The sequence below is a fragment of the Peromyscus eremicus genome, chromosome 10, assembly GCF_949786415.1.
Source record: "Peromyscus eremicus chromosome 10, PerEre_H2_v1, whole genome shotgun sequence".
Lineage (NCBI taxonomy): Eukaryota > Metazoa > Chordata > Mammalia > Rodentia > Cricetidae > Peromyscus > Peromyscus eremicus.
Genome location: NC_081426.1, coordinates 25,599,279 through 25,802,953, shown reverse-complemented (window position 1 = coordinate 25,802,953; position 203,675 = coordinate 25,599,279). Strand labels below are relative to the sequence as shown.

The 203,675-nt window shown below is 44.4% G+C and overlaps 2 protein-coding genes and 1 long non-coding RNA gene across 21 annotated transcripts; 2 read left to right on the top strand and 1 right to left on the bottom strand.

Annotated features, from left to right (window-relative positions):
* Positions 1 to 9,408: 9,408 nt before the first annotated feature.
* On the top strand, positions 9,409 to 12,080 carry Lif (LIF interleukin 6 family cytokine). Its single transcript, XM_059275919.1, has 3 exons — positions 9,409 to 9,427; positions 10,897 to 11,075; positions 11,670 to 12,080. The coding sequence occupies exons 1-3, from the start codon at positions 9,409 to 9,411 to the stop codon at positions 12,078 to 12,080; spliced, it is 609 nt and encodes a 202-aa protein (XP_059131902.1).
* A 56,292-nt stretch (positions 12,081 to 68,372) lies between these two features.
* On the bottom strand, positions 68,373 to 182,694 carry Hormad2 (HORMA domain containing 2). Of its 18 annotated transcripts, XM_059275573.1 has the most exons (16): positions 182,327 to 182,558; positions 182,195 to 182,296; positions 181,987 to 182,078; positions 180,574 to 180,669; positions 179,779 to 179,834; positions 177,191 to 177,294; positions 174,360 to 174,447; positions 166,925 to 167,066; positions 162,832 to 162,895; positions 162,320 to 162,356; positions 158,056 to 158,076; positions 157,052 to 157,078; positions 152,170 to 152,237; positions 149,433 to 149,584; positions 148,813 to 149,066; positions 91,939 to 92,798 (listed from the first exon to the last, which is right to left on the bottom strand). In XM_059275573.1, exons 7-16 carry the CDS (start codon positions 174,408 to 174,410, stop codon positions 92,694 to 92,696), a joined length of 921 nt encoding a protein of 306 aa, XP_059131556.1. In that variant the 5' UTR covers positions 174,411 to 174,447; positions 177,191 to 177,294; positions 179,779 to 179,834; positions 180,574 to 180,669; positions 181,987 to 182,078; positions 182,195 to 182,296; positions 182,327 to 182,558; the 3' UTR covers positions 91,939 to 92,693. The 18 variants fall into 18 exon arrangements, with proteins under 18 accessions (XP_059131566.1, XP_059131556.1, XP_059131559.1 ...); XM_059275576.1 differs by lacking the exon at positions 177,191 to 177,294; XM_059275575.1 differs by lacking the exon at positions 179,779 to 179,834.
* LOC131920999 (uncharacterized) lies at positions 182,295 to 187,498 on the top strand. 2 transcript variants are annotated; one of them, XR_009381818.1, is made up of 4 exons: positions 182,295 to 182,765; positions 186,449 to 186,608; positions 186,882 to 187,033; positions 187,385 to 187,498. It is a non-coding gene; the product is annotated as an uncharacterized LOC131920999 (long non-coding RNA). The 2 variants fall into 2 exon arrangements; XR_009381819.1 differs by having other exon boundaries at positions 186,879 to 187,033.
* The last annotated feature ends 16,177 nt before the right edge of the window (positions 187,499 to 203,675 follow it).

Sequence of the window (203,675 nt, the reverse complement as noted above, 5' to 3'; positions counted from 1 at the left end):
AGGGGGCAGGATTGGGGGCCTCTGCTGCTCCCCACATTTACCCTCAGGAGGGTAGATGGTACATCAGTTGCTCCTTGTGGCCTACACAGTTCTCCAGGACTCGGTCTCCCTGTCTGTAGTGGATGCATTGTGAGGCAGGTTCGTGAGGCTCTCTTGGAGGACGTCCAGGCAAAGCTGGAGATGAGCTGTGAAAGTGCCCCGGGGGTTAAAGTTCATGGGAGGGGTAGAGGGCAGCGGGGAGAGCACATGGGTTCAAATCTTGCATTGAATGATCGCTGGAGGGTTAGTAGATTCCGAAGGTAGTCTTGACACCTGGGTTCCCCAGGGACATTCAGGTTCCTTTCTTTTTTTTTGGTGTTCTGAGAGCCTCATTTACCCTGTCCCTCCAGAATAGGCGGCCCTTGTGGGTGCTCTGGGGAACTTGATTGGCCAAGGTCATCACTCCTCTGTCTTTGACCTTGGCCAGATCAGAACTTGGCTCTTCTGGGAACCTGGACACCCTGATCCCAGGACAGTGACAAAGTGGGGGAAAACCAGAGACCGAGTCTGTGCCGAGGCCCAAACTGGGGGTTCGTCACCCAAAATGAAAAGAGGCACTCATCTCTACGGTCAGTGTCTCTCCAGACTTGGTAGGGGCTGCCAAGAGGATGGGAAATTGTCCCCAGGATCCTGTCCATGCCGCACCATGCTGGGACAGGACAGGCTAGTGGGGAGCCTGTCACCACAGATGGCATAGTCCGGTGTCCCTTGCTTGAATTTGGCTCTTGCCTCCTTGTGTGGATTAGGGCAGTTCATTTTCCTTCTCTGGGTCACCCTGGCTCCCCTGTAAAACCGAGAGCCTGATCCCCACCTGGAAGGACTCTCAGGTCAAGGTGGGAACAGGTAGCAGGACCAAGTGGGACACCGCCCCTCCTCCGAAGCCTTCTCACCAAGGCTACACCCCACAGTCCACTGCACACGCTTCTGCCACCCCCTTGTGGCCAGTCTTTTGGACTTCACCCTGCAGATGTTAGGGTAAAGCCTCTCTGGGAATCTTCTTCTCCTGTGCTGGCTGACGGCCTCTGCCCACCCCGCTCTGAGCTCCAGGCACCACTCACTTCCTCAAATCCACCAGTCCAGCCCCACCCGCCCGCCTGCACCAGCTGAGCTGCTCTGACTGCCGTCCCTGCCGCCCCTGGGAGGCGCTGCAGCCCAGGGCTTGGAGCTGCTAAAAGTTCCTGGCAAGAAGCCCTGAGCTCGGTTTTCCAGGACACTGGGGAGACCATCCACATCCCCCAGATCAATGACTGAATCTAGTCAGGGACATGGGGTCTCAAGAAGCAAGTCCTCTCTGGAGTTCTTACAAGCACACCAGTTTTGAAGCTCTGGGGTCCCCTCACCTTGGAAGCCCAGGACAGGCACCAGGCCATGTACCATTAAGGATGGCCCACTGATTTGCTGTGTGGCTTTTGGAAAGTGTCATCCCCTCTCTGGGCCTCACCTTTGGAGTTGTACCAGATAAAGATGTCAATAATAAAAGCATACCTCTGGCTTTGCCAACATATGATTGACGATACTGTTACCAAGTTCGCACATGTTCAAACAGGTTTGAGTGATGGTATCTCCTGCCTCAGGTGGCACAGCTCGTAGGTGACAGAGATGAGATCGGATCGGAGGTCTGACAGATTCCAGGGTCCCTGGCCCCACTCTTCCAGCCAGCAGAGTCACACCCTGCTTGGAGAGCTAGGCAAGGACTGTAGTGGGGGTGGGGTGCTCAGGCAAGAGTTAGAGGCAACTGTCTCCGCTCTGAAAGGGTCCTCAGCCGTCGGCCTGTAGGTCAGAGTCAGCACTGGGAAAATGCCGCAGCTGAGGGGTTCATAGAACCCACTGTGATACCAGTGCTGGGCACAGGTCCCACCTGGAAAGGGAGGGAACGGAAGCAGGGTCCAGGGGTGCGGTGGGGTGAGGCCAGTTGGGCAGGAGATCAGAGCGGATTGTGTCATGGAGCCTGTGGCTGATAAGCGCTGGCCACCTGGCCTAGGCAGGAGGAGGTGCTCCCCTGGGGTGACTGGTACAGAGCCCCTCACAGACCTTGCTGCCCTGAGCACCTCCTGAGTGCCCCAGCCACTGTTCAGCTTCCCAGGCCCATCTCAGAGAGGATGGGGTGGGATGGGGATGCGGAGTTTGGCCCACTTTGTGACCCTGGACAATTCATTCAACTCCCTGAGCCTCAGTTGCCTACTGTGTCAAAGGAGAGATGCCTCCTATGGCAGATGGGGGATGGGATGGAGGTCTTAGGGTGTCTTCAAGGCACTCTGCCATGGTTTTTTTTGGAGTGGAAGGGAGGCCTCTGGGGCTGGTGGATGTGCTAGCCTTGTGCCCTGGGAGGGTCTTCAAGATTTGCAGAGGTCCCAGGGTTTGGGGCTGGTGTGAGACGGGAGTCAAACCTACGCTTCCTGACAGGGTAGCCGGTCCTGGCTGTGTCCCTCTGGTCCCCAGCAGCTCCGCCTGCACTGTCCCCACAGAGTCCACAGCTTATTCTTTTCTTTCCCAGAAAGTAGACAGTTCACCCTGACGAGTCTTCCTCCTAACCTTCCAGGGGATTGAACCCTTCATTCTTCTCATCCCCCTCATAGTATCCCATCCTAACATCCTCAAACAAAGTTGTTTTGTTTTTCAAGTCCTCCTGGCACTTAGGGTTGAGACAGGGCTCAGGCCACCTACCCAGCATCACCTCTTGGTCCAGTTAGGTGGCCAGGCCCTACCTCTGTGGTCAGTTCCCAGCTTCCTGTGTGTCTGTCCACTGCTGTTTCCGGTTCTGTTTATTGCATCCAAGTTCAGGAAACCAATAAGTGGCACCCTACACACACCGTGATTATTTAATAGCAGCGGTGCTCCTCTCTCTCTCTCTCTCTCTCTCTCTCTCTCTCTCTCTCTCTCTCTCTCTCGCTTTTGGAAAACTCAGTGGGAAAAGGAAGCTGTCAAGTCGGCTGTGACATCAGCGTTGTCCCTGTGCCAAAAGTCAGGGTGGCCGGGGTGTGGGGTAGGGCGGGGTGAGGAAACCAGCTGCTGGTGGCCCCCGTGACATGAGGCTGCCCCATGGTTCCCAGGGCCAGGGGCTAGACAGTGAAAGGCAGGAATTGATAGAGACACAGGGGCACATGCATACACATGCACAGGGTCATGCCTGTCTACCACCCAGACCTGCTGTGCTATACAGGCAGGCACACACACACACACACACACACACACACACACACACACACACACACGCACATGCACACGCACACGCACACGCACACACACACACACCAGAGGACTTGCAAAGTCCAGCTCTGTCATAGCCTCCCCACACACACACACACACAGGCTAACAGCGTACTCAAATGCACACACATGCACAGTAGGACCAGACGCAGATAAACAGACTCAGGCCGACACGGCTCTCACTATACACTGAGACAAGCTCCACCAAGCTTCTGCCCCACAGGGAGTCCAGTCCGCAGGGCGCCCTCTTCTGGACTCAGCTGGGCCCCTGGGCATAGGCCACCCTGAAGAAGCCCGACCACTTCCTCCTCTTGCCGTGTGTATGAAGGGCTCCTGATGCCCATGAGGGAAAGGCTTGGTAGTTGTGACCCTCTCCAGCCTCACCCAGGTGAGGAGCCCTGAGGGTCTGAGGCAGAGGAAGGAAGTGGTTTTGGAGAAGCCAGGTTCCACAAGGGACTTCATTACGGCTCCCCCTGATGCCAGGCCCCCACCCCCACACCTTGCCCCTGGCCTGGCCATACCTGGGCCCAAGATGCACCTCTGGCCCATTTCTGGGCTGGCTTTAGTGGCAGCCATGGTAAAAGTCAGGCACTATGTGCTGCCAACTGCTGAGTGACCTTAGGCAAGTCACACAGACCTTCTGGGCCAGGCTTGCATCACTGATTCACACAGCAAGAAACACGTGGGCACACACAGACAACTAGAGGGAACGCTTCAGGGAGCCGGCTCATCCTTGTTCTGGTACCATTCCATTTCTCTTTGAAAGCGCTACTGGAGCCTTGTAACTTGAACCTGTAACCCATGGATGGGGTGGTAGAGGCCAGTGTGAAAACATTGCTCTCCACCTCTGCCTGAGATAGTCCTGGACAATTCAGGGAGAAGAGGTCCATAGTCTAAGTGCTCACACAACACGGACCCAAAATGCTGGCCCAGGAGTAGTCTAGTCCACAGATAGAGGGTTGGGAGGTAGTGTCAGGGTGGGACCAGCCACCCACCATGCCACAACCTGGCCTCCGGCCCCGCTGATGCTCAGCTCTGTGGGCTGCCACTTCCTTCGCAATTTCTATCAGAAGTGAAGGGGAAAAAAAAAAACAAAAAACAAAAAACGCAGTCACTCTGATTCACCTCCAGGGGCTTGATTCCTGACGTAGGACTAGTCAGGAAATGTCGGGGTGATGCTGGGGCTGCTGGCCGTTGGCCAGGCTGCTTCTGGCTCTTCTTTGGCCCTGAGCGGGTGTCACTGGTGTCTGCCAGAGATGTGATGGGGTAACGGTGAGAAGGGACAGATTCCATGCAGCACTGGACCTCGCCAGGACTGTGAGACAGGAGGGCTTGCTGATACTCACTGACGCTGCCTGCTCCCAGGGACTGTGCCCACCCCCAAGGACTGAGAGGCCCTCCAAGCCACCTCAGCTCTAACAATCAGGACTATGCTGAATTTCCAGGCTGGGTCCAAGCTCCTTACGCCCGCTTAGCCAGAGTTGACAGAGTCTCTATTCTGAATCACTCTTGTTTTCCGAGGGGAAACTGAGGCTTAGAGAGGCATCATCATCGCCCAGGGCTGCACAGCCAGTGTGTGGTTTGGGTTGGATTCAGACCTCACAGGTCTTCCTCCTAAAGAACCCATACCACCCTCCATCTGGCAACACAGTCCACTTGTTCCAAAAGTAACTATCAACGAAGGATGTCAGCTCCGGGGTGCATCAGAGTGAAGGCCGCAGGTCCAATGGCGCCTTCATTTCTCAAGGTGGAAAATGGAGGTGACTCTGCCTTTTTGGACGTGGCATCCACTGTCAGACCCATGCCAGACACCTGCCTGAGTTTCTCCCATTTCCTGGCCTTGAGAAGCACCCTCCAGGCCTCAGCTTCCTCTTCGCTCACCTTCCAGGTGAGGTCACCAAAGCCCAGCTAAGGCTTTGTTTTTTGAAGAACTGAGCTCCTCTAGGGGAGGGTGCAGGGAGAATGGGGCTGGCCTGGCCGTGGGGGCAGGCTCAGCATCTGGGTCACCAGTCTTGGGGAATTCCCAGTGCCCAGAGAGCTGCTTACTTACCTGCTGAGTAACCACTGCCCACACAGGATGCCTGGCTGACAGGCCACCTCCCCAAAACCCTGCCAGCTGCCACTGCTGTTCAGTCCTCTCTCCTGAGTCTCAGTGCCCCAGGGCCCAGGAAAGAGACAGAACAGCAAGCCGGCAAGGGGCTAGCCCCCACCCCCGCGTCCTTCCCCCAGGGACTCTGCAGGGGGCCAGCTGGTGATTCAAATTCCTCTGAGCTGAGCGTCTCAGATGGGGTCTGGGGGTGTGAATCAGCTCCTGGGGGTGGCAAGGTCCAGCCAGCAACTGTCTTCAGCTCAAGCCTTGACTGGGGTAGCTGTGTGTGTGTGTGTGTGTGTGTGTGTGTGTGTGTGTGTGTGAGAGAGAGAGAGAGAGAGAGAGAGAGAGAGAGAGAGAGAGAGAGAGAGAGAGAGAGGTATGTATTGTATATTGGGGGTGTGACAGGTTGTGTGTGTAGGTCTGTGTCACATGTGTATGTGGAGGCGGGTGACAGGTTGTGGGGGGATGTGTGACACAGAGAAGGCACACTACCACACCAGTCCCCTCTCTCCTGTCTGACCATTCTGAGGTATCTCTGAAGCTGGAAGCTGTGGGTGAGGAATCCCCCTTCTCCCGTCTGTTGTTGCCTTGGCTCTGGAGTGCATCAGTTTCTGCATCACTAAACAGGACCAAGAGCTCTGTTTCACATGAGTCTTAGGGTCTATGCTGACACACAGGAGGCTTGCCGGGTGTCAGGAACCCTGCTGGACCCCAGGCCCTCCCAATGGACCGGTTATTTGCGCGTGTGCCATCATCCTTACTTAGAGAGGAGGACACGGAGGGTGAGGAGTGTCCGCTTCCCCAAAGCCACACCGCTCGTGCTTCACTGAGCCCAATCTCCAGCCTTTTTCCAAACGAGCTCAAAGTCTGCACACACTTCAAACCACCAGAGTTCCCACCTTTGCCCAGACCACTTTCAAGGTGTAAAATGGATAATGATATACAAACAAAAATAAAGAGCATCTGCTCTGATGCTCCCTCCCCCGTGCTGCCTGGAGCAGACCCCCTCCGACCCTCAGAACAGGGCAGTGTGCTTCTACTTGAAACAAGAATGGGCAGGAGGGCGCCAAGGCCAAATGAGCAGGTCAGGGCTGCAGGGGACTGAGGGGCAGGACTGCAGGGGGCTGGAGGTGGGGCTTCCTGTTTAAGTCCTTAGTGGGTCATAGAGGGATCACTGTGGCCTGCCAGCCAGAGGTCTGGGCTCTGACGGTGGTAGTCTTTGTGCACCCTTATGCATGTGCCTTTACTTGCTAACCTTTAGCTTCCACAAGTGAAAAACAAGCAGCCGTGATGTTCTAGGAGAGTTGCGAACGTTGAGTGAAAGTCAACGGGAAAATCAAGCCTGACTGGCCGTATGTATCAAAGTGAATGGGATAGCTCCGAGGGGCTAGGGCCCCGGGCCAGTCTACAGGCTCCCTTCCTGGAGAGAAGACACAGCCACCTGGGGACTGCACCTAGGGCCTAGCATGACAGTCCCCTATCCCTGCTGAGGGATTCCCTGTGTGGGAACTGCCCGTCCCCTTCGTCCTGAACCCTGTCAAACCCCCAGTAGGCCCAGCATGCAGGAGCTGGGCAGGCTGCAGATGAAATCACAGCTGGAAGGGGCTGGGCTGGGGCTGCCACTCCAGGGTGGGGCTCGGGGTCACAACCCTGGGAACCGGCAGCCAAAAAGGGAGGATGCCTTGTGCGAGGGAGCAGGGGGAAACACACACAGCGGCACAGAGAGGGAGGGACGGAGGCAAACTCCAGCTGAAGCGAGCCACGTTGCAGGCAGCTTGCGGACAGAGGCTCAGTTCTGCTTGGAGACCTTTCCTGGCATCTCCCCAGAGGCCCAGCGCAGGTGGTGCTCAGACATGGACTGGAGCGGGAGGCAGGGCCTGGGGCACCGAGGGGCCCAGAGCGCTGGGGGAGAGCGGACTAAGTCAGGTACTGTGAGAGGGGAAACTGAGGCACAAAAGAGAGTCAGCTAGAGGCCTGAAATGAGAAGGCCCTAATGTCAGTGTCTTCTAGAACCTATTCCCATTTCCTGTTTCCTGTAGGGTGGAGCTGAGATTAAATGGCCATTGAGGGGGGCCTGTAGTACCAAGGTGTGCTTTAGAGATCCAGAGGTCAATACAAGGCCTGGGGCCCACGGGAAGGATGTAGAGAGGAAGGCGTAGGAATGGAGCAGTTAGGGCTGTGGCCTCCATGAGCACTGGGCGCTCAGTAAGGGGACTTAGCCTTGAGGGACCAGAGATGGATAGAGAGGACCATGATGGGTTTCTGGGATGATAGATTTGGGACCCATGTTAAGGAAGCTGGGCTGAGTCAGAGAGCAGATGTCTGGAAGACATGATCTAGAGCTGGTCTAGAGTGCTCCGAGGAATTCTGGAGATGCGGGGACTTCTCCAGTAATGTGTACAGGAATGGTAAGCCCCAGGTGGAGCCACCAGGAAGAAACAAGAAGTGTCGGGGTACAGGGAGAGAGAAAGGGTGCCTGGCATCTGGATTCTGCCCCCCCCCCCCCCCCCCCCCCCCCCGCCAACACACACACACTGGGAAGTACTAGATGGGAGGTGTGGTTTTATCACTCCACTATCCAAGGCTCTGACAAAAGACCACAGGAAAAGAATCAGGACGGGTCAGGGTGGATGTGTGGTGGGGGTGGGGACAGCAGCAGGCACAAGGCTTCATCCTAGCAGGATGCGAGAACATCTGAGCAGATCCTGCTTGTGCCTAGAGGCAGTAGCTGGGGACGCGCAGATGACCAAAGGTGCGTCAGCAGCTAGGCAAAGCTTTGGAAAACCAATTGTCCCATTTCGACCCAGAGTTAGGTGAGAGAGAAGGGTTGGAGGAGGGTCCCCAGGGCTATGACATCTCCAGGTCTGGAAGGACCCAGTGGCTCTGGGCCCTAGGGAGGTGTGTCTGGTCAGTACTCTGTCATCTCATGCTTCTCTGTACGGCCTTATGTTTAGTAAGGAGACCCTGATCTCATTTTACCCTGTCCTCTCCCTCACTGTCCCTGAGACATCCAGTAATCTACCAGCAAGGACCCACGCCAGGTGTTGGGACCCTGCCTTAGACTGTAGAAACACTGCTGAGAGTCCCCTTCATTCTCTGAGGCCAAGCACCAAGGGGTTTCCAAGGAGTGTCTGGTGGTGGTGGGGGGGAGCATCAGCCATTCCTCAGCACCCTAAGGAAGCTGGGGTCCCATTTTGCCCAGCATCCCTGGATCGCTGCTTTAGGGGTCCCTTCAGAATAGAGAGGCTGAGGCACCTTCCTGAAGCGCCTCCCCAGATGGTCCCAACAGACACAATCTCATGTCTTCCCAGACCTCACAAGTACCAATCAGTAGAGGGGGCATGCTGATGGATGTAAGGGGATCAGAACCTTTGGCACACTAGCACCACACCCCCTGTAGTCTCTCTTTGCCTACTGGCAATGGGCAGGCTAGAGAAAGGCCACCCCTAAAGTAGCTTCCAGCGTCCACGTTCTGCTCTACTTTATGGCTGTCTAAAGTCCAAAAGGGCCACAGCCCCCTTCCTGGAAACAGCTTCTCAGTGGAACCTCAGCCTGACTCTCCCTGCTGCCCCGCAAAGCCCCCCCACCAGGAGTCACAAAGGGAGCCTCCAGTCTGTCACCCCCCCCCAAACCCAGATGAACCTGGGGCGTCTGAAGGGCATAAGGCTGGGGACCCCATCTGAGTCCCCCTGAGATCCCCTTCCCACCAGACCCAAACGACGCCCAGAGCAAGCCACTCAGGAAAACCACAGGGCGTTTTTTTTGTTAAGACTTCATTTTAATTTTATCAATCAAATTCTTAGAAGAAGGAAAAAGTCTGCCCTACCCACCCTCCCCCCTCACTCGTTCCCCCTCCCCCCCCTCACTCTCACTTTCTTCCATTCATAATTTCCTATGATGCACCTCAAACAACTTCCTGGACTGGGGATCCCGGCTAAATATAGCTGTTTCTCTGTCTTACAACACAGGCTCCAGTATATAAATCAGGCAAATTCCCCATTTGAGCATGAACTTCTGAAAACCGCCTGCATCTAAGGTCTCCTCCAAGGCCCTCTGGAGTCCAGCCCATAATGAAGGTCTTGGCCGCAGGTAAATCCACGCGCCGGGCGCCGATTGCGAGTCCCCGCTGCGGGCGCGCCGGCAGCCTGGGGCGCTGGGCGAGCACCCGCGGGACACCCGCCCGCCGCGCCACTCGGACACTTGGGGCGCCCGCGCAGTCCCGGGCCAGCCGGAGGCGCTGGGTGGCGGCCGGGAGCGAGCGCCGCACATGGCCCGGGCACCGCGCGCCCAGCCCGCCGGGGCCAGCAGGTTGGCGGCGAGGGACCCGGACGGCGCAGCCTTGCTCCAGCGCCTCCTCTCCTCGCCCCACTGCTCTCCCGCGCTGCTCCTGCTTCTCCGCTGTCGCCCGGATTCACCCTCCCTCTTTCTTTTTCTTTCTTTCTTTCCGCTTTCTCTTTTCCAACTGCGTCCCGGGCTGCTCCCTGGGAGGGGCGCAGGCGGCTGAGCAGCTTGCAAACTCCGGCCAGGACCGGCGCAGGTGCCGCTTCCGTCTGCTAGTCCCTGGAAAGCTGTGATTGGCGCGAGGTGAGATGCGGGTATGGGTACCCTCGCAGCCGTCCCGGGGCCTTAACGCTGTCTGGGGATGCTGGGATCATTAGGGGACACCAGGGGAGTGAATTTAAGGTTCTATGGACTTTTCAGTCCCAACATGGAGAGTTCAGGTGGGAGGTCTCCAGCCTCCAAGAGTTGATTTCAGCCTCTATCACCTTCTGGTGTCTTCAGCCGGGTGTTGGAAAGGCCGGGCTGGGGTGAGGGGGCCGGTGTAGCTGAAAGTGAAGGAGGGGCAGGCGCCCCGGCGGGGGGTGGGGGGGGGTGATCCTGGACAGGCCCGGACAGCTCCCCGCTCTCCTGACACCTTTCGCTTTCCTCTTGCGTGTCCGCCTGCGACCTTTTCCCTGGTCTCTTTCCTGGTTGCACCACTTCCTCTCCCTCCGAAGCGTGTGGAGTTGGGGGGCACGCGCGGGGGTGGGGGGTGGGGAGCTGTAGCAAGTTGGGGTGACAGAAGATTTGGATAGAGAGTGGTGACTCTGCAGAACAAACAGGTCCATAGGGGACCCCATTGAGGAAGGATAGAGATGGGATTAGAAGCAATTGGCCCAGGGAGCCAGAATCAAGCCGCGGGTTTGGGAAGAGAGGGTCAACAGAAACCACAGCCCCCAGCCTCCACGGTCCGCAAGGGGTCCAGTTTGGAGTTCTAGGCTGCAAAGGGCCAATGAACATCAAGTAAATTAAAAATCTGGCCCATCCTGGGAGGGGGAAGAGAGGCTTCATTTCTCTTCCCATCTGCTGGACGGGGAAACTGAGGCCAGGGAGCAGAGAAAGAGAGAAGTGCTTTAGAGAGAACTCGGGCAAGAGACCTGGAGTCAGGGAGTTCGGGAACTGCCGCAGAGCAGTGAAATGATGGAGGGTGAGGGGAGGTGGGCTGGGCTCCTCACCCAGCCCCCAGGCAACAGGCCAGTCTTCCTGCTTTGCCATTCACCCTTCTTGTCTCTTCCTAGGAGTTGTGCCCTTACTGCTGGTTCTGCACTGGAAACACGGGGCAGGGAGTCCCCTTCCCATCACCCCTGTGAACGCCACCTGTGCCACACGCCACCCGTGTCACGGCAACCTCATGAACCAGATCAAGAATCAACTGACACAGCTCAATGGCAGTGCCAACGCGCTCTTCATTTCCTACGTAAGTTCCCTTCCCGGGATCCCGAGGAAGGCGGGAAGCTGCCTGGGCTGCAGGGGAGCCCTGAGGAGCTGGAAGACACAGTGGAAAGGGCTTGGCTCAAGCAAGCCATACATCCATGGCTTCCTCCCCACATCCTAGCCTAGGCTACAGACTGGCAGTCACTCTTCCCAGTCGCCAGTGAGTGGAGAGCAGAGCTGGGATGAGAGGTGGGGACTTGTCAGGAGGCTCAGGGTGGGCAAAGAAGAGGGATAAGGCAGTGAGTGGACAAGGGGGTGTCATTGAAAACATGGGGGTGCCCAGGAAGAGACTGGGGTGATTGAAAGTGCAAGTGTGTGTGGTGTTCTGGCTGAGGTGACGCCTGTGAAATGCCACATTTCCTCTCTATCCATTTATGTCACAGTGACCTTGACGAGTGAGTTCACTCCTCTGATCACTGCTGACTCATGATTCTAGTTGCCTACAGGGCAGTAAGTTGAGTCCCCGTGTCACAGGTGGGGAAACTAAGGGGCAAAAGCTTGCCCCAAGGGGTGGTGGCAAGCTGGAACACTCACCCTGACTCCCATGTCCTCTCTCCTCTGTTCCTTTGTTCTTTAGTACACAGCTCAAGGGGAGCCGTTTCCCAACAACGTGGACAAGCTGTGTGGGCCCAACATGACAGATTTCCCGCCTTTCCACGCCAATGGGACAGAGAAGACCAAGCTGGTGGAGTTGTATCAGATGGCCGCGTACCTGAGTGCCTCCCTGGGTAACATCACCCGGGATCAGAAGATCCTGAACCCCGGTGCCCTGAGCCTCCACAGCAAGCTCAACACTACTATAGACATCATGCGTGGGCTCCTCAGCAACGTCCTGTGTCGGTTGTGCTACAAGTACCGCGTGGGCCACGTGGACGTGACCTACGGCCCTGACACCTCCAGCAAGGATGTCTTCCAAAAGAAAAAGTTGGGCTGCCAGCTCCTGGGGACATACAAGCAAGTCATTAATGTGGTGGCCCAGGCCTTCTAGACAGGGAGGTCTTGAGGATGCCATGGACTAAAGGATTTCAGGAGCAGGATCCAGATGCGGGGAGGGGGGCGGGCTCAAAGTGTCCTGGGGTTCAGGGCATTGCTAAACGCAAAGGGGACTGCTGGCAGACCCCAGGGATTTCCAGCCACTCATGGAACTCTGGGCTGGGCCATGATGGAGTCCAGCAAAGCTGAAACTTCCATAGGCAGGGCCTCCATATAGCCTAGCGCCAGCTAGAAATAGCAACAAGAGTGTTGGATTGACTAAGTGTGATTGGGTGACGAGGTTAAGTGGGTGAGACTTCTGTCCCACTAACTCCCTCAGCCTCTTGTTCACTAGGCGTGTGAACAAGATGCATACATTGTCTACAGCAGACAGCAAAGGTCTGGGGAGTCTCCTGGCCCCCTGCAGAGTGACCACCGTCTGGGCCTTTGCTGTCCCTTTGGGAGACTTTGGAAGGCTTGGTTGGCATGTGTGCAGGCCAGAGGGTCCAGAAGGACTCCTTATCTCTTTGAAATTTTGTGGGTGGAAGACAGAGAGGGTACCCTGTGACGGAATGTATCTTCCCTTGGGTTTGATTAGAGAATTCAGGCTTAGGGATTGTCATGTTAGGTGGAAGATTCTGGAAGGTCACTGGTGCGCAGGCTCTTAGGGAAGAAGCGAGGCCATCTTCAGGTCTGGAAAGGAAGTCCCTGGAAGAGGACGAGCCCATTGAAGTCCAATGGGCTCATTCTTTTCTCTGTAGTCTCCCCCACAGCCTGGCATGGTTGGGGTCTCCTAGCTGGACCTAGAGGTGGGGTGTGCGCAGGTGGGGAGAAGCAGGTTGCATAGGCAGGTGAGGTGTTCAGCAGGTCCCCAGAGTCCTCCCAGGGGAGGATCTCTAACTCTAGGAGCCAGGGAGGGAGCAAGGCGGCCATGCTGGGGTGGTAGCGGACTCCAGGTTTCATCTGCTTTTATTGACCCTGGAGAACAGGTGATCCTAAACAGACAGACTGGTAGCTTAGAGTAGAAGGTCATGTCTGAGGCCCTGGAGGTCACACAAAGGTACTTGAGGGGACCAGAGGCTGTCTTGGGTCCCTAGAGGATGTAAAAGCAGAACTTGAGGTCAGGGTCTCAGGGAAGCTAGAGACCCCAGAGCGCTGCGTGTGATCCAGTGCTGCTGTCTATTTATTACTATATCCTATTTATGTTAACTTATTGGTGCTTTAAATGGCAAAGTTAATTCCCCGAAACAGTATGAGGCCCCTTACGTGGGAGCTGGGGTCAGCCTCACCTATTGGGGTTTGGTCTGGGAGCTGATGATATTACAGGTAGAGTAAGTCTCATGAGTGAAGCCTAGAGAAGGGTCAAGATCGGAGAGCTGACTAGCTCCCCGGCCTCACCCACACTGTGACTCACTTTGCGGGTGTCAGGGTCCCTCAGAAGGAGCTGGGCCAGTTTGTGGAGTGGCTGATTTTTTCCCCCCTCTTTCTGGTCTCCAGGGGGGTGGAGCAATTAGTGGTGGTTGTTGTTGTTCTGTCCCACGGTGCTCTCTGGCGCCCCCTGGATTCCGGCTATGTGTCACACCATTCATAATGAAATGAATGGCTCTGGAACCTTGGGCAAAGCGGATTCTTCGTTCCTCAAGGAGCAGCTGAAGAGCATTGAGACGTCCTGACCGGGCACACCGCGTGCTTCCACCCCACCCAGCATGGAAGCTCCTCGGGTGGCCTGAACACCCACAGAATGCAGGAAGTTGGGGCAGTGCAGGCCCTGAACTGGGCCTGAACGGCTGCCCAGTGCTCCGGAGAAGGAGAGAGCAAAGCCTGAGACGCCTGGGACACAGACCAGGAAGCTGTGGTCCTTGCTTCATCGCTGCCTTCCCACTCCCGCCCATGTCTGGGCTTCCAGGCAGGGAATCCGATCTGATCTCTCCTTTGTGCTGGGGCCAGGCAAGCAGAGGAACGCCCTCGATCTGGGAGCAGGGTAGCGAGGAAGGCAGCCAAGCTCGGGCAGTGGCTGACTGCAGCACTAGCTGCCCTCTCAGCCTCCGAGCAGGGCGGTCCTTAGCAGTTGAGGCCGCAGGATTCTGCTTCATGCATTTTTGCACCTTTTTCTGTCATTCTCCAAGCACTTTACAGCAGGAGGCTAGCCCCTGAAGCTCTGGGTAGGACAAGGCCTGGAACCGTGCACGGGCGCAGCCAGGAGACTCACAGGTGGTGTATGTGGCAGCGACACTGTGGCCCCACTCTCCTGCTGCTGCATCAGGCCCAGCTCAGGACTTTGGAGAAGGCTGCCCTTCTCCAAACTGAGAGGCAACTTGTCTAAAAGCCAAGATGATCCCACAGCTGGGGCCTGCTGGGTCTTGCCATCACTTCACATTCCTATGGGCATGGATTCCCTGGCTCAGCCCACCTGGCAGCTTTCAAGGTTCAGGGACCAATGGACTCTTCCTCTGTGTGCACAGCCCCTGTCTTCACAATGCAACCGCCATCTGCCTACATCTGACTCCAACAGTACAGAGCCGTTTTGCACAGCATCCCAGAATCATGGAGCCTTTGGGAAAACAAAACAAAAACAAAAAACAAAAAAACCTTTAGGGGCAGGTAGCTGTGCACCTTGGTATCTTACACCTGCTAGCGTTGACTCCCATCTGGCATGATGGGTAATGTGCCTGGGCCGGAGAAGGGGGTGGGGTGGGGCATTTTGCAGTTTATCAAGAGAGAAGCATAGGGTCCTTTATTTATTATTTAAAACTTCAAACCCGAAAGCACTGATAGTTCACTGGTCTCTCCTCTCTGTCCTTGCCTACTTCCGTGTCCTTGATCCTCACTCTAGCAATCCAGCTCTGCTTTGCTGGCTCTCTGGAGCAGACATGGCATGTGGGCCAGGACCCCAGAATCTTGCATGGGAGTGTCTTGAGAAGTGCAATGGTATGGCTGTCTGCATTTGAATGATCCCCAGCCCAGCCCAGGCTCTCCTCTGCACTGCTGGTTCAGCCCATGGGGCCTCAGCCCTTTCCCCTTTCCTTTTCACTGGAAGGGACTTGGCCTTGGGTGACAAATTCCTCTTTGATGAATGTACCCTGTGGGAATGTTTCATACTGACAGATTATTTTTATTTATTCAATGTCATATTTAAAATATTTATTTTTTATACTGAAGGAGTACCTTTTTTTTAAAAGAAAAAATGAATTAATAAAGAACCCACTCTTGGCAAGCCTTCTGGAGTGTATTGATATGGGGGGGGCAGCTTGTTGGGACTTGGCTGGACAAAGGACAGAAGGGTTGGAAGATGAGATCTCCAGCATCAGCAGGGGTAGGGGGATGGGGTTTTACCCCAGGAATAACAAGGCGAGTGGTGTCTAGAATACGAGATGCCACCAAGAAAGGACAGATTACTTCCATGGGTGCTACTGTATCATTTCACTAGCCACAAAACACTCACAACAGCCCAGTTGGTCTGTTTCCACTCAGCTGAGGAGGAGACTGAAGCCTAGAGAGATGGAACTACGTATGCAGAATAATTTGAAATGTGGAGGTCGACCCCTCCCAATGAGAGGTGCCGCTAGTCCCTAGACCAATGGGTGTGGGCCTGCTCAGCTCCCAGCCTCATGCTCTTCCCTTTTCATTGGAGTTTCAGGGACTTGGAGATGCCGGCTGTCTGGAGCTTTATCACTAGGAAGGGTCCATAGTGACGTAATGGGTATGGGCTCAAAAGACCCACATGAAGGAGACAGGTCCTACCGAATCCATGAGACACTGGGCTCTAGCTGGGATAACCAGCCAGCCATGACAGCCTTTCTGCTAGACTTTTCAGGGTATAAGTGGCTTCTCAGGAGGACTCTGTCACTCCACTCTCTTCCACTGAAAGATACCTTCTCCACAGTGACCTTTCTCCTATTCCTTGGGGAACAATGGAGGTTCAAACTGGGTAGCCACAGACAGATGTGTCTGGTGGGTCCCCTAAATATCTCTGGGGCTTTGGTCTGGAGTGTGAGTCTGGGCTTCCCTGGGAGATTGATTTTGGAGAGCAGGGCAGGGTTTCTGCATCTATGAATTGATGCACAGATGTGTATGTGGGCTGTGGCCTGGCAGCTCAGGCTGGACGAGGTAAGGGCTAACTCTTCTGGGAAGATGCCAGTGACAAAACTTCCTAGGAGCTGGGGTCAGGGGCAGGAGGTTACGGACTTCCAGAGCTGTCAGGGTCCTTCAGCCAGCGTCCCCTTTTCTGCTCGGTGCCAGGATAGGATCCACTGCCTCCCACCTCTCCAGAACGGCTTAGCATGCACTTCACTGGGGGCTGTTTAGAAACGTGGGATCTCATCATCTCCCTCCAGCAAGGACAGACTGCAGCGTCAGAAACCAGCCAGATCTCCGGGCATCTGTGGGCGAGAGGGAGGCTACCCTAACCCGCTCCTCCTGAGATCTCTATGCCAACTGGAGCACAGTTGCCCAGGCCTGGAAGTCAGTGGCAGAGAAGGGCCTGGCTCATCCTCTTGCAGGAAGCTGCAGTTAGTTGCCTGTCCACCTGCACCCAGCTGCACGCTGCCCCACCCAAGCAGGCCCTTATCCTGAATCCTTATCTGTGGTTCGGGTAAAGCAGGTTGAAGGTTTTTAAGAGCACAGGCAGGGGCTGCAGGGGTGTGACCTAAGGTGGCCTCTGGGGCTGGATTTCTCACCCAGGTTTTTGGTTCCTGGATTGAAATGACCACCTGCCTGCCCTCTGGGAGAGGGCCCTGGCCTGGCCTGATAGAACAATGGACTATTAATTGGCTATTGGGTCATTCTTGAGAGGACAGTGGCAGCCAACTGTGATAGGAGAAAGCGGTGTGACGGGTCTGCTGTGCTGGGAAAGGCTGGCTGGGGTCCTTGCCTCTCAGTGACCATCTATCTTTGTATCTGTGAACTTTCGAGAGCAATCAGCGATGAGATCTGTCCTCTACCTAATAGTGGTACCCGAGGGAGCGGAGGGGCGGGGAGACAGAGATGTCACGTGCATTACATATCTCTCCAAGTCTAGCCTGTCCTGCCATGGATGACAGGGACACAAAGCTGGGCGAATGTCATACCCCAGCTGTCTGCTTTGTGGTGAGAGTCTCACAGTTCCCCGATGGGTACAGCAGGGACAGTTTTGTTAGCTCTGAATCCTAGGCCAGCGCCAGGCTGCTGGCGACGAACTGGAGAGAGTGTGGATGAACCTCCCAACAATTGCTCCCCTGATGGCAACTGAGACCCAAGTCCACAGGACCCAGGTGACAAAGGCCTCAGGCCCTCAGGTACATGGTGGAGCTGTGGGACTAGAGACTTTGCCTATGAGACTCCCCCAGGAATTCAAGAGGACAAGGCCCCCGGTCTTAGAGGATGACCACCGAGAGATATTCCATCGTATCCGCAGTTTCCAAAGAGCTCATCTTTTGGTCTTCTGTCTCCTTCTGTTTCTAGCCGTCATCTGCACCTGGCCATAGCAAACATGGTCGGAACTGATAAGGGCCTCTTTGTACCAGGCTTTTTACCTAAGGGGCTCAAGTGTTAACGTAGAAGAAAGAGAATTTTCGAAGTTAAAACCCCAGTTTTGAAGATAATGCAGCCGGAGAATTCATTTATTGCATCAAACCACCCCGTTTTCAGTAATAAATGTGAATGGCATAATGGAGCCAGTGGTGTGTTTATCTCCTGATTACAGCTGTCATTGTCCGCAACAGCAGCGACCAGCAGTTCACAATAGAAAGTGCTTTAAACCCTCTGATAGCACAGAGCATCAAAGACGCAGAAGATACAAGCTGAACGGGAAGACTAGGACGGGACGGGGTCCAGAGTGTAAGGGGCCACGCGGTGACTGTAGCTGGACTTCAAAGGGAAATGTCGTCTTGTTATGTGACTCTCACAGTTAGAAAGGAGGAGGACTGAGGTGAGCAGAACCCGGGGAGGACTGCACTCCGAGGGAACTTCCCCTAGAAGCCCCTGGAAGGTGGAAGTGGGGCCTACTTTCAGCAATGCCTGTATCCCTGGGAGGCCGTTCCTACCGAAGTCTGTGTGAATGCTGAGGCCCAGTGCAACCCAACAGGGACTCTACAAGGGGACAGGATGACAGGCATGCAGTAGGCCTTTGTCCCTCCTCTAAGGGGAGGCTTTTGAGTCTTGATACTGAATATGTCTCAGAAGTTTCCATCTTCCCTCAGGCTTTCAAAACTTACTAGGGGTCTGAGGAGCAAGGCAGAGTCTCATTAGGTGCCCCTGGCTAGCCTCAAACTCAGGATCCTTCTGCCTGCCTCAGCCTCCTGAGATCACAGGCAAGCACCATCATGCCCCATTCAGTCTCTCTCTCTCTCTCTCTCTCTCTCTCTCTCTCTCTCTCTCTCTCTCTCTCTCTCTCTCTCTCTTCCTCCCTCCCTCCCTCCCTCCCCTCTCTCGTTGGTTTTTCAAGACAGGGTTTCTCTGTGTAGCCCTGGCTGTTCTGGATCTCACTCTGTAGACCAGGCTGGCCTCAAACTCACGAGACCCACCTGCCTCTGCCTCCTGAGTGCTGGGATTAAAGGCGTGCGCCACCACTGCCCAGCATGCCCCACTTTCAAAACCCTTTTTGCTTGTCTCTGTGTGTGAGTTGTGTGGTGTGAGTGTGTACATGTGTTTGTGTGCGCCCCAAGCCAGAGCGTCACAGCAAAGGCTTTTCTCCGTTGCTTCTCTCCATCTTAGTTTTTGAGACAGAGTCACTCACTGAAACCGAAGCTCACCAGTTGTACTGACTGGCCAGCAGGTCCTGAAATCCTCCTGCCTCTGTCTGCTCAGCATTAGGACTGCAGGGATGTGTTGCTGTGTCTTGGTTTTCTGTGGGTTCTGGGGATCCCAAATCTGGTCCTCGTGTTTGTACAGAAAGCATTTTACTACTGTCTTTACATCTCTCCAGACCGTCAAAACCCCTTTTTTACTGCTCTATAACAAACCCCTAGAACAGGCAGCAGGGGCCTTCTCCAGGAAGGTTCTGTGAAGGGATGTTCTGGGGGAGGCTGAGGAAAGAGGACTCAGGAAGGGATTTAGGGCTTGTGGCCTTGAGTGTCTGCCCTCACCTTATTCCAAGGCTACTTGGGCCCTCTGGGACCCTGACGGAAAGTCTTTGGCCACTGGCTTTGGCATCCTGGCAGCTTCCGGAGCTTCCTCCTGCAGTCAGAGGCCCAGCTTGAATCTGTCCCTTTGACTTGGGGAAGTCTGGCCTCACCCCAAGCGCCAAATATTTCAATTATGAGGACGTGGTCCAGCCCTGCCCACTCCATTCAGCCTCGGGGACCGGGGGCGGGTGTATGTGAAGAAGAGAGGGAGAAGCCGCAGACGGGCCACAGATGGGGACCAAGCCGGGGTTCAGCGAGCCGAGCAGACAGGCTCTCTCCACTGTACTGACACTGGGTGAAACCACTGGCTGAGAGGAAACTATGCACGAGGCATTTTTGACATTCTTAGCAGCCTGGCCAGCTCCTGCCCAGACGGTCAATGAATCAAAGCCAGAAGGCCTTTACCTGCCAGGGCTCTTTCTGCCCCCCAACCCCCGAGGCCCCAGGCCTCTGGGCCTAGCAGGCCAGCTGGACCCCTTCCAGGTCCCCAGAAAGGATGATCTTCGGTCTTTATAGGGAAAAACGTGTCACAGGCAAGGGCCAGGTGTGGCTAGCCCACGGGTTCAGAACCCTGAGTCCCCTTCTGCATGCTCTCCTCATCCTCGTCCCTTTCACGAGTGTTGTTGAATTCTGCCCTACCCTGCCTAAAGTTAGCGCTGGTGCTAATGCTCCAATGCCTGGGATCCCAACTTTGGGAAACAAATCTTTGCAGATGTCATGTATTAAGAATCTTAGCCTGAGATATCTTGGATTATCTAGCCTGAATTCTAAGGACAAATGTCTTCACGGGACACACACAAGGCGAGGCAGGGGAGACGGCTGTGGAAGGCAGACTGGGTGATACTGTGGCAGGCCAAGGGCTCCATGGGCCACTGAAGCTAGAAGGGGCCAGCAAGGGCCTTCCCCTGGAGGCTTTTTGGCAGTGTGTTCCTGCCAACATCTTTAGACTCATGGTTCCCAGAGAGTAGGGGAAGAGAGTTTGGTTGGGGGAAGCCACCTAGCTTGTGGCAGTGTGTGGGGACTGAGACTGCTGTGCTTGGAGAAGTGTTCTCTGAGGGCTTGGTTACCAGGAAGTAGTGAGGTCCAGCCGGGCGGTGGAGGCGCACGCCTTTAATCCCAGCATTTGGGAGGCAGAGGCAGGGGGATCTCTGTGAGTTCGAGGCCAGCCTGGTCTACAGAGCGAGTTCCAGGACAGTCAAGGCTACACAGAGAAACCCTGTCTGGGGGGGGGGGGGGGGGGGCGGGGGGGGCGAGAACACTTGTTCTTGCTGAGACCCAGGTCGATTCTTAGCACCCACATGGCAGCTCATAACCATCTATTACTCCAGTTCCAGGCCATGCGACACCCTCTTCTGACCTCCGAGAGCACTAAGCACACATGTGAGGGAAGCATCCATACACATGAAACAAGATAAATCTTAAAAAAAGAAAGAAAAGGGTGGGTCTAGTGGCAGGTCTTGGGTCACTGGGAGCATGCCTCCATAGGGATTGTGGGAACTTAGCCCTTTCCAACCTCTGTTCCACCACACTGTCCTGTTCCACCAGATAGCAGGTCACGGAACACAGACTCAGACTTCCGACTCTGTGACTGAAGGAACGGCTCTTTTCAGGTTGTCTCAGGCATTTTGTTACAGCGACAGATTCACCTGCCTCCTGTCGCACGCACCCAGATCTTTGCCACGCCGTCTCTCTACCTGTATCAAAGCTGTTCAAATCGGACTCTCTGTGGCCTGAGGTCCCCCACCACTGCCACAGCCACATCCCTCTGTGTTGTTGTGACAGCCTTCATGCTCATCTCCTTGCCTCAAGGCTTTCCGTCTGATCAAGCCATGTCGCTTCAAAAGTTTTAAAGTTTCTGCACAAGATGCCAACAGGATAAGGCCCATGTCTTGTCAGTCACAATCTAATTCCCAGCTCAAGGCTGACTTCAAGTGCATGGACAGGGTGCTCCGGCGAAGGGCCCTGAGCCTGTTAACAATCTGCTGTTGCTACCTGGCATATCCATCTCCCAAGCCAGCCTTCCGGGCTGGCCAGCTACAGGCGACAGCTCCCATCAGCCACAGCAGAGGCTTAGACATCTGCTGTCTGCCGAGTGAGCGTCACATCCTCCACAGCTTGACTCCTGTTTTTGTTTTGGCTCTTCATCTAGGATGCCTGCTCTCTTTGGCTATGTGCAAGACTCTGATTCTTCAAGGCTATTTCCCTAGAGGCTACCTATTTGTGAACTGTTCTCTGACTCCGTAAGTTGGGTTCTTCTGGACCAGGGTTTGCGTCTTTGTGAGCCTTTCCAGGGCTGTGGAATTTGTCCAACTTTCCCTTCACAGGATCACGTTTCCCAAGGACCTGGTGTTCATTGAGCATCTACTACATACAGAGCGTGTGGTAGCTTCTCCCCCAGATCCTAGCAATAACGCTTTCACTATTCGAGGCCCAGGTTAGGTATCCAAACATGCTCTGCTGTATAAAATGAGGAACACTAGGTATCCAAACATGCTCTGCTGTATAAAATGAGGAACACACCAGCCAGCATTGTCCACACTAGTGAGAGTTTGGAAGGATAGACTCTTGCTGGGCCTGGGGGCATGAGCCTGTAACCCCACCTATTCAGGAGGCTGAGGCAGGACGATCACCAAGCACGGGACATGTCTGGACTGCAGAGTGAATTCAAGGTCAAGCTGAGAACTTAGGGAGACCCTGTCTCAAAACAAAAAGTAAAAAGAGGGACATAGCTCAGTGGCAGAGATATTTCCTAGCATGTGTAAGACCCTGGGTTCAGTTCTCAGTAACAAACCCTCCTAAAAACAAAACAAAACGAAACCAAACAAACAAAAAAACAGCCAGAGTCTTGGCCTATTTCAAAACAGAAAGGCAGGGGAAATTGGATGGGGAGAGGGCAGAGAGAGACAGCATGAGATGCCCCACCTCTCGGGCATCTGGTTGAAGTGGAAGCGGAGGAAACTAATTCCAGCCAAATTAACAACTGCTTAAGTCCATTCTCCTCCCCAGCTGTGAAGGCCAGTTTTCTAGAACTCACTGGAAGTCCCATTTACAGGGAAAGGGTAGGGCATGGCTAGCGCTAAGACATTTTAACTGCTTACTGTCCCTTGAGGAGTCCATGTCCACACTTGGGCATGTCTCTCTTCTGGGTGCCTCTCTCCTAATGCTCATGCTTACACGTATATTAAAATCTTTACTAAGACCTCTAACTTGGCTTCATAAGATTAACTAGTTCTGAAATTATCTTTGGAGTGGAAGGCACAAATTCGGGGTTGTCCTGATTCAAGATCTCTAAAAGATTAGGAGAGTTCCTCAGGCTGTCAGGGGTGGCGGTTACAGAGTTGCATGTCCGTGGCTTCACAGCTGGCAAAGCCAGCCCATTGCAATCTGCACCTTGAGGGGACTCTCGGGGCTCTGTTCATCCCAGGTGACAGGAGCTGAGGAGCCATAAGGCATAGGCCCACATGGCCTCTGTTAAGCTTCTTGAATCCTGGGGGCCACAGGCTGCTCCTGAATCCCATGAGTGGCAGCTGATAAAGCCTCTATGCAGTCAGGTAGCACCTGCATGTCAGTGCCCTATCGACCTCAAGGGTCATTAATTTCGGGAATTCTCCAGCACCCACACTGCCATAGAAACTGTCAGAAGGTGAACCCCAACTCTCCTACTAGAGGAGGACCTAAACAGGGTGTCTCCAGGTCCAGCAGAGAAAGCCCTGCTGACTCCCTGCCCCTAGTTCCGGGAGGTCCAGCTTCCTGGAAGCAGGGACGGCCAGGCAGAGGGAGACAGACGCTGGTGGAGGGGGCCGGGCATGAGGTCAGGCCCACGTCAGCCCTTCTCTCTTTCTCCTAACGTGGCTGGGAAGAGGCTGCTGAGCGGGTGCCAGCCACAGAGGAGGTCTGTCCCCTGCTTTGGGGCCAGACCACAGGCAGCCACGCTGGGCCTCGGCCAGGCCCGGGGGAGGGGTGTTCTCAGCCCCCAGCTCCTCTCTGTCTGGGCTTCGGGACCCCTCCCCATCCCAGATCCCAGCAGCGGTCCAGGGCTCTTCCAAGCAGGTGAGGTCATTGTCTCCACCAGACCAGCCTGACGCAGAGAAGTCAGCCACCCACATGGCAGGATGCATACACCCGGGTACCCCTCTCCCCATAGCAGCCCCAGGCCCCTGACTCTCTCCAAGGGACCCACAGGAATTCATTCCAACACCTGCTGGAGGGCAGAGGTGGGTGGGCTGAGAAAGAAAGAAAAGATAGACTCTAGGACCCTCAGAGCCAGCTTGTGTCCAGCAGAACAAGCAGGAGTGAACCTGGAGTCGATTTGGGGCAGCCAGGTTCTGGAAGCTTTCCCCTCAACATTATTCTATACATGCCCACGGGACTCTCTTCTGCTCAGGGCTTGGCAGCGTCGAACCTTTAATTCTGTATTTGGGGTTTTCCCAGTACTGCTTGGATTCTGGACACCAGAAAGTTCTTAGGGAATGCCTGGAGAGATCTGAGGCCTTTGGAGCAGGGAGGGAGCTCCTTAGGCCCAGAACAGGCAAAATGAGGAATTCTCATCCCTCACCAGGAGGCTTGGCACTCAGGAGATATTTTTGGCTGGCACACACCACTGTTGGGGAATCCTGGCTTCTATCGGGCCAAAGCCCGTGCTGTGAGGCTGCTCAAGCATGTGCCACAATACTCTGCGCAGCTCGGCACCTGTCAACAACCATCCCTCTCAAACTGAATGCTGTGTCACCAAAACGAGTCTGCCACCCAACCAGCCACCTCTCATTTCTCCCTATCCAACCTGCTTCCCCTTCACAGTGACACCTGAGACATCACTGTCACTATGTGGTTCTTTGCTTTAGGCGTGTTTGTGCACACATACACGCTCTTGTACATATCCACACATGCATACTCATGGTAATCAGAGAAGTCACCTACAGTCACCTTCGTACATGGAAGTGAGGTGGCCCTGGAATCTGAATGAGAACAGGCAGCTCTTCACCCTAGCTGGGGGGTGGGGGGGTGGGGGGGTGGGGTTCCTTGTCGCTTGGACTGGAGATCCAGCACTTCATTCTCTGAGCTTCGGCTGTCAGATTATCATAAAGTAAGGCTGGTATGAGCTAACGGGACCAGCACAGGCTTTGGAGCCTGACTGTGGCTCAGTCTCGGTCCCTCACTGGCCCTGGGGTCAGGACTTCTCCTGTTTCTTTCTTTCTTTTTTTCTTTTTCTTTTCTTTCTTTCTTTCTTTCTTTCTTTCTTTCTTTCTTTCTTTCTTTCTTTCTTTCTTTCTTTCTTTCTTTCTTTTTTTTTTTTTTTGAGACAGGGTTTCTCGGTGTAGTTTTGGTGCCTGTCCTGGATCGAACTCACAGAGATCCGCCTGGCTCTGCCTCCCGAGTGCTGGAATTAAATGTGTGCACCACCACCGCCCAGCTCCTGTTTCTTTTTGAGTTCCCATTTCCTTGAATGAAAAATGGTGGGCCCTGCTCAACTCCCAGGGCCGCTGGGAAGACATATGAGATGTTACCCAGAAGACACACCTAATGCCACCTACACAGTAGCATGCCACGACAATGGTTGTTTTCCTTTGGAGTTCCAAGCAGCCCAGTCTATACCCAGAGGTCAGTCAGCTATGTCCCACCATCCTAGGGTTGCAGATAAAGTGCATCTCAATGTCACTGAGCATCCTGAATTTTGATATGCTCAGTTCAGCTGCCTGCCTGTTTTTTTTTTTCTTTTTGTAAACAAAGCTTTATTAGAACATAGCCAGGCCCACTAATTTACATATCCTCTGTATTTTTGTGCTATACCAGAGATGGGTAGTGATGGTAGAGACTGTAGCAGTCCATGCGGATTGTAATCGATGGTATCTGACCCACAGAAAAAGTTGGCTGAGCCCTCGTCTGTGTCTGGAAATACTTACTCCAGAGTGGTTGGTATGTGAGTGACGCCTGCGGAGGAACTGTTCCTTGCTTAGCACAGTGAAAAAGGTATGCATGGGAGACAGGGGCCATTCTCCATCACCCTGGAGTCACAGCCTGGAAGAAATCGGGAAGAGCCCTGCCCTGGGGTTGGGGGTGGGGATGGTAGCCTGGGTTCTAGACTTGGATTGTCACCGACTTTGAAACGACCTTCACAAAATCTATTTGCGTCCTTTATTAGTTTAACGCATGCTTATGGGATTTGTAGTATGTTCAACATGCTGGCTGCACACAGGGCCCTGCTCCTAGGAGCATCCATTCCAGCTGGACGAAGAGTGGTGATCGTGTTCATAAACAGACAAGATGGTGTCCACTGCTGATAGGGTGCCCTGGAACCTGAGAAGGGGCTAGCTTAGCTGAGTAAGACCTGACCTAAGAGGAGACGCCTCAGTTTCCCCCTCTACTGCCCCATGGTACTGCCAAGGTTGCTTAGGGGAGAAACACAGCGGCCAGCCAACTGGCGTGTGCCTCCTAAAGCCCTTTGGGTAAGAGCCCTTGGGAGGTGCAGGTGGCCAGTTGTTTCCTCTCTTGTTTCCCAGGGAAGCATCCTGCACTGTACTGGGCCCAGTGGAAAGACTTGTCGTGTGGGCTCCCTGCACAGTTCAGCCTCTGGGCAGAGCCCATTTCTAGCCATTCTTGCCAGTTTGGGTTGCCCTCTCTTAAGCCTCCGACCAGTGTCCTTTCAGGTAGGTGACAGGACCTAACTGAGGGTGGTGGCATTGTAGTGGTCAGGCCGTGCTCCCCGAGGCTCCGGCACCCAACAGCCTGACCCCACACCGCAGACTCCCTCTGTTCCAATCCTTGCATATAGACCAGTCTCTGACGGGATTAATCTGGTGAGTGAGTCATCTGAGATGATGACTGATGAGGAGAGGCAGGGTCCGGAAGTCGGCAGCTCGGGAGAGACACTGGAGGCCACACATTCACATTTCCACTGGGGCCTTCAGTGCTGAGGCAAGTGGGTGACTAACAGACAAGTTTTAGGCCCAGGGCCAGTTGGTAGGTGTGCATGTGTGTGTGAGAGGTGGTGGTGGGGGGTGGTCATACCCCGTGATGTATAATGTGTGCAAAACATTGTTCCTTACTGGCAAGCAGGGCTTTCAAAGTTTCCTACCTTGAGCTCACCTCACAGGCACTCAAAGATTTAATTCCACACTGCCTGTCTGGGAGAAGCAGGCCTCATTCCAGACTTTTCTGCAGGTATTCATTCCACACCAGGCACCAGAATCCTACAGAGCACAGGGCCCTCTCACAGAGAGGCCCATAGTCACTGCAGCTTGTAAGTCAGCGGTAGAGTAGGAGCAAGGAGGAGACGGAAGGCCCAAGACACGGCCGGTGTCCTTGTGAAGACTGTCATTCAGCTCTCCGTGGTCTGGTGCTCTTTCCTCCGTAGTAGCATTGGCCCAAGACAGCTCTGCTGTCCTCCTCTGCCAACAAGGGCACTCGTCAGTATTCAAAGAAAAACAAGATTTTGTTTTGTTTTGTGTTTTGTTTTTTCGAGACAGGATTTCTCCGTGTAACAGCCCTGGCTGTCCTGGAAGTCACTTTGTAGACCAGGCTGGCCTCCGAACTCACAGAGATCAGCCTGCCTCTGCCTCCCAAGTGTTCAGACTAAAGGTGTTTGCCACCACACCAGGCCGAAAAACAAGATTTTGTATTCACAAAAGTTAGGGCAACAGTGGATTAAATAAAACAAAACAGCAAGTCTTTTTTGTGAAGCTTCTCAAAGTCTTCAGGACAGCTGGGTGGGAAAGGCGTGGATGGCGTTCCAGGGACACCATCTGGGAAACGTTGACCTAACCACCTCCTTTGAGGTCCCATTAGCAAGACCCTGCCTTGCCCTCCCCATCGGCCCTGCCCACAAGAAGGCTGGCCTTATGCTGAGTTCTGTCAGAGGATCTCTGTCCACACCAGACCCTCTAGCCGTGGCCTGAGGAGTTTATCAGCAGGGGAACAGGAGGGAATGAGGCGACAAAGCACTGCTTCTCCTGACCTAAATCGAAGCTTCACTCCACACCTGGAGCTGAACTCAAGGCCGCCCACCCTCACCTCATTGGGTCCCTGTAGAGACACTCAGCTGACCTCACCAGGCTCTAAGTCAAAGCTAGGACTAGGGAGACCTTTCCAAAATATAAACTGGGACCTGGGAGATGGCTCAGCAGACACTTGCTGCTAAGTCTGGTGATCTGAGTTTGATTCTGGATCCTACAGACTGTGGTCATCCGACTTCCATGTGTGTGCGCACAAATAAATAAATGTTGTTGTTGTTGTTGTTGTTGTTGTTTTTAAAAAAACCACAACAAACCAAAAAGACAAATAACCGAGGTACCCGCTGCTTAAACCCTTGGCAGCCTTCTGGTAGCCTGAAGATCAAGCCAAAAGCCTACTTCTCTGTTTCGTTCTCCATCAATTCCTGACTTGTCCTCCATAAAACTGAACGGTGTTAGGGGCTGATGGGCCCTGCTCACTCCTGCTCTGTTTGACTCCGCCTCTGTGCATCCAGCTCACAGCCTGAGCATCCCTCCTAGTCAATGTTCTCTCAATGGTGTTCGTCTTCCTTGGAGTGGTCCTCCTCTGCCTCCGCCCTGTGAGAACCCTTCATGCTCCAGCAACACGCCCAATTGATGCAATGACCTTGGATGGATAGTTCTCTCTAGTTAGACCCCAGACTCCTTCTCCACCAGGGTCCCAGAATCCAGTCCCCACACACCTGCACTGATCGCTACATACCCAAATTGTTCCGGACACCAGAAAACACAGGGAGCCCAGGGGGACAGTAGAGCCACAGGGAGGCTGCATGGTCCAGGTTCTCTCCATGTCTTCTTTTTCTGTAGAACAGGGATTTTTTTGAGTCAGCGGACACATAACACAGAATAAGGTCTAGCCTGCACTAAATGATATGCATGTAGATCCTGCTGCATCTGGGAATCCCAGTGTCACTGAGTGGCACATATCCGAGCATCACAAACATAAAATGAGGCTATTGGATGACAAACTCCAGAAGTGGGTGGAACGATGTTTTACCCAAAAGACAGAACATGAGAATGTGATCCCATTGGCCAACAGCGTGGTCACTGTGGCTGTAACTAAGTCGGTCCCTAGATGACGTCATCCTGGACTGTGAGGGGTTCACTCACTCTACCGTCAGGTGTGCTAAGAGAAACGCAGAGAGTGCCTCTGATACAAGCTGCAGAACGCATAGCAGGACCCTCCCCAGGACCTCGGGATGGACCTGACCCCTGCTTCAGACTTCCGGCCTCCAGAACTGCAGATGAATGTGGGTGAAATGTCTGTTGTTTTCAGCCACAGTTTTTGGTGATTTACCATGGCAACCATAGAGAAAAAATCTATTCCTCAGGGCCTCTCCCAGATCCACCAAGAAGATAGTCTCAGCACCCTTCTGAAGCTGAGAATCCATCTAGAAATATATATATATATAAATTAAGATATTTGTCGTGGATACCCTGTTTCCTTTCACGTCACCCCTTAATGGCCTTCTAGCACCCATGGAAGTTACAGAAGAATCCCTCAAGATATCTCGGCCTTAGCATAGGTTGTGCCTGCCCTCGGGGGCAAATGCATTTCCCCAACACCTCCTCTGTCACTGGCCTGCACAGCCTGAAGATAGCTTAGATATTCTATTTCCGGCAGAACCTCTCTAACTGTTCCCCCAATCGGCTGCCTTAACCAGCAGAGAAAACCTTGGCCCTCTGTCCTAGAGACCATGTCTTCATCGACTTCTCAGTCATCAGCAGTTGACTGGATCCTGAACCCAGAGCAATCACTCAGCCCAGGTCTGTTTCTGGTCCTCAGCTAACAGACTCATGTCAAATGTCCCACTTTCCAGCTCAGCCCGCTTGGCTCAGATTTGCTTCGGCCTTGGCAGGCCTCTGACACAAAGCTGAGGCCTCCATCACTGGTCAGCCATGCCATCTCTCTGTCAGTTTTCTCAACAGATAAAAATCAAAACAAAACAAAGACTTGCAGAGCAAAGCTCACGGGACAGAGCTGACGCTGGCATCGCTTTCCAGAGCTCTGGCCTGGGACAGCTGTCTTCCGGAGGCTGTGCCCACAGCTGCCAGTCTAGGAGCAAAGTTGGGGTGTCTCTACTCCAGGCTTTGTCTTCTAAAATCAGCAGAGCCTGCCCAGGTCTGCTCAAACACTCGGTCTGTAACCCTTTCTGGGACAGTGAGTCTTTGCCGAGTTCTGTGAATTCCTGTTTATACTGAGACCCACTGAAATAAACAGGTCCTCAGCTGACCAGAATTTTCCATCCTAGAATGTTCAGGGAAATCCCAGGCACAGTGCTCACCCTGATCCCTGCCTCTGAATCGCCCAACATCCACTCTGTTATGTGGGGGTACATATCACCTTTAGGTGGGGGCAGTTGTAGCTTGAAGACCTCAGTCCCAGTTGGGGCTGTGGGGAGCCCCACAGTACTGCGAGGTCACCCACTGTCTCTTTGCATGAAATCTTCCTTTAAGAAGTAGGGGTTCTTTTATGCAGACAAAATAAAAACACCCGCAAACACTTGGAAACCACCAATTAGTTTGAATCTTCTGTGTTTTACGAAAGAAACCCAGGCTAGGCGCCCTCACAGGGCTGTGGCTTCCATGTGGCCCTTCACAGGGCTGTGGCTCCCATGTAGTCCCTCTTAGAGCTGTGGCCTTCCTGAGGTCTGGGCTGTGGCTTCCACTTAGCCCAAATGCTCAGTTAACTGGGCCGTCTACCTCCTGCTTTTTTTGTTTATTCCAAAGAGCCCTCCTTCCAGATTGGGAGAAAGATACCACTCGGGAGTTGGGGGTTTGGTGGACAAGGCTGGGGTCCCCCTGCTCTTTAAGTCATCCCCCTCTTCCAGAGCACCCTGTAACATCCTTCTTGTGCAGTGAGCTGTCATCTGGGTCAGAGACCTGTCCCCACAGGGCCCTGGTAGAACACATCACCAGCACGCTGTCTCTTGAGATGCACTCGGGGCCACGAGTGCACAGCTGGGCTGCCCAGGACGGGTCCATTGCACAGCTGTATGTATTTCTCTTCTCACATATGACAGTTTCCAGAGTGCTGGACACGGGGATCTCTTGCTGTGCGGGGACTCAGAACTGAGCAACCCCCAGGTGGCTCTCCAGAGGTCTGCTGCCCAGGGGGACATCACACACGGGGTACACAAACTCTATGCCTTTTAGGGAATCACGGACAAGGGGTGGTAGTGGGGGACCTGTATCAAGAGGGCCACTTCATCTAGAACATCTGTCAGAGTTGGAGAAAGCCTGGCTGAGGGTTGGAGAGTATGTCCTGAGAACAGAGTCACCAAGACAGCTAGGACATTAAGTGGGTGACTCATCCAAGCCTTAGCATCATAGAGGGCACAAGGCTCAAAACACGGGGGATTCTTGTGGTTCCTTGTGTACAATGAAGACATCACAGGATCTCTGGAATCTTAAAGGTCATCTAAGCCAGTCGCTCTTAATCAGGGATGATTTTACCCTGGGTACACATGCACTGTCTGGGAACGGTTCTCACTCTTTTACTACCGGGAGAGCTGCTGGGATGGGTGGGTGAGGGGCAGGGATGCTGTCAGTGCAGAGGACAACCCCACCTCAGAGGCTGTCACTTGTGCCAAGCCTGTAAGGAGAGGCTCCGGGCTCACTCCCCTCAGAGTTTACTCTCCATATTCCCTCTCCCTACTGAGCCTCATAATGGTGCTTCAGTGCCCTTGGTGATGGGGAGCTCACTACCTGTTAGTTTTGCTTTTGTCCACGGTTCTGGCCTAAGACCCTGGCCCGCCTTGTCTCACAGTAGTTTAGAAGGCCGTTTGTGTTCCAGAGGGGCCCTGCTCCACATCCTGGAGGAAGGCTACAGAGACTAAGATCTGAAGAGAAGCCTCGCTGCTCTCCCAGTCTATTAGCACTCCTGAATATACACGAAGTCTTCTCAAACCCTAAAGACTGGGTTCAAGAACTTTCTAGACACAGGGAGGTGCCTTCAGGGAAGTGTCAGAGAGACAGAAGGTCTCTCCTTTCTCCTGTTCCTGCCCCCAGACACCCCTTCCTCTGCAACCTTTGGAATAATCCTATGATAATCCTGTGGACAGTGGTGCTTCCCCGGGTTCTGTGAAAGGCTCAAGCTAATGGAAACCGGGAAGCGAGTGTGGGAACCCTGGTTTGTAGTGGGCAGGTTAAAAGCCGGGGAGAACCACTGGCCTCTGAAGGCTCGGTGCTGGAAACAGCCTCTGCCTGTGAGTGTTGAACTGAGTGAACTCAAGACACCCAGCTGTGTTATTCATTTCAGAGGGGCTCAATCTCTTGCTGCTGGGCGGAGATTTCCACATCTATTATGATCACAGAAATGTTTAGGAGAGGAAACTGAGTCAGAGGCTTCTTTTTTTTATTTTATAATTTAATTTAATTTTACATATCAGCCATGGATCTTGTTCTCCCCCCTCCTGCCGCCCGCCCCCTACCTTCCCCCCAGCTCTCCCCACCCATTCCCATCTCCTCCAGGGCAAAGACTCCCCTGGGGATTGAGTTCAACCTGGTAGATTCAGTCCAGGCAGGTTTAGTCCCCTCCTCCCAGGCTGAGCCAAGTGTCCCTGCATAAGCCCCAAGGTCCAAACAGCCAGCTCATGCACTGAGGACAGGTCCCAGTGCCACTGCAGAGGCTTCTTCTTATCTAGCCTCAGATGGTCCCTTGGGCAGCCTGTTCCATCATGGTCCCTTGTCCGTGTTCATGTTACTCTGACCCTGGGATTGTCATGAACTGGTTTCATTCAGTCTTTGCCTATGAAGCTTCCGCACATTTGAAGATACCTGTGTGAACCCTCCCTGCCATACAGAACACCCTCCATGGGACCCAGGGCATTGCCTTTGTTCTCTCTCTCTCTCTCTCTCTCTCTCTCTCTCTCTCTCTCTCTCTCTCTCTCTCTCTCTGCGTGCATGCGTGCGTGTGTGTGTGTGTGTGTGTGTGTGTGTGTGTGTGTGTGTGTGTGTGTTGCTGTGAACCCAGGACCTTGCCCATGCTAGGCAAGATTCTGTTGGCTGACCCAGGACGCCCTGCTCATGTGCTCATGCAGGAAGCACAGGTATCCTGTCACCCACCACTTCAGCTCAGAGCCAATGGGGCTAAAGGAGAGTGTGGTGGAACCCCAGGAACCCCAACACCTTGGCTGCCTCCATGAACCTCCGTTTATCTCCCATAGAATGGATACAGGACACCTGAGGCCTTCCTTACTTGTGATGTGACCGCGAAGGGAGCGACGGCGAGGTGAAGTCACAGCTCAAGACGGCACAAGAGATGTCATTATGCTGCAATTAACCCTGCCCTAGAACCTGCGTGGCTGGCCAGGTGTTTTCACACAGACCAGCAAGAGTGACACCCGTCCTGGAGAACAAGTCTGCAGTGCAGGAGTGCTGCTCAGAGAGTCCCACTCACAAGGGGGAGGACGAGAAAAACTTCTTCTGCCTCCAGATCCAGGGCCCATGAACACCAGGAAACGGGGACTCAGGGGCCAGGGGAATAAGGAAGAAGCTGTAGGGCTTCGGAGATAGCAGAGAGTGGAAGGATGGGGTGGGGGAGTTGTGGGCTCTGTGTGGGTGGAGTGTGGCCTGTGCGGCCTCCACCCAGGCACCTGCCTCTCTCACACACCGGCGCCTCTTTTTTCACTTCCTCCCGTGGCCTGTGTTTCCTCCCTTCAAAGCCTGTGAGCTGTCACCACTGGAGTTACTCTCTGTCTCTTCTTGGAATTTGCCCAGGAGGTGACACCTGCGTTTCTGTTTCATTTTCTCCTCAGACACCAGTGTTTCCCCGGGGAGGCCCAGGAGCAGGGGTTCAGGGCAAGGGGAGGCAGGTGTCAGGGCCTGGGGTCATGGGTCTCCCTGGATTGCCCGCCCTGTGGTCCTGGCATGTGCTGGCTAGTGTCCTGAATGGAACTGTTCACACATCTGTCCTCCCGGACTTCTGAGTTCTGTCAAATCTCAACCTCAGATTTCTCCCTTTCTGTTTTCCAGACAGGGTCTCACTGCGGAGCTCAGGCTAGCCTCAACCTGAATCCTCCTGTCTCTGCTGCTGGAGTGCTGGGATCACAGGGGTGCAGTACCTTGCCTGGCTCTAACTTTGCTTTTTTTTTTATTGTTTGTTTGTGTTTTCAAGACAGGATTTCTCCATGTAGTTTTGGTGCCTGCCCTGGATCTCGCTCTGTAGACCAGGCTGGCCTCGAACTCACAGAGATCTGCCTGGCTCTGCCTCCCGAGTGCTGGAATTAAAGGCGTGCACCACCACCGCCCAGCCTTACTTTTGCTTTTTAAAATAGCTTTACAGATTAGGATGCTCACAACATTCAACTCACATTTCAGTGGCTTCTAATGTATTCGAGTGTGTACCCATCACCACAGGCAATTGTGGAACATTTTCATGACTGTCAAAACAACCGTGCTTGCCGTGGTGGTCCAGATCTGTAATTCTAGTACTTGTAAAGCTGGAGGCCAGCCTGGGCTACTGTCCTAATAAACAAAAAGCAATTTATGCCCTTTGGCTATCCTCCTCCACCTTGGGCAACCTATAATCTGCCTTTTGTCTGCACGGAGTTCCCTATTTTGGAAGTTTCATATAAATGGAATCATACACGTGTCCTTTGGGGATTGATGTCTAACATTTAAGCTAGTGTTTTTAAAGACGGCCCCGTTGGAGCATAGCTTCACTCATTTCATGGTTGATAACATTCCATTGTAGGGATAGAACATATTCTCTGATGTCTATCGGCTTAGCAGCTGCACATGAATCTACTGATATTTTAATTATCATCTGCATCCTCACAGGCCCCCCAAAGTTAGTGTCCTGCCGGCCACTCAGGCCTTAGCCTGGCAGGACTTCCAGTCCCGAGGAGGCGTGGTATGTAGGTTTAAATTAAGTCTCTATCATTCTATTTACCAACAAAGACTCGGTAGTCAGATGTGGGGTGAAAACCTGCTAGATCAGAGAAGCTGAGAAGCAACCAGGTAACCTTGCTTTTTGGCCAGAGACACCACAAGAGACATGTCTCTTCACTCATCCCAAAACCAAAGGAAGCTCAAATGCTAGCTCTTTCCTTCCTGTGAGTCTTCTCTATCAAAATTGCTGGCTTCTCTATGGCTAATTCTAGCCAGCTAGTCTCTGGCTCTGCCCCCTGATTCAAGGTAAACTTTATTGTCAGTCTTGGAATATCAGAGTGTGATCAAGCCGGGCGGTGGTGGCGCACGCCTTTAATCCCAGCACTTGGGAGGCAGAGCTAGGTGGATCTCTGTGAGTTCGAGGCCAGCCTGGTCTACAAAGTGAGATCCAGGACAGGCACCAAAACTACACAGAGAAACCCTGTCTCAAAACAAACAAACAAACAAAAACAAAACAAAAAAAACAAAACAAAAACCGAGTGTGATCAAAATATCCCACAATTCTCTTCCTCTGGTTAGGTAACCTCCACTTTCTCTTCTTTTTAGAAACAGATTCATGGCCTTGAACTCACAGTGCAGCCAAGAATGCCCTTGAAGATCTGATCCTCCTTCTCCACCTCCCAAATGCTGAGATTACCGGTGCACACAACCATGTCCAGTTTTGGGGGGGCTAGGAATCAAACCCAGGGCTTCATGCGTGCTAGGCAGGCACTCCCCATCCCCAGCCTACAGGTGTATTTCCATTACCCTGAAGAATGTTACTGAGAACACGCTGTATGGGTATCAGCATGGACCCAGTTTTCATTTTCCTTCTATATGTGCCGAGCTCCGTTTTCACCTGTGGGAGGGACAGCAGCCAATGTCCCACAGCACCTGCACCAAGCCATGCTGTCAGCGGCAGCGTACATGGGTCCTGGCGTATCCCCACCTCATGGCTATCTCTGATTACAATCTGACTTTTGGATTCTAGCCATCTTAGTAGGTGTGAACTGATGAGTCTTAAACCTTGTTTGCTGAGCAATGAGGCCCGGTGGTGGAGGCCTGGAGGTGGCTCCGGGCTGAGAGCTACATGAAATTCTCGGCACGAATGTGAGATGGTGTAACAGCCTCAGTGTAGGGCCATGTAAAGTGCTAGTATCGTTGCTGGCCTAAGACACGTGTTCAGGAAACAGTAGCACTAACATTTCCTCAGACTGCTCTGAAAGGCTTGCCGAGCGGTCCTTGGTGGCAATGAGAGCTGGCTGGCATGCCACGAGGAGTCCAGGGTTGCTATTTCAGGATCTCATTCAGGAACCCTGTGGCCACAGCCTGTCTCCAGGCTGGCCCTTGTCTAGCCTGTGGAACTGCTTCTTTCTACAGTGGTTGGAGACTCAGCCCAAGGACGCCTCCTCCCGATGGTTTGAATTAGAAAGCAGTTGATGCTTTGTAGAAAAAGTTGAGGAAAACATTATTGTTGGAGGCCAGCTCCCTCACTGGCAGAGCAAACTGGCCTGGCCTGGCATTCCAGAGCACAAAAGCCTAAGCTGGCAAAATCGGAGCCTTCCTGTCCTGTCGGGACTCCCCTCCCTCCCTCCCTCTCATCTGGTCCGCTGGGCCTGGGAACTGCTGGCTGCCAGGTAGGAGTTGGAGGCTCTTCCTCTGACTATGTGGGCTCCTACAGCAAGCAGCCACTCAGTAGACTGAGCTCTGACTCAGCTCCTGGCCTGGCAAGGCCCTGGGTGTCTGGCAATGTAGAGAAACTATTTGCCAAAGAAAGAGAGAAGCACTGGGGGGTGGGGTGGGGGTGGGGAGAGACAAGATGGCCACAGGCTGGCTAGACACAGGTCAGAAGAGGAAAGGTGGTGTTACTGTTGTTCTATGGTTGTGGAAACTGAGGCTCAAAGAGGCAGTGTAGACAGATGTGCCTACAGTCTCATGGCCAGTGAGCCACGGACTGAGAACTGGGCCCAGGAAGCTCTGATGCCCTGCCAAAGGTATTGCATGAATGCCAGGAGCTTTAAGAATCCATGCTGGGCTCTCCATGTTCCTTCCCCCGGATGCAGAGTGGCCCCGGAGGGGCCAGAAGGTCCCAGGGAGGCCTCCCTTCACACTGGCTATTGTCCTTATGGTGGCTTCTGCTTGGTCAGCAACAGTTAGAGCCCTGTGACCGGGATTGCCTTATCTTTGGCTTGTGACATGGTGGCCGGCAGTGTTCACAGAAGCCTGGCATCAGATAGGCAGTGTGATTGCCAGGCCCTGCAGGCTGCTGATAATGCCCTATGTGGCACAGGATTGAGCAGGCAGAGGGTCCCTGTGCCCCTTCTTCACCCTGTCCCGAGTCCCAGCTCCTCCTTCCTTGGGAAGACAGGCATCTGAGGGTCCATGCCGTGAGCTAACGAGCCCCACACCCAAGACCCCATTCAAGATACCCCTCCCCTCCTTCACTTGGGCATGAGTTGACCCTGTTACAGTCAATAGGAATGGGCACCTCAGATTTCCACCCGCAGCTGAGGGGACTCTGGTCTCCACCCATGAGTTGCTGAGATAACATGTGTTACATATAACAGCAGTTGGCTTGTGGCAGGGGCGCCACAGACGGACACATTCACTTCCCAGCCCTTTTGCCTCCACGGGATGCTCCCCGGTCTGGAATTCCTCTTCTTTGTGGCCTTTCCAAACCCGTCCCCTCTTTTAAGGCCAAGTCCAAATTCCACTTTCTCCACAGGGTCATCCTGGACCTCCCTGGTCCCTGAGCACCCTGCCCCCACCCTGACATCTCCTTTTTACAGCACTCAAAGTAAGCCTTTCCAGAAAATGAATAAAAATCCATTTGGAAGGGTGAGTTATCGGGTGATTTCAGCTCTCCTGCCTGCTGAGCTAGGGCGGGGTGTGCGCAGCCGCAGATGCGTACACTCTGCCTTTACCAGATTGTGCATAATTACATTTAAAGGATGTGCACATCAAGCACATTGGTGCATACCTAAAGTTCCAGTCATTCAGGCAGCTACGTGATCAGCTTGGGCAACACAGGGAGACCCTGCCTCAGAAATATCACTTTAGCCGGGCAATGGTGGTGCACACCTTTAATCCTAGCACATGGGAGGCAGAAGCATGTGGATCTCTGTGAGTTGGAGGCCAGCCTGGTCTACAGAGTGAGTTCCAGCACAGCCAGGATGACGCAAAGAAACCCTGTCTTGAAAAACAACAACAACAGCGACACATATACTTTATAATTAGGAAAGAGTCCCACAGACGTGCTTGCTATTGGAAGGGTTTGTCCCCGGTCATGTACTGTACCATGCTTTAGCTTTCCTTTTCACTGATGGGCCTGTGGGTCTCTTACTCTTGGACATGGAGCCACTTCAGCCTTTGGGGTATGACAATCACTAATTCGCACAGCCTTAGCCCTGTTGGCTCCAGCCCTGAGGTTCATCTGAAGCAGACCTTCTGAAGAGTGTCTCCTCCCCTCCCCCCAGGCCCACTTCAGGCTTTCTGAGGGCCACGCCAGGTCCTCTCCTGTGGCACCTACCTACCAGAGACTCTCCAGTTTCCTTGGCTGCTACAGTCACTAAGCAGCTGCTTCCCTTGCTAGATCACAAGTTCTTGAAGAGTGGGAGCAGGAGCCGGGCGGTGGTGGCGCACGCCTTTAATCCCAGCACTCGGGAGGCAGAGCCAGGCCGATCTCTGTGAGTTCGAGGCCAGCCTGGTCTACAGAGCGAGATCCAGGAAAGGTGCAAAGCTACACAGCGAAACCCTGTCTCGAAAAACAAAAAAACAAAAAAACAAAAAAAAAAAAAGAGTGGGAGCAGGTCCTATACCCTCGCCACCTGGCCCAGTGCTCGCCCATGGCCCAGCAGATGCTGGGGGAGCCTAGCGAAGGAGTCCTGCTTACGCATACAAGGAGACAACAATGACAATGATAGTCGCTGGGCTCTGAGCACTGACCTTGAGCCTTTCTTTAACTGGATTATGTCACACAGCACTGCCGGGCAATCCAAAGGTTGGTGCATCCTTCTGAGCAGAAAGGGAGACTGGGGAAGACAATATCCTTCCCTTCCTCGGCTGTGATGACCGATTGGCTGGGACAGCTGAGTACTCTTTGGCCTGGTGGGGCCAGGACATACCGGCAATGGATACTTGGGCTATTGCCTTTTTCAGGGCAACAGTGAGATATTCCTAGACCTATTTGGGAAGACCTAGGCACTGGGAAGGCTAGCACTACCCACTTTCCCACTCATCCCTCCATTAACTGCCTGGCTCCTCTCTTGATCGGCTCGAGCCTGGTCAGCAGGCCATGTAGCCCAGCCAGAGAGCAGCTCCTGTACAGGCCATGCTCTGTCTTGAGGAGTTCTTCATTTCTGCTCCAATTCCCACCAGCTCTCAGGTCCATGAGATGTCAGCTGTGTGGGCAGCTTTCCCCAGCTCCCACCAGTCAACGCTGGAGGCTGGCAACAATCTCTGTGCCAACAAAACCGTCACACAGTGATACTTGTCTGTCCCTCTGTCCCTATGCTTAATCTAGTGGCTTCCAGGGAGCAGGGAGGGCCCATCTTGCTCCTGCTGTGTCCTAAGGCTATGTATGGGACCACACAGGTGGACCAGAGGAAGGACTAATTGAGGGGCACTTCCTGCAGCTCCCTTCCTCAGCATACAGCTCACCCATGAATCTCTTTGGGTTTCCCAGAGGATGCAACATGGGCCTGACCTGAGATTTTTTTTTTTTTTTTTTTGCCACATATGACTCACAATCTGGAATTAGACAGAACTCCAATCCCTGCTGTGGTCCCTGGCTGTGCAATGTTGGGGAAGTTATGCAACCTCTCTGTGCAATGGCCCATTAGAGATGATAGCAACTACTTCATCAGTGCTAAGGATGTGGGATTACACAAATAAAAGATCACAATGAGTATGGCTGTAATTATTATTGCTGGTAATGAATCAAAAGGTCCTTCTTTCCAATTAACATCTTTGTCCTTTAGCAGACAGAGCCAAGGTCTTGGGGACAGAACTGGAAAGGACTGGGAGGTGAGCCAGAGGCTGAGACTGCAGCTCAGAGGACACCGGGACCATGAGACCTGGAGAAATGCCCCTGTGTAGCTCTCAATGCTACACAGATGACTAACAGCCAGAGCAATCGTGGATCCCGATTTTCTACCTGCCAGGGCTGTGGGGGAGAGCAGAGAAATGGAAGAGGATTTTCCTTCACAGACAGTTGCTGAATACCTACTGTGTTCCGGGGTTTGGAGGGGGCCAAGTCAAGCAAGGGCATGACTTGGGCACGAGCTCTCTTCTCAGTATACAGCTTCTGAGGACAGGGAAGCCACCCTCACATCTGTAGGCGGCCAGCATGTAGGGCTAGGCATCGCTGTAATTCAGCCGTGTGACCTAACGGTCCAATCCTGTTCTGTCTTCTTCCCACTCCCTGGGGAGCCCCTCTGAGCTCAGTGGTTGAATGGACTTTGAGGTGGACATAAAAACGCACCTTCCTCCTGGCTCTGGTGTCAGGATTAAGTGAGTTCATTCATGTAAAGGGCTCAGCGCTAAGCCAGACATGTCTGAGGCATCACTGAGTGCTGCCATAGCTCATGCTCTGCCACGACCTTGCCATGACCTTGATGCCGGGCACCTGAAGATGCAGATGTGACTCTGTCCTTCAGAGAGTCAGAGATGAGGAGCATAACTAGCAATGGAGTGTGCCATCTTCCTGTCACTGGGCTGTTTGGACCCTCTAGAAACATTAGAAGATTTGGCAAAAAATATCCCAAACTGTTCATAATAAGGTTTTTTGTTTGTTTTTGATACTGAGCATCAAACCCAGAGCCTCAGGCATGCTAATTCCATGCTGGATTTATACTTCAAACCTCATAAGCAAGGGCATGCCTGCTTTTATGCTCGTGTACATACTATTTGAATAATTGATTTGAATGTTTGGTTTTGTTATGGTAAAATATACACTTTTCCATTATAGTCAGGTGTGTGTGTGTATGTGTGTGTGTGTGTGTGTGTGTGTGTGTGTGTGTACACATATGTGATGCAACTGGAGGTTAAAGTTGGGTGTCTCCCTTAATCATTCTTCATAGTTTAAAGAAGATCTGTTATTTGTGTGCATAGGGTGTGTATTGCTATGAAGAGACACCATGACCGCAGCAACTCTTACAAAGGAAAACATTTAATTGGGGCTGGCTTACAGTTCAGAGGTTTAGTCCATCATCATCATGGATCGACAAGGCAGTGCCCAGGCAGACATGGTGTTGAAGAAGGAACTGAGAGTTCTACATCTTGATTTGCAGATTTGCAGGCAACAGGAAGTGACCTGTCTACCATACTGGGCATGGCTTGAGCACATGAGACCTCAAAGCCCACCCTCACAGAGACACACTTTCTCCAAGAAGGCCACACCTACTCCAACAAGGCCACACCTCCTAATAGTGTCACTCCTATGGGCCAAGCATTCAAACACATGAGTCTGTGGGGCTATTCCCATTCAAACTACCACATTCCACTCCCTGGCCCCATAGGTTTGTAGCTATATCATAATGTTAAATGCATTCGGCTTAATTTCAAAAGTTCTCATAGGTGGTCAGGTGTGGTGGCACATGCCTTTAATTCTAGCACTCTGGAGGCAGAGGCAGGCAGATCTTTGTGAGTTCGAGGCCAGTCTGGTCTACAAAGTGAGTTCCAGGATGGCCAGGACTGTTACACGGAGAAACCCTGTCTTGAAAAACAAAACAAAAAGAAGTCCCCATAGTCTATCATGGTCTTAACAATGTTTAAGAGTACAAAGTTCAAAGTCTCTTCTGAGATTCATGCAATATCTTAACTGTAATCTCCTGTAAAATCAAAATAAAAAAGCAGATCACATACTTCCAACATATAATGGCATAGCATATACATTACTATTCCAAAATGGAGGAAATGGAGCATAGTGAGGAAATACTGGACCAAAGCAAGACCAGAAACCAGCTGGGCAAACTCCACATTCTGCATCTTCATCTCTGATGTCAAAGCACTCTTCAGATCTTCAACTCCTTTCAGCTTTGTTGACTGCAACACACTTCTTTCTCTTGGGCTGGTTCCACTCCCTGTTAGTAGCTCTCTTCGGCAGGTATCCCATGACTCTGGCTTCTCTAACATCCTGGGGTCTCTAAGACAATCCAAGCTTCACCTTCATAGCTTCACACAATGGCCTCTCTGGGCCTCCACACAGGGACACCCTTGACACATGGCCTCAGCGACTTTCCTTAGTCACAGAGGGAGATTCCATAACCTCTTTCTTCTACTCCTGATTATAAAGCCAGAACCATGTGGCCGAAGCTGCTAAGTTCTGCTGCTTGCTAGGACTGAAACATGGCCTCCTCATTCATTTACATCTTCATTAGTTTTTTGTTAGCAATTGTTTCCTTCACTGCCTAAGCTTGGCTGTCCTGGAACTTGCTCTGTAGACTAGGCTGGCCTTGAACTCAGAAATATGCTTGCTTCTGTTTCCTGAGTGCTGGAATTAAAGGCAAGTACCACCATGCCTGGACCTAAGCTTTTCTTTAATTCCTTTTCACACGTTAGAAGCTTAGCTGGGTGGGATCTTGCTCTGAGGTCACCACTCCCTTTATTCCATTTCTTAATCTGTTTATCTCCTTGAACATAGGACTTAGCTGTGTTCCACTTCCTAGTTCCCTCTTTCTCCTCAATCTGTATATTTTGTATTTTTCCTTGCTCAGCTTGTTCCTTTTCATTATAAATCTTCATAAGGTGACCACTAATAACCACACAACAGGGTCAATACTAGGCTGTTTTGAGATTTTCTCTGCCAGAGGAATTAATCCAAACCTCTTCACTTTAGCCTTTAGGCAGACTCTTCAGACAAGGGCAAAAATAGCCACAATCTTTGTGAAAATATCACAGAACAAGTCTCTAGGCAAGATACTAAAATCCTTCTCCTCTGAAACCTCTTGAGCCAGCCCCCCACAGTTCAAATCACCCTCAGCACCACTGTCTTCCATGCTCCTACTAGTATGGCCCATTAGGCAGCACTTAAAGCATTCCTCTGCTTTCCCAACCCAAACTTCCAAAGTCCAAATTTCCCCAAACAAAAGCATGGTCAGGCCTATCACAGCAATACCCCAGTCCCTGGTACCAACTTCTGTCTTAGTTGGGGTTTCTATTGCTGTGAAGAGACACCGTGACCACAGCCACAAACATTTCACTGGGGTTAGTTTATAGTTTCAGAGTTTCAGTCCATTCTCATCATAGTGGGACACAGCGGCATGTAGGCTGACATAGAGCTGTAGAAGGAGCTGAGAATTCTACCTCTTGATCCACAGGCAGCAGAAGGAGACTGTGTGCCACACTGGGCATAGCTTGAGCACAGGAGACCTCAAAGTCCATACTCACAGTGACACACCTCCTCCAACAGGGCCACACTTCCTCCAACAGGGCCACACTTCCTCCAACAAGGCCATACCTCCTAATAGTGTCACTCCCTATGGGCCAAGCATTCAAACACATGAGTCTACAGAGGCTATACCTATTCAAACCACAACATGTGTGCCTGCATGAGTTTCTATACACCCTAGGAGGCCAGAGGGCATTGTACCCTGGAACTGGAGTTATAGGCAGTTGTGAGCCAGCAGAGGTGGGTGACCAGCATCCAACCTGGGTCCTCTACAAAAGTAGTAAGTGCTCCTAACTGCTGAGCTAACCCTCCAACCCTCCACCTTATTTTTTGAGACAGGGACTCTCACTGAACCTCGGGTTTACAGCTAGACGGGCTGGCCAGCAAGCCTCAGGAACCCTCCTGTCTGCACTCCCAGCACTGGGATTACAGGTGTGCTCCACCATGCCAAGCTTCTATGTGGGTGCTTATGTTTGTGTTTTCCCAACTGAGCTGCTCTCATTTTTGATAATCATTTTTAAATGTACAGTTTGGAGGCATGAATACATCTACATTCTTCTGTAGCCATTGCTACCAGCCATCCCCAGGACTTTCTCATCTTCTCCAACTGACACCAAACACTGAGTATTCCTCTCCCAGTCCCTGGGAACTTTCATTCTTTCTGCCCTTGTTGTTTGGGCTACTGCTCAGGGTACCTCATGTAAACAGGACCAGACAGTGCACGGTCCTTTCGTGTCTGGCCTATTTCATTTAGATTGGTGCCCTCAAGTTCATAAATGTAACCTGTGTTAGAATTTCATTCTTTTGGGAGTGAATAGTATTCAATACATTACTCTTGCAAAGGATGACTGGGGGAAAAGCAGTCTACTGAATGACTCTGAAAATCTGCCCAGTGGAGGGATTGGAGGAGGCAGAGGACTCCCTGCAGTGGCTAGGATCTGTGCCTTTGTCACAGGAGGCACAGTGGAGCAGCTGACACTGAGGCAGGTGCCTGTAAACCAGCCCAAGGTCTCGTCAGACTTCCCACTGGAGTGCCAGCCTCCCTGTGCCATGACCTGGGGACAAAGAAGAAACTCAGCTGAGGGTTATGACTCACGGGCCACTGAAGCCAGGCAGGGCCCCCGCACTTGGTCCTCGTGGCCCCTGTCATTCAACCTGGGTAGTGACCAGTTGTCTTGGAGTCCCTGCTCCCTTCTTCAGCCTGGGTCCCCAGGCTCTAGGGATGACCCAGTTGGCCCAGTGAGTAAGGGCCCCCGACAATTCCTCCTTTCATAAGCCTGTGCACTGACTAATGCCTCTCAGTTGGGCTCATACTGGGCCCTTCCACTTCAAAACCAGGCCCTGCCCCGGAGCTGACCCAGGAGGTTTGTTCCCCTGGGGCTGCCCTCCTCCCCAGTTCCTCTTGGTGACCTGGACCTCTATGGAGCCCTCTTCTTCCTGGGCCTTGCTGCCAAGCACTGGGCTATCCCTGTGGTAAGCACTCCTTGCTGAGGGGCTCCTTGGGCCCCTCCTTCCCCGTTGTTAACCCTTAGGACATGATGGCCAGCTACTCACACATCTGACTCCTGGGTACTCCCAGGAGTGACTCCACTGAGGGGACCTCAGGCACTCGGCCAATAGGGGAACTCTTTCCAAGCTGCACCCTAAGCTCCTTCAAGGCCTTTTGTAAAGACATGGGCTCTGGAATGAGAGCTAAGTTTGAATTCTACATGGTAGGAAGAAATATAGGACAGGGTTGGGAATAATTCTTCTCTACCAGAACAGATATGAAGCACCTCGGGAGAGCAAATCATCCTGGCCTTGAGTGGAGAGTGACAGCCGATGGGGGAGCTCAGAGGTAGATTGGGGAAGACCGTGCTGCTCAGGAAGGGTCGATCTGGACTCATGGAACTGTGGAGACTGCGAGTCTGGAGCTGAGATGGGACAGTTGCTCCCATGGAAGGAGGATGATGAGTACAGACGGTGTAAGACCTTTGATGGCTGAGAAGATGGCTGGGTCTGGGATAGGCTGTCTTGTCCCTTTGGTGGAGAGGGGAGGGTAAGACTGTGACCACCATGGCCCTTTGCTCTCACTATCAGGTGACTATGGGAATAACTTGGCATGTTCTGAGAGGTGGCCGGGGGACTGAAAAACTCCAGCCTGGGAGGCTGAGGCTATGATCTGGTCCCAGCTGGCTCTTGCACTGGCTGTGTGGCCACGGCTGAGTCACAGTCTCTGAGTGACACATCCCTTATCTACAAAGGATGGTAGTAAGTTGTGAGGCCTCTGGAGGTCCTTCCCAGCTCTGAGAGTCTGTAACTGCAGCCATCTTTAAAAATGAAAAGCACAGATGACAAGCTAAGAAAGATGCGGCCGATACGGCAGACGGTCGGGCCAGAAGTTTTTCTCTTCCAGTGTCCCATGTCCACAAGGCCTCGGGTGAATTCTGGCATTTGTTCATTTTGATAGATAATCAAGGCAACATCTGTGGGCTGGGGCTTCCAGAAGAGCCTGATCAAACAGTTCCCACCTTCAGCTCTAGCTCTTTCGGGGACAAGCTGTTTGCCACAAGGACCTTCAAATCCACAGCTTCCCTGAATACTTACTAAGCATTCTCTTCCCTCAGATCTCTCTCTACTGCCTCACCACCTCCCACGCTCACCCGGGGTCAGGGATGCCCGAGCCCCGAATGTGTCTTCCAAGGGACTGGTACTGAAATACGTTTGGGGAAACTTGTTTCCTGGCAGTGAAGATGACATCAGCTAAGATGGCCAGGCAGGGACAATGATGTGCCCTGTGGGGGAGAGTGTGACAGCTTCAGCCAGCAGGGAGCTCTCTCTACAGGGCCAGCCTCACTCGAGAGCGGCCCCTCCCCCCACCCTCCATCACAGCCCTGGTTCGTTTTCACCGGGGTCGTCTTTGCTCAAAAGCACACTGATGTACCTTTGGAACCTCTCTCTAGAGGGGAAGCTTCACAAGAGAGAGAGAGAAAGAGAGAGAGAGAAAGACAGAGACAGAGACAGAGACAGAGACAGAGAGACAGAGAGACAGAGAGAGAGAGAGAGACAGAGACAGAGACAGAGAGAGCGCTTTTCCTTCACCATTCTGCCCAGGACAGAGAAGGTTCTGGAAAGATCCATGTGCGGTGCCTAACGGCATTTGAGAGGCAGCACAAAGTTATGCTTCAGATAGAGTTGCAAGGCTAAGTTACAGTCACCCGGAGTCAACAGCTCCATCCTTTAAGAGCCTGGGACGTGTTTTTAAACCGTGGCTGTCTAATCAGTGGCTTTTTGCCTGTCACTGGCGCCCAGGGCTCCCAGCATCTGGACCTGGAACACGGATGTGTGTGGGTGGGATGGGAAGCTGTGCAGGCTGCCTGGAAGAATCCGCCCCTGTCTTCATCTTCACATGCACCTGCCATCCTCAGACCCTTGGAAAACACTGTGACTTTTACCTTCCAAACCTCTCTGGGCCTGGGGGGAGGGGGTGCAGGCCAGGAGCCCAGGGACCTGCGTTCCAGGCATTCCATCCTCCTGACAGCTCCTGGTACTGTAGCCACCGAGCCTTCGATGTCCAAAAATTCCAGCTGACTCATCCGTGGGTGAACAAGGCCAATTCGAGGGGCGGGTGGAATCTTGTGGGGCTGTCTCTGTAGAGGTCCCCAATTCAAAGGGAGAGCAGGGCATGGGGTGATAGCCTGGATGTGAGTCATTTCTGTGTGAGTGACATTCAGGTGTCACTTGAGACATCAGTACAAGGTAACAGGTGAGGCATGACTGTGGAGCAGCAGTCTTGGCTCTGACCTCGGATCCCTGGATCAGGTTCCACCATTACCACTCCTGTGGCCCCATTAACTCCGGGAGTCTCAGACATCCTGTGGAGATGGTTGTGAGCAGTGGTTCCCAAGCAGCAGTGGTGGGGAGATGAAGCAAGAGTATGCAAATGAGCACTTTCCCTGACACACTGGAGCTGCTCAGCAATGATGACCTGGATTGGGATGTCACCCCTTTGATGCAATGACGTGAGACCTGCTTCCGGGTGGGCAGGAGGGTGTGTAATCATAGTTCACTCGGTCCCATGGGTCGAAAGGCTGCCAAATTGCATGGTGGTGGGAAGTCCCAGCCTGTTTTGGGATTCAGAATGGCATTTCTCTTTGAATTTCCCCATCAGACCAGAGTAGGGCGGCTGAGCCTCCCGTGCATGGAGGGCTGTGACCACAGACAGGGACCGGGGCTGAAGGGAGAGGGCAGTGGCTTTTCTAGTGTTCACAGCTCCAGATGGCTTTTCTAGTGCTCCTCCAGATGGCTGATAACCAGATCCCTGCCAAGTTCCTGCTGCCTCTCCCCAGACTTGTCCGATGCCAAAGTGTTTCTCAAAAGGGGGAAATACGGGTCTTTTGTCACTGCCTCATCACGGGTTCCCAGAGCCCCCAGCTTCGCCCAGCCTCCCGGTTGTCTTCCCAGGGAATGTCTCAGGAGGTTTACTCCCAGCTCCGTCCTGGGACCAGGAGCCTGAGGCGTGGAAACAGGAGAGGATATGGAAGGTGACGTGATATTGGGACTCTCTTTCCCTGCCTGCAGAAGACACGCGGGAGACCAACACCAAGTGTTGTCCTTCCTCGGCAGGCTAGTCCTGGGGTAGAGAGACAACCAGCTCTGGGTTCAGATCCTCACCCTATCCCCACAGCTGGGGCTTGTCCCGTCTCTCTCTCATGTAAAGTGATTGTGACAATTGCCAGCTCTAGAGTTGTCTGAAGCACTGAGATGGCGAGCCTGCAGTGTGGAGTCACGCACTCCCAAAATGACATCTTTACTTGGCCCTCACAAACGAGGGCTTGTCTGACTTTGCCGGACTTGTCACCTTCCAGACAGAGAAACTGAGGCAGTTGGTGGGAAGAGAACTCAGATGTTGTTTCCATGCTCCAGCCACTGTGCCAGGTTAGCTCCAGAAGGAAGCCGAGATAACTCAGGGAAGAAGTCTGGCCGTCTGCTTCAGCCCCTCAGGCGGCTCTCAGGGCTGCTGCCAAGAGTTGCTTGGCGGCCACTCTTCCCCTTTGTGCCATCAGCATTGGTCCAGATGTTCCAGGCAGCAGCCCTGGGCGCTGTTTCAGGTTTTGCCTCTCTGGGTCTCCTTCCCCATAGCCTTTCTTTCCTCTGTTTTCCCTCCCGCCTGGTCCCTGTGGCTTTGAACATGAAAACCTGCAGCTCCGATGACATTAGAAATCCATCAGTTTCTTCCTCAGATCTCTGGAAATGTCTCAGCCAGACTTTGAAAAGAGAGAGGGCTGGGGTGCCTGGAGAGCTTGTAACGTGCATCTGGGAAGAGCACACAACACAAACTGCCCTTAGTGTTTTCTGCTTCCATGCCATTAGCTCCCAATCCCAGCATGCCCAGCGTCCTACAGATTAGGAGCCTGGGAAAGTCTGGTGATAACGCTCTCTCCTGTACACTGCCGGTGTGTGCCGCTTCATTGACTGATGCCATCTTCCTGACTATGAGGCGGGTGCCCTCACCTCTTTTTCTGCTTGAGAAACTGAGACTCGGAAGGGTCATGTGACTCATCTGTGGTCACTGATTTACTGTGCTTTCTCCACGATGGGTGGCTGGAGCGTTGCTCTGTGACCAGTGCCTGCTGACCTGTGCACAGCCTGTGAGCTAGACTGTCAGCTTGAAAGGGAAATCCAGTGAGAAGTCCTGGGCTTTGTGTTGTCGTTAAAGAGAGGGTCAAATCCTTCACTTACATATAGCCTCATAAGGATCATAGGGGGAATTTCCAACAGTGTACATCTAACACGACCAACACAAAACCAGAAAGGTATGTGTATTAGTAAGGGTGAATGTGCATCCGTGAATGAGAGTGTATGTTTTCATAACGAAGTGTAAGGATTCATGTGTGTGAGGATGTATGTAGGTACACATGTGCCTAAGGATATGAGGGTGAATGTGTGCGTGCTAATGTATGTGTGTAGGTGTGTACACATGGGCATGACAAAGTGTGCATCTGGGTTATACAAACACCCAGTGTATGCTGGGTGGAGAGAAGGCAGGCAGGTGATGCATAGGATGGATAATGAGAGTAAGGATACTGTCGTCTCGAGAGATTCATCTTTTGACTTTTGACATCTCCTTGGTGTAGGATACCAGATGTCTGGTTCTCAGCACCAGCTGTGGGTTTTGTTTTGTTTTGTTTGAGACAGGGTCTTGTGTAGCCCAGGCTGGCCCGTGGCTTTGAATTGGTTAGGTAGCCAAGGATGACCCTGAACTTCCTCCAAGTTCCTCTGCGTCTGTCTCCTACATGTTGGGCAAGTGCCATGTCCAGTTTAGGCTATGCTGGAAATCAAATCGAGGGCTTTGTGGGCCTCATCTCACACCCCAACCATATATTATATATATAATCTGTGCAGCCCTGGCTGTCCTGGAACTATGGAGACCAGGCTGGCCTTGAAACTTACTGTGATCCACCTGTCTCTGCTTCCGTAGTGCGGGGATTAATGGTATGCACCACCACACCCCACCTCCATAGATCTTTTAAAACACATTTATCTTTCTTACTATCAATCGAGAAGCAGCCATCAAGCCCACAGTCCCCTTCCTCGGTGACTAGGCACGCCCTCCCAGGCCCTGTGGCCTCATCAGGCCCAGTTTCCTGAACCGGGGTGCCCCGAGCCCACAGCTGGCTCTGTACCTCAGGGAGTGGCCCTGCTCTATCCAGGGCAGATTAACTTCCCTGGGACCGGCTTTGTCTTGGCTCGTAAAGTAACAGCATGGGCTGAGAGCTGAAAGCAGAGGCCTCTCCCTCCCACCCCGGGGCTGGTTCTGCTGAAAACATTTGATTTAGGCTTCTCAATTTGCTTTCCCTGGCTGAGTATCCTGGGCCGAGGGGAAACACCTAGGGCTCAGCTATTCTGTCTGCTGCAATTTGGGAGAGGGATTTGATATCCACATAGAGGAGGTTCCAGCCCTAGCAGCGGGTTTGGGCTGTTTGTTGAGTCCAGGGCGGGTGGGGTAAGGCTAAGAACGCTGTAATTGGAAGCAGGGGAGGAGAGGCTGACACTTGTGCAGATCAAATTCTCTGCGGAGGGTCCGGCTTGTGTGATAGCATGAGGGAGCCTGCTCTGTGTACATGCCCTGCCAAAGCAAGCCTGCGTTCATTTAAATCTGATGCTTCAAACGCCCTCCCACGCTCCACCCCAAAGCCTTCCTTCATTTACATATTGCTTCTTAAGGATCATAAAGACCTTGAACTTCAACTCTGAAATCCTGGTACACGAGCCCAGCCATCTGCCTAGACCTTTTCAGGGCCCACTAGCAGCTTCCTGAAGGCCAGGCCTGCAGCTCCCAGGTGTCTGTCATTGTCCTACTCCCTGCCTGGCACATAACAGACCTTGTACATATTTGTCAGATGAGTGAAGGATGAGCTAATTCACTACTGCTCCGGGTACATGGCCTTGGTAGACAGCCATATTTCAAGGATTCTTTGGATCTTTGAGCCAAAAGAATTTTGAGCCAAACTCAACTTCCCTCTGAATGCCATCCCTGGAATGACACTGCTTAGGTGTACCAGGAAGGCCCTGTGATTATGTGAAGGTGGACATTACGCACCTCCAAAGGCCTGCAGCCAAGCTGAAAATAGTTCTCATAACCCTTTCTCACATCCCAAGGAAGATGATCCTTTAGGACGTGGTCCCTTTCATCCGAACATGAGCAGAATTTTCGATACTTACTGAAATGTGGTCCCCAAATTATAGATGTAGTCTGGTCAGAGATAAGAACATTGGAAACTATGAGACTGTGGCACCTTCCCGTCCTGTACGCTGGCATCCTAACTCCCAGGTACAGAAAGAAGGACAGAGAGAGAAAATTATGGGGACATGGGAAGAGAAAAGGGCCCCTCACCAAGGTTCAAGCTCCTTGCGAACTAAGGATCAAGAATTCCAATACAATTAGCAACATTTGCTTAAGGCCATTCTCCCTTCCCAGCTGTAAACCTACAATTTTCTAGGAATCTCACCAGAAACCTCATTTACAGTAACAGACACGTCCTAAATCCCTTGTGCAACCCTAGTGGCTTCTGGTTTCACCTTATCAGATTATAATCCCACCCTATAATCTCACTTACCAAAGAGAAAAAAAAATTTCTTAGCAACCTTTTGAGATGTACTGAGAACCGCCAAAACGGTCTATACGGCAAATGCTGGCACGCACGTGGCTTTAAGCTTGCGCCCACACTGAGTGCACTTTATCCTCTCTCTGAATGCCTTTCCCTCTATTCTTAATAAATCCAACTGCACCTCGTACTTGTTCCTCCCGAGAGAATGAAGGGACTCTTAGGCGTGGAGGGTGTCAGCACGGAGTTGTGCCTCTGTCCCAGCAACGGCTGACAGTATCTTGTTTGTTAAGGGAGTTTTGCTAGATGTAGTCAAGCCAAGATGAAGCCATAAAACTGGAGGCCTGACAGCCTTATGCGTGAGATTTGGAGATAGACACATGGGAAACAAGCCATGTGAAGACAGAAATTAGAGTGATGCATCTACCAGAGACTAGTGTGATTGCCAAGGATTACTGGCAATTCCTGGGAGCCCAGAGGGCGGCATGGAGTAGACCTGAGCTGAGCTTCCGGGAAGAATTAGCCTGCTGCCGTGTGGACTTCTGGCCTCCAGAACCGAGAGAGAATATACATTTGATTGTGCTTGCTTTTTTGTTTTAGTTTGGTTTTGAGATAGGCTCACACTCTGTGCCCCATGCTGGGTTTGAACCCACAGTCCTCTGGCTTTGGCCTGGTGAGTGCTGGGGTTACAGGTGTCTGTGACCACAGTTGACCCACCTTTGCTGCTTTAGACGACCTTGTTCGTGGAGCTTCGTTTCAGCAGTCCTGAAACATTAATATTTTGGACCACTACCTGCCTTGACTTTTATATCAATATAAAACATCATTCTTGGCAATCACGTGGTTGCAGACTTAAAAATTTCCTGAAACCCAAAAGTTACCACGTAAATACAAAGCCTTAGAAAAATGATTGGATGTAAGATAAACATGAGATAAACAGGCTGAAGGCATTCAACTGGCCCCATAACCACAGCATTCTGATTACAATAGCATCCGAGGCCATGAATCTCCTAGCAACGCACTTGTGTGTGGGATCTTGATAAAGAATGTGAGACAGAGTGGAGGGAAGGGAAACTCTAACCAAGATATATTCTGTGAGGGGGAAAAAATCTATTTTCAATAAAAGGCGATTTTAAAAGAGATTTAAATAAAATGGGTACTGTGAAATAAGAAAATTAAATTTAAAATTTTCCTCAACTCCAAATTTCAATAAAAACCACCACAGAATTTGTAGATTTAAAAATCCATATTTAGTGATCAGGAGAAAATGACAAAGACAATTCTGGAAGGGGGAAGCGGCCAGCCCTACAAATCATCACACTTGCTAAGGCATTAAGGAGATAAAATGGCAGCACATCTGAACAGCACATCTGAACAAGTGCCTGGCCCGCGTCTCTCATCCCCTCTCAGAAACAGACCTGGACGGGGGTGGAGGATGCTGAGAACTGGGGCCAGCTGAGTGCTTATGTAGAGTGAAGAAAGTGTCTTCCAGTGTGCTTGATAGCCCACATCTCAGAACGTTTCTCTATAACCCGACCAACTGAATTGTTCTGGCACTGGCCACATTCTCCCAGTGATGTTTCCGAATCAAGTCACCAAGGCAACGTTTTCTTAGCCCAGTCATTTCTGGGACCATATTAGCTCAGGGAAGCACCCCAAATTTATAGACTTTATATTCTCAGTTTTATTAAAAGTTTGCTGAACATCTAGAATGTGCAAAGCTCTATGCTAGGCCCCAAACGTTCCTGAAGGTTAGTGACACATATTTATTTCTACGAGATGGATTTGCACCTGATACTTAGGAAGCCAGCCCACAGATTTGCCAAGGAAGCACCCAACTGAGCACTCATATGCCACTGAACCAGCTTGGCTTTCCTTGACTCATTATGTGAGAGCAACCAGATGTGGTGCAAACACAATACAATTTACTGAGAACGAAGAAGCGACTAAGATGCTGTTTACAGCTGCAAGCATTGTGTGGAGAAGGTTCTCCTCGCCACAGTATGGACACAGAGGCTGCATCCCAGATGCTGATGTCTAGGGTGGAACCTGGGTTAGGAACAGGAAGGGGAAGCACTAGTGCCTGCTTATGACTCTGGAAAGAAGGGCTGGAGAGATTGCTCAGTGGTTAAAAGCACTGGCTGCTCTTCCAAAGGATCTGGGTTCAATTCCCAGCACCAACATGGTAGCTCACAACTGCCTATAGCTCCAGTTCCAGGGCATCCAATGCTCTCATCTAGCCTCTTTAGGCAGTATCCATGACCATGGTGGACAGACATCCATGCAGGCAAAATACCCACACACATAAACTAAATAAATCAACAACAAAAAGATCATGGAAAGCACTGGCACATGTGGCTTGATTTGGTGGGCTGGCAGAGGGTAGCCCCATCATAGGATGGGCCTAACTCAGGTGGCAGGGCTTTAAAGAGGGGGTGGGGCCAGAGTCCAGGCCAGCTCAGTTCAACCAGAATCACTCAGGCCTTTGCTGCTGTGGCTAACGCTCCTCAGGTTACATGCTGGTGAAAAGGAAGGCTGGAGAGCAGATCTCTACCCTCTTCTAAATTGCACGTGGGCTGGTCCAAGTAGAAAGCACACACGCTCTTGCACGTGTGTGCACGTGCATGGCATTTTGCCTGCATTTGTGTCTGTACACCACATCCCTGAAGTGCTCAAGGAGGCCAGAAGAGGGTGTTGTGTCCCTGGAACTGGAGTAACGGACGGTTGGGAGCCTCCATATGGGTGCTGGGGATTGAACGAGGTCGTCTACAAGTGCTTTTTCCTGCGGGGCTCTCTCTCCAGCCCCACCATAGCTATATTTGGAGTGTTTTTCTTGTTGAGGGCCTCTCTCAGCCAGTTTCTTGGCAGGGGGATCATTATCCTGGTGCCTTTTAAAGAGTTTGTCTGCATGGTATGGAGATGGGGAGCCATGAGGGGTTTCTTTTCTAGAAATTTCTATACCTCTCAGACAATTGCTGTAATGGCGGTATAATCATGGTTCTGCAGTAGGCTTTATCATACTGTTTGTTTGGCACATTTTACTTTAGAGGCCTTAGCTTGATGCTAAGCTTTGAATGTGAGCTGGTCATGATTGAATAATTCCCAAGGAAAGGAAGGGGCATCTCCAGGTTTGGGGATGGGGTGTGTGTGTGTGTGTGTGTGTGTGTGTGTGTGTGTGTGTGTGAATTTCAATTCAGATTAAACTGAAGAACTTTAGAGGTACCCTTCCCCACTCCTTTTCTGAGAAGGGATTTCAATCTGTAGCCATCCTAGAACTAACCTGCCCCTGTCTCCTGAGTGCTGGACTAACAGGTGTGTGCCATGGCACCCAGCTGAGAAAGTCCAGTTCCTGTCAGGAGATATGACTGTGTCCTGTCCCTGAGCAGCTCCTACCCATCACCAGGGGGGAGCCTGCCCGAGGGCTTGGCTGTAGAGAAAACTCTTACTCAGAAAGAAACCAAGCGAAGAAGGAGCTAGACCGGAGCTAACCAGACACCAGTCTTCCAAGCAGCTAAAGGGTGTGGGGGTGGTGGGGGGGGAGAGTCCTCATTTACATAGAAAATAAACTTCCTGTCCTATTAAACAATGAGGCATTCAAAATCTGCCCGAGTAAAAGTCCCCTGATGCAATGAGAGGGTGAGCAATTTCATGTCAGGCTGTTGTTATGGGATTTAAACATGTCCTAGCTAGGGCTTGAGGTGAAAGTCGGAGCCAAAGACAATAGCCCTAAACCCCACATGCGCAGGAACCTCATTCCGGGGCAGCTTCCTTAAGAGAGCAGTGTAGACTTTTTACAGACCCAAGTGACTTCAAAGGTGGGCCCGCATCACACGCCTCCCTCCTTGACTCTAGCCCAGACCACGACGGCCCCTTTGTTTCTTGGTTTATTTTATGAGAGTCTCACACACATTCTCACACACAACGCAATCATCTGAGCTCCCGGACCAACAGGCAAGCAGTCTTCCCTGAGTACTTCCTTTGTCCAGCACCGACCCTTGGTCACTGTAAGCTGATGGGCGTGCTGGACAACTGGGCACCCGGGGACACGATGCTCTCCCACCCCAACACACCCAAGGCTCTCCGGTTGAATTCCCCAGGGAGGAGGTGGCCAGGGATAGGGAGCGGGGAAATTTTCTTACATCACTTGACGTGCTTCCTTTCACTCACAAAATCCTGAGTCATGACTGTAGCCTCGTTGCCTCGGGCTCTGGCTGAAATCAGAGGCTATAGATTTGGAAACCTGACTCCACGGCTGACTCCTGTCCAATTCATAGGAAATGTGTATTAGTTTAGTCGCCCCTCTTCAGGCTGAAGTGCCTTCTAATTGAGGGGATTACGTGAGGAAAGTGGCTGGGTCGTGGCTTAGTAAGCCGATGCCATGTTAGTGAACAATATTTGACATTCGGTGAGTTTACAGAAAGGGCAGTCTCTCTATTTGTTTGAACCGAGATTAAGTGAAAGGAAAAGTTTTTCTTTCCCATCCCAAGACAAATGGGAAACACATGTTTTCGCTTTTTGACTTTGTAAGTACAAGGCTCCCCACACTTCCCCCGCCCCCTTCAGCTGTGAGTTTTCAAGGACTGCCCAACTTCTCTCTCTTCAGTGGCCAAAGCCAATACCCTGGGAGCCTTTAGATTTCCAGACAGCAGGGCTCAGGGCAAGGGCCTGATTCCAGGTCACCACGTGGGGTGTTCCCGAGCCTGTGATTTTATGAGCAGATGAAATGGTAAAAATTTAGCAGGGTGGTGGTGGTGGTGGTGGCGGCGGCGCACGCCTTTAATCCCAGCACTTGGGAGGCAGAGGCAGGTGGGTCTCTGTGAGTTCCAGCCTGATCTACAGAGTGAATTCCAGGCTATCCAGGTGCCACAGAGAAACCCTGACTTGAAAAGAAAAGTTGGTAAAACTTAGTGCCAGGAGCCCCAGGTCAATGGGTAGGCTTTTGCCCAAATGACCCCATCAGATACCACTTTCTTTGTCTGTAAAATTATCCTTAAATGCCTATGTTAACTTTTCAACTCTGGAAAGAATGTTCATATTCAGGTTTGTTTTTTTTTTTTAATTTTGTTTTGTTGTTTTTTTGTTTTTTGTTTTTTTGAGATAGTGCTTCACTATGTAGGCCTGGCCAGCTTGGAACTTGCTATTGTAGATCGGGCTGGCCTTGAACCCACAGAGATCCACCTACCTCTGAGCCCAGCCCCAGCCTCAGTTTTTTCTGGTGGGGGAAGATGTATCTGGTTGACGGCACCCCAAATATGGTCTCAGGACAGAATGCAAGCCTGAGGGGTGAGAGGCCTCACTCAAGGAGCCGCCCTGGTCTTGACTCAGTGTGACCCTGAAGGGCTCCCTTCCCTATTTGTGAGCCTCTCTTATCTGAGAGATGAGACTGTGGGACAGTTCGGCCCTGATGTAGCAGTTCAGATATGTGACAAGCCTCACTGTGGCTAGGGTGTACAGTACTTGGAGTTCCTTGGAATGAAAGGATCATTCATCTTAGAAGATAAGTTTTGAAAAAGGGATGATAGCCCATAAATATTTCTTGGATTATCACAAGAACAAAGAAAAATCAATTTTTAAAACTTTCTGCTTTCCTTGAGTTGCTACTTGTTTGGCCTAAGTGCCTAAATGCTGAGCACGGAACGTAAAGAACCAGAGCCACGACCCTCCACCTGACAGGATGGAGTTCTCCACTGGCTTCATGATTCCTGCCTCAGGATTCCACCCAAACTGACCCGACTTCGACTTGCATTATTCCAATTAATGCAAGCCCAGAATCCACTGGGACCTCCACAAGAATGCTGGGGTTATCCTACAGCTCACTAGTGTGTGTGTGTTGGGGGGGGGGGAAGCACACTGGGGAGTGGTGTTTCTAGATGTGGAAGCAGGAGAAACTTCTGGTACTCAAAGCAATCCAGACTTAGAATATTTTGTGTGTGAGCCTGCATGTATGTATGTGCACTGTGCGCATGCCTGGTGCCCACAGAGGCCAGAAGAGGGTATCAAGTCCCCTGGAACTGCAGTTACAGGCACTTGTGAGGCTCCATGTGGATACTGGGAATGGAACCCGGGTCTACTCCAAGAGCAACAAGTGCTTTTTAAAAAACAAACAAACAAACAAACTTTTTTTTTTAAAGACAAGGTTTTTCTGGCACTCACTCTGTAGATCAGGCTGGCCTCAAACTCACATTAAGAGATCTTCCTGCCTCAGCCTCTCAAGTGCTGGGATTAAAGGTGTGGGCCACCACCGCCCAGCTTAAAAACATTTTTTTAATGATTTATTTATTCTTATTTTTTATGTGTATTGGTGTTTTGCCTGCATGTATGTCTGTGTGAGGGTGTCAGATCCCCTGGAACAGACAGTTGTGACCTGCTGCCATGTGGGTGCTGGGAATTGAACCTGGGTCCTCTGGAAGAGCAGCCAGAGCTCTTAACTGCTGAGCCATCTCTCCAGCCCCCTGGGCTCAAACATTTTTATTACATATTTATTTACTCTGTGTGTGTGTGTGTGTGTGTGTGTGTGTGTGTGTGTGTGTGTGTGTACATATACTCACACGCATGCGCTTGCCATGGTGCTCCTATGGAGGTCAGAGGAGAGCCAGGAGTCAGTGCTTACCTCCACTAAGGGGGATTGAACTCAGGTCCTCAGGTTTGGCAGCAAGCATCTTTACTCACTGAGCCATTTCACCGGCCCAGCCTTTGGGCTTTTTATAGTCAGTCCTCACAACAGAAACCTCAACTCTCTACTGATTAGAATCTGCTTCCTCATAAACCCTAACTGTTCACAGGTCCCTGAGCTACCTGAGCTCAGTTTCACTCATCTTTCTGTCTGAAAACAGTATCAGGGCAACCCTTAAGTGATCTCTTTTTCAGACTAAACGGCCGTCTTTTAACAGGTTTTAACGGACTCAGTTTTCAGATTCCTAAATTTCATTGTTATGTTTCCCTAGACAGGCTTCAGATTTACATACTCTCTTGAGTATGAGCACTTGAACATGGTCTTGAGTAGAATGCTAAAAAGAAACCTGCTCCCTTTCCATCTTGGACCTTGGCAGCCACCTACCTTGGACTGGAGACCCAGATGGCTCAGCAGTGAAGCTTCAGATTGAATGGTCGATGTCTCCTAAGGCAAACAGCTCTTTGGACTAAATGTAATGTTCTAAGTCTGGAGTGTTTGGTGACACGAGGCTGTCTTCCTGTCATGACTATTTTTATTCATCAGTTAGATCAGGTAACAGACCAGGTAAGAGATAAGACAGTAACTCAGGGTTCTGAAGAACACAGAAAGCCTTTCCTCCATCAGGTAACTGCTCTTGGTGCGTGATTGAGGGTAGCAGGTGACCCCGTTCTTTGCTGTCATTGTGTGAACCGGGCCCCTTCCAACTGGGGCTCTGCTTTTCCGTGGGGTTCTCCAGTCCAAGGTAGGTGGCTGCCAAGGTCCAAGATGCAAAGGGAGTAGGTTTCTTGTTAGCATTCTACTCAAGACCATGTTCCAGTGCTCATACTCATGCTCATACTCAAGGAGTATGTAAACCGCAGCTTAGCTTTTAACGGCTGTGTCGGAACTCCCATTACTGAGGAAATCTGGGTGAATGGAGGTTGGTGGCCAAACGGGACAGCTTTGTTGTTCACAGGTCCCTGAGTTGCCTGAGTCAGCTTCATTCATGTTCCTGTCTGAAGATAGTAACAGGGCAACCCTCAGTGACTTTTTTTGTTTGTTTATTTGTTTGAGACAGGGTTTCTCTGTGTAGTTTTGGTGCCTGTCCTGCATCTCACTCTGTAGATCAGGCTAGCCTTGAATTTACAGAGACCCTCCTGGCTCTACCTCCCAAGTGCTGAGATTAAAGGCATGCGCCACCACAGCCTGGCTTGTTTTGTTTTTTGTTTTTGTTTTTGAAGACAGGGTTTCTCTGTGTAGCCCTGTATGTCCTGGAACTCACTTTGTAGATCAGGCTGGCCTCACAAAGATCTGCCAGCCACTGCCTCTTGAGTGCTGGGATTAAAGGCATGCACTACCACCGCCCAGTGGCTAATTAATCTCTTTTTCAGATTACTAAATAATCTCTTTTTCAGAAACTGTAGCCAATGTGCCCACTGTCTTGCTTGGCATATGCTGCTCCCCACATGCTCCTGCTTGTTCATCTGGCCTCAGCTGAAATGCCATTTCCTCAGAGAGGCCTACCTACCTCATGAAAAGTGGCACCAGGAATACCCTCTCTAGTTATGTCCTTCTAGACCCCTGCATGAGATTTCACAGATTTTAAATGTTTCTCCTCTCCCACTAACATTTTAAAATTCTATGTGTATGTATGGTGTGTGCATCTGTGTGGAGTATATGCATATGAATGCAGGTGTCCATGGGTATCGGAAGAGGATATCACATTCCCCAGAGCTGGAGCTACAGGTGGTTGTGAGCTATAGGACATGTGTGCTGGGAACCAAACTTAAGTCCTCTAAAAGAGTAGCACACGCTCTTAACTGCTGAGCTGTGTCTTCATCCCTGTGGAATATTCCTTTACACTGTGTGAATATATGTCACTGTGATTGGTTTAATAAAGAAACTGACTGGCCTATAGCTAAGCAGGATAAGGTTAGGTGGGAGAACCAGACTAAGAGAATGCTAGGAAGAAGTGGGAGGAGTCTCTCTGGATCGCAAGGAGACTTGGAGAGGAAGCAGGAGATGTGACAGGTCATAGATAAGAAATATGGGTTAATTTAAAATGTAAGAGTTAGCTAGTAACAAGTTTGAGCTATTGGCCAAGCATTTATGATTAATAATAAGTCTCTGTGTGGTTATTTGGGAATTGACTGACAGGAAAGAAAAGTCCATCTACAAGCCTCTCTTTACCCTGTGGTTGTTTCTATCTCTCACTAAGCACAGGCTGTGTGAGGGCAGGAACTCTGTCTCATGCATAACATAGTACTCAACACATGCTATGGTAAATAAGGGCTGGTTCAATGAAAGAATAGTGAATAGACTGGATATGATGGCATAATCCCAGCACTCAGGAAGCAGAGGCAGGTGATCTTTATGAGTTGGGGGCCAGCCTGGTCTACATAGTGAGTTCCAAGCCCTCCAGGGCTATGTAGTGAGACTGTGTCCCAAAACAAAAACAAAAGCAAAACAGTGTAAGAGACATGGTTTGTCTACTAAACAGTCTTATTTGCCAAATGCCTCACACTGCTGGGGCATACAGTAATCAGCCCAAACCCTCCACCTCTGTTCATATCAGTTGTTGGGAAGATCAATTTCTTCAGCTGCTATTGAGACTCTGATCCTAGATACAGTATCTTATATTTACACCGATTAGATTACAGATGCTTGTAATTATCATTCTGTCCAAAACATTTACTTATTTTTTAAGATTATGTGTATGTATTTATCTATGGGTATGTGCATGTGAGTGCAGGGGCATGGAGGCCAGATGTTGTCAGATTCCCTGGAGCTGGAGTTACAGGCTGTTGTGAGCCACTGGACATGGGTACTAGGAATCAAACCTAGGTCCTCAGCAAGAGCAGTATGTGCTCTTAAGTGCTGAGCCATCTCTCCAGCCCCTAAATAATTGTATATTTTTTTCTCTCTAATTTTTTCAACTCAGAAGTCTTTTTTTTTTTTTATTTTAACATGTATTATGCCATAAGTTCACAGGGAATGTGTTCCCAGCTCAGGCTGTTTTCTGTTGGTTCACCTCAAGTGGGAATCTCTAGCTAGAGCAGGCTGCCTCTCAGTGGAACCACAGACTTTCTCTCAGGCCTCTTTCTTTTTCTTCATGTTCTCTATCACATGCCTCAGGAAGCAATGTTGGCTTTTTGGTGCTTGATATGCTCAATATGCATGTTAGTTCTGTTGACAAAAAGCATGCCTTGTTTAAAATGTGAACAGCATGCTGGGTAACTATGGTGGTTTGAAAGAAAATGGTCCCTAAAGGGAGTGGCACTATTAGGAGGTGTGGCCTTGTTAAAGTAGGTGTCACCTTGTTGGAGAAAGTGTGTTACTGTGGGGGCGGGCTTTGAGGGCTCTTTTGTTCAAGCTTTGCTCAGTGTGACACTCAGACTTCCTGTTGCCTGCAAGATGTAGGACTCTCAGCTACTTCCCCAGCACCATGTCTGCCTGCACGCTGCTGTGTCCCACCATAATGATAATGGATGAACCTCTGAACTAGAAACCACCCAATTCAATGTTTTCCTTTATAAGAGCTGCTGTGATCATAGTGTCTCTTCATAGCAATATAAAGCCTAAGACAGTAACAGTCTCGACTTCTACTTTACCACAGTAACATCTTTTCTTTTGGTTTATCAAGACAGTTTCTCTGTGTAGCTTTGGAACCTGTCCTGGAACTCACTTTGTAGATCAGGCTGGCCTCAAACTCACAGAGATTCACCTGGCTCTGCCTCCCAAGTGCTGGGATTAAAGGTGTGTGCCACCACTGCCAGGCACATAGTAACATTTCTGGGGTGTTCCTCTTGTACTATTCCTTTGACATCTGCAAGGTCACTTTATTAGATTCATATATATATATATATGTAAGCGAGGGCATAGTGAAACCACAGAAAGAGACCACTCCATGGGTAGAAAGAAAGATTTATTGGGGATCAAACTGCAAAGGCTATCTCTGGGGGTGGGGGGCTGGGGACAGAGAGGAGTAAAATGGCAGAAAAGCAAGAGGATTTTACATGACAGGCAGCGGGGTGGGGGTGGGGTCTTTGAGCTGATACAAGCTGTTTAGGGGGACAGATCAAAGTGGAATTTCTAGGAGATTAAGGGAGGTTCCTGGTAAACCAAAACCCACCTTTAGGCTTCTGTTTACCCAAAGTCCTTCAGTTTAGGATAATGTCACCAGCACTGCCATTTTGGGGGCTTAACATTCCAACTTTTTTTGATAGTCCTTTGGCTACTTCCTGTTGATGTGGGGAGGAGGGCTTGAGAAGAGGCAGGGCTGGAATGCTCATTCAAAGTAGGGACTCAAGCTGTCTGGCAGGCAATGTAGCAGACCTGAGGAAATTCCGTTGGAAGCATCTGGTTTACTGACTACGGGGTTATTTCACTAATTGTGTCCTGAAGGAGCCTGAAGAGACAAGGAACAATCATTACGACGAGAAGAACAGAAGCCAGTGGGCTGAGGAGATGGAGGAGCTAGGGGCCCAAGGGATACCAAAAGGAGAGCCCTTCCCAGGAGTCGGCCCCTGGAGGCTGTAGTTCGTGAGCTGGCTAGCTCATGTCAATCTTTAGTCCTTGGCTGCACTAGTTCACAGGGTGACAACCTTCTTCACCAGGGAAGAGACAGTGCCTCCTTTTTTGTCTGTCAGCAAGTTGAGGACTCACTGCTTTTGCGAGACTATGGAGGCTAGGGGAGGTGAGGCCATTTTGGAGCAGTTGCAGGGCCAAAGTTGATTCCTGGGTGGTGTCTGTCAGCCGAGTGGAAATCTGCCGGGACAGAGACTGGACAGAAGGTACTGTCAGGGAGCTTAGGGGGATCTTTATCTTGGGTATGCTTGAAGTTTCCAGTCATTCACCCCACTCCCTAAAGCTTACATGAATTTCTTTAAAGTTGACCAAAAGAGCTACACGTTTCCGATGTACGAGCAGGACCACTCTGTAATCTCTGCTCAATCTCACTGCAGAGGAAGCAGTCAATGCCTGCAAACTGCTTGAGCAGATACACACCTTTGAGCTATAGCAAAATAGCCTAAAAGTTATCTACATAACAGAACAAGTTTAAAATGCCCAAAGGAAATTTAATTTTTCTTGAGTCTGTGATATGAGAATTTTAACTGTTTTTAAAGTTTTAGTACCTATAACTTAACAAAATAGATTAATCACTTAGGACAACTCCATTGATTTAAGTAAGGGTTTAACACTGATGTGTTAAATTTTGAACTTTGAAAATTGAATATCATATTATCATCACCAAGTTTAATTTTTCACATAGCTTAAATCACTTCCCCACATCCTTACAACTTGCACAAATCTTCTATTTTTTCCTTCCATTCTGGAAACATCTCATTTACCATGAGATATAGGTGCTTAATTCTTGAGAGTAGTCACTGAAAAAAGCAAGTCAAGACCTTTTAAAATCATCATTGGAGCATAAAGGCTGAGTAAAAAGTAATTTTTAAAAGACTTTTTTATGTATACTTGTCTGCATACACACCTACCTGCACATCAGATCCCATAGACAGTTGTGAGCCCCCATGTGGGTGCTGGGAATTGAACTCAGGACCTCTGGAAAAGCAGCCAGTGCTCTTAACCACTGAGCCATCTCTCCAGCCCCAGCCAGAATGTTCTTAAGGTGAATGTGCTCTCTAGCTATGCCCGGAGTGGCCAGGCACCTACAGCCTCTGGGGAGGAGCTGGCCAGGCCGGCTTGCTGCTATGGCGGGCGGCAGGGCCGCTAAACTGTCTGGTGAGGACAGGTCCTGTGTTGGGAGGGATTCAGAGCCACAGGAGTCAAGCTTGGAGGAACCAAAGAATAAAGGAAGGAGGGTGGGGTGTTGGCTGACTTTAGCACTTCCCGAAGCTATAGCATTAGCAGGGCCCGGTGGTGCAGGCCCACTCTAACCCGATCAGACGGGACTACAGCATAGTCTGCTTGGCGGAAGCCAGTGCGGTGAGAGCTGAGCTTCCATCCATGAACTGAGTACAGCCAGCATGTGACAGAGGGGGAATAGAAAGCTGTGGATTTTGGAGGTCAGGGTTTCAAGTGATTCAAGGCAGGAACGACTGAGGGTAGTGGCCTTGGGAGGGAGTATGGCAGGGTTGAGAGGAGGGCAGGAATCAAGTGAGACAGTGGATTTTCTAGGAAGGTGGTGGGAACAAGTCCAAGTTCAGAAGGGAAGAGTAGAGAGGCTGTTCTGTGACAGGAGATCCTTGAGCCCATGTGACGGGAGGACAGAGAAGGTGACCACATGTGAACTTAGAGTTCTCCTGTGCCAATAAGGAGGCTGCTGCTAGCGCCTGTAGGCAAGGTTGCCAGACTCTGGCTGTTGGATCTAGCTGTTTGGGAAGACAGGCAACAGGGGCAGAGGTGGGGCTTTTGGAACTTTTTTTTTTTTTTTTTTTTTAATTGGTTTTACGAGACAGGGTTTCTCTGTGTAGCTTTGCGCCTTTCCTGGAACTCACTTGGTAGCCCAGGCTGGCCTTGAACTCACAGAAATCCGCCTGGCTCTGCCTCCCGAGTGCTGGGATTAAAGGCGTGCGCCAGCACTGCCCGACTTTTTGGAACTATTTTTCTGTTGTATCCAGAATAAAGGGTTGGTCAAGCTCTGGAGAGAGCCGGAGCAGGAGCCTGGCGAGTGCCTCTCAGAGGCAAGAGAGCAGGTGTCAGGCTTGGTAGAGCCTAGGGCCTCAGTTAAGGGACCTTAGCTGCTTCATAGAGGGGTGAACAAGAAGAGCAAAGTTGGGAATCCAGGTTCAGAGGTACCCCACCTGGATAAGGACAAGAAAGGAGAGACTCCCTTTCTTGGTGGTTGGAGGTGTGAGAGACCGCAGGTACTGTCTGCGATTGGGAGTTCATGGCGTTAGGGGATAGCAGAAAACCTAGATGCCTGACTCGAACGACAGAAAACTGAGCTTTGAGAGATCAGTGTTTTCTGTTTCCTAGAGAGTTAAGAAACTGAGCACATGCTGCTGTGAGAACAAGGGACTCCATAGTAGAGGTTATCAACATTGGATTAAGTGGCTGGGAGACAGCTTGACAGAAAGGAGGTCAATGCACAGAGCCTGGCCCAGGAAGTTGGGAGCTATCTCAGAACCCCGGGGAAGGACAGTCTGTTAATGTTCTGATCCGCGCCTTGAGATCCCGCCTCTTGCCACTGCCCTGCATCCTGACGTAAGAGCCTCATTCTAAGGAAAAATTCCTCCCTTCTCCCTCTTCTGCTTTTCCTCTCATGAGGTGCGCACCCTTGACCCCCCCTTTCCTTTCTCTTCATCTCTCTATTGTAAAATCAACCCTCCACGTAGATGCAGCATCTGGGTTGTGAATTACTGGCTGCCGCCACTGCCATGCCCACATGGCATGCATCTGCCTAGCATGTTTCCCTGCACACAAGGGATACCCTCAGGGGTCCTCCCTCTCCCGCATGGTAACTTATAACATTGGCGCCCGACATCACCAGACAATCCCACTGCTTTCTCCCGCCAGTCGGCAGTCTGAGGAGTTCTGGGATCCTGTACCACCCGCCATTTTTCAGGCTGGAGCGCTGCTGGGGACTCTTCACCCTATCATATCCATAAGATTCCTCCCTTCCCTTCTGGCCATTTTCCCACAAGTGAGGATTCATCTTGTTTCGCTTGCTGGTACCACGTGTCTTAGCCCTTCGGCCCCCATCCCTATGCGATGGCATATGGAGATGGCCTGTGCCCTCTCAATTCCATGGCCAATAGCCTTTGTGATGACGGTCCATTAGCCATCTTGTGGTGTTATCCTTGGCCCTCGCTGACCTCTGGGACTCCAGAGGTCAGTCTGCTGGGCCTTATACCTCATTGTGGAAAAATGTGCCATGCCCCCCACCCCCACCACTGCTGCAGACCCATGACTTGGGTCCATCCCCCTGTAGCAGCTCGCTCCATTCCACAGCCCAGGGAGGGGGTCCCTCTCTCCCACATGGCTGCTCTGCTACTTCTCCCTCTTTCTTTCACAAAGTCTATTTCCTATGTGTGAATGAAAATGTATGATTGATATGGCCATCTATATTTCTGGCAGACTTTTAAATGCTTCAATTTATCTGTTCCTCATCTGCTCAGTTTACTAAAAAAAAAAAAAAAAAACCCCACATGAACACGTGGTCAGGTGCCATATTTGATAGGGCAATCACATGATCAGGTGGTGACATCTTACACATGGGTAATCATGTGATCAAGGCACCATCTTAAATAAGGGGAACCACATGGTCTAGCCAGCATCTTGGCTAAGGTCAAAACAGGCAGGTCATATGACTTCACTGCCATCTTTACTAAGGGCAGCATAGGCAGGGCACCAGGCGTTCAGGCCATTGGTATGGAGGGAGGTTAGGGAATTGCCTTCTACTGCCCATTGTTTCTCCATTGTTTTATGGGCTGAGGAAAAGTCCTCCGGTCTTCGCCTGGCATTCCCCAGCTGCCTCTCCAGGCTCCAGTCGTCTGGGCAGGATGGAGGTCCAGTTGTGGTCTGGCATTCATTCCTCTGCAGCCACTTGAGTCCTTAAATGGAGTTTTAACCCTTTTGCCATGATGTAAATCCCTTCCAGGTGCTTTACAGATACCTACAGGCTCCTGAGGAAAGTTTTGTTATTGCATCAAGAAATCTGGTCTGATGAAAACTAACACTCTCCAGAGCCCATTCTGACCCCACCTATTTTTTGAGCATATTTTGCAGATTCATTGTTCCCGCCTGACCTCCAGAGAAATAGCAGATGCCATGGCTTCTGTACTCCTGATTTGGCATTCCATTTCCCCCCAAGCTCCTGGAACATCACTGCTGCAATCTGCCTCCTCAGCTCCCTCAAGGAACGGTCCTGAGATCTTCCGCTGTGTATGACTCCCAGTTCCCCTCTCCCTACTTCACCCCTTGTCAGTTTGAAGTAGCCTCAAGAATTCAGCATCCTAGTTCCCCCACTTGCTCCCATAACTCACCTCTTTTTATAATATCAAAAAATATAATATCAGAAAAATGTTAATATTCTAATCCACCCCTTGAAATCACACCCTTTGGCACCATCCTGCGTCCTGACGTAAGAGCCTCATCCTAAGGAAAAACTCCTCCCTTTCCCCTCTTCTGCTTTTCCTCCCATGAGGTGCGCACCCTCAACCTCTCTCTCTTCCTCTCTCTTTCCTATCTTTCTCTTCATCTCTCTATTATAATAAACTCTCCACGTGGATGCACTATCTGGGTTGTGAATTACTGGCTGCCACCATCACCACCATGCCAGCATAGCATGCATCTGCCCAGCATGTTTCCCTGCATTTGGGGATACTCTCAGGGGTCCCCCCATGCAATAATTCATAACACAGCCCAAGTAAGCTAATGTGCTGTTCTGGTGTCAGGGTCCTCCTAAGTGAAGACAAAGAATCATGTGAATCTGGGTATAAAGGAATGGCGAAGAGAGTGTCCTTAAGGTCTGGAATGGCAGGACAGGCAAGGGAGTGTGTTATGGAGTAGGGTGAATGGACTTGAAGATACCTGTAGTTGGTCTTGTTTTTTTAAACTCTTTGGCTCTTTTGGCTCTTTGTTCTTTGGGGGGCCCACCACCTAGCTCCCAAATAAATGCACAAACAGAGGCTTATTATTACTCACAAATGCCCAGCCTTAGCTTGGCTTGCTTCTAGCCAGCCTCTCTTAAATTAGCCTGTCTACCTTTTGCTTCTGGGCCTTTACCTTTCTCTATTTCTATATATCTTTTCTTTACTTCTTTCTCCATGGCTTCTTATGTAGCTGGGTGGCTGGACCCTGAAGTCCTCCTCCTTCTCTTGCTCCTAGATCTTTCTCCCAGATCTCTCCTCATATTTATTCTCTCTGCCTGCCAGCCCTGCCTATGCTGTCTCCTGCCTAGCTATTGGCTGTTCAGCTCTTTATTAGACCATCAGGTGCTTTAGACAGGCACAGTAACACAGCTTCACAGAGTTAAGCAAATGCAACATAAAGAAATGCAACACATCTTTGCATCATTAAACAAATGTTCCACAGCATAAATGAATGTAACACATCTTTATTAAGAAGGCGCTGTATGATAGGTTTTAGGCCTTGTCTGTTTTAAAGGGATATGGGATTGAGAGTGACAGGGGTAGGTAGGGTCCTGGAGTAGGAATTTAGTAGGGGGATGATGGGAAGCCACAGAGGAGAGGAGGTGTCCCATACTTTTGAGTCAATGAGGGAATCTTGAAGAGGATAGGGTGAAGCATTAGTGTCGACAAGAAGACTCTTCAGAGGCTGGAAAGAGATGAAAAATTCCAGAAGGAGGTGGATGAAAAGAAAAGGAAAGTGTGATTTAGCCATGATGTCCCTGCTCAGCATGGGGTTGGGTAACTGGGCAAAACGAGAAAAGAGTGAGGGATTAAGTGGCCCCAGGGAGAACAGAGTGAGGACCTGTGGCCCTAGGTAGGTGGAGCTGGCCATTAACACCTACCACAAAGATCTGAAAAGGAGAACTCTTACCAGAGTGAGTAGGCAGTATAGCCCCAGAATCTATTAAAAACAACAGAGACTTCACCCTGGACTCCTCTAGGTTGCTGGAGGCGGAGTTCCAGGGCAGCATCAGTCTTTGGCTGCCAGACCCAGAAGATCAGAAAGATTTTTCTTCGGAGGAGGAACTTGGGGACTGGCCTACCTTGGCAAGGCAGAGAGAACCTTCCAATGTCACACCTGAGCAGGGTCCTGAGGTGAAGTGCAGTCTTCATCCAGTGACCAGTGTTGCCAAACTTGAAGAAAGCTCCAGGTAGGGTCTGTTGGTGCCCCATCACCTCCTGGGGTGGCCCCAGGGATGCTGCCAGAGCCGGTTTTCTGTCTTTTATGGGAAGCCTTTTCACTCTTTCCTGCTTATCCCTTTCATTAAATGCCTTCAATGCCATATTCAACAGATCTCTGAAGGGTTAGAGGGCCATCGTCTAGTCTCTTAAGATTTCTCTCTGTCTCTCTCTCTTGACACCAGGTCTCTCTACAGAGCCCTGGCTTTCCTGGAACTCATTATGTAGATCCAAGCTGGCCTTGAACTCACAGAGATCTGCCTGCTTCTGCCTCCCTAGTGCTGGGAATAAAGGCATGTTCTACCATGCCTGGCGAGTTGTCTCTTATATTTTTGGTTGTGAGCCTAGCCTTTAAGGGCTGAGCCATCTCTCCAGCCCGAGTTGTCTCTTAATACACATGATTTTGAATATTATTTTATATTAAACAACTTTTTTATTTTAAATGTATTTTTAGTTACTTGCTTTAGGCTTAACCTTGACAACACATACAGAAGACTCTATAATGGGAGATATAAATTGTTCTCTCCCTCCAAAGCTTGTCCCTGTAAATGAATTACATTTGTACTTAGCATGACTAAAAATATAGTTCTGAGTACATTAAAGAATTTGACCATTTATAAGATGACTGACTGACCATTAACTTGCATGTCTTAATTATCTTTAACAGTTTATAACAAGTTAGTAAGATTAGGATTTTAGAATTTTATTCTTGTTAAATTTGAGCCTTAAAATTTCTAATTTTGAATTCAGCAAAACAAACTTTAAACCACAAATACAGTCCATGGAGAGACTGGGAAGCCCATTTTCCCAATCCTTTCATAGTATACATTTACAAAATATCACAGTTTCTTATGACTCAGTTTATTCAAATAGCTAAAAGCTTAACAAAGTTAGAAAAGGCATAAATGGTTAGATATACACCTTTAAGTCAGTTTCTGTCAGCCAGAACATTAGAACCCGAGGAGTTTATATACCTTAATTATCAAGTTTAAGTCCTATTTTCCATAAACCCCATTCATGATTTTGTCCTCATCTATCAGTTTTACTCTTAGGACAAAAATCATCATAAAAAAAAAATCTCCCTTTGTCCCAAAATATCTTAGAGGCTTGGTGTTGTCTTATTAGTCTAGGGAAAATAAAATAAAACAAACCATCTTCAAACACCTCTATTTTTCTAAACAAGAGTTGAATCCAAATTACATATATGATATGCTGTAGCAAATTAAGATTACCCATACATAGATTTTTAACTATCAACCCTTTTTGTTACAAGGTTTAAGCTAATTTTTTCTCTGCTTGGGATTTTTACACTCTCCCCACCTCTCCTCACCCCCCCATTCCCAGACTGGTTCTCTCTTGTGTTGCCCTGGCTGTCCGGGAACTCATTCTGTAGATCAGGCTAGCCTCAAATTCATAGAGATCCTCCTGCCTCTGCCTCCTGAGTACTGGGATTAAAGGTGTGCAACACCACCACCTGGCTTTACACATTTTTTTAAAAGCACAACCTAATGATTTTACAAATCCTGAGATAAAGTTTACATTTCAGCAAAAGCTTCAACGATAGTGAACAGAACCACACAAAGAGTTGGGGTGGGGGCAGTGGCATTGAGAGCCAAATCTGTTTCTCTTTGGAAATAAATTACCTCTTACTTGTTCTCAAGCACTTCGTGTCTTTTTTCTGAGCTGTTCTGTTTTGTACTTTTTCAACCCATCACAGAGTCAGGTGGCCCACCTGACCCAGGACAAAGGTTTTGGAGGAAACTTTTAAGCAAATATACTTGGATCTGTAGTGGGCAGGCCAAATTTCATCTCCAGAGCTTTTCAGTCGAGTAGAACAGCATGTGACAATATCCAACATTATCCATACTTAAAAGACATTTAAGTCTCTGTAAGCCAGAACCAGCGATCAGAGGGAGGATGAGATCGAGCACCCAGCAAAGAAGGCTTAGAGATAAGAGATTTTCAAGAGCAGAGAGCAGAGAAAACAGAGATAAAGTGATTTTCAAATCATTTGTGTGGTGGCAGAAGTCGTCACAATCTGTTAAGAGTTTGGAAATCAGGTGTGCCGTTTTCTGGTCTCTGAGACTGATTAGTTTGTACTGAGGTCAAGTTGTTTGTAGCCATACAGTGTGACTTAATGGAGTCTCTGAGGAGGAAAATCTGAGGAAGGAAAGAGATTAGAAGCCAGGTGAGAGGAGTGAGTCTAAGAGCACATGGTTAGTTCAGGCTCCAGAGGCAAGTGAGAGAAACAGAGCAAGCTTCAGGAGTGGGCAAGAGACAGGGCAGGCAGAAAGGCGAGGTCCTGGAAAGGGTGGCAGTAAAGAATTTCCAGGAGCAGAGCAAGGAGGAGCTGGGAGAGACTTCGAAAAGGACCATAAACAGGAAGGGACTCTGCCAGAGGATTTCTGTGTGCAGGAGCCACAGGAAGGGCAACACTGTAAGGGGTAAGTGTTGTGGGACAAAGTCTCAATTCAAGGGCACCCCCAAGCGGACAAAGACTCATCAGAGAGATGCCCAGGATCAGTGGAGGGGCTTCCCTTCTCCACATGATGGGACTGAAGAGATGGTCTCTAAAATTTGGAGTTGAACATGGTGGGAAGCAGAAGCCAGCATAGAGGTGAAAAATCCACACCCAGGAAGGTCTGATGGGTAGTTTGGTTCAGTTAGGAGAGGTGGGACTCTTTGAAAAGGTGTCCCATTGTTCTGTACCAAATTAAGCAAGGGCACGGTGAAACAAATGAATCAGACCACTCTATGGGTAGAAAGAAAGGTTTGTTGGGGATCAAACTGTCAAGGCTGTCTGGGGAAGGGGTGGGGATGGAGAGGAGTAAAATGGCAGAAAGGCAAGAGGATTCTACATGACAGGCAGCAGGGGCAGGGATCTCTGAGTTGATACAGGTTGTCCAACTGACCGGGAACTAGATGCTCTTGCTAAAGGTGGTTGACTGTTGGGGGCAGATTGAGGGAGGTTCCTGTTAAAAGAAACCTGCCTTTAGGCACTGCCCCCCAATAACAATCCTTTGCCCAGTCAATGCCCTTCTGTTTAGTACATTGTCACCAGCACTTCCATTTTGGGGGGCTGCTTTGGACCTAACAATATGCAGTCACAGGAACAACCCTATGTTTTATGAACGGCTTAAAGTACACACACACACACAATTTTCTAGATAGCTTAAAGTACACACACACACACACACACACACACACACACACACACACACACACTTTCTGGATGGTTTAAAGAGAAAAAATACATCTATATGTCCACGTATGCACACTCTTACCTCACTCTTTCCCTTGTGTACCTTTCGGTAAATTACTAGAAGGTGTTAGCTCAAACTGAAAGGAAGTAAAGTCTTCCTTTGATATGTCAACAAACACATTTATTTATCCCTTCCCATTTCGTTGTATCATCTGAAACTCTGATGTGTGTATGTATGCTGTGTGTGTTTCCTTATGTCATTGGCAAACAGCAGTGAATATGGAAAAAAGAAATGGACCAAACAGAGTTCTGTTATTGCGCTGGGCTTGCGTCTGTCCTGCCATCAATCCATCATCAGTCTTTGGGGATGGATGTTTACTTGTACCAGGAATATGGCAGCCTATGTCAACTGCCCTGCTGAAATAAGAGGCATCACAGAACTCAAACCATCCTATTTCCTTCTGCCCAGAATTACAGGAACTTTACATAGAAAGACCAGGGCTGGCAAGATGACTTAGCATCTTAGCATGTGAAGGTCCTTACTGACAAGACTGATGACCTGAATTTTATCCCCAAGACCTACCCACGTGGTAGAAGGAGAGAACTGACTCCTGCAAGTTGTCATCTGACTTTCAGATGTGCATCCTCTCTCTCTCTCTCTCTCTCTCTCTCTCTCTCTCTCTCTCTCACACACACACACACACACACACACACACACACTATAATTTGAAAATTTAGAAAAGACAAAGTTACAGTCAAACCCAATCATCCCGACTGTCTAATGAAACAGAAATAACCTTATAAAAGCTAAAGAAATCATAGTACAGAATGTTTGACTTTTTACATTTATTTTATGTTCATGAGTACTTTGCCTGCATGCATGTATGTGTGTTATGTGTGTGACTGGTGCCCAAGAAAGTCACAAGAGGATGTTGGATTCCCTGGAATTGGAGTTACTGATGGTTTGAGCCATCATGTGGGTACTAGAAACTGAAAGCTAGGTCCTCTACAAGAGCAACAAGTGTTCTTAATCACTGAGCCAACTTGTTACCTTTCCAGCCCCCAGAGTACTTGACTCTTAATGATCGTGGCCTTTCACAAATATTTACGAATCTTAAAAAACAACTTGATTACTATTACTGTTACTGTTGTTAGCGTGTGGAGGCGAAGGTCAGAGGACAACTTTGTAGAGTTGGTTCTCTTCTTCCGCTCTTACGTGTGCTCCACAGACTGAGCTCAGGTCAGCAGACTCGCCATCTAGCCAGGCCAGTGTTCGCAAACATTTAACTCATGTTTTGCCCCCAATCTTTTCCAATTCCTTCATTCTGGAAATCCTGCCACACTGGTCTATTTGTCAATCCCTCCTTCATTTTCACACCTCCGAAGCTGCATGCTCCTTTCTTCCTATGCATTATGTGAATCCCTCTTCAGGGCTTGTTGCTGCTGCCTATGATGGGCTGATTAAATGGCGCAATTCATGCTGCCCAGCTGAGGCTTTGCCTATAATGTTCTTGCCAACAAACCCCTCTTCCAACAATGTACACTGAGTTAACCACTGAAAATCAGCCTCAACATATGCTTAAGAACTTGCCCACATTGAGACTCTTGCCAAAGCCATGCTCAGGTAAATATGATCTTCCAAAGTGTTTGGAAACTGAAAACAAACAAAACAAAACATTGTTATGTGAAAAAGTAAAAATTTATGAAATCCTAGGAACCCTCAGTTTTGTTTTGTTTTGAAGTCTAAGGGAATCCACTCTGTTTGGTATCAGTTCTGGGGAATGAAGACAGGTAAGGATAGATGATTAACCTAAACTACATTACATTTTATATTGCTGTGGATATTGCTCTGTATAAATAAAATGCTGACTGGCCAGTAGCCAGGCAAGAAGTATAGGCAGGACAAGCAGAGAATAGAATTCTGGGAAGTGGAAGGCTGAGTTGAGGATATGCTGCCAGCCGCCGCCATGAGTACCAACACGTAAGATACTGATAAGCCACAAGCCATGTAGCAAGGTATAGATTTATAGAAATGGGTTAATTTAAGATATAAGAACAGCTATCTAGAAGCCTGAGCCATTAGGCCAAACAGTTTAAATAACATAAGCGTCTGTTTATTTTATAAGTAGGCTGAGGGATTGCTGGGGCTTGGCGGGAGCTGGAAAGAAACTCTCCAGCTACATTATATAATGAATATTCTAGCAGCAAAAGGGATGAACCAAAATCCAGAGCTATAAGCAAAATGTTTTTGGAAGTGTCTAGTCATTTTACAGAACTATACAGCTGTCCCTTGATATGTTAGTTGCTTTTGAGTAGCTACAAGCAGTTACCCAATAGAAACAATTCTGAGGAAAGATTTGTTTGGGCTCATGGATTCCAAGTGTCCATAGCTGCTTGACCCATGAACTTGGCAAGAACATTACAGGGAGCATTTTACCTCATGGCAGACAGGAAGCAGAGAAAGAACATGCAGGAAGGACACAGGAACCAGAGAAAGAACATGCAGGAAGGAGACAGGCAAGACACAGCCATGGACATGCTCTCCACTGACCCAGTTCTTCCAGCTCTTCATCTCTTCCACTACCTCCCTGTAGCAGATTCCATCCACTGGATGATCCATTCACCCATCTATCTGTGGAAAATCCTTCACAGGTGCACCCAGAGGCATGCTTTATGAACGCTCTATGTATTCCTCAATCCAGTTGACAATCAAAACTAACCAGCATATTTGGTATCCATGGAGATTAATGAAGCCATAACTCCCCCTCAGATCCTCAGATATTAAAATCAACATGCTTAACTCTCTTGTATAAAACAGCACATTTGTTTAAAATACATGTACATTCTTCTGTATAATTTAAATCATCTCTAGATTATCATACTTCATGCAATGCAAAGAAGTGAACAGTAAAATTTAGGGAATAATGAAAACAAGTCAGTATAAAAGCAGTCATGGAAGTCTACCAACATCTGTGATCTGGAGTTGCTTCAATACAGACGTAGAATCCATGGATACAGAGGGCTGACTGTTTAGATTTACCAATTACTTCAGGTCGAGCTTCCCTATCTACCTTTGTAGATTTTAGTGTAGTAAAGGCCACTAAGTAACTGGCAGAGACAGGCCATGTCACATCACATTAGAGCAGGGAAAAGGAAAAGTTAACTATTAAGAGTCCAAGTCCTCCCAAGAGCAGGTAAAAACTGTGTAGGGGAGGGGAGGGCCCAGGAAAGTATGCATTGCTGGAGCTTCCAGACTTGCAGAGGAAGCCCCCTCTTCCAAGCTGCCTCACGCAGAGGATTTCAGACAGAAACCCTTTTTTCTATCAAAATGCTGATGACTCTACTTGCAGAAATGCCTCATTATAAAAGCCCTCTCTGCTGCTTGCTTTCTGAGCTTTAATAAATCCTGGATTAGCATGAAAACCACCCAGGCACTGACTCCCCACATTTCCCGACGAGCTGTCTGGAGTTGGCTTCTTCTTATTGAGTAACTTCTCTAAGCTGGAAAACTGCCCAGTGCTTGGAACTTAGGACTACCCACTAAACTCAGAGCAGGGCAGAAACATCCCCCACACCAGTCCTGCAAACTCCTTGTTTCTTTTTCCTTTTTGTTTTCTCATTCATAGCAATTCACAAGGGTTTTTTTGTTTGTTTGTTTGTTTGTTTTGCTGGATACTGAACCTGGGAGCTTGTAGACACCAGAGAAGTACTCTACTGCTAACTGACACCCCCATCACCTAAGGTGGTGTTCTTTTGAATAAAAATGGAATCTGAGTTCCTATCCAGTCCTTTGAATGACAACACATGGGGGTGTGAGCTGCCTTAGTGCTGCTCTCTATGGCTTCTACCACCAGACAGAAGGCAGCCTCTCTTGTATTACCTTTCAGCATTCCACTGTCTTCAAACATGTTCCCAGATTTCTAGGACATTGCAATGCTACAGCTATTCTCTCTGGAGGGCCAGAGAGAAGTTTTGCTGGCTGGCACATCATGTGAGCTCACATACACTTTCACTGTTTCCAAAATGTCATTCTACCCTCCACCTGCTTTTCTCCATTTCCTTCTTCTCTTCCTCCTCCCTGGCTGAGGTTCTAAAGAGCCAAGGTCCTCAGCCTTACTACATTACCCATCAGCCTCTTAGGAGTTGGCCCATGCCTGTAATCAGGAAGTTGAGTCAGGAGGATAGAAGAGATAAAGCTAGCCTAGACTACAGTGTCTTTCCACCTATAAAACGGTAAATGAAACATGCTTCAAGTACAATTTTTTTCTAGTTTTTTCTTAGTTATAATTATATATATAGTAACTTACCATTTTAGTCAGGTTCAGTGGTGGTAACTATATCCACAACATGGTGCAGCCATCATCATGCATTTCCAGAGTGTGTCATGCTGTACAACTGAAACTTCTATTCATTAACTGTAACTCCCCATTTCCCCTCTCCCTAGCTCCTGGCAATCACACTTCTACCTTCTTTGAACTTGCTGCTTCTTGATACTTCATAGGAGTGGGATAATACAATTATTGTCCTTTTGTGACTGGCATACCTCGCTAAGCACAATGCTTTCAAGCTTCATCAATACTGTAGTATGTATTAGAAATTCATTCCATTTTAAAGGTGAATAATATTCCATTGTCTGGATATTCCACCCTCTATTTGTCCATTCAATGCAGATGGATTTCTGTTTTTTGGTTAGTGAAGTTTGTATTTTGATAGTGCGGGGTGGCAGGGGGTCAGTGGAATGTGCCTATTATGCAGAAAAGAATGGTTTGTGTGTAGAATGGTTTGTGTGTGTGGAAAGAAGCAGAGAAAGGAGCAGTGAACTGGGCAGTGTCTGGAGACTGGCCTGTTTCCGGTGACCCTGATCAGATGGCTCCTACTAGAGCAGACAGGAGAGAGTGCATCAGAACCTACTGGGTACCTGGTAAATGCGGATTCCTTGACTCTGTCCCTGGAAGTGAGATCTGACTATCCACATTTCTTTTTTGCTATTTTTTTTCTAGATTTTTTCCTAGATCTCACTCTGTAGACCACTCTGGCCTTGAACTCACAGAGATCCCTTGCCTCTACCTCCCGAGTGCTGGGATTAAAGGCACGCATCACCATTGCCTGGCTAAGTTACCAAGTTTTTAAATTTATTCTTTAATTTTAAAAATGATTGTTTTAATAAATTTAGTTTGTTAATTTTCTTGTTTTGACTTTAAATAGGTTGTTCTTATTTAATTTTAAGCTGTGCCAAAAGGTTCCCAAAGACCTTTGGGTGTTCTTCCTGCCAAGCAGCTGATAGCACATTGCTAATAGAGATTTTTTTTCAACAGCCTTTATTCTTGAAAAAAATTTAAAACTTATTTGAATGTGTGTGTGTTCACCATGTAGTCTAGAAGAGGGCATCAGATTCCACGGAACTGGGTTACAAGTGATTGTGAGCCACTCACGGTACTGAATCACTGAGCTTTCTCTTCAGCCTTAACAGCATGTTTTTGTAAACCAATATTTAGTATGCCCAGCAGAATTGCTCTGTAAAATGCACATTTTACTCATATGTCAAAACTATGTCTAATCTCAGTATTTCTAGTTTTTGATTGAAAAATGTGATTTTTCAGACTTTGGAAAATAGTGAAAGCTGGTATCAGATTCTTAGTCTGATACTAAGAATTTACTTATTGTGTGCTGCATACATGTGCCACAGTTCATGGGTCAAGGTCAGAGGACAACTTGTAGGAGTTGTGGGTCCTATGGGATTGCACTCAGGTCCTCAGGTTTGGTAACATCTTTGTCTGTCTGCTGTGCCATCTCACCAGCCCAATTCCTGCTCTTTCTTTGCTCTCAGACTAGTCCCTTAACACTTTCAGACAGAACCTCTGAGAACTTCCTTGTAATGATATGGTGCATGGGAGGCCTTGGCGGGTTGGTCCAAGGTGCCCAGCAGGTGAGGGAGACACACCATGCAGACGAGGTGGTAGCGGGGTGGTATGGTGGAAAGTAGCTCATACCATGCAGATATAGCATCCACGTGGAGAGTTTATTATAATAGAGACCTAGAGAGAGAGAGAAAAAGAGGGGAAAAGAGGGAGAGAGGAAGAAGGGTAAAGGGAGGGGCGAGAAAGGGAGGAAGGGGAAGAGGAAGAAGAAGGGAGGGGTTTTTCCTTAAAGGAGGCTTTACATCAGGACACAGGGCAGGTCCCCAAGAGGCGGGCCAGAAAGCCAACACTCCTCCCCTCCCAGTCCCTGACCTATCTTCACATACTAATCAGACTGGGTCACTGTCAAGTTCAATTTTTACCTCTGCCCCAGCCATTGTGGACACCTCTCATCTGATACTGCTGGACACAACTATCATTTCCTCTGAGGTCAGTGCCTGGATCAATGTCTGCCCTTGGAGTCATGTGTTGCCATCCTTATTCAAGGACTCAGTATATGTCCTAGTTAGCATTAACTGTCAACCTGACAGTCTAAAATCACCTAAAACAACAACAACAACAACAACAACAAAACCCAAACCATCGCAAGGAATCGTCTTTATCAGGTTGGTCCATGACTGTCTTAATTGTCTTCCTTGGTGTAAGAGGGCCCAGTCCACTGTGAGTGGTGCCATTTCCTAGGCAGGTGGGCCTGGCCTGTCTAAGGAAGTCAGCAAGCCAGAGAGAGCAAGTCAACAGAGTTCTCCTATGGTTTCTGCTTCAAGTTCCTGTCCCATCTTCCTTAAGTGACGGATTATAGCCTGGAAGTGTAAGCCAAACAAACCCTGCCCAGGTGCTTCATCATAGCAACAAAAGGAAACTAGAACAGTGTACTCCTGGCAAGAGTCATTATGAAAGAAAAACAAAAAAGTCTAGGAGGTAATTGATTAGGCACTTGCTGCCAAGCATGACTGAGCTTAATACAACATACATGGTGGAAGGAAACAACTGATTCCCACAAGTTATCCTCTGACTTCCACATACATGCTACGGCACATATGCGTGCCACCCCATAAGTAAACAAAAATGTAATGACAATTAAAAAAAGAATAAATTCTACATGGGGAGAGAAGCAGAAATAAAGCCCTCAGAAACCTTATGCAAAACCAATTACATGCTTGGACACTAGGAGATACCCTACATGGTTATAACAATGTTCTACCTTTTTTTCCCCCCTCTTTAGCTAATTCATGAGGGTTTCTGTTGCTTTTAATTTTAGACTTAGAATTAATAAACTCAGAAATGTGAATCCAATCCAGGTCTCAGGAGTATTTTAGGAGTCAACTGGGATGCCTATAATCTGCCACAGAAGGACTAACGTTAATCATGTGATAATATTATTGTTGTCATTATCAGAGTCTTCTCTTTCCCTCTGTATTTCTTGTTTACGCTTACTCTTCCAATTGTTCTTTTATATGGAGCAAAGTAATGATGGCTGGGTTTTGAAATGCAAAGAGCATGGGGATTTTGAATGCAAATATTTTCAAGAGTAACATGCTTAAAAAATAATTGAGCACTGTCTATGTTCCAGGAAAAGTGCCAGGAATTCATTCACCCCTTCTTCCTCGCTTGCCCTGAGGCAGGAGGTAGGGCAAGGACGCCTCCTTCGAGGCCTCTTCCCAGGGAGCTTACAGTTCAGGGCAAGAGGAAGGGCCAGCCAGCCAGAACTGTGTTCTGGGTACAAGATGAGAAGAAGAGTGGGAGAGGGGCACAAAGGAGGGGATTTCTGACCCACATCAGAAAGACTTCCAGAAGGAAATAATGGTCAAACTCAGACCCACGAAAATTACTTGAAGTTGGAAAAGCCACCATCAGCGAAGAGTGATATAGGAACAGAGCACAGCCTGCTCAAAGCACAGGAGGTGAAAGGGAGTGTTGCATATGCCAAGAGATGGATGGGCATGGAGGCCAGGACCACAGTGCTTCAGCAGTGCTAACCTGACTCTGGAACTGCAGCAGGTCAGAGACCGAGACTAGACCTACACAGACGGATACTCTAGAAAGGTCCTACTCAACCCTAGCCCAGCCTGGGGATGTGTTGATGCCCATGTTTGGAGGCCAGGGAAGCTGGTTCATAGACTGTGGAGGAGTCTGGGCAGAAGGTACAATACCCTGACGTTTGCTTTAAGAAAGAAAGGTTATGTGTGGAGAGATGGCTCTGTGGTTAAGAGGAGATGGGTTCAGTTCCCAGGACCTATATGGTGGCTCACAACCATCCTTAACTCCAGTTCAAGGGAGTCCTGCATCCTCTTCTGACCTGTGTGGGTACCAGGCATGCATATAGTGCACATACATACATGCAGGCAGAACACTCATACATATAAAATAATAATTAAAAAATAAAGAGGGATTTGGAAGGGATTTGTACTTGATGTACATGGCATTCCAAATTATTTCACTTTCTCCTGATTTCTGCCCATTCTCAGATGACTTTTGTAGGGCTAATGGCTTGCTCATGCTTACACAGCTACTAGCAACCCTTAGAGCTTTGGGAAACTGGAATAGTATGTCACTGCCTGTTTGCAGTCTCTTAGCAGAACTGGCCTCCATGTAGAGATAAGGTGTAGGGCAAATGAACTTAACTGTTGGGGAGAATATCTAGGTTGGCACTGTAGGTGGCTTTCCAGGATAGCGGGAGTGGAGTGGCCTTCGGAGTCCTGGAGGAATGGAAGGCAGGGTGTGAGAACACAAGAACAGCAGACTGCAGTGGGCATCAGGTCAGAGCCTCTCAGGAGAGGGGAGAGGCCAGTCCTGACTATCGGACCCTTTGCTACACTTTAATAAAGCCGCAATCGAGCTGGACAGGTGTGGAGGGAGACTCAAGGTGGGAGGAGAGCCACGCCACAGGACGGACGGACGGACACACACACACACACACACACACACACACACACACACACACACACGGCAATACTAAGCCCCGCCTCCTCCGTAAACTGACTGGGACAGCTGGCTCAGGCTCTAGGCTATGGAGTAAGCCGTACAGTTTCGTGTCACTTAACAACAGGGAGGCAATCTGAGAAATGTGTGGTTAGGCAATTACACCATTGTGTAAACACAGAGTGTTCTTACTCTAAGTTGGAAACCATGTCAGAAGGTGATACAATCTCATGGGACCACCACTGTACACGCAGTGTGTGCCTGGACGAAATGTCACTATGCAGTGCATGGACATGCATTAAACTAATACAGCATTGTTATAATTTCCCTGCAGAAAGACCCTTGACATTCACTGCACCCAACACTTTGGCTCTTACTTGGAGGAACATCTTTGGTGTCTGAAGACTGATAGTGTTGTGAACTTGACAGCAGAAGACTGAGGTAGACTGGCTAATCAGTCTTCTGTCCCATGCTTTGTCCCCTCCCAACACACACACACACACACACACACACACACACACACACACACACACACACACACACACACGAGAAGGGAAGACAAAGACAGAGAGAAGTAGGATTGTTTTCAAAACATTGCATACAAGGAGACTTGGCTTTAGTTTTAGGGCTAAAGATAAATTTCATCTTATCAATTTCTCTGCCTGATCCCACATCTAAATCCCAAATAGTTTCTCTTGCATCACTCCCAGGGCACCTTGGACTAGGGCCTGGGAAGTGGAAAAAGTGTTTTAAAGGGACAAATAATAGGACAAGGGAGGATACACAGCTCCTATTAGTGAGTGTTAGTCTCCAAGAAGAAAAAGGGTTGACTTAGTAATTAATATGTAGCACAATTCAAGTGCAAACACTGGACAGGAAGTTAGAAAGAGCAAATCGGTGGATGCAATTCCAGAGGGCACTGACTGTGGAAATGTATGTGCATATGAGAGTAATTCCCAGAGAAGCACTTTGAAGGCTTGCCTGGCCTCTCCACATGCCCACCTGAGAACAGGTCAACAGCGCAGGGATACAGCTGTCATTCTTTTCTTTTTTTTTCCCCAGAGATAGACATCATTGACTTTTTTCTTTTTCTGAGAGTTGTTGCTTGTCTTGTTTTTCCCTTTGTCTCTTTAATTAGAGTCAGAAATTCAATCGATGGAGTCAGGTGTGGTGGTATGTGTCTGTAATCCCAGCACATAAGGAGCTGAGGCAGGAGGACTGACTGTCTGAGGCAAGTGGGGGACATACAGGAAAACCATGACTTAAAATGGAACAAGTAATAATGAATTAGCAAGGGCTGTTCAATTAAGAAGGAAAAAGTCTTTAAAGTCAGTTTCCTTTTGCTGCTTCTGAGGGTAGGTCAGCACTCACCTGTGCTGCTGCCTTCTGGCTCTAGACAGGATGACATATAACTTGGCTAAACGCTGTCATCTGGGGCAGCAATGACCCAACTGTCTTGGCCTTAGAGCCTTCTCTTTAATGCAATAGCACTACACAGTAATAGTTTTATTTTCTAGGCAAATGGACTCCGTCCTCAGCAATCACTGCAATCAATGAATCAATTCAATTCAACGAATACCAATACCAATAAAATACCAATGAAAGAAGAAAACAGCCACACTAAGGTCCAATGTGAGGCCACTGTGCTGTATCAAGGACTGAGTTTCCTGTTGACTAGCCTACATTTTTCTTTACACACACTTACCTTTCCCCCACCTCACAAATAAGATACTGAACCATAAGAAGTGTTCACGAGGCAAAAAGCTTCGAAGGAAAAAGTCATAATGTTTCTAGGCTACACTACTTCTTCAAGTTTCTTAAAAGTTATATTTAGTTTACTTTAAAGGTAGCCCTGTAAGCTTAGGGAAATAAGGCATCTGCTCAATCAGCATCCCCTCACTTTGCCCCACTAACCTTGAGTGCTTCTAAATTTCACTGGGCAAGTATTTACCAAGTAGACTAAGAAAATAGTTTAACTAGGTCTGGGAAGATGCTCAGTGGGTAAAGTGCTTGCCATGCAGGCACAAATACCTGAGTTCAGATCCCCAGCACCTATGTAAAAGCTGGGCATGGCAGAGCATGCCTACAACCTCAACAATGGGGTGGTAGTGGAGACAGGCAGATGCCAGGGGCTTGTTGGCCAGCCAATATAGCTGAAACTGTGAGTTCGGGTTCAATGAGAGAACTTGTGTAAAAACAAGAGCAATAGAGGAAGACACCAGGACCAACCTTGGCCTCCATTATGGACATGCATAGGTGACCACACCTGCCCCCCCCACACACACACACAGAGAGAGAGAGAGAGAGAGAGAGAGAGAGAGAGAGAGAGAGAGAGAGAGAAACAAAATAAGTTATTTAGAAAACGGTCTGAATAATAAGTAAAATCAATCTTTGTGAGAATATATTCACAAGGTTTAATGAACTGAAAAAAAAACAGAAAATGTATACAGCTATGATTCACTAAATTAAATATTTACTTACACACATGTGCATGTGTGCACTGGAAGTACACTAAGATGGATGGCTGGGAATATGGGTAATTTTTTTCTTTTTATGCCTTTCTTGTTTTCCCAAACTTTCTTCTATAAGCATGTGTTATTCTCATGCAGAGCATGATGATAAAGTACATAACTGGAGCCGGACTGCAGGGTTCAAATCTGCACTGTACCATTTCCTGTGGTGACTTTAATTACTCAAGTTCTCTGTATCTTGGAATAAAGGGTTATAACCTATCTCAAAGGGTTTTTAAAATTAAAGAGTTAATATGTATAACATCCATCCCATGGTAAGCACTGTATAAAACAAGATATTTTTTAGCTTAGTCAAATTGTGATTAATTTTTCCGGCATGCTCACTATGCATTTTCTATGACATTCATATTTTGTGATGTGTGTTACTAACTTATTCCTCTGTTTGTCTTCAACAAATAGAGTGAGGGTGGATGTGTGACCTTTGGTGGGTGGTTAAACTCTCGGTTGTTTTCAGGCTTTGACAAAGAACAGAGATTTCCCAAGGATATACTATAACCCCCATCATTTGGTCCCAGGTGAATTACGGAAAGCCTAATTCCCTCCTAAACCACAGGTTTACTGTCACCATTTGATTAGTGACGTTCACAGACGTAGAAACACCCTTGACCTTTCTTTGGTGAAGTCTGTCCCTTGCTCAGAAGTTGCAATGCCTTGGGCAAACCTGTGCTCAATAATCTTCTTCCCTTCCTCACACAGACCTGGGAGGAGCAGCTGGAAAGAGAATCAGCCCGTGGGAGATAGTCAAGTAATTGTGAAATTGTTAATGACTGACAGCCAGAGATGAAGGAGGCAGTGACAACCTGTACTGAGTTTGAAGAGACCACTTTTAAACTAAGAGAGTATTCATGTAAAAGTAAATCCATTAAAAATTCTAATGTGTGAAAAATAAGGAAACACATGTATTCTGCTGTCTCGTAGACTACAGAACTGAATGGCTGAGATACATTTTTATTTTGCAATAAAAATATAAAGTTGGTAAGGTCTAACTTAAGGATTGACAGTAGTAAATTGGGGGGGGGGGAACCAACCCAACAAAAGATGGGGTTCTTCCATCTGAGAGGAAGACCAGGATATCACTGGAAATCATATAAAATCAATACTAATGAAGTTTCCTTCCAGCCAATGAAAAAGGAATATAGAAAAGGAAACTCCAAATCTTTTGTTTACCCAGCTGTCTGTACAAAGTGAATTATTCATGATTCAATGTGAATAATAAACCTATGCAAATATTTGTTGTATTCTCAATTTTGAGGGAGCAGCAGGAAATGAAGTCACTATAAAATGATTTAGTTAACTCTTGCTCTTGGAAATAAATGGAGAAAATAGATGCTGATGGTTATTTACATATGTCCCCCTGGAGGCTTCTGTCCTGTTGGAAATAACGATTTAAAGCCATCAGTATCATGCATGACCTTTATATGATTTCCTTAGAAACTAATTACCAAAGGTTTTCGTTTTTTCTTAACTGTAGAGGGTTAAAAAGCTCACAGCAGAAGTTCTGTAAGGGGAAACCTTAACGGACAAGTTTCCAAGTACTTGCTGCTTACTGTAAATCTTACCTGTAAATTTCAGTTACAGGTTTTTGATAAAGGGAATATTACAATAATACTGATACCCGGCAGCTTTAGTTGTTCATCTTTTCACTACAGAATTGGCTGAACAGTTTCCGTCAGAAGTGCTAGACTAACGATTTAGAGCAGTGATTCTCAACCTTCCTAATGCTGGGACACTTTAATATAGTTCCTCATGCTGTGGGGACCCCCAAGCATAAAATTATTTCGTCGTTTCTTCATAACTCATTTTGTTACTGTTATGAATCATAATATAAATATCTGATATGAAGGGTATCTGAGATGCAGCCCTGTGAAAAAGCAGTTTGACCCCCAAAGGTTGAGAACCGCTGATTTAAAGCTAGGACCATGTTAGCATTTATGTTTCCTGTCCACTCAAGCAACTGCTGTATATTGAAAGGTGTGTTATCATCTTGCTACCTCAGTAACTTTTCACGTTGTGCCATCACCACAGGCTGCCCCACCACTCCACCCGTTTGTTTTTATATTTCATTTTCTATCTGAGACAAAGCCTCATTATATATCCCATGCTGGCCTTGAACTCATGACTCCCCTACCTCAGCCTCTGGAGTGCTGGAGTTACAGATGTGGGCACCAGAGCCCTAGGTTACCACAATCTTGTAAAGAGTAGGGGTAAACTAAAGCATGTGGATGATGTTTTATATGTTATACTTATGAATGAATTGGATTAATAAAAACAGTTGCCCCTTGAGCCTCAGCCTGAACGCTGTTTCAGTTCAACAGCGACTAGGCTCAGAGGGATCTCACTTTTGCTTAGCAGTATAGTCCCAGAGTCTCTGGAGGAGGAGAAGAGAACTGGTCTAAGCGCCCCTGTGGGGTCTTGTGGCTCAGGCTCTGTCTGAGTCATGGGTAGGTAGCCAGGCTCTCCCCAGAAGCTCTCTAGCCCTCCTCTAAGCCGCTCTAGAGCCCAGGCAGAGGGTTAGAGCTGCTGGGCCAGACCTAGGGTAGACTCTCAGGCAGGCCTCATGATTCTACCACCTGGTTGGTAAAAATGAGCAAAACCTCACATTTTGGAGCTAAGAAACAGGAATGGACAGATCACTTCTCTCAAAATTGAAATGCTACCAGATGTACTCTAATATTATTTTCTTTCATTCTATACTGACTGGAAGTAACTTTTCTTATTTAAAAATGGTATTAACGTTGTATCTCAAAGGTAACTGGCAATACAAATAAACAGCAAACTTGGGCCTAAAAGGTGGTACAAAATACTTGAAATGTTTGAAAAAAATCAGATTTATATTTAATAAAACTCATTTGTGAGTAAAAATTGGCCCCACTATTCACATTTAACCATGTTGGTTAAATTTTTTTTTTTTTGTAGGCTTTATAAGAAAAAAATTTTGAGACAGGGTGGCACTATGTGCCCCTGGCTGACCTGAAATGCACTCTGTAGATGAGGCTATTCTCAAACTTGTAGCAATCTTTCTGTCTCTGCTTCCCAAATGTCCAGGTTACAGTCATGACCCACCATGCCCCTCTCTCACAGGACAGATGATAACAAACCAGCATTCCTTGATGGGAACTTGTCTCCACTATAGTTTAGTTCAATGGATTCCTTCTGATACTATTACAGCTGAGGAGACATTTCCCTATGTCGGGAAGTTTCTTAACATGAAATGCAATTCATTCCTTTAATAGGCTGCTCTTTAGGGAAGGCCCATTATTGGACATCACTATGAATTAACATCGTAGTCCAAGAGGAAGGCTCTCTGGAGACAACAGTGAAGCTGATAAATCTTTGTTGAGGGATGTGACCAGGAGACTTAAGCACATTCCTTGTGGTTTCAGAATGACATGGAACCCATAGACAGGCAGAGATACTTGTCATTCTTAGTAATGACCTGACCACATCAGTTCTTTAGCATAAAGAGGTGGTTCTAGATGTTATAATTTCTTAGAAACAGCCTGGCTGGTGTGCAATACCAAAGGCAAATGAAGTGAAATTCTGTCCACTGACAAGCACCTATGTAGGAAGAGAGCTGGTTGCTTGTAGCATATTTGACGGTTGTAAACAAGTTCTTCTGATATTAACTTAAGGTCCCCACACCCCAAACATATCATGTCTTGGAGCCTGAGTATTTTCTTGATTAAAGGTTGCTCTGGTTTCATGGTTATGGCTTTGATATTCACTAGCTGTGTCATGTGATCTCTCTATGTCTTAGCTATCTCGATTAGTTTCTGTGAGTATTGAATGAATTAGCATGTGGACCAATGCTGTGATTATCCCTGCTCACAAGTCCTCCCAAAGTCAGCAGGTCCTGTACTCTGACAAAGCAGGGGGTGGGTGGGTGTGAGCTCAGTGAAAGTGGACTAGCTTGCTAAGGGACACGAGGTTATTTATTTTTTTTTAACATGGTAGAAATCAAATGATTCTTTCCCTGATCACCCCTTTAATATACGAGTCCAGGTCCTCAGCACTCTACATGTGTATCAACGCTATTAATCTCTGGTTGATTTTTCTGTCTCTGAGTACCTCCTATTCTAATTCCTCCTTGCATGTTCCCACTCACCCACACATTTGCAGCCACTCAATAGTCGTGCCTAGATCAGTGCGTGATGCTATTTGTTTAAAAAGAGAAAAGAGTGTGCGTAAGCAAGCATGTTTGCTTGTCTATGCCTAAAATAGCTCTGCAAAGCTATATGAGAAAGTGGTTATGCTAGTTACCTTTGGGGAAGGGAACTAGATGGCTAGAGGGCAGGAGAGCAATGTATTTATACATAACTTTTTATTTCTTTTGAATTTTAAGTCATGTGACTATATTACCTAATCACAAACAAATAAATAAAATGCAGGAAATAGTAAGAACTCTGCCCAGTTCATCAATTTATTAAACAAATATTTACTGTATATCTACTACTTGCCAGACATTAGCAGGGCGTTTGTGTTTCAACAACTATGTTCCAGAGTTCCTACTGCTTGTTGTATTAAAACCTGCTCAGAGGAGCTTCAAAGGGCTGGTTAATAACACCCAAGGCTATTATTTGATTAGCAAAAAAAACTAAGTCCGGGTTATATTAAGGGATGTCCCTTAATATACTGAAAAATTGAAAAAAAAAATGCTTAGAAGAAGCCAGAATGTCAGATAATACACTGTAACTAACATTCATTGAGCAGTTATATGACAATCTGCATGCCGTCCAGTCTTTTGCTTTGCTATAATATGAAGACTCACTTAGCTCTCTTAACAACTGAAAAAGATACTACCCCATCCTCATTTTAGATAGGGAAACGGAAACACAGGGAGAGCAGACAGATAATTTACCCCAATAACTTGGGTTACTTGAGGATGCCCAACCAAGCTCTGAACTCTAGAACTTCAGTTTTAAACTTTAATGTCTTTTGGGGACAGGACCATAAAATATTCCTGTTTCCAATTATCTCTGCTGAAATCCTACCATCAATGCAAAGTGTCCCAGAGCTTTGCAGCTGGAGGAGATTTCAGGACTGACTTGCTTCTATTCTCATGCAAGGGAACAACTTCCTATAAACTGGGGTGAGCACTTCTAATGATGGGAGCAGGTTCCTGCCAGAAGTAGTTGGCGGCGCTGGCAACTCTAACTGCTAATAAAGCAGGAAAGTGCCGCATGCTTTCCATGTGCCACACACCCTGCTGAAGTAAGAGGAGAAACCCTCACTTTGCAGAGGCTAGATCTACCACTCTTTCACTTCCTCCACCTCTTCTGTGTCTGCTCCTCAGAACACAATGTGTCTATGGTTCTCTGTGTTTCCTAACAGCTCTTTAAATGTTTGAAGGTGGAATAAAGCTCTCTTTAAGCCTTCTTGTTTGTGTATTTAGTCTGTTTTCATATCACACTCCCTAGGTAACAGTCATTTTTCTTAGCTTATATTTAAGATGCAAATGAAGGAGAGCAGCTTGCTTCCCTTCCATGAGCTGTCCTGAAGGAAAGGGAGTTTCCATTCTGAGGAGAGGAGCAAGATGTTGAGACCAGAGGCAAATGGGAGCAAGCAGGGTCTAGGGTCAGCTCCAGGCTTGGAAAAGATACAGTAGCGGACAAAAGAAGTGGAGATCTATAGTTCTTGAAGACTACAGAACAGATGCTAAGAGTTTAAAGTAGCAGTTTGAGGGCCTCGGAAGATGGCTTAATGGCAAAATGCTTGCTGAGCAAGCCTGGGGACCTGAGTTTGTATTTCCAGCACAAATGTGAAAAGCCAAGTGTGGTGGTCCTCGCCTGCAATCCCAGTGTTGGAGAGGTGGGCCAGGCGGAGTCCTGGAGCATGCTGACCAGCCAGCTGAAAGGAATCTGCAAGCTCCAGGTCTGAATTCAGCATCCTAGGCACGTGGTTTTCTTTCTCCTTCCTTCCTCTCTTGCTTCTTTTTCTTCCTCCTTCCTTTCTCCTCGCCTCCTCCTCCTCCTCCTCCTCTTCTTCCCCTCTCCCCTCTCTCCCTCCCCCTCCCCCTCCCCTCTTTCTCTGAGATGGAGTCTTGCTGTATAGCTCAGACTGCCTTAAACTCAGTCTTCCAGCCTCAGACTCCCAAGTGCTAGGATTACAGGTGTGTACCATCAGGCCTGGCTAGCTCAAACTTTTTCTTGACCTATCTTGCTTAAAGGAAGATGGGAAATTGTTATCTTGGAGTCAGTATTTATCCTAATGGAACCAAGCTTCTACAGCCTTTTGGAGTGTTGACGAACAAGATAACAACCTTTCAAAGCCATTTTTACACTAGATTTCTGCCCTAAAGTATCTGAGATCCCCTCCCCCCAAGAATGCTTCTGTGCTTCAGTGCCTTCCAGATGTTTCTGGCTCTGGCTGTTTCATTTGGCTTGCTTCTCTCCTTGGGGAGAAGGGCTTGTACAGTTCAACACCAGGAACCAGCTAAGATCAATCTAGAACACTGAGCGAGAGTTCCCTGAAGGTTCAAGGATATCATGCTGGAATTATAACAGAAAAATCCTGACCCTGAATAGGTCAGCCTACTTTCTGAACTGCTGGCCAAGATTTCCCAGGGTTACCTTTAGAGCAAGTCTTCCATGCAATTCCCAGTTGGGTATCAGGGCAGTTTTCCCTGACTTTGCACACAGTGAGTCAGGTATATCTGTAAGACATCATCGCCTACAAGAAGGAATCTCAGCGGGCATGTGGGCACATGCCTTCAATCCCAGCACTAGGGAGGCAGAGGCGGGCAGATCTCTGAGTTCTAGGCTAACCTGGTCTACATAGAGAGTTTCGGGACAGCCAGGGCTATGTAGAGAGACCCTGTCTCAAAAAACAAAAACAATGATAACAACAAGAAACAAAACAAAACAACAACAAAAAGAAATAAACCCCAAAACTAAAACAAAACAAGAAAGAACAGATACCAGCATCTTTGAGTCTCCCACAAGGTAATACCCTATCTGCAGAGACGTTGTCCACCCAGGTGGGTATTGTGTGAGCAGTTTTGCTCTTTAGCTCCTCTCCACATCTCACTATCTGGATAGAAACTTAACATTACCACAGCATCAAAAAGAAAATAAAAGTTTTCAACAAACAAAACAAAACAATGATGCCCTCAGTGATACCCTTGTTTTCTATGGCTATTGAAAATTGAGTATCATGTCTCAGCAGGGACCTCAATACACAAATCACAGTTAAAATATTATCACAGAAACAAACCAGTACTTTCCAAAGAGGATATCCTTAGGTATTCACTCACATCTGCAGAGTCTAGACTATTACTTGGGGCTTTCTTCCAAATAACCTTCATTATAATTGAGCATTGTTTTTACTATAAGAATCTGTAGAAGTCACTGAAGATCTCATACTGTTGGTTTTGAAACCATAAATCAATAATTCTGAGTTACACTCAAAATGAGCTCTAATGTTACTAGAATTTTCAAAACCACAGAAGTTTGAACTTATCTCAGTGCAACTTTGACATTGGTACCATTTCCAGCCTCTTCCTGGCAGATGTGAGCTGGAGAGTGAAAGAACCTAGACACCAGAGGAACCGCGGGAGGGGAACGAAGGTGTGGTTTTGGTGCCTGGCTTCAAAGGAGGAGGCAACGCTGAGCCCAGCCTATTTCTTTTTAGCTAGACTAATTTCTGTAAAGGGAGAAAACCACTCAGCCAAAGTCAAACTTCCCCACATGATTTTTAATTTAACAATGCCCCAGTTTCCAAGCAATCATCTTCTAATCTTTGTGACTGCGCCGAGGAAGCAGGCAGTCAGGGTGAGTGAAGGGCCAGCCTAGCACCATGCAGGTATCCTGCCCTGGAACTAGGTTTTCCTCTCCCTCCCCGACTTCTCTCCCCTCTTCCTCCCCCTCCATTCCCCCTTTCTTCTAGTTTTTGATGCAGTTGTATTTATTCATTTTTTTGACATCTAGGGACAGAAATGAAAGACTAAAGGATTTCTTTCCTTTAAATAAATCTTTCAGCGAATGGAACTGAATGTCCTCAGTCCTTGATAACTAGCACGTATGAGCTAGCTATGCAGTGTGAAATCAGCTATTTCACACGTTCATGTGTCTCAGATCTTCTTGATAACAGATCCCCTCCCCTGCATGCCTACCAAGGGCAGGTGTCCAGCAACTTCTCTTCTACCTCATGCATTTGCTGCATCAGAAACACACTGGACCCAATGGCAGTGATAAGCTGTTTAGTTGAGGATGGGGGTATTAAAAGATAAAGTTAGATCACTACAGATAGTTTTTAAACTTTAAGGATCATTGTCAATTTTAGGCTAAGTTTCTGATAAATGTAAATATAGATTGGGAGCTAAATTCCCCTTTTAAACAAAATGTTTCCTTCTGAAATCCAGATTGACTAATTACTCTGTATAGCTCATTTGCTCTGGAAATGAAAACCCCCTATAGATGTGGTGAAGTTCCTGTGTGTTCACAGCTTGTGGTGACTTTCAGCTTGCCACCTTATGAGACAGCCCACTCAAAAATCCTGACAACCTGTGGAGCTCAAAAGCTCTTCCTTACTCTTAGCCAAACTGACCTCTTGACACTTTTACCGATTTGGTCTGAGATCTGCCCTCTGGAGAGACACAAAATAAACTTAATCCCTCTACTAGACAGCAAATCTCCTTATGTGACGCTCTTAAAAGAAATTACAGTGACTCAGGCTACACTTCTATCAAGGGTATAACAAACCCAATTCCCTTTCCCTCCTGCTCCTTTTAGTGGCAGGGCAGGCTTACGTGAATCTACTTAATATGCTAGGCAGGGAAACCCCAACCCCTCTTCCCCCACAGTCCCCGGGGCTTTACCCCGGGTTAAGGCTTCAGTGATCCTCAGCTCTAAGTCCTCAGAAGCAAATGCGAGTCCAGCAAAGGGCAGTGCTAGACAGGCAGGCTACTTCGACTTTCCTCTGTCATACGTAACACACAGATTCTGCAGACCAAGGTACATCTGGCCCAGAGATTCTCTTGGTCAAAAGCCATAGGACCCCAACTTCTGTGATAGAATCCTGAGACTTTTCCTCAGGACTCAGCCCTGACAGTTTGGTTAGGTTCAGTTAAACCACACTGTGTGATGAGCACTCCAGGTGCCAAGAGCCTCACTACATTGGAGAAACACCAATTTAAGGGAAAAGACTAGCAAGTGTGAAATATGATGAGTAAAAATACCTTGCAGGCCTAACGAATGCCTCAGTGGTAAGAACACTTGCTGCCAAGCCTGATGACCTAAATTCAATGCCCAGAACCCACATGATGGAAGGGGAGAACAGATTCTAACAAGTTGTCCTCCGATTACCATCCATGGCATGTAAAACACACACACACACACACACACACACACACACACACACACACACACATTTACTATTTAACTTATCTATCCCATCCATTTAAGTTCAATTATTAAATCCCATGTTACATAAACCATAAAACAATTCTTTAAGTCATTTATTATTCATAGCACATTAATCATTAAGCCTATCAAAATTCTTCCAGAATTGGGAGGGGACTAACAGAATCACCTGCAAGTTACAGACCGATAAACTCAAGGATTTTTTGGAAAATATTCAACATAGGTCTTACGAGGGAACCAGGCTCCTGAATTGTGTGGCATGTCAGCTGTTTGGGATTGGCCAACAAAACAGGGCCTGGGGCCAGAGCTGAGGAATTTTACAGGGAGGGCATCCTGGTCCACATGCTGCTGATCAACCTTGTGATTGAAGTCAACATATAAATCACACCTGGCTAAGCACCTCCACGCACATCCTATGCTATTCTGTGTGAGTTTTAATAAAGCTATAGAAGGATTCCAACACACAGGTTCCAACAAGTCAGACTATTTCACAGTAGTCTAGATACCTGGAGAGTTTAATTAAAGAAAAATCCTTTTCTTTAAGAACAGCAGCTTATTTCTTTTCAAAATAACTGCTGTGGTTCTTTTGCAAATACAAAGTGTGTCTCATCTCTAACTTGGCTGTGAGGTAATGCCATCCCATGGCAGCCCTGGTGATCTTGTTTCCTTCTGGCAAAGAGAACCCATGTCCTGCCCAACAGCTTGGCAGCTTAGAAACTGAGTACAAAAAAGTTGAGCAAAAACTTAAAAAAAAAGTTTTGGTGATAAGAACTTACTTTCCTGTTACAACATTTCATACATGTTTTTGCGAACGATGTAGTAAAGTCACAGAAGTTTCATTTTCTGTTATGGATGAAGACTTTCACTGGCTCACTGATCTTCCTCTTCTTCCTGGAGCTTTCAAAACTTGGCTCAATGTGTACACAATTCATTTTTTGAATCTGTGAGAATCACCAGAGAAAGGGATAACTCAGCAGAGAGTTGACATCTACACAAGACATGTAGAAAAGAGGAAGACCAAGCATGTGTAACGGATCCAAACCTGCTCTCCTGTGGGCTTGTTTGGCTTAGTACATAACCCTGCTGCCAGGACCAGAATCTGGCATTCCAAGTTTCAGGAGCTCAAGTCCCCTGGAGGCAGCCAGTTTCTGGGACAGTTTCTTGGCTCTCTCTAGTGAATTCAGCACATCCAACTCTTGAGGGAAGGCTTGTTGATCAAGGTGTGGGGCCAACAAGGAGCAAGTAAGGGTCAAGAGAGATCTAGGGCACTGATTACTTAGAGGCAGACATAATGTAAGTCCCTATTTAAGCCAGCAGAGACACAGCCCTGTCTCTTCTGCAACTGTTTAGAACAACGGCTTAAAAAGGACAGTGACTCCTTGTGCTGAAGAAAAGGATATATTGTTGATTACAGGGAGGCTGATCAGTGAATTATTACTAATCATCATCCCCACAGGCTTAACTTTGGTGAAGATCTTGGGACTTATTTTCGCTCAACTGAATGAATAACTGGAAGTATATATGTTCTGTCAGACAACTCCTCATGCCTGGAGTTCCAAGAAAGGTACAAAGGACATTGTACATTAATTATTCAGCTGCTAGAAAGGAATAATGTTTTTTCCCACATCTTCTGGTCCTTGGAAGGAAAACGGAATGCAGAATATTTTAAAGCCAGACTTCTCAGAATGTCTAGAAGAGGCTCCAACGTTATCCTTCTTTTCTTTTGTAGCAGATGCACGTTATTATTGATATGGTGTGACTACAAAATAGTGAGGATGTCAGTAGAGCCTTTAAGGACTGTTTAGAAACAGAAACTGGGTCTGCAAATGGGTAACTTAAGCGTTCATTCCATTCATTTATCCTTCAGTTTCAGAAAAGGGTTGAATTTCTGATCTTAGAAACCACAAAGTCCGCTTCACCTTCACTAAAACACTGACTAATAAAATATGAAAGTTTGAGAAAATCAGAGCTGCTTATCAAATCACTGGTTTGTTTATATGTGCGCAAGTTTGAAATGACTTGCTCTAAAGGAAAATAAACAGCAACATCAAAATGCAAAAGAAGAAGCCAGCTTTTGAATCTATGAGATGAATCTCTTATAGTGTGGTTGTAAGAAAAGGCATTTACTAAAATTCATCGTGTCTGGAAATGCTGCAGGACATGCTCCCCATTCCAGTCCTGGGAACATGTGAAAACAGAGAAGATGGGGGACAGCTCCAAATGACAACTCTGCCTGCTGCTTTAACCAGACTTTAGTCTCTTCTTCTTCTACTGTCAAATAAACTAGAGTTTTATTTTGTATCATTGAGATAATCAACGTGTCTTCAATAATGTATAGTTTTATGGCAACCAGTGAAACCTGGGGATTCTCAATAGTTATAGAAAACTGGTATGCTCAAAGACAAGCATGTTATCAGTCAGGGGACACGTCCAGATAGATAAATGATCTGTATGAATTGTATAAGCCAACACAGTCAACTGCATAAAGCATATTCTAACTGGTTATGTTTGTACCTTTGATGCCAAAAGCCACTTGGCAAGCAATTAGGTAGACCCAAAATATCATCTCTAAACAACATTAGATGCAAATCAAATGATTTCTAATGCCTATGTGTGTGTAATAAAAATATTTGTTTTTATGTGGATGAGTGTTTGCCTGCATGTATGTGTGTACAGCACATGTATGCCTGGTACCTGAGGAGACTGAAGAAGTTTAATACCCTGGAACTGGAGTAACAGACATCTGTGAGCCACAATGTGGGTGCAGGGAACCAAATCCTGTACTCTACAAGAGCAGCAAATGCTCTTATTCACTGAGACATCTCTCTGGAGAGCCCTTATATGTAATTTTTTTGATACAATGTCCCATGTATATCCCAGTCTAGGCTTGAGACTGAAGATGGCTTTCATTTTTCATCCTCCTGCCTCCATCTCCCAAGTTTTGGAGTTTCAAGTGTACATCACTCCAGCTAGTTGATGTAGTGCATCTGAGCCTCATCCCTAGTCCTGTCCTATTCTAAACATATGGTTCTGAAGGTGTTTCTTAGCTAAGCCTGGTGACTTGTATCTCTAACCCCAGTTCTTAGAAGAGGGTAGGACTGTTGTAAGCTCAAGGCCACCTTGGATTTCAATGTCTCAAAGACAGAAAACTTAAAAATTATGAAATGTTTCTTGTATTCAGATTACTAAGAGGCTACCATGATTAGTTACCAAGAGAACCCAAGGAATACAGAATTCACATGGGCCTGAAAAAACTCAGAAGATACACTTGCTGCTGTGTGGTACTTAACGTTTCCATTGTTGATTTAGTAACATTCTTCACTTAAGAAGCCTAAGAACAGGATTTGCCTTATGCACAGATAGGACAGCCACCTGGTCTGGCAGTATTTGGATGGCATTGTGAAAAGTCCTTTCTTTGTAAACGACTGTTACTATTTCCTGTATATTCATTGCCTTAAAATGCTTTTTATTTGAATATTGTCCCAGTTGTTTCTCTTTGGCTTTCTGTTTCTCTTTTCTGCTTTCTATCCCCCTACCCTAGGATTTTATCCTCTCCTAGGAATCAATTACATTTCATAAGCAAAGAGCCCCAACAGTTACGTGTTCAATGTAGATCTCTTCTGAACCTCACATTTGCATGAGTATCCAACAGCCCACTGTAAGTCTCTAGATGGTCATTCCAAAGAAAACTCAACTGTACTCTGTCTTAGATTGGAACTCATCACCTGCTTCTCTAGCCTTCTTCCAATCTTTGTTCTCACCTAAGGTATGCAAGTTAAAAGTCTGAGATTGGAGGAAAGCTCATGAGCCCTCAACTAGGCAAAGAACTACGGGCGACTGAGAGATACTGAGTGGGAGAAATAGTCTTCCCTAGGAAAGAGTACACCAATTCGTTATCCAATATCAAATAGTCAACCCTAAAAACACCATACAAATAACATTACATGGACTGAGCAGGTTGTAGTTATATATTTAGGAATAACACACACACACACACACACACACACACACACACACACGGAATGGCAATTAAAGAAAAAGAGACCATAAATTTGAAAGAGAGCAAAGGAGGGATGGGGCATGAAAATGTTTGGAGGGAAGAAAGGGGGAAATGATATAATCATATTCTTTTTTTTTTAAAGAAATTTTCACTATTTTTAAGAAACATTTCACTATTAGGATAAGAATTTGTACTGTATCAAGCTGATGAAAAAATGCTGGCCGTACTTTCAGGAGGGGAGGCTAAAATCTTTTTAGACTATGGATTAGTCTATAGAAAAATGTCTGCCGTAAATCAAACAATGAAGGGGAAGATAAATAGGAATCTCACTTACACAACTTAAGTAAAACATAGTTCTCTGAACAGATGAAGACAGATTTATTCTGTATCCCAGAATCTAATCAATATTTATATGTATAATTCAGCTATCATTTGGCTTAAAAGGGCTTATTGGGAAATGCTATCATTTATACTATTTTCTACAGAGAAAATATTTTACTGTTTAAAATAACCCTAGACTTTTAAATTATAACCTGTTTTTATGTTCAGGCTATCTGAGTATTATTTCTCCTGCAGTTGTACATAAAATGTTTTTACATTAAAAAAGGACAAATACTATAGAATTGTATTACATGAAATATATATATAATACACAAATTCATATAAGACAGAAAGATTAGAGGTTATCTCAAGATAGAGAAGAAAGAAATATAGAGCAATGATTTACTAAGTACAAAATTTCTATTTTGTGTGATGGAAAAACCCCACAAATGGACAGTAGTATCAGGACATAATATCACGAATGTAATAAATCAATATAATTAATGTAATTAATGAATATCATAAATATAATTACTGAATGAATACTGCACATGTAATCAATGAATACCACAAATGTAATTGATATCATGAGTGTAATTAAAATAATAAACTATTAAAAAAAAGAAATTTTTATTTATTTTTACATACCAATCACAGATCCCCCTCTCTCCTCCTCCCACCTCTCTAGCCTTTCCCCACCCCTCCAGTCCCCCATTCCCTCCTACAAGAAGGAAAGGCTTCTCATGAGGAATCAGCAGAGCCTGGTCCATTCAGAAGAGGCAGGTCAAAGTTGCTCCCCACTGCCTCAAGGCTGTGCGAGGTGTCTATGAGCAAGGGGCATCAAGATCATGATGGGGAAACCTACAGATGTAATCATATCCTAATCTCAAAAAAATAAATTAAAAAAATCTGTGATTCGTCCATGACCACCTTGTCATTCTCACTCTAACATCATTAAATCCTATTGATTTTTATCTCAATAGTGCTCAAATCCATCTATGTGGCCAAAAACCAAACAAAAACAAAAAAACAAACAAATAAAACAACAACCCGGTGGCACTGTTGTAGACTGTCTCATTTTGCTTTGTTTGAGCTTTTTTTGGTCTTACTGCTCTTTTGCTTGTATATTATGGTTTCTGATTTTGTGTTTCTGTCGTTTTGTATGTGTATCTGTGTGTTTCTTTCTTTGTTTTTTGGTTTGTTTGTTTTTGTTTGCTTGTTTGTTTTCTAAAGAGAGAAAGAAAGACTTGTGGAGTTGGGTGGGTGGAGAAGTGGGGAGGATGAGGGGAGGGGAAAAGTGTGATCAGAATACATTGTATGAACAAAAATTTAAACCCATCTGTGTTTTCTTTTCTTTTTCTTTCTTTCTTTCTTTCTTTCTTTTTTTTTTTTAAGTTTTTCGAGACAGGGTTTCTCTGTGCAGCCCTGGCTGTCCTGGAACTCACTCTGTAGACCAGGCTGGCCTCAAACTCACAGAGATCCACCTGCCTCTGCCTCCCAAGTGCTGGGATTAAAGGCGTGCGCCACCACGCCCAGCACCATCTGTTTTTCTACTATATCTACTTTAGTGCAGGCCAATATCCTTTCTTCCCATTTACAGTTACTGTTTATCCAACCTACTCTTCAGTCTTTAGTATAAATAGTGTTGTATACACCAAATCTGACTAGTCATTCCTCTGTCTCATTATTCACTCCATAGTGAGTCCTCACTCATCAGGATGAAGCTCAGTGTTTTCCTACCCTGGCCCCTCTCAACAGCTTCATCTTGCCCTCACATTATTTATCCTCTTGCAGATCTCCAAATGTGCTCTTTTCTTCCCCTCCAGACTCTGCCTTTAATGCTTAGTCCTATTATTTCCTCTTCCTTTCATCTGGCACATGGCAGGCAGCCCCACAGTTTCTACGGTCTGCTGGCCTTCCTTGCTATCCCTACAGCTGTATTGTATTCTTACTCCTCTGTAGTACTTCCTACAAGAAATTACCAGTCCTTACCAGCCTTCCTCCCAGTATAAACTCCTTGTGGTGGGAAACAATTTTAGTCATCTTTGTACTTAGTCCCAAGCCTAGAGCAGGAGCACTCTAATTATTGCCTGAATAGAATGAATGCATGCAACACTGAAATTGATCAACTGAGTGTGTGTGCGCATTTGTGGTTTTGCAGGTACACATGTATGTGTGTGTATATGTGTCATCCACCTTGGGTTTTTTTTTTTTTTTTTTTAGGTAGGGTCTCTTACTGACTTGAAGCTTGTTGATTAGGCTAGGCTGGCTGGTCAGTAAGCCCTAGGGATCTGCCCATCTCTGCCTCCTGAGCCCTGGGATTACAGGCACACATACACTATGTATGGCTTATTTATTTATTTATTTATTTATTTATTTATTTATTTATTTATTTATTTATTTAACAAGTGGGTTCTAGGGATTAGATTAAGGTTCCTATGTTTGCATGGCAAAGCTTATGCTGAATGAGACATTTCCCAGCCCTTGAAACTGATTTTTTTCAGCCAGGTACTAGGATAATATATCTAGTAATATAAAGAAAATAGTCAGTTTTTCAGTATTGAGCTTTGTGAAGAGCCGTTAAGGATATGATTACAATATAATACAATGCTATACTGTCTAAACAGACATCTATTCTTTCAGCAATTACTGTGTATGACACAAATCTAAGTGAACAAAAGAGATAAAAATCCCTGTCGCATGGGTTGTGCAATCTGGTTACATTACTTTTTGGCTTAATAATTTCCAATGGTATCACTACAGTCTTGGCTGTTTGCTTGGCAGTAATGCTTCTTCACAACTACTGTTTCCTCAGGAAAGTGCTAACAGTACTACTCACTTTGGTAGGCCAGGTGAGCCCTTACTGGACCCCTTGAGTATCTCCTAATTAGTTATGACTTTTCGGGTTAGATCTGGGTACAATCTTGTGCTTTGATCTCATACCCTGCCCCCTTTCTGACTCTAGTCCTTTGCTTGTGATACTTCTGCCTAAAATACTCTCTTTCTTGTATCTTCACTTGTAGATTCTGACTCTGATGAAAAATTATTTCACCGAAGAAATTTTGCCCATCCTGTAATATTCTTATAGACATATATTAGTTTCTACAGTCTATAGCTCCTAATTCCTGCCTCAAGGAATGTCATGTCATAGAAACTCAAATCTTCTGTCTTTCTTTGACCTACCTTTTTTGATAGTAGATGATAGATAAATAAATAATAGCAGATATTCTCCTCATTTCAGACAGTGACCTGTCTTATATCTGGAAGCTGCATAGAGACATCAAGAAGACTGAACAAGGAGATAGGCTGTAATAGCCTCCTTCACCTAGTCTGTTAACATTACAATCCCCAAAGGACAAATGAACCTTTTGGGGTTCTTGGCCCAGAGAGAGCATGGAAGCTCTGTGCCCCTTCTGCTATATTCCACCCTATGTACCTAACACCCTTTATAAACAGTGTGTTCCCCTCAATTCTATGAACCATTCAAACAAATTATTTGAACTTCAGGGGGTTGTGGGAATCATAAATATGCCAATGGGTCAGGGGCACAGGAGAAGGAATAATCTGTAGCTTGCAATTGGCATCTGATGTGTGTGTGCCTGGGGGCACAGACGGGGGCTGGGACCACTTTATGTAGATAGTGTCAGAATAGAATTGAGTTAAAGGACACCAAATTGGTGTCTCCTGCTGCAGAAATGATAGCTTGTTTTTTGGTGAAGAGAAGTCCTCATACCTTTCAAGGCCATAACAGTCCTGTATTGGAGCTGGAAGATGGCTTAGTGGATGAAGTGCCTGCTGCATGAGGTCCTGAGTTCAGGTCCCCCTGCACTCAGGTAAAAGTATAGGCGGGACTAACAGAAAAGAAAATTGAGGGAACAGGAAGGGAAGAGAGACACTGCCAGCCACCACGATGAGAAACAGCACGTTTCTCTTCTTTAATATTGTAACTGTAATTCTTGCTTGATAATTGTTTTGTTATATGTAATTTTACTATGTTAAAGTTAAAACCTTCCTTTTTAAAAAAAAGAAAAGGGGAAGTGCTGTGGATATCGCTATATGTAAATAAACTCTGATTGGCCAATAGCCAGACAGGAAGTATAGGCGGGACTAACAGAAAAGAAAATTGAGGGAACAGGAAGGGAAGGGAGAGACTGCCTGGAGCTGCCACCAGGACAAGGAAAATGTAAAGTACTAGTAAGCCACGAGCCACGTGGCAAAGTAAAGTTTAATAGAAATGGGCTAAATATAAGAGTAAGAGCTAGACAATGACAGGCCTGAGCTAATGGCCAAGCAGTTTAAATAATATAAGAGTCTGTGTGTTTATTTTATAAGTGGGCTCTGGGACTGGCGGGACTTGGTGGCAGGAGCTGGAGAGAAATTCTCCAGCTACATAAAAGCTAGATACAGTAATAACATCTATAACCCCAGTTCTGGGTGAGAGCCAAAGACAGGTGGATCGCTGGAGCTCTTGGTCTGCCAGTCTGGCTGAACTGGTGAGCTTCAGGTCCTAGAGACACTGCCTCAAAAAATAAAGTGGAGCATAACTGAGGAAGATACCAGACATTGACTTTTAGCATGTATGTGCACACACAGAGAGGCACCTATACATATACATGTATACTGGCACACATATGAACACATATACACATATAATGTACACACATACACCAAGGATGGGGAAGAAATCTTTTGTGTTGATTGAGGTGAGAGAGCAAAAGAAAAATAGTTCGCCGGCTGGAGAGAAGGCTCAGCAATTAAGAGCACTGACTGCTCTTCCAGAGGTCCTGAGTTTAATTCCCACCAACCACATTGTGGCTCACAACCGTCTATAGTGAGATCTGGCACCCTCTTCTGGTATGTAGGCAGTTAGAATACTGTATACATAATAAATAAATAAATTTCAAAAAGAAAAATAGTTTGCTTTATTTATACAATCCTAATCCCAATCAAATTAGGTTCCCAATCATATAATCTACAGAATTCTAGAAGATTAGGAACATGCAGTTTTGGTCACATTTGTAGCAGCAACATCTAGGAAGTGTCCTGCATGTAGAAGAGGCTTAAGAATGAATGAATGAATCTTCAAACAGCACTAGGTTTGCAATGTAGAAATGTAGTACAGGGATCAAGTGGGTGCAGGATGATGGGTCTGCATATAGTCATGGTCAGGTGATAACTTGAGTGGCCATGGAGATGTGCAGAAGTCAAATATGAGAGAAATATTTAGAAGTTAGAGTCAGAAGATTGGCCAACTGCATATGATGGTGAAAGAGATTAGGAACATCAGTAATAACTCCTGGTTTCTAGTTTGTCTAATGTGTAAATGAAGGTGCTATTCTCTTCGCTAAAGAACAATGGGGATTTTGAACCTGGTGAGTGTAGACAGAGTACCTGCAATATTTCCACAGGGACATACTGAACAGATGTAAGCAGACGTTTGAGTATCAGGAGAAAACTCTGGTTAGAGATGTAAATCTGAAAGTCAGCTGCCTGAATAATTAAGGCCCTGGGTGTGGAAGTGTTTGCTTATTAGGAGAGCAGAGCGTGAGAAGGGAAAGGGGCCAGGACACAGCCTTAAGAAATTCCAACATTTAGAGATTAGCTGGTAAGAGGAGCCAACGAACAAGACTGCGAGAGAAAAAAAGACAGACAAAATAGTAGCAGACTGTTATGTCAAGAAATCCTGAGGAAAGCAGTGATTAAAAAACGGAAATGGAGAAAATAAAAAGGTGGTGGTCAGCAGTGTCAAGTGTTGCTGATAGGGAAAGGATGGTCAGGACTGATGTCTGTTCACTTGAGTTAGCCACCTGGAGACTACTGGGTCCACTGAATTGGTGGAAGTACAAGTCAACTGGAAAGTGAATCAATACTCCAACTGAAAAAAGTACACAAAACTTTATGAAAGTCAAGAGCCTGGGGAATATAAAAACATAGGAAAGGTACTGATTTGTGTCTTCCAGAATGGGCAGTAGTTTGCCAGACTCAAGGTGGTAGAGACCAAGGAGAGGTCACTTGTGACAGAGTTCAGCAGATTTAAAGTTGCTGAATTGTAAAAAGACAAGGAAAGAAAAAAAAAAAAAAGACAAGAAAAGTATATGGGACAGTGAGAAATGTCCCTCTATTAGAGCAGCTCACAGGGCTAGGTTTTATACATCCTCCAATTATTACTCAATATGATGTTAGTATAAATTAACTTATCAGATAATCTCCAGGTGTCAGCCAGCTGGAAGCCAGATCTCTCAGGCTTTGGAAAGAAAACCATGTATTTCCATATTAGCAAGAGTGAGCAGTTCAGGCCACAGTAATTATCTTGCATCAGGAGGTAGACCTGCATGGGGAACCAAGGGATGGGCTGCCCCAGGCATCCAGGAAATACACTGAGTACTTTACATGCTTTGGATGAGAGTGCAATAAATTTTGTTTACTCCAAACTTATTTTTCAGGTCAGATTTGGCAAAATGCTTTTTCTATAAAATGTAATTTCTCTGGTGTGAATTCATAACCAAGCCTTAACTCTGGATTCTCTTATTTCCCAAGTCGAGGAATTCTATGGTCCAGTCTGTGCCCCTATAAAGTGAAGGAAGTTGTAGCATTGATATTAGTTTGATTCTTCTCCCATTTATCTTTTTTGGCATCATGAAAGGATTAACAGCAATTTAAAAATAAATGATATTAGCATAAATGTAGGTCATGTTAACATTATAATGAATGAACAGTAACAAGGCAAATACTTACAGAGAACACTTATCTCCAACTTCAGGGGAGCTATGGAAATGCTGATGTGTTACTGGGCCTTATGAAAGGTTTGTTCATTTGTTTAACTGTTTTTATTCTATTATAAGAAGGGTTCTGAACCATGACTAGTTTTATTTTGGAGAGGAATGTGTATTCTTCATAGGGTTGTAACTAGATAATTCCACTTACCCCAAGAAACTATTATCTCAATTACCTTTTCCTGTTCCCTAAGGTAAAAGTCTCACAATGAAGTCAGGTGCGGTGGTGTATGCTTTTAATTCCAGAACTCCTGTGCCTGAGAGAGGCCGATGTCTGTGACTTCAAAGCCAGGGCCTACAGAACTAGGTGTAGGCCAGCTAAGGTTCCACAGTGAGACCCTGTCTAAATAGGTGAAGGTGACAACTACTTTCTGAGCACCTTTCTGTTGCAGACGCTATGCTAAGTACTACAGAGCAAAGGTGATCAAAATGCACTCTGTGTCCTTAAAGAGATCCCGGCAGGGAAACAGACAGAGCGGAGGAGATGACAGCCATGTTTAAGGCTCAGTAAGAGTTCCAAAAAGATCTTAACCATTTTTCTTCTGGAGACATATCAAGGCTTCCTAGCCATGAAGCTCGAACTAAGAATGACAAGCAGACAGACACTCACCAGGCAAATGGCACAGGAAAGGGCTGCAGAGAAGAATCTAGAAGGAGGAGCACAAGCACAGGAAGAGGCGGGGCGATGGACTGAGAACATCGTTCTCCCGAGTGTGGACTTTACCCTGGAATGCTGTGGAACCAAAGGTTCCCAAAGTTCATCTGTTTCAGACAGACATCCAGCAGCAGTGTGAAGGGTGACGGAGGAGGCTGAGCTGAGAAGTAATGACACTACTTAAAGGAGAAGCCATCTGACAAGGGCAAGGATGGTAGTGAGGTTATCAGGGAGTACTGTCGGCTAGAAGGCCAGAGAACAAAAGCCTAAACTCAAGCCCTGCTCTGACCCACCTGTTCACTGGACCCAACGCAGGGATGGAAAAGTAAAGAATGCACAGAAGGCCAAAGTGGCTAGAGTCTGGTAACGCTCCTGACCAAGATGAGAGACGAGACAGCTAAGGGGCTGGGGGCTGGGAACAGAGTCATCAGGATGCGTGGGAAAAACTGAGTGCACTTTCAAGATTTTGAGTGGGAGATGAGCTATCCAGAAGAAAGACACCCATGAAAGTGAAACAAGTGGAGAGGAGACTGCCCCAGGAGCACACACTGAACCAAGTAATCTGGACAAAGGAAGGGACATTGCTTTCTGACATTTCGAAGGAAAGAGACAAAGTGGATTTATAGATTTCCCTCTTTCTCCTCTTCCTCTAACCATGTAGCCTTGACTAGAACTTGCCATCCGCCTGGCCTCTAACTCACAGAGATATTACAAGAGAATACAGAAAAAGGACGCAATAAAAGACTTGTAAAAATATGCCGGGCAGTGGCGGCACACGCCTTTAATCCCAGCACTCTGGAGGCAGAGGCAGGCGGATCTTTGTGAGTTCAGGGCCAGCCTGGTCTACAGAGAGAGTTCCAGGATAGGCTCCAAAGCTACACAGAGAAACCTTGTCTCAAAAAAAAAAAAAAAAAAAAAAACAGAAAAAAAAAGACTTGTGAAAATAATGTTCAAGTGACTTAGGACTCAGATAGTTTTAAGATATATCCCTTTCAGTCTACTTCCATCTCTCTGGGACTCACTCAGCTTCTTGGCCACCCCTTCAGCCTTTCTTTCTAGCCCACCTCCACTGCTTTGCGACTTCCCATCAGTCCACAGAATGGCTCCCTACAAGGGACCCAGAGTCCCATCCTTGGCTTTATTACCCTCCTTCCCCTCCTCCATTCTGGTCTCTACTCAGACCTGCTGTTGCCTGATTGCCTGGGCCCCTTCTCCCTACCCACCTCCATCCTCTTGTGACTCGGACTTTTGGTGTGGAGCCAGGGTTCCCCTAGTTCTTCCTTGCTGCCCCTTTCAGCCTTTCTTTCTAGCCCATCCTCATTCCTTTGTGACTCCCTGTGAACCTGCAGAACTGCTCTAACAGAGGCTCTCAGCTGCCATACTTGGCTGGGACTCAGGGACCTCCATAGCTGTTACACTTGACTGGGGCCCTGATTGGGGCAACAGCAACCAAAGATAGAAACCGACCCATCAAAGGCCACCCACCCATTGAAGGTAAGATATGTCTACACTAAGAAACACCTCAAACATCATAACTCCAGATGCCTAGATCCTAGCATAAAAACACAAACATGAACAACCAAGACAATATGCCTCCCCCAGAAGATAGCAACCCTATTGTAACAGGCCCCCATAAAAGCAATTTAGCTGAAGCAAAAGACAAGGACTTCAAAATAGCAATTATGAGTATGTTCAAGGACCTTAACTATATGATGAGTAAATGTCTTAATGAAAATGAAATGATGAAAATAACTCAATACATGAAAGTAGAATTCAACAAATAGAATCAACTAAAGGACAAACTGAAATAAAACTCAAAGTGAAAACCTCATGAGGCCAACAAAAACCTCACAGGGAAGCCTCACTAACAGATTAAAAGTCATGGAAGACAGCATTTCAGGTCTTGAAGTTAAAGTAGAAGAAATAGGTATCTCAGTCAAAGAAAATGTTAAACCTAAAAAAAAAAAAATTCAGGCTATGAAAAGACTAAACTTGTAGATAACAGAGGAAGAAGAAAACCAGGTCAAAAGCACAAAAAAAAAATTAAATAAAAGCATAGAAGAAAATTTCCCCAATCTAAAGAGATACTCAATAAGGTACAAGAGGTATAGAGAACACCAAACAGAACCAGAAATGAAATGCCTCACAAAACATAATAATTCAAACACTAAATGTACAGAAGAAAAGATTTTAAAAGCTACAAGGGAAAAAGAGCAAGTCACATATAAAGACAGGCCCTTTAGAATAACACTTGACTTTCCAGTGGAGACTCTGAACACCAAAGGGGCCTAGACAGATGTTTTATGAGTTCTGAAAGACTACAGATGACAGGCCAGACTATTATACCCAGCTAAACATCCCATCACAACTGATGGAGAAGAAAATAAATTTCATGATTAAAAACAAATTTAAGCAATTTCTGTCCACGAATCAAATTCTACTGAAGGCACTAGAAGGAAAACTTCAGTCCAAATAAAAGGTTAACTACACCTAAGAGGACACAAATAATAAGTAATCACAAAACAGTTAATCAAAAAAAGAGGAGGGTGCAAACACACCACCACAGCAAAATAACAGGAATTAATAAACACTGCTCAATATTAACTCTCAATAATTACCATCTCAATTCCCTAATAAAAGGACACAGAAAACAGGATCCAACTCTTTGCTCCATCCAAGAAACAAGCCTCCCAAAAAAGGACAGATATTACCTTAAGGTAAAAAGATGGGAAAAGATATCATAAGTAAATAGAACCAAGAAGCAAGTAGGTATAGGTATTTTAATAGCTAAAAGAATAGACTTCAAAGCAAAACTAATCAGAAGAGATAGGGAAAGGCACTACATACACATTGAAGGAAAAATCCACCAAGAGGATATTATAAACCAGGTTGCAGTGGCACACGCACGCCTTTAATCCCAGCACTTGGGAGGCAGAGCCAGGCAGATCTCTGTGAGTTTGAGGCCAGCATAGGCTACAAAGCAAGATCCAGGTCAGGCACCAAAACTACACAGAGAAACACTGTCTTAAAAAAAAAAAAAGAGTATATTATAATTCTAAACACGTACGCACCAAACACAAAGAGACCCAATTTCTTAAAAGAAACACTACTACAGCTAAAAATACATACTGACTCTCACAGTGATAGTGGGTGATTTTAATACTCAACTCTCCCCAGTAGACAGATCATCCAGACAAAAACTAAACATAGGAATGGTAGAGTTAAGTAATGTCTAAATTAGATGTGCCTAACATGTCTACAGAACATTCCATTCAAATTCTAAAGAATATACTTTCTTTTTAAATGCTCTCCAAGATTTACCATATATTAGGACACAAACCAAGTCTTAACAAATACAGAAAAACTGAAACAACACTTTGCATCTTATTTGATTACCATGGGCATCAACAACAATAGAAGAGCAGAGTATACAAACTCTGGGAAGCTGACAAACACACTACTGAATGAGTATTGGATCAAGACAGAAATCAAGAAGGAAATTTAAAACTTTTTAGAACTGAATGTAAATGAAAATACACCCAAGCCTATGGGACACAATGGAGACAGTTCTAAGAGGCAAGTTCATAGCACTAAGTACCTACATTAAAAACAAACAAACACAAAAAAACTGGAGAGATCTCATACTAATACCTTAAGGACACACCTGAAAGCTCTAGAAAAACAAGAAGACACAATATCCAAAAAGAATAGATGGGAAGAAATAATCAAACTCAGGGCTGAAATCAATGAAATAAAAACAAAAAAGTACAAATAATTATTGGAATGAAGAGTTGATTCTTGGAGAAAATCAGTAAGATTGACAAACTTTTAGCCAAATTAACCAAAAGACACAGAAAGAGGATCAAATCAGTACAATAAAAGATATAAAGGCAGACAGTATAACAGATACCAGGAAATTCTGAGAATCATAAGGATATACTTTAAAAATCTATATCCCATCAAATTGCAAAACCTAAAAGAAATGAATGAATTTCTTGTTATATAAGAAAGTTAAATAAAAATAAAATAAATGATTAACATACCTAAAACTCCTCTCCTAATGAAATAGAAGTAATCAATGACAAAAATCCCAGGGCCAGATGGATTCTGTGCAGAATACTACCAAACTTCAAAGAAGAACTAATGCCAATCCTCCTCAAGTTATTCTGAAAATTAGAAACTGAAGGACCATTTTAAAATTCGTTTTATGATGCTACTATTACCCTCATACTAAAACCATGAAAAGACCCAGCCAAAAATAAAATTATAAACCAATATCCCTTATGAACACAGATGCAAAAATTCTCAATAATAGTTGCAAACTGAATTCAAGAACACACCAAAAAGATCATCCACCATGATCAAGTAGGTTTCATCCTAGAGATATAGGGATGTTTCCACATAACGTAAATTGATAAATGTAATTCACTACATAAAAAGACTGAAAGACAAAAACCACAGGGTCATCTTATTAGATGCAGAAAAGGCCTTTGACAAAATCCAACGCCCCTTTATGATAAATGTTCTGAAGAAACTAGGGATACAAGGACATACTTCAACAAAATAAAGGCAATTTACAGCAAGCCCACAGCCAACATCACCCTAAAGAGAAACTCAAAGCATTTTTTGACTAAAATCAGGAACAAGACAAAGATGTCCACTTCCTTCATAACTATTCAATAACTATTCAAGTTTTAGCTGAAGCAACAAGACAACTGAAGGAGATCAAGGGGATACAAAAAAGAAAGGAAGAAGTAAAGGTATTCTTATTTGCAGATGAAGTGATTTTTTTTTTTAAACCTCTGAGCCGAGGACCGAACCCAGGGCCTTGCACTTGCTAGGCAAGCATTTTACCACTGAGCTAAATCCCTAACCCCATGATATGATTTTTTATACATAAAAGGTCCTAAATACTCAATCAGGAAGCTTCTACAGCTGATAAACATTTTCAGCAAAAGTAGCAGGATAAAAAATTAATACAAAAATACCTTCCTATATACAAATGACTAATAGACTGAGAAAGAAATCAGGGAAACAGTATCTTCCACAATAGCCTAAAAAAATTACCTTGGGATAACTCTAACAAAGTATGTGAAAGACTCGTATAATAAAAACTTTAAAATGCTGAAGAAAGAAACTGAAGAAGGCAACAGAAGATAGAAAGACCTCCCATGTTCATGGATCGGTAGGATTAATATTGTGAAAACGGCCATCCTACCAAAATCAATCAACACATCCAACACAATCTCCATCAAAATTCCAATACAATTCTTTACAGAAATAAAAAAAACCCAATCATCAACTTTATATGGAAACACACACACACACACACACACACACACACACACACACACACACACCAACAACCACCACCCAGGATAGCTAAAACAATCTTAATCGCCAAAGACCTGTTAGAAGTATCACCATCTCAGATTTCAAGTTGCACTACAGAGCTGTGGTAATAAAAACAGCATATTGACATAAGAACAGACACAATGATCAGTGGAATAGAACTGAAACCCCAGGCATAATTCTAGAACTTATGGACACCTGATTTTTGACAAAGAACCCCAAAAACACATACTAAAGAAAAGTCAACACCTTCAAGCAAATGGTGCAGGTCAAACTGGATAGCTGCATGTAGAAAAGATGAAAACAGACCTATACCTACCACCAAACACAAAACTCCAAATGGATTAAGGACATCAATTTAAGATCAGCTATCCTGAATCTGATAGAAGAGAAAGTGGGGAATAGGCTTGAAGTCATCAGTATAGGAAGGACTTTCTGAACAGGACATAAATACCACAGGTATTAAGACCAATAATTAATCAATGGGATCTCATAAAACAAAAATGCTTCTGTACAGCAAAGGGCACCATCACTCAAAGCATCAGCCTACAGAACAGGGAAAAAACTTTACCAATTACACATCTGACAGAGGGTTAGTGTCTCTAGAATGTACAAGGAACTAAAAAAGAAACAAATAACCCAATTAAAAATGGGGTATAGATCTAAACAAAGAGTTCTCAGCAGATAAAACACAAATTTCTCAAAAACACTATTAAAAAGTTGAACATTATTAGTCATCAGGGAAATGAAAATTAAAACTAACTTGAGATTTCATCTCCCCACTTGAATGACCAAGATTAATAAAACAAACAGTAGTAAGGGTGTGGAGAAAGGGGAACACTCATTTATTGCTGGTGGTAGTGCACACTGGTACAGCCACTATGGAAATCAGTGTAGAGGTTTATCAAAAAGTTGGGGATTTAGCTCTGTGGTAGAGCGCTTGCCTAGCAAGCACAAGGCCCTGGGTTCAATCCTCAGCTCCAAAAAAAAAAAAAAAAAAAAAAAAAAAAGTTGAAATTAATCTACCACAAGATCAAGCTATACTACTCTTGATCATATTTCCAAGGGCCTCTTCATCTTACTGCAGCGACACTTGCTCATCCTTGTTTGTTGTCCTATTCATAATAGCTACAATTGGGAACAGTCTGCATATTCATCAACTGATGACAGATAATGACAATGTGGTACATTGACACAATGCAATATTATTCAGCTAGTAAGAAAAATGAAATTTTCAGGTAAGTGAATGGGGCTAGAAACAATCATCCTGAATAAAGTAACCCAGACTCCCCAAAACAAATTATTTCATATTTTCTCTTATAGGCGTACGTTAGCTGTTAAGCTTGGGATATGTGTGTTTCAATTAGAATGATCACAGAGTTTAGGCAGCTAGTAAGAGACCAGGGAGAAGAGGGAATCTTTTAAGGAAGGGAAAACAATATAGTGTTATAAAGAAATAAAGGCTGGGAGGTGGTGGTGTATATGTCTTTAATCCCAGCACTCGGGAGGCAGAGGCAGGAGGAGCTCTGAGTTTGAGGTCAACCTGGTTTGCAGAGCAAGTTCCAGGACAGCCAGCACTACACAGAGAAACGCTGTCTGGAAAAACAAACAAAACAAACCAAACAAACAAACAAATGGGAAACTAGTATTAAACGGAGAAGGAATGGAAGGCAGGGTAAAGAAGGGACTATGAGGAGAGATAACTAATGTAAAGCTTTTGAAAAGTTATATGGTAGCCCACTACTGTGGAAGCTTCCTATATAGAATACAAATTTAAGTGATATAACCCTATAATGGGAGAGACAATGCCCCAACTAGACATCTTACACCACCATATGGTTATTTACCATTTGTGTATCATCTTTTGTGAACTGTTCATTAGACCATTTATGGATCAGTTGTTTGAGTTCTTAATTAGGTTTTAATAAATTGTTGTTTGGGAATTTGATACAATGTGTTTTGATCATTTTTACCCTTAGTTCCCATTTCTCCCAGACCAATTCCTTCTCCCTGCCCATGCACATCTGTGTCCTCTTTCTTTCTTCTTCTTTTTTTTCAACCCATCAAGTCCAATGTGTGCTGCTCATATACTCTTGAATATGTGGCCCTCCACTGGAGTGTGGTCAATCTACCAGGAGTCACACCTTTAAAGAAAACTGACTCTTCCTCTCCCATTAGCTATCTACTGTCAATAGCTTAGAGGTAAGACTTCATGTTTACATCCCTCTCGGTGTTGGAATTTTGTCTAGCTTCAGCTTGTTCAGGATATGTGCATGCTGTCACAAATGATTTGGGTTCACACGTGCAACTGTTCTGTCATACCCAGAAAACATCCTTGTACTCACCCACAGTCTCTGACTCTTACATCCTGTTCTATTGCTGTGAACAGACAACATGATCAAGGCAACTCATAAAAGACAACATTTAATTGGGGGCTTGCTGACAGTTTCAGTCCATTATCATCATGGCAGAGAACATGGTAGCACACAGGCAGACATGGTGCTGGAGAAGTAGCTGAGAGTTCTACATCCTGATCCAAAGACAGCAGAGAGAGAAAGACTGAGCCTGGCTTGGGCTTTTGAGACCTCAAAGCCTACCCCCAGTGACACACTTCCTCCAACAAGGCCACACTTCCTAATCCTTCTAATTCTACCAGAGTTCCAGTCCCTGGTGACTAAGCATTCAAATATATGAGCCTATGGGGGCCGTTCTTACTGAAAACACCACAAACATCTGTCTACTCCATCTTCTCCAATGACCCCTGAGCCTTGGGAGTAGAGGATGTGATGTAATGTCTCATTTAGTGCTGAGCATTCCAGTCTCTCATTCTTAACTAGTGGGTGGGTTTCTTTTGTCATCTACTGGGAGAAGTTTCTCTGATGAGGACTGAAATATGCACCAATCTTTGGGTATAAAGATAAGTCCTTAGGAGCTAGTTTAATACTATGTCTATTTAGCAGAATAATGGTGATAGGTTCTCCCCTAGGGCCTGTGAACTGTCTAGCTACAAGATCTTAGCTACCATAATGGTGCCAGGTACGGATTTCATCTTGCGGAATGAGCCTTAAATCCAAGAAGAAAGTGGCTACTCCCATGACATTCAGGTCATTTATTGTACCAGTGGGCATGTCTTGCTAGGCCACAACAGCTAAGTAAGCCTAATGTTCACTTTTCTCCTCCAGTAGAACGTATAGTACCTTCCAGCACAATGAAAGCTAGCCAATACGGATGAAGATCTCAGGTCAGTACCAGCTTGATTTCTCCATGATCTATGACACAAGTACACGGTGTCTTCAGCAATAGGGCCTTACCATCAAGTTCTGGAAGGTAACCAAGAGCACTGGCAAGAATCTGTAATTTTTGGGAGTCTATGGGCCCTTGCTGTCCAACAACTACAAAAGTGGAACACTCTTAACAACTCTAAAAGAGGAAACTTACTTCTGGCATGGGGCTTTTGTTAGCCTGTGGTATCTGGTAGGGGCATTATTGCCCTGTCATAGAGTAACTCTATTTTAACTGTTTTTATATGTGTGTATGTATATGTCTTAGGAAGCATCTACAGTAGTAAGTTTCCTTATGATTTTTTAAAAAAGTCTTTAGTGTTAATCTTTACCCATATTCCTTCCTCTACCCTGTCCTCCCACCCCCACCATATTTAGCCTTTCCTGTTCTATTATTTCCCTTTATATCATTGCAGTCTATCTCCCCTCCCCTAGAAACTGCACAACAACCCTCTCTCTCCCTTAGAAGCCTCCCATGTCTCCTTACTAGTTTCCTGACCTCTGTGAATATTCCAGAAGAAACACACATATTTGAAGATTCAAAGCTAACATCCACAAATGAGAGAGGTCATTCAATATTTGTCTTTCTGGGTCTGGGTTACCTTAGTAAGAATGGTGATTTTCATCTCAATCTACCTGTGAATTTTGTGATTTCATTTTTAACAGCCAAATAAAATTCCATTGTGTAAAACCCCAGCACTGAGAAGGAGAAGTGGACACAAAGCCCCATCTCGGTTAACCAAGAAGCTACTTGAGCCGGGCAGTGGTGGTGCACGCCTTTAATCCCAGCACTCGGGAGGCAGAGGCAGGTGGATCTCTGTGAGTAGTATAATGAGAATGTCATTCTGTATGCTGTGAATGTGTGTTGCTCTGATTTGGTTGATAAATAAAATGCTGATTGGTCAGTAGCCAGGCAGGAAGTATAGTATAGGTGGGATAAGCAGAGAGGAGAATTCTGGGAACAGGAAGGCTGAGTCAGGAGTCGCCAGCCAGACACAGAGGAAGCAAGATGTGAAGGCAAAACTGAGAAAAGGTACCAAGCCATTTGGCTAAACATAAATAAGAATTATGAGTTAATTTAAGTGTAAGAGCTGGTCAATAGTTAGCCTGAGCTAATGGCTGAGCAGTTTTAATTAATATAAGCCTCTGTGTGTTTACTTGGGTCCAAGCAGCTGCAGGGTCGTGGGAGCCAGGAAGGACCAGGAAAACTTCAACTACAGTAGTAGGTTTCCTTATGCTTTGTTTCAAAAGTCTTTAGTGTTAGTTATCTTTCCTCATATTCACTCCTTTTTCCATTCCCTGGTTACTGTGAACACAGCAGCAATAGACATGGATGAGCTAGTATCTCTATAGGATATAGAGTCCTTTTGGGGGTAGGCCCAAGAGTGGTATAGCTGAATCATGGGGTAGATCCATTTGTAGCTTTTTGAGGAAATTCCACACTGATTTCCATAGTGGCTGTACCAGTTTGCACTAAGTGTTCCCCTTTGTTCACATCCTTATTCCTTGTGCTGTTTTTTGTTTTTTTCAACTTGATACAAATGAAGAGTCACCTGTGAAAAGGGAACCTCGATTTCGAAATTATCTCCTTAAGACTGGCCTGTGTGCATGTCTGTGAGGGTATCTTCTTAACTGCTAATTGAAGTAGGAATGCCCAGCCTATGGGCAGTACCATCTCTAGGAAGGTGAGCTTTGGCTATATAAGAAAACTAGTTGTGGGCTCAGTCGTTAAGAGCACTGGCTGCTCTTCCAGAGAACCTGGGTTTGATTCTCAGCATCCACATGGCTCACAACCAACTATAACTTCAGTTTCAGGAGATCTGATGCCCTCTTCTGAACTCCCTGAGTACTGCACACACATGATGCACAGACATACATACAGGCCAAAACATATGTACACATTGAGTACAAATAAATAAATCTAAAAAGAAAAAAGTAGTTATGTAGGCCAGAGGAAGCAAGCTAGTAGGCAGCATTCCTCCATGGTATCTGATTCAGTTCCTGCCTCCAGCTCTGGCCATGGCTTCATATGATGATGGATTGTAACCTGTAAGCTGAAATAAATCCTTTTCTCTCCAAGTTGCTTTTGGTTATGGTGTTTACTACAGCAACAGAAAGAAAACTAGAACATTCCTCTTTTACAGACGTGGAGACTGAAGATCAGAGGAGTGACATGGCCTGTCCAGTCACACATTTAGTAAGTATAATCCAGGTCTCCTGATACCAAATTCATTGTTCTTTACAATTCACTTCTTCAACCCAAAGGAGGGAAATGAAGGTAGGAAATTTTAGGAGAGGTCATCAGGACTCTCTGTAGGGCTCCTGGGCTTCTACTTGGGATTAGCCCTTTCTTGAGCACAGTTTACTGTGACCTAAACACAGATGAAATGGAATTACCAGTAGCTCTTCTTTGGAACCCAGTTTTTCCTTATGACTCTTAAATTTCTGTTCATCATCATTTCCCTGCCATCAAAAGTGGCCTGCACAGCATTCTTGTAATGAGTAAATGGAATGGCACACATAGAGCGCCTAAAAAGCGGCATCTCACATGTGCAAGTCATCCTGTGACTGACAGCTGCAATCACTCTCGCTGCCTCAAGGCTCTCCAGCCACACTGCACCCCTTGGCAGGCTAAAAACTGGGCCCCAAGAGGTGTCTGTGTCCTAAGCCCTGCAACATGTGAATGCTCCCTTACATGGGGAAGGGAAGCACCACCAAGATACTGATGTGATTAACAATCTTGAGATGGGAAGATCAGTCTTAATTATTCAGGTGAGCTTAGATGACCATGTGTGTGCTTAAAAGAGGGGACATGGAGGGACATGAACACAGAAGACACTGGTGAGCACACAGGCAGACTGCAGTGCTATGGTACAAGTCGAAGAAGGCCAGAAGCTATAGTTCTGCAAAGAGCTGCTCTGTAGAGGCCATCCAAGTACAACATACACACAGAGCTTCCTAGGGATTACAGTGATAGCAGAGATACAGACACTAATAAATAATGCTTCCTTAAGACATCAAGGTTATTGTAGAAACAATTGGTCCCAAAATTAATTATCATTAACATAATTCTGACAAAAATTCCAACCATGTGCATGTTGAAACTTGTTCCATAGATTCTAACAGCCATACAGAAGAGAAAATTACCGTAAAAACATTTAAAGAGGAGAATTATAAAGGAAAGAGTTCAACTTCCAGATACCAAAACAAACCACAAAGTGAGAATTAGAGCATGATAACAATGTTACAAGAGTAGATTTATGAGTGACACAGAATACCAACTGTAAAACATCTACTTGTATCTAAGAATGTGACATTACAGTTTTAGCAGGGCAGAGCAGACTGTTCGAGTGGTATCAATACAGTGGGAAAAGTCTTCCTACTAGAAAAAAAATATTCAGCTAGCTTAAGGAGTCAAATATTAAAAAAAATCAAATTAAGATGGGCGGTTGTGGCGCACGCGTTTAATCCCAGCATTTATGAGGCCGAGGCAGGCAGATCTCTGTGAGCTCGAGGCCAGCCAGGTCTACAGAGTGAGTTCCAGGACAGCCAGAGCTAAACAGAGAAAGCCTGTCTCAAAAGACAAAACAAAACAAAAAACAACAACAAAAAAAAACCCCCAAAAACCCACAACCAAAAAAAACAAAAAAAAAAATATTAGAAATAAATATAGAATATTTGGCAAGTACAAGGCCCTGGGTTTGATCCTCAGCTCAGTTATTATTTGATAATAACTTTAGCATTGAGGTTTTTTTCCCTTTCTTCTCTTCTTTCTCCTCTTTCTCTTTACTTTTCCTCCTTCTCCTTCTCTTTCTTCTAAGACAGGGTTTCTCTGTGTAGCCCTGGCTGTCCCGGAACTCACTCTGTAGATCAGGCTAGCCTCTGAGCTCATAGAGATTCTCCTTCTTCTTCCTCCCCAGTACTGGGATTAAAGTTGTGCACCACCATGCCTGGTGGGAAAAACTTCTTAAACAATATATCGAACAATGGAAAGACATCCGCATTCATAGGCTATATGACTTAATATTATCAATGTCAATACTACAGATTTGAAGCAACACCTTTCAAATCCCAATAATGGGCTTGCTCATTATTGAGTAAGATGGCTCAGCAGGTAAAGGCAGCTGCTGCCAAACCTGACAACCTTGGTCCAATCCCTGGAACCACCAAGGTGGAAGGAAAGAAGTGACTCCAAAAGTTGTCCTCTAACTTCTACATGTGTGTCATGGCCTCCTAACAAATGAATGAAAAAGAATCCCAGTAATATTTCTTAGATAAATAAAAATAAAGGCTATTCTAAAATTTATAATGGGTATAATGGATAGCTCAGTAGTGGAGCATTTGTCTACCATTTGATATGTGCACACCAACATTTATAGTATAACTCACAATAGCCAAAGTGGAAGCAATCTGCAAGTCTGTCCTAGTCAGAGTTTCTGCTGCTGTGGTGAATACCATGCCCGAAGCAAAAAAGCAATCTGGGAAAGAAAGGATTTAGTTGGCTTACACTTCTAAATCACTGTTCATCATTGAAGGAAGTCAGTACAGGAACTCCAACAGGGCAGAAACCTAAATGCAAGAGCTGACTGCAAAAGTCACAGAAGAGTGCTTACTGGTTCACTGGCTCCTCATGGCATGTTCAGCCTGCTTTCTTTCTATTTTTTATTTATTTATTTATTTATTTATTTTTATTTCATGTGCACTGATGTTTTCCTTGCTTGTCTGTGTGAGGGTGTCAGATCCTCTCGAACTAGAGTTGTGAGCTGTCATGTGGGTGCTGGGAGTTGAACTCAGGTCATCTGGAAAACCAGCCAGTACTCTTAACTGCTGAACTATCTCTCTAGCCACTCAGCCTGCTTTCTTATAAAACCCAGGACCACGGCCCAGGAATGGCACCACCCACAATGGGCTGTGCCTTCCTCCATCAATAACTAATAAGAAAGTGCCTTATAAGGGGCTGGAGAGATGGGTCAGCAATTGAGAGCACTGTCTGCTTTTCCAGAGGACCCAGGTTCAGTTCCCAGCACCTACATGGCAGCTCACAACTGTCTCCAACTCCAAGATCTGACACCCTCACACAGACATTCAGGCAAAACACCAATGCACAGTAAATATAAATAAATTATTTAAAAAAAGAAAGTGCCTACAGCTGGATCTTATGGAGGCATTTTCTCAATTGAGATTCTCTCCTTTCAAATAATTCTAGTTTGTGTCAAGTTGACATAAGACTAGCCAGGGGCGGGCTGGGAGGGCGGAGAACAAGGGAATCCGTGGCTGATATGTAAAATTAAATTAAATTATAAAAAAAAAAGAATTAAGGCTGAGAAGGGGACAGAGATAGAACAGAAACAGCTTGCTATTTTGCACATAAGCATCTATATAGTCATTTTCTAAGTATTGTTTCCTAGAAATTTTTATTGTGTTGGATAATAAATTCAGTTCTTTTCATTTTCAAGATCTTAAAATTAGGTTTCTATCACCTGAAGCCAAACTATATCTGTATTCTTTCTTATTTATACAAAGAAGCCAAGACCCGAAAAAGTAATGTGACTTGCTCTAGATTCACAATCAGAGACAGAATAAGCCCTCAAATCTTTCAGGCTAGAATTCTTCCCATCTCATTCATTCCCATTTCTGAGGGGATTCCTGAAGCTGCAGTTTTAGAAGTTGGTGATTTTCTGTCTTGCTTCAGGTTTGCTGTACATTCTCTAACTTTATCAACCCTCCTGTGTCACTTGCAAAATAAAGTTCCCAATCACTCATGCTCCTGACACAGAGGCAATAGAACTGACAGATTTGGAGGCAATAAAAGAGATGCCTTTTTGTTCTGAGTATTTGTCTTCTAAGAAATAAATAAATTTGAGTTTTGATGGGGGGAAAAAAAGACTAGCTAGGGCAATGTCCACAGATGGAAAGATGTTATATACACAAAATGTAGTATTAAAAAAGAAGGCATTTCTAATATATGCTATGTATATGAACTTTTAGAACATTGTGTTATGTAAGTCAGTCACAAATGGGCAAATATTGCTTGATTCCACTTGTCTGAGGTCTCTGGGATAGTAAAATCGATAGAGATTGGCAGTAAAATAATGGTTTCCAGGGACTGAGGGATGATGGTAAGGACGGGAACTACTGTTTGATGGAAATAGATGTCTTTGGTAAACAAAGACATCAAAGATGGGTGGTGGTCATGGTTACATGATAATGTGAACATACTTCATGCTACTAAACTACACACATAAAAATGGTTAAAATAACAGTAAGTCTGACAGCATAGGCCTGTAATCCCAGCTACTAGGAAGACTAAGGCTTAAGGATGACAAGTTCAAAGTTTGCCTGGGCAACAGAGTAAGTTTGGGGCTAGTTTGGGTAACTTAGTGAGACTGTCTCAAAAATTTTAAAAAGGGCTGGGGATGTAACACAGTGGTACAGTGCCTTCCTAGCATATCTGAATTCCTCAGCTCAATCCCTAGTAATGGGGGTTATAGCTGCAATTTAATAGATTGGCTATTTGACTATCCTCAACCCAAACAAACAACAACAAATGCTCATGATGTGTTTTTAAAGACAGGACCATAAAGAAAATATATTTCTTGCAGTAGAGGAGTGTGAACAAGACAGTCTGTACCAGCTACAGAAACTACTAGGGGCCAGTTTTAGAGAAATGATTCCATACCTTCACAGTCAAGTTCAAAAACATCGGGGCCTGGGGAGATGGCTCAGAGGTTAAGAGCACTGGCTGTCCTTCCAGAGGTCCTGAGTTCAATTCCCAGCAACCACATGGTGGCTCACAACCATCTGTAATGAGGTCTGGTGCCCTCTTCTGATCTGCAAGCATATATGCAGGCAGAACACTGTATACATAATAAATAAATAGATCTTTTTAAAAAAAAAAGTTCAAAAACATCCCCAAAGCAATGTTCTTATGGAAACATAATTTTTAAATTAAAACTTTTCATTTAATGTATTAATTTTATTTTAATGAACTCTGGGTGTATGATGTGGATATAGGCTTGCCATGGCATGCATGTGGAGGCAGAAGGACACCTTTGTGGAGTCCATTCTCTCCTCTACCTTTACATGTATTCCAGGACCAAACTCAGGTTGTCAGGCTTGTGCAGCAAGTATCTTTACCCACTGAGAAATCCTGCCAATCCAGAAAAGTGAAATTTAAATATGTACTCAATAGCAGAAATATAAGAATACCATGTTGTAGTTAAAAGGAATGAAGTTCATCTAAGTATGCTATCAGGGAAAAATTCCCATTTCAGAAAAAGACATTACTGTCTAATTTTATGTTAAAAAATTAAATATATATGCTGGGCAGTGGTGGCATACGCCTTTAATCCCAGCACTCAGGAGGGAGAGGCAGGCGGATCTTTGTGAGTTCGAGGCCAGCCTGGTCTACAGAGTGAGATCCAGGAAAGGCACCAAAACTACACAGAGAAACCTTGTCTTGAAACTCCCCCCTAAAAAAAGTTAAATATATTACCATGTATATTTTTATATGTGTCTATACATAGATTACCACCCAACAGAAAGAGAATGTAAGATGTAATTAAAAGCCACATATATAATTTCAGATTTCTGCCATATTAAAAAATAAAAACAGATGCTCATACATGCACACACACACACACACACACACACACACACACACACACACTGTTTCTAGGGCTAGAGTTTAGTGCCTCGCACATGATAAATATGCACTCTACCACTGAGCTACATTCCCAGCCCAATAATATTTTATTTAATTCAATATATCAAAACACTATTGTTCCAACATGTGACCAAAATAAAAATTGAGATATCTTACACTCCTTCTTTATAGTATGTTTTCAAAATCCAGTGTATATTTCATACATAAAACATCCCAACTAAAAACTAGCCACATGTGTATGGGTGTGTGTATGGATGTGTACATGTGTGTGGAAGGGTGTATGAGTGTATGAGTGTGTGTGTAGTCTTGAGGTTGAATTTAGGTGTCTCTCTCTAATGATCTCTACACTTTTTGAGACAGCATCTCTCATTAAAGTTGGAGCTCACTAATGCAGCAAGACTAGCTGGAGAATTTTCACATGGATACTGGGGATCTGAACTTAGACTCTAATGTCTGTACAGCAAGTACCTTCCTGAGTGAACCACTCTCCAAGGTCCAAGACTAGCTATATTTCAAGTGATCACTAGTGGGGTGTGTGTGTGTGTGTGTGTGTGTGTGTGTGTGTGTTAAATAAAAGGGAAATGTAAGGACTATCCATGACAGTTTTGGGATTGTCTATAAGAATATATTCAAGGGGGCTGAAGATATGGCTCAGCGGTTAAGAGCACTGACTGCTCTTCCAGAGGACCTGGGTTCAGTTCCCAGCACCCACATGGCAGCTCACAACTGTCTATAACTCCAATATCTGACACCCTCACACAGACATACATGCAGGCAAAAACACCAATGCACATAAAATACAAATAAATTATTTTTAAAAAAAGAATATATTCAAGCCTAGGGCTAGAGCAATGGCTCAGTGGTTAAGAGCCACTAGGCTGTTCTTCCAGAGGTCCCTATGTTCGAGTCCAAGTGGTTCACGACCATCTGTAACTCCTGGGGGATCTGATCCCTTCTTCTGGCCTCCACGGGTACTGCCTCCCAAGTGCTGCGATGCCTGGCTATTTGGCTTACTTTTAAAAATCATAATTTATTCTTTTCAATAAAAGTCAGTTATTTCACTGGGCAGTGGTGGCAAACATCTTTAATTTCTGCACTCGAGAGGCAGAGGCAGGCAGGTGGAAGATGGATCTTTATGAGTTCGAGGCCAGCCTGGTCTACAGAAAGAGTTCCAGGACAGCCAGGGCTTCACAGAGAAACCCTGTCTTGAAAAACAAAACAAAACAAAAAAAAGTTATTTCCCAACTTTTAAATACCTTAGTAATTCATTTTGCGTTCTGGTGGTAAAGATGGACACACAAAGCATATAAGCTCATGCATTCTTAAGTAGTTATAAAAAAGAAAAAGTTTGGATTGTGGCATGAATAGAAGAAACCTTCAGGCAATGAATGATATGATGACGTTATTAGATGTATCACATCTGACATTCATGTGCTGACTCTTCTAACAAGAGAGGAGGGTTGGGTGGCAGCATACACCTTTGACCCTGGTACTCAGGAGACAAAGGTAGCGAATGACTATGAGTTTGAGGCCAACCAGTTCACAGTGAGTTTCAGGACAGCCAGTACTTCATATCAAGACCCCATCTCAAAGAGGAAGAGAGAGACTGAAGACAAGTGCTGAAAGAGAACAGGCACCTAAACAATACTCTTTTTAGACATATTAAATTATATTTATTGATTGGTGGGAGGGGGCATGTCGAAGTGCTCTGGTGGAGGTCAGTGGACAACACACAAGAGTAGATTCTCTCCTTGTATTATGTGGGTCTCAGGGATCGAATTCAGGTTGTCAGCCTTGGTAGCAAGCACCTTTACCTGCCAAGTCATATCACTAGTCCTAAACTTAATTTTTTTAAAAAAGGATTTATTTATTTTTATTTTATGTGTATGAGTGTTCTGCCTGCCCGCCTATATGTGCACTAGTACCCATGCAGGCCAAAAGAGGGCACTGGATCTCCTGGAACTAAAATTTCAGATAGTTGTGCTGGAAACTGAACCCAGGTCCTCTGCAACAGCAGCCAGTGCTCTGAACCGCTGAGCCATCTCTTCAGAGCCCACATTCAACATTCATATCAAAGTTTCTGACACAAAATGAAAGCCAATCAAGGTAGCTCACCCTGTGATTCCAGCTCTCAGAAAGCCAAGGCAGGACGATCCTGAGTTCCAGGCAAGACTGGGATACACAGTGAGAATCTATCTTTAAAAAAAAAAAAAAAGAGCTGGGTGTGGTGGTCTATTTCTTTAATCCCAGCACTCAGGAGGCAGAGACAGGCAAATCTCTAAGACTTCCAGGCCAGTTCCAGGCTAGCTGGGCTACATAGTGAGATCCTGTCTCAAAAACAAAACAAAAACCACATACATCCCCAAATTGGAAAAAACACTGGGAAAAAAACTTAAAAGAGAAGAAGTTCCTAATATCAAATTAAAACAATTATACTTTTTTCTTGATCAAATTTATTAATATATTTAAATCACTTCCTATATAATCAATGAATTTTCTGCCATTAATTTAGTTGGGGTCTACATAATTTCCTACATTTTTCTATTATTTATCTATTTCAATGGCTAGTACATTCATGTAGCATGCAACACAAAAGCTAATTAGAAAAAGTCTACAATGGGGCTGTATCTTGAAATCTTGAAGTTACCCAATTTTCGATATAAGAGACCATCCTGTCTTGAAATTTTCATTTTCTTGAGTCTTTACAGAAAGTACCTGTTCTCATTTAAACTCATCTGCACAAATAAAAACTGAAATTGCTATAAAATTCATGTTATTCTTTCCAAAATGTTAATGTAAAACTCCATCAGACCTCATTATAGTGAGACGCCGCCAGGCCACTCTCGGTCCCTGAGCTAGGGAGGTTCATTTTCACTGCCTCTAGTTACTTCCCCATCTAGCAACCGCACGATTCCTCCTAACTAAAGCAGATGAAAGGGAGGGTAAAGGAGGGTCAGACAGGCAGATAAATCAGACTTCCTAGTAAGTGCTGTGGTGGTAAGCAGGGCATGGTGGCAGCAAGCGGGCAAGAGTTGGCACTAGAGCACTTCGAGGTAGTAAGTTATAAGACACAGAAGCCACAAACTAACCAACATCTAACACAAATAAAATGAAGGGCTAAAAACCAGTACAAGCAGTATGCTTTAGGAATGCAGAAGGACAAGGAATGGAGGCAAGGACTTTAAATTAGCCTGGAGCTGGCTCAACATGTCTGACAAGCTTCTCCTCAGAGTGCACAAGTTTTCCCTGACTCGTGAAAACTGAACTGAGACTATGCCAGAGCAGTGTGCAAAGACTGGGAAGGAAGTCTTTTGGAACCACCATGGAAGGGGAAAGTTGAAGAAAATTTCAAACACACAAATGTAGAAATAATAATAAAAGACCCACTGCAGTTACAACTGGTCTTCAGCTGCATGTTAGAGAATTTTCAAAAGATTTACTGTCAAGTTAAAATTAGGGCTGCCAGACCTTGTTCAACTCAAGAGATACCCAGTTACGTTTCTGTGTTTTAGGTATCCCTTAACATGTGCAAGCTGCATCATCACTGTGTGCATGGACTCCTGCTGGAGCAAAAATAAGAGTTGTTTTCCTGCTGCTGCTGCTGCTGCTGCTGCTGCTGCTGCTGCTGCTGCTGCTGCTGTTTGCACTTTTGAGAATCAAACCCAGGGCCTTACACATGGTAGACAAGCACTCTACCACTGAGCCACACTCCTGGCCCCAAACACCAGTTTTTAGCAAACACTTTCTAATCCCATCACTAAGTTCTTATTTGGCATACAAAGAACATCCCTTTGGCTAGTATTTCCTATAACAAGAAACACTGTTTGCAATATTTTGAAAAGTTCTTTAAAACCCAAGTCTGTTGAACGTTCACTGTAATGCAGCAATGCTTCTGAACACAGCTACATTATACACCTAAAGAATGACATACGTTTTCCAGCCTATAAAGAGTTTCCATGATGTGGCTGGGCCGCTCAGTTTCCAGTTAAACACAATTTCGATGCAGGGCCATTTCACATGGAGCAGAGCTGGAGAGCTGAGTGGAACAGCATTGTTGCAGGGCATGTGACATTTTGACTCTGAGGCTTTTGGGATTTACTGATTCAGACTGGAAAGTTTCCACCTTCTTTTAGAAGAGCTTCTCTCATTTTTACCTAATATCTCTCAATCCGCTGCCATGGCCAAATTCAGCCAAGTACCAACATCTACCAAACCGGCAAAGAATGTGACATTAGGCCATACAACAGAGTTTTAAAATGGGATGAAAAATGGATTTTTTTGCCACTATAGTTGACAATTCTGAGTTCTAATAATCCTGCTCAGAAGTCATCTATCCAAATGATATGAAGAAACACTTAAGCCTTAGAGTCTCTTCTCCATACTTCCCACTAATTGCACTGCAACTGACCTTTTGAGTTTGCACTTTGTGGGTATAGAGCTGACTCCTGGCAATTTTTATAATTTACTCAAATTTTTGTGAAAAGTTACCCTTGGGATTTCCACTAAGGTAATGAAAAGTTAACTGAGGGAGTTCTTTGAAGGGAGATACTGCTACCAGCACCTCTTTTAAAAATGTGGTGTGTGTCTGTGTCTGTGTGTGTCTGTGTCTGTCAGTGTGTCTGCACGCTGTATAGGTGGAGGTCAGAGGATGACTTACAGGAGTCAGTTCTACTCTTCCACCAAGTGGGCTCCAGGGAACTTGGTAGCACGCCCTCACCTGCTGAGCCATCTCAATGGCCCTCAGTTTTGATTGCTTTACTCTCGGTGAGGTTTTTTGCTTGTTTTTTGTTTTTGTCTTTGTTGACAAGGTTTCTCTGTGTAGCCCTGGTTGTCTGGAACTCGCCCTATAGGCCAGGCTGGCCTCAAACTCTACCTGCCTCTGTCTTCTGAGTGCAGGGATTAAAGGTATGCACCACTCCTGCTGCTCGACTCTAGGTGGGTATTTTCACACATGTAAGACTTAAAAAGTTCTCAAGCAATATTATATATGTAAAATAAGATCTTATGTTTGACACAAAGGTTGGTATATGTTGAACACTCAATACAGACTAGTTGCATATAGCTGAACATTATCTGATTTTGTTGAACATGAGATGACTATTAAATGAAATACGTTCTGAGTTGGTATGGTGACTTAAAGTCAACTTTATTTGGGGGTATGAAAAGTGTAAGGGATCACTGAGTGGCAAGTGGAAGTCCATGTCCTATTATGAAGTCTCTCACTTCAAATCCCAGCTGCAAACTGCTACTCTTCCCATAGATACAACAGTGGCGGTAAACTGCGCATGCTTGAACATGCGGAACCCGTAATGAAGAATATTCTAAGAGGAAAACTGAAACTGGAGACACTGAATACTAGACAGCATACAAACTGAGACATCCTTTTCAATCCCACTAAGAAGCAAGGAACATTGTAAAAAGCTAGTCCTCTGGCCCTTTTCATGGTATAGGATATAGAGTAAGAATTGGAGATCTGGGTTCCATAACTGACTTGCAAGTTTCCACACAGAAAAACAAAAAAGGAAAGAGACTCATATTTGCCATGCAGCAAACAGGGATGCTTTGAGGATTAATGACATAACGTCTGTAAAGAGGTTGGAGTTCCTCGGAAAACAGACTCTACATAAATATAAAGTTATAATATTTAGGCTTAGTCCACAATGTGAGACCTGGTTTCTTTGGCTCATGAGGTCATCAGCAGTTTTGTAGAATGTGCTCAAATACCCACCAAGCAATCTTTAAGGCCCTCATAAGGGACTGCCCAGCTAATATGAGCCACCTGGTTGGAGAAAAATCAGAGCCAGTTTTCCTTCTTCGGGGCTCCAGAGGATACATGTGGGGAATGCTGATTCCATAAAGGAGAAAGGTGTAGCCAAAACAGCACTTCCACAGCATTTAGGGCAGTGGTTCTCAACCTTCCTAGTGCTGTGACCCTTTAATAGAGTTCCTCATGTTGTGGTGACCCCCAACCATAAAATTATTTTTGTTGCTACTTCATAACTGTAATATTGCTACTGTTATGAACTGTAATGTAAATACCTGTCTTTTCTTTTTTTTTTTTTTTTTTTTTTTGGTTTTTCGAGACAGGGTTTCTCTGTGTAGCTTTGCGCCTTTCCTGGAACTCACTTGGTAGTCCAGGCTGGCCTCGAACTCACAGAGATCCGCCTGGCTCTGCCTCCCGAGTGCTGGGATTAAAGGCGTGCGCCACCACCGCCCGGCGATATACCTGTCTTTTCTGATGGTCTTAGGTTATTCCTGTTTTGTGGTATTTTGTTTGTGTTCTGACAAATAAAGCTTGCCTGGAGATCAAAGGGCAGAGCTAGACACTAGTTATCCATAGAAGCTAGGCGGTTGTGGTGCACACCTTTAATCCCAGCACTTGTGAGGTAGAGGCAGGTGGATCTCTGTGAATTCAAGGCCGGCATGGTCTACAGAGTGAGTTTTAAGACGGCCAGGGCTACACAGAGAAACCCTATCTCAGAAAACAAAAACTAAAACAAACCAACAAACAAACACAATGCCAGACAAACTGGAGACAAAAGAATGAGAAGAAATTGAAAGGATGTAAAGTCGCAGTTTGGACTGGAGCCTATCAGAAATGGCTTTTAAGACCATAGACAACTTTAAAAGACAATTCTGGATGAGGACAAAAATAAAGGTAGAGAGATCACTGCAGAGGTGCTATGTTCTATTTGAGTGGTAGTAGTTAGAATTGGTTTGATTTCAAATATATCTTGAACTTTGGAAAGCTCAGTGGATTTCCTAGTGAACTAGATGCGGCTTATGAGAAGGACCAAGGATGGCTCCCAGGCTTTTGATTGAAGCAACTGGACGAAAGACGGTATTGTTTATTGAAAAGGAAAAGACTGAAGAAGTGTGATGGTCCGCTTTAATTGTCAACTTGATAGAACCTAGAATCACCTGGGAAGACAGTCTCAGGGACTGTCAACATTGAATTGGGCAGTGTGCACGTTAATTAAGTTAACTGATATGGGAAGGTCCAGTCCACTGTGGGTAGCCTTATTTCCTAGGCAGGTCTGAATTCTGTTGAGAGTAGGGAAATCAAGTTGAGCACAAAGCAAGGGAACATGATGTGCATTCATTTTCTCTCTGCTCAAGACTGTGGGTGTGATGCTGTTTCAAGCTCCTGCTCCAGTGACTTCCCCACAATGACAGACTGTGACCTGTAATTGGTTTCTCCCCCAGCTGTTTTCTGTCAAGGTATTTTATCACAGCAAGAGAAAAGAAACTAGGACAAGAAGTGAATAAAATGATGGGAAAATGAAAAGAACTGTGGATTAGACAATGGAGCTGTGGAGAAAAAAGTTCAATTAAAATTAGTTAAAAACAACAGAAAGCAGAGAAACAGATACAAGAAGAACTTCGGCAATCATCATGCAAGATGGAAATAGTTTGTATATGTGGTTTAAAAAAAGGCATTTTGGGGGTTGGGGATTTAGCTCAGTGGTAGAGTGCTTGCCTAGCAAGTGCAAGGCCCTAGGTTTGGTCCTCAGCTCTGAAAAAAAAAAAAAGGCATTTTGGACAAGATAAAATACATTTGTTAAAACAGGGAAGCACAAATGGACTTGATTATTTTCTCATGGCAGTAAGAAACTAACCTAACTCCAGGAAGGAGAACATATTGAGCAACTGTGAGAAAGAAAACAGGTAGGGTGGAAGCAGATTCGGAACAGCCTGCAAGCTGGGTAGAGGTGTTTAGACTTGATGTAATAGGACATGGGAGTCCTGAGATCTTGTTGATCAGGGAAGTGGTATGATGAAAGTTGTAGGGAAGTTAAAGCAGGTTAGATGGTGATGTTCTGTGGTGGAGAGGAAGCTGTAGAGAGTCTGGAGACAAAAGCGACAATTCACACGGGAGCAGATGAAGGTCTGGACTCATGTTTTTGTCAGTCAGATCACACCGGAAAGGGAAGGCTTGCGGGGGAATCTGAAACACTGAGATAAAGGAGATACGGAGAGGCAGGGACATTGGGTAGGGAAATGTGTTCTGGGTGTGGAAGGGGATGGGTGTACTGAAGTTGACATGATAGTGGAATCTAAGGAGAGAAATGCTGGATAGCAGTTTAAAGATGCAGAAATGGGACAAAGTGACCCATTCAATCTGGGAAATCAGGCACTCGCTCAGATGCCTACAATTAGACGTGGGAGAGGAACAGAAGCAAAAGAGAGAAATGGATGGCAGGTCAGACAAATGGAAAGGAACAAGAAGAATATAATACCAGAAAGAAGAAGGGATGTTTCAAGAAGAACGTAATCAACACCATACAGTAGTAGATCCAGAAGAACGGAATAGGAGCAAAGACCACAGACCATTTCATTAGAAGATTGTTTTAGTTTGAAGAGAATGGTTGCAAAGTGACGACGACACAGGAAGAGGCCCACTGTCTGATGGAGGAACTGGTAGGAGGGGCATCTTCAGAGGAATCTGTAGGGAAAGGAGAGAAACAGGACAACCACTAGAATATGGGTAACCAGGATCAACTGAAGGTTAACAGTTCTTGTTCTCCCTACTGAATGTTAGACCCACGCCTTCAAATTTCCCTTACTTTCCTCTTCTCTGAGAATTTCAAAGTCTAACTTGTGAACAATTTCAGGTTTATGATACATAAGCAAGTGGAGGAATTTGACCTCTCTGTTCTTACAAATCAATAGGAAATTATTTTTACAAATTTTTTTTTCCCAAAATTGAGCTTAGAGTTGTTCTGACAAGCTCTTGAAAAATTCCGTAGGAGAGATAAATTTTTTTAGGTCAAAGTTTTTTGGGTTTTTTTTTTAAGATAATATAAGTTTATGATGTCCAGTGGCCTTCTACCAAGCTGATATAGTTATTTCCAAATAAAACACAATGTATTACTATTTTTTTCTTCAGGCATTCAGACATATTCTCTAAATACATTAGTATTTTTAGAGTATTTTGAAGTATTTTTTATGTTTTTATGTCATCTTTGGAACTCTCAAATCCTGTATAAACATATTTACATATTTATTTATTCATTCATTCTTCAGATTAAAATGTTAAAAATCTTTTACTACTACATCTTCTACCTATTTCTTGAAGTATTTTTTAGAAATGTATTTACTATCTTCTGGACAGAAATGGTAAATTGACATTTCCTTTATAAACCTCGCCAGAGCCAGGCAGTGGTGGCACACTCTCAGCATTCTGAAGGCAGAGGTATGCAAATCTCTGTGAGTTCGAGACCAGCCTAGTCTACAGAGCTAGTTCTAGGACATCCAGGGCAACACAGAAAAACTCTGTCTTGAAAAACAAACAAACAACAACAATAACAACAACAACAAAAACCCAAAAAAACTTCACTAGAATGAGAGTGATAAATTCTGAAGGCAAAAACTTAAAAGAACAGAAAGCATAAGAAGACAATACCTGGGCTGGAGAGATGGTTCAACAGTTAAGAGCACGGGTTACCCTTCCAGGGGCCCTGAGTTCTGTTCCTAGAACCTACTTCAAGTGCCTCTAATTCCAGTTCCAAGGGCATTGCCCTCTTCTAGCCTTCATAGGCACCCCCACAGGCAACACACATGCATGCATATACACACATACACACAGAAATGGGGGCACTCTACCCCTTGGTGTCTACACACACACACACACACACACACACACACACACACACACACACCCCTGAAAAACCCCAAATCTATATACAGGTAATTAATATTTTTCAAAGGTAAGTGATAAATATATAACCACAAACAAGAACAGGATGCCATGAGAAAGCTATGTTCAGAGAAAAACAACAACAAAGGCCTTGGGAATGAAAATACAACCACACAAAAGAAAAAGAGTCAATAGATAATTAGGAGTGTGTTGAAGGTTGCATTGTCCCCAGAACAAGACAAAAGTACAAGCACGGAAAATTGATCACAATTTTTTTAAACAAATAGAGCACCTACACAAAAGGTCCGATATCTATCTGGGGTCACACAAAGAAGGAAAAGGAAATGAATTTGAAGGGATATTATTCTCCTTAAGGAAATAAACCAAAGAACTTTCCAAGAACTGAGGAAGAGCCTGACTTAACAGACTGAAATGGGTCACTATGTATCCAGGATAAATAATGTACAAAAATAGCCTTACATCAAGAGAAGCTGCTCTGAAATTTCAAAACCTTGAGGAACAAAGCTTCCAGACAGGAACAACGAACAAAGACTCAGAATCAGAAGGGTCTGAAACTTCTCAAGAAGCAACAATACTGAAATCTAGAAGACAGAGAAACAATGTCCCCAAAAATCTACCGTGACAAAATAATTATCATGCTAGATTTTTATTTCCAACCTACCTCTCAATCAAACACAGGACAAAATAATGATATTTTAAGACATGTAAAAATATCAAAAATATACTTCCCCTTCAGTTATCTTTAGGGAGGTAATGAGAAAATATGCTCCACTAAAAAGTGGACAAAACCAAGAACAGGAAACAAGCTACCCAATACTGGCGAAGAATTCCCTGTAAGCTGGTAAAGGATGGTTTCAGGATGAGAGCAGCACCAGGTAGAAAAACCCTACATGCTGAACAAAGATGAAACTGATATTTGTGACTAGCTAAGGGAGAATTTGCCCAGCATTGTGTACCAGAACTTTCTATGAAGATGGGAGTTTTTATCTGCATACTGTCTAACACAGTAGCCACAAGCAACAGTTCATCCGATGTGCAAATACAAACGTCAATAGACAGAAGCCATTATTTTATTGCTCTAGCAAAATTTATTGAACCAATCCTTCCCTGAGGGAGGACACTCAGGTTATTCTTAACTTAGAACAATTATAAATAGAACTTTAATCATAATACTATGAATTAGGGGTTTAGATCCTTTGTTGCTTTTCCAGAGGACAGGTTCAGTTCCCAGCACCCATGTCAGTTGGCTTACAACTGCTTGTTACTCCAGCTCCAGAGGTTCAGATAGCCTCTTCCTGCCTCTGAAGGCACCACATATGCATATGCTCTCAAGACATACACATAAACAATAAATCAGTTTTTTAAAATAAAAAAATACGATGAATCACTCCCTTTTAACATTCAACTGCAGGCAAGTGGATCTCTGTGAGTTCACGGCCAATCTAGTGTACACAGAGAGCTCCAGACCAGCCAGAGCTACACAGTGATACCCTTTCTCAAAATAAATTCAGTGGCCATGAGGAAAAACACAATGAAATGCACAGTAAAATGCATCTATTTTAAGTGTATATCTTTTTATGTTTTGATAAATGATAATCATAGCTACAATGAAGATATAGACCATTCACCATCCTAAAAATGTACCCTTATGTCACTCAGCCCAGACAAACACAAATTTGTTTCCTCTCATTATAAATTAGTTTGTTTTATATGTTTTAAACACGGCCTCACTATATAGCCTTGGCTCATCCTAGAACTCATTATTTGGACCAGGCTTGTCTTGAACTCTCTGCCTCCCGAATTCTGGGACTAAATGGGTGCACCACTTGGCTAGTCATAGTTTACTTCTTTTAAATTATACAAATATGTTCTTTTGTTTGACTTTATTCTAACTTATAAAATTCATACTCATATTTGCCTGTATCAGTTGTTTCTTTTTATTGCAAGTTATAATTCATTTTCCAAAGACATCAGAATTTGCTTATTCTTTAATGTACTAATGACATTTGGGTTGATTCCAGTTTGAAGTTATTATAAATAAACTTTAATGAATGTGCACATACAAGCCTTTACGTGATTATGTTTTCATTCCTTTGCTTAAGTACCAGGAGTGAAAATTGTTACATCATGTAGTAAGTACATGTTTAAAAATGCCTGTGTCTCACAAAGCACTAAGACACGATTACTTTGGGCTTTTCTTTCGTTTTCTTCAATATATGTCAACTAAATTTCTCTTGCTGTACAATTCAAATTCAGTGAACTATAATGGCCTCTATCTGCTAAACCTATCCAGTGATGTGGCAGATATGGTATTTTTCAGATCTATGGTTCATTTTGTGCTTCTCTCCTTAAAAACAAGCACTTTCCACATTTTCTTTCCTCATTATGCTCATGTTTTTCTTTAAATCTGTGACCATACTGATAGTAGCTTTCTTTTCATTTATCTTATTGAGGTCTGCATAAAATAAAAACTCTCTGTGAATTTTGATAAATGCATACATATTAACAACCCAAGTCATTTCAATTAACCAACCCCTTTATTCTTAAGCCTCAGAACCAGCTTTCTAGTCAATTTTCTGTTTCTACAGTTTTCTTTTGCAAAACATTGTTTAAGAGGTCAGCTTCTTGAGTATCCACGTAAGGAGCTCCATGGACTGCTCCAGCAAAGCTGAGAACACTGTTTTTCAGACATCAAAGTCTCAGTCATACTTGGAGGCACATGCATGTAATCCTAGCCCTCAGAGGCTGAGGCAAGAGAATCACATATTTGATGCCAGTTTAGGCTCCATAGAGAGACCCTATATAATTAAGAATAACGTCTCTTGAAGTATCCTGAGTGCATACAATAAATGAAGAGGCTTTTATTCAAGAACAGCTACTAGAAATTGCTAAGAATAGTAACAACAATCTAAGGTATTTGAACCAAGACCATTTCCCCCACCCTCTCAGTTCAATGAGACTATCCTGCTCTATCCCATCACAGATTAGTGCAACCAAGAACACAAGGCTCTCTCTAAACTCTAACCCTGAGGGCTATCATCATACCCAGTGGACATCAACATTTATCTTGTTCTCAAATACGTACTGCCGGTCATAAGTTCCAAGAGAGTACAGTCATATAGAGGCATCTACCTCCTTTTGTCCAATCCCCATGGATGAGCTTTGTATATAGCATCACTGAAACTCTGCAGCCCCTCCTTTGCTCTGGCCTGTAAGGCAGTGAGTGCATCCATGATACGAGAGGCAAGTAGGGAAGAACTGAGTCTACTGTCTCCACTTCACCTAGCACTGTTCTGGTTTAAATGTGAAATGCCCACACAGGCTCCTGTGTTTGAACAGCTGGTCCCCAGCTGGTGGTCTTGTTTTAGGAGGTTCTGGGGTCTGACTAGCACTGGGAGTTGAGTCACTAGGAATGGGTTACTGAGAGTTATAGCCTGGCCTTCCTTCCAAGTCTTTCTGCTTCTTGATCCATCACGATGTGAGGAGTTGCAGAGTATCCTGTGCCATCACAGACTACATCCCTGGACACTTCAAGCCAAAATAAACCTCACCTCCCTTAAAAGTTGTCTCCATTCAAAACTTTGCCACAGTGATGAGAAATACTAAACCAATATAACTTCTGAAGCATCACTGCTACTCAGAGAAGCATGGAATTGTCCTTACCCCTAGCCCCAAGGCTGTGAATCAGAGACTGTTTTTAAAGGAAGCTAAACAACAGCTGAAAGAGATTGGTTGGCTAACTGGAGACACAGGTAGAAGACACTGTAAGAGGATTCTTTCTTGGAGAAGAATCAGGAAACAGGTTTTTTTTTTGTTGTTGTTGTTGTTTTGTTTGTTTGTTTTTTCAGGGTCAGAGCAATTTTCAAACATAAAACCCCAGAAACACCTCTTCAAATGAGTTCAAACATGACTGAATTAGTTAGACTAACAACCTGTAATTGAGGCAGGGGTGGGGGGCACTGTTGAAACAATAAATCAATCACTAGCAATTAGCTGAGTAAATTTAAATCCTGAGTGTGATCTTGTAAAGAGACAGGAAAGTCATGTTAAATTGCTCCTATCCCAGCACACCTTTGAATCCCAGTGCTTGAGAGGCAGAGACAGGTGGATTTCTGAATTTGAAAGCAGCCTGGTTTTCATAGAAAGTTCCAGGCCAGCCAATGGTACATAATGAGACTACATCTCAGAACAAACAAGCAAACAAACAAAACCACTACCACTAACAACAACAGAACAGCCTACTGCCCTCACCAGTATGACCATGGACAAACCCAAGGCAGAATTCCTGAGTAGCAACATCAGAGACAGTACTGCAAATGAAAAGCCAATTTAATTGTAATAATCTAGCCAGTCATTAAACAAATAAACAGCAATAATCAGCCCTAAGGAGTAGGGAAAAGACCAGAACTTGAGTTCCTACTTTATCTAAAAGGTCAGATTTCAAACAGAAAGCTGTGGAACATACAAAGAAACTATGACCTGAACTGTCAAGGTGTCAAAGTGACCAGAAGTCACATAAAATGTAGACTTTGAGATGCTCATTATAAATACGCTCAAGGGGGGCTGGAGAAATGGCTCAGTGGTTAAGAGCACTGACTGCTTGCTCTTCCAGAGGACCCGGGTTCAGTTCCCAGCACCCACTCGACAGCTCACAACTGTCTGTAACTCCAGTTCCAGGGGACTCAACACCCATGGCAAAACACCAATGCACATAAAATTTTTAAAAAATGTGTTCAAAGAACTAAAGGAAACTATGATTATAAAAGTAAGTGAAATACAAAAGCATTACATTAAATAGATAATATCAATAAAAAGATAGAAATTACTAACCAAATAGTAATTCTGGAGATAAGGGAAATAAAAAATTCACTAGAGAGGTTCAGTAGCAGATCTGAACTAGTGAAGAAAACAATTAGCAAACCTGTAGATAGATCAATACAAATTAAGAAAAGAAAACGGTTTGGAAAATGAATGACAAACCATATATACATGGTGATATTTTGTATATGCTCTAATAAATAAAGCTTGTCTGAAGATCAGAGGGCAGAGCCACCCACAGAGTTAGCCATAAAGACCAGGTAGTGGTGACACATACCTTTAATCCTAGCACTCAGGAGGTAGAGGCAGACGGATCTCTTGAGTTCAGGGCCACCCTGGACTACACAAGATTAATCCAGTCTAAAAGAGAAACAGAGCCAGGTGGTGATGGCTCACACCTTTAATCCCAATATTTAGGAGTCACATGCCTTTAATCCTAGCACTAGGAAGACTAAGACAGGAAGTGATATGGCTTGGAGAAAGGAATATAAGGCGGGTGTAGACAGGACTCAGGGGCGTTTAGTCTGAGGATTCATGGAGACAGGATCTTCCCCTTTTGGCTGAGGAGCTGGTGAGAAGAGAAGTGGCTGTGGCTTGTTTCCTCTGATCTTTCAGCATTTACCCCAATATCTGGCTCTGGGTTTTTATTATAAGACCAATTAAGATTCGTGCTACATATATTTTGGTGATCCATCAGATTATAGTGGAGTTGTAACATACCTAGTGAAAGCATGGATGAAGAGGAAAGAAAATTGCAGACAAAAAAGAGCCACCAGACAATGAATAATGAACAGTTTAGCAGAGGCTTTTGTGGGCCTTAACAAGTTCCTTAAAAAGTTTAAGAGCAAAACAAAACAAAACAAGAACTTAAAAACCTAGATAACAAAACTGAAAGGTTTCATCAATAATGAGGACTATTTGTGGTGCTTACAAGCAAAGCTATAGGAAAATAAAGAAAAAAGAAAAGTGGTCATAGTTTTAAAAATGATACATCCTCGGCCAGGCAGTGGTGGCACACACCTTAATTCCAGCACTCAGGAGGCAGAGGCAAGAAGATCTCTGAGTTCAAGGCCAGTCTGATCTACAGACAAAAAGATAAATCCTCCAGAGAGCCTCAGAAGGTCTTTTAGGAAGGATCCCAGAGAAGGCATTGCCGTCCAAGAGTACTGCTGACCTGAAGACCCAGTAGAAATGATGTAGAGTGAGACAATGGACAAGATGTGGAGTGAGAAAATAGTGGCATTGGTTATTCTGATCTGGTATAGTCCCTAGGCTCATGTATAAGTTGGAGTTTTTGTTTTTATGAACAAGTTTTTAAAATAAAATGCTGCAAGCCATAGGAAAACATAATGGAATTCGCTACTATCACAAAAGCTACTACTTGGAAAAGTCAAAGACTTCTCCAAAGGTCAAGCCATGGCTTAAGAAGTCTTGGTGATATTTTAGCTTTTGTATATATATTAGCTGGTTCCTACAGTGATTTCCTTGTAATGCTATGCATGCTTCTAAGAACTCCTAACAGTGTATTTATCTAATACCTACCAAGCATCCAAGGCCAAACGATCTCCTGAAATAAGGTAACACCCTTGTGGAAAATGCTTGTTCCCTAGGTCAGACAGATAGCTTTATTTCTTGTACTATATGAGGCCCTCCTTTTCTATTGCTAACATTATAGAGTCCTAACTTCTTATCTAACTACTTCCAGGAAATGTAGACTGAGCACACAGATCCCCTTCTTGATCTACTAACTGATCATCAGCTCTCTAATGACCTCCTCCTTTACCACTTCCCTTTTGGGTTGTAAAACAAAGCCTGGTGGTCACTGCCTGAGGAAAATTCTTACCTGTCTTTATGACCCCTTAAGAATTCAAGCCTGGTGCTCAGCCAGGGGATTGCTATTGCTTGGGTTTATAACTGGATTCCTGAGAGACTTAGAGAGAACTGAGAGAAGAAGGAGACTGAGAGGAGGAGCGAGAAAGGAAAAAAAGAACGGAAGTAGATGGGCAAGAACTAGAGAGGAATGAACTAAGATGGGGAAGAATTAGATTGAAGGGCTAAAAGAGAGTACTAGAGGAATGAGATGGAAGATGAGGAAGAGCCAGATGGGGAAGAACAAGATGAGGAAGAACAAGAAGAGAAAGAAGGAGATGGGAGAGGAGCTAAGATGGGAAAGAACTAGATGGATGAGAACTTAGATGGGGCAGAACTAATATGAGAGAATTAATATAGAACTTAGAGGAGACAGCAGATAAATGTAGAAAGAAATTAGGCAAGGAAAGAGCGAGGTGTGAGAGCAGAATAGAAGCTGTGTAGACAGAGAACTGACTCAGAACAATAAAGTGAATGGACTAAGGAGTTTTGTGTATGTAGATACATTTCCTATCATCAGAGATTAATTATCCGCTGGTTGTAGATTCTTTCCAGACCCTGGGAGGGGACTATCGAGGGGCTGGACCCCCGTAGTCCTTGTTAATAAAATAATAATAATAAATTTTAATAGAAAGTTTCTGGAATATATAGAAAGAAACACTACATATGGCTATATAAATGTGTATATTAAGCTAAACGTTATTGTAAATAAGTTAAAATGCTTTTTTAAAAGTTTATAAAGTTAAAATGTTAAAGTAAATTAATTGATCATCAAAAGAAGAAAAAAATTTAATAAAATTAATGTAGTCTAAGTGTAGAATGTCAACCAATAGTCTGCAGTAGAGTGAAGTAATGGAGGCTGTCAGTCACTCACCACTCAGGTCTGACTCACTGAGAGCATCCTGTACCCTGGCAAGCTTCTTTGCGCCCTACAGAAGCACACTATTCTAAAATCTGCCATACCATATTTTTACTGTACCTGTTCTATGTTTAGATACATAAACATTCACTACTATGCAGTCACTGCCTACAGCAGTCAGTATAGTAACATCCTCCCCAGGTCTGCAGCCTGTGATAACAGGTTATACCATATTGTTCAAGTATGTTGTAGGCTGCCTCATCTAGGTTTGCTGAAGTACATTCTGTGATATTCATACAACAGTGAAATCACCTAACAAGAGTTTCATCAGAATGTATGTGCATCTTTCAGCAATGTATATGACTGTACTAAAAAAAATCCTTAAGCTGAAAGAAAGAGCCCCAGTTATTTCAAATAATCCAAAGAAAACAAAGAATAATGCTAAAACTGCCCTTAAATTCAATTTTCAAAAGTAGTATAAACACACATTTTCCTTTCACCTATTAAAAGAAATTGTATAAAATCATATGCATATGATATATAGTTTCATCTATAACACAAATAACTATATTTTTTTTGCCTGTACTGCACAAAAGAGTCAAGCGTCAATTAGAAAAGGAAATCATCAGCTAGGCAGTGGTGGCACACACCTTTCATTCCAGCACTTGGGAGGCAGAGGCAGGCAGAGCTCTGTGAGTTCGAGGCCAGCCTGGTCTACAGAGTGAGTGCCAGGGCAGCCAGGGCTGTTACACAGAGAGACCTTCTCTGGAAAAACCAAAAAAAAAAAAAAAAAAAAAAAAAAAAAAAAGAATGCATATATGTCTATGTGTCTATGAATCTATGTATGCACTAAGGGACGTAAGCAGAGATCTCAACAGGGAGTTTCCCCCTTCACAAGGCAGCCAGATTTATCAAGTAGTTATCATTATTAAAAAAGCCACCCTCAGGAGATGGAAAAAGTGGAAGTTTCTGAAAAATGATTTGATGATATTCATTGATGAGCTATACAAAATTCTAAACTATGTAAATTTCACTCCTGCACTGTGTAGCCAATAGAAAATAAGGAGAGGAGTTTTCACAACTGCAAAGGCATATACTGCAACGCTATTTATAACAGCATTATCAGGAATTAACCTTCTCTCTGTCACTAAGAAATGACTGATTCTGATCTTCAGCTTTGGAGGCTCTAGTCTCTGACTGCTTGGCCCCACTGCTCTGGGCCTGTGACAAGACAGTACATCACAGTGGGAGCATGTGGCAAGGACAAAGTGTTCATTCCATCACCAGGAAGCAAAAAAGAGAATAAAGAAGAGACTAATTTTCAAAGACAAGCCTCAGTGACCCACAGACCTCTTACTAGGCTCCACCCCTTAAAAGGTTTCACCAGTTCTCAATAATGCCAGCCTGGGAACCAAGCTTTAAAATATACAGTAATGGAGAACATTCAAGTATGAGAACCTAAATCCTTAAAAATAGAGAAATAGCAAAAAATCCAAATGAACCAACAAAGCCATTAAACTTCACATATAAAGGCTAGGGTAGGACATATTTACAACATCAGTGCTAAATAAAATTATATATGCCATGAATAAAATAATACACAAATAAGTCTATCCATTGGAAAATACTGGAAAGGATGGGGCATACAAAAGTAAAATTTGTATTGATAGAACAATAGAACAATTGAAAGATTTGAATTTTTAAATTACTTTAATGTTGTTAATTGTATTGTTTAAAAAAGTTCTTTCAGTCAGACAATAGTGGTGCACACCTTTAATCCCAGCACTCGGGAGGCAGATCTCTATGAGTTCAAGATCAGCCTGGTCTACAGAGTGAGTTCCAGGCAAGCCAGAGCTGTTACACAGAAAAACCCTGTCTCAAAAACAAAGAAACAAACAAACAAAAGTTCTTTCAGACTGTGGATAAAGTTCAGTGGTAGAAGATAAACCTAGCACATACAAGGCCTGAATTCAGTTCTCAGCAGCAAACCCAACCAAAGAGTTCCATTGAGCCAAAATCAGCCTCTTCCCTACCTCTGCTCTGCTCACAGATGCTATTTTTTTTATTTATTTTTATTTTGCAATACAATTCAGTTCTACATATCAGCCACAGATTCCCTTGTTCTCCCCCCTCCCGCCCCCCTCACCTTCTCCCCACCCCACCCCCCATTCCCACCTCCTCCAGGGCAAAGGCTCCCCCACGGACTGAGATCAACCTGGTAGACTCAGTCCAGGTAGGTCCAGTCCCCTCCTCCCAGGCCAAGCCAAGCGATCCTGCATACGCCCCAGGTTTCAAACAGCCGACTCATGCAATGAGCACAGAACCTGGTCCCACTGCCTGGATGCCTCCCAAACAGATCAAGCCAATCAACTGTCTCACCCATTCAGAGGGCCTGATCCAGTTGGTGACCCCTCAGCCATTGGTTCATAGTTCATGTGTTTCCATTCGTTTGGCTATTTGTCCCTGTGCTTTATCCAACCTTGGTCTCAACAATTCTCGCTCATATATACCCTCCTTATTCTCGCTAATTGGACTCCCAGAGATCCACCTGGGGCCTAGCCATGGATCTCTGCATCCAGATCCCTCAGCAGTTGGATGAGGATTCTAGCACGACAATTAGGGTGTTTGGCCATCCCATCACCAGAGTAGGTCAGTTCGGGCTATATCTCGACCACTGCCAGCAGTCTGTTGTGGGGGTATCTTTGTGGATTTCTGTGGGCCTCTCTAGCACTTTGCTTCTTCCTATTCTCATGTGGTCTTCATTTACCATGGTCTCCTATTCCTTGTTAAGAAATGGGCTATAGAACTAAACAGAGAATTCTCAACAGAGGAAACTCAAATGGCTGAAAGACATTTAAGAAATTGCTCAACATCCCTAATCATCAGGGAAATGCAAATCAAAACAATTCTGAGATACCACCTTACGCCTGTCAGAATGGCTAAGATCAAAAACACTGAAGACACTTTATGCTGGAGAGGATGTGGAGCTAGGGGAACTCTCCTCCACTGCTGGTGGGAATGCAAGCTTGTACAACCACTTTGGAAATCAATATGGCGCTTTCTTAGAAAATTGGGAATCCATCTCCCCCAAGATCCAGCTATACCACTCTTGGGCATATACCCAAGGAATGCTCAACCACACCACAAGAGCACTTGTTCAGCTATGTTCATATCAGCATTGTTTGTAATAGCCAGAACATGGAAACAACCTAGATGCCCTTCAACTGAAGAATGGATAAACAAAATATGGTACATATACACAATGGAATACTACTCAGCAGAGAAAAACAATGACATCATGAGGTTTGCAGACAAATGGATGGATCTAGAAAAAAATCATCCTGAGTGAGGTAACCCAGACTCAGAAAGACAAACATGGTATGTACTCACTCATAGGAGGATACTAGACGTGGAACAAGGATGACTGGACTGCTACTCACATCACCAGGGAGGCTACCTGGAAAACAGGACCCCAAGAAAGACACGGGGATCGCCCAATGACAGAGAAATGGAATGAGATCTACATGAACAGCCTGGACATGAGTCGGGGTAGTGAAGGGCGAGGGTCGAGGGAAAGAGAGCTTGGGGGAGCGGGAGATCCCAGCTGGATCAACAACAGAGAGGGAGAACAGATGCTATTTTTATCCACTGTATCTTTATGCCCCTGAAACTACACAAATAATACTACTTGAAGTATCTGAAAATTATAATTATCATTTTAGTGCCTTCACTCTCTGGTCCTCTTCAAGACAGACTGGATGTTAGAGAGACCCATCAAGATCTGTAGGTGTCACTCACCAAGACAGCCTCACACAGCTCAGTCAGCACAGCTTGGGGGGGGGGGGGTCAGGTTTGAACAGTATCTCAAAGCAGATCAGACAGAAACACTATCCAAAAGGATGTGAGGAGCGAGGAGAAAATGGAGGTCAAACACATTCTTGGGCAGGCTATTCAAAAGAGCCACAGATAATTAGAACCACAGATAAGGAGCACGAGAGAAAAATGATGTTTGGTCAGAAGTTGAAATTTTATTTGAAGAGGAATATGAGAGATCTGTAAGGAATACAAGTACACTGATGGTACTATGAGGGATCTGTAGGTATTGTGGTGGTTTGAATAAGAATGGCCCCACAGGTTCATATATTTGAATACTTAGTCATCAGGGAGTGGCACTATTTGAAAGGATTAGAGGAATTAGGAGGTGTGGCCTTGTTGGAGGAAGTGTGTCACTGTGATGGGCTTTGAGGTTTCAAAGTCCCATGCCAAGCCCAGAGTCCTTTCTGCTTGCAGATCAGTATATCAGCTACTGCTCCAGTGTCTGCCTGCATGACACTGTACTCCCTGTCCAGATGGTAATGGACTAAGCCTCTGAAACTGTAAGCAAGTCTCCAATTAAATGCTTTCTTTTTTTATAACAGCTGCCTTGGTCATGGTGTCTCTACACAGTGACTAAGACAGGTATGCAGGTCTGTACATTGATGGAACCATGAGGAATCCCGTAGGTATGCAGTGCTATATACTGATGGGAATATGAATAACCTGTGGGTATACAGGTCTGTACACTGATGGGCAGATCAATGTGAAGTCAGAGAAGACAAAGACAAAAGAAACCATGAGCTAAATAGAAAACAGAAGCAACAGATGTGAGCAGCACAATCAAAACAAGACTTTTTAGCCAAGTGGGTGGTGGCTCACACCTTTAATCCCAGCACTAGGGAGGCAGAGGCGGGCAGATCTTTAGGCTTGAGGCCAACCTGGTCTACAGAGTGAGTTCCAGGATGTAGCCAGGGCTACATAAACCCTTTCTCAAAAACAAAACAAAACAAAAAATGATTTTTTGAAAAGACTAATAAAAATACTGATTTGGGGTATATATAATAAAAAAATGAGACTCAAATAAATAGCACCAGATAGAAAAGAAACAACTAAAGAAACATAATAGATTTCTAAATTGTGAAAACTAAACATTAAAGTGACTGAGAAAATGGTCAGATACTTACCTGTATGTTCATATGTGTGTATATGTATTTATACAAATATTTATGGAGGTTTTTATTTCTATTTCCCTCCACCCCTATCCCAGTGCTGGGGCAAACTGAAGCCAGTTCCTCACATGTGCTTAGCACACACTCTACTATGGAACGACACTACATGCCCCCATAATTAAAAAAACAAACAACTTCTTTCCTTGTGGTTACGGTCCCCTCTGCTTTAGAGAAAGACATAGAAAGTGTATCTCTGTAAACTCTGGAGTAAACGAGTATTTATTTCCAAAAGAGGGCACTGGATCCCTGTCTAAGTCTCCTAAACAAACATTTCTTAAGCAGTATTCTAAGCTGCTGACTGTAGCTGAAAAGACTAACAAATTGGATTCTTTTAAAATTAAGAACTTCTGTTCAAAATTTTGGTAATACAAATTATTGACCTGCACATTTTTTCTTTACCCTGACTCATTCCTTTTCAGTACTTGAATTACTGGTTCAACAGAAGTCAAGAAAATAACTTTATAATACCAAATGTCATTCAATTGTATATTGTGCACTTTATTGTAAACAATGGTGAACACTGGTCAAGAAACAGGTTTTTTGTTGTTTTTTTTTAAGATTTATTTATTTATTATGCATACAGTATTCTGCCTGCATGCCAGAAGAGAACACCAGATCTCACTATACATGGTTGTGAGCCACCATGTAGTTGCTAGGAATTGAACTCAGGACCTCTGGAAGAGCAGCCAGTGCTCTTAACCTCTGAGCCATCTCTCCAGCCCAAGAAATAGTTTTATATTCCTTTAAAAAAGAACTGTTCATAAAATATCTCCACAAAACAATGAAAAAGAAATTTATAAAGTTAAATAAGATATTTACTACCCATGTTTGGCAAATTACTTCTATGTAGAATGTATCTGCAAAATTCCTACACATCAGTAAGTCAGACAACTGTACTGATTTTCACTATTCAGCAGGAAAATAAACATTAAAACCACAACAGCATACCACTACACACTCACCACACCACTGCACACTCACCACACCACTGCACACTCACCACACCACTGCACACTCACCACACCACTGCACACTCACCACACCACTACACACTCGCACCACTACACACTCACCACACCACTGCACACTCACCACACCACTGCACACTCACCACACCACTGCACACTCACCCTACCACTGCACACTCACCCTACCACTGCACACTCACCCTACCACTGCACACTCACCCTACCATTGCACACTCACCATACCACTGCACACTCACCACACCACTGCACACTCACCAGAATGCTTATCACTAACAAGATGAAACATACTCAGTATATGAAATATACCTAAAAAAATTATGGAAATCGCCAGAGTGGATGAAGATGTGAAGCAGCTGCAGCTGTATGAAGCAATGCAACTCTTGGCATATGCACTTTGGAAACTGTTTTTCAGTACCTATCAAAGCTAACTGCACACATACCCTTTGACCTAGCAGTTCCACTCCAATCAACCCAACTCCCACTAGAAATGTGTGTATACTTAACTGAGCAATATTTTCCATTAGTCTCAGAAGGACTAGTTATAGGGACCCCAAGTTGGAGCACATCCAAATGTATACCAGCAATAGAATGAATAAATATATGCTAATAGGAGAAAAGATGGCAATGTTCTTGTTAACTAGAGTAGTTACTGTGAGGTTAAAACTGTGTTTCTAAGCAGGTGGCAGTACCCTACTTCTTGATCTGACTGATGTTATTATCAGATTATTCAGTAGGACCAAGACATGGTGTGACCAGCAAGAATCCAGAAAGCATAATTTAAGGAGGCTCTCACTCTTGGCACTTGAGGGCATCCATCCGCCCTGGGCATCTTGCTTATGTTGGTAGTATAGTGGTAAGCATGGCTGCCTTTCTAGGCATCTTGCTTGCCTCACCCATGTCCCAACCCAACTGTTCAGTTTGTGAGTATTTACTGAGACATATATTTTTTCCATGTATATAATACTTAAACTGTTAAGGGGTCTGATCTATCTCATATCATAAATGATATAAACTTTTAAAAACTAGATATATGCCCACCTTTAATCCCAGCACTCAAGAGGCAGAGCCAGGCGGATCTCTGTGAGTTCAAGGCCAGCCTGAGCTACAGAGTGAGATCTAGGACAGGCTCCAAAACTACACAGAGAAACCCTGTCTCGAAAAACCAAAATTATATATATATATGTATATATATATATGTATATATGATTATTATTAATCACCATAAATAGAGAAGGGGTTCTTAAGAGTATCAGAAGAAAAGACTAGACTACATTAAATGAACAGTTTTTCTTTCCCAAAAGACCTGTTAAAGAAAATGTGAAGACAAGCCACATAGACAAATTATTACAACATAAATAAGTAAAAAAGAATGATTTTTTCTTTTAATTATCTTCAAATATATATTCAAATATGTGTGTGTGTGTGTGTGTGTGTGTGTGTGTGTGTGTGTGTATGCATACATGAATACAGGTGCCCTCAAAGGCTAGAAAATGGGTCCCTCTGGAGCTAGAGTTACAGGCAGTTGTGAGCCTCCTGACATGGGTGCTGGGAACTCAATGTAGGTACTCTGGAAGAGCAGTACACACTGTTAGCCACTAAGCTATCACTCTAGCCCTCAAAATATTTTTACATCAATGAACAAAGGTAACTGAATGCACCAGAAAGTCAGAGTGACTAATGAAAAGATGCTCAAGCATCAGCAACAAGAAAATACACTAAAATCATGCAGTGTTAGTATGTCAAGCAGACTACAGAAAACATAAACTCAAGCAATAATAAGTATTTGCAAGAATACGAGATCTCAGCCGGGAGTCGAGGGTACACACCTTTAATCCCAGCACTTGGGAGGCAGAGCCAGGCAGATCGCTGTGAGTTCAAGGCCAGCCTGGTCTACAGAGTGAGATGCAGGACAGGCACCAAAACTACACGGAGAAACCCTGTCTCAAAACAAACAAAACAAAAGAATACAAGATCTCCCTTCCACTGCTGGTACAATAAATATGGGCACAGCACTATTTTGTGCTTTCTAACGAAGTTGCAAAATGTGCAAGCCTGTGGTAGTTTGAATAAGAATGACCCCCACAGGCTCATATATTTGTATGCTTATACATCAGGGAGTGGCATTATTTGAGAAGAATTAGACCAATTAGAAGGTGTGCCCTTGCTGGGCAGTGGTAGCACATGCCTTTAATCCAGCACTAGGAAGGCAGAGGCAGGCAGATCTCTGTGAGTTCGAGGCCAGCCTGGGCTACAGAGCGAGATCCAGGACAGGCTCTAAAACTACACAGAGAAATCCTGTCTCAAAAAACCAAAAAAAAAAGTGTGGACTTGTTGGAAGAAGTGTGTCACTGGGGATAGGTTTTGAGGTTTCAAAAGCCCATTCAAGGCTCAGTCTCTTTCTCTCTCTCTATCTATGGATCAGGATGTAGCTCTCAAGATACTGTTCCAGTGTCTGTCTGCATGCCACCATGCTTCCTGCCATGATGATAATGGACTAACCTTCAGGAACTCTTAAGTAAACCCCCAATTAAATGTTTTCTTTTATAAGCTGTCTCTTCACAGAGAGACGTCATTGAACAGTGACTAAGACAAAGCCTAAAACTAGTATATTCCCTATAGACACTCTTTTGCATGTGTACCAGGAAGTGTGCATATAAAGTAGCACACACCTTTAATCCCAGCACGCAGGAGGCAGAGGCAAGTGGATCTTTATGAGCTCCAGGCCAGCCAGACTACAGTATCTAGACAAGAGAGACTTGCCCCACCCCCACCCCCACCCCCCAAAAGGGAAAAATTAGTAGGATACTAGCCAGGCTTAATGGCACCTATTTCTGGTTCTAGTACGTGAGAGGCTGTTCCCATAGACCCAGGGATCACTTGAAGTTAGGAAACTGAGATTAGCTTGGACAATACAGATTCTGTCTCAAAAAACAAAAACAAGGGCCAGCCAATCTGAGTGTAACGGTACAAACACTTAATTCCAGCATAGAGAAGCAAAAGCAGACAGATTTCCTTGAGTTCTAGGTCAACCTGGTCCATAGAGCAAGCTCCAGGTCAATCAGGGCTACATAGCAAGATTCTGTCTCAGTAACAACAAAATAAAAAACAAAACTCTGAACAAACAAGAAGAGTAGGATACAGCATTGGAAATAAAAGAAATACCCACAATAATGAGATCACATTTTTGACAGTCAAGCAAAAGATAGAAATCTCAGAGTACTTGAGTGTGGTTACTTCTATATATGTTTACATAGACTTAGTCTCATAGAGGGTAAAATTACAAGGAGGAACTGTCAGAACTACACAGAATTTTCTCAAAAATACTTTTGTTGGTTTCAAGGTAAAGGTTCCTATTGTGTGAATGTGTGTATGAATGTGAATACCTTCTCGGAAGAAAAACAATATTTCTATTTAGTGGGAAAATGTCAGTAGGACTTAACTTACTAAATTCTCTCAGATAACTGGATCACTAAGAGTGGAATGGCATCAAGCAAGTTTACCACAAAGTCCAGATCCTTGTAAAATACAGTTTCCCCCTGTCAGGTTATCCTGCTTACATTTATTGGCAAAAGAAAAAGATAATCTAATTTATTTTTTTTCCTTTTGGCTTTCTGAAACATGGTCTCAGGTAGTCCAGGCTGACCTCAAACATCTGGCCTTAACTTCTGTTATTCCTGCCTTTATCCCTAAGGTTCGGAGGCATGTAGATCCATGCTTGCCTTTCAATTTATTTATGTATTCATTCATTCATTTATAATTATCTGTATCCTTTATAAAGTATTCACATTCATACACACATTCACACACATATAAAGGATATTGCACTCATATGCACATACCCATGGGAGGCTAGAAGTGACAGATGCCCCCTGAAGTTGAAGTTATGGGTGGCTGTAAACTACCAAATACGGGTGCTGGAAATGAAACTCAGGTCTTCTGGGAGAGCAGTATGATATGAGCTCTTAACTACTGAGCCACTTCTCCAGTCCCTTTAAAAATTTTCTTTCTTCCTTCTCACTTTTTTTTTTTTTTTTTTTTTTTTTTTTTTTTGGTTTTTCGAGACAGGGTTTCTCTGTGTAGCTTTGCGCCTTTCCTGGAACTCGCTTTGGAGACCAGGCTGGCCTCGAACTCATAGAGATCCGCCTGCCTCTGCCTCCCAAGTGCTGGGATTAAAGGCGTGCGCCACCACCGCCCGGCTCACTTTTTTTTTTGAGACAAGGTTTCTCTATGTAGCCTTGGCTGTCATGGAACTCACTATGTAGACCAGGCTGGCCTTGAATTCATAGACATCCTCCTGTCTCTGCCTCCCAAGAACTGGAATTAAAGGCGTATGCTATCATACTCAGTTCTAAATTTTTTCTTAAAACTAAAAATCTAAAACATTCTCATTCTTTTCTTAACCATTATTATTGTTGTTGCTATTGCTATTATTATTATTAACCTTTACATGTTAGCTATATATCCCTTGGCATAGAATCAAAAGGAAAAAATTGCACCAGAATCTAGTTATTTTTATGCCTGACACTGTGAAAAAACTTAAAAAAAAAAAAAGACAAAAACTCTGTTTGGTAACATTTGTCATATTAATTGAGTTGAGATTAGGACCTCCCTTTAAATATACTAAACACAACACAGAGTTAAATATTTGGAAGGTACTTTTAGAAGCTACCCAGCATAGTCATCCATAATTTTTTCTGTAATTATTAATATTATTACTATTCTATATATTGGTGTTTCACCTGCATGTATGTCTGTTCAGCATGTGCATGCCTGGTACCCACAGAGGCCAGAACAGGGTGTCAGATCCCCTGGAACTGGAATTACAGACAGTTGTGAGCTGCCATGTGGGTGCTAAGAATTGAACTCAGGTCCTCTGGAAGAGCAATCAGTGCTCTTAACTGTTGAGCCATCTCTACAGGCCCTATAGTCATCTTTTTAAAGTAGAATTCTAAGGCAAAAAACAAAAAAGTTATCCTAATTTTAAAATACTTCCTGAATTATTTTTATAGTATCCCTTCCTGCTAAACAGCCTGAAAATATTTTTGTTTTGGAATCCTTTAACTACAATGTCAGCACACAGCAAACATTATTATTCAGACAACTGCTAAGTCCTCAGTTTTAATTCTCTACAGAAACGAGGAAAGTCAAGGGCTCTAAGCTCTATCAGACTCACTGGCTGCAAGCCTACCAATCCCTCAGCTCTCTCCACTGATCGAACTGCATGGAAGTTGGTTCCATTCTTTATTTTTTTTTCTCTGATTCAGGTTGATACGTAAAATTTTTCTTCCCTAACCCCCTCGTGCCCAGTTACTACAGTAATCAAGTTTAATGTATACTTCTATTGAGTATGAACACATCAGATACTTAGAATATTTTTAAACACTAAAAATATATTACTTTCATGTGAAAAAACAAATATATAAGTACCTTTAATAAAAATAAAGCGCATTGGGATTTTATCATTGGCAGACTAACAACATGTATTTCCTTCTAGAAGACTGTAGTTTTTTACTAAAAAGTCCTTGACGTCAGAGGCTAGTTTTGTTTCCGTTTTCATACCTGGCATGCTCCACTGGACTCTGTTACTGTGACATGACCTGAATACACACTGAAATGTCAACTGTGTTTAAGGGAAGCAATGAAGGGTCACTAAAACCTGGCCTTACTTGGTTGCTGCTGTCCTCTTCTTCCTCATCACAGTCAAGACCCTGATGGCCTATCTCAGTAGTGCCATTCTCCGGAATGGGACTGTTGTCCCCATCAAGCATTCTCGTGGCCTCAGTTGTGACTTTTACTTTCATGCTGTGAAAGCCAGAGGAGACTGAACCCATTCGAAGGCTCACAGGCTCCCCATCAAACAGTAGGAAATGTGAGTTCACGCCTTCTTTAAAACCAGGGGGTTGGTAATCATATGGGGTCACTGCAGAAAGAACAAAAAAAGTATTGCAAATTAAGTTTCAATAGAGTAAGTGACAATACTTCATATCTAGTAACAAACATCTTTCAGATGCTTATAAAATCCTTCTAATTATATACAGCATCACTTGAGCACTTAAAAAGGATTTGGCTGGGCAGTGGTGGTGCATGCCTTTAATCCCAGCACTGCAGAGGCAGGTGGATCTCTGTGAGTTTGAGGCCAGCCTGGTCTACAGAACTAGTTCCAGGACAGCTAGAGCTGTTACAAAACACACACACTCACACACATACACACACACACACACACACACACACACACACACACACACACACAAAGAAAGAAAGAATCTGACCAAAGGTCTCTACCTACCTGAATTATAATAATGGAGTTTCATGGTAAGTATAACATCATTAGGAAGGGGTCCAAGGTTCTGCATTAGTATATACAATTGACGGATCAGTAGGGAACAGGCTTTCTTAATATCTTCACTGTTTGTCCCACTTTCAAAGCTTGTACTACTACTATAATCACAGAAAAGTGGCACTTTTCAATCATATATAATATTCACAATATACTCCAAAACAATACAACTATTGGCTATGTCATCTAATAAGTTAAACATGAAGATATTTTGTAGACAAATTTTAAGAGGAAACTTAAAGGAATGATAGTACTTTCTGTAATGTATATGCAAAGGATTTCTGAATAACAAATACCCCTAAAGCATTTTAAATATGGTCATTTAAAAATTTTGGCTTTCAAATAACCACACCTCATAATAATGAGAACAATGGACTTGTAATTAGGTGACCTGGCATCTAATATCATCTAATATCAGCTGTACTGTTAACCAACTGAATGACCTCGGTCAAATCATTTGCACACATTCTAGGTCAGTTAGCCCATTTGTGAGATAAGCTTATGGACATTTCTGCAGCTCTCCAAGCATGAAATCAGTCACTAGCTCGACTATTATCTAATAATCTACCATATGATTGTCTCTCAAAGAAATCCCCTCCTCATTCTTGCATGGATTACCAAAGCATCTATTCTTTGTTTTTGTCTACACTGCAAGACATTCTCCATAAATTAAGACTTCCAATAGGAAGGTCTATTCACGTCACCTTATTGCTTAAAACTCTATTATATCTATCGCCTTTCAATCAAATAAAGGAATGGTGTATACACAACTAATTATTCTTTCACCTCCCACATGCATTTGCAAATGCTCTTCACTTCAGCTGTACTGAGCTCTCTGTTTCTCTTCCGATGCTCCCGTAGCACCTACCTAGCTCATATGGCATCACATCTTTTCAAGGAAGTCTTCCCTATACTCTTCACCTTCCCCTCAGAAGAATTATTTGTCCCCATATAGACTATAAATGGGTAACTCTTTCATCTCCACAGTACTAGGTTTGGTCTCTAGCTACCCAATAAATATTTGCTGAATTAATAAATGAATAAAAGAATTGGGCTAATTATCTTCTAATTCAAAATTTTCATTTCCCTCCAAAGTTTTATTCCCAATTCATCTCAGATTTGAATGCCTTCAAGGACGAGCTACAACTGCAATTTATTTGCAGTACCTTGAACATATTGGCACTAAGCAATGAAAAAAATCATCCCAAGTAATTAAACTGTCAGGTCTTTCCCTGATTTTTAAAGGCTGTGAGAAATCACAAAGTAAACACATATTAAGTGGACATTTTAGCAATAGAAACCCTAACTAAGACAGCATTGGAGAGAAATCCTCAAGCTCCCCAGGAGAACTAGAGAAAAGGCAGCATTTTTGCCAAATTTCTCTTCAGAATTGTTCCTTTAAGGGTATTTATCTCTCCTATTTGAAGCTTTTCTACCAGACGTTTTACAATATCCATTTCATCTACTTCTATTCCATTTCATCAGCAGTCCTTAGTTCTCCATGCCTGTTGGCTGGTCTGAAGCCAAAAGCTTTGGGAGAAGAATGTTACACATTTCTATGTGCATGAGGGTCTTCCTTGGTTTTGCTCTTTGACCTGTTTTGTATCTAAAACACATTTTAAGACTTGATAGGAAAACACAGTGCAGCAATGGGCGGCGGTGGTGCACGACTTTAATCCCAGCACTCGGGAGGCAAAGCCAGGCGGATCTCTGTGAGTTCGAGGCCAGCCTGGTCTACTGAACGAGATCCAGGATAGGCATAAAAACTACATGGAGAAACCCTGTCTCAAAAAAACCAAAAAGAAAAAAGAAAGAATGAATGAAAATTCGCACTCAGGAGGCAGAGGCAGGTGGATCTCTGTGAGTTCAAAGCCAGCCTGGTCTACAAAGCAAGTTCCAGGACAGACTCCAAAAACTACACAGAGAAACCTTGTCTCAAAAAACAAAAACAAACAAACAAAAAAAACCCACAGTGCATATGAGTTTCCCAAAGAGTGACACACAGAAAATGGTATGTGTATGGATAAGCAGATGACAGTATTTGTATATGTAGGCAAATAATACAGGAGATTCATTTCCCTCAGGCTCAATCTGCCTATATTGAAGATGGAAAGGATCAACAAAACCAACAGATTGATACCAACAGTGCCACTGGAATAAGAGCCAGAGACAGTCATATGGGTTCTTTACCCAACATCATGTTGACAGCCTTATTAATATATTTTTAATTAAATCTTGTTTGTTTTTCAATATTTATTACTATTTTTAGTTATGTGTAGGTGTGTGTGCATGTGGGTATGTGCACATGAGTGCAGGTGTCCTCAGAGGCATGATTCCCCTAGAGCTGGAGTTATAGACAGCTGTAAGCTATATGATGTAGGTGCTTATAATCAAACTCGGGGCCTCTGGAAGAGTACTTTCTTAACCACTGAGCCATCTTTCCAGCCCCTTTATTAATATAATTTTAAGAGCCATGACATCCACCATTGCCTCAACTCCTACCAGCTTAGTGTATAGACTTCAGACATTAAAACAATTATTATAATTTCTACTCATAATAGTGGGGTATTCTAGGGCTTATAAGAAAATGACAAAAAGATTTAAGACTTTCCTCTGGCCATATGAAAGCTTATATTTACTTCACTCCTATACATTTCTTGTGTTCACTAAAACAATTAGAGTCTACCTGTCAAAGTCCATAGTGGTTCCCTTTTTTGTGTATTTGAATTTGAATTGGTATATCTCAGTCACTTTCTAGAAAAACCAAAGAGAACAGAGAAAGAAGTTAATTTTGAAACACAACCAGACTTTTACCTTATAAAAAGGAACATTTCATTGACTATCCCCTATGCTTCCTCTGTATATTTGTCTCAGAGTATTACTTTATCCAGGAATAGTAGTTCCAGGTATAATGATAACTTAATCTCCCTCCTCTCAGCTAAAAATAAGTTAGGCAGCAAATATTTCCATTCAATTTTAACAGTTGAGGAATCATTCATTCATGTACAATGAATGTTTTATCAAATGTCTACTTTGAGCTAGGTGAACAAGGCAGAAAAGATCCTTTTTTTTTCCACAGACTCTACAAAGATTCTAGCTAGTCAACAACAACAAAAAAGGATAATTTCAGATAAAATGGGTGCCATGAACAATATAAAGCAGAGGCTATGGTAGGAAGGACATACTAGAGAGAAAGATGAGCTAGATTTAGAGGGATCAAGAAGACTTGCCTGAAGATATGATATTTTGAGATGAGCCTCAAGAAGGGCCAGTCACATACAAACCTGTGGGCCAGTGCCTTCGGGAGACAGAACAGTAATGTAAAAGCTCTTAGTTGAGATGGAATGTATTTTTTAGAATCCAAAAAGAAGCCAACTAGCTGGAAATAAGAGGTGTGGTTGTGCAACTTTGTTGACAGTAGTAAGGATTTTGAATTTTTTTCTAAGTTCACTGAAGTCTATTGAAGGTTTAAACAGGTCAGTGATGCCAGGGCCTGATCACCCGTACGCCTTAAGAATACAGACAGTGTGGTGGCTTGTATGAGAATGGCCCTCATAGGCTCATATGTCTGAATGCTTAGTCACCAGGAAAGAAGTGGAAGTATCTGGAAGGATGAGAAGTGTTAGGAGGTGTGACCTTGTTGGAAGAAGTGTGTCACTGGTGACACCAGGCCCAGTATCTGTCTGTCTGTCTCCCCCAACCCCTTTATGGCCTACAGATCAGGATGTTGCTATCAACTACTGCTCCAGCATCTGCCTGCCTTCTGACATACACTTCACCATGATGATAGCAAGACTAAACCTCTGAAACTATAAGTAAGCCCCAATTAAATGCTTTTTCTTATGAGAGTTGCCTTAGACAGGGTGTTGCTTCACAGCAAAAGAACAGCGATTATGACAGACAGGGAAGGACCAGGTGTGGTGGCACACACCTTTAATCCCAGCACCTGGGAGGCAGAGGCAGGCGGATCTCTGTGAGTTTGGGGCCAGCTTGGGCCACACAGCATGTTCCAGGACAGCGAGGGCGACATAGAGAGACCCTGTCCCAAACAAACAAACAAATAAATAGAAGAGAAAAAAAGAAAGGAGGAAGGAAGGAGAAAGGGAGAGGAGAGGAGAGGAGGGGAGAGGGGAGGGGAGGGGAGGGGAGGGGGGAGAGAGAGAGAGAGAGAGAGAGAGAGAGAGAGAGAGAGAGAGAGAAGCCATAAGAACAGGTAGAAAGCCACTGTGGTAATTTAGGGAAGGAGTGAATGGAAACATTAAAAAATGGGAAAAGGAATTATGGTCTATGGCATCAAGTCTTATTTCTTGCACTAAAAACTATTACTGCTATCTGCTCTCATAACTGGTAAGGGTGTGGTAGAATACAGAGAACAAATTTCCTCATAAGAGACATATACTATTGAATATAAACCTGGCCTTTTGGAGCCCACTCCCTATGGTGGGATACCTTGCTCAGCCTTGATGCAGGGGGGAGGGGCTTGGGCCTGCCTCAACTTGATGTGCCAGACCTTGTTGACTCCCCAAGGGAGGCCTTATCCTAAGGAGTGGATGAGGGTAGGGTGGGGAGGAGGTGAGAAGTAGGAGGGGAGGGAGGGGGATCTGTGGTTGGTATATAAAATGAAAAAAATTAAAATAATATATATATAAAAGAAAGTATACATACTGAAAAATTTTTAATTAACATGTAATATATATTCCACTGAAAATTATAAGTTTCTATGAAATAAATACAAACTGATGCTAAAAAACAAAAAACAAAAAAACAAAAAAACCCAAAACTAGTGATATGGCTCAGAGGTTAAAAGTGCTCCCAGTAAGCCTGAGACCCAAGTTTTATCCCAGGGACCCACAGTGGAAGAACAACTGACTCCTGAAAGTTGTCCTTTGATCTCCACACACTTGCCACTCACACCTGCGCGCACGCGCACACACACACACACACACACACACACACACACACACACACACACAAAAGCTAACTGAAAAGACTTCTGCTTAAAAATAAATGTTTTGCCCAGATAAATTATATAGTTTGTAGACAGAGCTGAAGGTGCTAGAGGCAAACTGAGTATAAGTTGATATCAGAACACAGAACATAACCTTCATCCATCTGGTTCAAAATAAATCCTTGACAATGTGGAATTGAGGATGTTAGAGTCATCAAGAACTGCTTTAGTGTTCCTGTTACCTTTCTCCAAGATTTGGTCTCACAGATCTGCTGATCTTATACTTTAGCATACAACTTAATCACAGGTGAGCAGAGCCTGGGAAAAACTGAACCTAAAAGACTGATTGTAATAAGTTAATTTAAAAAGAGAATTGCTTTTATAACTGGTCAGCCCATTTGAAAAAAAAATCAAACCAAGCTCAGAAGGCTGCTTTGTGAATACAATAGAAGAGATGGGTCAGATTAGAGATGGCTGCAGGTGCCTAAAAGCAACAGGTTCCCTCCAGATAGGCTAGATACACAGTGTCCTCTTAGCCAGAGATAAGTATAATTGTCAAGCAAACAATGCCTATTCTTCTTGCCTGCTCACGTGTCTGGTCAACCCTAGCCTGTTAATACTATGAGAATGTATTTTGTAAATAAAAGAGATCTTTAAGTAGTTGGCAATTTTTTATTATTTGATTCCTAAACTGATTGTTTTACTGTAGAGATACATAACTGTTTTACAAAGATATTAATCCTGAGGGTGGAGAGATGGCTCAGGTTAAGAACACTTATTACTCTTACAGAGGAGCTGGGTTCAATTCCCAGCACCTGCATCAGGAGGCTCAAAATTGCCTGGAACTCAGTTCCAGGGGCTCTGACACCCACTGCTGGAGTCTAAGGGCACTGCACACACATGATGCACATACAGACAAGTAGACACAAATGCATACAAATTGAAAGAATCATTATTTTTTTTTTCTTTTTTTTTTTTCTTTTTTTGGTTTTCAAGACAGGGTTTCTCTGTGTAGCTTTGCGCCTTTCCTGGAACTCACTTGGTAGCCCAGGCTGGCCTCGAACTCACAGAGATCCTCCTGGCTCTGCCTCCCCGAGTGCTGGGATTAAAGGCGTGCGCCACCACCGCCCGGCTGAAAGAATCATTATTAAAAGTATAATTCCTGACAGCTTCAAACATGTTCAGACTACTTCTCACTCCACATTCTAATCCACTAGAAATACTTCTCAGGTCTACCTCTAAAGTGAGTGAATCACAAATCCGTGTGATCTTTATTCTCTGTTCACTAGCCAAGAGTTTTTGAAAACACAAATCAGAGCCGGGCAGTATGGTAGTGGTATACATTTTTAATCCCAGCACTTGGGAGGTAGAGGCAGGTGGATCTCTATGAGTTCAAGGCCAGCCTGGTCTACACAGTGAGTGCCAGGACAGCCAGGGCTGTTACACAGAGAAACCTTGTCTCAGAAAACAAAACAAAACAAAACAAAATTCAAAGCAAGGGGAAAAAAGGAAAGAGAGCTAGGAGAGAGACAAAACAGCATGAAAAACCAAAAGGCTTCTCACTCCATCTCTGCGTCACAGATACAAAAGCCATGAAAGGGGCACAAGTAACGATTACGTTTGATTTACTCTGCAAGGTAGAAAACCCCACCCTTATCTTCAGAAACTCCTAATCCTCTTAGGAAATACATGAATCAACTGAGAGGGTTAAATGTGGGGCTCTGCTGGGAAGGAACTTTAGAAAAGACACTAGTACAGACAGTGAGCCAAAGAGGCTTCACCAAAGACTTGACTACCACAGCACTAAGCAAGCTGAGGAATCCAAATTTAGATAGGAGTAAAGAACTAAAGGTCTCAAGCTTAGTGTGGAGGTGCACAACTTAATCCCAGCACTTGGGAGGCAGAGGCAGGCAGATCTCTGTGAGTTCGAGGCCAGCCTGGTCTACAAAGCAAGTTCCAGGACAGCCAGAACTGTTACGTGGAGAAACCCCATCTTAAAAAAAACAAAAGAAAAAAAATAAGAACTAATGTTCTCAAAAGTCAGTAAAAACATCAACAGGGAGAATTCAGATGGCAAAGAGCTCAGAATAATGCTGTATCTTTTCTTTTTCCAAATGATCACAAAAAGAAATAACTAAATAATAATAGTAAAAATGTGTGTGGCTGCTACACCTTTATGACTAATGTTGACATGTTATAGGATAGCCTTAGCTCCAATCAATGTTGTTTTTCTTTTTTCTAACATTCTTATATAGTTTTTTGTTTGTTTCTTTTTGTTTGTTTGTTTTTTTTTTGTTTTTGTTTTTTCAAGACAGGGTTTCTCTGTAGCTTTGGAGCCTGTCCTGGAACTCATGCTGTAGACAAGGCTGGTCTCGAACTCACAGAGATACACCTGCCTCTGCTTCTAAAGTGCTGGGATTAAAGATGTGCGCCACCACCACCACCCGGCCCATAGATTCTAAAAAATCACATAAAACTGATTCCACTTATAATAAAATATAAAGTTCACGATGAATTGCTCTGTTCATGCAGTAGTCCAGTAACAATCTACAGCCTCAACTCAGATAAACATACTTATATATAGTATATATACATTACCATCTATACACTACCATCTTACCTCAGGTTCCTTGGGATTTGTGTACAGCTGTTTAAGGGAAAATACAGAACACTTAATATCCAAAATGTACTAGATTACTGCTCATTGAATGTACTGTCTATGTAAAGAGTTCAATTTGTGCTCTGTTAATTGAGTATTACCTGGGCATATTTCAAGCTAGAGATGGGATTAACTCTTATATTGAATACTGAATCTTTTGTTTGTTGTTTTTTGAGACAGGGTTTTTCCGTGTATCCCTGACAGTCCTGAAACTTGCTCTGTAGACCAGGCTGTCCTCTAACTCACAAAAATCTGCCTACCTCTGCCTCCAAGTGCTGGGATTAAAAGCGTGTGCCACCACACCCAGCAAGAACACAGAATCTTTAGACTGTCTACTGTCTATGAACACTAACTATGTGGAAGTTTCTTAAGGTTGATGTAAAGTATCTGTGTAATTAATATGACTGAGCTGTAAAATATTTAAATAATTAATATATATTATCAATGCTATCTCAATTTTCTACCATCATTTATTCCCATGGATATATAAAACTTCAAAAAAGTCTAAAAAACTTGAAAAAAAAACCTTTGAACCTGTTACATAACCAAAAAAATGGAAATTCTAAGTGTTAGTATGGTATATTCTATATGTTCTCTCATGTAATATATATGCCAAAGAAATATACTGTTTATAATATCTTATTAAAGCTCTGATATACCCAATTTTTTGTTTGTTTGTTTTTGTATTTTGAGACAAAGTTTCTCTGTGTAGCCCTGGCTGTCCTGGAACTCACTCTGTAGACCAGGCTGATCTTGAACTCACAGAGATCCACCTGCCTCTGCCTCTTGAGTGCTGGGATTAAAAGTGTGTGCTGCCCTCGCCCAGCTGAAACATCCAGTTTTAAAAATGTTAAAATGCCATAAATCCCGAAAAGGGAGAAAGGGAAAGATTACTGTCTAAATGCTTCACTTGCCAAAAGTCAGTGCAGAGACAGCCGAGACTTCGTCTTCAAGTATATACTTACTGTTAGCACTGCCATGTGAAGCTTCAAAAGAAAAGAAAACTGTGTTATTATATGTTTGCACTACTGAACTGTCATTTCTGATAGAGACTAATTCAAATATTACTTCAGAGAGGTTCCAGACACTTGGGTAGGAAAATATTCAGAAGGCCAGAAAAAGGAACTAATAATTCACTCATTCAAACAACGTCTATTACAGACACTAGCTTTACTGGAACAGAAGAAGGATACAAAAAAGTTTTTATTTTCTAACTTGGGAACCAAAGACATACAAAACAATTCATTATTGCTCAAAATTAAATGTACCACAAGAATCTCTAAAAAGTACTTTTGAAACTAATCTAGCAAGGTAAAAATATTAGGAAGTCTGGGTGATCTTACAAATTCTTGTCTCTCTATATAAAGTACAATTATAAAGACATTTTCTCAGCTTTAACAAATTTTGGAATATATAGACATAGATACAATCAAGTCTATGATAAAGTTTTAAACCTAAAATATAAAATTTGAGGACCATAATTCCATAGCAATTGACTAAAACTTTAGTGCCACCGTGTGGCTATTTTGGCATATAACTGATTTTTATGACCACATAGTAAAACTGTTAATAGTTTATTGACACATTAAAAAAATACAGCCACTGATCTCAAGAAACATGCAGACTAGCAAGGGAGATGAACATTAAGAAAAAAAATCACATGGCTATAGCATTACATTCATGGTTTTGGGGTTTGTTTGTTTGTTTGTTTTGCTGTGTAGAAACAACACGGGTGTAAGGAGAACACTGAATGGGGGACAATTTTAACTGCAGAAGGACAAACTGGAGTTAGGCGGGACATATGCATGGGACAGAATTTTTCAGGCAAGACAAACAGTATGTGCAAAGATAAAAGGAACTGACATGTTCTAGAGTCTTTAGCTTGAACAAGGGAGTGAGAGGGGTATCTTAGAAAGGCAAATGGGGATTATTCAGGTCTTCTTCATCATTGAAGGATTTTAAACTTTATTTTAAAATTCCTGGAAAATTTTTAGGCATAAAGAGTAACATGACCGGACTTTGGTTCCTCAAAGAATGTTGTGTGGAAAGTGGGCAGGACTGTAAGAGATGAGGGTGGATATAAGGAGGAAATTATATAGTTCCTTTTTATAAAAACTATTTTAATATATATGCTTATTTTAAAGAATTCAAATTTATCATAAAATATAAAGTACCAAGAATCTCATAATTAGTAATATCACGTTCTTCAACAGAACATCTTCCAAGGGCTCTAGCTACTCAAAACTTGTTTTTGCTTAAACTACTTTTTTTTTTTTAAAGAAACAGGGTCTTGTCACAAGCCTGGATGGCCTCAATCATGATCTTTCTGCCTCAATTTCCCATTGAACTACTTACTTAATTATATATACTCCCTGCAATAAGATCATATGAGAAAAGTTATAAAATACTAACAATCAAAAACAATGTAGCCGGGCGGTGGTGGCGCACGCCTTTAGTCCCAGCACTTGGGAGGCAGAGGCAGGCGGATCTCTGTGAGTTCGAGGCCAGCCTGGTCTCCAAAGCGAGTTCCAGGAAAGGCGCAAAGCTACACAGAGAAACCCTGTCTCGAAAAAAAAAAAAAAAAAAAAAATACAAAAACAATGTAAATACTGTTTAAAAGTCCATCAGGCATGTTCAACCTTTTGATACTGTGAAATGATATTGTCATCTACAAGGTTCACACTGGAAAACCATGTTACTGAAACACACACACACACACACACACACACACACACACACACACACGCACAAAAAACGTCTCATGTTTGGTTTACAATTTTGCATTGGACCACATTCATAGTTATCCTGTGCCACATGGTCCACAGGCTGTGGATTGGACACATCTGTATCTAAGGTTTTGTCTATTCTTTTCTTAAATTTTTAAGATTTATTTACTTATTTATGTGTATAGGTGTCTGCATGTTTATCTGGGCAGCATGTGCATGCAGTGCGCACAGAGGCCATAAGAGGGTGCCAGATCCCCTGGAACTAGTTACAGATGCTAGCAAACTGGGTGCTGGGCTTGAACCCTGGTCCTCTGGAAGAGCAGCCAATATTCTTAACTGTTGAGTCAACTCTCCAGGTCAAGTTTGTGTTTTGATGTTCCTAGGACAGTTCAACTACTGTTTTCTATTATTAACTCATTCAATATTCTTTTAATTTAAAAGTATCATTTATTATTGTTGTATGTGCACGTAAAATGCAAGTGTTTGGGGGTACACATTCCATAGCATGTAAGAATCAGAGGACAACTTTGTGGAGTCAACATTTACATATGTTCTAAGGATCAGTAGGTCCCAGGCTTGTGTGACAAGTACCTTTATCTGCTGAACCATCTTGCCTGCCTCTAACTCATTCAATTTCAAAATGACTCTTAAGAGGTAGGTTCTGTTATATCACTTTTCTTTTTCCTTCAGACAGGGTTTCTCTGTGTAGCTTTGGTGTTATATCACATTTTTGTTGATAAATTAAAGTACTGTAGTAGGTTGTTTGTCTAAAGTCACAAAGATGTAACTAACAAAATTGGGATTCACCTCAGATTGACTGCAGAATGCTGATCTTTTTTTATTATTTTTAAGCTTATTTTTATGTGCATGAATATTTTGCCTGCATGCATGTATGTGCACCATGTGTGTGACTGTTAGAGCTCCTGGAATTAGATGGATGGTTATGAATCACCACGTGGGTGCTGGGAATGGGACCCTGGTTCTCTGCAAGAGCAACAAGTGCTCCTAACCATAGTCATCTCTCCAGCCCAAGAATGCCCCCTTACATTGTACTGTCCCTGGATGATGAACACCCAGGAAATGTTGCTAATGAATTGTTAAACCTTGTGATGACCCTCAAACCCTTCTCAACTCGTCCAAGTGCTTAGAGGCTTCAAAGATCAAGAGTCCTTTCTTCTTAAGCTGGAGATACAGCTTGAGGACACAGCACTAGACTAGGATGTGTGAAGCTGTCCTGCACTCATCTCAACAATTCTTTCTTTGAAAGATTGCCCTTGAATCTCTGCCAGGTGGAAGCCCTCTTTTGTTATGCTTTCCTGCTGCACAGATTCTCCACCTTTCCTTTGGATGTACAGTTAGGAGTAGTACTGTTAATCATGCTGTGATAGGGTGATGTCAAAATATCTCTGTATTTTTAAGTATCAAACTGACATGAAAAACATCAAGTCCAATATAACAAAAGTACTGACCAATCAGAAAGGGTGCAAACCTAGCTCTGGAGCTGGGTTCCTATGAACAACTTTTAGAGTCTTAAATTTGTGGCCTTTATGGAAGTCTAGGGAGCTCTCAAAAGAAATTCTGGTGGGGTAAGGGGGAAAGTGTTGGTAGGAATTCACAAGGACTCTAAAAAGCAACTTCTCATTGATACAGAAGTACTGTCAATAGTTTAGCAACAGGTATAGTTGAGCCAGTGTGTAACTGCCAATCATCAGCCCTCATATGAGCACCACTCACCCTCTGCCATGGTCTATAAACCCTTCCCTTCCCTGTTTTATCTTTGTATCCCTCTGTCCCCTGGGTCAACATGGAATAAATAGGGAATAATAACTGTTCACTCAAGAGAGGGAATATATGACTACACTAAATAATTGAATAAAAGCTTAGTCACATCAACATTTCTTAAATGGGAGCTGGAATAAAGACACAGGGAAAAGTAAAGGGAGCATAATGGCAGCAATGTCATTTACATGCATCTGATCTCTTCAAGCAGGCCTAGAGCCTGCATTTTTCACACTCTTCCTAACTGTCTAGGGAAGCAGGAGAGAGCATATGCACATAAAATTGGAGCTGAGTTTTCAAAAAAAAAATCAGTTACACACATGAGTTATAGTTACCAAAATAAAACAGAGTAAAAATTCATCATTTAACTCTGTTTTCCTTTCCCATCTGCAAACTGAATTACCACTATTATGAACATGTTCAATGTGCTAACTACCAGATTCTTGTCTTCCCTAACCCACATCCTGTGGATCTTGTCCAGTGACTTCAGAGGAAACTGTGGTTAAAAAAGATATGAGTATAGAAGAAAGGAGAATGAAGCTTTCCTTTCTAACTGATGTTAAGGGTGACATCAGTGGGACAACAAAGACAAAAGAAAACTGACTGGTGAATACAACGGTAGGCACTGTTGCACTGTTAAACACTACACAATAAAAAGTCTAAACTTTTTTAAAGGGTAAAAGGTGAATCTTTAATTCTGATGTAAATTATAAAACATTCTTACGTATCTCTTTTCCAAAGCATCAAAACAACCTTGAATCCTGTTAAGAAATAAATATTCAATGTCACTTTGGACCACGTGAACAGCCAAAAAATAAACCCAAGTATATAATTAGTTTACAGTTCTATTTTGAAGTATATAAGTTAACAATCATTTTGTCTTTTCTGTTTAATCACCTTTTAAAACTCCTAACATCCTTCCATATATTTATGGAGTGTTATAAAAATACACAAGCAGTTCTGAAGCGCAGAGAGTGTTTTCTCTTCCCCTCACCACAATGTTAGTACAGATATGCATATGATGAACAATCAAATGTAGAACTGTTTTCTCTAGACAAGCCCATTTTCTTCTAAAACGAAATCAATAGTCTAAATAACACTGAATAGTTGCTACAATTTCCAGGAAAGAGGACTAAGAAAAGTGGTTTAAGGAAATGATTTTACAAAATAAAGTTTTATGGGTTATTTCAGTCATGACAAAAATGTTGTTGTTTAAATTTTACAAAATTTACTTACCATTTAATAATATGTAATGACCCAGGACACTTTTTGTCTTCCCGGAGAATTTTTAAACTCAGGTCTAAAAATATAGAAACACAACTGTTGTACTGAAAAATTCATGTCAAATAGAGCATTTCTTGCATTTTCTTTCGTTTTTTTTTTTGGGGGGGGGGGACAGGTGGGGGTTCGAGACAGGGTTTCTCTGTGTAGCCCTGGCTGTCGTGGAACTAGCTCTGTAGACCAGGCTGGCCTCGAACTCAGAGATCCACTTGCCTCTGCCTCCTGAATGCTGGGATTAAAGGTGTTCGTCACCACCACCTGGCACATTTTTTTTTTTTTTTTTTTTTGGTTTTTCGAGACAGGGTTTCTCTGTGTAGCTTTGTGCCTTTCCTGGGACTCACTTGGTAGCCCAGGCTGGCCTCGAACTCACAGAGATCCGCCTGGCTCTGCCTCCCGAGTGCTGGGATTAAAGGCGTGCGCCACCACCACCCGGCCACCTGGCACATTTTTAAACTTCTAAATACCTACTTTAAAAATAAATTCTCTGTTGATAATTATCTCAGTCCTAATTTTGGAGGCAGTTTGGCAGACTTCCTATTCTACAGTGTAACCCAGCTGCGTTTATTGCAAAGTTAAGTTTCTATTACTTCTTTGTTTCCTTCTAAGTAATCTAAGGTGTCACTGAGATCATCTCAAGTGACAATTTAAACACAGTCCCAATTTAATTCTTATTTCTTTCCCTCTCAATGAAAAAAAAATTAAACACAAATGTATAAATTATTCTCAAACATTTCCATGTGAAATCTAACTACTTCTCTATATTAGGGAAGAAAAGGAAGATATTACAATTTTGGGTTGAAATCAGTATAAAATCATTGACTCATGTATGATTTAATAGGAACGTCTTGAATTTTGAAATATTTATTAATTTATGAATTAATGTGCCACACTGCATGTGTAACAGTTACAAGACAACTTAGAGGAGTCTCTCCTATGCTGTGTGCGTCTCAGGGATTAAACTCATAGCATTACCTTTGGCAGCAAGTACCTTTCTACCTGCTAAGCCATCTCACCAGCTCTCAGACCAGAGTCTTTCATCTTTTCATATTGTTTTCTGATGCTAAAGTTAACATCACTTCCACTATTGTTGGGGGATATGAAAATTATTCTAATTACTTAGAATTATTTAGAAAATAATTCAAAATACTTAGAAATTATTAAAAAGTAGAGTACCATACAAATATCACATGCTGTGAACAATCTTTCTCTACACTAAGTAAGTATTACTCTCTGGTTAATAAAGAGCTGACTGCTCAATAGCTGGGCAGGTAGAAGTTAGGCAGGACTTGCAGACAAAGAGAGTGCAGGGAAGAAAGAGGGCAGAGAGAAGCAAGATGAACATGCCGTGCTGAAAAAAGGTACCACCACATGGTAGAGCACAGTTAAGAAATATAGGTTAAGTTGAAATCTACTTAGTAATAAGCCTAAGCTATACACTGAGCATTTATAATTAACAAGTCTCTGTGTGCTTATTTGGGAGCTGGCCAGCAGTCCCAATGAATAACTCCACCTACAATTGAACATTTTTGTGACATGTCACTTTAAATACAAATACATTGAGGGAGACTGACTTCTATTAACAGTCACAAAAAAATGAAACTATGAGCAATGGTTTTGCCACCATGCCTATGGCAGTGTGAGCCAATGTTCCTAGAAAGAAGGTGTACTTTACAAGGCTGACTAATTAAAACTTCAATGACTGTGGAAAGGTTGGAATGTTGAAGGTCCAGAGCCTAACTACAAATATCTTGTGCTATCTCTAGTCCCCTTAATAGCCATTTATTGCCTAACCCTTGGGTATATTAGGTGAGTCTTTTTGGAATATACCAACAGACTCTCTAGCTTACACTAACACAAAAGCTGAAAATGTCAGCAGACAGCACCTGAGGCTGGCAGCAGAGATTTCTCCACTTTGCTATACCCCCCTACCACCAAGGTGTTTGAAAGTGTTTTGATTTATGACTTTCTTTCTTCCGTTACTAAGAGAACTTCATGAAACTACTTCCACACTGGAACATGGATTTGGGTTTGGCAGCAACCTAAATCTGTGTTACTCACATTTGGCTCTAGAATAAAGTATCTCTTTTACCTTTTGAGGTAAGACCTGTGTTTTTTATGTCAGCAGTAGTAATGACATAACAAGCATTTAATTTACCAAAGCATGTCTTCTTTTATAATTCTATGTTCCAAACAGGAGGGGAAACTAATTATATGCTACCTGTAAACACATTAAATCTTATAGATCTATCCTGTAAGTTAAAACAAGTCATTAACACAAAGAAAGGTGCCATGATTACAAGTACCATGCTTATGTGTTTATAGCAAACACACATTTCACTGATGTTCATTTGGAGAATCAATATTGCTTAAGAAAATAACACTGAAATGAAGCCATGGTATATTATTAAATATAAACATGAGAAATTTCCAATTAGATTTGGAAAAATAGCATTTTAAAAGGAAATGTGTGGTTCTCTATATTTATTTCCCAAATGATAGTTCCCATTTTAGTGATTCATCAACAAAACTTAAAACAAAGCTCTTTAAAAATTTATTTTATTTTTATTAGTGTATGGGTGTCTTGCCTGCATGTATGTCTGTGCCAGAAAAGAGTGTTGCATCCCCTGGAACTAGAGTTAAAGATGGTTGTGACGCACCAGGTAGGTCCTAGGAATTGAACCGGGTCCTCTGGAAGGGCAGTCAGGGCTTTTAACTATGGAGCCGTCTCTCCAGCCTCACCAGTTTGTGCTGCAGCACATGTGGAGGAAGGAGGACAACTCGGAGAGCCGGTTTTCTCCTTCCACTATGTGGGTTCTGGAAACTGAACTCAGGGTACCAGGCTTGAAGGCAAACACCTTTACTGGCTGAACCATCTTGCTAGTTTTTTGTTTTGTTTTGACTTGGGTTTTTGTTTTTGTTTTGTTTTGTTTGTTTTCCCAAGATAGCTCTGGCTGTCCCATAATTCACTTTGTAGACCAGGCTGGCCTAGAACTTACAGAGATCCGCCTGCCTCCGGAGTGCTGGGATTAAAGGTGTGCCCCACCTCTCCTAGCTTGATTTGGCTTTTTAAGACAGGGACATACTATGTTGCCCTGGCTCGGCTAGAATTCTCTACATCAACCAGTCTGGAGTTGAACTCAGAGCTCTTCCTGCCTATTCCTGGGTACTGGGATTAAAGATATACACCACCACATGTGACCCACAACTCAACTTTTCAAACAAATCATAAGATTTTGAAAAACTGAAGAGCCCCTGGTACAATTTCTTCTAAGGAGCAAGATACAGTTTGTTATATAAAGTCATAATATGGTAAATTTAAGGTCACAAAGAGACAAAAAAAGTAAGAGTTGAAGAACTTGGGGCCAGTGAGATGGCTCAGTGGGTAAAAATGCTTGCTACGCAGGCCTAAAGACCTGAGATCACTCCTGGGAAAACCATAATGAAAGGGCAGAACTGACTAAAACTGGTCCTCTGACCTACACAGCCACACATGTCTATGCATTAAACACACACACACACACACACACACACACACACACACACACACTAATAACAATAAAATGAAGAGGCAGGACTGGCTATTGTAAAAAGAACAGAACTGATTAAAATAACTGTCTAAATATCCCTGCTAATCAACAAATGGATTTGCCTCTCCCAGGCATATTTATATGTTAATAGGGAGAAGTTTCTCACCTGATTCCTTTGAACTTCCTCAAGGTCAAAATGTGTACCTCAACTGAGGCACAAAATAATGTAAATCTTCAGCATTAAGATAGATTTTTGTTCTGGCTTTTATAGGGATGGCGTACAATTACTAGACTTAGCTCTACAAGTTTCTTTTTTCATTTGATAACTAGCTGGAAGTGAATGGCTCCTATAAATAAAACTAATACACATAGCAAAATTAAAATGGAAAATGGATTAGTAAATTGATCCTGAAGAACATGCCTCTGAGTTAGAATTAATGCACTCTGTGAAAGGGGAAAGCTTTCCTCCTGCTAAGTAGAAAAGCGACACTAGCCAAAGCAATCATTTAACTCAACTTTACCATCTAAATGGCGATCTCTGTAAGAGCTCTCTGGAAACAGGCCCCTCAAATATGTTATACATGAGATAGAAGTAGCAAAAAGTTTCTTCACCATTACCAGTGACTCATGCTCATTAGTGATTTGGGATGGGAAAATTGTGCTCTGGAAGAAAAAAATAGATGAAAAAAATCAGTATTCATGAATATATTCAGCTCACCAACAACTACCACAGAAGGATGGAAAGACTTTTTAAGACTTCAAATCTAATACATTTATAGGTAATCAAAAGAAAACAGGGCTCTGTATACTGTTAAAACAGATCTTCACACAAGCAAGGTAGAACAGAAAGGCAGGCAATTACTCAAGTAATTCAGGACTAAAACAATTTATTTCAATGACCCACTGATCTGAGGCAAAACTGGAAGTCTAATTATATAACCTCATTCCTCTCTTCACACTCGCCTCAGACTTCTCTGGAATCTGAATCTTACTCTTGTTTATTTCCACTGCTCTCTTCAAAGTCACTATGTACATCTGTCTCACCACTGCTTCTTCTCATCCCTCATCAATATGTACCTTCTCTGCAGCGTTTGACACTGGATCCATATTTCTCCCTCAAGTTGTCTTAACACTATTTTGTTGTTTTGGCCAAACCGGGAATCAAACCTAGGACCTTGTTCTGTGTTGAGCAAAAACCTCAGTTACTGAGCTAAACTCCTACCTCCTAACACCATTTCAGCTTTCATCCATCCCTACACACCTAACTCCCACCCCAATGCATGAGTCTTGTTTGTTTGAACAAGGTTTCACTGTGTAGTCCTGGCCATCCTGGAACTCACTCTATAGACCAGGATGACCTCCAACTCACAGAAATCCTCCTGTCTCTACTTCCCAAGTGCTGGGATTGAAGGGTGCACCACCACACCCGGTCCATTTCTCTCTCTCTCTTTTTTTTTAACCAGTTGTCCTCCCCTGGAGTCTGTTTTCAATCCTTTTCTCTATTCACAGTTCTCTTGGATAATCTTGTTTATCCTCATAGCTTCAGTTTACAGCCTATAGAGAAGACTTCAATTTCCAACTTATGTTCTCTGCCTACACTTCTAATAGCTGGGCAGCTGTTCCTATACTACTTTGTACACCCTGAAATTCAGTTATCTCTGCCACCCTACTTAAAGAATGGTCCCCAGTTTCATTCCTAGACAAGTAAATTATCATCTATTCCAGTTACCACACTAGCAACTTCATTCATCTGTGGCTTTTCTCCCTCTATCATGTGCCATATCTAAACATCAGACTGTCTCTTTTTATAATTTTAAAAAGCATGAAAAGAAGCAAGGAAAGTTCTCTGTGTGCTATGTGTATGCTCCTGTGTGTGTAGGTACCCAAATGTGTGGGTATACAACCATGTATGTACACATGTAAGCTATTATGAATCAGGTGCTATCACTTTGTTTTTTGAGACAGGGCCTTTCAACTGCCCTGGACTCACTAATTAGGTTACTGCCTGGCCAGCAAGCACCGGGGATCACCTGTCTCCTCCACCTCACCAGTGCTGGGACTACAAGTGCGCGCAATGCCTGGGATCAAGCTCAGGTCCTTGTGCTTGCAGAATGTACAGTTCACGGCTCTGGTGACTTGAGGGTAGACTGGTAAGAGGGGGGCGGTGTGATGAAGAGGTTAAGGACACAGACTTGGCATCCCACCAGCCAGGTTCAAATCATTATTCTTTTACTACCATGATTAGGATTTGGGCAGAGGTCAGCAACTTTTTCTAGTAGATGCCCAGATAGTGAATATTTTAGGTTTTGCAGTTCATTCTGCCACTGCAACATGAAAGAAGACACAGACATCATAAACAGGCAAATGTGTTACAATAAAACTCCTTTGCCAATAAATTGTTGCAGGTACCTGATTCTGCATTACTCCATCTCTCCAGTACCTCAGTGCCTTCATCTGTAAACAGGGGTAACAGTAAGACCTACTTGATTGAGGACTAAACAGGCGGAAGTCTATAAAACGCTTCTATGGCCCCTATCACTATTGGTTTTTTCGGTTTGTGCCTGTGTGCATGTGTGTTGTTTCACTTGTTATGTAAACAATATTACTCTGTTAATTTGTAAAACATCAATTACAAAGCAAATTCCAGGACAGCCAGGGCCACACAGAGAAATCCTGTCTGGAAAAAAAAATAGTAAAAGAAGAAAACCGAAAGAGTACATATGTACTCTAATGGAATTTACAGCCCAGGTGGAGAGAGAGCAAAGACTTGGTAAAAGTCTTGTTCCCGGCCGGGCGGTGGTGGCGCATGCCTTTAATCCCAGCACTCGGGAGGCAGAGCCAGGCGTATCTCTGTGAGTTCGAGGCCAGCCTGGGCTACCAAGTGAGTTCCAGGAAAGGCGCAAAGCTACGCAGAGAAACCCTGTCTCGAAAAACCAAAAAAAAAAGTCTTGTTCCCAAAGAACAGTTTTTGACTAACAGCATAGACTGGGTGTCAGATTACTGGAGAGACACTAGAGGCTGTGCATGTAAGACAGAGCAGTGGTTACCTGAGGAGGAAGGCTGTGGGGAAGGGAAAATCGGCTGAGCCCTACAAACAAGTGGCGAAGAAGAGGAACTATTCCTAGTACAGGCAAGAGGGCAGGAGTGTTGGGACACAGCAGGGGCATGACTGTCAGCTCAGTATAAGCGCTGCTGAGAGGTTAAGAAGGGTAGCTCTGAGAGAGACTCAGAAGTCCATATGCAGCACATCTAGGGCACCATATTAAAGCAGCTGTATTTAGTCTTTAAAGCAAGAGTAAAGCCAGCAAAGTTTGATAATGATTTTCCTCTTTAATTAAAGATTTGTGGGGGTTTTTATTCTGTCTCTGGGACTACCAGAAATATTTTAGAGGAGTGCTGAGCCCTGCCAAGATAATGAACAACAAAGTACTACTCCTAAAAAGCTCACAAAGTTCTTTTTTAAGACCAAGTCATCCTTAGAAGTTTTTGTTGAAAGCAAATCTCCAAACAATAAACTGTATTTGGTTAAGTCAGGAAAACTCCAAAATGTAGTGACAGAATAAGTTTTCCCTCATTACTGGAATGAGACTACACTGATGTAGTCAGAACCTTAGAAATAAACAGGCTAGAATTTCTCTTTCCAGGCTAGCAAGATGGTTCCTATGTAAGGACACCAAGCCTTATGGCCTTAGCTCCATCCCTAGGACCCACCAAGTGAAAAGAAATCCACCGGTGCAAGCCGGCAACTGACCTATGCAAACACACACCGCACACTGCTCACCCTCCACACTCAATTTCTTAGTTAGAGTTTCTACTTCTGTGATGAAACACCATGACCAAATCCAACATGGGGAGAAAAGGGTTTATTTGTATTATGCTTCCACATCACTGCTCATCACTGAAGGAAGTCAGAACAGGAACTCAAGCAGGGCAGGAACCTGGAAACAGGAGTTGATGCAGAGGTTGTAGAGGGTGATGCTTACTGGCTCAGCCTGCTTTCTTAAAGAACCTCCCCCATCAAACACTCATTAAGAAAATGCCTACTAACTAAGGCCTGCCTACAACCTAATTTTATAGATACTGCTGCTTTTCTTCTCCTCCTTTCTTCTTCCCTGCATCCTCTTCCTCCTCTGTTCTGTTTTTTGAGGCAGAATTTTGCTGTGTAGCCCTGGCTGTCCTGGAACTTACTCTGTAGACCAGGCTGGTCTTGAACTCAGAGATCCACCTAGCTCTGTCTCCAGAGTGCTAGGATTAAAGGTGTGAGCCACCACCGCCACCACCCAGCTAGAGGCATTTTCTTAATTGAGGCTCCCTACTCTCTGATGACTCTAACTTGTGACAAGTTGACATAATAGCCAGCATACCAGGCACACATATAAATAAGCATGTGTACAGATACATAATAAATAAATCAAATTAATAAATAAATTAATATAATAAAACCTTTTTTCCAAGTTTCTCTTTTCTCATTGTGGTGGTTTGAATGAGATTGCCCCCATAGGCTCATATGTTTGAAATCTTTGTCCCCAATTGAAGGAATTGCATCACTGAGGGTGGTCTGTGAGGTTTCAAAAGCCTATGGCCATTCCCAGTTAAGAGTACATCTGTCTCTCTCTCTCTCTCTCTCTCTCTCTCTCTCTCTCTCTCTCTCTCTCTCTCTCTCTCACTTATGGATCAGAATGTACACTCTCAGCTACTGCTCCAGTGCCATGCCTGCCTACTCATTGACATGCTCCAAGCCATGATGGTCAGACTCACACTCTGAAACTCTAAGCCCCCGCTACAACACTCTTCCTTCTATAATCTGCCTTGGTCATGATGTCTTATCATGGCAACAGAAAAGTAACAAAGACATTCATTAAAGTCAATTTAATATAATTTGGGGGAGCTTTGCACAGTATTTTTAATTGGAAAGACTTTAGAACTCGTTTAAGTCAATGTACTCAAGACACAGGCACTAAAGGGAAATCTAGAAAGATAAGTGATTTGCCAGATCATAAAGCTAACAAGTTGCAAGTGTCCTTTCACTATATTATACAGTTCAACTGCTGGACTTCTAATAATTCTAATAAAGTTACTTAGAGGTAGTTACGACCCACAAACATCTTCAGATGAAAAAGAACTTCCAAAAAGTGTACACATATGGGTGCACACAGAGACAAACAGACAACATACACACACACACACACACACACAGTCACACAGTCACACAGTCCTAGAACATCTTCTGGACATTCTAGATATGATTTTGCCATGTGTAAGAATGTATCTTCTTTAGTAGTCTATATAATGACAATGAGTTATCACTTTATATTTTTGTCAAATAACATTATATTCAGTTATTTTAAAGGTATTTAAATTTTTCTTTTTGAAGCCAGAAATGGTCATTCACACCTGTAATCCAGCAGAAGTACTGTAAGCTCATGGCCAACCTGAACTACATAGTGAGCTTGGACTGTGTACTTCTAAAAAGTAAAAAGAAAATTTGGGTTTTGAACCTGTAGATCCTGAGAGGTTAGGGTTTCCTTGAGTTACTGGGTAATAGCTGACATGGAATGCATGTAATAACTCACTAAAAACATTCCAGAATGGCAAGGCAATATATGAATAACTCATCTGTAAAGCTAAATAACTTGGAAGTATAAAGACATTAAATACAGGTACTAAAAGGCCATTCGTAGTAACAAAGATCCATGACTGGAAAAGCCTCTGCAGTTTTGTTACTCCAGGGTTTTTCTCCTTAGCTCAGCTAGTCTAATAGTTTAAACGTTACTGGTGATATTTTTCTAAATATCTAATATATGGACATACCATAGCTTGAAATAGAAGGCATTTTCACGTTTTGGTAGTAAAGCATGCTGCTGCTGACAATTTAACTGTTAAGTTATATGACCTTGAGCTGGTTACTTTACTTTTCCAAGCTTTAGTTTTTTCTTTTCTCGTCTCTTCTCTTTTCCTTCTTTCTTTCTTTCCTTTTCTTTCTTTCCTTTTTTTTTAGACAGGGTTTCTCTGTGTAGCCCTGCCTGTCCTGGAACTCACTCTGTAGATCAGGCTGGCCTCAAACTCAGAGATCCTCCTGCCTCTGCCTCCTGAGCACTGGGATAAAAGGTGTGCACCACCACCGCCCTGCTCAGTTTCTTCTGTACTGAGAGGTTTAATTGAAATAATAACATAATGCCCTTGGCACAATGCCTGACACATAGTTAAGTGCTGAATAAATATTGACTTCTGTGGTTATTATCAGTTTGTATTATTAGATAACAAAACTGCACTGTCACTTGAAATCTGCTGAGAAAAGCAGTTCAAGGAACCCAAACAAAGGTAAGGTTGAAGCAAAAGTCAATTTGTTCATTTACGGTGAGAAAAATGCCTGCCATGCTGACTGCAGTTCACACACCGGGTTAACGTTTCCCCCAGGAGGGAGCACACACTTAGGAAACTAGATGAGATTAGGTGTTGGCTTGGGGAGTACGCTGAAACAAAGCCAGAAAGATGACTGCTTGCTTTATGCCTGATTTCTCCTTCAATGTCAAACTTTTCTCTCTCTCTCTGCTATAATTTAATACTCCTAAAACAAGTACTGTACTCACTCTTCTAATCAAACTAACCTTCTGATCTGGCACTGACTGAATAAAGCATCAATTCTCTAGCCTGGCTTTTAAGATCCAAATTAATCTGTTCCCCAATTTCCTATTCCATTTTGTTTTCTTCTGCTGGCCAACATGAGAGTTTTACTACAGAAAAAGCAGCTTTCCCTAAAAATGACATGCTTATTTCTTATTCTGAGCCAAGGCATAGGCTAGGTTTCCTCATGAAATTCTCTCTCCTCTATGAGCTTTTTCATCATTTCAGAGTATACAAAAATCCCTAAATTGCTAGTTTGAATTATTGTATTCTTTTGTGGTTTTCAAGGTGGAGACAGCATCTCAAACTAGCTTAAGGTGACCTGGAACTCACTATGTAGCAAAGCTGGTCTCAAGCTTGTAACAATTCTCCTGGCCTCAGCCTTTCACTCTTTTTCACATATATGTAAATATTTATACATATATGTGTATTAGCTTAATTACCATAAATCTTATTTTTCTTAGATTACAAACTTTTAAGAATATAATTTGTATTTTCTCATAAAACAACACATTGTTATATATATTATATATTGAACCTAAATAAATAAATGATGAATTAATGACTATTCTGGGATATGCTGAACTAGCCTGGGTAAATCCAGCAATGTTTCTTGGCCTGACATACTGTAGCCTGTTGTGTCTGAATCGTAAATGCCCCCCAAAGTTGAAGACATGGTCATCAACCTGTTGTACTATTGAGAGATGGTAGAACTTTTAGGCAGTAGAATCTAATGGGATGACATTAGATTGTCAAGTATGTCTCCTCCCACCCCCACTCCTGTTCCTGGCCACCACAGTGTGCCAATTTGCTCTACTGTATTTTTGCCCAGTGGGTCCCCATGATGTTCTGCCTTGAAACTGAGTCAAAAACCAATAGAATCAACTTCTGAAACTGTGAGCCAAAATAAATGCTTCTTCCTCTTAAATTTATTATCTCATATGTTGTCACCACACAGGAAGTGACTAACACATTCTCCCCCAGATTCTTAGCATCAAAGCTTCTCTCAGTGCTCTCTTTAGTTCTGAAAATTACATCACAAGTTTCCTAATTGCTTCAGGAAGTAGATGTCTAACAAAGGACCATTCTCTTTAAACAGCTCTTTGTTTCTGATTTCTTTTACTCTAGTAAACATGAAACAAGCACCCAGTAAGTAACTCTGTAATTGGTCTTAATTTTCTGAATATCCCCAGTCCATCAGGCATTAAAACATAGACATACTTTCTCAGAGTATTATGTGCCAATTAACTGATAAAACTGCTGCTAAGGAAATTTCAAATTAAGTAACTCACTAAATGGTCATTGATTTTTCTTTGAACTCTTAACAAATACCTTAGATGCCTTTAGTGTTCTGGTGTCACGGGAGAGCTGAGCAGTGGTCATCGTGAGACTGAGTCAGGGTTCTTTCAACAGTTCTAACCTGTTAAAAAATTCATTAGAGATTTGGCCTGACATAATACTTCCTATCTTGTCTTTCCAAAGATGGAACTGAATTCTAAAGTCAAAACTTAAAGTCAAGTAAGGTTAAGAATAGACTATTTCCCAGACTGTCCTGTTTCATGAGAAATTTACCAAGCTCAATTTTGAAAACACAAAGGGAGAATGAAGCTAAAATAGTTCCACCTGGCCCTATCAAAAATTATAAAAATGAATATGAATTATAAAAATTCGTATTTTGAATTTTCCAAATGAGAACTATATAAATTAACGGTAATTTTGGCAAGTAATCTTAACAACCATGTAAGTTTTCACTACAAGCTTCTTCTAAATCTGGTATGAAGTCTTTGTATTAATTTTTCAGCCACCCAAAAAAATTTGTAAGATTTATTCATTCATAAACACATTCTCAGAAGACAAATAAGTTATAAGTCCCCTAAAGACTCAACAATATATCTCATTCCCTTAACTGTCCTTGGGTATACCTGGGCTCAAAAACATTTCTTAGATTAACTTCTGATTTGTTTATAAACTCAAAACCCATTGAAAAAAGGAAAAGAGTAAGTGTTAGCAAAGAGGCGGAGAATTAAACCCTTATGCACCGCCGGCTCAGGTGTAAAGCAGCCCAGTCACTGTGGAAAACAGGATGAAGGTCCTCAAATTCTTAAACAAATTACCTAGTAGTCAGCATTACCACTTCTAAGTATACAGCCTAAAGAAATGACCAAGGACGGGAAGAAGCAGGGAGGGCCTCAAAAACTTGTACATCAATTCTCATAGCGGCATTCTTCATCACAGCCAAAAGGTGGAAACAATCCAAATGTCTGTCAACAGACAAATGGACAAACAGCCAGGTCCAGCTACCCTGGGAGCTAAGGCAAGGCAATCATCTGAGCCCAGGAGTTTGAGGTCAGCCTGAACAATGTAGCAAGTTCTCATCTTTAAAAGGGGGGGAGGTAGATGAATGGATAAACAAAAATATGATACATACATACATACATAAGGGCTACTCAAACTTTAGAAAAGGATGAAATTTTGGTAGCATGACACAATGTAAATGAACCTCTGCAAGCACAATACTATGTTTAAAAAAAAAGCAAAGTACAGAAGGACAAATATATGCTCTCACATATGAATATCTACAATAATTTGGCAAACATACGCAGACAAAAAGTAGAACAGAGGTTATCAGGGCTGGGGTGGGGATAGGAGGAACGGAGTTCAATAGTTTCTATTCACTATGATGAAATGTTTTGGAAATGGTAAATGGTTGGCACATTTACCATGTTACATAACACTGAACATTACTAGATTATACATTGAGAATGGCTGACATGATTAGTTTAACATTATGCATAATAGATCACAATTAAAAAGTTGACAGAGTTGGGGGAAAACCCAAAATTATACTCAAAGACTAAATTACCTTTTTAAAAAGTTTTAAAAGTTATGTATTAAAAGTATACTTTTCACCTTTTTTGCTTCAGTGGAATTTTTTTAAAATAAATCTTCCATTTTCTTTCTGAAGGCCTTAATGTTATTTCAATCGGGGTCTTATTTGTAATAACCATTTAAAGAAATTCCACTCTGGCTCACCCAGGGCAATCTGTTACCTGTTATAATAGCAACTAAGGCAAGATTCTGGAAGATTTTTGCAAAAGGTTAGAAGTATTTAAGACAGTGCCACAAGGTGGTGATAGAGACTATAAGCAGATACCATTGAATTTCTCTTAAATTATTTCTTCAAAACAGCACTAGGGGACACTACTACAATATTTTTATATAGACTGAAATTGATCTAATGGTTCCTGAGTAGTTCTTAAATGCTGTCTTCTTTTGTTGTCTTCAGAATGTAACTGTCAATCTGACCCAGCACATCTGTTGCCTCCCTTACATTTTAAGAAATAAGGAAGGCAGGCTTGAGAGATGCCTCAGCATTTTTAAGGGCACTGGCTGCTCTTTCAGAGGGCCAGGGTTCAATTCCTGTACCCACATAATGGCTCCCAACTGTTTATAATATCATGTATGCATACATGGAAATAGAGCACTCATACACATAAATAAATATATCTTTTAAAAAAAGAAAGAAGGAAGGAAAAGAAAGGTAGGTATAGGGGCTTAAGTTCCAGTTCTAACTCAGTAGAATATAACCTCCTACAAGGGAAGCAATAAATACGAGTAATAATATTTTTTAAAGCACTTTCTATATTGGTAGGATTTTAGACAATTTATTTATGATTATAATATATTTCTCATGGAATGTCTAGAGAATCAAGACTACAAACAGCCATCAGTTTATTAGATCACCACGCACTATTATGTACCTGTATTTTTAGAATATATGAATGGCCCAGATTAAATTAATATCCCTGAAAACCAATAATCCAGGGCTATCGCATCTGAGAAAGGAAAAAAATTTTATAAAACAAGTAAAATTAAATTTTATACAACACAAATGGATATATAAGAAAAAGTAACCAACAGTACAATCTAGCAGAAATAGACTTTGGGCCCAGTGGTGGTGGCACACGCCCTTAATCCCAGCACTTGGAAGGCAGAGGCAGGAGGATCTCAGTGAGTTCGAGGCCACCCTGGTCTACAGAGTGAGATCCAGGACAGGCTCCAAAGCTACACAGAGAAACCCTGTCTCAAAAACAAAAAAAGAAAGAAAGAAAGAAAGAGTCTTTGGAATTAAGAAATCTGTGTTCAAATTTGGATTCTACTACCTAATAGTTGTATAACTCTGGTTAAATTAATTCCTCCGCAGTCTGATTTCTTTTTTGTAAACATAAACATAGATCCAACTTTTCAGGTCTTGTTCAGTGTACATCTGGAATAGTAACATAGGACAGGAGTGAAACACATGGACTTTCTAAAACAAAACTGCCTAAGATCCCATCTCAGTGTGCAATTCTCTATGTAACCTTGGACAAGATATATGCCTCAATTTCTCCATCTGCACAACAAAAAATGTAACAGTGACTATCCCACAGTTATTTCAAGTTAAACGTATTAAATTAATACGTTACTTGGAACACTTTTTGACATATACTTCACTAAGCGTAACAAAGCATGTTTGCTTTAAAACCAAAACACCTACTAGTCTAATGCAGTAGTCTCCCCTCGAGTGTTTCTCCAGACTCAGCCCCTTCCACTGTCCTCCAGTCTTTTCTCCTATTTTCTTCCTGCCATCTTGGTATTCCTCAAGCTTCTGTCCTAGTGTCTTCTATTACAAACAAATATACTCGCATTATCTCAATTACTACTCCTATTCTAATAATTTTATATGTATATTCCCAGCCCAGGTCACTCTGGATTATTGACCTATAATTCTGTCCATTTGACAATTCCCATTTTGATGTTCTTAGCACATCCAAATGTCAATTCTTTCCCCTCAAACTTATTTCCTAGCGAATGACATCATCAAATACTTAAATCACTCAATCTGAAAATGTATGACTCAACTCTGCCTTCTTTCTTATTTCTTTGTTCAGTCAACTTAGTAGTTCTCAAATTTGTCAACTATTCACTTTCTCCACATTGTTGTCAATTTCTATTTTTTTTGGGGGGGGGTCTTCTTTTGTTGTTAGTGTTGATGCTACTACTCTTGTTGTCGGTTTTTTTAATAATTTATTTAATTTTACTTAATGTGCATTGGTGTGAGGGTGTTAGATCCCCTGAAACTGGAGTTACAGACAGTTGTAAGCTACCATGCAGTTGCTGAGAATTGAACCCGGGTCCTCTGGAAGAGCAGCCAGTGCTCTTAATCACAGAACCATCTCTCCAGGCCCCACTGTTGTTTTGATAGGCTCTCACTACATGGCTCCAACTTCCTGGAACTTGCTATGTAGCCCAAATAGCCTTGAACTTGAGGTGATTCTGCTGCCTCCTTTTCTCAAGTGCTGGGATTACAAGTGTGTACCACTACACTGGGCCTGTCACCTCTACTTTAGATCGGATCAGCCTTATCTTCCGCCTGAATTACTCCAACCAGTCATCTACCTGTTGCTGTACTCAGCCATCTCTATTCTGTGTTTCATACTGCATCCAGACTTTTCTAATTACAAACTTGATTACATATTATTTCCAAACTCAAGTATTTACATAGCTCTCCCACTACCCTCAGAAAAATTCTTTTCCATGGTTAAGATCTGCCTGGTTCGTGCCTCCCTAACATCTTCAGTCATTTCCCTTGTATTTTTATGCACCAGCCATTTGTATATAGTTTACCTCTTCTCTCCCTGGTTTTCAGGCTTTGGCAATACTCTCCTGGTCAGAAACATCCTCTTCTACTTAAAGTCTTATTTATCTACTTAAGATAGTTTAGTTTCTCAAGACACAATGCCCTGATTTCCACTACCACTTCTGCCAAGTGCTTGGTATTTTTAAGGGTTTTTTTGTTTGTTGGTTGGTTGGTTTGGTTTGGTTTTTTTCAAGACAGGGTTTCTCTGTGTGTAGCCCTGGCAATCCTGAAACTCACTTTGTAGACCAGGCTGGCCTTGAACTCACAGAGATCCACTCACCTTTGCCTCCCAAGTGCTAGGATTAAAGGCGTGCACCACCACAGCCCAGCTTTAAAGGTTTTTAAAAGTGCAATTCAAAGGGTTTTAGTGTATTTACCAAGTCATGTAACCATCAACACTATCTAATTAATTACCTCTAAAAGAACCCCCATGTCTGTTAGCAATCACTCCCATTCTTGGCTTCTATCAACCACTGGAAACCACTAATATACTTATTCTGCTTTGGAAGCAGGGTCTTATCAAGTAACCTAGGCAGGCCTCAAATTCATGATCCTCCTGCCTCAGCCTCCTAAGTGCTGGGATTTCAATCATGTGCCAATATACTTAGATTTTAACCTACTTTTCATCTCTATTGATTTGCATATTGTGGACAAAAGTTAAATCACATAATCTGTGACTTTTGTGTCTTATTTAGATGAATTTTTAATCCTTAGAATCATACAGTTCTGGAACAAAATTGGTGCTCAATATCTATTGACTCGATGAAGAAACACTATGGGAACAAAAAGAGTTTAGGTCTAAGTGGCTAGAGAGATGGCTCAGCAGTTAAGAGTGCTTATTGCACAGTCATGAGTTTAAATACTGTGGCCGCAAGCTCACACAACTGCATGTTCTAACTCCAGATCCAAGGAGCCCTTATGCCCTCTTCCAGCTTCCACAGGCATCCAAACAAATGTGTGCATAAACTCAGACACATGCACATATACACAAAATACATATTTTAGAAAAAGAATTAATGTTCCAGAAAAAAATCATAAAATTTAAAGTTAGAGAACATCTATTTCAAATACCTATCTTTGTAGATTAGGAAACCAAGATCCTAAGAAGTCATTGGTTTACTCAGAACCTAAAACACAAGAAGTTGGACACACAATTAAGGAGTACCACAACAGTGACTCCCCAAATGAAATTCTCCTTTGGTTTCACTTTATGTACATGAAATACTATTAGTGCCTCCCTAGTTGTTGACTTACTGCCTTGTTTCTAAACATTGTAGCCTCTTTCTGGGGTTAGAAGGAGCTGATTTCAAGAAGGCAAAAAGACCCAAATGATTTTTCAAAAGAGACAAAATCCTTTTAACTTCTAATTATTCTGTTATTGCTGTTTCTCTCTCTTTGAACAGCTGTTCAAAGTACAACCCGATTAATTCTTGAACACACAAGCCCAGAGACCATCCTCTCTCAGAGAACACCCCTGATGTGTTTTGATTCATTATCTGTGATAGTTTGGGTGAGAATGGCCACCATAGGCTCATATATTTAAAAGCTTGGTTCCTAGTTGATGGAACTCTTTGGGAAGGATCAGGAGGTAGGACCTTATTGGAGGAGGTTTGTCACTGGGGGTTGGGCTTTCTGAGGTTTCCCATATCCACACCTTTCCCAGAACTTGCTCTCTTGCTGTCTCATGTGATCTGTTTCACTCTCTTAAACTCATGCTCTAGTCTTCCCTTTCCCTCTCCCCCTCCCTCCTCCTTCTCCCTCTTTCCCTCCCTCTCCTCCCCCTCCCTCTCCTCTTCCTTCTCCCTCTCCCCCCTCTTCCTCCCCTCCCTCTGCTCCCTCTCTCCCCTCTTCCTCTTCCCCCTCTACCTTGGGTTTGTAGATCAAGATGCACGTCTTGACTACTGCTTTAGTGTCATGCTCTCCTGCCTGCTGCAAGAAGGCTAGTTTCTTCAAAAATTGGTGCTGGAACAAGAGAACAACCACAGGAGGGAATGACGACAGGATGGAGGAACAGGACAAGGGTTCAACCTAAATCTCATGCCATATATGAATATAAATTAAATAAAGATTAAAACATAAAACAGAGACTGGGGAGATGGCTCATGGCATAGTGCTGTGCACCTGTAATCTCAGCTGTGGGAGGCAGAGATAAAAATGTATTTGGGGCTTGCTAGCCAGCCATTTTAGCCAACTAGGGTTCAGATTCAATGAGAAAGCCTATCTCAAAAGAATAAGGTAGAAGGGCTGAAGAGATGGCTCAGAGGTTAAGAGCACTGACTGTTCTTTCAGAAGACCCAGGTTCAATTCCTAGAACCCATATGGCAGCTCACAATCATCTATAACCCCAGACTCAGGGAATCTGATGTTCCCTTCTGGTCTCTGTAGGCACCAGGCACCCACATACATACATGAAGGCAAACACCCATACAAGTTAAATAATAATAATACAAATAAAAACATTAAAAAATAAAAACAGCAGACATTGATATATGACCTTCAAATGTACATCACATGCATTTCAAGGTGTGTGAAAACACACATGGAGAGCAGAGAGGTGAAAGAAAGCAAAATGTAAAAATATAAAACAATGAAAGAAACTGAAGATCAGAAAGAGACTCTGGTTTGCCAAAGTTCTCGCTGCTCAACCTTTTGCAGAGCTTGCTTCAATAAATTACTAGCCACCATTTTAACACATTCCATTTGTCCCTGATAATTCTGCTACTTCATGCTTACTCAGACTAAGTGGTTCCCACTATATTAACTGGGCATTTGTTCATGCTCTTTGCTTTTTAAAATATCTTTTTTCATGCTGTTTCCATTATCCATTCATTCAACATTCACTGTGCAATTGCAATGTTCCAGGCAAAACACAAGATTACAAGAAGTAAAACATGGTCCTTGCCCCAAGAGATTTATGGTCTGATGAAGGGGAAATTAGCTTATCATCCCAATGAAATCTAACACCCTTAGAGGGGCAAGGACCACACTTACACTTTGCTTTCACTAGGTGAGCTGACGATGTACTGCACAGTCCATTTAATGCTCACATCATGTATGTGTAAATTTAACTCTAGATTCCAGTATGAGAGAAAACACGGCATTTATCTTTCTGAGTCTAGTTTATTTAACTTAGTCTCCAGTTCCAATTAAAACAAAGAAGAGTTATTAAAAATGGTAGAAATTCAAGGTTTACCAGTCCATTTCTCCCTACCACACATCACCTCCTCTTGTTTTTAATGTGTGAAATCTTTCATCATCCAGGGTAGGAAACCGTGTTACCTGAGGCTTCCAGTCCTCCTCCTCTCGGGGCCACGACTATCCTTCTCCTCAGAGGACTTTCAACTTCCACGAAATACTTTCAAATCAAAGCTCTCAAGTAAAAAGAACAACAGAGAAGTTGGAACACGAAAACCACAGAACCCCACCCGAACGCCTTCCTCCAAGGACCCTGGGTGCGGGCAGTGGAGGCTTCCGCCTGGGTCTTCACCTCGGCCTCCTTCTCCTCGGCCTCCTCCTCCTCGGCCTCCTCCTCCTCAGCCTTCTCCTCGGCCTCCTTCACCTCGGCCTACTTCTCCTCAGCCTCCTTCTCCTCGGCCTACTTCTCCTCAGCCTCCTTCACCTCAGTCTCCTTCTCCTCGGCCTCCTTCACCCTGGCCTCCTTCACCTCGGCCTTCTCCTCAGTCTACTTCTCCTCAGCCTTCTCCTCAGCCTCCTTCACCTCAGTCTCCTTCTCCTCGGCCTCCTCCTCCGCCTTCACCTCAGCCAGTCGACGCCAACGGCTTTCACTAGGAAAAGCCCGCCCCTCGGGCTTATGAATAGTCAATGAGGCCACAGGCGCCTCTTCAGGAAGAGCTCTCCAAGGCTTACCTCCCGCGGCTTGCCTTGCTCCGCCTCATGAATATGCAAAATAGGCCTGGAGACCGCCCACCCCCCTCGGCTGTGGGCGGGGCCGCATTCTAGGGCCCTGAAGAACACGTGGGGAGCTCCAGGAGGCCTCGAGGGACCACAGGAAGGGCTGAGTGAGGGGGCGGGGCTTCTGCTCGGGGACGCCCACCGAGGTGAGTCAGGGTGGGGCTGATGCCCGCCAGGACCCCTGACCATCGTTCCCTGAGGTCTGAGGGCGAAGCTGGTGCCCCTGGCTAGAGCTTGGGAAGGCCTGGACTCGACAGAGAGCGGAGCTTCGCAGTCCTGGAAGGCGTCTTTTCCGTCTTCCCTGGGACTCCACTGTGGTCTTCTTTACATTAGTGTTTAATTGTGCGACTAAAACATGGCTGTATTAACCTTACTTCGCGCTTATCTTCACCGGAGGCTCCCCAGATCCTTTCCTGTATGTGTACTATGAAGATAGCTTTCCAGAGCTATCTGAAGTTCCTTAAACCTCTGCGGTGGGATTTCCCAAGGCCATAAGTGAGTGAAATACTTGACATTTCTTATTTTATCCCCACGGGAAAGGAAAAAATTAGGTTATTGAGAACACGAGTTTAAAACGTAATGAGTAAACCACCATCTGGGTTAAAATAGTCAGGATTTTTCTCGCCTCAGCAGCAGTTAGTACCCCTCTCACCAATCTAGATGGTTTCTAGATTGCCAGCGGCCCCCCTCGGGAGCAAAATCACTTTCAATTCAGTTCTGCTTGGATCTTGTACCTTCCAGAAATAACTTTTTGTTTTCTTTTTAAGTTCCAACCACAGCCCTTTCCAGTCCCAAAATTAATTTGCTTCCTGGCTGGAACATTAGACTCTTCTCCATGCTGGCTGTCTGTCTTAATTTGTTCTCTGTTGCTGAAATACAGACATCCTTACCAAAAGCAACTTGGAGGAAGAAAAGGTGTGTTCACCATACAGCTTACACTCCATCTTGAAGTGAAATCAGGAACTCAAGCAGAGCAGGAACCTAGAGGCAGGATAAGCAGAGAGCGCAGAGGAATGCTGCTTACTGGCTTGCTGCCTCAGGCCTGCTCAGCTTGCTTTCTTACACAACCCAAGACAGCCTACCCAGGGGTGGCACCACCTACAGTGGGCTGAGCCCTCCCACATCAGTCAAGAAAATGCCCCACAGACTTGTCCACAGGCCAGTCTCTCAACTGAAAAGCTGAGCTCAGCCCAACCACCACCATGTTCAAAGACCTTCCTCCTTGCCTTTCCACTATCGTATTCACAGTTACTTTTTTCTCACTCTTATTATTCTGTTTTCTTCACAGAACTTAATATGGGTTCATTTCTTTATTAACCTGTTCTTTCTATCTAGAATGTACATGAGATAACAAGTGTCATCAGAGGATCTCCTAATATTCAGTATGGTCCCTGGCAAATAGTAGGCACTTGACAAATATTGGTGGGCCCGGTGCGGTGGTTGGTGACTGTAATTCTCAGCCATTTGGAAGGTTGAGACAAGAGGACTACTCTGAGTAGCTTAGTAAGTAAGGCCCTGCCAGTAAATAAATAAATAGTGAAAAGAGGCAGTGTAGGTATATAGCTCAGTAGAACACGTGCCTCTTCAGCATGTAGCCCTCAGCTAAATCCTCATATCTCAAAATAAAAGTCAACATTAGTGAGATGAAACAATAACTTCTCTTCCTAATTGTGTCTTCAACATTTCTCCTCGTTCCCATTGCTGGCTCCTTGTGATTTCGTTTAGAACATGAATGGATGAATAAGCACATGTCCCTAGAGTGATGGGTGAAGCCTGCCTTGTTCCCGCTGACTTATCAACTCCTGAGATGTTCATTTTACCTCTTGCTTCATGTTCATTGAATGTATACAAGTAGATAATTGAATGAACTGATCACCGACTTAAGGAAAAATGTTAAGATAATTAAAATTGGCGGAGCTCGAGGAAGCCTTAGAGATCATCTCTGTCTCCTCCTTGGCTTCACAGATAAGGGCTTAAGTATTTGCTCACGGCCCCTGGGCTTGTTAGCAGAGCAAATCGAAAGCACAACCCTTGTCTCCCATCTCTCATTTCAAGGCTTTTTCTTGTCCCTAGTCAAGCTAGTTTCTCATTACTCTTCTGTGAGCCTGACTTACACCTCGAACAGAAATCCCAGCAAGGACCTGCTTCTTGTCTGCTAAAGGCTGGAGCTTGATGCTCTTAGATCAAGTCCGCGCTAGGATAAGGAGCCAGGGCACCCAAGAGTGGAGTACGATACCCACGGTTTTGTGGCCTCCCCTGCCACTTGCTCCCCCTCCTCTCCCTCCTCTTCCCTTTCTTCCTCCTCCTCTCCCTCCTCTCCCTCCTCTTCCCTTTCTTCCTCCTCCTCTCCCTCCTCTTCCCTTTCTTCCCCCTCCTCTCCCTCCTCTTCCCTTTCTTCCTCCTCCTCTCCCTCCTCTTCCCTTTCTTCCCCCTCCTCTCCCTCCTCTTCCCTTTCTTCCTCCTCCTCTTCCCTTTCTTCCTCCTCCTCTTCCCTTTCTTCCCCTTCCTCCCCCTCCTCTCCCTCCTCTTCCCTTTCTTCCCCCTCCTCTCCCTCCTCTTCCCTTTCTTCCTCCTCCTCTTCCTCCTTTTTTTCTTCTCTTCCTCCTTTTCCTCTTCCCCCTCTCCCCCTCCTCTTCCTGTTCTGCTTCTTCCTCTCTTTTCTTTCCTTTCGGTAATAGAAACTGGAAATTGTCTCTCCAAAGCCAAGTGTGTAATTCTCAGAATTTGTATCTTTGTCAGAAATTGGCCATTGTTAAAGTTCTGACATCTGGGAGTAAAATGACATGTAGAACAGTAAGAGGGAGAATGGGGAGGAATCCTATCTGAGAGGACTTCCCGGGCCAACCTTTCTCTATTTAGAAACCTTTGTATCATTTGACTCATCCATTAGTCTCTAGTCAGAACCTTGCCCCTTGCCTGCTGAGGAGGGTTTTGGGTTTTTTGTTTGTTTGTTTGTTTTTGGTTTTTGGTTTGTTTGGGTTTTTGGTTGTTTTTTGTTGTTGTTAAGAGAGAGTTTCTCTGTATAGCTCTGCCTGTCCTGGATCTCGCTCTATAGACCAGGCTGGCCTCGAACTCACAGAGATCCACCTGCCTCTGCCTCCCGAGTGCTGGGATTAAAGGCGTGCGCCACCACTGCCTCTGGTTAGCAGAATCACATGGAGTCTTAGACTCTCTCCCAAGGCATGAGATGGCATACTGTATCACAGGAAGAGCAGCTAGCTACCAACAGGGAGCTACTTAGACTGACTGAAACTGCACATCACATTTAGTTTAACCTTGGGTATCATTTGAGGGCAATCACAGCAGACATCATATTGAATATAAAATGTACTTCAAAGAGGACGTCTCTGGAGGCGCCTCCCTCCTCAGTGTACCGCAGTGATAGCAAATACAGAGGGCAGAGGTTGGCTGCCAGATGGGGGGTGAGTTATTTACCACACTTGCTTCCAGCCTTCCTCAGGACTCCTGAAATGACCACAGCCTCCGGTCCTGCTACGGCACTGCTGTGTGTCCTTCCTCTGCAAGCACTCTGGTCAGCTGTGGGGGTCTGGGAGAGGATGACTCGACCCTGGGCTTCGGAAGTTTGGAGTTTCGTGAGAAAGGGGAGCTGCAAACCCATTAGAAACACAGAGGACAGTTTGTATAGTGATGGGGCAGAAGTGTGTGGTACAGGACAAAGAGGAAAAGCGTCCGCTCAGGCAACCCAAATGGCTTCGCAGAGGAAGGGCATCTTAGGAGAGTGTGAATATATAATTCCCTCCGTCTGTTCTTTGGCGATGGCTAGATCACTTCACACCCATAACAGCAGGCATTTTACCCACCACTTTAGACCCAGGAGAAAGAAGATGGTGTGAGTTCTTCCCAATGCCGACAGCAGCATACTCCTGAAAGCCCAATGTCGCCTCTGCAGTCTCAAGTGTCTCACTGGAGCTTAGGAGCAGAGCTGGGTGGACAAACCCCCTTTCATCTTTGTCCTCCTCCTCGGCAAGGTTAAACTGAATGTGGTCCTTTTGTGCCTGCTGTATCCCTTCAAGCCCTCTCATTTCTGTGTTAGGATGTTATTTATTTTGGTTTCCGTGGGAGCATTCAGTAGTGCTGTGGTTTGAATCTTAAATGTTCTCCATATACTAAAGGCTTGGTTGCCAGCCTGTCACACTGTTGGGGGGTGCTGAAACTTTTAGGAGGCAAGGACAGCTGGAAGGAAGGAAGGTCACCGTCGGGTGGACTTGGCTCCTCTTCTGCTTCTCTTTCCTTCCCAGCAGCACGGAGGTGAGCAGATGTATGGTCCTCACTGTGATGCATTACCTCCCCTCCAGCCAAGAAGCGAAAGCACCAAACAGCTGGAATGATGAGCCAGAATACGTTTGTAAGTTGTTTCCCTCGAGCATTTTAGTCATGACGATGGAAAACCGAGGTAAGTGGCCCCGTGGTTTCTAAGGGACAAGAGTCCTCGATGCTGAGGGTGGATTTATGAAGTGATTCTGAAGTCCTAGGAGTTTTAACGTTAAAGAAAGGAGAAACAGAATGATTGAGAGAACTGAAGTTCTGAATGAAGCCTGTGCGTGTAAACCAACTACATTGTTAGCTTACTTGGGATTTGTTTCCTTTAGAGAGAGAAAAAGAACACGATACAGATATGTCTGTATGTATATAGATATAGAGATGTATGTATAGATTTGTACATATATGTATATATGGACACACACACATGTGTTTGTGATTGCCAACTTGACTGAACTTCTGATCTTTCCTCATCTTCTGGCAGCTAAAGAGAAGCCAGTCGATATGAAACCAACTCCTGATGGCAAAGTCTAAACACAGATGCCTGCTCCCTCTGCCCTCACCCCGTCAACCTACAAAACATGGCTTCATGTGTAAGTGGCAATTTATTGTGACCTTCATGCCCGCTCAGAGGTGCATATCCACCCCTGCCCCCTCGGGGCTGATTTTTCTGACTGATAGAGCTCTCCATGTGGATTGTATGTGTCTGGGAAAGCCAGGTTTAATGAGCTGGGACAGGAAGGGACGGGCTGTGAGTGACAGGCTGTTCTGCTGCCTGCTTCAGGGCCCAGAAGAAATGACGTCAAGGCAGACACTGACTACTCCAGCATTATAGAAATATTTGACTACTTGGTTCTGTTTTCCACTCCGTATCAAGTTTTGGTGTCATGTAAAACGATGTTATTATTCCTAATGATTATCACTTACTATGGAAAGTTCCACATAAGAAAATAGTTTTGAAACTGGCTTTCCATGTTTGGTACCGGGAATATCTGCAAATATTATATATACTAGTGATAGAAAATGGCAGTTACCAAAGAGTGATCCAGAATTCCAGTGAGGCCATATTGCTGCCTCAGCCCTGGGAGATTCTTTCTTCTTTCCTTAATTCACACACTTAACAAGTGATAATTAAATTTGTAGTCTCCGGTTGAGAGGCTCTGTAATTTAAGACTTAAAATTCTTAAGATTGTAGCATAGGCTGAACGTAATCGTGTAAGAAATATGAAGCAGGCTTTTAAAAGATCCTTTCTGATTAGAGAAACAGACATCAGTTCCTCACTGCCAAGAAAAAGGCTCAGCAGCTGAAACCGTGAGCCGTCACAGGAGAATCACCTCCTTCACTGTCCAGTGGGAAGAAAAGGCTGGGTCAAAGGCGTTGTTTGGATGTTTGCTGGATGGACAGTCTTCTTCCCGGAAAGCTAGTTTTCCATGGATGCCCTGTTCTTAGTGCTTGTGTATGCTCATGTGTTCACATGGGGGCATTTGTGTGCATATGCATGTGTAATTGTGTTCATGTGTGTGCACTTGTGTGCACATGTATGCAGAGACCAGTGGTCCATCTCAGGTGTCACTCCTTCCTCAGGAACCATCTACCTTGTATATTCAGACAAGGTCTCTCATTGGTCTGGGACTCTCTGGTTAGGCTAAGCTGGTTGGCCAGCAAGCCTCAGGGACCCACCTGTCTCTGCCTCTCCAGCATTGGGGTTACAGGCATGCACCGCCACTCCTGAATTTTCTTATGTGGGTTCTGGGGATGGTGCTTGTGTGGCAGTCGCCATACTGACTAAGCTACCTTCCCAGCCCCAGGAGCTGTGATTTCAAATGTGCCAGGGACTTGTTGCCTTCACTTCTGCCAGGACCCAGCATGGAAGGTTATGCTGTGGTGAGAAGGGGAGAATCGGGAATTATTGTACTTTCTAATAACTTGTTCCGTGAAGAGTGCCTAGACATGAGACATGTTGAACTGACATGTTTTTGTTGTTGGAAGAATCCTAAATATTATCCAAGTGATTTTCAGGGATGTATTCAAATTGGGCATAGTAAGATTTATCTTTAAAAAGAAATATCGTAAATGTCTTATTTTGGTTGTTTATTATTTTGTAGGAAGTTGTTTGTTTTTACAGTTCTAAAGATTAAACCTAGGGCCTTGCACATTCAAAGCAAGCACTTTATCACAGAGTGATATTTCCAGGACTTTTATACTTTTGTATTTTATTCTGGTGTGTGTGTGTGTGTGTGTGTGTGTGTGTGTGTGTGCATGTGGAAGCCAGAGGTTGAGGTCAGATGTCTTCCTCAACTGCTCTTCCCTTTATCTTTTGATACAGGGTATTCACCCATTCAACTAGGCATCCCAGCTAGCAAGCTGCTGGGATGGATCTTCCTGCCTCAAGCTCCCCAGTGCTGGGATTCAAGGTACATTCCAGCTTTTTAGGTGGTGTTGGGGATCTGAACTAAGGTCCTCATGCTTGTGCAGAAATGCTTTATCAGCTCAGCCATCTTCCCAGCTCTGACTTTTATTGTTTGAGACCTAGTTTCACTGGGGTACTTAGGCTGGCCTTGAACTCACTCTGCAGCCCAGGCAGGCCTTGAACTTGCCGTTGTCCTGGCTTAGCCTCCCAGGCAGGTAGGATTACAGGCTTATACCACCAGGCTTAGGTTTTATTATTTTTTTTTATTCATCCTAAATTGAAACTGTTATCTTTTTGTGTGTAAACTTTTATTCAAGTATAGTATACATACCCATCTTCTTTTTAATGCATTTTATTGACATATTCATAAAATTCATTGCTTTGAAGTGTACAAATCAGTGGTGTTTAGTTTAGTCCCAAAATTGTGCAACCATGTCCACTACCCAACTCTAAAATAGTTTCATCGTCTCCAAGAGAAAGCCCAGCTTATGAGCAGCCATCTCTATTCCTCAGAGATGCCTACTCTGGACACTTCATATGAAGGAAATCATAATATGGCTTCTTGTTTCTGACTTCCTCCTTGGAATATAATAATTGAAGTATAATAGTCATCCATATTGTAACCCAGATTCCTTTTGTGGCTAATATTCAGGTATATGCAACATTTTGTTTATATATCTATCCAATTGCTATCAGTTGACTATACCTTTTTGCTGTCCACAATAATCCTGCTGTGAACAGACATGTGTAAGTTCCTGTGTAGTCGGGAGCTTTCTCAGAGTGGCATCCTGGGTGCCATGGTAACTTCGTAACTTTGGAGGAGCTGCCCCACCAGAAAGCACCAGGTCATTGTACGTGGACACCAGCAGCTCCATTTATCTGTGTATCGCCTTGTAGGCTTCTCTGTTGGTTCTTCTTATTAATATAAAATGATGCTCTATTGTACTTTTCTCTTAGGACATAAAGATGGTAAGCATCTTTTAATTTGCTTATTGACTATGTGTATGTACATCTTTGGAAAAATTATTGAAATCGTATGCCCACTTTTAAACTGAGTTTTTTTTTTATTGATACATTGTAAGTCCCTCTCGTCCTCTGGGTGCAAGCCCTTCATCGCATGCTTTTTAAATATTCCGCCCTTTGGGTTGTCCTTACTATCTTGATGGCATCCTTTGGAGCGCAGAAGGTTTTCATTTTTCTGCACTGATTGAACCCAGAGCTCCCACCCTAGGCCAGAACCCTTGGACTGAGCCACACCCCTCTTTTGAAATGCTGCTCTTCTGGTGAAGCCACCACATGGCCCAGTCTCTTCTCACCCGTGTGCTTTCTGCTGAGGCCCCTACCGATACGTTTACAGGATTGTCCTTAAATCGAAGGAGTTGCTTTTCCTTTGCTGTTGTCTTTGACCTTTTTTAAACATTATTATGTATTCATTTGTGGCAGGGCAGGGGCGGGGGTGCCATGACGTGTGTAGAGGCCAGAGGACACTGTGCAGGAACCAGTTTTCTCCACTCACCATGTGGGTCACCATGTGGGTAGATCTCAGGGTCACGGGCTTCCTGGTAAGTGTTCTAACCCGCCAAGCCCTCTGAGTAGCCAGACTTTTGGTAGTTGTATTGTCAGGCATTATATGGAGCTCCTCAGGTTTATCCTAGTCAGAAGTCTTTGAATCTTCTTGAATTTGAATGTGTTCCCTTCTCGGATGATGGGATGTTATAGGTCACAGGCCACTATTTATTAGGTGAGTTATCAAGCCCTTTCTCCCTCTTCTAGAGTTTCCCAAATGCACCTGTCACTATATTTGGTCATGTTCTGTCATTTTTTACTTTTCTCCAGTTCGCTCTTTGCTCCTTTGATGGTGAATCTTCACCGTCTGCCTGCTTAGATTCTAAATAGAATCACCAAGAAGAGCAGGGTGTAGTGATGTGTGCTTGCAATCCCAGCACTCAGAGGTAGTGGAAGTAAGATTCCCACTCCAAGACCAGCCTCATCTATATAGCAAGTTTTAGGCTAGCCAAAGCCACATAGTCAAACTCTATCTTTAAAAAGTATAAATAAATAGATAGATAGATAGATAGATAGATAGATAGATAGATAGATAGATAGATAGATAGAGATAGAGAGATAGATATAGATAGATAGATACATACATACATACATACATACATACATACATACATACATACCCTAGAAGAGAGTGGGGCACGGCCCTGGGTGTGTCTGTGAGGGAGTTTCCAGAGAAGATGAACTGAGAGGGCCAGCCCTGGGATGTAGGTGGTGCTCTCTCATGGAGAAGAGAGAGCTGGTGAAGCGCCAGGGGTCCCTCCCGGTGTGCTGCCACACGTAAGAACTGCCGCGGTCCACCAGGCCTTCCCACCACCATAGACTAGGTCTTCTGAAAGCCTATGCACTAAGTGACAGTTCACCGTCCCCCGTAAGCCTTGCAGTCGTGTGCTTCGGTCACAGCAGTGAGACAGTCGCTACCTGACCGTCTGCCCGACCGTCTCCAGGGACTTCGTTCAGCTCACTGCCCGATGGACTCTGCTGCTGAACCCTCACATCAGTTAGTGGAGTCTTCAGCTCCCGATGACCACTGGACCCCCTTCTATGGTTTCTACCTTTGGTTGACATTCTCATTTTATTCTTACATTGTTGTCCTTATTTCCTTTAGTTGACCCATTTCTCTAGTTCACTGAGCTCTTTCCAAACAAGTCTTTGGAATTACTGTTAGACAGGAGACCTCTGGAGATTTATCTTGGTGCTTTGGGCCATGTTTCCCCGTTTCACGGTATGCAGTGTTGTTTGGATGGACCATGAGCGTTTGAAGAAACACTTTGCCTACTCTTTACAGACCTCCACAGTCTGCCCGGCTAGAGACTCCTCTGCACCTCTGTGTTTACCCATCCCTGTTGTGAAAGGGTCTCCAAATCCGAGCGTCTCGCTCCCTCTGGTGTCTGCATGCAGTACTGCAGATAGGTAGGTAGGTTCCTTTGTTTCCAGGGGCTTTTGGGTTTTACTAGTTACAATCAGAATCAGACAGGATAAAATCAATCCTTGGGAAGGCTCCCAGAAAGACAAAAAGATGGGCATACATTCTTTCCTTCCGAAAGAAGAAACAAGACCTGGGCCCCTTTCCTGGTCACACGGAGCTGGGAAGACTGAAAGCAGTGGAGACTTACCTTCTCAATTCAGCTGTTCTAGCCTCTGCACTTTGCTGAGCTTGGTGACTTCCAGGTAGTTTCTGGAGTTTCTGTTAAAGCTCTATGAACTGTATATTGTGATAAAGTCAGTGTCTACGGTCTATGGCCTATGGCTTTCTATTTCATAATCTTGCCAACCTCAATCAAGATTCTTAACTTTTTGGAATTATGGTATACTGATAATATGATGAAAGCTGTGAAATTCCTACCTAGAAAAAAATACACATACATAAAATGTGAGATGTAAGCCAGGTAGGGTGGTACATGCCTGTAATCCCAGCACTTGGAAGACAGAGGCAGGAGGCTCAGGATTTCAGGGCCAGCCTCAGCTACATAGTGAGTTGGAGGTCAGCTTGGGCTACATGACCCCCCCCACCCCCCATTGGGTGTGTGTGTCTGTGTATGTGAGCGAAAGAGACAGAGACGAAGAAACAGAGACAGAGGAACTGGGGGGGCATCCATTTGGAGAGTGTTAGGTTCATATACACATGTACCCTAGTTTAAAAATCTTGACAGTCTGTGCAGTGAAGAGTTAAGTAAGCAGCTTCCAGCTCCTCAGACTGCACATTCAAAAGAGGACTTAACCAGCAGAGGGAGCTTTGAATATCCTGCCTAGAGTCTTTTGTCTGCCTGGAGCCTTGGACCTCAGGATAAGCATTTGGCACCAGGAGTTACGCTAACACTGAGACCCACAGAGATGATCTGTTTTTATGTGCCTGGGATCCTAGGCCTCGTTATATCAGTTTGATTTCTGTGAGCATTGGTCATTTAACAAAGGGTCTGCCTGTCTATGTGACTGAACTACAATAAAAATCCTAGACCCTGGTGCTCACGAGAGCCTCCTACTTAATGACACTTTGTACATCATTGCTGAGAAGTAAGTACCCTCTCTGGGAACAGCAGAGGACAGCTGATTTCTTCTGGACTTTTCCCTTTATGACCCTGATCTCTATCCTTTCGCTGTAATATAGTTTCACTGTGAGCATAGCAACATTTTCTGGGCCCCACTAGCAAATTACCTTATCTTGGGAACCATTTCTGCCCTAAGCTGTTTATGCTGAGGTGGCCAACCTGCCAGGCCCACTACAGTGTGTGACCTCATGTCACTCAGCACTCATAGTGTAAGTTGGTCCCAACAGAATATCACTGTCTACATGCTACAAAAATCCAAGGATCCCAAGGTGAATAGGTTCAGACCACGGCATCGACCTCCCCAGCTTTCCAAATCTAAATGGTAGAACTCCCGCATGTGGGTCAGATTCTTAGCTTTCTGTCGCTCCTCCCCCGCCCCCGCCCCCACACACACACCTGAGGGCAAACACTCCAAAGCCACCAGTGGATGCCTGCAGCAGAGGCGCTGCTAAACCTTACCGCCAGCACCTGTGTGGCAACTACCCGCCTCACACGCTGCGCCCATGACATTGGCACTTGGAGGCAGAGCAGCAAAGCCAACACAGGCTTCTTCTTACGTCAGCTTCGTGAAGACTTTGCTCTTGTCCTAAGTTCTAGCCGCTCCCTCCTTTGAGCCTGCACCTTTCACCTATAGGAAGTTGTTTAACCCCACCCCATTAACCCTTTCTCACCTCTATCCCTCAGCTTCTCTCCCCGGACCCTTCTCCACAGGTGCCCCCGTCCTGTTTCTGCCGCCATGGTTTTGGAATGTCATGGTATGAGGTCTTTTGCGTCTGCCTTTTTTCTTTAGCTTGCTACTGTTGCCTTTGTGAGATTCCTCTGGGTTCTTCCATGTCTGGCCGCCTGTTCCTCTCACCGAGGAGAAGTATACTGTTGGGTGTGCCACAGTTTGTTTTAGTGATTTCCAGTTATTAAGCTATTACCAGTTTGGTGTTCCTGAGAACATTTATATTTAGTTGTTTATGTGGTTGTTTTTTATTTCTTTTGAGTAAATGCTTTAAAAGATGTTTACCACATCATATGGATGAGCATGTTTGTAAGGAACTGCCCAGTATTTTTCAAATGGCTTTCCAATTCTGTATTCCGACTAGCAATATGGGGAAGAGTCCCGCATCTTCACCGCCATTTACTACTGTTAGTCTTTTCTAACTTTAGCCGCTGACCAAGTGTATAGTGGTAACGTGGTTCTAATTAGCAGCTGTCTAGTGACTAATCCTGCAGGGCTTCTTTTAAAATTACATTTATTGGTGGGTCACAACTGTCTGTAACTCTAGTTCCAACAGATCTGACACCCTTTTCTGGCCTCTGTGGGCACCAGGGACACATGTGGTGCACAAACATACATACAGGCAAAACACTCATACACATAACATAAAATAAATAACTTAAAGATTACATTTATTTATTTGTGTGTGTGTGTGTGTGTGTGTGTGTGTGTGTGTGTGTGTGTGTGCGCAGGGGAAGGAGTGGAGTTGTGCCACAGCACTCATATGGAGGTCAGAGGACAACTTATGGGAGGTGGTTCTCTCCTCCAATCTGTGGGTTCCAGGGATTGAACTCAGGTCCTCAGGCCTGGCAGCAAACACCTTTGTCTACTGAATCATCTCCCTGACCCTCTGAACATCTTTTCATATGTTGATATGTTCCTATGGTGAAATCTGTGTTCAGTGAAATCTGTGTTCAGTATCTATTTTTATTTGGACTGTTTATCTTATCACAAAATTATAGGAGCTCTTTATAGACATACGTGTATGTTTGCATGCATGTTGGTTTTTTGGAGCAGGGTCTTGTGGCACCTCAGACTAGTAGCAATTCTTGCACTTTGCCTCCTTAGTGTTGGGATTATAGATGCACAGTGCTTGTTATGAGGCTGTTTCATGGTCTGAACATAAGTCTTTTGTCCCAAACATGCTTTGTCTTTTGAGTCAGGGTCTCACTCTATAGTCCAGGAGTCCTGCAACTCACTGTGTACAACCCAGACTCAAGTTCCCAGCAATCCTCTTGCCTGACTTAGCCTCTCAGATTCTAGGATCACAAGCCACCATGCCCTGCTCTTTATAGTTGCTTCTTCCCAGTGTGTGCCTTGTGCTTTCATTTTTCTGACAATGTCTTTTGCTGAACAGTTTCTAGTTTTGAGTTTGTGTTTTAGTCACATTGATCCAAGGTAAGGGCCAGAGCCCGGGAGCAGCTTCTGCAAATGGATGTGCTATTTTCCCACCACCATCTATTTAAAAGACTTTCCTTTCCATGGGCGTGTACATGTATTTAATCCCAGCACTCGAGAGGCAGAGACAGCTGGATCTCTGTGAGTTCGAGGATAGCCTGATCTACAGAGTGAGTTCTAGGACAGCCAGGGCTACACAGAGAAAACCTGTCTCAAAAAACAAAACAAAACAAAACAAAACAAAACAAAACAAAACAAAAGAGACTTTCCTTTCTCCCACTAACTTATATTGGCCTCTTTGTAGGAAACTCATTGTTCCTGAATGTGGGAGTCATTTTTGGCCTCTGTGTAGTTCTATTAATCTATATTTCTATCATTATGCTTTGTCTGATTTTGAATCCCATGGTTTCACAGTAAGTCTTGAAAATGTGTAATTTAGCTTCTCCAATTTCATTCTTTTTTTCAGATTGCTTTGGCTCTGTGTTTTCATGATAATTTTAGAATCAACTTGTTAATCTCTGCAAAATTACCTGCTGGGATTTTGACTGGGCTTGCATTGAATCTTTAGATCAATTGGGGTCATTTAACATCTTAACAATTCAAGCCTTTTAATCCGTGAACGTGGATATCTATCTCCCGTGTATTTAGGTCGTCTTCAGTTTCACTCAGCAGTATTTGTAATTTTCACAGTATAGGTCTTGTGCGTGTGTTCTTAATTAATCCCTAGATGGTTTATATTGGTACTGCTAGCACTAATGTTTTTTCCTTTCAACTTGCAATCATTCTTTGTAGTATAGAGAAGAAGTTCAGTGGATTTTGTATATTTGTTCTTTATATGTTTTTATTTTTAAATGAAATGGAGATGAAGTTGCTGAAGTTCTTGTTTTTGTTCTTTGGACTCTGTGTTCCTTCAGTTTCATATTTTTTTTTTTTTTTTTTTTTTTTTTTGGTTTTTCGAGATGGTTTCTCTGTGTAGCTTTGTGCCTGTCCTGGATCTTGCTCTGTAGACCAGGCTGGCCTTGAACTCACAAAGATCTGCCTGCCTGCCTCTGCCTCCCCAGTGCTGGGATTAAAGGTGTGCGCCACCACTGCCCAGCCAGTTTCATATTCTTATAAACATATGTGTCTGTCCTATTTAACAAACACAAAGGGAGCATATAATGCTTAATATTTGACAAGCAAAAGCCCCATGTTATAGGTACTCTTATTAGCTCAATTTAGAGATGAGGAAAAGGAAACCTGGAACAATGAATTAATTACCAAAGTCCCACAGATGATAAGTGGCTGGGCCTGGGAACTGATTCTGGCATCTGGCTTTGGAGCCCATTCTGTACATGAGAGGTCCTCAGACCTTTTGCTGTTTGGACACCTTCATAGTCTTAACAATGACAGTAGCTGAAGTTTTCCTGTGTCCCACCTGGCCCGTGGTCAGGACAAATCTCTCTCACCTGCCAGTCCTGCAGCTGCTTGGACCCAAGTAAACACACAGAGGCTTATATTCATTAAAACTGCTCGGCCATTAGCTCAGGCCTACCACTGACTAGCTTTTACATTTAAACTAACCCATAATTCTTATTTATGTTTAGCCACGTGGCTTGGTACCTTTTCTCAGTTCTGCCTTCACATCTTGCTTCCTCTGTGTCTGGCTGGCGACTCCTGACTCTTCCCAGAATTCTCTTCTCTACTTGGCCCGCCTATACTTCCTGCCTGGCTACTGGCCAATCAGCATTTTATTTACTAACCAATCAGAGCAACACATTCACAGCATACAGAGCGATATCCACAGCAAATGACTGAGCCAAAGTGTGCATGAAGAGAGACTATAATGGCTGAGAAATGTTGATTTCAATGTTTTCCATAAGGCTCCAGATTAAAATAAGGTATACCTCTGGGTCAAGTATAGAGGAATAAGAAAAAAAAAACTCAGAGGCAGAGGCAGACTCTTAGATGTGCAGTCCCCCCACCCCCACTCATTCCTACCCTCTGTGATATAGGGGAAATATGTTTCAGCAGACCCAGCAGATACCAGAAACTGGGTAGCTTTGAATCCTAGTAGAAATCAGACTTTGAATTTTGAATTTTTATCTGTTCCTAGAAGAGCAATATACAGTGCAGTGTTCTGTTGAGATTCTGGGCAGAGCAGTGAACCAGTGTCAAGTCAGTTATGGGACCACAGCAGTAAACAGCCAGTCTTACAATGTGAGGTGCAGCTCAATGCCTTCATTCAGTAGCATCGGCATATTAAACACAGTTTGATCTGGGATACTTCCATCTCACTGTGGGCTTATCAACTCCACTGTGAGCCAAGGAGCGTCTGCCCTGGGTCTTCTCTCTATGCCCTGCAGTGTTGCCAGCGCTCAGCCTTCAGTGGTTGACCCTGGGCATCTTTGCACTGCTGTTCCTGTGCCTCGAGGCCACGAATAAATATTACGATAACACAACAGTTGGTTTGCTGGGATGACTGAGTGGCCAGTGAACAGTAAGGTGTACAGCATACATACTCTGAACAAAGGGATGATTCATGCAGAATGCAATGGGGTTGCACCAATAGCTCAACGCTAGAGCATTTGCCTAGCATGCATGAGATGCTAGGTTCAGGTCCCAGCACCACCAAACAAACAAGCAAGTAAAAATGGAATGGAGGCCAGGCGGTGGTGGCACACGCCTTTAATCCCAGCACTCGGGAGGCAGAGGCAGGTGGATCTGTGAGTTTGAGGCCAGCCTGGGCTGCAGAGTGAGTTCCAGGACAGGCTCCAAAGCTACACAGAGAACCCCTGTCTCGAAAAAAGAAAAAAAAAGAAAAGAAAAAAAAAGAAAGAAAAACAAACAAAAAAAATGGAATGGAATGGTGTGAGATTTTGTCACTTTGCTCTAAACAGTATTAAAAATAAAGAATTTAGAAGTTATTGTTTATTTTGGAATTTTGCATTTAATAGTACTGAACTGGAGTTAACTGTGGGGTGTGTGTGTGTGTGTGTGTGTGTGTGTGTGTGTGTGTGTGTGTTCTCAGTTTACATCACAGCCTCAGAAATTCCATTGGTTGAGGGTGTGGTAACAATGGAGAATAGGAACTCTATTCCTTGGCTTAAACTGTACACAAATGGTGTTTTCAGGTGTAATTGACCTACATTCAAAAGTTCTAAGTAAACAGGTAGAGATCACAGGAAAATATTTTCATGATACTGGGTTGAAGTAGGTAAAGATTTTGTCATAACATAAAATGCACTAAACTGAAAACTAAACATTGATAAATGATGACTAATGAAAATTAAGAATATCTGAGCCTTGAAATGGCTGGCTAGAACTCACCATGCAAGAAGAAAACCAGCTCTCAATAGTTGTCCTCTGACCTACATACACACACACTGTGGCATGAACGTGCCCACATACATACACATACATAACACACACACACACACACACACACACACACACACACGCACACACACAAATTAATAACATCAGACTATCAAAACATATCATTTTTAAATGCATTTTTATTTTATGTGTGTGTGTCTGTGTGAGTATATGCCATGTGCACAAGGTCCCAACAGAGGCCAGAAGAGAGTGACGGATGCTCTGGAACTGGAGTTACAGGTGGTTGCAAACCATCTGATTTGAGTGTTGGGAACTGAGCTTAGGTCCTCTAGAAGAACAGCAAGCTCTCTTAACTGATGATCCGTCTCTCTAGCCCCTGGAAAGACATTATTTAAGAAAGTAAGTCAAGGGGTTGGAGAGATGGCTCAGCAGTCAGGAGTTCTTACTGCCCTTGCAGAGAACCAGGGTTTGGTTCCCAGCACCCACACAGAGACTCACAACTATCTCTAGGTCTAGAGGATTTAACACCCTCTGCTGGCCTCTGCACGCTCCTACATCCATGCAGTCCACAGAAAGTCACACAGGCTCACAGATATACACAGAAATAAAAAGTAAATAAAAAAGAAAAGAAGTAGAATCAGGCATAGTGACGCATACCTTTAATCCCAGCACTTAGAGGTGGAGGCAGGGGGGTCTCTAAGTTGTAGGTCAGCCACAGGCTACTGTGAGATCTTGTCTCAAAAAAAAAAAGAAAAGAAAAGAAAAGAAAAGTAGACCAGCTATGGACTATTAAAGAATTCATATACAAAATTAAAAAAAAAAAACTCCTTCAAATCAATAAGTAAAAATTAGTGCATCAACCACCAAGAGACTCCTACAAAAACATTCATGGCAGCCCTATAATTGACTAAAATTAGACAAAATCCAAATATGCATCAAGAGGAAAATAAAACAATTTGTGATATAGCCATATAATATAATATGATTAGTAGTAATAAAAGAAATGGACTACTAATATACAGAGCACAGATGAATCTCAAAACATGCTTGGAGAAAAGCCAGATACAGGGCTGGTCGTAGCTCGTTGGCGGAGCACATCCTTAGCATGCACCACACCTTGGAGTCAATCCCCTACCCAAACCTCCCCCGCAAAAGAAAAACACAAAAGAATATAAACAACTAGATGCACTGGCACACACCTGTAGCCCCACCAACACAGGAGATTGGGTCAGGAGAATCACAAGTTCAAGGCAACTTAGCAAGACCCTGTCTCAAAAACGGATGGGGCTTTGGCTGGAAACCCTGAAATATATACTATACAGTTTCATTCATAAGCCACTAAAAACTAAGCCAAATTAATATGTGGTGATACATATCAGTCTGGTCATCACCTCTGGTAGACTGGACATTGACTCAGTGAGACACAGGAACCATTCCTTGGGCACGGGTTATGCCATACACATATATGTTAAAAATAAGATATATGTTTAAGAGTTGTGTCTTTATATAAACTGTGTGTCAATTTTTTTGTTTTTGTTTTTCGAGACAAGGTTTCTCTGTGTTGTTTTGGTGCCTGTCCTGGATCTCGCTTTGTAGACCAGGCTGGCTTCGAACTCACAGAGATCCACCTGGCTCTGCCTCCTGAGTACTGGGATTAAAGGTGTGTGCCACTGCCACTGCGCTGCCACCCCAGAGTGTGTCAATTTTTTTGAGACAAAGTATCACTATGTAACTCTCTGCCACCTGGAATTGACTATGTAGACCAGGTTGGCCTTGAACTCATAGTGATCTGCCTGTGTCTCCCAAGCGCTGAGATTAAAAGTGTGTGCCACCGCCGGGCGGTGGTGGCGCACGCCTTTAATCCCAGCACTCGGGAGGCAGAGCCAGGTGGATCTCTATGAGTTCGAGGCCAGCCTGGGCTACCAAGTGAGTTCCAGGAAAAGGTGCAAAGCTACACAGAGAAACCCTGTCTCGAAAACAAAACAAAACAAAACAAAAAAAAAAAAAAAAAAAAAGTGTGTGCCACCATACAGCCCTATAAGTCAATTTTAAAACTTTAGGTAAAACAAATTGCTAAGGATCCCCAAAAACCTATGTTTTTTTATTTCTGTCTACCAAATTTTAGCACTTTAGAAATTGAAAGAGAAATTTTAAAATGTTAGCTCATTAAAATACTATTAAATTCATTACATATTTTGTAAATAATGTCTTTATGAGAAATAACTCTATTTTCTTTGTAATGATAGTAAAAAGCATCCAGCCTCAGTGGCGCATGCCTGTGATCCCAGCATTTGAGAAGCAGAAGTGGAAGGTTTGTATTCTAAGCCAGCCTGGGCCAGTCGCCAGACTGTCTCCAAAAACAAAAACAAAAATATTCATGAGAAAACTGACATTCAGATTTTCCTTGGTGGGAACTTCTTTAAAATTTCTTTAATGTCAGGCTTAAAAGAAGACGACCGAGTTCAAAAACCTGTGTCTGCATTTAATTTGTTACAGCCTCACATTAATCAGCCTTTGGAAACTCCAGTGTATACCTGAGGGAAAGCAAATGAGAAGACAAATTGCAGGTTAGAATCATTGGGAAAACAGCTTGGACCTCGTGACCTCCGAGTCCATAGACGCCTGCTGTCTCCCCTGGTGGCGTGCTGACCCCGGGCTCTGACTCACTCCCCTTGGCTGCTTCTGTAGTGCGTGGCTAGAAAAGAAATGAGCCGCCTTTTCAGAGTGGAGTTAGCATTCCTAGTACAGTCCAGATTGTCCGCTGGCCCACTCTTCCCCCTGTGACACGTCTTTTCTTCAGCTGGAGACCTATTCCAACCAGCAGGTAGACGGAAGCCAGCACAGCGGCGGCAGAGTCGTCTCAAGGTGACCTCTGTCTCTGCTTTCCTAGGTACGATGATCATCTAGATCTAGAATTAGTATGTTCTTAGATGTGTTCGCTGTCCAAATATAAATGTAAGTGTGGAGATGTCACTTGTATCCTGTCTCAAACGCTGTCCCCACACTCCCGCAGGTACTCAGGATTTCTCCACATTTTTTTTTTTCTTAGCTAAAGCCCTGTAAACTATTTTTAAGGATTTTAATTATTTTTATTTGTGTGTCTGTGTGTTTATGTCACACACTGTGCCATCGGTCCCGGGAGCTGGAGTCACGAGGTGTCCTGAGCTACCCAGTGTGGTATTGGGAGCTGAACCGCCCACACATTTCTCCAGCCGCCCCTGAAACTCGTCTTCAGATGACTTGGGAAATCTCTGGACTACTCAGCCCGCTGGTTTGCCTCTATCAAAGTCAGGAGCAGTCTCCAATTTTTCCCTAAGTGGTAAAAGATACATTAGGGTTTTTTCCTCATAAATTATTTTAAACTGTGAAGCAGGAACAGATCTTCAAACCATGGAACACAATTTAAAAAAAAAAAAAAAACCCTTTTATTTCCATAATACTTAATCGCATCTTCCTAAGGACGAATATATTTAATGGCAAAACTTGGAGGAGAGGAGGAAAAGCAGGCCACCATTTCTCCTTCCACAGCCGTGCAGCGAGTGCAGCCCGGCCGTCAGCGCACTGTGCAGGGTGAGAGGGAAGCTGGGGGTGACTAGAGCCCCGAGGCGGCAGCTTCATCCCACGTCTGCACTTCAGGTGCCTCAGAGCCTTTCAGAGGCAGGGAAGATACAACCCATAGTGCTTCATCATACACATCTCCAGGCTTGTAGATAAACTCCATTATCAAGAGAAGGCTCACGTCTCCGGTGAATACCAAGTGGCCCACTTACTGTCACACTAAAGTGGCTTTTTAGTGCTGAGAATCATTCTGGGCACATCTGTGATGTCCTTGTGTAGACCTCTTCCTGTGGAGCACGTGGATGAGAAACGTGCCTCCCAGTTGTGAAGAGTTTGCAACGTTTCTAGCTAGGTTTGATGGAGGACACCATTATGTGTTTTATAGAGGGATTCAGACTGAGATGAGCAGGGTGGGGAGGGTACTTGTGGAAAGGGAAAATGTGACCTCGGCCTTAAAACACTGGAGAGATGCAGATAAGAAGCAAGATCCCACCCTGCTCTACACGAACCCAGGTGTGATTCTGTTGTGCCCAGGTCGCAAGACCCCCAAGCAAGACCGCCACAGAGCCAATATCCGATGCAAGCACACAGAGGATTTTAATAACAAAACAAGCAAGCTTGGTCAGCCATCCAACATCCTACACAGCGGGTGGAGGAGGAGATCGCCCTGAGCACTCACTTGAAGGGGTTTATATAGGAAAGGTTTACATGCAGCTTGGGATTGGAGGGGGTTAGGGGTGAGGCAGTTCTTTGAAGTTACTGGCTGAACTATAAGCATGAGGTTACTGATGGCTAACAGGATTCAGGGTATCTACAGAGACATAAATTTTTACTCCCTGTGTCCTGCTTTTGTTGAACCCAGGATATATACATTCAGATTTATTGTTCCAGTCCTACTCTCCTCTAAGGTCAACTTCCGGTCAGTTGAGTCCATTACTCCCCATATCTTGTTTTGCCAAGTCCAGGATACATAGATTTATTGTCCCAGCCTTGTAAGTTCAACTTCTGGTCACTTCTAAAACTGCTGATCAGCAAATACCTTTGGAGGAGGAAAGGGGGAAGCGTCTCTCAAGATGGCTACTGATTTTTCCCTTTCAATTCCATTGTCCTGCGTAAAACCCTAAGGGGTGGGATGTCTTATGCCCACTTTGAGATGATGGTGCCCTGTAGCACGAATCCTAATTGATCTTAATAATAAAAACCAGGAGCCAA

Bases quoted from the DNA above. Each gene is read 5' to 3' on its own strand.
- Hormad2 (XM_059275569.1), bottom strand. From the start codon at position 174,410: ATGACCACTGCTCAGCTCTCCCGTGACACCAGAACACTAAAGGCATCT. The intron at 162,357-162,831 runs GTAAGTAAATTT...ATTTCTTAACAG, and splicing joins TCATTACATATTATTAAATG to GATTCAAGGTTGTTTTGATG. The intron at 92,799-148,812 runs GTAAGGCCAGGT...TGATTCTCACAG, and splicing joins AAGAGGACAGCAGCAACCAA to ATTCAAAAAATGAATTGTGT.
- Lif (XM_059275919.1), top strand. The intron at 11,076-11,669 runs GTAAGTTCCCTT...TTTGTTCTTTAG, and splicing joins ACGCGCTCTTCATTTCCTAC to TACACAGCTCAAGGGGAGCC.